Here is a 281,553-nt window from a genome sequence, read left to right on the forward strand (position 1 = left end):
TCTGGACAGACACTTTCAGCCTGGCACCAGTATCCTGAAACCAAATACTGGGGGGGGGTAGATGGGGGGATTAAACACCAGAGTGGACATGCTGATGATAGGGGAGAATTAATGGGGTAAAATTCATTAATCTCTCCTTAAGATGCCAAAGAGGGGAGAGGGAAGGGAAATGGTCCAAGTAGAGATATAGATTCTGAGTTCTTGAAGCTTGTTCCCATCTGGAATATGGGGAGATCCAGAGGCTGAAATAGAGAGTGAAATAAGGAGTTAATGGGGGTAGAGTGGTCTCCAGATACAGAGTAGGTGTTTTAGCAGAAAAGGTTCCTTGGTACAGGGTGGTTCCCCTATTTAGATTTGAGATAGTCATTTGAATTCTTTCTAGAATTAGAGGATAAAGCTGTTAAAGTTAGGAAGGGTGGAGACCCAGATCGGGGGAACCATACCGGTCTCACAGGGTCCAGGGTGCATTACACTGAGGTTGGCCTGTGGCCAGGCCCGAGCAGCCTCCTGGAAACGGCAGATCTGCGCGTAGGTGCGCCCATCGGAACCGCAGAGCGGGCTGCTAGAGCGGCAGAGGCACTGGGGCTCGGGGACCTCTCCACGCTGCAGGTCCCCACCGGCGTCCAGCCGACACTCCAAGTGCTCCCCGCAGCGCCCATAGAAGTGCCCGTCTGGGTCTAGATCACAGAGTTGGCCCTCCAAGTTCGCACACTCCCAGCAACAGTCACACGCGTCCAGGACCTGCCCCGCCAAACAGCCCCGCGGCGAAGGGCACTCCTCCGGCTGGCAGGGCCCGCAGCCCTCTCCCTCATTCAGTAGCCGCTGCCAGCCTCGCCGCAGATAGTCAGGGCCTGGGGGTGGACGGGAGCTGGTGGGAGGCAGAGGTTGCAGGAGCAAAAGGACTGCCAGAGCCGGGGCCAGGACTATTGGCTGCCGGGACATCGTCAGAGGTCCCCGGAGCCTGTCACTCAGCCGCCTGTGTCCCAGACATGACCTTTCTGGACACTGTAGGAGACAGAAAAGGGGTCCGAGAAGAAGTCAGGTACCACCTGGGAAATGGTCAGGTTCTCCTAATTCGGCTTCCCTGGCCCTCCTCTTTTCCTATCCCGTCTTTCTTTTGCCTCCAATGCCCTACCCCATTCATCTCCCCAAACCAATTCTTGTCCCATCTACAATTTCCAAACTCTACCCCTGTCCCCTTTTCCCTTTCCCTTTCAACAATTTCATCTCCTCAAAAGGTTTTTCTCTGGCCTCACAAATGAACGCTGAGGTGGGCCTCACTGTCCCCATCTTCTGGGTAGGGACTCTCTCCCTACAAAACTCGCCCCGCTGGCCTCGAGGGGCAGTGCCCCAACTCGGGTCCCACAGGAATCCAGGATCTCCGGGAAGGAGTCTCAGAGTGTACTCACCCACTCAAAAGAAGAGGAAACTTGTTTCCCTGGCTCTTGCCCTTTGGGGAGAGGGGTCGGCTGAGGGATAATTCCCTGTCAATGCCACGAGTAGGAATGGGCCAGATCTGGGGGGGAAGGGGGGACGAGTGGGAGAGAGCTGTACGTAGATGATGGAGTTGAGCTTGTACTCCATGACTAACTCCGCCCCCTACCGCGGTTGCTTCAGGCTCCCTCCGCACCCCACCCCACCCCACCCCCCACTCACCTTGTTTTTGGTCCCCAGAGAACATCTGCAGCTTCAGTCAGGGATCTAGAGGATTAGCGACTGGGGCTGTGGAGATGCTCGAACCGCCTGAGCAAACAGAACTGTCTATTAGGCCCTCAAACCCAACTCGGTTCTGGGCCCCAGGCTCTCGGAAGAACCCGGAGGACAGCGACTGTGAGAGCAGCTCCTCCGCCCCCTCTCCCCGCCCTCGCGACGTCGCCCCCTCTGCGCTCCCAACCTCCCCCCCACTATGGCCTCCTCTTCGCTGCAGCCCAGACCCAGCTGGTCACCCCCACCTCCCGCCCCTAGCCTCAAGCGGCCCAAGGTTACAGTGAGCGAGCCAAGGCGCTGTAACCCGACACCCTATGGCCCGGAGAGAAGGATGGGAGTCGGGGAGCGAGGCCAAGGGCTGGACATTGTTTTCCGGGGATGAGGGGGGCGGGCTAGGAGATGGGGGTCTGAAAGACCTCGGAACTGGGACACAAGATAACTAACGGGTTGGCAGATGAGAGTGACGGGGAAACTGAGAAAATGAGGGTGGGGACTGGAGAGACCGGAGGTTCTGAGGACTATAGGATGGAGGAGTCAAAATACTAGGAAGAATGGAAAATGGGATGGGAGGATGGAAGACAGGAGGATGGAAGACAGGAGGATGGAAGACAGGAGGCCTTTAAAGGCCGAGGCATTGGGATATCGGAAGGCTAGAAGAAACAAAGGGAAGGCTGAGGGATTGGAATCCTGGGGAAGGGAGAAGGATGAGGTGAATGAGACCAAGACTGGGGATCTGAGAGATAGCTAATGGAAGACTAAGGGTCTAGAGGAACCGGAGAGAACACACTGCTAAGTGCTCTTGCCTCCTGTCCACAGGCTAGGCAAACCCAAGTCAGATTTCCCCACAATTGTGACGGGACAGGGGCCCAGGATTACATGAGTTACTATGCTCTATTTCCAGGATCTGCTTCAAACCATGAGTTCCCTTAGGATCGGGTCTGCTTCTTCTCTGTCTCTCACATAGCTAGCTGGGCTTTACCCAGCATTGAGAAAACAGGGATTAAATGTTCTCATCTCCGTTCCCATTCCCTTCTTCTCTTTCCTACTCAGGAGAAAGAGCCAGAAATGAGCAAATCTAGTACCCACATCTGTCTCTAACACATCTGGACGACTTCTCCCCACGCTTCCCTTCCCTTCTCCCTCTTCACATCCGGTCAGGCTGCCTGGCAGGTGCGGTGGCCCCCGCGATCTCTGCCTCAAGGGGATTAAAATCTAGTCGGGCTAAACCAGGGCGGGGGCGGGAAGGATGGGCTGGCCCCCCAGCTGTACTTAGCTCCTGATTATAGACTACTGGGCTGGTGAGGGTGGGGACCCCGTCACAACCACAGGCAGCGCCACCGTGGCGCTGGGGGCTGGGGCTGGCGGGTGGATGAAGAAAACTGGAAACACATGAAAGTGGGGAGCAGAGGGGAAGAAGTGTTCGGCTAAACAGGAGCCGCGACCTCTGAGTTTCAATTCAGCTGGAACTCGAAGACCGGAGCTTGGGTCCTGTCTCCTTTAGAAGGAAGGAGAGAGGGGAGGAACCGAGGAGAAAAGAGAATGTGACGTGGGACAGCGTAGGTCTTTCGGGGTTGGGGCGGGGGGATGTTGGCCCTGTTGCTGGAACATCCCGCCTTCCGGAATCCGGAGCCTACACAGCAATGGGGTGATTTCTCGCACAACAGCACAAGGCTTGCTTGCTAAGTAAGTACTCTTAGAAAATATAGAGTATAAAGAATCATTCAACTGGGGACAGCCAGGTGGCGCAGTGCATAGAACACACCAGTGCTGAAGACAGGAGTTCTAATTCTACCTCCCAACACTTGACACTAGCTGTGTGACCTTGGGCAAGTCCCTTAACCGTTGCCTTGTTAAAAATTATGGTCGAACCGTTTTTAAGTCACCTGGCTTTGAAATCTCAAATCTTCACTCTTAACTTCAAAGATCCAATCCTGTGCCAAGTGTCCGATGATTCTGTTGCCGTAAGATATCTTGCATTCAACTGCTCTCCATTCAAGTCACAATCTGGTCCAGGCCCTTATTACTTCTTGCCTAAAAGCTTGCAAACAGTCTCAGAATTGGTCTCCCAAGCATCCAGTTTCTCCTCTTTCCAATCCATCCTCCACAGCAGTCAAATATCTTTAAAAATTTTTTAAATATTTTCTTTTCCCCAATTACATGTAGACAATCTTTAAATCTTTTAAAAATTTTCGAGTTCCAAACTTTCTTCCGATAAGCATAAAATTTTTGAGGAACACGGGTCTGAGCATGTCACCCCAGCTCAAGAAGCTTCATTGACTACCTATTGCCCCAAGGATAACATTAAACGTCATTGTCTGACATAGGCCTTTCACAATTAGATTACAACCTACCTTTCCAGATTGATTTCACAATCATGCTACATTGCTCTGGCAAAATTAGCCTAGAACATTTATGTTTCTCTTAAATTACATTCTTTGACTGACTAGACGTACCCTATCTTCTTACTAAACACAGTTCAGATTCTCCACTCTATAGAAAGCCTTTCCTGTCTCTCCTGCTTGCTTGAATTTTTCTCCACTATCACCAATCAAAATTATTTTGCATTTACTCTGTAGATTTTCTATAGGGAGACACAGAATAGAGAAGTGGATTAACAGGTCTGGTCTTGGAATCAGGAAAACTTTGCTCGAAGTCCTTAAGTAAGTCATTTAACGTCTCAGTACCCTAAGCATTCAAAAATTATAACCTGTATTGGCCAAGTTTTCTCACGGGAAGTGAGTGGTTTGTGAAATCACAGATAAGCAATCGGTATACATGACTTACTGCCTCTCCATTCCACTGCCGTCCCTCAGTCAGGTGAAAGTTGCTTGAAATTAGGGACAGTCTCCTTTTTGTCTCCTATTACATTGATTATTAATAAATGCGTGTTGAATTAAACCGAATTGAATTGAATTACCTCTCAGCTAACACTAAAACTCCATAGAAATATGATTATTTATAGTATTCTTTGGACTGACTGACTTCTCTGGTGGCGGCAGGAATTCTATACAGGAATTCCAGATGTGGTTCTGGGGCTGCTCTTCAATGGAATAGGTGGGGCTGGTAAATTAGAGGCGGAGCTGAGAGGACAGAGGATCTCGCGAAATAGTTCTCAAGAAGGAACTCCAAAGAGGCGGGACCGAGGAAGGCCGCGGGTTTTGAAAGGGTAAATGTGCAGAGAGGATCCAGGGTTCAGGATCCTATGGGAGAAGGGTCTTGATCATTGTGGTATCACCGCCAGCCTATGAACTACTGATGTCTACCGGGAGGGCTGGGGGAGTGGTTCAAGGATCTGGTGGCTTTAGCTTCCGATGCCTGAGCTCAGAAACCATTCTAGGATCAAGAGTTACCAAGGAGATGAAGCAAAAGAAAAGCCTCGTTTTCTTTGTCTAAATTGAGAGGGAGGTTGCCAAGGAAACGGAGTGAAGGTGGGGCTGGTTACCTAAGAGACCGAGGTGGAGCCCAGTTTAAAAACAGACAAATAAACAGAAAAATCCTGTCCCTTTCCCTAAAAACTGGGCCAGTACTGCCCTAATCTGAGGATGTTCTAATATTGAAGTAGATGCAGTGATTCCTTTGCAGATCTCTGGGTGTTGAGGAGGGCCTTGTACATTGAGGGGTTATGTTGCTAGTTTTGTTGTAAATTGTTAATTTGTTTTGATTTTGATGGTTCTGAGAACAGAGAATGCATACATTTTGGCAATAGAATAAGGAATTTGTAGGATTTGGGTTCAAATCCTTGCTCAGTCACTTGCTAGGTATGAGACCTTGGATAAGTCATTTCCCCTTTGGGGGCTTCAGTGGTAGATATTCAGACACTACACTTACTAGTGGTGTGACCTTGGGCAAGTCATTTAACCTTGATAGCCTCACATCCAGAGCCATCTACTGTGGTCCTGATTCATGTCTAGTCACTGGACCAAGATGGCTGTGGAGGAGAAAATGAGGCTGGTGACTTAGTACAAGCACTCCCTCACTCAAATCCAAGTCAAGATCTTTGCCAAGGCATCACCTCCATGATGTCATGGTCTACTTCTTCGAGGATAAAGGACAAACCTTCTCACCTTCTCAAATGCAAAGTGAAGAACTTAGAAGTGGTACCATCTAAAGTACCTGAGAGCATTCAAGGGTCTTTGACCTAAAAAGTTTAATAGTCAGTAGTCAATAAACTGTCTACTATGAGCCAGGCACAAATGTAAGCCCTAATTTCCTGTTTCATCACCTATTTTTGACAGTGATAGGTTCCTAAAATGAACACTAAGGATAAGCATAGAAGTCCCTACAGACACACAAACACAGACACAGACACACACACACACAGACACACACACACACACACACACACACACACACACAGACATTCCAACTCCAGACATGAAGCTAAACCACTCCCAGAGAGTGATTGACTTCTACTACTATCCTCTGTGTTTTAGGGGTAAGTCCAAGTGACTATGTTTCTAAACTACTATGATAAGTCCCTACTCATGTGTTTCCCACTAATAATCTACCAGCCAGATTTAATTATTATTTTTGGCAAAGTATTTATTAATTAAGAAGGTATGGCAAAAGTGCTTGGTACAAAACATTTTACCCTCCTCCCCCACAAATCCTGGGACACTTTTGTTTTTAGGTTTTTGCAAGGCAAATGGGTTAAGTGGCTTGCCCAAGGCCACACAGCTAGATAATTATTAAGTGTCTGAGACCGGATTTGAACCCAGGTACTCCTGACTCTAGGCCAGGTGCTTTATCCATTGTGCCACCTAGCTGCCCCTAGGGACACATTTTTCTACAGATACACCACAAGTACAGGGTAGTTTTAGGTACAGGGTCATAGTTTTCTCAGACCTCTAATGGGACCTCTGGATCTCTGAAATTCAACAGGTTGCTCCGTTACTTCCATCTTATCATTGTTGCTGGATCATCTTATAAGAAAATGCAAAAGAGATAGGTGGCCATGTGCTCAAAGCTACCATGATCACAGGACTAGGCTCTTAGGGGGAACTCAAAAGAGACTGACAAAGGGGCAGTTTGTCTCCTACTCCATTATGGCTCAATAACTGATCCTTGAGTCATCAGGTTTTTAAACTTTAGAGTCAATCAGAGACTTTGTCATCACTCAGTGCCTACCAGTTTCTTATGACTGGAAACACACTTCTCTAAATTTCAAGTTATTTGGACTTGAAATCCTGCAGGGAATATCTGCACATGCTTCTAGGTCTGGTTCCCTCAGGCTAAAACACTTTTATTACATTGCTTTAAATTCGGGAATACAAATGGAGGAAGGAAGGAAGGAAGGAAGGAAGGAAGGAAGGAAGGAAGGAAGGAAGGAAGGAAGGAAGGAAGGAAGGAAAGAAGGAAGGAAAGAAGGAAGGAGGGAGGAAAAGAAGGAGGGAGGGAAGGAAAGGAAGCAAGAAAAGCCTCTATAGTTATTCAGATGAAAATCCCCATGAAATTTCCAGTGTTTTCATCCTGATAACACTCAGAGGTTTGATGGAGTCAACTTGTATCAGCTCCCAGCAGATCAAAAATATAAAAATTTTCAGTGTAAACATTTACAAATCTGAAATCAGCAAACACTACAAAGCAGGGCTTGATTTGTTGTTCAGTTGATTGTCTATACTTAAAAAAGAAATGAAAAGAATGTTAATTATGAAGATTAAATATTAAGATGTGTTGTGATTTTTTTACAATTGGTTATTAAATATTTGTCAGCACACACCTGATAACATTCAACCATGAATTATTTCTACAATCCACATCTTCCATTGGCTACTCCTTGGCATATTGGGTGCCAAAAGATGCTGGAAGAAATCACAAAATATTTTGACTTAGATCCATGATTGTATTATTTAGCATCAAATGGGTCCTTGGGGGGAAGTATACACCAATAGCTTAATTAATTTTTTCCCCATAATAATTGTTCCACACCTCTCAATCTGTCAGCTTCCTCTTCCTCTCAGGTGATCATTTGACTGAAGTTTGAAACTATACAACATTAGACACTCCCCCCCCCCTTTTCCTCATCTCTTAATGATTTCACCCCTTTTCTTTCAGTCACAACAAGATTTGACTCTATTTGTCAAAGTTAATCCTTCTACTTAAACCCATGATCTCATTCCCTCTTATCTCCTTTGTGACCTTATTCCTTGAATCATACTGATCTGGGAATCATCTTCAAGGGGTGGCTAAGTGGATAGAGCACCAGCCTTGGAGTCAGAAGTACCTTAGTTCAAATCCTGACATTTAATAATTACCTAGCTATGTGGCCCTAACCCCATTTCCCTTGCAAAAACCTAAAAAAAAAGAGAAATCATCTTCAATTTCTTTTGACTCTTTCAATCTATAAAAATATTCTGGTCTCCCATATCCTAAAGAAATAAAAATTATTAATTCCATTACACCCCCAAGCTCTTGGCTTCTTTCTCTCCATCCCTTTCATTGTGATTCTTGCTGGCCACATCTAGAATATTATATTCAGTTTGGACTAATTTTATTAAGGATGCTGACTAACTGGAGAGCGTCTAGAGAAGGGCTACCATGAGAGTGATCAAGATCAAATAGGAATGTGGGATCCCAGATTGTTCAATCTACAAAAAAAGAAACTAGGGCAGAGTTCCAAGCCAAATGGCACTTTATTAAAGAGTTCATAGTTCCCCTCCAATGAAATAGACCTCAGATCTTCCTCAGGATCCAAGATGCCCCCTTGTCCCCAGGGCCTTGCTTTTATAGTACTTGAATACCCAGATATACAGAAGAGGCAAAGTCAAATATAAAGTTTTACTGGTTACCTGTCCTTGCTCCTGACCCTACAGGAGGGCAAAAATGATGTATCAGTATAGGTAGTCACATAATGGGCAAAGCAAAGGACATCTCCACTGACTAAGTAGTAATAAGATTGGTGCCTCCTTATGTTGGACAAGAGAGAGTAGACCAAAATAAGTTTTTGGCACAAGCCCATTCCTTTATGGCCACTTGCATATATCTATCTATCTATCTATACACATATATATATATATGTATGTATATATACATCTATGTATATAGATATAAAGATAGAAATTGATTATATAGATGATATAGATAGATATAGATGCAGATGTAGATAGAGATAGAGATAGATAGATATAGATAGATATAGATGATATAGATATAGATAATTTGGGCATAATTCCAGATTGCTCTCTAGAAGTGCATTAATGCTCCAATTTTTCCACATCCTCTCCAACATTGATCATTTTTCTTTTTTGTCTTCTTAGCCAATCTGATAGGTATGAAGTGGTACCTCAAACTTGTTTTAATTTTCATTTCTCTAACCAATAATGATTTGGAGAATTTTTTCATATGACTATAAATAGCTTTAGTTCTTCATCTGAAAACTGCTTGTTCATATACTTTGACCATTTATCAGTTGGAGAATGACTTGTAATCTTATAAATTTGATTTATTTTCCTCTACATTTTAGAAATGAGTCCTGTATGAGAAACACTAGCTGTTAAAATTGTTTCCCATCTTTTTTGCATTCTTTCTAATCTTAGCTGCATTGGTTTTATTAATGCAAAACTTTTTAATTTAATGTAGTCAAAATCATCCATTTTTCAGTCTATAAAGTTCTCTATTTCTTGTTTGCACATAAATTTCTGCCTGCTCCATAAAGCTGACAGAATATTTCTTATTCTCTTCATTGGTCTTTGGTATCATCCTTTATGTCTAAATCCTGTACCCATTTTGATCTTATTTTGGTATAGGGTGTGAGACATGGAACTAAGACTAGTTTTTGTCTTACTATTTTCCAGCTTTCCCAGCAGTTTTTGCCAGATAGTGAGTTCTTATCCCAGAACCTGGAGTCTTTGGGTTTGTCAAACAATAGATTATTCTAATCATATACTACTGCTTCTTTTGTACCTATTCTAGTCCCTGGTCCACTATTCAATTTCTTAACCATTATCAGGCAGTTTTGATGATTGTCACTTTATAATACAGTTAGATCTGGTACAGTTATTACCTATATTTTTTGCTTCCCTTAAAAGAGGTGTTTCCTTAAAGTTCTCTTCCAACATTTTCTCATTTCCCTTTACCTTTTCTTTCTTTGTAAGTTCAATCAAGTCCATAGTTTCAAAAATCTCTTTGTAGATAATTTTCAAATATATATCTTCACATTAATCTCTGTCCAGAACTCTGATTCCATATTTCCAAACTGCTTAGATACTTCTAATTGAATGTCCCCCGGGACCTCAAATTCAACATGTCTACAACCGACCTTATCATTTTTATAACAGCCCCTTCTAATTTCTCTTTCTGTCAATGGTACCACAATTCTCCCAGTTGCCCACTTTTGAAATATTGTAGTATTCTTTCATTCTTATCCATCTTTCACTATGTGTATATATATATATATATATATATATATATGCATAAATCTATTATATGTATTTCAGTTGTTAAGTTCAGGTGTTTCTACCTTCATAATATCACCAGCATCTAGTCCCTTCTTTTTTACTTCCATTGTAATCATTCTTATCTAGGCCCTTATCTCTTCTCATATTGATTATTGTAACAGCTTTCTTTCCTAGTTTTTATTCCTCCAATCTGTCCCTACCATTACCAAGTTCATCTTCCTATATTAGAATGTAAGCAATTTAACCAAGCCCCACTACTGTTACTTACTTCTGAATCTGGTTCTTTCTACCCTGATTGGGGACAGGGACTAGTAGTGATGAGGTGAGGAGAAGGTCCCCTCTTCAGTCTGCCCTGGATTTGTGACTTGGATCTGGGTAATAGACTACAAAACTGCCAGTTGACACTCACCCCCATCGAGATGCTCTAGCAAGGGTCTGAAACCTCTGCTTGCTGTAATGCAAAATGCTCCTAGCCAGACCCTATCTGCAGATCAATCAGTCTATATCAACCTGCACTCACTGTAACTTTTTCTTGGATTCCTTCATCAGAATTCTTCTGTCTGATACATTTTCCAAATCTGTTTGGAGGAGTTTGCATGTGGAGTTCAGCTGGAATGCTCACAAATACTCTGACACCTTGACTCCGTCTCCCCCAGTCCTCTACTTCTTAGAATCCCTTCAAAGTTTAGTTTAAATGTTAAGGTCTACATGCAGCCTAACCTATTCCCTCCATATATTAGTATATCTCATATTAAATCTAGACATTCTTATTGAGGTTCTCACTCTGATGAGTCAGTTTCTTGAGCAAATCTATATTTCACTATTGGAGTTCTAGAGGTACTCCCGAGGGACCAGGTATCTTTCTCTAATGCTATTAACTCAAGCTCCTATTCTAGTGTGTTTTACCCAACATAAATTATCAGTGATTAATAAACCAACATCTGGGTGGCTAGGTGAAGCAGTGGATAAAGCACCGGCCCTGGTGTCAGGAGTACCTGGGTTCAAATCTGGTCTCAGACACTTAATAATTACCTAGCTGTGTGGACTGGGCAAGCCACTTAGCTCCATTTGCCTTGCAAAAATCTAAAAGAAATAAACCAATATCATTTAGTCAATCAACATAAATTAGTTTTCCAAAACTTTTTTTTTACAAAGAACATTTAAGAATTTTACAAGATATTTATAGAGAAGCCATAGTAAGAATAGAACTTACAAACCCTTCCAACCTCTAAGGACACATTAATCCTTATAATACCTCAGTCCTTAGGAAAAGTGAAATAAATTTTCACCAAGTTCCACAAAGTCTACTTCTGAATTCAGCATAGCTGATAAATGAATGAAACATAGTACCTTCTTGAACACCTTTGATCAATACTGGGTCAAACAGGACCAGGTTATTCAAAAAGTCAGTCTTTAACATTTTAACTGACTGCAAAGTCAGGAATAAATTCTGGCCTCCAGATCCTGACGGTTTGCCATTCTAACCTTTCAAAGTTCACATGGTTGAAGCCACATCCAATGTGTTTCTAGCTAAAAGTGGGAAACAACAAAGACAAGAAGGTAAAGAACAAAGATTGATGTTCACAAGACATATGTTAATCCCAGGTAAGGATGAAAAGGCTCTCCCATCCAGAAAAGGGAGAAGTTTACAGCTCATCTCTCTCTTAAACACAAACAGGCAGGAGAGGGAGAGAGAGTCATTTTTTGACTAATTAGTGCCTTTGGAGCTACCCCCTAGTACCTCAGCAGCCAATCAAAAGTCCATCTCTCTATCATGTGGTTATTTGATTGAAACCAGCTTTAGAATGTTTGCACATGTTCTAAAGCCCACATGGGGACTGCATTAGCTATGCATTGTGCATATATCCAGAACTCTGAACTTGGTCCTGTTACATTAGTGCTTGCCACCCTCCCCCACTCCAAAATACTTTGAATTTATTTTGCATTTACTTATACAGTCCATCCTACTTACACAGTCCCACCCACCCTCTGGTGAAGAATAAACCCTTTAAAAGTAAGGCTTTATTCTTTTTTTCCCTTCTAACTCAAAGTGTCTGGCATATAATAGCTGTTTAATAAATGACTGTTGTACTAAATTGAATGTGCTTCTAATGTCTAACCCCATTTAACTCCCTCTCATTTATTTTACTTCTTTCAATGAACCTGTGATCTTATTGATTGAAGTATTATTCCCTTCAATGGTGCAGATTCAGTTATACCTTTTCATGTTGTGAGACCCTTGTGTATGTTCTTCAAAAAATCCCCTATGGTGTTTTAACCTCATTATTAATTTTACTCTATTTCTATTAACATTATGAGGGTACCAATACAGCATATACTAGCTCATGGATTTATCCCACCGCTATGCCTCCATCTCACATGACCAGTTGACTAACTTTTTTCTTGCTATCTTCTGTGTCATTTCTTAGACAAAATTTACTTGATAGCATGCTGCAACTAATTACACTCCCATGCCCTCTGATTCTTCACAGATGATAGTATTCCATGATGGCTAGCCATGTAGCATAACTAGAAGAATATTAGCATCAAAAAAGATGAGTTGCTGCTTCAGAGAAATGCTTGATATTATTAAAAGTGCTCTGTTATTTCTCACAAAATTCACCCTGCTAGCTCCCCCTGTTTCATTCTGGACTCAGTTCAAAATTAGTCTACAATATCTTCACCAGAAGTAGATGCTGATGGACCAGCTCTGTGGGTGTCATAGTGTGGATTATCAGCAAACTTCAATTTCTTGGTTTTTTTTCCCTATGTGCTAGACTGAACTTTTAGATCATAGTGAATGTCCTGTAGTAGACTCCAATTTTACAGAGTTTGATGCTTTCCAAGCAGTGCCACCCACAAACTGAAGCATCAGGAGGGTCTCACAGTCTATAACAGAGATTTGTAACCTTTTTTTTGTCATGGATCTCTTTTTCAATTAGGTAAAACCAGAACAATTTTTTTAAATGCATACAACAAAATATATAGGATTATTATACTGAGTTCAATTATAAAGTTTTTTTCTACTCATTCCCATTTACAGACACTAAAACCCTAAAACTATGAATGAGGTTAAGTCCCTGCTATATAGGAAATCCCTCTTGTATTTGGACTCTGTATAGATCTTCCACAACGGTGACAAAAATTCTTTTTACAGCATGTATCTCTGTGTTTTCTCCTTTGTTTGATATTAACAATCAGGGACTTATGGAACAAAATTTTCTTCCTTTTTGCATCTTTCAAGCTATCATAAGATACATATATACATATATATACAATATATACATATATATATAATAGACACCTTATGGAGAGCTCATTGAGCTAATCGTGTTTTTTTAATAGCTAACAATTAATAATCATAGTGGAATCTTCCATTCTTCATTTCAAACAATGTGAGTGATCATAAAATTGTAGCCTACTGTAGGATATTATATGCAAAAGCTTGTCCAGTCCCTTCACATACTCTCACTGGGAATACCTTTGCTACATGTAGAGATTTTCCTCATAAAGATAAGAAAAGCATCTAGGTCAGTATTTATTGATTATCTCTCCATCACCTTTTTGGGTAGCAATAAGGTATATCATTTTTTCAAATAACTTGGCATTTTGTCTTGAGAATTGGGTCTTCAATATCTTCAAAAATGTGTGACCTCTTGAAAGAAGTTCCTCTGTTTATGCCTCCATCTTAATTTTATTTAATTCCATTTCTGTTTTGCTAGGTAACACTGTTTTGATGATTTCATCAGCACCCACGGGTTAAACTATTGTTTTTATACTGATGTCTTGGATATGTATATCTATCCAGTTCCATCCTTTTCCTGAATTCCAATACTACATCTAACCAAATGACCTGTAAGCATCTCAAACTTAACATGCTCCAAAGAGAACTCATTATCCTTAAAATTTTTTTTTTCATGTTAGGCTCACTATTTTTTTAACTTACCTATTTCTGTTGAAGCTTGTATAGCCCAGATATGCAATCTCAGGACCAATCTACACAATTTATTTACTAAGAAGCTAGGTGGTAAAATGTCTGTTTGGTTTGTTTGTTTGTTTTGCAATGTATTGGGGTTAAGTGGCTTGCCCAAAGGGCCACACAGCTATTATTATTTTTATTTTTAAGTGTCTGAGGCCAGATTTGAACTCAGTTATTCCTGACTCCAGGGCTGGTGCTCTATCCACTGCGCCACTTAGCCACCCCAAGCTAGGTGGTAAAATGAACAGACCACAAGGCTTGAACTTAAAACTTAAATTCAATTTCTACCCAAGTCACTAACTGTATGACCCATGGTCAAGTCACTTAATTTCTCTCTGCCTCAATTTCCTCATCTGCAAATTAGGGGAAAGAATAGCTTTTACCTCCCAGGGTTATTGTGAGGATTAAATGAGAAAATATTTCTAAAGTGATTTTTAAACCATAAAATACTTTTCAAATGTTAGCTATTGTTTATTATATATTCTTCCTCTGCCTTTACATGTCATCAAGTCTCATGAATTCTACCTCCACAATAATTTTTAAATTTTCAACCAACAATTTCTACAACTAGTATTTCTTTTTTTTTTTTTAGGTTTTTTGCAAGGCAAATGGGGTTAAAGTGGCTTGCCCAAGGCCACACAGCTAGGTAATTATTAAGTGTTTGAGACCGGATTTGAATCCAGGTACTCCTGACTCCAGGGCTACAACTAGTATTTCTGACAAAGGACTAATTTCTAAAATATGTAGAAAACTGAGTCAAATTTATTAAAAAAAACACAAGCCATTCACCAATTAACAAATGGTCAAAGGATATGCAAAGGTAGTTTATAGACGAGGAAATCAAAGCTATCCATAGTCATATGAAAATTTCTTTAAATCATTACCGATTAGAGAAATACAAATTAAAGCAGCTCTGACATCATCTCACACCTATCAGATTGACCAATATAACTAGAAATGACAATGTTCACTGTTGGAAGGGATGTGGGGAAATCTGGAACACTAACACATTGTTGGTGGAATTGTGAACTCATCCAACCTTTCTGGAGAACAATCTGGAATCATGCCCAAAAGGCAATGAAAATGTGCCTACCCTTTGATCCAGCAACACCACTACTATTTCTATACCCTGAAGAGATCATGAAAAAGGGTAAAAAATATCGTTTTCACAAAAATATTCATAGCAGTTCTGTTTGTGGTGGCAAAGAATTAGAAATTGAGTGAAATGTCCATTGTTTGGGGAATGACTGAACAAATTGTGGCATATGTATGTTATGGAACATGATTATTCTATTGGAAACCAAGAGGGATGGGATTTTAGAGAAACCTGGAAAGGATTGCATGAACTGATGCTGAACGAGATGAGCAGAACAAGAACATTGTTCACCATAACAGTAAGGTGGAGTTGAGGATCAATCTTAATGGCCTTGATCATTCCATCAATGCAACAATCAGGGACAATTTTAGAGTACCTGCAAGGGAGAATACCACCTGTACCCAGAGAAAGAATTGTGGAGCTTAAACAAAGACCAAAGCCTATTATCTTCAATTTTTTAAAAAAGTGTCTTATGTACTACATAATTTTGCTATCTCTAATATTTTATTTTCTCCTCAAGAATATGATTTCTCTCCCAAAACATTCAATTTTGATCAATGTATAGCATGGAAACAAGGCAAAGATTATCAGACTGCCTTCTGTGGGGGAATGGGGGGAGGGAAGGGAGGGTGGAGGAAAAATTGCAAAATTCAAAACCTTACAGAAAATGATAGGCAGAAACTACTATTGTATATAATTGGAAAACAAATAAAATATTAATTAAAAAATTTTCAACCTGCAAACATTTATTTTTTCCAACTTTTTCCTTCAATTAAAAAAATCATGTAATAAATCTGTATAATCAAATAAAATAAATTCCCACCCTGGCCATACTCAAAAATATATGCCTCATTTTGCATTTTGGGTCTATTACCTGTCTGTCACAGGTTCTTTGTGATAAAAGCTGGGCATTGCATTGATCATAATTCTTAAATCTATCAAAGTTGTTTTTTCCTTTAAACAATTATTTATTTTAATATTCTTTTTTTAAAAATTTAAATATTTTATTTATCTGTTTTTTTCCAAAAAAACATACAATGGTAGTTTTCACCAATCATTTTTGGTAGGGTTTTGAGTTTTACAGTTTTCTCCCTTTCTCCCTTCTCTTCCCCCTCTCCCTGACAGAAAGCAATCTAATATAGACTCTACATGTAATTGACATACTAAACATAGATCCATATTAATCATGTTTAACATTCATTTAAAAAAATTTTAGTTCCGAATTCTCTCCCTCCTTACTGTCCCTCCCCCACCCTGTGAGAAGGCAACTAATATATTAACTATACATGTGAAGTTATGCAAACTATATTTCCATATTAGCAATGTTGTAAAAAAAGCAAGAAATGATAAAAAACATAATGACAGTTTAAAAATTATGCTTCATTCTGCACTCAGAGTTCATCAGTTCTCTCTTTAGAGGTGAGTAGCAGTTTTCATCATGGTCCTTTGGTATTGACCTGGAAAAGTTTGTCTTTTCAATGTAGTTGTATAAATTTTTCCCCAGGTTTTGTTTACTTCACTCAAAATCAGATCATATAGGTCTTCTCAGGTTTTTTCTGAAATCATCCCTTTCATCCTTTCTAATGGCATTTCATTACATTCATATACCATAATAAATTCATTCATTTCCCAGTTGTTGGGCACTCCTTAGTTTCTAATTCTTTCCCACTACAAGAAAAGAAACACTATAAATTATTTTGAACATTTGGGTCCCTCTCCTCTTTATTCATATCTTTGGGATATAGGCCTAGTAGTAATATCACTGGGACAGAGAGTACACACAGTGTAGAAGCTTTGAGGACAGTTCCAAACAAAATGCATTTTGCATCTATCCTCTTTTTTTTCCATTCCCACAGCCACCACCCAAGTTCAGTATTTCCTCATCCCTTAACTTGGACTACTATGGTAGCTTCTTATTTATTCTCCCTGCCTCCAGGAACAACCTTCTCCAATCCATTTTTCACACAACTGCCAAACTGATATTCATAATGTACAAACTTGACCATGACAAAGCTTCCATAATATGGCTACAAGGGCAACAAGACGGTGCAGTGGATGGAGCATTGGTCCCCAAGTCAGAAGATCCAGAGTTCAGATCCAATCTGAGACACTTACTAGCTGTGTGACCCCAGGCAAGTCACATAAACTTGACTGCCTCCTAAAATGTCTCCCTATCCATGCTTATTACTATCCAGTTTGTACATACATTTTAACTTCCAGCTATATGGCCCAATGCCTGGAATCCATAGATTCCCTCAAGTTTTATTCAAGGGCTATCTTCTGCCTTCTTCTGCCTATCCCTTTCTTCCAGTTGGTAGTACTAGATCCCTGAAAATTACATTGTGATTTCCTTTTTATTTAATTACTCTAATTAAATTAATTTTTAAAATATCCTTTTAATTTAATCTTCCTTGTATATGTTGTTTCCCTCTAACAATGTTAAGTTTCTCAAGGGTAGGGATTATTTCATTGTTTTCCTTCCTTTCTCCAGCACCTAGTTTAGAAAATAGTAGATGATTGATCCTGGTTGATATTGGTTGAATCATATAGAATCAGCACAATGACATTAGAGGTCAAGTATGTGTGACAATTCTACCATCTTAGAGGGAGAAAATAGTTTATATTATTAATAATTTAATTTAATTAAAATAATTAAATTATTAATAAATATTTAGTGATCAAATGTCACGAACAATGGGGATTCTAATGGACTAAAGCAAACATATTTCTTGTCTTTTGGTGGAGAGGTGATGGTAACAGATTCATAATGTCAAATATTTGTCCAGTAGTTAAAAAAAGTGAATAGTGCCATCATGGTAGTGATGGTGGTAGTGGCAGAATTTATTGTTGAGTGATTAGGCTGTAAAAAAGCAAAGTGCAGGGCAACTAGGCGGTGGCAGTGGATAGAGCAAAGCCCTGGAGTAAGGAGTACCTGAGTTCAAATCTGACTTCAGACACTTAATAATTACCTAGCTGTGTGGTCTTGGGCAAGCCACTTAACCCCATTTGCCTTGCAAAAACCTAAAAAAAAAAAGCAAAGTACAACAATTATGAATTTTTTAAGTGAATAAATTGAAAAATACAAATATTAATGTATCTTTTTTATTTTTCATGTATTGTTTAGTCATCTTTCTAATTTTATCCTTCCCTAATTGTTCTTGGAAAGAACTAGCTTAATTGATTATCCTGAAAAACTTTCTTTAAAGCTTTTTTTTAAATTTTGTTTCTTGGTCTTGTACTTCTGTTCATAATCTTACACCATGATGTTCTGTAACAGTTTGCAAATGAGTTTATGTTTTAAATGGTGTTTCCCTTGGCTGCCATCTCTCTCTGTTTAGCAAGAAGATTAATTATTTGAAGGCTGAGAAAGTTTCTAGGCTAATTTGTCCCTCTTGCTGTGGCATATATTTTACAGAATAAGGATGGAAACATACTCCAGTGAGACTTCAGAAAAATCTAAAAAACAGAGATACTGAAAAAATAAAAGAGAAAGGTATCAGAGGGAAAATAGATTTCCTTATCCTAGAAAAAAAGATGGGAGCTGTGAATATATTAATTTTATGTAAAATAAAATTTAATAATGACCTTCATGAGAAGCTCTAGAGAGAAAAGCTGAAGTTCTGGGGCTGTGTTTCCTAGCTTCTCTTCTGGTTCCTACATGTGTGCCTCACTTCTGTGGTGCTTTAACTCTACCTCTTTCCTGGACTTTGGGAGGACTTGTGGGAGAATATGTGCTCCTATTAGTTCAAGAAACATATTTTATAACTTCATTACTTGCTAGGCCAATTGAATAAAAACCCTGTTAAAGAGTTGAGTCTATTCCCTGAGTAATAAGAAGTTCATGAAGAGGTATTTAGGAGGATAGTCACCCACAGAGTTACCCCTTAGAGTGCTGTATGAATGTAATAGTCACCCCTCTGAGGACTCCACCATCCTGTGGAATAGTGAATTGGGTAAATGAGTCCAAAGGGGTACTTTACATCTATATTAACTTTCCACAATAAATGGTGATAATCTGTTTCTTTATTATAAATTCTCATTTTTATTCTTTCAACAATCCAGTGACATTGGTCTTACTCATTGCACAAGATACTCCATCTTCTGCATTCACATTGACTATTCCCAATACATGGAATTCTCTTCTTCTTCTGTCTTCTGTTCTCTCTAGCTTTCTTCAATTATTTTCTTTAGGTTGTTTTTTTTTTGCAAGGCAAATGAGGTTAAGTGGTTTGCCCAAAGTCACATAGCTAGGTAACTATTAAGTGCCTGAGGCCAGATTTGAACTCAGGTACTCCTGACTCCTGGGCCGGTGCTCTACCCTGCTTTCTTCAATTATCAGCTAAAATTCTACCTTCCAGAAGAAGCCTTTCCCTTTCCCCCCTTAATGACAATGCTTTCCCATTTGATAATCTCCAATTCATTCTACAGATGCTTTGTTGTGCATATTTTTGGGTATGTTGGCTGTTCCTTTAGATGATGAGCCCCTTGAGAGCAGATAGTGGTTTTTGGCTGTACAGCAGGGAGTGGGATCAGGCAGCCAAGGCAGGCTACAGTTTGAAGGAGCATAACCTATGTAGCCATTTGAAATTAAGCTGTGGAGAATAATAGGTCAAGGAGCCTAGTGGGTGAATCTGCCCAGAAGATACATCATACTCATTACCCAAAGGAAGTCAACCATCATCAATTAAATGCTTATTATGTGTCAGACATTGTGGGAAGCATCAGGGATGCAAAAAAAGCCAAAAATAATATGCTCCAATCTGCATTCAAATTCCATAGTTCCTTCTCTGGATGTGGAAAGTATTTGTGGAACTGGTTTACATCGTTGTATTGCTGAGAAGAACTGTCTATCATAATGGATCATAGCACAGTGCTGCTATTACTGCATACAATGTTTTCCTACTTCTATTCACTTCACTCTGCATCAGTTGTAAATGTTTCCAGGTTTTTCTGAAATCCATCTGCTAATCATTTCTTTCTTTTTTTTTGCTTACTAGCATTTTATTTTTTTTCCAATTACATGTACAGATAGTTTCCAACATTCATTTTTGTAACATTTGGAGTGCCAAACTCTCTGCTTTCCCTCTTCCCTCTCCAAGAAAGAAATTTGATATAGGTTATACATGTACTATCATGTTAAACATATTTCCACATTAGTCGTGTTTTGATAGAAGAATCAGGATAAAAGGAAAATATTGCAAGAAAATCAACAACAACAACAAAAAATTCCAAAGTGAAAACAGCATGCTTTAATCTGCATTCAGACTCATAGTTCTTTCCCTGGAGGTAGATAGCATTTTTGGAATTGTCCTGGATCATCGTATTGCTGAGAAGAGCTAAGTCTAGCACAGTTGATTATAGCAATATTCTGCTGTTAATGTGTACAATGTTCTCTTGGTTCTGCTCACTTCACTGAAAATCACATTAAATCTTTCCAGGTTTTTCTGAAATCTGTTCATCATTTCTTATAAAGGACAATAACATTCCATTAAATTCATATACCACAACTTGTTCATCTACACCTCAATTGTTGGGCATCCCCTCAATTTCCAATTTTTTGCTACCATAAAAAGAGTTGCTATAAATAATTTAGTACATAAATAATTTAGTACTTTTCTATGAGCTCTTTGAAATATAGATCGAATACCAGTAATGCTGGATCAAAAGGTCCTTTGTACATAGTTCCAAATTGTTCTCCAGAATGGTTAGAGCAGTCAACAACTCCACCAACGATGCATTAGTATTCCAATTCCAAGTGTACTCATTTTGACCTTATCTTGGATTAGGGTGTAAAATGTTGGTCAATGCCTATTTTCTGCCATACTATTTTCCAATTGTCTCCTGTTAGTCATCTCTTAAAGCACAATACTATATTCCATAATAATCATATAACACAACTTATTCAGTCATCCCCCAATTGATGGGCATCTCAATATAGAATTTACAATTGCCACTATCAAAAGAGTTGTTATAAATACATATATGTATACACATACATTATAAATATATTATTCCTTTGTCTTTGATCTCTTTGGAGGTACAGTTCTGTAGTGATATTGCTGTATCAAAAGATATACACAGTTTGATTGCCCTTTGGGTCATTGAGTCAGTTCATAACTCCCCCAAACAATGCATTAGTGTCCTAATTTTCCCATATTCCCTCCAAAATTTGTCATTTCCCTTTTCTGTCATATTAACCAATCTGATAGGTATGAGGTGGTACCTCAGAGTGGTTGTAATTTACATTTCTCTAATCAATAGTAATTTAGAGCATTTTTTCCCTATGACTAGAGATAGCTTTGATTTCTTCTTCTGAAAACTGCCTATATAGTTCATTTTTGATAGTGCTCTGATATCCATAAAGGTAGGCAGGACCTCAACCTAGATCTATTACAGTCAGCAGGAAAATGATATGATTGGTTCACTAATAATCCTTAATAGTGCTTACATCCTGGAGCCCGGACTCCCTTTGATCTTCCAGAAGCTGGGAATGGGCCATTGGAGAAACTTTTTATCATTTGTAATAAAGTGGGTGTGTGAGGTCTGTGTTTGTATACCGTGTGTTCCCTATGTACTTATATCAGACCAGGATTGTGAAGAAGATCATGAGGTCACAGGTCAATAAATTTCCCCAAATCAGGGTTAATCTTAAGAGGAGATATCAGAGGGCGGCTAGGTGATGAAGTGGATAAAGCACCAGCCCTGGAGTCAGGAGTACCTGGGTTCAAATCCGATCTCAGACGCTTAATAATTACCTAGCTGTGTGGCCTTGGGGAAAGCCACTTAACCCCATTTGCCTTGTAAAAACCTTAAAAAAAAAGAGGAGATATCAGAGATGAAGTGGATAAATTAGCAGCACCGTTTCATCTTAGTTTGTGAGAGAATGGTGCTTGTGTGAAGAAGGGAGTAGACACTCCCACTTAAGCCCACTCCCTTCTCTAGGCCAAGAAGTTGGAGAAATTACAGGCTGTTAAAACAGTAGGGTCTGAATATTTTCAATGACTTTATGACTCATGAGAAATTAAGAGTTAGTAACCTGGATGGATATGAAGAGTCTGGGTGGAGACCCTTCTGGCTGCTGAGCTTGGAGAACAAGCTCTGAACAGTCCCCTCCCTCACCCCCACTGCCCTAATTCAGAAGCTCTACAATTCTAGTCTTCCCTTCAAATTCTGTCTGCCACAATTCCTCTCCACAAATGTCCAGAATCCTTAGGTTGATGTGCCTGCTTACATACAGAGTGGAGAAGAATCTGATCAGAGCTCCAATTCAGAAAAGTTTTCATTTCTCTCTCACCTCTCCCCAGCTGGTAGGAATGGGGGTGGGGAGTCTTGGCCCAAACTGGGGAAGAACAGTGCAGATTGGGAGCTCCATACAACAACTGATCTGTCTGAGCCAGGAAAAGGAAAAGAAGACCGATTGACTTGGACAGAATCCCACATTAAAGATCTGCATGCCCGAATATCTGTGAGAGCTGAGCCCACCTGGGGCCTGGGGAAGGAGGAGGAGGATACACACACACCTCACCTAGGGAGGGGAGGGGTGGAGGGGTCCTAGACGGGTCGGATTCCCAGCCAGCTCCCTCCTCACAGGAGGCGGCCCATTATCAGGCGTCGTTAAAGAGCAATTAGATGGAAATTAAGCCGAGAACAAGTATTGATTATCTCATTAAGACAAGGGGAGCCCACTCTGTGGGGGAGAGTTACCACAGCTCACCCCATTATCTGCAAGGTGAAAGCCTGCGGTCATCAGAATCGATTCCCACCCTCTACCCCGCCGCCCCCCTGGCCAGACCCCCCACTAGTAAAGTGTCTGAAGGGGAGGGATCGGAGGGCGTTAATTCAATGAAGCTCAAGTATGTGGGTTAAAATGGTCTCAATTTCTTGATCATAGCCCACCTAGCTCCCTCCTGCCGGCTCCAAGGCCTTTGTAACCCAAGGGCGCTAGCCTGGCTTCGAGTGTAGGCTATTCAAACTGAGAAGGCGGCGCCTCCAGGGTCTCACCCCAATGCCTGGTTTGAGGAAGGGGCGTCCTTGGGCTCAAGCCCTTACTCCCCAGTCTATGGGAAAGGTGCTGGACCGCGGGGCTCAGATACCGCAAGTGAGGGTCTGCCTGCTGTACTGCGGGATCCCAGGCCCAGCGCGGGGCTCAGCTTGGAGCGGGGGCAGGCAGCCAGGCTGGGGGAGGGAAGGAGCACCCCCTCCCCGCCTCCCGGGATGCTCGCAGCTGGGGGCTGGGCCAGGAGCAGCTGTGAGCCGCGCGGCGGGGGCGCCGGGCCCCGGCTCGGGGCTCCGGGCTTAGCCCGCTCGGAAGGAGCGAGCCGGCGCTGGGCTCATCTCCCTGCCCCGGAGCTGGGCAACTATTCATCTTGGCTGACGTTTGCCAATGCCCTAATTGGGAGGTGGGGAGGTGGAGCCCGCTCCTCCCCAAAGGTAAAAACGGCTTAATGGCTCTCTCCGTCACCGCCAGGAGCGGCCCTGGGTGGGCAGAGAGACGGAGCCGACTGCGGGCCTGGAGCGGGGGCCGAGGTCCACACTAATGAGCCCCGGGAGGGAAATGCTGCCTGGGGTGGGGGATGGGGACCCAGGTCCAAGAGCCTGAGGGGGCGGGCGAACCCCAACTGGAGAGGCCTCCAAGGGCAGGGATGGACCATCACCTCCATCCCAGGCTGTTGCAGGCAAGCTGGTAAGAATTAGCCTTTTCTGGCTGTGTAGAAAAGGCGGAGGGTGAAACTGGGGCGGATGTACCCCTGGATGTAGCAGAAGCTAGATGTGCTCCCTGTAGCTCTGTGGAGTATGAGCAGAACCCCTGGAATGAGCTCAGCAGGGGAAGGAGGAGGCGAGGACGCCCAGCGCCAATGTCGAGATCCGGACTGCTGAGAGGTTCTACTTCTTGGCACATCCCCTTCCACCGCAACACACCCCACCCAACCCCCGCTTCCGTCGCCTCCTCTCCCCAACCCAGTCAGATCCAAGCTTCTATTCCAAAGGCCATTTCTCCCTTTCATTCCTTACCAAACCAGTGGTATGGACTTTAAAAAATTCCTGTTTCTCCCTTGCGTGCCTCAGTTTCCCTTATATAGCCAGTCCTCCCGACTTGGTGGGCGTAAGGTGAAAGGCAGAGACACTTCCTACCCTGTCACCTCCTCGCAGCTGAAAAGAACTGCCTTAAATAGCTGATCTCAGTGAGGGAAGCCGTGATCTGCGGACACATTACACACTCCCCAACCAGAAGGAAAAAAGTGCTCAATGAAGTTACACCCTATAAAGTTGAGGTTGCCAAGGCTTAGAGAAACACAGCATCTCTTCCAGTCAAGTCAACAAACATTTATTAAGCGCTTATTTGCCAAGTACTGAGATAAGCTCTAAGCAATCTTAGCATGTCTTCCTTTTTTTGTTGTTGTTTTTCCTGGGGAGGTGAAGCCTAAATGGCTAGTATCTATGGAGTCATCTCTTTGTTTTTCTTCCTGTCACTATATTTGTCTGGAATCTGATTTCAAAGACTTTACACCTGGAGAGGGCTCGTGGGGTCATTAAATTCAGTCATAAGATGTTAGTAATGTTGAAAGTGACCTAAAAGATTTCATTCAATGGTCAGATTGCAGTAATTGTGATTTGAACTCAAGGAGTTTCTTATTTCTTTTTTTTTTTAGATTTTTCAAGGCAATGGGGTTAAGTGGCTTGCCCAAGGCCACACAGCTAGGTAATTATTAAGGTCTGAGGCCGGATTTGAACCCAGGTGACTCCTGACACCAGGGCCGGTGCTTTATCCACTACGTGACCTAGCCGCCCCCAGGAGCTTCTTATTTCTAGGCAGCTAGACCATGCAGTGGATAGAGCACTTGGCCTGGAGTCAGGAAGATCTGACTTCAAATTCGACCTCAGACACTGGTGTGACCCTGGACAAGTCACTTAACCTTATTAGTCTTAATCCCCTGGAGAAGGAAATGACAAACTCTTCCAGTAGTCTTTGTCAAGAAAATTCCATGGACAGTATAGAATGACACTGTCTACTGGCTCACCAAGAGTCCATCGTGACCCAAGAGCAATAACAAGTTTTAGTCCAAGCTTGTTTACTCCAGGCTCTCTTCCCTATACAACCTGTACCTTTTTTTTGAGTTCAATGATAACTTAGAACCAGGAACAGAACCATTGGAGCCAAGTTGCCTATAGTGTCCAAGGGGCTGAGAAGTTGTGGTGGGGGTGGGGTAGGGATTGTCAACTCCCTGAAGAGGAACAGGGATTCAGACAGCCTGGGAGGTTAAATAGGAACTGGGGGGGGGGGGGGGGGAGAAAGAATTAAAGACAAGTAACATAGAAACATTAGGAAGAAACAGTTGCTCTATGCCGACATGTAACATGAGCTCTGAAGATATTTTTTGTTTTCCTTTGTCTTGTTTTACTTTTCCCAGACCATTTGTTTATTTAAAAAGTTCAGCTAATAATAATAATGAACATTAGTACTTTATGGATGTAAGAAGAGCTTTCCAAGAATGCAAAAATTATCTCTATTTTTCAGAGGAGGAATTTTAAAGCTTAGATGCATTAAATGGACTTACCCAAGATCACTCAGTGTCTCAAGCTATTAAGATAGAGTTGGAGATAGAAACTAGTTTCCTAATTCATAAGTTCAGGGCCCTACAATCACCTAAAATGTTTTCAGTGATTAGGCAGGGAGAAGGGCGCCATCAAAGATCAGGGGAAGCTAGTGGGCAACCACGTTGATGGAACTGGGATCTGACCAGAGAGAGAGAATTGCTCCAGGGCAGGGCAGGTCTGGCCACTCAGTGGGAGGTACAGATGTCTCCCTGTGGTCTAGGGAGTTGATTCTACTAGTGGATGATTCTTTCTTCTTTGTAAACAAGGAATAATAATACTACCACTACCTACTTCACTGGGGGTGTTTCCAAAGAAAGGTCTTTTTTAAACTAAAAAAGGCTGCAGAAAAGTGAGTGAGTTGTTAACCATACCTTTCTGTCTATGGCTGTCTCTGCTTGTTTCTCTCCCTCTGAGTGGTTCTTTCTCTCTCCGTATCTGTCTCTTCTGCCCGCCCTGCATTAGAAATATATTGTATTCTCCCCTAACCCTGTTCAATTACAGCATAATAAAGCACATAATAAAATCCTAATTCATTTTTCTCCCTCACCCCCATCTCCAGGCATCTTGCTCGGGATTAAAAATTTGTCTTCATGTTTGTGGCACCACAGGCCTGGAGCCTAGGCATCTTTAATGTATGAGCTGGGGAATGAGGGTCCCCCTCCCCCCCACCTCCGCCTTCCTCCTTTGCCTCTCCTTTCTTAGCTTCCTACTATCTGGAAGGAAGGAGAAAGCCTAACCAGAGGGACCTCTTCTCCTTAAACATCCACTATCCCCACCTAGTTCAGGAATAACCTCAAGGCTGTCCTAGCTTCTCATTGCTCTAGGGAGCAAGGGACAACTGACAGGTTTCATCATGGAGAAGGGCCAGTGAAAACTCAATCCTCCCAGCTTGGATAGCTCTAGGTAGACAGACTTTCTGAAGTCTGGGAGACTGAGGGTTGGGAGGTGGGGAGAAATGGAGAGAGAGGAGTTGTGGCAGATCTGAGACAGAACCAAAGTGCAAACTCCCAGAGTTAGAATAGAGCTTCAATCCTTTCTTGAGTGTGTCCTTCTTCCCTAGGCCTGCTAAAGGGATGGCGTTAAGGAACACCTCCCAGTAGCTGGGCAAAGGCTATGAATGAATTACAAAATGCTTAATAATGCAAGGTAGAGAATAATAAGCCTCAGGAATAGTGAATAGAATTTTGGATTTGGAGTCTGGAAGATTTTCTTTCAGTCTCTCCACAGACACTAAATATGTGACTCTGGAAAGTCATTTAACCTCTGGAACCTCTAAAAGCATTGTAATACTTTTATGTGGTTATAGAAGGGTCTCCATGTATTTGTGGATATAGTTCCCACACCAAGGAAATCATAAGACAAATACAAATCATATTCAGAATTCAGGGGCAGCTAGGTGGCACAGTGGATAGAGCACCAGCCCTGAAGTCAGGAGTCTCTGAATTCAAATTTGGCCTCAGACACTTAATTACCTAGCTGTGTGACCTTGGGCAAGTCACTTAACCCCACCGACTTGCAAAAAAATAAAAATAAATAATAACATATTCAGAATTCAGCCCAACTGCATGACAGAGTAGAGAAATCCTATGTACGTAAAGGACAAATGACTTATCCAGGGGCATTTAGGTAGTAAGTGTTGGAAGTAGGAGGCATCTAGGTGTTAAAGTGGATAGAGTTATTCAAATCCAATTTCATATACTTATTGCCTTTGCCACCCTGGGCAAATTACTTAACCTCTATTTGTATTAGTTTCCTCAATTGTAAAATAGAGATAATAACTCTCTATTTTACTTACCTTACTGAGTTGTTTTGAGAATCAAATGAGATAACATTTGATTCAAAAATTATTCAATTATATTACATATATAATATATATTTAATTAACTTTTTTAGATAGTTCCAACTTGCCTTTCAGAATAACGGTACTAATTCATAACTTTACCAATAATACATTTATGTACCCATTTTCCCACAGTCCTTCCAACAGTTGTCATTTTCCTTTCTTTGTCAACTTTGCCAATATGTTGGTTATGAGTTATTAAATATAAATTTATTATAATTACTGGAATATAGTAAAAACTATATAAATGATTATTCCCTTCCCTTCTCTTTCTTGAATCCAAACCTAACTGTCCCCAATCTGAGGACACAGGGCTGTTCTCCATCTTAAGAAATTAAATCAGAGTTCACTTCTATTTTTTACTCCAGAGCCATTCTAATAGGTGTAGATCCAATGCCCAGGGTAATTTTTGGGTAACATTTTAGTGAACATGCTAGTCAAAAGGAAAAAAAAAACATTAGTTATTTCAGTTAAGTTATTTTTTAAATTATTTGATCAGTCACCAATATAAATTTCTAAAATAACACTCAATAACAGATGTGTGTTTATGATAAAGTGGCTAGAAAGCCACTTGGAAAATATGTATTATCTAGTTTCCCAGGAATCAAGGAAATTCTTTGTAAGAAAGTTCTAAAGATTAGAACTGGTTCAAAATGGAATGGGATGCCTTGAAAAGCAATGAACTGTCAGGAGAGGTCTTCAAACAGTTTGAATGGATACCTGTGGGGAATTCTATAGGGGTAAATTCATACTTCTAGAAAAGGTTGTGGGGTGGCTAGGTGGTGCAGTGGATAAAGCATCGGCCTTGGAGTTAGGAGTACCTGGGTTCAAATCTGGTCTCAGACACTTAATAATTACCTAGCTGTGTGGCCTTGGGCAAGCCACTTAACCCTGTTTGCCTTGCAAAAACCTTAAAAAAAAAAAAAAAAGAAAAGAAAAGAAAAGGTTGTACTAGATAGCCTCCAGAGTAGACCATCTATTCCTTCTCAGATCTTGATATTCTAGGATTATGTAAAGAGAGATAGAGTAGAAGATATGTCCAGATAAAGGCTCCTTAGTTCTGCTTGTCCTGCACACTTTGGGGTCCAACAGGAGGATCTATGGGAGGAAGCCATGATAAAGAATGGAACCCAGATTTCTTTTTTTCTTCCCCATGGGGGAATGGGGTGGAGCTGGGAAGTGGAAAGCCTGATCAGGAAAAGGAAGTATATTTGTGTAGGATGTTTATATTGCCACTGGCAATCCTTTTGACCTAATGGGGCATTGCTGGCCTCTACTCTTCTCAGCCCACCTGTGTTTTTCCATTCTTGCTACCTTCCTGAGGGTAATCTAGGCTTGGGCTTGAGGGAAAACAGAGTTTAAGAAGGGGAAGGGGAAGAAATCTTATTTGGAATGGAGAAAAGGAAGAAATCTTCTCCTTCTGAAATCCTGAACAGGGAAATTGAAAGGAAGAGGAAAATCTCAAATGAAACTCTCCAAGGCCTGGAGAGAATGAACAGGTTATCTGGAAAGGAATGAAGGAACCATTGAAACCTAAGGAGATGAGGACTTCTAGTATAGGCCTCAAATCTGAGGCTGGATTTGAACTCAGGTCCTCCTGACTTTGGGGCTGCTATTCTATCCATTGTACCACCTAAATGACCCTTATACTTCATTATATTTGTTAATGACACCTCATCCTCTCGGGCATTAATCAATGCTTAAAACTCCAGAATCTCTTTAGACTCCTTCCCCCCACCTATTTCCCATATCCAGTGAATCACCAAGTCCTGTCACCAACTCTAAATATTTCTCTGCTTAATCCCCTTCTTTCCACTATCCCTGACAAAACCCTATTTCAAATTCTTATCACCACTGGCCTATACTTCCAAAAATCTCCTAACTGTTCTTTGTACCTCCAAACGCTATCCAGTCTATCCCACACAGCATCAGAATAATTGTCCTAAAGCTTAATCCAGTCCAGAGAATGAAATCATTAGACAATCTCTCCCAAGAGAACACAGTCCCTCAGCTGTTATACAATAATTCTGTAATTATTCTTAAAACAAATCATCTCTGAATCCTTGCTTGAGATACTGAGCCATCTGGCCACCTGGTGGCTCAGCTGGCTGGACTTTTGAGATCTGTCAGAATCTCATTCCTACCTACCTGTGCTTTTCTTTTGTCATTACTACTGTTCTTAGTTAGCGCCTCTCTGGAACTAACAGTTCTCTCTCTGTTTCTTTTCCATGATCCCCTGGCTCACAGTCCAGACCACAGTGCAATTTCTAGGATTCATTCCCACAGAGAAAGAGAATATAAATTATCAAAAAATATACAAGAAATTGAAAGTTTATAAAAGTCCTCTTCCACCATAGACTAGACTGCTCCCAAGCTAAGGCAAACGGGGTTAAGTGGCTTGCCCAAGGCCACACAGCTAGGTCATTATTAAGTGTCTGAGACCGGATTTGAACCCAGGTACTCCTGACTCCAGGGCCGGTGCTTTATCCACTGCACCACGTAGACATCCCCAAGCTTTTCTTAATATAGTCAGTTTCTCTGGTTATGGCCAATGTTTTGATTTGGTTTCTTTAACTGTACTTACTTCCTATATGGGAGGGTTTCTATAGGGAAAGGAGAGAAAGTTGGTGGATAGTGAAAGAGTAAAAAAAAAGAGAAAGGAAAACGCTTTAATGAAAATTTTAATAAATATTTACAGAAGTCAGGACAGCTAGGTGGCCCAGTAGATAGAGCACCAGCCTGGGAGTCGGGAGTACCTGAGTTCAAATCTGCCCTCAGACATTTAATAATGACCTAGCTGTGTGGCCTTGGGCAAGTTACTTAACCCCATTGCCATGCCAAAAAAACCCTAAAAACTAAAAAAAAAAAGAATGTTTGGTATCAACTTGTGGGCCCCCTAAACTTATGGATAGAGTAGGCCATTCAGTATTTTTCTCATGAATACTACAAAATGAAATAGAAATACTTAGCAACAGAATTTTCTTTCCTATTCACAAATAATATTTTAAGCTAGAAGACAGCAGTTTGTTGTGAAGTGCAGAACATTTTGATATTAAGATAGTTCTCATATTTAAAAATTAGTACTGAATATTAGTTTGATCCAGCAGCTAGCTAAAATAATATGGCCCCACATTTATACTGACTTAATTTTCAGGACTAAAGGATTGAGTCTATGTATAATCAAAGCAAAAAAAAATAGGCAACATTGCATAGAAATACTAACTAAAATTTTAGCAAACGTTCTGTTGGTCTTCTAATCATATATATATATATATATATATATATATATATCTTAATAAAAAGCATCTTATGCTAATCTCCTGAACTATGTACGTAAATTGTCTTTTCAAATATTTGATTTGAAAATGAGTGTTTATATATATTTAACAGAGCTCAAATGCTGTGCTTTAGCAATGTATTGTAAAAAACTAAATTATAAATCTATATGCCATTGTAACTATGTAGAAAGAAGTTAGACTCACGAATAATGAAAATAGAGAATTTTTATGGCCATGTATGAAGGAAGTTTGAAACTTAATATATTTGGCACTTAAAAAATAATCACTGCCAATCTGATGGTTATGAAGTATCCAAACTATCAATAGTCATATAAAAAATTCCAAATCACTAATAGAGTACAAATTAAAATTTAGAGTTGCTGTTCACATTCTTTGGCAATAAATGAGGAATAGTTCTCATTCTTATAAATTTGAATCATTTCCCCAAAAATCTTTACAAAACTGTTGTCAGAAAAATGCTAGAAACACAACACACATAGACACACATACAAACATGCACCCTTTTAATTTTAGTTGCATTTTGTTTTGCTTGGGCAAAAACTTTTTAGTTTTCCAATCCTTTGATCTTTTTTGATTCTTTTTTTGGTCATCAACTCCTCCCCTGTTTGTAGCTCAAAAGGTAATTTCTTCCTTGCTTCTCTAATTTGTTTACAATGTCATCCATTTTTGTCTCAGTCATGCACTCCTTTGGAGCTTATCTTGGTATACAATATAAAGTAATGGTCTTTACTTAGTTTCTTCCAGGTTTGCTTCCAGTTTTTCCAGAAGTGTTTTTTCAATTAGTCATTTCTTATCCCAGTAATTGAGGTCTTTATCAATCACTAGGATATTAGGCCCATTTGCTTTTATACACTGGATATGTAATCTGTTCTATTGATCAATCTTCTGTTTTTTAATGATTTATTTTTCACATTAATGCAATAATCTTGTTGTGAAAGTAAACATAAACATCCCCTTCCACCACCCCCACCACCCCCGCCAAAAGATAGAGAAATTCAAGAGTAATAAAGTGAGAGGAAAAAAGTGACTTCAGTCTGTGTTTAGATACCATCAGCTCTGGAATGGTTTGCCTTCATTATCTTAAGTCCATCAGAGAAATTACTTCAATATTTTTCCCCCACAGTTGCTGTTGTTAACTTTATTTCCCTCCACTCTATTCCTCTGCACTATCATTTATTCTATTCTCTCTCTCCTTTCACCCTGTCCCTCCTCAGAAGGTGTTATATCTGATTGCCCTCTTTCACAATCTTCCCTCTCTTCTATCACCTACTCCCCATCTCCCTTATCCCATCCTTTTCCTCTCCTTTTTCCTCTAGTGTAAGATAGATTTCTATGCCCTACTGAATGTGTATGTTATTTCTTCACTGAGCCATTTCTGATGAGAATGAAGGCCCACTCATTCCCCCTCACCTTCCCCCCTTCCACTCTGTTGCAAAAGCTTTTTCTCGACTCTTTTACATGAAGCATCTTAGCCCATTCTTCTTCTCCTTTCCCTTTCTTCCAGTACTTTTGTTTATACTATATTATACTGTTATATTCAACTCCTTCCTGTGCCTTGTCTGTATATGCTCCTTCTAACTGCTCTTATGAGTTATCTTCTTCCCATGCAGGAATACATGCAGTTCAACATCATTAAATCCCTCATGATTTATTCTTCCTGTCCACTCTTTTCACCCAAATCCTGTACTTGAAGATCAAACTTTTCTGCATCGCTCTCATTTCTCAAATTCCCAAGTTTTCCTTCTACCTCCATTCTTGGTTTTCAAAGTCTTTTTGAGCTCTTCCATAGCCTGAGACCAATTCTTATTTCTTTATATATATATATATATATATATATATATATATATATATATATATATATATATATATATTTTTTTTTTTTTTTTTTTTTAGGTTTTTTGCAAGGCAAATGGGGGTTAAGTGGCTTGCCCAAGGCCACACAGCTAGGTCATTATTAAGTGTCTGAGACCAGATTTGAACCCAGGTACTTCTGACTCCAGGGCTGGTGCTTTATCCACTGTGCCACCTAGCCACCCCCCCAATTCCTATTTCTTTGGAGAATTTGGATACAGAAGCTTTGACTTCATCTTCTTCTCGGTGTGTATTTTGATCCTCCATGGGACCAAAGTAATTGTCTCTGATCAGATTCTTCTTTTTCTGTTTGCTCAATTCCTCAGTCTATGACTGATTTACCAAAATATCAAAGCTTTTAGGGGTTTTGGGGACACCTCCCATCTTAATTCCTTCAATGTCTTATGAGAGGCTCTAATGGCTCTCCTGGCCTGTGCTCTGGTCTGTGGGTGACCATAAGCTCTCCCCTCTGCCCTGGAGTTGTGAGGAGGATCCGTGCTCCCTAAGGTATTGGGGGCCCAGATTGGTTCCTGGATCTGAATATGGGGAAAGCAACAGAGTCCTGCCCCAGGGATAGCAGAGAGACCTCTTCAGTCTCCCCTGATCCCCCTTACTATTTGTGGGTTGAGTGCTGGGGAAGCCACTACTAGGTAACTCCATAGGTTCCTGCAGCTATCCTGAGACCAGCATTGGTCTGGGCGCCATGCTCACTCTGGTGCAGTAGAGTTCTCCTGCCAATCCTCACAGTAGTCCCCAGCAATCCCTGGGCCAAGAGGTCTGGAAACCACTCCTGCTGTCATGGACCCAGGCATCCCGAGTTGTTCCTGGAAGGTGGCAGCTGGTTTGCTCCCATGAGGTGTGGCTGCAGCCTGGCTTTGCTGTGGCTTTTCCCCCCCAGTCCTAGTGGAACAGACCTTTCCCACAACTTATACCAAGTGTCTTGGACTGGAAAATTGTTTCACTTAATCTTTCTGTGGGTTCTATGCCTCTAAAATTTGTTGAGTTTTTACAGATTTCGGAGCTTTTGGGGGAAGAGTTTCTGGAAATTCCTGCCCTCATGCAATCATCTTGGCTCCATGCCCCCCTCATCTTTATTTTTTAGTCAACATCAAATCATTTTGATTATTATAGGATTTTAAAAATTATTTCCCTTGAGCTTCTTGACCTCTTATTCTAGATTAAGTGGTGCTACTATTTTTTTTAGTTTCATAAAGTAATCCCTTAATAGTTTGATTGGTATGTATCAAACATGTATTTTCATTTAAAACACATAGTCATTCTTCTTATTGCCTCAAGAGTCTATCCATGAGCAATGAATATTTCTTCAGTTATTTAGGTCTATATTTGGGTAAAGAATGTTTTATAGTTGCATTCATATAGTCCTTGAGTATGTCTTAACAGGTACAATTCCAAATATTTTTTATTTTGTGGAGCTATTTCAAGTGAAATTTGTCTTTCTTTTTCCTTTGTACTGGACTTTGCTGAAACAATAATTATTTGTGCAGATGTATTTAATATTCAGCAAATGTGATTCAGTGATTGTTTCAATCACTTTTAAGATGAGTCTCTAGAGATCTCTAAATAAACTGTTATCTGCAAAAAAAATTTCCTTTATGCCTAGTCATAGTCACCCTATTTCTTTTCCCTTCTCATTGCTATAGCTAACAAAAATGCTGTAACTATTAAATAGAAATGAATATTCTTGCTTTATTCCTAATATAATTGGAAAGGCTTTTAGCTCTTCTTCACTATATATGATGTTGTCGCTTGATCTTAGATACTGATAAAATAATAATAATAATAACAATAATAACTAGCTTTTATAAGGCACTTGTGTGCCACAAGTTAGGCTAAGCACTTATTTCTAATACTATTTAATTTCCCCCAATTATATGTAAAACAATTTTTTTAGTTTTTTTGCAAAGCAAATGGGGTTAAATGGCTTGCCCAAGACCACATGGCTAGGTAATTATTAAGTGTTTAAGACCAGATTTGAACCCAGGTACTCCTGACCGGTGTGCCGGTGTTTTATCCACTGTGCCACCTAGCCACCCCTATATAAAAACAATTTTAACACTGATTTTTAAAATTTTTGAGTTTCATATTCTCTGAGGCACTATGCAATCTAATATAGGTTATACACACGCAATCATTTAAAATACTTTCATCTTGATCATTTTGTGGAAGAAAACAACAACAAAAAAAATAAAGCAAAAACTAGTATGCTTCCATCTGCATTCAGAATCCATCAGTTCTTTTTTTGGAGGTGGATAGTATTTTTTTTTATCATGAGTCCTTTGGTATTGTGTTAAACCATCATATTACTGAGAATAGCTAAGTCATTCACTGTTGTTCTCATTCAATATTGCTGATGCTGTGTGCACTGTTCTCCTGACTCTATTCACTTTACATCAATCCATGTAAATCTTTCTAAGTTTTTCTGAAATCATTTTGCTCATCATTTCTTATGTGTGCTAAGCACTTATTATTTCATTTAAGCCTCACAACAAGCCTAGGAGTTAGATGCAATTATTATCTCCATTTTATAGATGAGGAAACAGGTTAATTAACTTGCTCAGTCACATAACTAGTTTCATTGGTCAAATTTGAATTTAGGTCTTCATGACTCCAAATCCAGTGATTGAGGCCCACTGTGTCACTCTCATGTTATCTAGTGTTTTTATTTAAGCAAGAATGGATGTAACTTGTCAAAAGTTTTTCCTACGTCTATTGCTGTGATTTTTGTTGTTCTTGTTATTAATGTGGTCTATCATATTGGTAATTTTCCTAATAGTGAACCAATCCTGATTTCTTGGAAGTTGAATGCTCTTTACAGAATCCTTTTTGTCCAGAAGTTTTTGACCTAGGGTCTAAGAACTTTTCAAACTATTTTTATAGATGGATTTCAATAATTATTTTTATAATCCTATGTATTTTACTTTATCCATTTAAAAACACTATTCTATAAAAATATATATTTATGTATGTATGTGTACCATATCTAAAACTATATTATAAAGTGGCAATCATCAAAATTGTCTGGTACTGGCTAAGAGATAGAGAAGTAGATCAATGGAATAGATTATGTACAAAAGATACAGTAGTAAATGACTATAGAAATCTGTTTGATAAACCCTAATACTCCAGCTTCTGGGATAAAAATTCAATATTTGACAAAAACTGCTGGGAAACTGGAAAATAGTAGGCAGAAACTAGACTAGTAGATCTACAGAAAGGGGAGAAATGTATAACCAAGCAATACATAGAATATAATTATAAACTGCAAAATAAATGATTTTGACTATTAATATAAAAATTTTTGTAATAATAAAATCAAAGCTGCCAAAATTAGAAAGAAAACAGAAAGCTAGTAAACAATTTTCACAACTAGGGCTTCACATCAAATTTATAAGGTTACAATTTATTCCTCAATTGATAAATGGTCAAAGGCAACGAACAATTTTCAAATAAAGAAATTAAAACTCTATAATCATATGAAAAAAAGTTCCAGATTTATGAGGTTACAAGTCATTCCTCAATTGATAAATGGTCAAAGGCAATGAATGGTTTTCAAATAAAGAAATTAAAGCTTTATAATCATATAAAAATGCTCCAAATCATTGATTAGTGAAATGTAAATTAAAACAACTATGAGGTTCTACCTCACACCTATCAGACTGGCTAAGATTACAAAAAATGAAAATGATCGTGTTGGAGAGGTTGTTGGGAGGATTGCAATATTAATGCATTGTTGATGGAGTTGTGAACTGATCCAACCATTTTGAGGAGCAATATAGAACTCTGCCCAAAGAGCAATAAAACTGTTCATACCCTTTGACTCAGCAATTCCAATTCTAGGCTTATATCCAGAAGAAATCATAAAAAATGGAAAAAGCCTCACATATTTCAAAATATTCATAGCAGTTCTTTTTGTAGTGGCAAAGAATTGGAAATTGAGGGGATGCCCAGCAATTGGGGAATGGTTAAACAAGTAATAACAAATTAATGTTATGGAATACTATTGTTCTATAACAAACCATGAATGGTCTGACTCTAGAGAAGTATGGAACGAATTATAGAAACCAATACTGAGTGAAGGGAGCAGCACCAAGAGACCATTGTACACATTAGCAACAACACTGTGAGATGATCAGCTTTGATGGAAGAAGCTCCTTTCAGTAGTTCAGAGAGCTAGGACAAGCCTAGGAGACAGGCTATGGACAATGTTATCCTCATCCAGAGGAAGAAAACCAAAACCAAACCAAAAAAAAAATCAAAACTCTACAGAATCTGAATGAATACAACATTTGCCTTTTAAAAATTTCCCTCATGTATTTCTTGCCTATCCCATGGTTTTCTTTCTTTTCTCTTAATCCTAACTCCTCATACTGAAAAGGATTACTCTCTGGAGCAGCTAGGTGGCACAGTGGACAGAACATCAGCCCTGGAGTCAGAAGAACCTGAGTTCAAATTTGACCCCAGACACTTAATAATTACTTTGCTGTGTGACCTTGGGCAAATCATTAAACCCACATTGCCTTGCAAAAAACCAAAAACAATAAAAAAGAAAAAGTCTAATCTATAAACATGTTAACACAAATTGTATTTACAATATTCACCTGATTTTTCACTGCTGAGGGGAGAGAGGTAGGGAGGATGGAAGGGAATTATATAACTTAAAATATGTACGTGCAAGGGGCAGCTAGGTGGCGTAGTGGATAAAGCACCGGCCCTGAAGTCAGGAGTACCTGGGTTCAAATCCCGTCTCAGACACTTCATAATTAACTAGCTGTGTGGCCTTGGGCAAGCCACTTAACCCCATTTGCCTTGCAAAAACCTAAAACATTATATATATATATATATATATATATATATATATATGCATGTGAATGAATGTTGAGAAATTTTCATAATATATAATTGGAAAAATAAAATATCAGTTTAAAAAAAAACTAGACATAGACCCCATCTCACATCCTATGCCAAATAAGATTGAAAGGGGAACAGGATTTAGATATAAAGGGTGATATCACTGACTGATTAAGAAAAGAAATAGTCTATCAGATCTATGGAGAGAGGAAATGTTTATGACCAAACAAGGGATAGAGAACATTATAAATTGCAAAAGGAATGATTTTAACAAAAAACACAGTCAATTCAGCCAATATTAGAAAGAATGCAGAAAGCTGGGAAACAATTTTCGCAACTAGTGTTTCTGATAAAGGACTCATTTCTAAAATATGTAGAGAATTGAGTTGAATTTCTAAAAATATAAGTCATTCTCCAGTTGGTAAATGGTCAAAGGTTATAAACAGGCAGTTTCAGATAAAGAAATTAAAGATATATGTTGCATGTAATATGAAAAAAAATGTTCTAAATCATTGATTATAGAAAAGTAAATTAAAACAACTCTGAGGTACTACCTACACCAATCAGATTGGCCAATATGACTAAAAAAAATGATCAATATTGGAGGTGATGTGAAACACTAATGCATTACTGGTGGAGTTGTGAACTGATCTAACCATTCTGGAGAGCAATATGGAACTATGCTCAAAGAGCAATAAAACTCTGTATACCCTTTGATCCAGCAAAACCACTACTAGGTCTGTACCCCAGATAGATCACAAAAAAGGGTAAAAAATCCACACTTACAAAAATATTTATAGAGGGGAAGTCCATCAATTGGGGAATGACTGAACAAACTTTGGTATTTGTATGTGATGGAACACTATTGTTCTATTAGAAATCATGAGGAATGGGATTTCAGAATATCCTGGAAAGACTTGTATGAAATGATGCAAAGTGAAGTGTGCAGAACCAGGAAAACAATGTACAAACAGCAACATTGGGTGATGATCAATTATGATGGTCTCCCCCATTTTAACAGCATAACAATCAAAGAAATTTTTTTGCAAGGCAGCAGAGTTAAGTGACTTGCCCAAGGCCACACAGCTAGGTAATTATTAAGTGTCTGATGTCGGATTTGAACTCAGGTCCTCCTGACTCCAGGGCTGGTGCTATATCTCCTGTGACACCTAGCTGCCTGATCAAAGACAGTTCTAAAAGAATTGTGATGGAAAATACCATCCACATCCAGAAAAGAACTGTGGAGTTTAAATGTAGATCAAAGTTTATTATCTTCAATTTTTAAAAGTTGTTTTATGTATTATATCTTTTTTCTCTCTAATGGTTTTTTTCCCCATTTGTATTTGATTCTTAATTCACAACATGATTAATATGGATCTGTGTTGAACATGGTTATACCTGCACAACTTAAAATTAATTTGCTTTCTATTGGGAAGGAAAGGAGGGACAAAGGAAAAAAATATAAACCTCTAAACCTTGCAAAAAAATAATTGTTGAAAACTACTATCACGTTTTATTGGAAAAATAAATAAATTATATGTAATATATACATATATATATATATATACATACATACACATAAACAGTAGTAAATGACTGATAAACCCAAAGATTCGAGCTTCTGGGATAAGAACTCACTATTTGACAAAAAAAAACTGCTGGGAAAATTGGAAAACAGTATGGCAGAAACTAGGCATAGACCACTATCTTATAACCTATACCAAAATAAGGTCAAAATGTGTACAGAATTTAGACATGAATGGTGGTATCATAGGACAATTAAGAGAATGAGGCATAATCTACCTGTCAGATCTATGTAGAGGAAAGATGTTTATGACTAAACATTTGAGATAAAAATAGAGATAGAGAGTATTATAAATTGGAAAGTGGATGATTTTGACTATAAAAAAATTAAAAAAGTTTTATACAAACAAAGCCAGGGCATTCAAGATTAGAAGGAATGCAGAAAGCTGGGAAACAATTTTTACAATTAGTGTTTCTGAGAAAGAACACATTCCTAAAATATATAGAAAACTGACTTGAGATAGAAGGAAAAACATAAGGGAAATTTTTTAAAAGTGAGCATATGTTCATTCAGATTCTGTAGTTTGTTTTGTTTTGTTTTTCTTCATCTGGATGAGGATGACATTGTCCATAATAGGTCTCCCAGGGTTGTCCTAGATCTCTGAACTGCTAAGAGGAGCTGCATCCATCAAAGGTGATCAACTCACAATTGTTTTTTGGTTTTTTGGCTTTTTTTTTTTTAGGTTTTTGCAAGGCAAATGGGGTTAAGTGGCTTGTCCAAGACCACACAGCTGGATTTGAACTCAGGTACTCCTGACTCCAGGGCCAATGCTCTATCCACTGCATCACCTAGCCACCCCTTCAACTCACAATTGTTAATGTGTATAATGTTCTCTTGGTTCTGCTCTCTTAGCTCGATATCAATTCCTGTATTTCATTCAATGCTTTTTTAAAGTTCAATCATTGATGGTTTCTTATAAAACAATAGTACTCCATAAAATTCATATACCATAACTTGTTCAGCCATTCCCCAATTGATGGACATACCCTCAATTTCTAGTCTTTTATCACTATTATTTCTTAAGAATAGAAAATGATCAATATTGGAGGAAATGTGGGAAAACTGGGATACTAATGTATTGTTGGTGGAGTTGTAAACTGATCCAACCTTTCTGGAGAACAATTTGGAAGTATACCCAAAGTGCAATAAAACTGTGTATACTCTTTGATCCAGCAGCACCACTACTGGGTCTGTATCCTGAAGAGATGATAAAAAAGGGGGAAAAAAACCACATATACAAAAATATTTATAGTAGCTCTTTTGTACTGACAAAGAATTAGAAATTGAGGGAATGCTTACCAATTAGGGAATGGCTGAACAATTGATATATGAATGTTATGAAATACTATTATTCTGTAAGAAATAATGGGTGGATTGATTTTAGAAAAGCCTGAAAAAACTTAGATGAACTGATGCTAAGTGAATAAGCAGAACTAGGAGAACACTGTACACATTAATGGCAACATTGTGAGATCTAAGACAACCTTGAGGAACCTGTTATGGAAAATAGCATCCAGATCCAGGAAGAAACAAACATAATCAAACAAAGCCTATGGAATCTGAAGACAGAGCAAAGCATGTTCACTTTTTAGTTTTTGTTATGTTTTTTCTTTCTCATGGTTTTTTCACTTTTAGTTCTAATTCCTCTTTCACAACATGATTAATGTGAAACTATGTTAAATACTATTGTACGTGTGCAACTTTTATCAGATCGTGCCATGAGGAGGGGAAAGGAAGGGAGGTTGGTAGAAAAATGCAAATGGATGAATGTTGAAAACTACCTTTGCATATAAGTGGGAAAAAATTAAAATAAAAATATTTTAATATCTATATTTCAATAAAAATTATTTTTATAATCCTGTTTTATTTTATTCATTGAAAAGCACTATATGTGTGTATTATTTAAATATAATTATATATATTTTGTATATTTCAACACTTTTATAGATATCTTTAATTTTCAAAAGGGTCCAGGATGAAAAAAAGGTTAAGAGCTCTTATTCTAGTCTTTTAACAATACCAAGACAAACACTAGCCAATTAGAAGGTTTTCTGATCACTGATAGATTTCTGTGTTCCTCCAACACAGAATCACTAGATCACTAGATCCTTTTCCTAAGCAGGGGAAAGAAAAGGAATTTGCTTAAATTCTCTGAATTTCAATGTTTTCACCTGAAAAATCTATAAGAATACTCAAACTATATACCTCATATGATCAATATTCAATCCTAGAATCTTAGAATTAGATCTGGCAGAGACCTTAGATTATAGTGAGCATCAAATAAGAAAATGTTACATTATCCTTGTAGACCTTGAAACTTTAAAAAGTTATTATCTGCACATGTAAGCCATTATTATGCATAGAAATGCAACCAGTAACAGCCATACAATGTTGTCATTTTAATTTTTAAATATCCCAAATTAATTAAAAAAAACAAGCTTGTCCTTTGCAACTCTCAATGCTCTCAAAAGTTTTCACAGATTCCCCACTGTCTACAGAATAAATTCAAGTTAAGAATTTTGATTATTATATTTTGATTATATTATTTATATTTTATATATAATTTTAATTATAAGGAAATTTAATTTCTTAACTTGTCATTCAAGGCTCTGCATTATCTGTAGTATAAGAAAATGAAAGACTGAATTTAGGTGACAACTGTGAGTGGAGAGAATGTTGAAAGAATATCAAGATAATGTCAGATTCTTTATTGAAAGAATGGATCAGAGTTAGAACTAATTCGAAATTGGGGTCAGAATAAAGGAAATGACGAAGTTGACTCTGAAAATGTGAACCTGGATCTCAGGAAGCATGACAGAAATAGAGCAGCAATGGGGGTGGGAGGTGGGGAGAGGAGGTAGAAAAAGGTAGAAAATGAGTTTTGCTTTTTACGTGAATTTGGAATAGCAATGGGATATCCAGGTGGAGCTGTCCAGCAGGAAAATGAACTTTCAGAATAAGAATTTAGAAGACATTAAGGTTGGATATGGAGATACAGGGTCAGTAACCTAAAGATAACCCATGGAACTGATGATATGAAAGAGAGAATTCAAAGGAAAAGATAAGAAGGTTTAATCCAGAGCCTAGAGATGTGCCCACACCTGGGAGGCAGGACATGGATGATAATTCAGCAAAGGAGATTGAAAAGGTCAGACTGGTAGAAGAATTCATTTAATATAAGGTAGGTATACATAGGTGCCTAGGGTGGGAGGAACATCATTTAGAGTGGGGATATATGACAGAATCACCTCTTGTTCTTAAACTTCATTAACCTTTGACCAGTCTAAGACACCACTAGGTTCCACTGGAGCAGCCCTAGCAGATTTTGTATTTGGCTCTCAGATTTCTCTATTTTCTGAACTTTACCCATCACTCAATCCAACTTGTAGCATCCAATTTCCTAGATCTTCTTGAATTCATTAACTTCTGTTTCACTGACATTTGTTGTTTGAACCTTATTAACTTTTTCTTAATTTTCTGCTGCTACTGACTTATCTGGATGCCTAGTCCTAGAAACAGCTTCCCTTTTTCCCTTGACCCCATAGCCACATATGTCCTAGGACACAGAAGTCAAACATATGACTGCCCACATCACCACTGAATCCCACTAAAATGTAACTGGGAAATGTTTAAATAAGATTATAAATATACAATGAAGTAAAGTTAATATTACATTTTTTTTAGGTTTTTGCAAGGCAAACAGTATTAAGTGGCTTGCCCAAAGCCACACAGCTAGGTAATTATTAAGTGTCTGAGACTGGATTTGAACCCAGGTACTCCTGACTCCAGGGCCGGTGCTTTATCCACTACACCCTAGCTGCCCCTTAATATTACATTTCAAAATTAAGTTAACATGCATCTTCAAGGATCCTTCTTTAATTTATTGATACTTTTTCCTTTTTTAAGTTTGATGCTATTGCTCTAGCCTATAAGAGTATATTTTCAAGAGTTTATTTACAGGGCAGGTAGGCAGTGCAGTGGATAGAGCACTGGTCCTGGAATCAGGAGGGCCTGAGTTCAAATTTGAACTCAGACACTTAATAATAACTTAGCTGTGTGGCCTTTCGGCAAGCCACTTAACCCCATTTCCTTGCAAAAATCCCCCCCTAAAATAATAAATTTATTTACAAAGGAAAGAGAGTGTAAAATTTTAAAATACTACAGGTGGTCAGGGTAATTTGAATATAATAGAAAGTTCCTCAATCCCAAACTAAATGGCATTTAAATTTTCTGGTATCATCCTTGACTAAAGCTCCCTAAGACCAGCATATCCCATGAAGTAGGGTGCAGATTTAGAGCTGGAAGGGATCTCAGAGGTCACCTAATTCAATCCCTTTATTTTATAGAATCTTTCAAGGCCTAGACACCAATACATCAGGATCCAGTTCCATCTTTGTCCCAGGCAAGAAGAGCATCTTTCATTCTGCAATGCCCATCTGAATGCTGACTCAAAGTCATCCCTCCCATTCAAAAATCCAGGTTCCCTTTAAACCAATCAGGAAACTTTTTGGGTGAGCAGTAGATTCCTGGCATCCTAGCCACATTTCTATATAATCTCTGAGCTAATGAATTTCTCCTCCCAATGAGATTGTAGAAACTCTCATAAAATCTTTTTAAAAATCAGATCAAAAAGTCAAAATGATTGAAATCAACATATTGGTCACCTCCAAAGTTCAGGAAAAAAGTATCCTTTCCCTCACTGGCTAGTCATCTAAATCTGATAGACTCCTTCTTATGAACATTTACTGCATACATAGATGGAGGAAAGGAAGTTCAATAACCTCAGTAGTATACACACTAGTTTGGGGATCTAAAGAGTATGAGAGGAGAGTTGAGGGAAGAACCCAGGCAGGAAGTAGGCAGGGAATGAGAGTGACCACTTGACCAGAGAGCAAGATAGATCCCAAGGTGGAAGGCCATGAGATCCTAATCTCTCCCCCTTCAGAGTTACTAATAGTTGTCTTCTGAGGAGTGAAGGGCATAGTCCCAGATGAATAAAATTTGACATAGTTGAGTGGAAAGGGACCCCCAAAACATTTTGTTAAATTTAGCATATTTAAAAAATATAACATCATTTTATAGACCATCTTTTGATTTTTGTTTTGGAATGTTTGGGAATTTTTTGTGATTACATTCCTAATTTACTTAAAAATAGAGGTACTTCAAAGATCAAAGAAAGAGAAAGAATGGACAGTTCAACTTAAATGGGGCAGGGAAAGGGTTCTGGGAGAAAGAGAATGAGACAACTTCCACAGAGCCCCAGGAAAGGCATTCCTGACCTGGTCTTGTGAAATTATTCTGTCTCCGGGCTCCCTCTGCTGGAGATTACATTACTATGTAAGTAGGTTGAAGATTTCATAGACAAGAGGTTCTGCAGCCTGTCTTTCCCCACATTCTGCCCCAGACTGCAAGGAAGTGGAGCTGGGATGAACCTCTGAGGTCATCCAATAGAGGCTTCCATGCCTGGCTAGAATCTTAACCACCACATCCCTCATTCCCTGCTGAAAGACTTCAAGCAATACTACCTACAATAGGCGGCCTGCTCCTGGCTAGCTGTGAGCTGTGGGAGGGTCTTCCTTATACTGAGTTGAAGAAATCAGATCCTTCCATGTAGAAGACCAAGGGATCCAGGGGGCAGAGGGTCATGCTGGGACTCCACTCTCTCCTGGGGAGAAGTCTAGGGATCACATGTAAATGTATGTTCACAGTGTAAAAAATTGTTGTGTGACTAATTTTTGTCTGTGCCCTAGAAGTGTCTGGGTTACTTGGGATTTGCCTGGATGCTTCAGACTGACAACCTTGATATATAAAGAACAATTGTTCTTCCCAGTGTTCCTTCCTCCAAGTTAATGATCCCTACTTTCATATATATATATATATATATATATATATATATATATATATATATATATATATATATATACACATAGATATAGATATAGATATAGATATAGTCTGACCAGGATGAAATAACAGAACTATACAGGTTCTCATTTTGGAAGACAGGCCTTTATGATTGAACCTTCAAATGATGCCCGCAAGACTGAAAAGTATCAAGTTTAATTGAGTACAAACACTTACAACATGGGAGTCATTTGCTGATAGTAACTGGGAGAAGGGAAGGGGAGGAAGAAGAGCATGATGCTAGGTGAGAAAAGCTTTCAGTGGGAGGGATATACTGAACTTTCTCTCCCCTACTTGTGTTATCTGAGATGAATAATGGAAAATTCTCTCTCTCTCTCTCTCTCTCTCTCTCTCTCTCTCTCTCTCACACACACACACACACACACACACACACACACACACACAAATACACCAGGTAACCTCTACCATTCATTTCCCATCACTACTAACTGTCCAGAGGCCAAGGCCAGGCTGAGGTTGGAGAAGGTATCAAATCACAGGTTGGAAGAGGCTTTTAATTAATTCGAAACCCAATACTAAAAGGACAGAAAATGTCTGCTCATGAGATGGTCTCCTAGACCCAGGACTATGTTGGTTTTGATACCAACAGAATCACACATGAGGATACATAGACACCTGGCTTGTGCCAAACTCATCCAATTAGACCCTCATATATTCATATATATTCATGCTCTTATCACAAACTTATGTCATAATCATAGAGACACAAACACAATCACTTAAATTGTGGATATTTATTCACAAGAGACCTCTGACCTCCATTCTCCCCAGGAGAGGGTTTGAGTGGGGAGCCGGTATGATCCTACAAAGCATTAGGTGAGTTCTTAAACTGGAAAGGACCTGGGTTCTGGAATCAACTGCCTCTGAGTTCAGTTTCTCAGACAACCTATAGCTGCTCTGACTCATTTTGGAGATAAACTCTACCCACACAATCAGGGAAACACAAACAAGCTTGGTTCTAATAGGGAAGAAGAGGGAGGGAGGGGTGGCCCCACGAGAATCTCCTCTCTTCCTCCCTCCCAATTTGGAGTTTAGAGAAAACTCAGGGATACTGGGATCTGAGTTAACCATAATGCTATCGTCACTACCACCACAACCATTACCAACACACTCTCATGAGACAAGTCCTACAATTTCACACTGGTTGTTCTGAGGGATTGGGTCCCTGAGTGACAGTCCAGCAGATATTCCCTCTACCCCCACCTTTAATGACAGTGTGTCAGCTTTAGGACTTAATGGGGGTGAGGAAGCTCATTATTGAGTTCTGGGGAATACTAGAGGTGAATCCCCTAGAAGCAGGCTAGAGCAGAGAGCAGGAGGGAGTAGGAAGGACACAGAAAAAGGTGACACAACTGACATGCAACAGCATCAGTGGCAGGAAGTTAGGGTGGAGTGGGAGTGTAGAATCCTTGGAGGGACTCCCCTACCCTCAGAGTCCCTTGTTGAAGTAAACAACCTTAGTGCTTGGGTTCTGCTTCTTGATTTGAGCTCTGAGCTCAGGCTCCAGCCAGTTCACTGAAATGGAACTGTAAAATCACAGGTCAAGCTGCCGGAAAGATGACCATGGCTGCACTGCTCCTCCCTCCTCCCAGGGAGGCCCACTCATTTCCATTCTCAAGTGCAGGCAGCCTTCAACATTCCCCTCTACACCCCACACCTCTCCCATGGCTAGAGGGAAAGAGATAACCTGCCCACACTCCTCACAGGGACACTTACCTCCTCTGGGGGAAAAATGCGCAGCACAAGGGAGTAGCAAACAACAGACTAGAAGAAGGAGGGGAGGAAGGGAACCTGAGTGTAGCACCCATCACCAGAGCCTGAGGAGGCTTCAGACCGCCCCTTCCCAGCTTCCCTTATCTCTCCCACTCCCTATACAGTTCTGAGCCCCAACACTTACCAAAAGCCAACCATCCCCACCTGCAAAGGGCCCAGGAGCGACGGCCTTTGCTGTGGAAAATGAATGGGGAGGTTGAGTAATAGAAGGGGAAGAAGAGAATTACTGTTATCACCAAGAACAACCCCAATCCTGCAAGCACCACCCCCTTCTGATACACTCCCAAACCCAATCCTACACTCAGCTCCAGCTCAGGCTGCCCCACCCCAATCAAGGTACAGCCTAGGCCCATGTTCCCAAAGCCCTCTAGGGCCTCCTTCAAAGATCTAGCTCACCCATTTCAACTCACTCAGTTGCTAAGGTCAAGCAGTCTTAGTAATATCTGGGGAGAGGAAGGCCTGAGGGCATGGTCTGCTTGTGCTGCTCCAACCACATCATTCAATGTGAGTGTAATAAGATGATAATGTAGATATAAGTCTGATTTTGTAGCAGCATGTATAACAGCCGCTCCCACATGGGTCGGTCTGTCGCTGCTCATATGTGGTCTTCCTCCAGCACAGACCCTTTGCTGTCACTGTGTTCCACCCTGCTCCTCTCCCAGGACCCCCACCCATAATTCAGACTAAACATGGTATCCAAATAGTAGAGAATAAGATTGGCTAGAAGCCTGGGGTTTGGGACAGGACTCTTCCTTTCTCAAGAAGATTTCTTTAATTGGGCTGGCATTCAAGACCTTCCTTTATGCTTATGACGGCCCAAAGGAATGAGGGAAGCAGGAGGGGTGGGCATACCTTTAAGAAGTCTTTTTTCTCCAACACATTCATAATTAGAGGTGGTATGGCTAGAGGAGATCACAACAATGGTGAGCATTTAAATAGGACACTACAGTTTGCAAAGCACTTTAGTTATGTTGTCTCACTTATGTAATCCACCCTGGGAGCCACAGATGATAAAACTGTGGCTGAGAGAGGTGAACTGGTCAAGGTCACAAAGCTAGTAGCTAAGGCAAGGCAGGATTTGAACTCTTATCTTTCTTCCTCTAGGTTCTATCCACTTCATCACCAAGGTCCTTAGACTCGAAGAGTAAAATTAGATCAGGTATGGACTAGGAAAGAGAAAATCTCCAAGTATCCAATGGGTCTCTGGAGTCTTCAGTGCCTCCCCCAGGACCACCCCTTCCCCTTTTCTTTCCCCATTCCATCCTCCTTTCATTCCAGCCCTCTGCTCACTCATAGCAGGTATGGCCATGGAGATCCGGGATGTCACCACTTGGAAGATGCCCAGCTGAGCTGCCTTGGAAGAATAGCCTAACCTGTGGCCCAAATCATCAGTCACGGGGATCCCCAAAAGCATCTCCCTGGGTTCAAGGCATGGATAAGGGGAATGCAGAATCAGACTCCTGATCCTGGATCCTCAAACAAATACATTTAGACCACTAGCTTGCCCTGTCCCAACCCCCTCAGATCCCCTCAGATTTTCCTAGTCCAGTCTTGTTTGTCTCCATCCCTCAAGTCATGTCTTTGTGATGTCCAACTTGACCACCTAAAACCCTCCTGGTGGCCAGTAGGGCATGTGGCTAGACTGACCAGAAGGATCTAAAAGCCTACCCCAGGGCTCCCTTTCAGAAAGGTGAGATTAGAGTGAATGGTTCACACTCAAGAAACCTAGGAGCAGACTTCTTTAGCCACTCATCACCCCCTACTGCTCCCAACCCCCCCACCCCCATACTTCCCATTGTGCTCACCTCTGCCTCATTAGTGGGATATTAATGCAATTGGCAGCAGCCACGGATGTGAATGGGATGAAGCGGCTAACCAGGACAGGTAGGTGCTAGAGGAGGAGAAACTGGTCAGATGGAATCAGTCAGGGAGAACAGAATATCTGTGGTAGGAGGCAGGAAACATGTGGGAGGGGTGGCATGGGTAGAACTTTGGAAGGAGATCCTCTGGGGCAGCCTCTGACAAGGAGGTCCTGGGGGCAGTTTGGGACTGGACTCTATCAGGACAGGGGCTTACTTTGGTGAGGGCTTTGAGTCCCACAGCAGTGACCATGGCCCCAGTGGTAGCACTCACATAAGCTGTCACCAGCTGCCTGTGGACAGAGAGTCCAGGTAATGAAATGAAGAGAGGAAAAATCATTTATTAAGTATCCTCTATGTTCCAGGTTCTCTACTATTTACTCAGGCTACAAACACAAGCAAAACTGTCCTTGTTCTCAAGGAGTTTCCATTACAACAGAAGGAAAAGGCACCGATAGAGGAATGCTGACCCAGGAGGAGAGCTTTGGACTGGGCAGCCACGACAGTGAAGTGATCTAGTCAGGAAATCAATCAACAAATGCTTTTCAGAAGTAATGGTAGCATTGATCTGATTGCTGTACCTGTAGCAGGCTACAAGCTCTGCTGGATAAAATATGAAGCATGACCTGTCTGGGGTCAGCCAGGTCTGATGGGAACGAGAGGTTAACAGACTCTCCCAAATGCATGGCCTGGTCCATGCATAGCTTACACCAGGGGAAGGAGCCCTTGCCTTTGTCTGATGACACAAACATCCAATATTGGCCCCCCAAACCCTGCCAACAGACTAAAATTACCTCAAGTAAATGAGGTAGCAAGGCAGGGCTTAGCAGGGAGCTGCTCCCAGAGCCAGACCCCAGGCATGGAGAGAGATCAGAGATAATAGGAGCCTTGCCAGGACAACAGGAGCTCTTTAAGGCCAGGATTATTTCCATTTTTGTCTCTGTAACCCATTAAGCATGTAGGCCTATAAACCCTCATCAGGGCTTAAGAAAACTTATTAGGGGGAATTTCAGGGACAGCTTCTTACGCATGAGTAATCGTTGCATCTCCACTTCTATTGGAGTAGTTGACAACAGCATTGAAGGACTGGTTCACCCACTGCCAGAATACTACGGCTGAAATGTTTCTGAGGGAACAAGGTTACTTGAGTTACTTTGAGACCCTAATGACTAGACCTGATCCTTCCGTGTAGATCCCAAGAATTGTCCTTCATCATCACTGAGCAGACTCCCCTCCATGGCAATCCCCAAACGGTTCCTTCAGAGACACTGATGATTATCTTCATTTCCTGTCCCTGCTCAGTTTCCAATGATTATCTCCAAGCTCTCCATGCAGAGGCTATGATATTATTCCTGACCTTCCCTTATTATTTGACACACACACACACACACACACACACACACACACACACACAATATAGGAAGGGTTGATACACAGACCATAATTCCTCATATAAAGAGGCATAAGAAAAGGAAAGCATTAAGAGGCCAAAGGGAAGACCCCAGCTTCTTTTTACCCCTAGGCTATAATTAGATGGGATATCACTGACTAAAGATCCCAAATGCACTTTCCTTCTAGTCTAGCATCTAGTGGGTTCAGATCTGGGGCTGGGAGAATGTAAATCATGCCATGTTGGCCTACAGGGACCTTGTGTTTGGGGTCTCCTTTTAAGGGACCAGGGCACCTACCTATAGAAGGTGAGCATGCAGCCACTGATAATCATATTCATGGGCACTTGGGCTGACATTCGGCCAATGAGATGGATCTTCTCCCCAGTGTCGGGGTGGAAGGCTGAGTCATAGTTGTACTTGGCCTTCCATAGATCATCTTCAGTCAGACCAGGTGTCAGGATCCCTGCCCTATTTGGGAAGGACATAGTCTTATTATCCTGGGAAGGTACTTGTTCACCCCAAGGATCCTCAAGTCCTCTCATCCCCTAAGTCCACAACTGCTTGGGTACAGAGATTTAAGTACAAATGAGTTCCAGACTCAGGGAAGCATCTTTCAGGGATGTAGGAGTATATCACAGAGTCCAGGGCCCTACTGTCTATGGGTTAAATTCCTCTCCATCACCCCCACTTCATCACTACAAGTCCAGGGAGAGAGAACATAGGATGATTCTGAAGAGCCCAATGCCTAGAGTAATAATGTCAGGCTAAAGGGGGTCCACACTGGGAACGGTCCAGGGGCCAGGAAATATTTCAAAGACTAGTTTTTGTGGAGGTGGTATAGTTAGCTGCTGTCCATGTTTTCCTGTACGAGTAAGTGCCCATCACTTCTCCCATGGAGAAAATGTGATAGGAAGAATAACCCTGAAACTTAAAATTTGACTTTAAGAACATTTGGGTTAGGAACTGTAGTTCTCCAGAATACTTCAGAGATCTAACAATGAGACCAGAAGACAGGAAGAAAAGGCAAGAACGATAATCACCTGTAGTTTTCCACAATGGTTTGGGCATTTTGCAGTTTCTCCTCAGACAGTAGAAGATTCAAGGGGTTGGTGATAGCGAAGAAGTGCTTAGCTCTGCCCATAAAGGTAGTCTGGTCCCATCGAGGATCACGGAGGTTAATGTCTAGAGGCAACTCACTCATATTCTACAGAAGGAAGAAGGGAGCAGGAAGATCAGAGGCTATACCACTCCCAAACTCCCACACTGTAATTAGTCCTTTTTTTCTGAATTCTTTATGGGGAATTATTTTCTTGTCTTTCATTTTCAAAAAGGACCAATAACATCATATCATGCTTCAATTGGATTTAAGTGAAGCAGAATTGTACAAAGTCATTAGACTCACTCTCTCTTCCTGAGTTATTGAAGTCCAATGGCAAGACAAAAGTCAAGAGGACTGGCAATAGTTCAGAATGCAGTGAGTTGGATTTCCTTGGAGTCTTCAATGCCTGACCAAACTAAATATTCCACAGAAACTGTTTCAGTCACCTTCATGGCCCTTGGAACAAACTTATTATTTGCCCATTCCACCAGAAGTCTTTATATGCTTAGAGTAGACACCCCTCTAACTAAACATCAATTACCCTCAACCTGGTTTAGCCTGTCTACTGAGATGGGTTACCATGACGTGGGCACTTTGCATGTACCAAAGTTGTATGAACAGCCTTGGAAAAGTATCTGAACACCATCACACAGGTAGGATAGTCCTTTTTAAACACCCCAGGAAGGAACAGATGGATCTTGGTCCAAACCCACATCTCCTGCATTGAGATGTGTGAGTGATGGGGAAAGTCAGAAGTCATTGTCTCAGTGTGAGGATCCTATCCCTGTCTCCATTCCACAGGTAACCTCTTTTGTGGAAACTCTCCTGAAAACACAAAGTTGATTCTTCTCCAACCTTTGCTTCTCCAGCAGAAAACAATGAGTTTGGGCTCAGGAAATCTGTTCCCTTATTAAAGTTTGACAAGTAGGAAGATCAGTAGAACTAGGCTGAAATGACCTAAATCTTGAGGTCCTTTCACACATAAACATGAACTTGTATGTACATGTTGGTCAGAGAACATGTGTACATAATTATCTAAGTGCATAAGTACAGGTATCATGAGTACCTGTACAGGTATCATGCATAAGTACAAACAGCAGATTGCCTTACCAGAAGCTAGAGAGTTAGAACAAAGCCTCCATCACTTAACTGATGAGGATGTGTGCCTCTAGCTTTGATTCCAGATTCCTCTCAGGGACCAAGGCCTCAGATATCAGTCACATCTAGAAGTCAAATGAATAATAAAAGTACAAATTATACTCTAAGCAACATCTCCACCAGTTTAAAATTCAGTCCAATACTTTCTTACTTGGTAGGTGGAAAAAGAAGACTGGTGCACTGAACCCTAAAGGGCTGAAGCCTCAGACATCTTCCCCTATCCAAAAGCTAGCAAATTTTTATTTCCTCCTCTCCTAATCCCTCTGATTACAAGATCCCTTTTCTCAGATTTGCTTCCCTGTAGCTGTCAGCAGAGGACCTCATCTTTTATGTTACTGAGGAAGTCAAAACTATCTGTCATAAGTTCCATTTTCTTTCCTGTTTCATAACTTAAAACTCTTCTATCTGATCTCTCTTCTCTTCTCTTTTGCTCTAGTTTTTGATGAAGTCTTTTTACTTGCCAAGACTACCTATGCCCTTGATCTCATCCCTCCCTATCATTTTGGGGAGTTTCCAATCATTCCCTCTTTCGTGGTCAATCTCTCCTTATCTACTGATTCCTTCACCATCACTTTCAAACATGCCCAGATTGCATCCATCCTTAAAGAACTTTTACTTTATAAGAACATTCCTTCAGGCTATAAATTTACATTTTTTTTCTTATTTTCAAAGCCAAACTCCTAGAAAGCATTCTTTTTTATCCACTGCCTCCATCTACCTTAATTCCTACTTATTTGCAACACCATAACTGAAACTGCTCTAAGATCATCAACCATCTTTTAAATGTTTAATCCAATGACCTTTTTTAAGTTGTGGTTATACTTCATCTCTTTGAAATTTCAGACCCTGTCAATCATTCTCTAGTTCTTATATACTCTCCTGGAACTAAGTATGCTTTTCTAGAAGAGAAGACTCAGAGGGAACACAATTATAGACATCAGATACTTGAATCTGATACTGACAGTAGAAGAATGAAAAGATTTGTTTTCTTTAGACCAAAAGGGCAAAAGCAGGAGTGGAGGAAGAAAGTTGAAAAGAGGAAAATCTAGGTTTGATATTGGGGGGGGGGGACTTTCTAACAATTAAAGATGTCCAGAAGTAGAATGAGCTGCCTAGAGAGGTCATGAGTTCGGAGGAGGAGGAACTTCATGTTCATATTACTTATTGGGTATGGTATAATGGAGATTTCTTTAGTAGACTAGAATCTATCTAGTCCCTTACATGGCCCCTGAGGTCCCTCACCACTCTCAAATTTTGTGATCCTAGTATTTGTGACATCACTCTTTCCTTGTTCTCCTCCTACCTATTCAACTCTTCCTCCTCCAACTCCTTTGCTGGAATATCATTTATTTCCTACTACTAATCTTGGGTTTCTCCCAAAGTTCTATCTTCTCTCCATTCTTTTCCTTGGCAATCTCATAAATCACCATGGGTTTAATCATGATCTTTAAATAACTTCCAAATAAATAGTTCTAATCCCATCTTTCATCTACTGAACTCCAGTACCCAATTACCTCATTTCAGTCTTGAGAAATGTTCAGTTAGAGAGTATGATATGATGATGTACTAGCAAAGGAAACTGAGAAGTCAGATAGGTTGATAGAGAACCTAAGAGAAAACTGTGTCACAAAAGTTCAGGGAAGAAAAAATATGGGAAAAGAGTCAAAAGTGGCAAATGATGCAAAGAAGTCGAGAAGGATAAGGATTAAGAAAATTCAATTTTGAAAAACTGACAAAAGATCAATTGTAATCAGATAACTTGGTTGAGTGATGAGGGGAGAAGCCAGAATGCAAAAAAGTGAGAAATGAGAGGGCAGGAAGTTACATTTGGGATATGATGAGATGGAGATAAATATGGATCACATGGGTTGATATGTGCAGTAAACATGTATGTTGTTCTCTTGTATTCTCTATTTACCCTTTCTCACTGTGTAAATAGGAATTGTTTTCAGTTCAGGTCTGAAACTCAGAAGGTCTTCCTCTCAAAGAGTGATTCTTTTGTGATGGCAAACTAGGTCTCAATGCTCACCTAGCCCTTAATCATTGAATGGGCCAAGTTCTCCCACCACATCCTGGGCCATCATCAGTCTTGACTCAGGTCTCACCACTGGGTCCTGGAGGAGAGAGTAAGGACTTTGCACAGCTCTTCCTCACTAAATCCAATTCACCCTCAAGTCAAGACATCAACCTTATAATGTCATTAGTCCTCTTCATGACAAAGAACAAAAATACCATGAACAAAAAAAAAACCTTCTCTCACACACAGTGACCTGATTATCTCCCATTAGGTTTAACCATCATCTCTGTGCAGATATTGCCCAAATGAATATGTTTAGCTTTAGTCCTTCTCCTGAGCTGTGCATCACCAACTGTCTAGCTTATATTTTAAAATGTATGTTACATGAGCATCTCAAATTCATCCTCCCAAAGCTAAACTCATTATCTTTCCCCCAAATGAATGCCTCTTTTCAATTTTTCTTTCTGATGAAGTACCACTGTCCTCATAGCCATTCAGAATTTTAGCCGAAATGTTATTCTTGATGCCTTACACTCCTTCATTTGATAAATCTATTAAGTTTCCAAATCTTGTCATTTTTACCCTTATAACATCTCTTGCTTATCTCTACTCCTGTGGCCAACACCCTACATCAGGATCTCATCAATGGATTCCTGATTGGTTTTCCTTTTTCTCCTCTTTTCCTTCTCTAAACCATCTTCCACACAGCTACCAAAGTGATTTTTCTCAAGTTTGGGTCTGAACATCTCCTCCTCCTCAATAAACTTGAATGGCTCTATATTACTTCAAGGATCAAATAAAATTTCCTATGTTTGGTCTTTTAAATCCTTCACAACACTGATCTCCCTTGTGCCTAGAATTCATTCCCTTCCCACCTGCCTCTTCAAATCTCTTCTTTCCTTGAAAACCCCAGCTTTCTGTTTTCCTTATAATCTTAGTTGCATTGGTTTTGTTTGTGCAGAAACTTCTTAATTTAACAAAATCAAAATTATCCATTTTGTATTTCATAATATTCATATTGCTCTCCCACCCTCCTCCCATATTGGCATCTTCCAGGTCAAAATCTTGTCATAAACTTTGAATATATTTAATGGGATAAACTGGTCAATGCAGGCCCTAGTTTTCTCCATTTGATGTCAGTTCAAGGAATCATGTGGATACTTTGGGGGGGGGATTTTCAGCTATGATGAAGGGTTGCTACCATCCCCTGTGTGATGATTAAGTCTTCAAGTTGGCTATAGAGCTGGAAGAACTGATGACTCCGGAGTGGCTGAGTTAGACATGAATATAAGAATAAAAAGGGCAAACTGTCCAATTCTCTTTTTTTCTTTGTTAGTGAGAGAAGACAAGTATGCTCTGTATCTTTATATTTATTCTTTCTGGTTCAAATAATATTTTTTCCTCGATTACAGGTTAAAAACAATTTTTAAGCATTCATTTTTCAAAATTTTGAGTTCAAAATTTTTTCCCTCCCTCCTTCCCCACTCCCCACCTTGAGTCATTAAACAATTTAATATAGGTTATATGAATGAAATCATGTAAAATATTTTTCCATATTAGTGAAAGTAAAAAAAAGTGGGAAAAAAACATGAAAAAAGTGAAAATGTTATACTTCAATCCATAATCAGACTTCAATTCTTTCTCTAAAGATGTATAAAATTTTTCATCTTGAATTCTTTGGGATTATCTTGGACCATTGTATTGTTAATAACAACTAAATCATTCACCATTGATCACTGCACAATACTGCTGTTACTGTGTACAATGTTCTCCTGGTTCTGCTCACTTCACTTTGCATCAACCAGGTCATGCAAGTCTTTCCAGGTTTTTTTTAAAATCAGTCTGCTTATCATTTCTTAACATTCCATTACAATCATATACTACATTTTTGTTCAATCATTCCCCAAATGAAGGGGATCCCTCAATTTCCAATTCTTTGCCATCAGCATCCTAAATTAGTTCTCTGATGTCCAGTTACAAGGACCACAGGAGTCAAGAAGTGATTATGCCAAGCACCTGATGCAAGATCCGGATAGACTGAAGTGTGGCAGCTTAGTGGCCTAGTTCAGCAATAGATCAATCCAAGTGGTAGAGATGCTATACCCTGAGAAGAACCAGCTCAGTAGAACAACTGATCCCTCACTAATACCACAATAAACAGAATCTCATGGACAATCCACAAAGGGAGAAAAGAATTTCCAAGGTCAGGAATAGAAAGCATCCCTTTGCCACATGTGTTCTCTGCACATAGGCCTCATTACCACTGTATTTTAAATTTTAGCCCACTATCCTTTTGTGGGTGTTAACTGTTCAAAACATACCTTCTTAATAAATATCCTTTCTAAAAGATAATATATGTTTACTGGTTAACTGTGATGGAAGACAAAGGAAATGGATGGGGGGGAAGGTTAGTATGGGCAGTATGAGAAATGGAGTCCTTCAGGATTATTCTTAGAACATTGAATTCTAGTAAATAACAAACAGCTGTTTCTAAAGGGCAGGTCCACCAATATGAACTCACTCAGGGGAATAAGCCTGGAGGGATTGCTTCAGATATTATGACTATGGATTGTCTTTCCCTATAGAATGTAGAATCTATAAAGTTAAGGGCTGTTTCATTAGTAAGCTAGATTTCACTAGTTTTCACCTGTTAAATAGCAGATGATTAAGAAATGCTCCTTGTCTTATTATCTTCCCCCCACCAAACCCAAATCTACAAAATTCTGTTTCTTTTGAGAGGGCAGCCTTCCTCCCAGTTACCCCTATTCACAACATCAGAGTCATATTTTCCCCTCTCCCTTACCTGTTGAACCCAAAGAGCGAGACGGAGACCAGAATTTGATAAGTTTGGAGATTTTTATTCCCAGGGACTGTCTGAGGATAAGGTTTTTATAGTGTTTTTTTGGGGGGGGGGCACTGAGTGCAAACAGGATACAAAAGCAAAGACAGCAGTTAGAAATATTGTCTTGTCATACTAATACAAACATATGTAAATGTATGGCTCAGTATAGATAGGGGGCTAGACAGAGTAGGAAAAGGGTCAAGGTCTTTGTGTTATGTCTGAATTTGTTTCCTGAGACAGAGGGAGACACATATTCACGGGCTTCCCACAAGTTTGAGGGAGTGAAATTTACTATCTTATGGTTCCAGCCACATCTGGGGAAGGGGGAGGCAGTTCTGGAATTTAACAGATACAGCAAGATAATTAGGCTAACAAAGGTGCTTTGTAAATCTTTAGGCAATTTTATGGTATATCCATGACCCCTTGGGTCCTATTCAGAATATTTTCAGACCCAAAGGTGCCTAGCCAAAGTTACATTTCTAAGGAATTTCTCAGGGCCCAGAAGGATATCAGGGACCCCTTTCTATACAGGAATTTCACAAACATTGATACTGTATTTCAACCTCACTCATCATCACCAATCAAATGACAAGTTTTGTCAAATCTACCTTCATGATATCTCTCATGTGCCTGTTTTCTCCATTTATATGACAACCTACCCTTATTACCTTTCCCTGGGACTACTGCAATAGCTTTTTACTTGATCTCCTTGCTTCCAGTTTATCCTCTCTCCCAAGTTATCCTCTAAACAACCAACAAAGTGCCCTTCCTAAAAGCACAGTCCTGATTGGGTCAGACCCTTGCTGAAAAATCCCCAGACTCCCCTTTGCTTCTCCCCAGCTTGTCACTGAAAGACTCATCTGCCTCCAAACAGCAGACTTAATTCCTATTTTAGTTCACACAGTCCACATTGCAGCCAAACTACTCTCCTGAATATGGCATTCTATCTTCCTTCTCTGGGCCTATGCCTTGGCTATGGCTTTCTGTGATTAGAATGCTCTCTCTCCTTCCCTTCCTTCAAGGCTCAGCTAAGGTGCTATTTCCTTCAAGAGGCCATTCCCCATCTTCCTGGTTGCTAATGTTATCTCCCTCCTCAAGTTACATATCTGTGTAGCTGTATCTTCCCAGTAAGCTTTATGTTCCTTGAGAACAGGGACTATCTTGTTTTTGTCTCTGGATCCCCAAATCAAGCAAGACTACTTGCACATAATAAGTACTTTGTAATGCTGGTTGATTTGCATTTAATGAACCCCTTTGCATGGCAGTGTGAAGTTTGGAGGGCCTGTACATAAGAATGCATGTTGTGAACCTGTCCTTTGGCTATTCAGAAATAATTCCACCCTTTCCTGTTGGAAGTATCACACAGTAACTTTCTGTCTTGGGCTCAGGAGTCTATAGCTCAATTGCCCCCTGATAGAGTACTCAGTCCTTGCCTCTCCTCTCTTCTTGGGTTCTGAGCTCATGCTCTCCCAATTTTTCTTGTACAGGGGGAAGCTGGAGAATTGTGCGGAACAAACAGACATATCCTCTAATCCTGCTCCATCACAGGAGAATGTGGGCCTCCTGAGAGTCCTTTCCCCTTCTGCTCCACAGAGAAAGAGGGAGGGATCCTTCCCAGGAGCATACCTGTTAACAAAAAGAGCTCCTACAGGGAGATACTGTATTCCTTTGGGCATCCCTTCTGTCTCCCAGTAAGAATGAGCCCCTAGGCCACCATTAAGCAAAATTTTCCATTAGGATTGATCTTCTAGCCCTCATCAGCCCCAACAATGTTAAAAGGCAGACAGACACACAAACTCATCACCCGAAGACATATACATATACCCATCTCATACAATGATGGCACATGAAGGACATCACAGAAATCAATGGAGTAATGAATGCTGGGGACATGTACCCAATGTACAACTTACAAACACAAACTAATCACTTGTTCAAACTCCTAAAACTTGGAGGTAGGTTAAATTGGGGGGGGGGAGAAGGCTACAGTACTGGGTGTGAGATCAGCAGCTCAGGGAAGAGCTTCCTCCCCTGGGTCTAATCCTGCCAGACCCCAGCTTTCTCTCACACTTTTCTGGCTACTCAGCTACCCTTCCTTGCTTGATGGATGGTCCAAGCCTCTCTTACTACCTCCACTGGACAGCACTCATGACGTGGCCTGAACCCCACCAATAGCCAGTAGGGTTAAAGGAAACAATAAAGACCCTTGAGGCTGGAAGAGGGATCTGGTGGGGCCTGAGATCGGCTATGCCAGGGGTCACTGGGAAAAGGCCTCCAACCCAGGCTGTTCTGGTAGCCCTCAGCTACCACTACCTCAATCCTGTACCAATCAGAGCTTGGTGGTCAGCTAGAGAGATGGAGGAAAACAGTCAGGCTATCAGACCATACTACCCCACTCTCAGCACATCTCCCTGTCCCCCCCCCACACTCCTCTCACACACTACCTTTTGGGAATACTAGGACTGGACTGGGAGAGTCAGTGCTTGCTCTCCTGACAATAGCTGAGAGATTTGAGACCCTAATTCAGCAAAAGCACTTGGGCCCAGGGCAAGGTCCTCCCCCATCTCCAATCATTCCTCCAGAGGCAAGAGCTGGGGCTGGAGTAGGGGAGGCAGAGGAGGGAATGACTTCAGCAACTGAGGATGTTAAGAGGCTCGGGTTACAGCTCCTAGTTGTTATGGCTTTCTGCTTTTGCTGACCATTAGCCAGGAATCTCTGTGCCCCTCCTCATAGCTCCTTCTGTGCCTAGTACCCTACTCCCTGAATCTCACAATCAGGGCTCCCTCTCTCTTTCTTCCCCAACTCTTTGCCATTCTCCTCAGAACTCTCCTCCTTCCATCCCCTGGCCCACCTTTCCTTATTATAGTTAAATTTTTTCCCCAGGGTTCCCCACACTGTGCCCCCACCCAAGAAACTCCTGAGTTGTCTCCTTTCTAAATTACCTCCTCTTAAAGGTCTCTTCCCCTGAAATTTCCCTTTTCTTCTTCTGACACCATCACTCCTATAGGTGGCCTTCCTTTTGTCCAAGAAATCACAGTGAGAGGAGTGGGGAATCTGTCTCTTCTATTAAAAGAGGAGTCATCTTATTTGAGGGCAATCCATGTAAGGCTGTGCTCTGGTCCTGACACAGAAGTCAAATCCAGGTTTCAAGAATTCTTGGAGGAGGACCCGATGCTACTGGGAACTGCCAACTCTAGCCAAGCAGGTCAGTGGGTCAGGAGATTCCCTCCCCCTGGGGATTAGTCCGACGGACCAGAAGCCCCGCCCCCTGTTAACTTTCTCGGTCGGTGAAGGGCAGAGCCTTAATCTGAATACAGCTACAGTTACACAGACACGGGCAGGAACACTTCTATCCATCAAAATCACACATTCAGGAGCAGAACACAGAAGCAGTCCAATCTGGAATCCCAAACAGTCACACACAAAGAGTCAGAGCGAGCAGGTGGCACACCCACTCAGCAATAACACACATACTTCCTCCCTCACCCCATCAAGCCCTGGTTTTTGCCAAGTGGTATTCTTCCCCTTCACCTAAGCACAAGGAATGACAGCTTCTCTGGGCCCACAAAGGGAAGCTCTAAAGCGGCCAGGGCTGGGGGGTCGTCAGAAACCACCACCGAAATGTAAAAATGCCACGTTCTGGAGGCATTTTAAATGAATCATCTCGTCTGATTCTCACAGTAAGATCCAGGTTTGCGGGCTTCCCTGGACTGAGAAGAGGAGGGGGACCCCATCAGCCGCTCCTCTCTGGGCCAGCTCTGTTTTGCGCCTCCACACTCGGCCCCGGCCCTGGGGTCAGCAGCCAGCCCGGGCTGGCCAGCCGCCCCGGTGTCCACCGCATCCCTAGCAAACGCCGCTATGCAGGGGAGCAGAGGTCTGAAGGTGGGGGGGGGAGGAAGAATTGACTGGCAGTCAAGCAAGCCAATAAGAAGCTCAGCTTGCTCCGGGCTAGCCCTATCCGGCAGCCTCTCCCGGGAGGAGGCGGGACTTTCAGCTGCGGGCAACCCGCAGTGCTTGTCCTCTCAGGTGAGGCCCACCGCAGCACAACTCGGAGCCAGGTAAGCGGAGCTGAAGGGACACCCGCCGCAGCACTCCTGAGAGACAGGAAGGGCACGAACTACCAGTCCAGGCCCCTGATCTGTTGCTAGAGTTCTGTGGACTCTTTGTGCCCGGGTTTTGGGGAGTTCCCTGTTTGCTGGGGGAGGTGAGGGAGGAAATCACCTTAATCCTCCTCCCGGGAGTGTTGGGGAGGGGGGAGGGGAGCAAAGCAGGAAGGGGGTGTGGGAATGTGAAAAGCAGGCCTTGATGGCCTTCCAAATCTCTTGGGGGACCCGGGAGGAAGCGTTTGTGGAGCTGTCCCTGGTACCGAAGCCCTCTCCCGACCCCTCCCCCATTTCTCTCCACCCCTGGGGTTTCCTTTCTTTGAATATTTGCCCTTATTTTTGGGGGAGATGGGGGAAAGGGAAATTCCCGGAGGCAGTCGTCTCCCCAAAGGCCTGAAGCCAGAAGTCTCAGGTCTTCAGTCTCACCCTCTTGGGCCCCAGTCCTAGTCAAGGGCTTGCTTCCCTTAACTCAGTATCCGGGCCCTGGATGGAGGATTGCACAAAGGCTGAGGTGGAAGCAGGAACTGGCAGATAAAGCCGGGACTCCATGCTTACTGATCCCTAAGGGCCTTGACTAGGACTGATGTCTGTCTTAGGGTGGGATGTAGGGAGGAGGATGTCGGTCTTGTAGGGACACCACCCCCTCTTGGCCCTAAGACTGCACCCCTCTCTCTAGGCCTAGGATGTCCCTGCCGTGCAGATACAGTCGGAGGGAGTGAGAAGTCCCAAGAGGATTGAGACCCAGCCCTGCCTCAAGGACTATGTCGGGGCCCAGGCCAAGCGGCCTGCTGCCTCCAGGGAGAGGACAGCAGAGCAACACAGGACCCCCAGTCCAGGGTTGAGGCTCGAGTGGATCGTGACTGTATAGCCACCCGCTGCCATGGAACCCCTGGGTCTGGGGGATCTGTCTTCGGGCTCACTGAGCTCCCTCTCCTCCCGTGGCCACCTGGGCAGCGACGCTGGTTCCGCAACGCGATACCTACTGAGGAGGCAACAGCGGCTGTTGAACGGGCCCCCCCGAGGAATCCGAGCCTCTTCACCCATGGGCAGAGTCATCCTCATCAATTCCCCCATCGAAGGTAGGGAGGGGCCACGCTGGGAGAGGTGGGCAGGAGGAGTGAAGTCGTGGGGAAGTGGTGGGTGGGCACCCAGAGGTGAGAGACAGGTGGTTTTCAGCCGCTGTGCCTCAGTGCTCCTGCTCTCCTTCTGCCCCATGGGAGTTAGATCCTTTGAATTCTCTAATTCATGAAGGATATGAGGAAGGGGTGGGGGTGGAGATGGGAGCAACCTTCAACTCCTTTGCAGTATGCCTGTCATTATAATTAGCGTCTAAGACATCTCTAAGAAGTGTCAAGAAAAGAGAGGTTCATTGGGTAGAAAAGGTAAAATCACTCACCCCATAACATACTCCTGAAAGTGACCAGAGGGGTAAGATTACCAGGTTAGGTCAAAGGACCAGGGCTTCAGAGTCCCCAGGGTCTTGCCAAAAAGGGTTCTGAGCGATTGGAGGATAAGTATATGGGGTTGTTCTCAATCCTTTAGCTCTCTCAAAATCTAAGAGCAAGGGAGTAAAGTGAAAATTCTCAATCACAGAATCTTGGTTCAGTATCTGCCTGAAGATTTCTTACTCCAACAAACTTAATATTTTCCACCACTCCCTTTCTAGTTCATCCAAAGGTATCCGCCAATGACTCTGTTTTATACTGGCCTATGCTTGGGGTGTAGATCCCTACTTCATCCCCTGGAGCTCACTTTGTGGCTGAAGCTGGAGCATGTGCCCTGACCTCATAGAATGACATCATCATGCTTGCTCAAACCTAAATGAACTGTTGAGAGCTAGGAGTTTAAATGAGGGACAGATCCATATGAGTTAGAAGGAGTAGTTTGGGGATAATTTCCTCAAAGGAGTTAGATTCAATGAACATTAAGAAGGAAGCTCAGAGGCAACTCAGGAAAAGAAGAAAAACAAAAAAAAAAACCCCAAAAAACTTGGGAGACCAGTTGTGCAAGTCTTTGTGTAAGGCCCTGGGCGTAGATTAAGGGATCTGTACTGAAGAAGAGAAAACCTTAAATACTGAAATAAAGTATACAAGATTCCTTAAGCCTGGAATTTCCACCCTTTTTGGCTCTAAAATATAAAACAAATCAGGTCACAAAAAAGGGAGGGGGGGCTAGCACTTACCTTTTCTCAGTACTAGGAGATAGATGAGAGAAGTATTTGAACACCCAGCATCCCCTCTCCTATCTTTTCTTCCTAGTTACCTTCAATTCCCCAGCTTACTTAGGATATAAACTCCTTGAGAACTGGGATAGTTTCATTCTTGTAGAACACAGCAGACTTTTAATAAATGCTTCCTGGTCGACCCAAGTCCATCCACTTCCAACCCTCCAGTTCTTTTGCTGCCGCCTCTCCTTCTCCACGTGTTTCCCTAATCCTATTCTCACAAGGCCAGAGATACCACTGATACAGAAACACAGAGGCCATCTAGTTCCAGAAATAGAAACCCCTGGGTTCTGGGAATGTCTCAGGTCTGTTTCCACCTCATTCTACATGAAATCTCTAAAGAATCTCATTCTCATAAGGCAGGAATTCTTAACCTTAACATTCCAAAGATATTTTTATTTATTACCATATTCCAACAGAATTAGTTTATAATCCTGTATATTTTGGTGAATGCATTTAAAAGGCTTTTTCTGAGAATGACTCTATTAGGTTTGGGGGAGAGAGGAAAGGGGGGAGTCTATGATTAAAAGAAAAAGAAGATGGGGGTGGCTAGGTGCATAGAGCCCGGGCCCTGGAGTCAGGGGGACCTGAGTTCAAATCCTACCCCAGACACTTAATAATGACCTAGCTGTGTGGCCTTGGGCCATTGCCTTGCAAAAAATAAAGAAGATGAAGACTCCTTGCCTTGAGAGAATTTCAAAACTGCCTCTAATACAAAGGGATGGGGAGGGAAAGTCTCTGCCCTTAGCACCTTCGCATCTGCCTGGCCTCCGATGCCAGGTTGGGCTTACCCAGGCCTCCCCTCCTGCCTCGCGTTTACTCAGGCTGGGGGAGGGGAGGAGAGATGGGCGCAGGGGGCCAAGCTCCATCACATCCGCGGCTCCCGGGCGCAAAGGACCCGGCCTGAGCGGGCCCTCAAGGAGAAGCTCCCGCCTTCATCTCACCCCCATCCCAGGCCTCGGACGCCAGATCACTCACCTGACCGGGCCTCGGCGCCATATTGAAGCCATGGCTTCGAATGGAATCCCGCGGCCTCGGCGCTGCCGCTTTAGCGGGAGGAAAAAAAAGATGGCTCTGAAAAGGGCAATGCCAAGTGGGTCACTCCGCTACCAACTTCTCTGGGAAGGGGATGGGCTCTGAGTGCATGGCCCTTTTAAGAGTCCTCTCCAAAAGCCCCACAATGCCTTTGGAGCACTTCCGGTTCCCCCCTCTGGTGCCCCCTGGAGCCCAAAGTTGGGGGAGGGGAGGGAGGAGCTTCCGGTTTAAGACCACGTGAGGAGGGGACCCTCTGGGCCGAGCCTCGAGCTGCCTCTGAGCTTCTAAGTCCAGAACCTGCCCTCTGACCTTGAACTCCAACCCCTGCGCGCGCATCGCCCCGTAGCCCCCCGCCTTGGATCCAGGCTGAGCACCTAGCCCGGAGCCCGCCCCTCCCCCGCCCGGCCTCTGACTCTAGAACCTCCTCGAGCGCCGGGCCTGGAATCGGTCCCTGTAATCTCCGAGCTGAAATCTCGCCTTCTCATCTCTCAGTCTCAAGTCTCAGGGCGTGCAAAATAAAACCAGTCCTTTGAGCTCCCGGCTGTCAGGAGCGGAACCTGGAGCGTCCATCCATCCATCCATCCATCATCCATCCATTATCCATCCATCCCCTGTGACCCGGCCCAGAATCAAGCCATTATGCACCTATATGCTCCCAGGGCCGGCCGGTAGCTCACCGGAGAGGAGATCACCGACCTGGAGGTTGGTGGAGAGGACCCGAGTTGAAGCCCAGCCTCAGACACCTGACACCTGCCTGGCCCTGGATTTGCCTGGCATTCAGGACCATCTCCCGTCATCCTGATTCACATCTGGCCCCTAGACCCACATGGATCCGGAGGAGAGAGTGAAGCTGGTCACTTAGCACAGCGGCCCATCACTCAAATCCTTGATGCTTGTCATGGCATCACCTCCCTGGTCTTCTTCAAGAAGGAAGGACAAGGGGCGGCTAGGTGGCACAGTGGATAAAGCACCGGCCCTGGAGTCAGGAGGACCTGGGTTCAAATCCGGTCTACTTAACCCCGTTTGCTTTACAAAAAAAAAAAACCTAAAAAAAAGAATGAGGGACAAACATTATTATTATTATTATTATTATTATTATTATTATTATTATTATTATTATTATTATTATTACCTTCCTTACGTCATGGAGGTCTTTGAGAATGATGAACAAACATCGTCAACTCTGATTCTTAGGAAGTTTTTCATTACAGTAAAACCTAAATCTATCTCTCTCCTACTTCTAGTGCTCATAGTCCAGTCCTCTTGAGCTAAACAGAATACAACTAATTCCTCCTCCATGTGACAGCCTTCAAAAACCTGAAGGCTGCTATCGTAACCTTCCCTAAATTTTCTCTTACCCAGGCTAAACATCCCCAGATCCTTTGATTTATCTTCACATGAGCTTGATCTTGAGGTCCTTCACCAATCTGGCTGCTTTTTTTCCTAAGATATTCTCCATTTTATTAATGTCCTTATTCAGATGTGGTCCCACACAACTCTAGCTGTGAACTGACCAATAAGATTATCACCATTTCTAGACTACTTCCATTAATTCAGTGTAAAATTGCATTAACTTTTTGACTACCATATCACACTGCTAACCACGATTGAACTTTCAGTACATTTCATCTCCCAGATCTTTTTCAGAAGATTTTCTGTCTAGTCATACTTCCACCACCTTGTGCGTGTAAAATTGATTAGTTGAACCCAAGTACAAGGCTTTATATTTATGCCAATTAAGTTTCCTCCTGTTAAACTCCTGGGAATCAATGTTCTATACTATTCTTTCTTTTTCCTTATCTCTAAATTCTAGAATTCTTGGCCAAAGTTTTATAGCAATGTTGTTCTTTTTTTTGTGTGTCTATCATAGATCCTACTGGCATTGTAGTGGAGCCTATAGACCCCTTCTCGGGATAGTATTTTTCAAATGAACAAACAAACTACAGCACTTAGAATTATAAAGAAAAATGAAGGTATTGAAACACAGTTATAAAAATATAAAAAAACAAACTTTGTGGATTCCTGATTAAGAATCCCCCAGTACAAGGAAAGAAACACTAGACTGCATGTCTAAAATCATTCTGGTGTCAAGTAACGTACGTTTCTTCTTCCACATGAAAACCCTTCAAATGTCTGAAAAGTCTGTCATATACTCCTCTTTCATTCCTAAGCCTTCAGTTCCATTCTCCAAGCTAAACATTCACAGTCCCTCTGCAGATATGCTTCTGGCATTGTTCTGAATGACCTCTTCTTCCATTAGTTCCACAGGGCATGACACAACCCCACAGTGTGGGGGCTCTTTATAAAGGAATGTATGAGAAGGAAAGGAGAGAGAGAGAGAGAGAGAACCCTTTTTTCTTTCAAATGGAGTCTTTAGTATCATGTCAGATGATAGGCACCTTCTCTGGCTTAATAAATAAATAATTGTTATTATTAAGTAATAATGGTAAATTTTGACCAATTCTTTACATTTATCATATGTGTTTAACATATATTTATATATTCATAAATAAATATAACATTATAAACACTTAACCATATTTGAGCCTAATAATAACTCTGTGAGATAGGTACTTTGACTATTTACAAATGAAACAGACTTGGAGAGATTATTTGTCACAGTGTCAAAAGTGAGATTCCAACTCAATTCTTTTCTGACATCAAGCTAGTATTCTTTACATTATACCATGTTTGACCCCAAAATCCAAGATGTTTTAGATTAGAAAGAATTTTACAGGCTGTCCCATCTTTTCCTCTTTTCCCAGGCAAGAGAGCTTCTCACTGGTGGGGTGAGGGGGGGGGTAGGATGGTCTGTGATATCTTACTAAGAGTTCTCTCTGGGAAGGTGAGTGTACAAAATGCCAGCTCATCCTTCTTTGCCTTCAGCCAACAGTGATGAGAGTGACATTATCAATGCAGTCACAGTGGAAAAGAGCCCAGCAGGAAAGTTGGGATTCAGTGTCCGTGGGGGCTCAGAGCATGGCCTGGGCATCTTTGTCAGCAAAGTGGAAGAAGGGAGCAGTGCAGGTGAGTTTCTGCCACACTAGGGGGGAGGGGGGGCAGGCAAGGGGGAGGAGAGAGGAGAGAAAAAAGGCCCTCTACAGAAATCAGGGACTCTTCAGTTTGAATAAGGGGATAAAACCCCATTCTCAGGGTTTGATCAAAAGTGAGTGAGAGGACAAAGGTCAGTCCTCAGGGTCCCATAGTAGAGAGGTTAGACAAGGCTCTACATTTAGCCCCCACTCTAAAATGAGAGACACTGCTATCCTCAGAGAGCCCCAGGTTTGGAGGGAGGAGACTGTATCTGAGTAGGGAATCACACTTCTGCCTTTGAGGAGCCTTCTGTCTGAAGTGAGAGACAGGATGAATGAGAGTTCTCAAGCTGAGCAAGGAAGAACTCATCTCATCTGGTACCATTGCAGAGAGAGCTGGGCTCCGAGTAGGAGACAAGATCACAGAGGTGAATGGGCTCAGCCTAGAGAGTACCACTATGAGCAGTGCAGTGAAGATGTTGACGGGGAGTAGTCGCTTGAGTATGATGGTGAGGCGTATGGGTCGTGTGCCTGGGATCAAGTTCTCTAAAGAGAAGACCACATGGTGAGGGGCTCCATCTGTCTCCCCACTGGGTCATCCTCACCTCAATGGGACCTTGAAGAAAGGGAAGGGGAGAGGGATGGAACTTGGGTTGGAGTCCTGAGCAGAGGGTCATGGCCACAGATCAGTTTCTGGTGGACTGAGGGAGCTCTCACATCTAAGATGGTAACCCTCTCCCTCCTGGGTCTGTTCCCCTGTCCTGTATCCCCTATTTTCTTCTACTTCTCTCCTCAGAGATTGCTGGGTTTTTTCTCCTGCTTTTCTTGGGCTCTTTCATCTCTTCTTGCTGCCTGTATCCCTCTGGCAGGCCTTTGGTGAGTGAATCACATACGGACCATGTTAGGGGCATTTTGGGAACCTCATTCCCCTTTTTCCTAGGGACTCTCCCTCCTCAGCTCTTTGTCCCATGCCTTTGTCCCAAAATGATGTTCACTCTCTTGGGAGTTCCCCCACTCTCCTGGGAGAAGCTTAGTTGAGAAAAGAGCTATCTCCCCTAACCCTTGCTCAGTGAAATATGAGAGGTATCTAATGGGAGGATCTGTGAGGAGCTGGGTGCTTGGGGATAAGTCTCTGATCCCATGTTGTTAGTGACTGATGCCCCACTCTCTTGTCTGGTCTGCTGGGTACTAGGGTGGATGTGGTCAATCGAAGACTAGTGGTGGAGAAATGTAGTTCAACACCCTCAGACTGCAGCTCAGATGATGGAGTTAGGCGCATTGTGCACCTGTATACAACCTCTGATGACTTCTGCCTTGGTTTCAACATCCGAGGGGGCAGAGAATTTGGTCTGGGAATTTATGTCTCCAAGTGAGTAGACTGGGCTGGGGCTAGGGGTAAGGGCTAGAAGAATGCCCTTGGGTGGAGATATTCTGACTGATCTCCATGGTCTCAGAGTAGACCATGGTGGACTGGCTGAAGAGAATGGCATCAAAGTGGGAGACCAGGTCCTGGCAGCTAATGGAGTGAAGTTTGACCACATCAGTCATAGCCAAGCCGTGGAGGTGCTAAAGGGCCAGACACATATCATGCTGACCATAAAGGTAGGCCACAGCCCACAGGGTTGTCATAGACCCTGGGATGGAAAATAAAAATGGTAGCTACTAGGTTGGGATGTATAAAAGTCAGACTGTAGGCAGAGTAAGCACTAAACAAGATAGCCTACTTTATCAGAGAGAGCAAGCCCTGGTTTCCCAGTGGAAGGAGGAACTCTGTAGCCGAGTGGTGAGGAGAAACAGGATGAGTTCTGGAGAGAGGTAGACCTGGGATCAAGGAGGAGATTACTCTCTGGGGCCTTTTTTTGGGCAATGAAAGGAGGAAGTGGCTCTTGGCCTTCTAGGCTTTATGTATCTATCTATCTATTTATTTATTTTTGTTGAGGGGGAAACCCCAAGTCACACACCTAGTCCTCCTGACTCCAAAGTTGGTGCTCTATCCACTTTGTTATCTAGTTGCCTCTTTTAGGTTGGATTCTATTTTAATTTTTTAATTTTTTTCCAATTGGGTTTGATTTAAAGGTTCAACCAGGGAGGGAATGTGGGATCATTAACCAGTTCTTGGGTCATATTCTCCCCTTTGCTTAGGATATGAGAGGTACTCATACCCTGTTCCCACCCTATTCCTCTTTCTCAATTCCCCAATGTCCTTTCCCTCCCCTCTATCCCCACACTATTTTTTATAATGCATTCCTCCCTCTCTATTCCTCTCCTCTTCCTCCCCTCCCACTCAGGAGACAGGAAGGTATCCAGCCTACAAGGAGATGGTGTCTGAGTATTGCTGGCTGGACCAATGTAAGAGTCTCTGAAAGCAAAATGGGTCAGACTCCCCGGGGCTCCATGTATGTCTGGGGATGGGGTGGAGGGACCTCTCTATGAATGTCTAGAACCTGGGTGTCCTAAACTTAATCTAGAAGCCTCCTTCCCCTCCAAGAGCCTCCACTTCCTGTACACTCAACCGGGGTCCAGGGTATCTTTGAATCTCCTTTCAAGGAGCTGTACACTTTAGTTCTACTGGCTCTCAGAATAATGCACTTTAGGGGAGCTTATATACCATGAAGAGTAAAACCTTCAAAAGACCATTTATAGCCAGGGTTTCTAGCCTTTTGTGGTACCATGGACACTTTTGGCAGTGCCTGCCCTCCAGGAACTCCCAGTCCAATGGGTAGACAACTTCTATATACAAACTAGATATTGACAAGAGAGACTGGAGAAAATCACCCAGGAAAGGCATCCCAGGAAGGAGGGCTGGGAAAGGTTTCTTGTAGAAACTGAACTCTCACTAAGACCTCAGGGAAGCAAGCAGACAGAGATGGGGAGGGAGAGAGTTGAGAAATGGAAGCCCTAATCTGCAATAATAATATAACTTGCAATTCATTATGTGGCACTTTTTGGTTCACCAAGAGCTTTTTATCATTTGAAACTCACAAACACCCTACAAGGTAGGCAATGTAAGTAGCATCACATATAGTCCAATCCCTTCATTTTTCAGCAGAAGAAAGAGCTAGAGAAAAGCTAGACCCTGACTTGCCCAGGGTCTCCTGGGGAATCAGAGGAGGACCTGGGACTAGAAGCCAAATGTTCTGACTCCCAGACCACCCTGCTCCCAACTTTGCTCACCCCCACCATGGAATCTGAGAAGGCCAGGAGGAAGCAGGGTGGGCGTTCTAGGGAGAGGGAAGTCCTGTCCATCTCCCCAAACTGACCTAGGCCCCTGCCTCTTCATAGTGAACAATGGGCCCCTGCAGCAGCTGTCACAGACATCGGAGAGTAGTTCAACTGTGTCCTCCTACTCCTCCAGCATCCCCTACAGTTCTGGCTCTGGCTCAAGCTGCCTCCCCTTGGACATGGTGGACGTTGGCCTATCCACAGAGGAGCTAATTGGTCCAGGGGTCAGGGGCTGGGGTCGGGCAGACACAGCCATACAGACTGAACCAGAGGTCAGTGGGGTAGTGGAGACATGGTGCAGTATCCGGCCTACGGTTATCCTCAGAGACACAGCCATCCGATCAGATGGACCCCTCCTTGCCCGAAGGTCTGGCTCTCGCCTTGATACTGCATTGTCTGAGTCTCCCAAAACAGCCCTCCTACTGGCTCTCAGCAGACCTCGGCCACCCATCACTCGCTCCCAGAGTTACTTGACCTTATGGGGTATGTTGGGGATGGGTGTATCTTATTCATTTTACTCAATGTGAGTCTTCTACAATAGCTTTTAACTTCATCCCTAGCCCAAGTCCTGAACCCCCCATGCCTGGGGTTGGTCTTGTACTAGGTCTTAATTTTATTTTGATTATCATTTGTATCTTCCCTTCTGTTTCCACATAAGTCTTTCCAAATTATCCTAAGCTAAAGGTTCCCAAGAAGGGTTAAGATGGAGAGGAAAGAGAAGGGTACCTAGTTGCCATTTCTCCCACAGTAAGATCTTCAGATGAAAGCTGGTAGACTCTGTACCCTCTCTCTCACTCCCTCCTGATGCCCCCATCCCCTGTCTAGACCATCTCCACTTTCCCCTGTAAAACCCCCTCCCACCCAGCCCTCCAGCCTTCTGTCTCCTACACCCAGAGGAGAAAAAACAACGACGGAAGGAGAAATCAGGGTTGCTCTCAGAGAAGGGTGCACTACAGCGATCCAAGACACTGATGAACCTCTTCTTCAAGGGGGGGAAGACTGGGCGGCCAGCAGGGGATGACAAGAATGAAGTTTCAATGCTAGACAATGAGAGTACCAGCAGGTTCCGTCCGCATCTGGAAGGAGAGAAAGGTAAGAGATACAATATATAATGATGGGGACAAGTCTCACTTACCCTTACAAGTGATTTAATTGACCTTCACTGTCCTCAGTGAAATGATTCTGGCTAGTCTTCCCAAATGGTGGGAAGCAATGTTACCCCAGAATACTTTTTTTCCTCTTAGGATGAGCTGAGTTTTAGAGAGGTGTATGTGGGGGTTGGGGCAGAGGGGTGCATCTGTGTTCTGGTGTAAACTCTTCCTTTCCCTGAGTAAGCCACAGTGAGGGATGGAACAGGTGTGTGTGTGTGTGTGTGTGTGTGTGTGTGTGTGTGTGTGTGTGTGTGCACGCGTGCACAGAAGGGATCAGGTCTTTTATTTCAATCATTACTAAAGGCAGCTACATGAATCAGTCAGAAAGACCTGAGTTCAAATTCAGCCTCAGACATTTGCTAGCTTTGTGGTCCTGGGCATACAGACTAATTTCTGTTTGCTTCAGTTTCTTCAAATTTAAAATGAGGACAGGGGGCGGCTAGGTGGCGCAGTAGATAGAGCACCGGCCCTGGAGTCAGGAGTACCTGAGTTCAAATCTGGTCTCAGACACTTAATAATTACCTAGCTGTGTGGCCTTGGGCAAGCCACTTAACCCTATTGCCTTGCAAAAAAAAAAAAAGAATCTAAAAAAATAAAATAAAATCACCTATCTCTAAGGGTAGTTATGTGGACCAAATGAGATGCTTGTAAACACTGATACACAGTAGGACTTATATGAATTTTATTCTCGTCCTTTCCTCTTAGGCAATGGCAGTGTCAAATGAATTTTATTTCATTGGAGACAGTGAGCTTCAGGGGGAAACTGGGGATCCTGCCCACAGGAAGGAGTCTGAGTTCCCATAGTCTGGCATTCAAGGCCTTCTAGTGGACCCCAAACATATCTCATGCTAGACTTCTTTTCCAAATGGGAGCTCTTCCATTCTCTTCCCCCTCTGGCACATTCTAGCATCCTTTGTTCAGTTGCTTGCCTCCACCTAGAATCCCTTCCATGCTCCTCTCCAAATCCTCTGGGTTGTGTGAAGCCCAGCTCAAGAGCCTTCCTGGAACACTGATCTCACCCTATAGCTTGCCAGTCCTCAGCTGTCCAGTTTCTGTGACAGCAACACAATACCCTATCTTATTGTCTGATTGCTCTTTAGGCCTTGGGTTTGTCTCTTCAGCCAGTTTGTGAACTCTCAAGGTTTGGAGCCCTTTTGCAGTTTCTTGTCTTGTCCTCCTTTCCAGCCTCCCTTCTATATCCCTCCACATTCAATGTAGCCAAGCCCAGGGTCTGACACAGGTGGTCAGTAGGCACTTGAGGAAGGGAAAGGTTGACTTAATTCAGCAATGAAGCTGGAATTCAGCTCTCTCTCTTTCATAGGGGGATCTGGACCTGTTCAGAAGTTTGTCACCTGGAAACTGAGAAGGGGTAAGTTTCCTCTGGTAGTGTTGGGGTTTGGTTCCCAGGGAGCATAACAGTGTGTCCTGGATTGAGTTCAGGGTATGGGGAGGGAGCCAATGTGTGTGATTTTGGGAGTACATGGAGTCTATATGGGCAAGGTCCTCAAACCTTGTCTACATAGACATCAAGAAATCTCATTCCTCACTGGATCCTAGTTCTGTAAGTAACTATGAGTTCTTACTCCCATCTCCAACCCTAGACAGAGAGAGAACCCAGACCATGCTTTTCCCTGGATCAGAGGGACACTCCAACCAACTGCCCAATGGAGAGGACCGGGTCCAGGCATGGGAGAGCCGTCTTCCCCTAATACAGGACCTGGCCAGACGCCTTCTGACCGATGATGAGGTCCTGGCTGTCACTCGTCACTGCACCCGGGTAGGCCTTCCCCAGGTTCTCTTCTTCACCTTGACCTTTTCCTTCCTCTGACTATCACCCACCATTAAAACCCCTAATATCCATTCATTTAGAAGAGTAGCTTAGTTGGGGAGTGCTGATCTTAAGAATCAGGAAAGCTAGGGGCAGCTAGGTAGTTCAGTGGTTAGAGCACTGACCATGGAGTCAGAAAGACCTGAGTTCAAATCTTGCCTCAGACACTTAATATTTACCTAGCTGTGTGAATTTGGGCAAGTCACTTAACCCCACTGCCTTGCAAAAACCAAATAAATAAATAAATCAGAAGGGCTTTTTTGTCAAATCCCATTTCTGATATTTATTAGTTATGTAACCATAAGCAATCTTTTCATATCTGGGAGCCTAATTTCCTCATATGCATAGGGATAATATCAGCAACAATATCAAAGAGGTGTCAGAATTAAGTAAGATCCTTATCAAGTGTTTTGAAAACCTTAAGTTGCTAAATGAATTATCATATTCATCACTACCACCACCCTAAATATTATCCCCCTAACTTTCCTCATAATCAAGGAGGGAAGGGCATCACCTTCTCTGGCTGTTACCTGTCTCCAAAAGCTCTTCCATTCATATTGGAGGAGATGGTGTTGGATGGATAAGACCAATTAATCAACAAGTATCAATTAAATAACTCCTTGCCCTCAAGGAATTTACAATCTGGTGGGGGAACAACATATTCACAAATAGACAGAGGCTATATAAAAGTACACAATGATTGAGAAAGGGGAATGAGCTGAGTTTAGGAACTAAAAGAAGTGGAAGTGAGGAGAAAAGAATTTCCAGGCAAGAGGCAGAAGATCTCTTATATGGAAAATAAACAAACATGCCAGTTTGGCTCAGAGACTGTGTAAGGGGGAGTAATTCATAATTAGCCTGGAAAAGCTGGAGGCAGATTGTGCAAAGCTTTAAATGGCAAGCAGAGGAGGTTGTAGGTTGTTAGACAATAGCAGGGACCTAGCAGCCAGATATTTGAGGGTGTCCCTTCCTGAGGAAAACAACCTTTTCTCTGGAAAATAATGTATAATTTTGGCTGAACAAGGCCTTCATTTTACAGGGGATGGGATGAGGAATGAGGTTCAAAGAAGCTTCTAGCTTCCTCAAAACTTGACTGGGAGCCAAAGCAGAAGATGACAGTACTAGAAAGAAACTCTGAGACCATCTCATCCAACACATTTGTTTACTAGATGGAGGAATGGAGACTCAGAACTTGTGATTTTACCAAAATCTATATTTTACATAGAATAGGACATTATCTTAGGCAAGTCTTTCTCCTTCCCTGGCCTTGTTTCCTCCCTTTATAAATAATTTCAATCAGATAATCCCTAAGGTCCCTTCCAGCTCTAAATCCTAGGCTTCAATGTTTGAAAGGCAAGGGAAGTCTCTGTGGATGGCAATGTTGATGCACTGTGTGTGTGTGTGTGTGTGTGTGTGTGTGTTTGTGATGTGTCACAGGAATGAAAGGAAAAACTTCCTAACAATCAGAGCAATTCCTAAGTGGATGGGGTTCTCTTAGGATGCTCCTTACTAAGGGTTTTCTAGAGAAAGTTGAATGGCTCCTTGTCAAGGTATGATATGAGAATGGAAAAGGAAGGGATTGCTTCATTCTGCATTTGTGGCCCTAGCCTGGGGGGCGGGTGCTTGACTCATAGGGGGGATTATTTGATAAATGCTTGTTGATATATGGATGGTGCAGTAAGGAGTCCTTTCTACCTCCAGCTTCAGGTGATGCTAGAGGAATGATAAGGGACCATCCAGGGCTAAGGAGCCGCATGCCTCTATTTGTCTTACCAGTGTGTTTCTTGTCTGTGGATGTGTGCATGTGTCTCCATGCACGGCACCCTCTGGCCACAAGGGGGCTGTGTGTCTCTGAGCCGCACCTCCTCCCTCGGAGCACCAGGGGGTGCGGCTGAGCCGGCTTCTCACGTGTGTGTCACACTGTGAACACCAGGGGGAGCTGTCCTCCACGTTATTGCTAGGCAGCTCCTCGGCAGGAGAGGCTGGAGGCGGCTGCTGCCGAGACCTAGAGGCTCACCTGGTGGATGCTGAAGGTCCTCCCCATCTGGCCTTCCCCTTTGACCAGAGATTCCCAGACAGTGACTTCATCTCCAATGCTTGCCCAGTGTACACCTCCAGACAAGTCCAGCTTTCATTTAAAATGGTCACTTTAGAGTAAGACCCAGAGGTGGGGTGTCTACAGAGGACTGCTTTCTGTAGAAGCATTGAAATGGCCATGGCTCCTTCCCCACCGCCTCCTGGGGTGAGTTAGTTAGAACACCGTCTCCTCCCTCCCCTCTTCCCTAGCCCAAAGTCATCCTGCCCATTTCCCCATCCTGGCAGGAAATGGTACTGATTCCAAGGATAGCAGAAATAGCCTACAGTTCTGGGGATGGGAATGGTGGAGTAGACAGCAGATCTCCAACTTTCTTCAGCCTACATCATCTACACAGACCAGAAGTCCTTTCATTGTTTGACTCTTAGTCATTATGTTTCAGTATGTCCATGAGGGTGGGGTGGAGGACCTGGTTCGGCCACTGTTAGCCATCCTGGACCGGCCAGAGAAATTGCTACTACTTCGGGACATCAGGTAAGTGCACCAAGAAGAGGCAGCATGGGGGGGAAGGGAATTTATTATGTCACACACACGCGCACACACACACACACACACACACACACACACACCTCCCTTTCCTTCCTGCACCCTTTAGGAGTGCAGTGACCCCTGGAGACCTCAGCAAATTTGACAGCCTAGTGATGCCCATGGAACTTGAAGCATATGAAGCCCTGAAAAGTCGAGCAGGTGAGTGGGGAGGACGAGAGGGAGAGTGACCATATGGTATGAAATTTTCTACTTGACAAAGAAGACCCTGGGCCAGTGATATCACTGATTATCCATTCCCAACAGTGCAGCCTCCAGCTCTTCGACCCACTCGGCAGGACACACCACCCAAGCGCCACCTCATCACACCTGTGCCTGGTTAGTGTCTGATCCATGAGTTGGGGATTGGGAAGGAGGAGAGAAGAAAGCACTATACCAGAGGTCTAGACTCTTGACTTCTAGACAGAAGTGGGTTACGGGTAGGGGATAGGGAATGAGTGATTCTGCCCCAGAGTGGAGAAGAAAGGGAGCAGTTTTTTTTAATGATGTCACATAAAGATAAAAGATTGGGTTCTGCTGGTGCTATGTAAATAGTAGAGAGGAAAAAACAGTTTTCAGTTGGAACTAAATTAGCATGGGGTGGTAATAGTTAGAGGTTGGAATCTTAGAATTTCAGAATCTGAAGGGTCATTCAATGCCATAGTTCCATCTAGACCTGAGCAGTAATCTGTGCTACAATATCCATAAATGCTTTATCAGTCCTTCAAATATTGGGAGGTCTAAATGGTTTTCCCATGAATTGTGTTCATTGACATTCCATATTCTCATTACTAAGAAGAGGTTTACCATGCAGCCTCTCCCCATATACAGTTTACCATCCAAGTCCCACTTGCTAAACTGTTACCTGTCTATCTGACAGGTACAGAATGCCTGTCTCAACCAGTTGAATCTGGCTTCCCAATGCCTTTAAACAATCATTTACCGAGAATCAAAAATAGATGTGTATATGAGTTTATGCATGTATGATGTGCACATGCACATATAGGCATGGATTCATGTGTGTTGCATTGGGGGAGATTCAATGTGTGAATAGTATGTATTTGTGATCATTTGAAGTGGAAAAAGGGCACTGTTGGAAACTAGGATAGTCTTCCTAGAGGAGGTGGCATTAGAGCTGGAGCTGGGTTTTAAAGGAAGTTAAGGGTTCTAAGAGGCGGAAGAGAAAAAAGAGAGAGAGAGAGAGAGAGAGAGAGAGAGAGAGAGAGAGAGAGAGAGAGAGAGAGAGAAGGGAGGGAGGCAGAGAGAGACTGATGGGAACAGAGAGTTGGAGACAGAGGGTCCATTCCAGTCAAGGAGGCGAGGGAGCTGAGGTCTGGACCAGAAGATATGCACAGGGAACAGCTAGTGGGTCAGTTTGAGTAAAATGCTGAGGAAGAAGACCGTCTGTGATAAATCGAAAAGGCCAAATAGGGTTACCTTGTGAAGAATGAGTTTTTAAAAGCCAAGTTAAAGAATTTATTTTATGCTAGAGATGAGAGTGTGACTCAGTTAAACTTGTTGCTTTAGGAAAATAATCTTGGCAGCCTTGGGATTAGAGAGAGAGGGAGGAGACTAAGCAAGGCATCCAGTCAATAAAATTAACTAACACTTAAACAAGTAGCTATACACATACAAATTTGTTTTGCTCTTACAAATTTTAGCTGATTTTATTCCCACCATCCCTGGGAAATAAGTGCTATTTTTCATTATCCCCATTTTACGGATGATGAAAATGGAGTAGAGGTTAATGACTTGCCCAGAGTCGCATAGGTAGTAAGCGTCTGAGCTCACATTTGAACTCAGATCTTCCTGACTCCAGGCCCAGTGAACCACCTAACAATTATTGCACAGTTATCTGTGAAAGCTGCTGAAGACTAAGACAGACCAACTGCAGGAAGCCTTTTCCTCAGACTTATGAGGCGAGGGCTCCTTCCTACTTGTGGCCTGTCAGCTCCCAAGGGCCCAGGGGCCCAGGAGCTCAGGTGCCCGGGGGCCAGGGGTCCAGGGGCCCAGGGGCTCAGGTGCCCGGGGGCCAGGGGTCCAGGGGCCCAGGGGCCCAGGGGCTCAGGTGCCCGGGGTCCAGGGGTCCAGGGGCCCAGGGGCTCAGGTGCCCGGGGGCCAGGGGCCCAGGGGCCCAGGGGCCCAGGGGCTCAGGTGCCCGGGGGCCAGGGGTCCAGGGGCCCAGGGGCTCAGGTGCCCGGGGGCCAGGGGGCCAGGGGCCCAGGGGCTCAGGTGCCGGGGGGCCAGGGGTCCAGGGGCCCAGGGGCTCAGGGGCTCAGGTGCGGGTGCCCAGGTGCCCGGAGGCCCGGGGACAAGGCCCGGCTCCGGGGCGGAGCGCAGCTGACCCCTGCCCGCTTCCTCCGCAGACAGCCGGGGGGGCTTCTACCTGCTGCCGGCGGGCGGCTTCGCGGCGGAGCAGGACGAGGCGGCCCTGGGCGCGCGCCTGGCCGGGCTGCGGGTCTCGCCGCGGAGCCCCCCGCCCGCCCTGCGGGACGTGCCCGTGGACGCCCCCCGCCCGGGCCGCCGCGCGTCGCCCCCCCCGCCGCCGCCGCGGCCGCCCCCCGTGGCCCCCCGGCCGCCGCGGCCCAACTGGCTGCTGAGCGAGGCCCCGCGGGGGCGCGAGGACGGCCGGGCCCGGGCCCGGGGCCGCAGCCGCAGCCGCAGCCGCAGCCGGGGCCGCCGGCCCGCCGCCCCGCCGCGCTCCCCGTCCCCGGCCCCGGCCCCGGCCCCGGCCCCCGGACCGGGGCGCCCCGGCCGCGCCCGCCGCCCCCGGCCGCCCCTGCCCGCGCCCGGGGAGCGAGGCCCCGCGGGGGGCCCGGCGCAGCTCGGAGGGAGCCCGGAGCCCGCGGCCCGCGGGGGAGCGGGGGAGCTCAGGACCGTCACGCTGTCCAAGCTCAGGCAGTCCCTGGGTGAGCCGCCGGCCGGGGGGCGCGGGGTGCCGGGGCGGGGGGAGGGGGGCGCCGGGGCGGGGGTGCCGGGGCGGGGGGAGGGGGGCGCCGGGGCGGGGGGTGCCGGGGCGGGGGGAGGGGCGCTGGGGAGGGGGGCGCCGGGGCGGGGGCGCCGGGGCGGGGGGGTGCCGGGGCGGGGGGTGCCGGGGCCGGTGGGGGGCGCTGGGGGCGGGGGGGGGCCCAACTGTCCACATTTGGGAAGGGGCTGTTGCCCGGGCCTGGGAGGTGGGCCAGGGGAGGGGGAGCCCCTGACCTGGGGCCCCACTCCCAGGAATCAGCATTTCCGGGGGGATCGAGTCCAAGGTGCAGCCCATGGTGAAGATTGAGAAGATCTTTCCCGGAGGGGCAGCCTTCCTCAGTGGGGCTCTGCAGGTATGGAAGGGAATCCATCCCTGGGAGACCTCACCCCAGCCCACGGTGGGGAGGGGGAGACAGGGCAGAGAGGGAGCACCCCTGTCTGGGCTCAAGGGCGATAAAACAGAATCAGAAGAGACGGTGGAGAGCGGGCTAGAGGTAACCTCAAAGGACCTAATCGCACCACCTGTCTGGACCTCAGTTTCCTCATGGACTAGATGACCCAAGACCCCTTCCGCTTCTAAATCCGGCGATGCTGTGACTAAGCAGGACGGGAGGCGGGTGGGAGGAGGGAGAATTGTCTTGGGTGGAGCAAACTGCCCCCCCCCCACTGGTCCTGCCACAAAGGAATCATTGTCTCACCACCCCCCACACACACACGAAGAAAAAAAGAGAACAAAAATGTCATTGTCAGTGCTGTCCCCCCCCCCCCATACACACCCCAACTCCTCCTCTAGTCTCAGATTGGGAGTCGGGGTGAGCCCAGAGCCCCAGAGAGGCAGCTTCAGTAAGGAAGGAGCTAAGGCTTGTGACCTCTCCACTAGGCCGGCTTTGAGCTTGTGTCTGTGGACGGGGAGAGCCTCCAACAGGTGACTCACCAGCGAGCCGTGGACGCCATCCGCAGGGCCTATCGAAATAAGGCTCGGGAGCCCATGGAAATAGTGGTCAGGGTCCCCCTCCCTTAACCCGGGTCATGCCCCTTCAGCGACCCGGCTCGACTTGCAGATCCTTCCTCAACTAAGTTACAGAGAGATCAGGGTCATCCCTCAGCACTCCTCAAAGTTTCTGGAAGACCACAACCATTTTCTTTACTCCATCTTATCCTGGAGCCTCATCTCTCAGAAAGTCAGGAAAGTGGACAATGGTGCTACTACCACCCTTCCCTGCTTCCTTCCCCCCATTCCCCCCTAGTCTCAGCAAAGCCAAGACCTAGGGTGGGCTCAGATGAGACTGAGAATGGGGGTAAGGGCTAGGGGTTCTTCCCTCCCATCTGGTGTTTCCCAGGACCCTCCCCATGGGCCCCTGGCATCCATCCCCTGGCTTCCAGCCACTTCATACTTAAGGGTTAAGAAGGTGCCTCAGGCTCTGTCAGTTCCAATTAAGTCGGGCTCCATAAGGACTTTTTCTGCAGGACTTGTAACAGGCCTTCCCCAAACCAGGGTGGGAGCTAGGAGCCAGGAGTAGTGTGTATGTACAGGGCAGAGTACAGACTTTCACCTTCCCTACATCAAGTGTACTCATTTTCTTAAAAACAAAATTTTTTTAATTTTTCTTTGGATTTGTACAAGAAATTTACACGTGTGAAAAATATACAATTTAAAAGATGCCATAAACTCAGGAAGGTGGGTGGGGTGATGTTAAGAGACCGGAATAGTAACAAACACAAATAAATGAGAAGTCTCTGAGTTCTTCCTTTGGTCTGAAGGCAGCTCCTGGTCACACAGGGGGCTATGGAATAGGGTTCTAGAAAGAGAAACCTTATGGAGAAGCAAGGACCTTCATCCCAGGCTCCTCATCCTTTACCCCAGGACAGGGAAGGGAGGCACATATTGAGGGAAGGGGGGAAAGAGGGAGCTTTCTCTCTCTGGTTCAAGATCCTTAGCTTAGGCTCTCAATGCTAGGGCCAGATTTGGAATGGTGACAAAGTGAGGCGGAGCGGTCTTCACACCTCCCCAGATAAGGCATGAGCATGCCAGAGATCAACCCTCCCAATAATCACATGGGACCATTAGCTCTCTGAAATGCTCCCTTTGGACCCAGACCCGATGGAGACACTTATCCTTGCACTCATCCTAGGGGCCAGACCGGGGCAGAAAGGTGGAGAGGTGAGTCCCTGGGCTCAGGGCAGCTCTGCTGGCTCCCAGCCCTGGCCTCTAACCTAGGAGCCTTCAGATCTCGGTGGCTGTGATCTCCTCCAGGTGGACACAAGGTGGGGTTTCAGGCAGACTATAGTCTGCCAGCTCTCGGGCCTCCAGCTCCAGGCTCAGCTGCCGAAGCTCCTGCTCCAGCTGCCGGTTGCGCCGGTACATTTGGATGTAGCTGTGCTGCAACTGCTTCTGGTAGCGAATGACTTGCTCCTTCTCTGCCTGCCAGGCCAGGCGTTCACTCTCAAAGCTTCCCTGCTGTTCCTCGGCTCGACGACGCTCCTGCTGCAGCTCGGCCCTCAGTCGCTCCACCTGGGCCCGAAGGCTTCCCCCGGCCCCAGCTGCTGCCGCTCTCTGGGCTTTGGCTTCATCGCTCTCTGACAGCAGGAAGGGGTCGGGGGTGGGCAAAGGGATGGACTCTGGGGCCCCCCGAAGTCCTGCCACAGCCATGTCCAACTGTCCAGCCTTCTCTCGAAGCCATTCAGCCTCATTCTTTTTGCGTTGTAATTCATGAGTGCAGACCTCAAGCTCTAGCTCCCGGGCTCGGGCAGCCTCCTGCAGCCCCCGAGCTCGACCCTCGCTGGCCCTTAGGGAGGCCCGGGCTTCCCGAAGGGCCACCCGAAGGGCTGCCAGCTCACTGCCCTTCTGAACCAGTTCCGCCTGGGACTCCTTTAGCTGCTGCTTCAACAGGGAGATCTCCCCTGATTTCTGGCATACCTTGGGGATAAGGGTGAATCAGTGGTGAGTGATAACTTCACAACCAACAGGGGAAAAGGGTCAGTAGAAGCAAGAGGATGAAGGCGAAAGATCTGGAGGTAAACTACCTTACTTTGAACCCCAGCTCCATTTACTAGGTAAAAAAACCTTTGGGTTGGAGGCAGCTAGGTGGTGCAGTGGATAGAGCACTGGCCCTGGAGTCAGGAGAACCTGAGTTCAAATCCAGACTCAGACACTTAAGAACTACCTAGCTTATGTGACTTTGGGCAAGTCACTTAAACCCACTGCCTTGCAAAAAAAAAAAAACCCTAAAAATCCCCCCAAAACAAAACTTTGGGTAATTATGTTGGGTAAATATTTAAAATAAGGCCCTTGAAACCCTACTTTGCCTCAGGACCAGATGCTAGTCTGGTCCCCAAAGGCTCCCCAACCCTGATTTTCGGCCTACCCCCCCACACTCTTCCCATGGTCCCCAAACCTACCTCCCACTTGGTCTCCTCCAGTCGAGGACCAAGTTCACTCTGCTCCCGCTCAAAGGCTGCACATCGTCTTTCCAGCTGTTCTCGCTCCTGCAGCAGCTGGGCAAAGTCGTCCTGCAGCTGGCGTTTTTCCTGCTGCAGCTGGAAGACCTGAAGCTGCAGCAGCTGCTGTGCCCGCTGGGCTCTCTGGGTCGCCTGCTTTACCTGGGCTGCACAGCCCTCCTGGAGCTCCTCCCGCTCTCGCTGCCAGCGACGCTGCTTCTCCTCATAGACCTGAGGGGAGAGGGCAGGGTCACAAACACAGACACCGTCCCATCCAAAACATTCACAAATAGTGACTTTGTCTCCCTCCCTCCCCCCATGGCCCTCCAACCTTCTTGCATTTATAAAGTGCTTAGAGGCTTTCCTTACCACAATGCTCAAACAGGCTCAGAGGCAGAGATGTACCCATCATTACAGAGTCAGTCAGTATGGGGTTGGTATTTGACCTTAGATCTCCAGAGTCCAATATTTTCTCCTATTCCACACAAACTCTATGCCTTCCTTGTATACACCACAGCACAGAAACTTCAACTCTCCATGAACAACACGGTGTTACAGATAACTCTTAATATATTGCACATCACTCACAGCTGGTTGGACTTGCTCTAATACTGAGCTGGAGCCAGCCAGGTAGAGATAGATACACAGCTATTGCTACCATCCTAGGGTACAGAGCAGAACCAAAGACTTGAGGGACTACAGGAGGGAATGTTGGACTAGAAAGGATCTAGTTCTGGTCCTGCCATAACTTGATGTATGACCTTAGACAAGTTACTTCACTGCTCAAGTCTTTATCCTCATTTGTAAAATGGTGAGTAGTGACACCTGCCCTTCCTCCCTAAAAGTACTGGTATCAAAGAGTTTTATAAACTGTAAAGTGATACACTCAAGGGAAGGTTAAATCACTCCTTTTGAATTATCTGTTTTAGATCATTCAAGTTGTCTGTCCTTCACCAAACCCTTTCTCTCATCATCAAACTTACAAAGGTTCTTACTATTTCTCATCCCTCAAGAAGGAATGAGAAGGAAATTTAAATGGAGTTCAGGTTTCCTAGAGACACCTAGCATATTGGGACATGGAAGATTAGACCCAGGTTTCTTTCCACTCAGTCAGGGCTCTGTCTACTCACTTCAGCCTCTCCCTTCAGGCAGGGAATGGTGGCAGAGGTAGAGTAGGGGGTCAGTCACCTGGCAAATAGCAGCCTCATTCTCATCCAGGCTGTCCCGAAGCTGCTGCAGTTCTGCCTCCCGCTCCCGCAGCTTCTCCTGCAGAGCACATCGCAGCAGAGACTCATCTGGCAGGGGTGGGGGGGGAGGTGGGGGTGGGCCAGGTAGAGGTGATCGATCCCCACAAGAACCACTGTCTGGAGAGACCCTGGTGCCCCCGCCACTGAGGAGGCCTCCCCGGGATCCTGTGCTCTTGCTGGATGATGAACGTCCACTGTCTGAGTGTGAAGGACCCACGGGGACTGCACGGTGACTGCCCCCAGTGCCAGGCAGGCCTCTCCCAGGGCCATCAGTAGGCAGATGCCCTACTGGAGAGCCTCCAACTGGTTCAGCTCCCCCTGTGCTATAAGTGGGCAGGCTAGACAGGGAATTTCGGCCAGAGTCAGACAACGTCCCCGAAGGACAACCACTGGCCCAGCTGTTTAGGGTCAGAGGCTTGTCAGCAGAGGATGAGGAAGAGGAGGAAGAAGAGGAAGCAGGGCCCCCAAACAGCTGAGTCAGGCTGCCCTGGCTCCCTGACATCCCCCCAACACCAGTGCGTGGCCCCAAAAATGCTGGCAAGGATGGTGGCCCCCGAGGCTTTGGCAGCACAGGTTTGAAGGCTGTGGGCCGGATCAGAATCTTCTCCATGTTCTGAAACAGAGTAACAAAGTACTACCACCTAGCTACTAAGAGGTTCCCCCTCCCCAATGCTCCCCACATCTAAATCCTGGAAATCCCGTGAATGAGGAAGTAGTGCTAATCATCAATGGGGTTAAGAGGCTCCATCCCATCAGACCTCCTCTCATCAGGAAAGGTAATTTGGCCTTGGATGGAAGGGTCCCATCCTCACCTTCTCCAATTTTCCAGACACAGGGATGAGCTTTGGAGGTGGGCCCCTGAGATGGGCATTTCGGGCTTGCTGCTCTCGGGCATCCTCAGTGTCACTACAGGGACTGGAGGGTGAATCTCCATGGAAGTCCTCATTGATGTATGCAAAACCAGCATTTCCCACAGGCTTTCTGGTGGGTAGTGGGGGGCAGAGTGGCTCCTGGGCCCTACAACCACCCCCTCGAAGCAGTAGCCCATCTTGCTGTCGGAAGAAGGGGGGTCCTGAGGGAGCATGGTGGCAGGGTGCAGCAGGCCCTCCTCCAGGGCAGGGCCGGCCTGAAATAAGGCTACTCACACTGCCCATGGTGGGCAGGTGGGGTGGGTGTGAGCCCGTGCTCTCAGGGGCGGCTTCCAGGGACACAGGCAGCGTCTGGACGATCGCCATGGCTGGAGGGTCTGTGGCCCAGCCACAGGCCTCGAAGGTAACCTGCTGTGCAAAGAGTCAGGCTGGTCAGAGCTCCCCAGTCCTAAATCTGTTAGATCTCCATTCCCACCATAACCTACTGTTGGAACAGCGAAGTTACTGAGTCCCTCTGACAATGCCCCTCCCCCAGCTCCTCTATGCCCACTACCAAACAGCCCCAATTCTAAGTCTCCTGGTCCTAAACCTATGCCTTGCCCCATCAGGCCCCTCTATCAAACCCTGAAAACTTACCTCCCCAATACACAAGCACATACATACAATTACATGAATTTGTCTTGTTCCTTGCGCCTTGTTCAGGCTGAAGAGAGTCGTGATTTCACATGTCTCTAGAATTCCCTTCTATCTCAATAGGAGCCAGGGATCTGAGATGGATTTAAACTTGATTGGAAATAGGCTTGGCTTGGCAGGGCAAGTGGGAGCAAAGAAGGGGAGGGAGAGAAAGGCTAGAAAAGGTGTCAAGAGCAAAGGCCAGATAGGGAGAGGGAAGTGGCCAAGCCAGCCCAACTGGTCAGATGAGTCCTGAGCCTCCAGGTGAGGCAGAAACCCATCTGAGATTTCAGGTCCGGCTGAGTCCCCAGACTAAGGTCTAGGGACTCGTCCCCTTCTGGGTTGGCAGATCTCTCTGGCTCCCAAAGGAGCCTTTTCTCTTGACTCAGTCCTTAGGAGGGGAAATCTCATTACCCACTTTGAGAGACACCACAGATATACTATGTCTTCCCTGAAGGAAAAGTGGGGAATTGGGAGCAGCTTATGCCATTCCCCCTCAAATCATATCAGGCAATGCTCTACTCCCCCAAATAAATCAACAGTCATTTGCCCCTCATACAAAAGCCTACCCTCCCAGTTTTTGCAAAGTTGGGCAAAACTGAACCCTAAAACATTGTCCCCAAAATAAAGTTGAGGGGGCTAATAAAGCCCTTCCTACCTCATCAGGGACATAAGAGTTTGGTGCTACGTCTCCGTGACAAACGCTGCCCTGCCTCCAAATATCGGCTACTAAGTAAGAGTGGTCTCAAGGAATATTAGCCGACTCCAGTAAGGAAGAAAAGCTACTCTGATCTGGAGAGAACTTCCCTTCCTCCTCGAAAACACAGGGTCTGACCTCACCCCCCCCCCCCAATATTACTCAGGCCCTAGCTCGAGCTAAGGGGAGGAGGGTCTGGAGACCTTTGACCCTCACAGAATTTATGTCTTTCATGGAAGGGGAGGTGCCCATCCGGAACCCCAGCCCTTCCTGGGGCCTCCAAGGGTTTCAGACATCTGTTGAAGCCATCAGGACCCAACTCAGACATCAATGAGACAGACAGCGCGCGTGTGTGTGCGCGTGTGCGTGTGTGTATGTGCGTGTGTGTGTGTCTGCGCGCGTGTGCGAGCGCCCCAACACGAACCCTCGAGGCGCCCCGGTGCACAAGCTCACGGCCCGCGCGCTCCGGCGCCCCCCGCTCTCTCCAGGGCCAGGGTCAAGATGTCCAGAAGCAGAAGGGCCCGGCGGGCCTGGTCTCGGCTGAGCCCGGCCCGCTTCACTTCTTTCTTTTTTACTCCGGAACCTCCCTCCCCAAACCCGAACAGGCCCGGGCCGGCGGGGGGGGGGGGGGTCTGGCCGGCTGCGGCTCCGGGGGACACTAATGGGGGAGGGGACGGAGGAGAGGAGCCCCCCCCCCGTCCGTGGGGTCCTTAAAGTTGCGGGAGCAGTGCCCGGCGGCGCAGAGGCGGGGGCCGGTCCCGGGGCCAGGGGCGGCCGGACTCCCGGGCCCGGGCCTGCTGGGCCAGACTAGGCCGGAGGCGGGGGCCGGGCTCCCGCTCGCTCCTGGGCCTGGAGAGGGAGGGGCTTCCCGAGGCTCCATTTTGAGCGGCGCCTGCGTCTGCTGGGGAAGGGGCCCCCCGGCTCCCGCGCGGGCTCGCCCCGCGGGGGCTCCGGCCCGGCCCCCGGCCCTGCGGGGCTGCAGTCGGGGCGCCGGCTCCGGGGCCCGCGGGCTCCTCCCGTGCGGGGGGCGCACCGCCCGGGCCCGGGCCCCCCCGTGCGGCGCCCGGGCCGGGCCCCCCGAGCCCCGGGGCGCAGGGCCCACCCGCGCCCGCCCGCCCGCGCCCTCACCTGCGCCGCGCCGCGCCATGCTCGGAGCCCGCAGCTCCCGCCGAGCCCCGCAGCCCCGCAGCCCCGGACACTGCGAGGGCCCGAGCGGGCTCCGCCTCCCCTCCCCCTCCCTGACCCCGGCGAGGGCGGGGCAGCGCGCCAGCGAGGGGAGGAGCCCGCCCCGGCCGCGGCCCGCGTCACCCGTGTTCCGCCCGGGCCGGGCGGTCTGGCCGCCCCCACGCGGGGCGCGCGTGCTCGGGAGCGCGCCCCCCAGCCCCGGGGGGCACAGAGGCCCCCGCCACGCTGAGGGGGCGGCCGGGCCGGGCCCCCCCACTGCCGAAGCTGCCCACGCGGGGGGGCAGAAGGCTGGAAGGCCCGGGCCACGTGACCGGCGCGGGGGGGGCCGGGCTATTTTTAGCTCCTGGAAAGAGTCTTGTTTTTCTTTTTTCCCTCGAAAGGGGAAACGCCCCGCCCCGGCCCGAGGGGCCGCCCCGCCCCCGCGGCCCGGAGGCGGGAGGCGGGGCTGCGTCAGTGCTGGGGGTCACGGCCGGCCCGCCCCCTCCCGGCCCGGCGCCCACGTGCCCGCGCGGGTGCACGTGACCCCAGTTTACCGCCTCACCGGCCCGGAAGCAGGAACTGGGGCAGCCCGGCCCCGCCCCCGCCCCGCCCCGCCCCGCCCCGCGGTCCCGCCGCGCTGGGCTTCCGGCGCCGCCGCCGCGGGGGGCGCCTGCGGCTCTCTCGGTGCGGCGGGGGGGGGGGCGGGGGCCGGGCCGCTCCGGGACACTCCGCCGTCCGCGCCCCGCGGGGCCCGGCCTTCCCCCAGGCCGGTGGATCGCCCCGCCCCGGAGGGGGCCCCGGCCCGCACTCACCCGCGTCCGCCTGCACGTCCCGGCGCCTCCCGGCTGCCCCGCCCGCTGCCATCCCCTGCCCAGGCGGGAGGGGAGGGGCGGGGCGGGGCCGGGGGGCCGCACCCGAGGGCCGCGGGGCCACCCCTCGCCGGGCCGGGCCGGGCCGGCCCCGCACCCTAGGACCAGACGCCTCCCCGCTGGGGGCTCGCGGGCAGGGGCCGCCCCGGCCACGGGTGACCACGGCCGGGCGGCTCCGCCGAAGCGCCCACAGCTTACCGACCCCCGCACCGCGGCCCGGGGTGGGGACCCACGGGGACTCGGCCTCAGCAGCTGGGGGGCCGCATTCAGGCTCAAGGGACCGCCCCAGCATGGACAGGCCTGTGCTAGGGCTGGAAGCCGGCTGCCCAGGCCAGACCTACAAAACGCTTCTCAGCTAAGTATTCCCCCACTCCTTTCAACTACTTTTCTACATCATAAATCGTAGAAAACGGGGACTGTGATGCTGATGCTGATTTCTGGCACAGGGCTCAGACTGTGACCTTTACTTATCAAGTCCTCTTGGAACAAAATTCACCAAGACTAAGGAGGTTCCACCTAGCCCAGGTCAGGGCACCGGACCCTTTCCCCTACTGGAAGGCTAAATATATCAGAAAAATGAATAGAGGTATGTGACCTAGGATCCTGCCCACCCTCCCATGTTTCAGTGAGAGAGTCCCAGAAGACCCCAATGTCAGTCTGAGGTTCCAGGTTATGAGAAGCTATCTTAATTTGTATGGGCCCAGGGTGTTTGTTAAGGTGTGTGTTTGTTTAAAGGGTGGAGTTGTGGGGGGAGGGGAGGGAGATTGTCTAGCTTCCCCTGGCCATTCTGGTTTGTACTATGTGGGGGTGTCTGCATGTGAGGTAGCACAGATGGCTCAAGATTTTGTTTACCAACTAACTCCCTTAAGCGCCACAAAGGGAACCCTAGAGAAGATCCATTGAGGAATTCATACTGTTCTACTGTTCATATAGGACAACAGGAAAATTGTCAAGGTCATATGAGCTCCCCCATCCTGATATCATCTCCTTGGATCTAGCTGAAGGGGCTGCTGGAAAGCAAAGATACAGGCTCCCCAGATCAGGGACTCGAGCAGACAGACACCTACGTTTACTATCCTAAGGATTAGAAACAAGGACAAGGAACCTTGGCATCATGGTATGGGAGGCATTACCGACACCTGGTGGACATATGTGGAAAGGCAGAAAAACCCATTTTTTTTTAATAAAGGTGTAAAAAGTACAAGGGTAGATCATGTTCAGGGAAGATTTGCATCTCTTGCATGAGGGTTGATGAGCTCTTTTCAAGAGTGCTCATCCACATTTGGTGTAGCCAGCTCTCGGCTCCAAGAAGCTATAGCATGCTCAGTAGTCAAACTCCAGTAAACAGTTTCAGCAGGTAGCTATATAACCAGGGGGGTCTCAAACCCATCAATGAGTTAGGGGAGGGAGGTGTCTGTGAAGATTTTCCTGGTGGAATGAGTGGATGAGAACAATTTGTTCCAGTGGCTGGGAAGACAACTGAAACAGGCACTTTGGAACACTTAAAGCTTGATCAGACATTAAAGATGCCAAAGTCATCCACTGCACCCCCCGCAATCATCACCAGTCTTCTTGATTTTACCTAGAAACTGGACTCCGCTAACTAAAAGAGTGAGAACGATGATTTTGTGCAATTCTGCTTCACTTAAATGTAGTTTACGTTTGAAACAAAAGATCTCACCCATACTATTTGACAGCATGTTTACGAGAGTTCTGGATAATAGATGATGCTCCCAAGCTTTTCCAGTTACTAATGGAGAGAAGCAAGGCTATTTGTTTGCTCTCATGCTTTTGAGCTTATTTTTGGCAATGTTGTCAGATACCTTCAATAAGGATGAAAAGGACATCAAGGTCAACAATCACACTGATGGCAAATTAAACTAAGACCAAAGTGGAGGGAAGGTTGATGCATGCTTTTTTGCTTACAGATTGTGTACTGAAATAGGCTCCGAAACTTAACTGGCACAAAGTATGGATTCTCTGCTGCATGTGGTAATTTTGGCCTAACAATGCCAAGAAAAGCAAAGGTTTTCCATAAACAGCACCACCCCATCCATCAATATAGTTATCACAAATGGAGAAAATTTGAATATGGTGAATAAGTTCTTACATTGCAAGGATATACATATAGATGATAAGGTCGACATACACATTGCCAGAGAGCTGTGTTCATGAGGCTCCAAAGAAAAGTGTGGAAAAAAGGAGGTATTAAGGCTGCCCACCAAACCAAAGTTCTACAGGGCTGTTGTGCTGACCTCATTGTTGGATGCATGTGTACCTGTGCCATGCCAAAAAACCGAATCACTTCCATTTGAATTGTCTTATCACCTGGCAAGATAAGGAACTGGTCACTGAGGCCCTTTCTTGAGCTAAGTTGCCAAGTATTCAGTCTCTGCTACAGAGAGCTCAACTCTAAAGGGCTGGTCGCATTGTTCAAATGCCAAAAGTACATTTGCCTAAAGGACAGTTTTGCAGAAGTGATACAAGGACACTCTCAGGGTCTCTCTGAAGAACTTTGGGATCTATTTCATGAGAGTGGCAAAAGTCCACCCAGCTCTACAGTAGCTCAAAGAAAAGTGTAATGGACAAAGGCAGAGACATCTCTATTCCAAGTGTTCCTGTGGATTATTTGTGCTTGAACTGTGGTACATCCTTTTAAGCTAGACCCCTCAGACACATTATGATTTGACTCCCAACAAAGAGATGTTATTTTGGTCCTCTCTGAGAATCGAGGACAATAAACAACTGATAGTGAGAAAAAAATAGATTTATTTTCCTAGAGAAAAGTCATGTAATTCAGTTTCCTTCAGGGTTTTTGACTATCTCCACTGGGATCAGAATCAGACATTGTCCTGGGGATGAGCCCCCATATGCCTTCTCTTCTAGGACTACCAAGTCTTTTGGCTCCCATTCAAAGGTATGGGAGGGAATATTCCTGCTCAGCATTTTCCACAAAGGCAAGGTGCTAAGGTTATGGCTGGATCTCACCTCAAAAAATTGTGGGGAGCTCTTTGAACACAACCTCCATGCTGTTCTTGTTATGGATGTCAAGAAGCAGGGGCCTGGGCTGCTTTGTCCTTCTGCTTCCCAGATGCTCCTCCCCCTTTCTTAGAGGGAGGCTTTTTGGGGTCTGGTTCACTATCATCTTTGACCTTCTTGAGGCGGGCCTTGCCCTTAGCCAGGGGTGAGAATGTCAGTGAGCTCTTATTGAACTCCAGGGGAAAGATACCCACGTCCCCATCAAAACGGTTCTTAGCCACCTGTAGGTAGCGTTTCCCAGGACCTGTTGCCAATTTCTTGTCTTGAAGGATCAACACATTGTCTGCCTCTTGACTGGCCTGGAAAAGATAGTTGGGTGGAAATGGGAAAAAAAGTATTAGGGGAGCAGGGAATAAGTAAATAAAAAGGGAAAAAGGAATGAGGGGACAGATTTTTGGGGTAGAGATAAAAATAGAGGATTATTACTATGTGTACATCTTCCCAATGAAAAGTTTATACTAGAGGATCCTAAAGCAGACCCAAGGCCATACCCCATCCCTCTTATTTACAACATGGAATGTATCTCCAGGATACAGACCTTGGCTGAACCAAAGATAGATGCTGTTTGCAGCTCTTTGTCACCATCCTCTTTACGGGGGTGAATGACCAGGGTCACATGGCAGTTGTTGTCTGTGGCAAACTTCCGGAAGGCTCCTACAATGTAGTCCTGGGCTGCAATTCTGCCATCAGCCCAGGAAGGGTAGAAGGTAATTTAGTCATTAGCAGAGTCAGATCCACACTCTCCTAAGTTACCAAAGACAACACAGTGTCACAAGAGTGCTCCTCTGCCTCCAAAAATATTTTGTGGTATGTGTGTGTCTGTGTTTACCTTGTGTATGTATACGTATCCCATTTCAAGATAACCAGTTTGTGGGGAGAAGGAAATGAGTTTTTATGTCAATCTGTATAACCTTGATATTGTCTGAACCTGGGAAAGGGAATCGGATATTACCTATCGGAGGAGAATTGCTCCTGCCCCATCATGAACTGCAAGTTGTCAATGATCACATGGCAGATATCATAAACATAAACAGCATGCTGCATCGTGTCCACCACAGTCCTAGGGGAGGGAGGAGCACAAAAGGAGAGGGAAAAGGTCTATAGCCTCCAACATATAGTGTATCAATCAACCAGCACTTGGAATATTGGCCAACCTGAGAGGTTCTGAAATTTTATCTGACAGTTTCAGCCCTCCTTCAAATCACAGCAATCTGGACTTGAAAGTCAGGCTGGTCAAAATGAGGTTTGTTACCTGATACTCTGCTGCCCATGGAAGGTCATAAAATATAATGCCAAGTCCTCAAATTGGTCAGCCCACTCATCATACTCTTCCAGTCTTTCTTCAAGTCGCCCCATGGCAAACTGGGTCAACATGATCCTGGCCAGCCGCACATTGCTGATCTCAAAACTACCCCATAACGTATTCACTCCCTGTGTACATAGATCCAATGCATATTCACTAATGAAAGTTGTCTTCCCACTGCCCGTTGGTCCTGAGGGTTACATGACAAAAGGCGCATTTGAGAAAGGACTCTGGGGGTCACCACCCTGAAAGCAGAGGGCACAATCAAGCATTTATCACTGATCCCTGACACTCTCCCCATGGAATCCCCAACCCTTATGCCAATGAGATCCCTGTGGGGGACAACCACTTTTTTTCCTGAAGTGATAATGGTCAAACTCATCTTTAACAGGGTTACCTGTGAAAACAGTCAGCTCGCCCTTTCGATGACCCTTCAACAGTCGGTTAAGATCCGGGAAGCGTCCCCAACGCACTCCAGCCACTTGTTCCACATTAGATAGTTCTCCTAGGACTTCTTCCCTCAGTTGCCGGAAAGACACTATAGATTTGTGGCCGGCAGGCAGGGCTGAGCGGAGTATTTTCTGCAGATTCAAGCCTTGGGAGAGAGCTTCTAGGGGGCGGGGATGCTGGTCTCCCGGTCTAACCAGGGAGCATCGTTTGGGGTTCAGCTTTCGGGCAAACAATTTGGCAGCTTCCCAGGCCCTCAAGTCATCACCTAGCCAGAGTACAATTCTTCGGAACTGTTCCAGGTAGGGGAGTAGTGTAGGTGGCAAGCAGGTCAAGCCACGGGGTAGGGCCAACGTGGGCAGCCCCGTGGCCTGATGCAAAGCCAGGCTATCTAGCTCCCTCGAGGTCAACACTACCTCCACATCGCGCCTGCTGATCAACGGCAGCCCAAATAGATTATGGTAGGCGGTGGGCCTAGGCAGCGTGGTCTCCACGTAGCACACACCGTCCCCCTGGCCTTCCGCCTTGAGTAGCTTCAGCCCCTTAAGACTCAAGCCCCCTGGGGAAAACCACGGAAAGACCAAGCTCCTGGCGCCACGGAGGTAGCGCACACTGAAGCGCTTCAGGGTGGCGTCGGACACCTTGGCCAGGTTGAACATCGTTCGGGCCACCCGAATCTCCTCTTCTTCCGGCAGCTCGGCCAGCGGCACCGCCCGGTCCCAGATCCTCAGCGCGTCACTGCTGTGAGCGTCCTGGGCCTGGCCCCCTTCCCCCTCCCCGGTCCAGGACCCGGCCGAGCCCCCCTCCACCGAGGCCTGGAGGTCCTCCCAGGTGCCCTCCGCCAGGCTGCCCGTGCAGAGGAAGCGGCCCGTGGTCTTGTCGATGAAGAGGCTGTGCGGGCTGCCCTCGGTCCAGCCCTCTGCGTCGGCGCGGCGCGGCCCCAGGAACGGGCTGGGGGTGCGCAGGCAGCTGTGCCCGTCCTGGAAGGGGATGCCCCGGGCTCGGAGGTACTGCCGGATCTCGGCCGCGGTGACCAGCACCGCCGGGGCCTCGGGGGCGGGCAGGGCCTCCTTCCGATAGGGCCTGCGGGGAGGCCGCCGCGCCACGGGCCATCGCAGCGCCCGCAGCGCCCGCAGGGGGCCCGCGCCCTGGGGAGAGAGCCACATGGCGGCCGGCGGCCGGCCCCGGTCACGGCCCGGCCCCGGTCACGGCCCGGCTCCACACGCGACCCCTCCGGGGCGGCCGCATGCTCTCACACAGCCGCCCCCGCGGGCAGGCCCCTCCCGCTGCGCTCCCCGCTCCCCCGCATTTCTCCTAGGCCTCCCGCGCACTACAAGGCGATCCTCCCGGGGCCCTTTTCGTGGGAACGGCCAGACATTCCTCAGGGGAGCCCCGAGACGCCCCCACGCACAACGTGGGCGCCAGTCGCGTGCTTCACCGCTGACCTCGGAAGCAAAACTCTTGGGCGCCGGCGGGCTCCGGCCCCGACGCCGGAAGTCTGGGGACTCCGCCCCGCCCCCTCCTGCCGGCGTGCCTCCCCGCCCCCCGACTTCCGGTTCTCGCTTTCCGAGGTCCGGGAGTTCCGGCGGCGGCAGCCATGACGGCCCGCGGGACCCCGAGCCGCTTCCTGGGCAGCGTCCTGCACAACGGCCTGGGCCGCTACGTGCAGCAGCTGCAGCGCCTCAGCCTCCGGCTCAGCCGCGACGCGGCCTCCTCCCGCGGCGCCAGGTGGGCCCCCGCCCCGCCCCCCCCCAGCTCGCGGGGCCCGGGGGAGGCCGCGGGGCCGGAGGGCCGCTGACGCGCGTGCGCCTGTCTCCCCCGCCCGCAGGGAGTTTGTGGAGCAGCGCGCCGCCGACTTCGCGCGGAGGAACCCGGGGGTCGTGCTCTACGTCACCGCCCACAAGTGCCACGCGCCGCGGCTGCTGGCGGAGTACCGTGAGTCCGGGGCGCGGCCGGGGGGCGGGGGGCGGCGGGCGGCGGCCGCCGGCCGGGGCTGAGGCCGGGTCTCTCCTTGTCTCCGCGGCCCAGTGAACGGCGCGGCCCGCGAGGTGGCCGTGGGCAACCAGACGGCGGACGAGATCGGCGCGCTGATGCAGAAGCTGGCCGACCAGTCGGGCCTGGAGGTGGTGCGCATCCGGAAGCCCTACCACACCTACAGCCCCAGCGTCCAGGGCCAGTGGCACCCCTTCACCAACAGGCCCCCCGGCCCCGCCCGGCACCCCCAATAAAGCCTTTGCCCGCCCCGGGCCCTCAGGCTTCTTGCTTCCTAACCTCGCGGCCGCCACCTCCTCCCTCCTCCACGTCCTTTCTGAGAGGAGGTCGCCCCGGCTCCCCCTGAACCGTTCCCACCGCACCCCTAAGTCACCGTTAGAACCCATGCCCTCCTCTCCTCTTGCTGCACTGTCGCACTTATGCAGACCATTTCCAGCTCTGTCCATCTCGCCCTGATCTCTCCTGAACTCCTCTCTGCTTCTCCAGATTGTCTTTTGGACATTCCTAAGAAGCATCTCACACTCAGGTCCAAATAGAGCTCTAGCTTTATCCCTAAGCGCTTCCTTAGTACTCTGGCACCATCTCCCTTGCCCTGGGTCCACGTACCACGCGTGGCTCTTTTCTATGTCCGCACTCCTCACGTCTTGCCTACGCTTCCTCATCTCTCCACTCACAGGCACCAAGCTCTCATGGCAGGTTATGGGCAGTAGGCCTTTGGATTGGTCTTCCCGCGGCCTCTATCCCACTCTCCAAGCTGCCAAAATGATTTTTCTAACACGTACATCCAGGAGACTCCAGTGGTTACCTGTGAACTCTAGGATCAAATAGAAAACTTTTCTTACTATTTTTTTTTTGCAAGGCAAATGGGGTTAAGTGGCTTGCCCAAGGCCACACAGCTAGGTAATTATTAAGTGTCTGAGATCGGATTTGAACCCAGGTACTCCTGACTCCAAGGCCGGTGCTCTCTATCCACTGCACCACTTAGCTGCCCCCGAAAACTTTTCTTAAATCTCTAGAGCCCTTCTCATTCTCAGTCTTAGGCTTTGCCCTAAGTACCATAGACTGGTTGGTTGTCCTCATACAGAGAATAAGATCTGTTCCTCTTAAGTGCTCTCTCTACTCTGTGCACATATCTGATGGAGACCTAGTTGCCTCCCCAAACAGGCTCCTTTGGGTCAGGGTTGACATTTCTCACTCTTTGTATTCCTCAGTGTAATGAATTGTCTGGGCCATAGGAGCAGGCCCTCAGAAACAGGGTGTACTGAGAAACATCACGGTAGGAACTGGACAAAGACAACGAGGTTTAGAGGACATTCTTTACTGACCAACAGGAAGGAAGTGGGGAGACAAGCCCATTTCCCATTCCCCTCCCCAGCTGAGCAGAGACTTGTCCTCTGCCCTACTCTGCCCTCCCCCAGGGGGCTAGTAATAAAATAGAACCCTTCCATGGTTCTCATAATAAATACATTCGCTGGAGAAAGGGAAGGGTTCAATGGTGCTGTTGAAAGGACAGTAAAAACATAGTAGTCCTGGGTTGTCTTCCAGCATCGATAACAGTCATTGTCCTGGCCCGAAGGAGTTGACCCCAGTCGGGTTTTTGATTGTCCTGCCTCATCCCGGGGTCTCACAGCTTCACTGACCCAAGGACCCCTGCAGCACCACAGTGAAGTAGGACAGGGGCAGGGCCAAGAATCCCATCTCTCAGCCTGCCTACCACCTGCCCTTTGCATAGTTCCAGTGGGAGTGGGAGGGAGATGGTCTTAGGGGGATGTCACTCCCATGAAATGTCCATGGACCGAACATGTCAGAAACAGGTTGGGGACCCCAGGCAATGAGGGAAGGGAAAAGTGCGGGCATTGTCTCATTCTTGGCAGGGCCTGGGGGGCTCAGAGTGTGCATGTGTAACCTTGTTTATGAGCATGTGTAGTTGTGAGCAGATAGGTGTGCATGGAGAGAACGGTCTAGAGCCATGTGCTGCTTCCTGTCAGTGCCAACCTTGAAGACAAAGCCTGGAGCTGGGTTGGGGAGTAGAACTGGATGGGATTGGAAAGGGTGTGCATGCCCCCCAAACTCTTAACAAAGAGAATCCGAGTGTACCTGTGGGGAAAAGCAGGTGCGTCACCTAGGTAGACCCATGGGCATACCAGGCCTGCTCCCTTACATGCACGCTCACACGCTGCTCAGGAGGTGCAGTGTTAGACCTTCGATCCAGCAGAGGGGCTGCTGGGCAGTTTGGGAAGCAGGGTCTCAGACTTCTCCAGTCACCATTAGAACTCAGCACCAAGGCAGACAGCAAACAGGAGGCTCTGCCCTCAGCCCAACATTCAGCTGGAAAGAGATGGGGGTGCTCTGAAACAGCATAATCAGCAGGCAAGAGGCCCTCTCTACACACCAGCTGCCCCCTTATTTCTTCTCAGCTTGGGGGAGGGAGGACATTGTGAATTCCAGCTCCCTCCCATCCCCTCCTTTTTAGAAATTAGGGGCAGGTGCTCCACAAGCAGACCTACCTCTCTGTAGCTCACTCTTTGAGGTCTCAGGTTCTGCAAAGGGTGGTTGAGGGAAGGCTGAAGGCCTGGGGCCCTAGACCCCTGACCAATGGCCCCATTCAGTCATGGAGGATGGTCTCAAGTGGGACATTCTGCTATGTGGTACAGGACAATGATGACCTGGACCCCGTAGTAGGAGTTGAGGGGTAGGGCTAAGGCCTAGAAGGCTAATGGCTAAAGGACCTGTTTAAACGGAGGATGTCAGTCTGGAAGTCGGTTCTGGAGGCTGGAGAGGGCAAGTTAGGAACTGGAAGGCCGGTGGGGATGGGGAGGAAAAGGACCAAAACCAGGAGGCCAGGGCTAGAGACCAGGGTAAATGGGAGCTGGGTGGCAGGTGGGAGGACAGCTTAGACGGAGCTCTCATCCAGCCTCTCCACTAGCTGTGTGTGCTTCCGTTTCTCCAGAATTCGACTGAGCTCCTCCGTGAAGGAGCAAGGTAGAGTGGGTGGCCTGTCTTCATTCTGCTGCAGTAGTACATAACTGTTACCATTCATTCTCCTCAGACGACTGGGGAGTGCAGTCAGCCCATTGGAGAGCTCAGTAGGAGGGGGTGGGGGTGGGGGAGGAGGTGGTGCTGGGGTCCCCTCCCCAGGAATTATCCGGAGGCCACCAGCCTCAGGTCCTCCTGGCCTGTCTGTCCCCTCTTCTCCTTCATCCTCCTCCCCAGGGCACTGACCGGAGACAGTCTGCAGTTGGACTGCAGAACCTCCTGCCCGGCCAGTACCTCTGGCCAGGGAATACTTGCGGCGGCGGCCACTGCCTCTAAGGCAGGCAACATAGAGGAGTATGGTGGCCAGAACAAGGCAGAGGCTACCTAGGGCTGCAATGGTCAACACATAGAGGAGACGAACATCTGGGGTCAGGTGGGCACCACGGGTGGGGGGCACCAGGGCTGGGGCTGGGGCTGGGAGGGCTTGCCGCACTGTGAGGCCATAGGAGGCCAGCAGGGTGCGGAGCCCATTCTCTTCTGCATAGCAGCTGTAGTGACCACTGTGTTCTGGCCGGGTGTCCATCACCAATAAGCCATCCACACCCACACGGTAGCCATCCCTCCCATCCACCAGCATCCGACTGCTGTTGAGAAGCCATGAGGCCCGGGCCAGATTGGACGGTTGGTCGCAGGGTAGTAGCACGTCATCCCCCCTCAGCACAGACCGGTTCCTGGGTGGCAGATGTGGTTCTGGAGGCAGGAAGGAGATGAAAGCCAACTGGGAGGTGGGGGCCTGGGAAAGGCCCCCAGCTGGGAATGCTCCTCCACCTTCATCCCGTGTTATCTGAGGTGGTCAGGAGGAGAGATGTAGAGAAGGGAGGGGCTTGGACCACACATACATAGAGAGCTGCTAGCACCTTACCCGAACTCATGCTGCCCTCACAGCCTCTGTTGCCTCTCTCCACATCCTGTATCAGAAATGTCCTAGGACAGAGCAGGGGTAGGCCTCAGATTCAGTTTCCTCAGGTTGAGGCCTATACTCCCAGGCATGGAATTCTGGGGCTTTCTCTCACTCCCACCTACCCATTGGTCCAAGTGAACAATGGTGCCTTCACCAGTCCCCCAGTACCTGTTGGGTACCATGGCAGCTTCCTGGCAGGCCCAGACACTAGGATTCCAGCCACAGTAGGGGTCCCGGGCCAGGATACAGTCATAACAGGAGGTATATCGTGAGCAGCGAGACAGTGGCAGCTGGACAACCCCACCAGGGGCCCCCACGTACAGGCTGTGCTGGGGCCAGAAGGAGGGGGGTAGTTAGTAACCACCTCGCATGCCCCATGCAAGGAATGCTGCCCTTCTCCAATAGTGTGGTAGGAAAGAGGTCAGTTGGGTATGGGCGGTACCTGGGCAAGTGAGATGACCAGATTCTCCACAGGCTGGGGTTCCATGAACACCTGGGCTTCCTCAATAATGTGCATACTGAGACCCAAGACGACGGCTTTGTGGATCCAACCATCAGCTGAGAGGTTGGGAGAGGGAGCCAAGTCAAGGCCTCACCAGAACCCCCCCCCCCCATCCCATTGCCAGGAGCAAACAATTCAGCAGGTTCAGGATTAAGGGGCAGGAGTGGGGTGGGATGTGTAGGTGATTAGAAGGTATAAGCAGTGGAGTCTAGGGTATGTCCCCTGGTTAGGGGTTGGTAGGGGTGACTTGAGAAACAGGTGTTAGTGGAGTTAGGAGTGTCATCCCCAGAGTCTCACCTGTCCCCAGGAAGAGCACATCATAAGTTGGGCCAGTTGGCACAGTGACAGGAGTCCCCACAAGTCGAGTATATCTAATATTCCTCTTGAGCAGGAGGGGTCGCCCCCGGGCTGGCCCCACACCCCGAGCCATGAGTGGATGCAACTTCACAAAGTCCAAAACAGGGGAGGGGAGGTCCTGAGAGGAGTTGTAGCCCCGCCTTCGGAGGCCATCTGTGATGCACTGTGGGAGAGATGGGATCAGATGAAGGAGCTGCTCCTGCTCAGGCTGCATGCCCTAGGAAGGATCATCCTACGGCCCACCTTACAGAGGAGGAAACTGAGGTGAAGAGAAAGGGAACAACTTGCCCAAGTTCACATAGGTAGTAAAGAGCAGAGCTAGACTTTGAATTCAGGTCCTATGACTACAATCCTAGGGTTTGCATCCTACCCAGACAAACATCCTCAGTTGGGAGAAGGTAGGGTCCAGAAGCACAAACTGACCCTTCCCTGCCACCCCCTCAAACCTGCTGGATGAGAAAAATGAGGTCTAAGTGACACAGGGACCCCTCCTCCCTCACCGAGCCTGGTCGGGGCTCTGGCACGGTCCCATCATATCGACCCCAACGACGTATACCATCCTGGTATTCCATATAGGGGCCAGAGAAGGATGCCTGGACATCAGACAGGTCATAACGACAGATGGCTGAGGCCTCTAGGGTCCTCCTGCGAGGTGGGAGGAGTGGATTGATTTAGATCCAAGAACCAGTCCGCTCAATCCTCCACTTTCTGAGATCTAGGACAAAAGCTGGGAGGGGGGGGGAGGGCGGGGAAAATCCTGCCTCTCTGCCCTTGGACTTTGGGCTGATTGGCCATTACTGAACAGTCAACTGAGCCACCCCCACTAACTGGCCATTGACAGAGGTCAACATACTTGAAATTCCTCCTTTGCAGCTAATCCACTCCCTACCAGGTTGGTATGACTGGAAATACCCAGAAATCCAGCCCTGCGTTCATCCTACCTCCCATTTCCAGTTGGTCTCTCAGAGTAGGGGGTAGTCATCTGATCCAATCCCTAGGCTTCCCTTACAGTGACTCCCCAATTTGTTCCAGTTTTTCCCTGATTACTTTAGGGCTCTCCCCACACCCCCACCAGGGTTGTCCTCTAGCACTGACCACTGAGCAGCCAGGCTAAATGCTGCATAGAAGCGTGTTTGGGCCCAAGATCCCCCATCCAGGCTACAGACACTACGCAGAGTCTCATATAAGGGGATGTGACAAGCCAGCCGGGCTTTCAGGAAAGACGTCCACTTCTTTTGTAGAATTTTCTTCCCACCTAGGTCACCCTAGAACCAGGGAAGGAGCAGGCACAGCCATCATGATTGGGACTGGGGGTCAGGAGAACTCTTCCACCCCAAACTGCCCTGTCTTCCTTTGGTCTCAGGTGCCTAGACCTAGCTTATTACCTTGCAAACTCGTGCTACCCGGGCTACCCGATGCCCCCGGCTCTGGGAGAAGCCGCTACCTTCTTCTGTGGCACGCTCCGTGAAGAAATAATAGACTTTGTCATCATCTCCCACAGTGCTGGACTCACTTTCCCGAATGAGGACGGAAAATACGAACTCTGCATCTACAGGGGCAGAGGTCTTAGAGAAGAGCTTCCTTGGCCCACCAAACTGTACCAAGCATCCTCTATAAACACTTCCTCTAGGTTCCCCTAATTTCCATTAATATTCCAAAGACTTCTCCATGAAGTTTTCATTTCTCATTTCCCCACCTCTAGGGATTTTTCCAAATAAATATAATGTACATTAAACCGGAACATTTTGTTTGTTTGTGGACTGGAATGAAGCTGAAGGAAATGACCCAGCTGGGCCAGAAACATTTTTAAGTGAAAGAGTAAATAATGGAATCAGGTCTTCTTCTGTGCATCCCCACCCTCCCATACCTTTCACCTCCAAGTTTTACTTGCCCTACTGAGGGTCTCCACCCAGTCCCAGGCCTTCTGAGTTGTCTCTTCACCTTCCTAGGCCCTCAGGTTCTCAACCTGGCCCCTCTTCTTTACTGGTCTCTAATTGCCCCAGTCCCCAACTTTGCTCTCCTTACCATTGAGCCAGTGTAGGGGGGACTCCTCAGTTCGTAGGGAACGGGGATGACGGCTCCGACGAATGTCAGGGATGCTCCGGAACTCATATCTTGTGGCAGTGTAGAGGCCACCATCTGGGGTCAGGGGGACATCAAAATGGGGTGACACTTAGCCATGTGTTGTAGATGTCAGCTCTGCAGGGGGATGGTGTTACACATACAAAGGGAGTCAACCAAGTGGAGGGGCATGTTAGCTCTGGGGAGATGTTCTAAAGACAGAGGGGCATCTGACATGTGGCAGCACTTCCCCCCCTAAACACACACACACAGAACCCACCAACGATCAGCCCCGTGTAGCCCCTGGCTGGGTCATAGGGACACTTCTCCTTCCCCTCCTCAAAGCTAGGAGGTAAAGTGAAGGCTTCATAGTCCTGGAGAAAGACAAACAGCTCAGAAGGGGGCTGGGGAGGTGATGAGGGCAAGGCTGGGGAACTGGAGTGTGGCACCTCACATAAGGGGAGCAGGTCAAATCCCCTGTTGTAGGGAATTGGGGGTGATTCCTGAGGAATCTTCAGAGCTCAGAGGATACTGGGGAGTCAGAACTGGGCTAAAAGCTGCCTAGGGATGGGGTGGGCAGGGAAGATGAAAGGTCAGATCAGTCTTACAATGGCAGCACAGAGTGGCTGGAAGGCGTGCGTCCCACAAGCATAGAGATGGGTTGAATTCAGACGCTGCAGGAACCGGACATGGTTGAAGCACTCGGTCTAGGGGGGCACAGAATGGGGAGGAGCATGAGTCCCTGGCCAGTTAGAGGCTCCTTGTCACCTTCCTCTCCTCTTGGTTTCCTAAGAAAGTCTTGACTGTGCCCGTCACCACTTTCCTAACCCCTCTTCTATCTCTCTGAACCATCTAATTCTTTTATTATTCTAATAATCATAGTTCACTACATTTCATTCATTTGAAACCTTATGCATCTCAAACCATTGGGCAGTGGGTGTCCAAAGGCTTCCCCAGACTGCCAAAGGCACAGCCCTGCTGTCTCTTTCTCAGCCCTCCTTCTCCTTTTCCTACCTGCTGCTCCTCTTCTCTCAGGATGCCTCTCTGGAGTTCCAGGCTCACATTTTTCATGTATCTGTTAAATATCTCCACCACCCCTGCCCCATGTCTTAATGATATCTCTTTTTGAGGAGTAGTTTTTTTTTTTTAATTTGGGGTTTTTTTTGCAAGGCATTGGGGTTAAGTGACTTGCCCAAGGCCACACAGCTAGGTAATTATTAAGCATCTGAGGCCGGATTTACAACTCATGTCCTCCTGACTCCAGGGCCGGTGCTCTATCCACTGTGCCACCTAGCCACCCTGTCTCAATTAAATCTCAAAGTCAACGTGTCTAAAACTCATTATCCTTCTCTCAAAATTCACTCCTCCCCCGTCATGTCCCATTACCATCCACCCAGTTCCCAAACTAATCATCCCAGGGATGTCTGACCACTCTAGCCCCCTTATATTCAATTAGTCCCTGGCCCCAACCTTAGTCCAGGCACTAAGATTCGCCTTCTTAGACTAATGTACTAAACTTCTAATGGGCATCCCTACCTCTAGTCTCTCTTCCTTCCATTCACTCAATGGGATATATGGGGTTTAGGTGGTTGGTATGAGGGGTGGGGAAAGGGATAGGGGAGTCTTACCTACCTGGTTATTTCTTCCCTTCCGGACACATTCACTCTGAGTCTCTGGGGATGCTTCCCATTGGATCTGTGGATGGGAAGGGAAGATGCTTCTTGGGCTCCAGATTCCCTTCCCTGGGTGGGGCAGTATCAATAAAGGACTATTGGGGAGGGGCAGTGAGGGTGATAGGGATGGATACAGGGAAGCCCATGGGGAATTTCAGGGTTTTTCAGGTAGGATGTTCTTAGGTTTAGGTTATATACAGGAGTCAGAGATCTGCAGAGATGGGGATGGAGAATTTAAATAAGGGTCCCAGTAGTTAGTATATAGATCTGGAATATATAAAGGGGCTGACCTCACGGTGGGTTCCATCTCCAATGTCTTCAGCATTAAGAGAGAACAAGGCTCCCCGTGCGCCCACAAGCAGCCTCCCTGATGCCTCCTCCAGAAGCAATGTGGAATAATTGTGGGCATGACCCCCAAAGTGTCGGGCCTCAGTGAGCTCTGTGAGGATGGGGAGAATGCGTATTGGTCCCCTAGGCTCAGTTCTAACCCCCAGCTTTGCCTAATCCTGTGCTCTTTGTTCCTGTAATAAAGGCTTATTTTTCTGCTATTTCCAAAATGTTATATTGAATTAATCTGTTTTTCTGTTTTTTCAAGTGACAGGGAACACTATTAACCTTTTTGTATTTCCTTGACTTCATTTTAGGAGGAGGAGGGGAAGGTTAACTAGTAATTAGGGTAGACTAATACTCTAATACTCTAGCATCATGCCCTCAGGGGACTTATTGATTAGATAAGATAGTGTCAGTATCACTAAGAGTAAGGGGCAAGAGGGTCAGCAGGTGCTTGGGGAGCCAGGAGAGCAGGGGTCCATGGATGTTAGTAAGTCCTGGATGAACCCAAGTTGACAGAACTGATAAAAAGAATTTTGCCCAGAAGGTTCAGGTAGATGAACCCCATATTGATGTGGAAGTATCTAGGGTGAAGCCAAAGACTCCCAGAGAAAGCAGCACCAATGGAAATATTCCTAGGCTAGAGGAAATCTTGAAGGCTGAGCCAAGTCTGAGAAACTACAACTAAGGGTAAGGTTAGAAAACTTGGGCCCCATTCAGTCAGCCTAGAACAGAAAAATACACTTCTGATGGAGCATCCGTTTCTTTTCTTTCTTTCTTTTTTCTGTCATGACAATCAGGGTTAAGTGATTTGCCCAGATTCACACAGCTAGTACATGTCAAATGTCTGAGGCTGGATTTGAACTCAGGTCTTCCTGACTCAAGGACCAGCATTCTATCTATTCCACCATTTCTAGTGATAGCAACTAAAATAGGAGGAATGGTTATTAGACAGATAATCTCTGGTCCAGGGACAAAGAAGGCTACAGACTCAGAACCTCAGATGAGGATACAAAATTCAGGAAGCTTAGACATTAAGAAGAGGGAAAAAAAAAAGCCCTTGGAACCAGGGTAAGGTCCCATAGGTGTTGCAATTGATAAAAAGCTGCCATGAATCCTCCTAACTTAGCCAGTGCCCCTAGACCTTACTCCCTCCCTCCTCACCCAGTCCCCACTTTAGCTTCTTGTCCTGTAGCCTCTCTGCCCTCATTCCCTACCCCCCAAGTTTCGATGGGAAACCTTCACCTTCATAAGGAATAGTTGTCCTTGGCGTGGCATCCAGTTCTCTGGCTGGTCTCCGTGGTGGGGGCCCAGGGGCAGAAGAGACCATAAGGAGGCACAAGAGGAGGGGCCCAAGCCCCTCCCACATCTTCCTAGGGGATCCAAAGATAGCCCAGACCCAAGAAAGCCCCCAGGAGCCTCCTGAGTGGGAGACTAGGGAAAGAATAAAGAGGAGGCCAGTGGTGGTGGGGAGATAGTGTCACAGGATCATGAGGGATCACAGTCCAAGGGAAATTGGGCCCCTGGAGTCGTGGTCACATTCAGGTATGTCCTGGCTTTCTATGGTATGTCCTGGCTTTCTACGATCCTGTGTCCACAAAATAAAAAGGGAAAAGTACTGTCTTCCTTATTCCAAAATTAGTCCTCATTTTCTGTTTCAAGAGTTAATTCTACAACCCTCTCCCTGCTCCAGTTTTTCACACACACACACACACACACACACACACACACACACACACACACACACACACAAAGAGCATGGAAATCTGTCAACTCTAACCCCTTTGCCACTGTGGGAGATTGTAAGTTCAGCTTCTTCTGTTCCCCTTCTTCAGGTTTTAATTTGTTCTTTTTTTATCTCTCCTTTTGCTATGTTTTTAGCTATAAATTTCTTTTTTTATTAGAATCTCTGATCCATCATAGAATCTTAGTACTGGAAAGGACTTTACAGATCATCTAGTTCTTATGAAGAGAAGAAAAAGCCTAGAGTTGCTTTTGATGTTACTTTTTTAGTCCTGTCTGACTCTTCCTGACCTCATTTGGGATTTTCTTGGCAGAGACACTACAGTGGTTTGTAGTTTTCTTCTCCAGCTCAACTAAAGCAAACAGAGAGAAGTGACTTGCCCAGGATCACAGTTAGTGGTTGTTTGAGACCAGATAGGAACTCTGGTCTTCCTGACTCCAAACCCAACATTTATCACCCAGCTACCCCTAGAGAGAAGTACCTTGTTCTAAACAATAACACAGTAGGAGATAAAATTCAAGTTTTTTGAGTCCTAGGCCAAGCTCTGTGGCACTTTTACTTCCTCAGACATTCAACAACAAATTATCAATCACCTACTATGTTCAAAGAATCACATGTGCCTATTCTCACTGCCATGTACTGTATACTGCCACACATCTCTCTGCATGGGTTTGCGCATCTCTGTCCATTTGTAGATGTATTGACAAAGTTTGCATGCCTGTCAGTCTGTAGATGTGTATGTCTGAGAAGACAGAGAAGTGATTTTTCCTCCCTAGAACTCCCCTAACACTCTGCTAAGCCTTCCCTTGATGCTGCCTTATCTCTATACAGGTTTATTTTGATCCTTGCTCCCCACATCTCAGGCTGCTTGCCACCTCGAGAGCAGGACATGGGTGGTTTCCTTCTTGGAATATATTATCATTACCACTGTTAGGAAGTTAATCTTTAGCATACATTAGACACCCATTCTTTGTGAGGCACTCTGGTGCCCAATACAATGGAAATAAAAACAGATGAAACTCAGAATCTGCTCTCAAAAACTTACAACATAATGGAGGAAAAACACAGGTACAACTACCAACAATATGAGAGAGAGAGAGAGAGAGAGAGAGAGAGAGAGAGAGAGAGAGAGAGAGAGAGAGAGAGAGAGAGAGAGAGGCAATGGATTAGTCCAGAAACTGGAGAGGGGCTTACCTGGGGGGTGGGGGGATTCAGGGAAGGCTTCATGAGGAAGATAGCACCTGAGCTGGGCCATGAAGCCAAATGAGGCCTTCAACCGAAAGAGCTGAGGATAGAGTCCACTTCAGGCGTGGGGACAGTCTGAGCACATGTGTAGAGACAGAAGTCAAGGGAGAGCACAAGAGTACTCTGCCCAAAGCCCTCTCCTCACTCTGTGAAGGACATGATTCAAGCACCATTTTTTCAGGAAAGTTTCATGACTGAGCCCAGGTTCAAACCCAATGCTCAGTACCCTTTTTTCTCTTCTCCAGTCTTTGGCTGAATTGCATGCCCATGCATGCCAAGTTCAGCACAGGGAGTGGAAGTGAATTGGGGGGGGGCTCAGATTTTCTGGGTTGAGGGAGGAGGGTCAGTGGTCTGATTCAAGGGGGGACTTATGGAGACTGCCAGGACCCCTCGGTATTTCTCACCTCTCCTTCCCCTCCTAGTAGTCACGGGGGTGGGCATGCAGTTGAGGAAACTGAGACAAATAAGGGTTAAGTGACTTGCCCAGGGTCACACAGCTAGTAAGTGTCCAAACTGGGGTCTTCCTTTCTCAGGGCCAAGGAATACCCAACCGCCGTACCACCTACCTGCCTCTACACAAAGGGCAGCCTCGGGGCCTCTGGTGCTTGAGGATGGAAGGGGAAGAGGTTCCCCGATGAAGTCCTAGGAAGAGTTGGGGCAAGAGAGTTAGAAGGGAGAAGTCTGAGGGTAAGGCCTGGAATCACTACCAACAGGACTGCCACAACACCGTCCATCCCCTTTCCTGGTAAAACATTAACCAGCATGACCGGAGTGGGGGGAGAAGCTGCAGGAACAGCCCAGGGAGCTGGGGTGAAGCAGATCATCCCAAGTGGGGGGGGGGGGGTCAATGGAGTTTCATTAAAGGGCAAAGGTTGGGATGGGAGCAAGATCTGGGGAGGTGTCCGTGTTTGCTGAGGGAGGGTCCCAGTCAACCCAGTCCCATTGGATGGGGCGGCTCTGGCCTAGACACATGTGCATACATGCAAGCACACACAACGACACGCGTGTGAGGCACATGCGCTCCATCCCAGTGTAGGCCCGGATACGTGCATGCAGGTGAGTGCACCCGCAGGACCTCCCGCTGGATGTGTGCAAACATGGGGGAGGGGGTCCTGTGGAGGGGGCCGGCGCCCCCCGCCTGACACCACTATAGTCCTTGGGATGGGGGCGGGGAGGGCGGGCAGGAGGTCCAGGCAGCTGTGGGGGCGCAGCCACGCGCATCCGGGTCGGACCCCTTCCTCAGGAGGGCAGTGCCAGGGCAGGACGGCAGCCCCGTGCCCCCGCGTGGCCCGGCGCAGACCCCCCCTCCCGTCCTCCGGGCCTGGGCACCCCCGCCCCCCCACACCCCCGGGACCCCGCGGCGGCTGGGGGCGGGGCCGGGGGCGGGGCCGGGCGTCCACCTGGGCTCCGCGGGAGCCGGGCCTCGCCTCGCCCCGGGGCCCCGCGCCCCGCCCCCCGCGCCCCTCACTCACCGCCCGCCCGGGGCCGCGCTCTGCGCCGGGAGCGTCCGCTGGGCACAACCTTGCGGCGCCGCTGCCCCGCGGAGCCGAGCCGGGAGCCGAGCCGGGAGCCGAGCCGGGAGCCGAGCCGAGCCGAGCCGAGCCGAGCCGAGCCGAGCCGGGCCGAGCCGGGCCGAGCCGGGCCGGGCCGAGCCGCATCGGCGCCTCCTCCCCCGCGTCTCTAGGGACCCCGCACTATTGTTCGTCAGGGCTCCGCACCGGCGCGGCGCCCCCTGGTGGGCCGCGCGCCGCCTGCACTCGGGCCCCGCCCCCGGGCCCCGCCCCGCCCCCCGGCTCAAGTGCAGGGTGACTCCAACTCCCGCCCCGCTTCTTATAGAGCGCCACCGAGGCCGAAGGCTCCCCTCCCCGGGGAGCACCCCTTCCTTCGGGAGGCCGCGGCCCGCCCCTGCCCTGCCACTCCCGCAACAAGGGGCAGAGCCAGGCCTGGCCATTCCAGGCACCCACACTCCACGTTCTTTTTGTTTTTAGATTTTTTAGGGTTTTTTTTTTGGCAAGGCAAAGGGGCTAAGTGGCTTGCCCAAGGTCACACAGCTAGGTCATTATTAAGTGTCTGAGACTGGATTTGAACCCAGGTCCTCCTGACTCCAGGGCGGGTGCCCCATCCACTGCACCACCTGGCCGTCCCTAGATACTTCCAACATCACTTCCCTGCCGTTTTCTCTCTTCCAGGTTCATGTGGACCAGCCTCTTAAAAAGAAAAAAGGCACTGACGTCTCCTAATTCCCTGGAAGGCATAAACATTTCTCCCAATTAATTACGCCTTAAAACATCATTTCCCAATACACCACCCCCACAACCCTGTCACAGATGTGCAACTGCTCCCATCTTTTTGGCTTTGTGTAGTTGGGTCGGGGGGAGGGCCTGCTGGACGCTGATTTCTAACCCTCACCAAAACCAGCAGTTCTAAAACAGTCAGATGGCCATTCAGGCTGATGGGAACACGAGCAAAAGCAAAGGAGAAATGAGGAGGGGTTGGACCGAGCATGAATGCAGGGGCTTGGAGGAAAAGAGTGAGAGGCCCAGATCATGGAGGCTTCTAAAAGAGACCATAAGCATCTCATCAAGCCCCACTGATTTTACAGAGGAAGAAATCAGAGAGGGGAAGTGATCTGCTCGAGATTACAGAACAATATTTGAACCCAGATCCCAGTTCTAAATCTGATGCTTTTTTGACCGTAAAGGACAGTTACTTTAAACCTTAACTCATTTTCCTCAGTTATAAAATGGGAATGATAACCAAATCACCCACCTCACAAGGTTATTGTGAGAATCAAATTCAAATACTTGTAATCTGTTTAGTACACTGTTTGGCAATGTGTAATAGGTTTCCTTCCTTCCTTATTGCAGTCTTTTTTTTTTATTTAGGAAAATCTTCAATTTCACTGCTGGATAACTCACTGATGAATATTTGATTTGTTATATTGAGTTTGCCAAGGTAGAATAAGGCTTATTCCTTATACCCCTGAAACGTTCCCAGTGATTTCTCTAAAGTAGCAAAAAAGGATACCAGCTTCCCATTTCCAGATGCATTTTCCTTCACTATTTCCCTGGGAATTTTATTTTGGGTTGTCAACAGGCAATCACAAAGTTTAAACTTCTTTCATTGCTATCAAGTTTAACTGGCTCCTTGTGGAAGCTGTCTTAAAGACAGCATTCTCAGATAGCATTTCATTATCATTCACCAAGTTTTGCTTAAGAGTTTCTAACTCTAATTAGTTTGCTCAAAGTCAAGTTTGTCTCTTTGCTTCCCTCTGAAGGACACATTAGTCAGCAAAATGATATAGTCACAACCTGAATATCTGAGGACACTTCCATGGGGTTCACTATCACCAGTCGTCTCTTGCCCTCTTTTTGGATTACAGACAATATACAATTCCCTATAACTAAAGACTTATTAAATTGGACAGCCTGCCCCTAAAATCCTGACTATTACAGGATTAAAATACATTCTAGTTTTAATGAGAAATGATGCATGAGATTTGGAAGCAGTAGGTTCATCTAATAACAAACCTGCAATTCCCTAGTGCCCTCCCTTTAAGTCATCTCTAATTTGCCTGTGGGATATGTGTTTTGATTGACATGTAGCAGACATCTTCAAATGCAGACATGGCCACTGTGAAAACTGCTGTGAAGAGTATGAAAGTTTTTTTCCAGGTTGATCTATTCCTCTTCTTGCTCACCCCACTTTAAATTCTGCTGGACAGGAGGGAAAAAACCTTACATTTGGGTATAGGAATCTGCTTAAGAGAACTTGGGTCTCCGGTGACCATATCTGGCACATGTGTGATCAAATTTCTTCCAGTGAGTGGAGAGATGACAAGAGTTTTCCTTTCAACATCTTGTTAAACAGCACTTCCTAAAGCAGAAGACTGGGAGTATTTTAATACCAATGACTTCTCTCCCAAAGTGTCTTTTTCTTTTCCCAATAATTTTAGTCATATACTCTAGACTAGAAGAGAGATGATCAAGCACAGTAACAGTAAGGATGGGAGAAGAAAAACCAAAAGTGACAATATCCAGGGACACAAAAACATTTCCCTTGGAATTCTTAGGAACTAGACTACAACTATCTGAAAAAAGACAGAAAACGGAAATATTAGATAAAGTGTTTTAAACACACCTGAATTTGTAACCAGATCTCTCAAAATCCAGAAGAAATACTCCAGTACACAGAAGAACATGATCAACTGAATAACTCAAAGGAAAATTTTGAAGGCAAGGTGAGGTAATAAGATGAGAGCATATTTCACATAAACACCCACATACAAAGGGTGTGAGGGGTATGGAAGCAGTTAAAGTGGCTACTTAGTCCCTTAATAATTACCACCAAACACTAGAAGCAAACTAAAGACGCTTTTAATATCAAGTAAAATACTCAAAAGATTTTAAACACTATGTAATACAAAACCTTCATAAGAAAGAGGAAAAAAAATGTCTTTTCTTTCCCTTTCTTCCCCTTCTGCAAAGTTGAATTAGTATAATCAGGACTATCAAGGCAGAAAACTTGATGATGAATAAACATTCAACCTGTGTCAGCAGTTCCATCTGACTTGCCATCTAAACCCTGTCCTCAGATGTACAGAGTCCAAGGAGACTTCAAAAACATTTCTGACACATTATTAGCATAGTTATATGTAAATGGTTATTTCCTTGTCATTAAGCCTTCCTCTACTTAAAAAAAAAAATTAGTTCCTTCTCCAGCATCCATGAATTAGTTCAAGTCCCAACTAAACTTCCACCTTCTAAAGGAAGTTTTCTTACAATACTTTTTTTCTTTTTGCAAGGTAATGGAGTTAAGTGACTTGTCCAAGGTCACACAGCTAAGCAAGTTATTAAGTATCTGATGTTGGATTTGAACTCAGGTCCTCCTGACTACAGGGCTGGTGTTCTATCCACTGTGCCACCTAGCTACCCCCTCAATACTTCTTAATTCTCAACTATGTCCTGTTAATTCTGTTTCTAATTTGTACTCATTAGATTGTTGAGCTCCTCAAGGTCAAGACTGTCTATTGTCTCTCTATGTAACTTTCATTAACTGCTTTTTGCATCAACTATATTATTTATATTGACACAGACTTCAATTCAATTTGAAAATCCTATCATAAGCACTTAAGATATGAAGCACTGTAGTCACTGACCTCAAGGCTCTTATCAATAGATAATACTGATTTAATTACTTGACAACTATGGGATAACTTCTGTAGGCCAAATTTAAACATGATTCTTGTGACTGAAAAAGGTAACATCAAATACATAAAACTTTCTAACACATCCTAATCTCTCATCTAGTGTTTTCAGACAGTTCTATCTCAGCCAGCAGGAGAGGGGGACAATGCCAATACTGCTAAATGGGATATGTTCATTATTAGGACCTCAATAAGAGGAAAATTACATTTTCTATTTACTACCATCACCACCACCGCCACCACTGCCACCACCACCACCACCACCACCACCACCAAATTAGTTAGAAAAGTCAGTTACATAAAAGCACAGACATTTTTAAAATAAATACCTTTATTTTCTGCTTGCAACATGGACAGAAAGTTCATCCTATTTAGAAAATTAGATAGTGTAGTTCCTAGCATGGTTAATCTTACCAAACAACACTAACTTGGGTAAGCTTTGTTCACAAAGTTACTAAAAAAAAAAAATGCTGGTTTTACAATGAGTACTTCTTTGGGAGAGGGTTGCTTTAGAAAAAAAATATGTTCTTTTTGGCAAATTCTGATTTTTTGTAAAATCTATCTCAGGAGCACATTAAGGCAAAAACTGTACCTCCAGAAGGCAGGAGACATGGCAGTACAAGGAACACGAATTCAGAAGGGCATCAGCGCCTGCCCCTGATGCTCACCCAGCTGTGTGACCTCGGGCAATCTACCAAACCTCCCTGACATTCAGTTCCTCCTTTAACAAATGAGGGGGATAAATCAGATGGACTTGGGAGTCCCTTTCATTTGATTTGATTTAAGATCTCAAGCTAGTTACAAGCTGACTTCTTAAGGGCAGTTGCTACCTCGTGCCTCTGTTTTGAATCCCTGGCTCACAGCACAGTGCCTGGAATCAAATAGGGGTTTGATAAATGCTTGGTAACTGATTTGGCAGGTTAACTGAAGGATTGCTTAAGCACGACCCCAGCAAGACAAATATAACATATTAGGACCTATTGCCTGAAGTCAAGCATTTTCCAGTTTTCCTTTTTAAAAAAATGATATATACAATAATCCTTCTTAACCATATATGGTGAACTTTTAAAATATTTATTTTTTTCTGAAAATTATTAAATAAAAGTTTACCAAAGTAGTTTAAAAAAATCATAGGTCTAACAGTTTACTTGTATCAAACTGCAGTAAAAAAGGACTATTCAAAAAAATCCATCCTTTCCTCCCTAAGCAATCCACTCCAATCCCTTTAATGCACATGATAAGAAAATATTTACATGCTCTACTTATACAAAAATCAAAGCAATATATTTTATACTCAGGAATTTGTACACTTTACAGTAACAATGGACAATAAGAAAAATACGAACATTTATAAAATTACACATAACACATCAAAGGAGAATTATACTTATATTAAGGTATATGTCCAGCATCAGTGAACCTTTGCTCCTAGTCCAAATCTAAATAAACCCTTTCATTTTTTTCCCACTAAAGATGTACATTTTATAAACAAAACCTTGAAGAGGTAGTAATAGTGATAAAAGGATTCCTGCCAGTTGGCTTAATAAGAAGTGGGTGTGCAAGTATGAGAGAGAAAATAATATAAAGAGGACTGGAGACAACAACATTATTAGTTTGATTCTTGGGTGAATATGTGGAATCCCATTTAGAAGGCTGAACTTTGTAGCATCATACTTAAAATAGACTTGAGTCACTTAAACCACCTAATTTTTCAATAGTAATTCTCACAGAAAAGGTTTTCTTCTTCCTGTGCCTTCATTTGTAAGGACCAAGTGCTTTTCCAAAAACTCTTTGTAAAGAAAGAAATCTTGTCTCCTAGATTTTTTTGTTCGGATTCTACTGTTTCATTGAAGTCACTCAGGGATAGAGCTGCATCACCCAAGTTAATAATTAAAAAGCATCTAGTTGTTATTCAGTTTTAGGAAATACTTTATAAACTGACATTCAAGTATTAAAAAAATAACCTTTTAATTAAACTAAAAGTATCAATAGTTTGTTACTATTAAAAGCCTTTTTGGCTCATTCATTAATAGAAACATATCCTTTAACCAAAGGCTAGCATCCCAGTGTTTTAAACATTAAGAGCAGCCTATGATTTTTCAAGTGGAGTGAATTGTCCTCAAGCCCACATACTTTATAAGTAATTACAATCCATGGTTTTACAAAGGAAGAGAAACATGCATGATTTTGGCAAATTTATCCAAATTTCTTAGCACTTCTATTCAGGACTTTTGGTAACTTGTGCAGGACAAGACAAATTAGAGATTTGATGAGAATTTTTTTTAAAGTACATTCATGTATTATTAGATGAGCATTCTGTTCCAAAAACAAGAACCAAGTTCTAGTTTTAGCATCTCCTGTTAAGGGATTAGACAATCCCATCCAAGGTTCATACTTTACATTCTCTTGTAGAGTCTGGATTCAAACGGCATATTACTTATTTGTCTCCCCATGCAAATGTTTCTATGTGAAGTCTGCATCTACATTTTCCATATTTTCAGTAAAGATTCTTGCCCTGTTCAATTTTTCTTGGGTCAACATTTTAGCTACTCCAATTAAGAATCTGGTACCCAGAAGTCATGCAGCTTTCCCTAAAAAAAAAAACAAAAACCCAACAACAACAACAACAACAACAAAAAAAAACACAGGAAGGTGAAGAGAGAAGCAAAGCTTAGATTAATAGTCATATAACTCTAATTTTAAACAAATTAAATGTTTTGAAGACAAAGGTGAATTCAGTAAGTATAGTATTATGCTGCCTTCTTACAACTACAATAAATGGTATCCATATTCATATAGTAGTCTAATAACAAAATTACTTACTCTGAATACTATGTTTCCTCCTTAGCACCATATATCTATATATCTACATCTATATCTACATATATACATATATACATATATACATATATATATATATATATATATATATATATATATATATATATATATATATATATATCTCAAAAAGGTCATTAAGGACATTAAGAAACATGCTAAGTGAATGAACATGAATCTTTGGAAACAAATTTCCTTCTATATCAAGCTATTTTAGTGTAAATACTGTTGGCCTTAAAATTTTTTAAATACTTTATTATAAGTTAAAAAGTAAAAATAAAACAATTAAACATTTCATCAAATTTCCTAGGAGAATACTGATTTTCTATACAAAGCTTTTTTCTCTACATGCATGCTTTATTAGATCATCAAATTGAGAGTATCAGCAATATTAAAAACATTAAAATGTCAGATAGTATGAGCTCACTTTTCCTGAGTCATTACCTCTGAAGACTCCCTTTAGTGTTCCTATGATTTCAATACAATCTACATGCACTCAGATAATCTCAGATTATCAGACAGATTAGTATTAAGCAATTGTGGCAAGGATTCTTTGAGCAGATGATACTATAAAGAACTACAAGATGATCTTTATAAAAACATCCTTTCAGTGAAATGTGGTTTAAATGCACCTGGTTTTTAATACAATTATTTGTATTTCCAGCAACATATTTTTTAAGTATTCCCTTATGCACAATGAATCATCATTTCAGTAACATGCTGTAACAAAGCATAATATAACTAATATGTTATATGCATATTTATTCAAAGCACACTAAGTATTCAGAATTAAGAAAAAGAACCATATAATTACCTGAATAGGCTGAGAATTTTGGATCATATCTTGCCATTTTCCATGTATTATGGCAACTAAATCTATTACCTTTAAAACAAAAACAAAAAACTCATTGATATGGATAGCCTTGCTTGTGGGAGGTGACAGATCTCCCAGGCTGCCCCAGGTTCCAGCATTTAAGAGGGTTCAGGCAATTGTATTTTCTGCTTTGGTTCTTTCTAGTACTAAAAGCAAGACAAATACTTGTTTTTTTCTCTTCATATTAAGAGCATATATATATTTAACCCAATCTCTGTGCAGATCACAGATTGAAAATGATGCATTCTACTTTTTTCACTTTTAAAACTTGTTTTATGAGATTTTTTTCTCCTCCCCCTTTAGTTCTGATTCTTCTTTCACAACATAACTAATATGTAGATAGATATGTTAAACATGACTGTACGTCTGTACTTGTAGAATGCAGATATTAGCTGTAGGGGGTGGGAATAGGAGGGTGATGGAAAAATATGGAAGTCAAAAGATTTCAAAAAGATGAATGATGATCTTTTAAAACTTGTTTTATGAGATTTTTTCTCCTCCCCCTTTAGTTCTGATTCTTCTTTCACAACATAACTAATATGTAGATAGATATGTTAAACATGACTGTACGTCTGTATTTGTAGAATGCAGATATTGGCTGTGGGGGGGCGGGAATAGGAGGGTGATGGAAAAATATGGAAGTCAAAAGATTTCAAAAAGATGAATGATGAAAATTATCTTTTCATGTAATTGAAAAAATAAAACATTTGAAAAAACTAAAATGATACATTATTTTAAATCTTGCACTAATTAATATTAATGTTTGCTAATTAGCAATTGAAGACACAACTATTTCTAGAAAAAGTTTAACTGTTTAAACAAGGTAACAATAGACAATTTTCTGCAGTTGTCTTTCAGTTCAACTTTTTCAACATCTGGAATTCAGGAGATTCAATTTCACTTAAATAAGTTGCTACTTTTTCTTTTGGTAATTTAGAGAAAGTATGAAACTTGTCATTTCAACAAGACCATCCTCTGAAGCAATTCCCAAGATCATTTCTGTCACTCTTCACCCTGAGTAAATAAGAGTAGTTTCTGGCACTAACTTGGACTCAAGACCCTCCACTTCAAAAAAGCCGCTGGGTGGTCTTCTTTGAACCTGTCTGTCAGCAACAACCACAAGGTTCTACGGACCAGTAACTCCAGTAAGTGTTCAAAAGAATGTGTTTTTGAAACCAGGGCTTTCTGTTCTAGAAGTAACCCAACAGGTATTTGAAAATCTGTAACTCAATACAAAAATTCACATCTGTGCACTAAGCTATTTATTTCAATTAATTAAAAAAAAAGTATTGGATTCAAGTGATCACTCTTACACTGGATGGAATTTACCAATTAATTTAGCACGTGAAAGTTATACACATGATAAACATTATCACATAGTTATAAACTATCCAAAATACAAGAGACAACAAAATATAAGTGTAGACACTAAGGGTAGATTTAGAATTCAAGAATATGCCTTAAGTTTTAAATGAACATATATACTTTTTTTTAAGTGTCTACTACCATTTGCTAAGAAAGAACATTCATACTTACCTTTGTCCTATGAAAAAATCTTGCATCTTCTCTGATACAGCACTTTATGTGCTTCTCCAGAGAACCACAGAGCTGCAGTAAATATTTCTACATGAAACAAAGAAAAGGGTTAGCTTAAAACAAGTTAACTCTGAAGCATTATGAACTATCCAAAGATGCAAAGTTACAGTTAGGCAGACCAATTGACTATCATTTTCAAATCTATCATCCCCCAGTTTTCAATTTCTGATGTTAATCAACCAAAACAATCATACCCAAACTCTGTCCTGTCAGTGAAAGCAGTGACTGCCAAGACAATAGGGCTATTATGGTTTCTTGCTAGTTAATATAGAAAAATAGCCAAAAATAAAAGTAGTAATTCTAAATAGTTCTTATCCATGAAGGCATTAATGAAAAGTAGATCTAGAGCTCAAGGTAGATGCTGAATTCCTCAGAAATATGAGAAGTAGTCTAGCCCATTCTCCAAGGAATATTCAAGCTTCAATAGAGGGCTGCTTTCCTCTGGAAACAAAACAAGCTTTTATTAATAAAAGACCTATCATACTGAATTTCTTGGGAAGTTAATTTTAGTTTCTAAGCTAACATTTTAAAAGAATTTGATAGTCAACACAAACACATTAAAAAGAGTGATGACTGTATTAATTCATCAAGCCTGAGTCAGGAAAGTGAAGAGACATAAGTTTATCAAGCTACTATGATACACTGGTTCATTTTTGTGAAAATCAGCAGCATTTACAAAAGGGCTAAGATCATTCAACTAAATTCAGACTTTGGTTAGTTAAAACTTATGAACCACTCTCTATTTCTTTGATAGAGGTTGATGTGTTATATTTTACACTATAAAAATAGATTCAACATCACTATTTAGAAAATTAATAAGAACTTTCAACAGGTCACTAATTACAAGAAAATAACTATTAACCTAGTTTCTCATAAGATGACTTCACCTTATGCTATTTTGTGCCCAACTCTAAAACAGGACTTTATAAATCCTTTTTGTATCACAGACTGCTTTGGCAATCTTGTGACACCTATAGAGCTCTTTTCAGAATGCTGTTTTTTAAAATATGGATTTGTTGGGGCGGCTAGGTGGCGTAGTGGATAAAGCACCGGCCCTGGAGTCAGGAGTACCTGGGTTCAAATCCGGTCCCAGACACTTAATAATTACCTAGCTGTGTGGCCTTGGGCAAGCCACTTAACCCCCATTTGCCTTGCAAAAAAAAAATATGGATTTGTTTTTAACTCGGACAAATGCACTTTCCCCCTGTACATTATTTTTTGTTTTTAAAAATATTTATTCTTCTTCAATTATACATAAAGACAATTTTTAACATTCACTTAAAAAATTTTTGAGTTCCAAATGTTTTTCTCTCTCTCTCCTCTACCTCCCAGAGAAAGTAAGGAATTTGATATAGGACTGAACATAGAGAAGTACAAAAAATAAAAAAACTTAAGATTACAAAGAAAATTAATTACACTGAAATAATAGGGTTTTTTAAAGTTTTTAGATTCTAGGTTAAAGAAGTCGTGTTCCAAAGTAAAACCAAATTAAGTAAATTTTTGATAATTGTTTTACTAGATGTGAAATTAATTCAATTACCTTTATGAATATTACATTTAAAATACTAAAGATTCCTTACCCTCCGTTGAAAAGGAAAAGAATAGGAACTAACTTCACTGACTAAGTGAAGAAGCACATAAGTCAGATAATATACCTAGAAAAGATTAAATAAATATAAATTAGTGCTTCAAGGAGAAAAAAAAGGATACATCTACAGTCTAACAGACTAAAATGCTATTTCTATAAGGGACTAAATGAAGGAAAAAAGAGTTATGTGTCACACACACACACACACAAACAAAATAGAGGACATTAAATGGTACAATAAATTACTAACTTCTAACCCTATTCACACAACAGGGAGTCACAAGCCTGGATATTAGGAAATTTTGTTTTTCAGCTGTGCTGGGAGGTAAAAGGCAGAGAAGTCAATTAGGAGAATATTAGAATAGTCTAGGTAAGAAATGTTGTGACCTGAACTAGGAGGATAGTAGCAGTCTGAACAGAAAGAAGGAAATGGGTTTGAGAGATATTATAGAGGATGAACTGACAGACCTTGACAACTATTTGGATGTGGATAGGGAAAAAGAAGGAATAGTCAAAGATAACTGTGGTTTTTAAACCTCAGTGACTGGGAGAATAGGAATCTTATCCACTAAAAAAGGAATTCTATCTATAGTAAGACAGGTTTATATGTGGAAGATGAGTTCAGTTTTAGACTCTGATAAATTTAGACAGACTACAATCTAAGAAAATTAAATTCATAAAATACTCAAATTTCACATTACCCAAAGATAAAAAAGTAGGAAGAGACAGTCTTCTAATAAAAATTTGTTAAGGTTCTTTGATGATTATTCCCAGTTAGCCATTCAGGCTGATCTCTTACTGCTTTTTTTTCATCTCTAGGATTTCACATGGATACCCTCACCTCAAACCTAGCAGTTTCACTTCTTCATTTTTGCCAGAAGTACTGACTATATATTTAGTCTCCTAAGCAAGAAACCTTGGAGTTGTCAGTAATTATTCGCTTTCCATTCTATACATTCAATCTGCCAAGGTTTTAATATCTTTTTCAAAATATGTGATTCATTCCTTCACTCTCTCTTTGCTCTATTGCCATGGTTCAAGCACCCATATTATATTCTTGCTACCAATTGCACAAGATAGACTAATTTTCTTATAGCCTGGCTTTGATTGTCATTCCTCAGCTCAATAATCAAGCTGATTTAAGTTTAAATTTCTACCAGGCTTTGTTGTTTCTTCATAAGCTGATAATCGTTCCTGCTCAACTCAATTTCCTACACCTCAACATGAACCCACCATCTTAGTATATAATTTTTCAAATGGAGTGTTCATTTGCCATTCCCATGTTCCTCCTCATATCTTAAATACTTTCTCCACCCCATCTCCCAATCACATATCCAATCATCCATTCTTTTAAAATTATTCCAGCAACTGAGCACCCTCCTTCCTTTCCCCAGATCCCATTTTAAGTTAGTAGCAAACAGTGTAACACTTAATTACATGCTCCTTTTATTTATTTTAAACATTGCCCTTGTTTTAACAAGTGTCTTTCTTAAAGGTTACTTAAGCCTTTAAACTACAATAGAGAGATTTAGTGAAGGTGGTAGCAGTTATATACTTCATTACAGAAAGTCTACTCTAAAGCTTCATAAGATAAAGGTGTAACCTTGGCTCCTTGAAAGTTATGTCAATGGAACACGTTCTCTGGCAGGTTTTACCATGCTGCAGTGACTTTAAGCACAATTCTGACAATAGATGATGTTTGTTTTCAAAGAAAGAGCATATACAAAAACAGAGAAGCTAAATCACCACAGTGATTAACTGCTTGGCCATGGCAAAAAAAAACATGCATTAAAGACAAACACAAAATGCCTCTTACTCTTGTCTAGTCTGTCCCCCCTGCGGCCACTAAGATGATCAAGTGGCAGAAAAGGGGACAAGATGATGCTAGGAATTATGTCATTTTAAAGTAATCTATAAACATCAACTGCTGGTACAGAGATTTTGCTACTTTACATTTGCTACTTTGCCATTCTACCAGAGGAAATGAATCATATTAATTTTGACAGTCTTATCATGAAGGAAACTAAAAGTCAAAAAGAAGTTGCAGCTAAAGTAAATTAATAAGTAAAAGTAAATAAGAGGAAACAAGAAACATTTCATGAGATAGACTTTCTTTTACTACAAGGCTCATGTTAAACATGAGCAAATATTACAAGCATACTAACTACAACTTAAGGGCTATGACCTGTTACTGTGGATGGGGAGACAGAACAATTCTACAAAGAACTCCATAAAATGTTCCAAATAAAATCAACATATATGTAGGTATTTGGTGACTTTAATACATAAGGAAGGCACAGAGGAAGATGACTAGAAATGCTGGAAAGTATGGTTTGGGAATAAAAAACATTAGAAATCAAAGACTTGTCAAATCTAAAACCCTTTGCTCATGTAACAAAAATAACATCTTTTAGAAAAGTGTTAGGAGTGATAGACATGTAGAGCACCGAACAACAAAAATAACATTATACATTTTAACAGGTAGGAAATGAATTTATATGGGGATCATTCTCCTAATCGTCTACATACAGCTGACCACAATTTTGTTAAACAAAGATTAATAAAAAAAAGAATAACAATGAGAAAAAGATGACATTTAATTAAATGAATTCCAGTCTAACATCATTACAATAAATGTTATCCATCAAACTGGATAAATCAACCCTGCAAGATTTACAGAAGGAAATGAAGAAAAGCCATATGAAAGGAAAGCATGGGTGGATTGCAATCTGCACAAAAGCAAGTGTACTATACTCATTAAGTCAATTATTCACTGAAGTTACTTATCAATGAAATATTACTTTAGTGCCAAAACAGAGCAAAGGAAAAATTTCAGGAGTAATAAAATTGAGCTGTTGACTTAAGGTAAAAATTACTATACATAAGGGGGTGGGGCTAGGTGGCACAGTGGATAGAGCATCAGCCCTGGAGTCAGGAGGACCTGAGTTCAAATTCGGCCTCAGACATTTAATAATTACCTAGCTATGTAGCCTTGGGCAAGCCATTTAATCCCAATGCCTTGCAAAAAAAAAAAAACCCTAAAAAAAACTATACTTAAAAAACACACCTGGATTTTTTTTTCAAGATTATGGGCTTAAAAGAATTTATTAAATTATAATAGCACCCATTTGGCTGCCCAACAGCACATTTTTGAAGGACAGAGTGCAAGGAGAGAGAAAATATAATAAATGGCAATGGGGAGGAATGGATGGAGAGAATTACAATCAGCAACAGCAACTGTGGAAAATATGGAAGTAACTTCTATGATGAACTTATGATAAAAAATGTGATCCACCTGAGACAGAGCTGATGGTATCAGAACACAGACTGAAACTTTTTTTCTCTTTTACTTTATTTCTCATAAGGTTTTATATTTTTGTGGGGGAGGGGTATTATGTTTACTCTTAACCAAGAATATTTTAGTAATGTGTAATTAAATTAAAGAAAATTTTAAAAATGATAACGGCACCTATTTTTTGCTACTTGGTTTATTAAAAAAAAATTCATGTCAGAAATAAATAGAAAAATAGGACTCAGCTTTTGGACAATTTTCTGAAATTTCTTTATTATTATAAAGTCCAAAGAAGGTCTCTTATTTTCATGCTTACAGATAATTTAGTCTTAAAAAATTTTATTGATATCTTATTTATATCAACTTTATTTCTATGTCTATCCAGCTATCAACTTCTTCCTCCTAAACCCAGAAAACTGTTCCTTTCAATAAGGAATAAGAGAAGGTGGAAAAAAGCAGTTTAACGAAACAATACATCAACCAAGTCTGATAGCATACAAAGCATTCCATTTTCCAAGTCCCCTTTTTTTGCAGAATTCTTATCATATAACTTAAGATTTTAAACATACCTGTTGCTCAAGGTCTAGACCTAAACAGTCTTTGGTAAGGTTACCCTGTTGTTCACCTGTTTTCTTTGCTATCATTTTCCTTAACAAATCGGAAGGCTTCATTTGTATAAGGTATTGACAAAGGAGAGACATCTGCCAAAGGAAAGACATAAAAGAAGTGAGGTATCAGTGTCAAATCATGCTCTGCATTCTTGGATGTCTCTTTTAAGTTGTCCTCTTTATGAATAATTATTCAAGTTGATTTATAAAATGTCATCAATAATATATTTTAATGTTGTGTTTGACATTGTACTGGAGAGTATTTTATTTGCTCCAGAGAGGTGTGTACACACACACACACACACACACACACACACACACACACACACACACACACACACACACTATCCCCTTTACCTGAAAAGGAAATTTTGAGTTAAGAATAGTTTATTTAAATATTTAAGGATAGGTATTTGAAAGGGCCAGTTGATATTTAAGGATAGGTATTTGAAAGGGCCAGTTGCCCAAAAAAGGTCTAAAATTCAAATTTTTATTCATTTACATGAAGATTTTATTTCTCCAGGGAGTGAAAAGGTTCACCAAATAAGGGAATAGATATTGGGCTGAATATATCATCACTAAACTCTTTTATTTGAAGATTGATTTACCAAGTTTGAGAGTTAACTATTAATTTAGTCTTAGTCTGCATTACAAAGTTCAAAGGGAAATGGATAAGAATCAGAAGCAAGAATCCATCAAACTGTTTCCTATTTCTCCTTCCATAGGGCAAACACCACTGTCTGTCAATCACTCACAACTGGAACAGTCAGTCACACAGGCAATTAGTTGTCACAAAGAAATTGTAAATTTAAGGAAAAATACTTATTTTGAATTCAGAAGAATTTCAAATCTACTATTATAGATATGTTTCAAATTTTTAAGTGCCTTTTTTTTTTTTAGGTTTTTGCAAGGCAAATGGTGTTAAGTGGCTTGTCCAAGGCCACACAGCTAGGTAATTATTAAGTGCCTGAGACAAGATTTGAATCCAGGTACCCCTGACTCCAAGGCTGGTGTTTTATCCACTACACCACCTAGCTGCCCCTTTAAGTGCTTTTCCATTGGGCTAGCTGTATCTGTAATATTTAAATTCCTTGTAGAAAAACAAAATAGTTGCAATGGTATATACCACTAACTGATATTGGATAACAAAACTTAGCTTTTTAAAAAGACTATATTTAATAGTCTAATAAAAAGGCAAAACAGCTGTGAAACAATTTAAAGAAGTTTTAGGTCTTCAAAATCCTTAAAGCAAATCATGAAACCAAAAATCAGCTCAATTTAATTTACTATATAAAAAAAATATTCATACCTGCAGATCGCTGGCACTTGGAATATCTTCAGGTTTCTTGTCCAGAAATTTAGAAATAATCACGAGGCTGAGATGCTGTCTAACTTGCCTAAAATCAGAATTTAAAATTGTACTTACATTTATTTATTTTAGGTTTTTGCAAGGCAAATGGGGTTAAGTGATTTGCCCAAGGCCACACAGCTAGGTAATTATTAAGAGTCTGAGGCCGGATTTGAACTCAGGTACTCCTGACTCCAGGGCTGGTGCTCTATCCACTGAGCTACCTAGCCGTCCCTTAAAATTTATTTTTAATAAAATTTTTGGTAAGCAAAAGAGGTGAAAAATTTTTACAAAACATGATTTTTTTTAGTCTCTACTTTATTCCAATTTTAAAATGTATCCAATATGTTCCAAGAGAATTATATTCTAGAGCTACAAGCATCACTGGGGCAAGAGGGTAACATTTTAAATCAATATTTTTATAAAATCAAGAATGACTTCCAGAACCAGGGTCCAGGCAGCAAATATGGGTTAAATAACAGACTCAAGTTCTTACTGGATCTCTGTGTTATCATAGTAGAAAGAAGAGAAATGATTCTGAGAAGCAATAAAAAATAAAGTGAAGAGTACTTTCAACCAGCATTTAGTAAACAATTACTCTGAGTCAAGAGCCAGGAAATGAATCCAAAGAACAGATTCCTTCTCCCAAAGAGCTTTTCTGATTGATGTAAATGCTATTGAAAGATTTTTTTTCCTTTCCCATTCTCCCATACCTTCCCCGTGCTGTCCAATTAGGCACAAACTGAACTAGCCACAGAAGGTTGTGGTGATGAGTGGAAAGCTCACTGATGGCCACACAGAGCTCAGGAATCTGAAAAGCAAAGATAAAACAGGAACACGTTCATGATGGAGATCAGACAGGGATCAAACTATCCTCAACAGTCTATCCTCACTGACTTAATACCGGGTGATTCCCAACCTCGCCCCAAACCTCAAATCCCTCCTTTTAAAACTCGCACATTATGAAAAAGTACTTAAAGATTCAAATGAACTTAATCCAGAGGAGCCAGCCAGAGCTCCTTGCTACAATGAACCCAATCTTCAGACCTTAAGTTAGTCCTGTGTTATGGTCCCAGACAACATAAATACTACAAAATTGCACACATTAATGTCGAAACTAGGATACAAATTTTCTTCCTTCTTTAAATCAATTTGTTTCAGAATTTCATAGATGCAAGCTTTCCAAAAACCACCTTCCCACATAAACATTGGCAAATTTCTAAGGCAGAAATCACTTTAGAGTTTTTAGAGCTAAAGAAGTTCTTTTTATGTGGTAGATTATGCTGTCAAATTCGAACAGAAATGAGAGTCCCAAATCTATACATAAGGATCCCTGTGGGCAGCATATTGACTTAGTTTAAAAATGTAATATTATGTATGTTTTATTGTATTTTTATTTATTTTGAGAAATGTCTCAATTACATTTTAATCTTATTTAGGATACACTAGGGAGTGTTGTTTGCTGCATGTTTGACATATTCATTGTACACCATACCCCTCTGACAGTCTACATGCCTCTTCTCAAAAAAATGTTTATAAATGTATAATATAATATACAAGATTAAGAAGGAAATGCAGTTATCAAAATATTTTAAAAGTTCAGAGGGTCTTCAATTTAATAAGCCCTGATTAAATGTTATGGAAAAAAGATAACATTTTTTATGGTTTTAACACATATTAAACAAATATAGTCTCTGTCTATAGCTGACTCATCTCTCACCTGCCAAATGTCAGGTTACAAGTTAGAAACAACACATTTTTATTCTGCCTGCACTGAATGTAAATCTCTGCTTTCATAACATCAAACTAGTGTTTTATTCTTTGGTAGCTTCATCTCTTACCTTTGTGTCCCAATCTCTAATGTTTTTCAACAGGTTTATCAGGAGACTCTGAAAGTCCACCAGGGCAATCTGTTTTAGGTCCTTTTCCAAACTCATTTTCAAGAACATTAAAAGCAGCAAGATTATTTCTTGATCTGTGTAACCTTCTGGGTATACAGCTGTACAGAAGCCTATAAACTTAGCACATAATCACAAAAATGAAATTTGATTACTAAGAAAGATCATTTAATATTAAGATTTTAAATCCAGAAAAATTTCCTTGTTACTTCTGATGTATCAGTGTTAACAATGATTCAATCATTATAAAACAAGACAGAACCACTTCTGCTTTCTAATTTTCACAACAAATAAAAGTTCTGTAATTGAAAACAGGACTCCAGGTAGAATCCAAAACAAAGTTGTGAGTGGTAAAAATAGATTTCTGCCTGACTTCTGAAAAGTTGAGAGAAAAAATAATCCAAAAGGGGCAATGACCTAAAACCTCTTAAACACACTCATGACTTAGGCAAAAGAATCATTTATTATTATTATCATCATTTTTTTTCCAGAAAGTGTTTCTTTCATGTGGAATCTGAAACAGAATGCAAACAAAAAGACAAATGACTTTTTTTTTTAAATAATAATAGCAAGTTTCTTACCTTAACTACATTTAAAATGTTAGTTTCTGGAAGACATGAAACAACAGCATCTTCTATAGAATCTTCATTTTTTCTTTCTTCAGATATGCTTTGTACCTCAAAATTACTGAAAAATTCACAAAGAAATGTGAAATGTACATAAAATTCATTCAACAAAGTTTTTACTGATCATTTTCAAGGAAAAGGCAATGCAAGATGAGGCAGAGAACATGTTATACAAAACTTAAGGTACTGGTGAAGTTTAGCTTGAAAAAGAGAAGATTTGGTAGAGTCATCAAAATAGTCAAGTATATTAAGAGCAGTTACATGGAAGAGAAATTTTATACATGGTCCTAGAATGAAAAACAAGTGGAATTTGCAAAAAAGGCAGGTTGTAGGCTTGTACTAAAGAAAAATTTCCTAATAATTAGAGCTATTCAAAAGTAGAACACCTGTGCAGAGATTTTAACCAGCTGAAGAACGTAAGATTCTTTAGGGAGAAGTGAGGGAGAGAGAGAAAAGGTGAATTGCAGAGTTCCAAATTCCAGGTCACACAAGTGAAGATTCATAAGCTTCTAGATTTAGAGCTGGAACGATTCCTAGAGGACATCGAGTCCAATCTCTCCTTTTAACAGTTAAGGAAACAGTGATTTTAGAGGGGCAGGTCAGGGAGGGTGAGGCTATTTCATGTATGTGACTGAAGTGAAATTAAAGTTGGAACTGAGATAGTTCATGAATTGAGAAACTGGGCTTTTTAAAGGATGTCAACATGTATCCTAAAGCCCCTATGAATGGGAAACTGTCTAGTGACAACGGCAGGATCACCTGGAAGAGGCAGTGAGAAGGAGAGTATGTTCTCTTCTCTTGGAGAAGAGAGTATGTTCTCTTCTCTTGGAGAATTAAGTCTCTAGGGAACATAACAAACAATGTGTCTGACATTACAAAAGGCAATTGGTTATGCACTCAGAGGGAACCTAAGTTTCTTTGAGTATAAGCTGCAAAAAATAGAATAAGAAATCTAATAGTTTGGTAACAATAGAGTAAGAGTACCTGAAGGCAAAACAGAATGGGAAAAATAGAACTGAAATAGATAAGTAAAAGGGAACTGGGAGGATACTTTCTAATTGTTAGAATCTGTGTCTTGTGGTTGAAGCAATCTATGAAGGCTGAATTGGAGGAGACTTAAGAGTTTGGTCTTGGGGCGGCTAGGTGGCTCAGTGGATAGAGCACCGGCCCTGGAGTCAGGAGTACCTGAGTTCAAATCTGGCCTCAGACACTTAATAATTACCTAGCTGTGTGGCCTTGGCCAAGTCATTTAACCCCATTTGCCTTGCAAAATCCTTTAAAAAAAAGAGTTTGGTTTTGGTCTTGAAGGATAAGATATAGATAGGCAGGAACTGAGATGCAGTACTGATTTTAAAGTGAAAAGAGAGGGCAGCTAGGTGGTGCAGTGGATAGAGCACCAGCCCTGGAGTCAGGAAGACCCAAGATACTTAGTATTAGTTACCTAGCTGTAGGACCTTGGACAAGTCACTTAACCCCATATTGCCTTACTTAAGATCTCTTTTAGCTCTAATATATGAATGTCTGATTAGAAATGAGGGGAATTCCCTTGTATGGATTATGATTTATGTTTAACATAATTACATATATAAAAACCTACGCTAGATTGCTTTCTGTTAGGAGGAAGGAGGAAAAAGAAGGGAGAAAAATGTGAAACTCAAAACTGCCAAAAAAAGATTGTATCAAAAATTTTTTTTTAATGAGGGAAATTCAATCAATCAATAAAGCATTTATTAAATGACTGATATATGCCAATTACAAAAAAAAAACCCAGAACAGTCCCTGCCACCAATGAACTAATATTCTAACAGGAAAGACAACATGTATGTAGGCAAGTATACACAAGAAGGTGTATGTAACAGACACAAGGCTATTTTGTGAGGAAATATACTAGTGAGGAGAAAGGGGACTGATCAAGAAAGGAATCCCAAAGAGGAAGAATCTTTGGACTGAAGAATCAAGGATCCTAAAGAGTGTAGGTAAGAAAGGAGTGTATAACAGAAGCAAGAGAGACAGAGCAAAGGCAAAGTAGCTAGAATGAAAAGACACTGCAGGAAATAATATGTAATGAGGCCAGAAAACTAAGACCCTTTGAGGGTGTGAACTCATGTCTGGCTCTATAGAAGTAATAGAAAAACACTGGAAGTATGTGCACCTGTGTGCACATCCATGTGTTGTTCACATCAACTTAGGGGGCAGTCTGAATGAAGTGGAATGGGAAAAGAGAAAAAAGGCTGGGAGAATAATTAGAAAGTTCTTTCTATACTCCAGATGAGAGGTGAGGAGGGCTTAACCAGAGTTGGGTGGCTATATGAGGGAACAGAATGAAAGGAGGCAAGAAAATAAAAGCATATTCTATGTAAATGGAAGCTAAGACATTAAAAGGGGTTAGAATGTTGAAGACCCTGAATGACAGACTAATGAACTGGAGATTTTAGGAATTGAGGAAATGAGAGTCATTAAGAGTTTTTAGGCAAAGGAGTAATATGATCATAACTATGCTTTAAGAAAATTCATCAGGGGAGGCTAGGTGGCGCAATGGAAAAAGCACCGGCCCTGGAGTCAGGAATACCTGGGTTCAAATCCAGTCTCAAACACTTAATAATTACCTAGCTGTGTGGCCTTGGGCAAGCCACTTAACCCCATTTGCCTTGCAAAAACCTAAAAAAAAAGAAAAAAAAGAAAAAAAAAAGAAAAGAAAATTCATCAGCCACTTAGTGGATATGATGAATTGGGGAAAAAAAGATGCTGGAGGTAGACAGAGAAGTCAGGATCATAAATCAATTAGGAAACCAGTCTGGGGGGCAGCTAGGTGGCAGAACCTTGGCGCTGGAGTCAGGAGGACCCGAGTTCAAATCCAGCCTTACCCACTTGACACTTGCTAGTTGTGTGACTCTGGCCAAGTCACTTAACTCTGATTGCCTTTCCAAAAGGGTTATAAATTAAAAAAACAAGATGGTAGTTAGAAGGCTGCTAGCAGGTTCATATGAAAGCCTTAGAAGTAAAACTGCCCATGTTTATGAGAAAAAAAGTGAACATAAAAATTAATAACATAACAATTACTATTTATATCTTACTTATTATGTGCCAGGCTCTATGCTAAGTACTTTGCAAAAATGACCTCATTTGATCTTGAGTTGGGTACTATTATCATCCCATTTTACAGTTGAGGCAACTGAGATAAAAAAGATTAAGTGACTTTTGAGGCCACAACTGAAATCAAGTCTTCCTGTCTAGAGGCCCAACCATTCTATCACCTGCACAACCTTGCTGCCATATGAGAGATTTTGCCTGGAAAAATAAGGTCAAAAAGGTAAAGGGGGGGAGGGCAGCAGCTAGGTGGTATAGTGGATAGAGCACTAGCCCTGGAGTCAGGAGTACCTGAGTTCAAATCTGGCCTCCAACACTTAATAATTACCAAGTTGTGTGGCCTTGGGCAAGCAACTTAACCCCATTTGCCTTGCAAAAAAACAAACAAACAACTAAGTAAGTAAATAAGTAAATAAGTAAAAAAGATAAAAGGGAATAGCAACTGATCAGTGCTGGAATAAGGAAATATCTCACTTAGTTTGAAACAGAAAAGATAAGATAGAGAGGGAGAAAAGCTGAGGTAAAAAGGAAAGGAAGGAGTTCTCATCTGGGGAATCTTAGTAAAGAGATCATTGTACTTGCAATGTTGAAAGACAGTGGAAGTGAGGGTTTGAAAAAGATGAAGGATGTTTATTTACATCCCTACCTCCACTATTAAAACTACCATACACAATGCCCTGGGAATAGCCACTGGTGGGACAAATGCTAAGCAATCTTTGAAGCTGATGAAAAACAGGACACTGAGCATAGCAGTAAGAGGTTTGGCAGGATGGCTGCTGCCCAATTTATCCATGGTTTGTAATTTTCCCAATGCTCCTCTATGGATAAGGAGTAAAGAACAACATGGATGGTCAGAATGAACTTTGCACAGCCATTATTAACTACAAGTTAAAGGGTCAAGAGAATCTAGCATTTTAATAAGGGCAGCATTAAAGAAACTGAGCATGGCAACTAGCCTAAGCAAAACAACTAAATTATGGATTAATTTTAATTATGGAGTATTTTCAATGTATTTACTAGTGCTACAGAGCCCATGCAAAGGGCAGTGATCTGAATGTAGTTTACAGAATTATAACTAACTAAATGCTAAAACTGGACTAGACTCAACTTCTAGGCCAGTGCTCTTATTATGTTAAAATGTCACTGGATAAAAAAAAAATCTCTTTAACTGCTAAAGATAAAGGAATTACTTTTGTTGATCTTCATACCACATTTGTCCAAGAAGGTTATTAAAAGTCTCTTTTAGGGGCAGCTAGGTGGCACAGTGGATAGAGCACCGGCCCTTGAGTCAGAAGTACCTGAGTTCAAATCCGGCCTCAGACACATAATTACCTAGTTGTGTGGCCTTGGACAAGCCACTTAACCCCCATTGCCTTGCAAAAACTAAAAAAAAAAAGTCTTTTAAATGGCAGTAAAAAATATCTGATGCAAGGCAAGAAAACTTTGGAAATATCTTGAAAATGGTATGGGTTCTTTTTTTTTTTTTTTTAGGTTTTTTTGCAAGGCAACTGGGGAATTCTGAAATAAATCTCCATTCCAAAAAACCCCAGAGTACTAAGTCCTCTCCATTCTTGTCCCTCAGCTTGGGGCTCTATGATCTCCAAAGTCCCCCTCAAAACAAACAAAAAAGCAAAAAAAAAAAAAATTCCAAGTGAAAGCAGAACAGACAGTCTACCATCTTTTTCACAGCAGAGAAACTCTAGCAACAAGAGAAGAGAACTTTATTCTGCTACACCAAAATGTTGGTCTTCTATTCTTCTTTCGGTGTCTGTCCCTGCCCCTGCATGCTGCCTGTCCTCTCCACTTTAGCATCTGACCCCATCATGCTCATCCTCTCAAGTCCCTTCCTGATCTCACTTCTCTGTACCCAGCCTCAATGTGTTCTTGAATCATGTTCTGACTCCTTCAGTCTTTTCCCTCCACAGGCAAGTGTGCCTCCCTCCCTTTCCCATATCCATTTTTGAATTACATAAAAATTACTTTAAGTAGAACCCTACAGAACAGTCCACTTACATAAAGCAAGAACTTTCAGTACTCAATCTACTAATGCTTGGTTCTCAACAGGAACTACAAGTCCTAGACCCTTTCAAATTCACTTAAACCAAACCCCTCTTCTGGTCACAATCCACTTTTTTTTTTGCAAGGCAAATGGGGTTAAGTGGCTAATTATTAAGTACCTGAGACTGGATTTGAACTCAGGTACTCCTGACTCCAGGGCCGGTACTCTATCCACTGCGCCACGCAGTTGTCTCCACAATCTACTTATAATAGACAAGAAAGACTTATTGGGATCAACAACTTTAACATGACATAACAAGAACTGAGTTTCTAACTGTATTATGCTTCAGAAATCCTTGTGTTACATTTCCATCTATGTTCTATACACTGGGTAGGCAAGAAAATCAGGTGAAACACAATTTTCTATAAAAACAATTTAAAAGGGGCGGCTAGGTGGTGCAGTGGATAAAGCACCAGCCCTGGAATCAGGAGTACCTGGGTTCAAATCTGGTCTCAGACACTTAAAAATTACCTAGCTGTGTGGCCTTGGGCAAGCCACTTAACCCCATTTGCCTTGCAAAAAAAAATAAAAAATAATAAAAACATAAAACCTTTCTTTAGCAGTTTAAAAAAGTAGTCTTCCTAGCCCCAAACATCAGTGCCAGTAAACTGCTAATTATCTACAAAAAAACTTACAAAATATCTTCATTAAAGACAGGCTGAAGATTCTGCACAGGAAATAAACACTTAAAACTAACTCCCATGTTGACAAACACAGTTGCTATATCAAACAGTGATGGAATCCAAGGCCAAACTGATGAGCCACTAGCAGCATCTAGAGAAAAGAAGAGAAAATATTAGTTTGACTATTGCAGATACTTTCCCAAACTTGAAAAATATTTTTCATATGCTATCTCACAGTTTCATAGTGAAATTTAACATCAAAAACCAAGATTTTATAGTAAATAAATTAATTTTAGAGAACTCTAAAAGCAATGGAAACGTCAATGCTTTATCTGGAAAGCCTATGATTGAATTACAGAAAACCATTCTTTGCTGTTTGTTCAACCACATTTACTAAAATTCAAGTTATAGTAGTAATTAGTTCTAAGTTTAGTAAACCAATGTTTAACTAGACTTAAAATAATATTGCTCTTGAGCTCCAACTATTACCAAATTGAAGGTAAATCACCTTCTACAGACTTAGATATAATCCACAGGTAAACAAGAACATGGTGCTATATGCAGAAATCTTCTCTCAAAAACAGCAATTTCATCCTCTAGAAAAAAATTAAACTGGCCTACAACTGTTATCCTTATCACGGTGCATGATGCCAATCTGTTTCTCAGTGTAATACTGTTTGTTGCTGTTGACTACATCCCAATTAATTTTTAACTTCCAATTATACCAACACTTCTGGCAAAGCAACCCACAAGCTGGGAAATTACCCAATTAGGGCTGTCACTTAAATGATTTGGAAACTCTTTTCTCCTCTACAACTGGAACACACAGATCCTCTTTTTAACTTTGATCAGGAACAGGTCATGAGCACCTCATTCCATTACTACACATTTTAAAATTAGACAAGCAATTTAAATCACTAAAACATACTTAATCCTCTACAGAGGCAGCTGGTGGCACAGAGGATAAGGTGTTGGCCTAGAGTCAGGAAAACCTCAGTTCAAGTCTTGCCTCAAACACTTTCTCGCAATGTGAACCCTGAGCAAGTTGCTTATCCTGTTTGCCTCAGCTTCCTCAAATATAAATGGGAGAAAATAAGAGCATCTACCTCATAGGGTTGTTTTAAGAATTAAATGGGATAATATTTGTTTTTTTTAAATACACTTAACATAATTCCTGGCATATAGTAGGCACTATATAAATTCTTATTCTCCTCTTTTCTTTCCCCCTGCCCCTGACATAAGAGTCCCACAGTAGGCAGCATCCTACAGCTCTATACTGACAAAATAGAAAGAATATAGCTGCATACTTACTTACCATTTCTAATTGTTATGTCTATCAATGTATTCAAAAGCTGTATAGAAACAACATAGTCTGTGTGAACAGACATCATCTGTAAAAAGAAAATCATTAATTTATTTACACAAAATTGAGAGGAGCACAACTGAAACCATGACAATTTCTTGTATTTTTGTAATGAGAGCCAAAAAAGTATTATGTGTGATAAAGCTAAAGGCAACAGACTTTGGTCTCAGTCAAAGGAGGGAGGCAGTGATATAACATTATCAGGGCACAATATGATAAACAATTTTTAAGTAGCAAAACCACAGAAGACAGAACATGGTATAAGGCACTCAAAAAGGGACTGGCACAGTCAGAATGTCTCAGACACAGATGCTTTGATAGGGGAAGCAGCACAAAATAGGAGATGCAACTGATCAGAAAAGGATTTGAAGAGTTTAACAGGCTTTGTTTAGGTTTTTTTAGTTTTGTTTTATTCTTTGAAAGGCTGTGGGGTTAAGTGACTTGCCCAAGGCCACACAGCTAGGTAATTATTAAGTGTCTGAGACTGGATTTGAACTCAGGTCCTTCTGACTCCAGGGCTGGTGCTCTATCCACTGCACCACCTAGCTGCCTCAACAGGCTTTGTTTAACAAGTCAAGAGCATGATATGTCATTTTTATTTTGTTTTGCTATTTTTTGCAGTCATTAGACTGATGGACCTAAGGATGAATGGTATCTAATTAAAATATCTGACAAGGTCTCTTTTAGTATATTTGTGGACAGAATGGAGATTCAACACTTAACTCAGATTACACTTAGATAAACTTGGAAATAAATGAATGGCTGGATCCAAAGTAGTCACTAATTGACACCCCTTGCTGTTTGATAGTTTTGTCAAGTACTTGGAGATAAAAGGTAGATGGCCAGTCTATCCAAATCTGCCAGAGACAGAAAGGTGAGAGGGGCAGCTCTACAATAGACAGCAGAAAACAGGTTCAAGATCCCTAATGGGCTGGATTGAAAAGGATAAATGGTCATTTCTGCCACTGACTAGCTGTGCAATCATGAGCAAATGACTTCCCTTCTCCAGACCAGAGTTTCTTCACCTATAAAACGACGTGTTAGAGGGATGAGCTTTCTCTCTCTCTCTCTCTCTCTCTTTAGTTTCTGCAAGGTACATGGGATTAAGTGGCTTGCCCAAGGCCACACAGCTAGGTAATTAAATTATTAAGTGTCTGAGACCAGATTTGAACCCAGGTACTCCTGACTCCAGGGCCAGTGCTCTATCCACTGCGCCACCTAGCCACCCCCTTTCAGTCTCTTTTCAGATCTAACAACCTATGACTCTATGAGACAGAGCAACAAGGATAGCTGTCAAGTTTTTAAGCTTAGAGTTTTAAAAAATCTATTACTTAAGGATAGGGTAAAGGAAACCTGGCTTGATAGCAGTACGTGGAAAAAAAAAATTCAAGGTTTTAGTTGACCACCAGTAGTTACTATTAGATCAGCTTAAGTTTTGTTTATGGAATTAAAAATGATAATTTACAGGAAGTATTCAGGTTTTACATAACCCTAAGTGATTAGAGAGAGCAAAATGGAAACAATATAAAATCTATTCAAATCAATCACAGTAATTATGAGTTCAGCAACACGGGAGGCTCTACTGGTCTTTGGAACATTATATTCAATTATATACTAAGGAAGACACTGAAAACCCAGAGATCAACCAGAAGAAAGAATCCAGAAAATATGTTAGAAGGAAAAATGGAGAACAATGGAGACTTAGGGAAGTTGAAGATAGATCCTTTCCAATTCTAATTTTAGCAGCACTCTAGGAAAAGGTTTATTGGATTAGGAGATGAGATTAGGTGCTGCTCTTGACTCTATCTCCAACTAGCAGCAGGGCACTGGCAGTCACTTCCTCTTTTGGCTTCAGCTACCTCATCTGTAAAATAAGGGGACTGGACTAGATAATCTCTAATTTCCCTTATAACTCTTAAAACTTCTCAAGCATATCAAATAATCCTAAAATGTTAAGAGTTAAAAGAGACCTTGGAGATCAACTGGTCTATCTCAATCCTTTCAAATAAAAGGAAATTAATGTTCATATTAGTCTAAATGTTTTGTCCAAAATCACCGTGCTTCACTGTTCAGTCATTTCAGTTATATGTGACTCTTCAGGTTCCCATTTGGGGTATTATTGGCAAAGACATTGAATTTTCTATTTTCTTCTCCAGAACATGTTCCAGATGAGTAAACTGAAGCAAACAGGGTGAAGTGACTTCCCAGAATCATACAGTTAGGAAGTGTCTGAGTTCTTATTTGAACTCAGGTATTCCAGACTCCAGGCCCAACTTTCTTTACACTGCTCCACCTAGCTGCCTAGTTAGTAAAAGAACTACAACTACAACCAGAACTCAGGTTTCCTCACTATTAAGCAATAATTATTTTACTATTATCACAGTCTTCATTATATCACTCATTATCTCCAAGCTTGTTTCCAAGAAAGAAGCAAATTGCTTATGTAACAGAAACCTGGAAAGAAGAAAATACTGAGGAGAATATGATGAGCAGTTTGATTGGAGATTTACATGAATTGATGCTGTGAGTAAAGTGAGCAGAACCAGGGAAACATTGTGCACATCAACATTGTGTGATGATCAACTATGATAGACTTAAGGGGGCAGCTAGGTGGTGTAGTGGATAGAATACCAGCCCTGGAATCAGCAGGACCTGAGTTCAAATTCAGCCCCAGACACTTAATAATTACCTAGCTATGTGACCTTGGGCAAGTGTGACCTCAATTTGCCTTGCAAAACCAAAAAAAAAAAAATGGACTTCACTCTTCTCAGCAAGACACTGATCAAGGTCAATTCCAAAAAACTTGTGATGGAAAATGCTATTCACATCCAGAGGAAAAAACTACACAAGCCAAAGTATACTATTTTCCCTTCTTTAAATTTGCTTTTTTCTTTCTCATGTTTTTTCCCTTTTGTTCTGCTTCTTCTTTCACAACACGAATAATATGAAAACTTGCCTAACATAAATATACATGCACAATCTATAACAAATTACTTGCTGTCTTGGAGGGGCAAGAAAGGGAAGAAGGGGGAAAAATTTAAAACACAAAACTATTTATGATGTTCTTATCAATTTAATGCATTGGAACATTAAATAGATTAATAAAAAGTTAAAAAAAAAACACGAGGACTTTCCTGATGTTCTCAGCTGATAGTGTCCTTCCCCCAAACTCCATTATATTTCTATTTGAATTTACACTTGTCTTAGTCTCCCCAGTGCCTAAGAAGAGCTAGCGTACAGCAAAGACTTCATAAATGCTGTTAGCTGTTTTAGGCTAATGTTTCTTATTCTCTATTATCTTTCTAATGATCTTAATCTCATTCAAACAAATATATCTAGCTCTTGCTTTGTATAAGTTATTGTGCTAGATGCTATGGTGGATAAAAGGCTAATAAAACATAGTTCCTTGTCTTCAAAGAATTTATAATCCCATAAAAGAAGGTAACCCAAAAGATGAAGCAAACACATTTCTCTTACCTGAAACAGCCACTTTAACACAGGTATAGGACATTGGATGCAGTGATAGGCAATGCTGAGATACCCTTGTGTTGATAAAAAAATCTGCTGTGTTTTTCCTGATCTATAAAACAAGGGAAACCAATATTATACCCTAGAACATTAAGGTAACATTCAACTGAAAATGAAAAAGGTCCTTGTTCTGATCTAGCTAGAGAACAAAGTGATCTCTTCGTCTGTAGTTGGTTAACAATATCTGTCATAAACACAGAACTTGTTCAAATACAATCTACTTTTGATGGTTTAGGGTCTGTTTGGATTTGGTAGTTAATGGCTCTGTTCCAAGGGAATAATTGGAACTGACTGATTACTGTAGTGACTGAAGCTTCTAAGAAAGCACTAGGAGCAACCCATTCTCTATAAAATGGCTTGGAGATGGAAGAGGGATGGGCTACAGTCTAGTCCCCAAGCTTGTTCTATAAGGTTTTCCTTATGTAAAGGCCTATCACAGAGCAAACTGGGGATCAGCTCCCTCCTCCCTCTTCACTGCCACCTAGTTCTTCTCTAGTCTGGTCTCCACTCTAGTGAAACAATCTACACAGATTACTCCACTCCTTCTAGTTTAGACTGCTTGTGGACAAACACACCTCTCTTTTCTAATTCAATTAAAGTGGTGAAGCTGTTGTTATAAAAACTCAGGACAAACCAAGTTAGTAAGGTAAGATAGGTCCCTAATATAAGTAAGGAGGTTAACTTCTATTTAACTCAACAAAATCTCTACCCTGAATCCTCTTGTATGAGAGTTAACCCCTTCAATCTCTACTCACAGTTACTTCAGACTCTCTTTAATCTGCTGGACCATCACATATCATGTGCAGCCCTATCCCCAGCCAAGCAGTTATCAGCTACATGTTAGAAAGGTACAGTGGCAAGAGCAGATGATGGTGGAAGCAGAGCACCTCGATCTTGGCTCTGCTACTTATGGTCCCTCCACCTCTTTAGTCTTACTTTCTTCATCTGTAAAATGAAAGAGCTGGCCTGGAAAGAGGACGACAAAAAAGGTCCCTTACAGCTCTCCATTTTATGATCCTAAAATATCTGTTACCTTTCAGTTATATAACTTCCTAGACAGCTATTTCTACATCTTAGTCAAGTAGAAACATGCCATTTTCTATGCTCTTTGGTTTGTCTTTGATTCACCTACAGAACAGCTTGAAATTAGTCTCTATTTGCAACATATCAGTAAACATGCCAGGACTACTGGTGGTCAGAGGGGAAGATACCAGCAGCTTGGGGAAAGAAACCTACTTGAGAAGGAAAAAAGCTCATGAAGATTAATGTTTAACTGCCATTCACTCTTTCAGCTTGGGATTTTTAAATTTTCAATCTCCCCAGCTAAGGAATGACAATATTAAGCTAGACTCCCTGGAACTCATTATCTACAGGAAGAGACTTCCTGGAACAGACTGCATCAACTTCGATAAGTGACATGATGAACTGATTTGCCACCTTCTATTATTATTAATCAGGCAATATGTGAAGCAAAGTAAATAAGAGTATACTAGATAGGTTATAAAACGCAATCTCCCTTTTAGAAGAATAGCACTTAAGACCAAAGTATAATTACAAGGTTTCTACATGTATAATATTTTTTATTTTACATTGTAAACGTTTTTGGTTGTTCTCCTTACTTAAGGATAAGATCTTCAATAGCATTCTTTGGAACAAAATTACAGTCCCTTAAGTCCAATGTATGCTGATTGAAAATTTTCCCATAATCGAAACAGTGAAATATTTCTTCACCAGGATGGCAATCAGGAATAGTATCAAGAGCAATGAAGAATTTCCTTAAAAACTCCCTATTAAAAAAAAAAGGCAAAAAACAAAAAAAAAAAACAAGCATTATTGAGGACTAAACAGTATTAAAATACAATGAAGAATTCAGGCAAATATCAATTTCTGCATCTTCTGATGTTTCATTTTTATCAATTTAATGAAGAACTAAGAATTAAAGATTTGCTCAGATTGAGTTTGGAGGGAGCAAAGTCCACCAGAGTACCACCAGCTTGTCAGGAACTCAGTTTCAGCCTGGGCTCTTATACCAACTGGGTACATGATATGGGCAAGTACCTTCATTTGTCAGGGCTCAGTTCATCTACAAAATGTGAAAGTAGCTGTAATGTCTTTATAAAACTGATATTAAGAAAATTTTCAATGATGATTCACATTTATATCAGGTTCTAAAATTTTGCAAAGCACTTTTCTCTTAACCACTCTGTATGGAAGAGAAAACTGAGGCTCAAGAGAGGTTATTCAGATTCAGGTTTTTTCAGATTTAAGTCAGTCATTTTTTTCTTGACTACACAGTGCAGCCCCTAGCCTAATGATTTAAGTCAATCCTTCACTTAAATGTAGGACATGGGGTTTGTAAATAGGCTTCTCTTTTTGCTGTTAGCACAATCTCTGAGAAAAAAGTCGAAATGAATCAGAAAATCAATGCACTGGGAAATGGTCCTTCATGTTATTACCCCCTCATGGAATCCTATCATGAAGAGGCAATAGTTTTGTTGACTAAATACTATATAGAAAAACTGAAATGTAAGTGAATATTTATAAAAAGCTTTTTACTTATGTTCCTCTTGAAGTTCTCCAGTGTCATCTGGATTTTCTGTCTCTTCTGCCTCACTTAGGAATCTTATTCCCTGGCCTTTCACTAAATCTTCCTTTAGCTCTTTTTCCCATTCATCTGACCTAGGAGAAGTAAAAAAAAAAATGACATGATAAACATGATTTATATTTTAAAGACCTCTCAATTTTTATGATGGGCTATAACATATAAGAAACTCTTTATTATAAAATATTTTGCTATGTAACAAATTGAAGTCATTGTACAGGATACTAAGCTATAGTTAAAAGCAAAATATAAAATGCATTATAGTTCAATTTTCAAGTCTATAAACTGGGTGCTCTTATTCCCAGTTACTAGTATTTTTAAAAGGACTACAGTAATATAATCTTCCAACAGATTTTTCTATACCTTCCAATAGTTCAATATTACCATCAATGTTTCTAAATTATTTATGACAATGGGAGTAAAAAGTCCAAGGGAATAGAGACCACTGATTTGTTTACATGTGACTTTTATCATGTATTCCTTTATTTTATATTGGTCAAATAATAAAAACTTGTCTAGAATGTTAACTGAATTTCTCAGTATGTGTAAGTTTTTTAATCAAAGTAAGTTTTTTAAATCAAATTTTCTACAGACCATCAAATATATAACTAGAGTCAACAAGCAAAAATCAACTTTTAAAAGCAGAAATCATATCAGTTACCATTGTACAATTAGCAGTGAAATATAAAAACAATTCTTACTTATGCTCTTGCTCCAAAGGCTTATCATTATCAATCCAAAACCCTATCAATCCAATGTTATTGTTATAGGAAACAAAAATTATTTTACAGTATCATTTAATAATGTAATATTCTATTTTAAAATAAGCTTTAGAGTCTATAAGAGAGTGTATCTCAAAGAAGTTGATACTAAGTGAAGAGAGCCCACTTTTTTTAAAGCAAATAATTAATGTATGTTTTTCTTTCTTATGGCCATTATCATTTCCCAAAGATGACCAATCTCCAACCAAATGAACCCTTCTTTGAAACATATTATTACCCCCTCATGGAATAGCCAAGCAAAACAAGCCAACACAATGGCTATGTACAATGAGCTAGGTGTTGTATATCAACAGGATATGATTCATTTTGCAACTGTTGTCCATTGTTTCTCTATCAACTAAAGAGACACATACTTTACCACTAGTACCCTCAAGTAAGGATTTAAGAGATCATGATGCCACCATAAATGCAGTTAACTATTTATCCTGGATATCTTTGTAGACAAAGGAAGGTACACAAAGTATTGGCCCTGGAATCAGGAGGGCCTGAGTTCAAATCCAGCCTCAAACACTTAAAAAATTACCTAGCTGGGTGACCTTGGGCAAGTCACTTAACCCCAATGCCTTGTTAAAAAAACCAAAAAACAAAAAAAGAATGAAGGACAAAGGAAGCTAGAAAAACTGAATCTCTTGTTCATGTATACAAATCATGTGAATGTTACTCTGGTCAAGAAAGTGTGGTCCACAATCACACAATCTTGGGCTCAAGAAAGCCATAATTCTGTATGAATGATGGTCAATCTAATCAAATAAAGTGCAGTGCTAACCTTGGAGGATTTTCGTTCTCCTTTGCTAGGCGCTCTAAACTGTTCTCAAAACACTGGTAACGAACACTTACCTACAATGAAAAGAAAATTTGAATTATACTTTACAACATAGTTTTTTAATAACAGAACTTGGCTTTTTGGGGAGTTAGTATTCAGGGATTAGAAAGATCATTTTCTATTTCAAGCTTTCTATGCATATTAAAATAGACATCTCTCTTTAAAGAGACTTTGAACACTACTATCAAGTTAGGGATTTTAATACTAAGATGCTCAATAATCCATCTTTTTCTTATTTATACAGCATTACTAACCTTGTTCATAAAAAAAACTGAACCCATAAAATCAAGACCTCAGTGTTTATCTCATATCTCATTGCTATTTCTTAATTATATCTTGAGTTCATTAAATCACAAATTCTAAAGTTGTGTTAACATGCAAAATGAGTTTATAAGTAGCCTATCTAACAAATGAATTTCAAAACCAAACATTTTAGAATTAATTCAGTTCTTCTCTCAAGAATGAAGGATCTTCCATGGTCATATGAAAAACTGCTCTAAACCACTATTTATCAGAGAAATGCAAATTAAAGCATCTCTGAGATACCACCTCACACCTCTCAGACTGGCCAATATAACCAGAGAGGACAAGGATCAATATTAGAAGGGATGTGGGAAATCTGGGACTCTAATGCATTGTTGGTGGAGCTGTGAACTCATCCAACTTTTCTGGAGAAAAATTTGAAATTATGCCCAAAGGGAATAAAAATGTGCATACCCTTTGATGCAGCAATACCACTTACAGGGTCTATACCCTGAAGATATCATGAAAAAGGGTAAAAACATCACCTGTACAAAAAAAATTCATAGCAGCCCTGTTTATGGTGGCTAAGAAATGGAAAATGTCCATCAATTGAGGAATGGCTGAACAAATTGTGGTATATGTACATTATGGAACACTATTGTGTTATAAATCAAGAGGGATGGGAATTCAGGGAAGCCCGGAAAGATCTGCATGAATTGATGCCAAGTGAGATGAGCACAACCAGAACATTGTACACCTTAACAGCAACATGGGGATGATGATCAATCTTAATGGATTTGCTCATTCCATCAGTGTAACAATCAGGGACAATTTTGGGCTATCTGTGACAAAGAATACCATCTATATCCAGAGAATAATTGTGGAGTTTGAACAAAGGCCAAACACTATTTTATAGCTTTCAATTTAGGGAAAAAACCCATTATTATATAATTTTGCTATCTTATACTTTATTTTTCTTCCTTAAGGATATGATTTCTCTCTCATCACATTCAACTTAGATCAATGTACACCATGGAAACAATGTAAAAATTAACAGGCTGCCTTCTGTGGGGGGTGGGGGAGGGAAGTGAGATTAGGGGGAAAAATTGTAAAATTCAAAATAAAAAGACTGAAGGATCTTGCTGACTTGCAGCCTCTACAATTCTAATGACACCTCTATATTCTAATACAGACTATACTTATGAAGTATAAAAACTAAAAATATGCAGGAAATTAATTTGCCCAATTAGAAGTAATATAATAAACCCAGAATTTAAGAAAACTTTTTCCTTAACCTACTTTCCCTCTTTCCAACAAATGGCAACAAATACCAACAAAAAGGAACCACTTACTGAATTGTCTGATGATAATTCTCTAGGCTTTTCTGTAAGAACAAAAGATTTTTCTGGAGTTGAAGACTGACTGGAGTCCAAAGACATGATTTGTTGCAGTGGTTTTAATACAACATCTTCCCCATCACTTTCCAGGTTGCAATCAAAATTTTCCTCATCGCTATCAAAATAAACTTTTAGTTTTTTCCTTGGTGAACCACTAGGGGAACTGGACTTTTCTAAGTTGTTATGTGGCCTTGAAATGCTTGGGCTGCACAAAACAACATCTTCAAGAATAGCTGGAGAACACTTGGTAATACTGTTGTTTTGAAAAGGCAAAGATTTACTAGATGTTTTCATAGAATCTGTATTTGTAATATCTTTGTAATTCTTCTGTCTTTGTTTTTTGATACTGGGTGACACAGAAGAATACCCAATAGATGCTGTAGATAAGGTGACTCTCTCTTTTTCAGAAGATGAAATAATGCATGTTTTAATATCTGACATCCCAGATGATTCAGCATCTAAAATATATAAAGGAGAAAGTGAGTGATTCATTTTATTTGATGTCAAAACTGCACAAAGTTTTATTTTTCCTGAGGGCTAATATTGGTTTTAAATCTGTAGCTGTCTGTGAGATAAAGGTCAGTGCTGTGCATAAAAATATAACCAGAATTCCCACCACTAATTTTCTATGAGATTTAAATCTGGTCATTACTTCCTCATAAGTAGCTTGGCACCAGAAGTTTAGCCCAGGTCTTGCTGAGGTTAGCTTTAAATATACTATACTTTAAGAGTTAAGTGCTATGTACTGACCTTTAAATCCAGTATTCAAGCTTGAAAGTCTTTGTATTTTCTTTTTTTTTGCAAGGCAATGGAGTTAAGTGACTTGCCCAAGGCCACACAGCTAGGTAATTATTAAAGTCTGAGGTCATTGGGGTGGCTAGGTGGTGCAGTGGATAAAGCACTGGCCCTGGAGTCAGGAGTACCTGGGTTCAAATCCGGTCTCAGACACTTAATAATTACCTAGCTGTGTGGTCTTGGGCAAGCCACTTAACCCCATTTGCCTTGCCAAAAAAAAAAAGTCTGAGGTCATATTTGAACTTAGGTCCTCTTGACTCCAGGATTGGTGCTCTATCCACTGCCTCCAAGGCTTTGTACACTCAGCATCTAGCATATCATTTCTTTTAAAAGTGCTGTCTGGACTTGCAATTTTCTAATGTGTGCCTTTCATTATTTTGTTTTGCTTTTTTTGAACCTGACTTCTGTTTTCATTAGTATAGCTAATAACAGTAAGAAAATTCTTTCTACTAGTATAGATCAATACCTACTTTTCAAATGACAGCCTTAGAAAGTTGTCTAGAGTACTGAAAGGATAAGTGAAGATAAGGTCACATAGTCAAGATGTGTCAGAGATAGGATTTGAAGTCAGGTCCTAATACTCTACCTCATCATCTCTCATATAGCAGACATAAGAACTAAGTTCTTGCCCACAGAAGTGGAGAGATTTATCCAAAGTTATACAAATAATGATCATTTGAGGAGCTCAACTCATTTACTTTCCATTATACTCCAGTAAAATAAAAATCTGGTTATTTCAACTACTATTTTATAGACCTGGAGAGGATAAAGTCACATAAGAGAGCTGGGGTCACAGTTCACGACCCTAGCTTCTTTCCCTTATAACATGTTGCCTTACAGGTATGAAAAGTTAAGTATCTGGGGGTGGCTAGGTGGCACAGTGGATAGAGCATTGGCCCTGGGGTCAGGTGTACCTGAGTTCAAATCCGGCCTCAGACACTTCATAATTACCTAGCTGTGTGGCCTTGGGCAAGCCACTTAACCCTGTTGCCTTACAAAAAAAAAATAGTTACGTATCTGGATAATTTGATTAGGTCATATCCCTAAATCAGGATAATCTAGGACATAAAATGTATTTCATCCAATTATTAAAATTTCTCAATTCTATTTCAATTTGCCCGTATATACATTTCTTTCCTACATTACAGGTACTTCCATTTCTTGACTGAGAAAAATGAGTCAGAATTATTGTTTTCAATGGATTAAGTGCTTTGTTGTTGTTCAGTCATTTTAGTCATATAAGTCACAGTGCTGTTTTTTCAGTCATTTCAGATATGCCTGACTCTTTGTGACCCATTTGAGTTTTCTTTTAATTTTTTTTAAAGGTTTTTGCAAGGCAAATGGGGTTAAGTGGCTTGCCCAAGGCCACACAGCTAGGTAATTATGAAGTGTCTGAGACTGGATTTGAACCCAGGGACTCCTGACCCCAAGGCCGGTGCTTTATCCACTATGCCACCTAGCCGCCCCCATTTGAGTTTTCTTGAGATATCAGAGCTATTTTTTTTTGATATCAGAACTATTATAGATAAAGAATCTGAGACTAAGTACAAGGGACTTGTCCAGGGTCACATAACTAGGAAGTTTCTGAGGCTCCATTTGATCTCAGGTCTTCTTAAATCCAAACCTGCCACTATTCACTGCACCACCAAGTTGTCTTAAGTGTGTTGTTAAAACAAGATCACAAATAGCTGATATGGGACAAGACTAGGAGGACAAGAAAAATATAAGGAAATTTGGGATAGATTAACAGATCTGTCCTAATTGGAAGTTTAAGGTTGCAAAAAGGCAGTCAACTGTCATATTAGTGCAAATTTCTTCCTAGACTTGTCATGCAGTGAACAACAATATGAAATCCCTTCACTATTCATAAAAGAGACTGAACAATCCATCAGAATGAGGATTATTAAGGAAGAAATTTAAGCTATTAGTTGAAAGGGCTGAGTAAGTCACTTACAGGGACAGTTTTTATTTAAGGCAATGGGGTTAAATGACTTACCCAAGGTCACACAAGCTAGGCATTTATTACGTGTTTGAGGTCAAATTTGAACTTTGGTCCTCCTGACTCCAGGGCCGGTGCTCTATCCACTTTGACACCCAGTTGCCCTTGACAGTTTTAACAATTAACAATTTAACTAATAATTTCTATCTGAAATAGAAACAATGCCCATGCTGAGGAGAGCAAAGCAGGGTTATAACTCGCCACTGTTTCCCAATTAATGAGATATAATGAGTACCAAAGAAAAAAGAAATGGATTTGAATGGAGAAGAGATCTGGGTTCAAATTTCACCTTAATTTATCAGCCAATTGATGATGGGCAAGACACAAGTTTTTTGAATCTTAATTTTATTCATGTTGACAACCCCAACAAGTGCTCTCCCACTCTTTAGCTGAGGACTTGTGTAAGGGAGACACCCTTCCTAAACAAGTAATTTCAGAAGCTTAATCTTTATTTTCAGATCTTCTACCCATCACTCCTAATTCTGTCTGTCTTTGGTGGGCAAAAGTAAAATAAATCTATCTTACAAAAAAATAGAAGAGATTCCTTTTCTATATAATAGTCCTTCAAATACTGTAAGACAACAACAAGCTTTAAGTTTTGGGGTTTTTCCCTCAAGACTAAATATTCCAGGGTGGCTAGGTGGCGCAGTGGATAGAGTACTGGCCCTGGAGTCAGGAGTACCTGAGTTCAAATCCGGCCTCAGACACTTAATAATTACCTAGCTGTGTGGCCTTGGGCAAGCCACTTAACCCCATTTGCCTTGCAAAAAAAAAAAAACAAAAACAACCTAACCCCCCCCCCCAAAAAACTAAAAAAAACCAAAAGACTAAATATCCCCAATTTCTTCAACAAACCCACAGATTTCAGGATCTCCTGGCCCTTCTTCATTCTAGTCCTCTTCCTTTGAAGACATTCTAGCTAATCAATGACCCTTAAAACATGGCAGCCAGAAAGGATCACATTAACTCCAAACATTGTCTGAGAAGAGCAGATTGTTTTTTTCTCTTCTCTCATTCTGAATTCTATTTAAAAAAATGAAACCTTGATATTTTTAGTTAGTACCTCATATTGTTGACTCACACTAAGCAAACCATTGAATCGCCCCCCCATCTTTTTCAGATGATATAGTTACACTTACCTCATTTTGCACTTGATGAACTGATTTTTTTTGAATCCTGATTTTGTTAATAAGTAATTTCAATTATCCTTCTAATTTTGTGTCATTTACAGATTTGAAAAGCACAACTGACCATTATTGCTATACTGTCTCAAGTGCCTGGGGGGGGTATTTGGGAGGGGAAAAGGAAGAATTGAGATGCACAATAGTAAACGAATAGGGCAAACATTTCATAAAATAATTTCAGGCTTTCACTTCCTACTGTCAGATCATATTACCACTCCTAACTAATCTAAGAGCTTCAATTCCTACTTAGAAAGGAAATTAAATTCTCAAGAAGATCATTTTGTTCTTAAAAAATGCAGTCACTAAGAAGCAAGCCTTTATTTACAACCCCACATCCTATTTAATACTATGATATTACCTGAAGCAGCCTCCAGTGAATCAAAATGTAACCTTTTTCTTGAGAAGCATCCATTTTCCTAGTAATCAAATGAGAGAGGCACTTTTAAGAGATGTGAGTGAATGTTCCATTTTGTTTTGTTTTTTTAAATAAAAACATGAGTTAGGAAATAAGAAGTAGGAAAAGTTTTATATAAAAGCCAGATTTAAATTTATTAACATCCTTAAGCTATAGTTTAATAATCTCATTTTTGCTACCATAAGACTTAAAGACACTAGGCTTCTGACTCTTCAAAACCCCATTTGGGATTTTCTTAGTAAAGATGCTGTTTTGGTTTGCCATGTTCCTCTCTGGCTCATTTTCAGAGGAGGAAATGGAGACAAAAAAGGGTAAAATGACCTATCCAGATAAATCTTCCTGACTTCAGGTCTGACATTCTATTCACTGGGTCACCTAGCTGTCCCAATGGAAGAAAAAAGACATAATTAATTCCTCTGCATACATAGTGCATAGACACTTAATTTTCCATTATTAAGTTTATTCTATTTTATTTCCTCTTTGGCAAATTTTATTTTCTAGTTTAGTATCACCTTATCTCATATCTCTAATGAATATTTCAAGTCTAATTAAATATTTGATATACAGAGAAATTCTTTAATTTAATAAATAACAGTTATATAGCATTGTTTTTCTAAAAAATGGTTCAAATCTTCCTGTAATGTTAACACAGGTTATAGAGAACAGTTCAATCATGTTAGCCAATTCTTTCAATACCTAGGGATGTAATTGGGTGTGGGGGGGGAGAAAACCTTGTTTCTCTGTATCAATTTAGGTATTCTTCCGAAGGATGGATGTAAGAAAGATAGTAAACCAACACCTAAGACAAATTCACTATTGCAGGCTCCTTCAAAAGAAGATAATTGTGTAACACCAATTTCTGCATTAAAAAAGGTCTAAGACTTTACAATGAAGTTACTCATTTCTTACTACACTTACCTGCTTTAAAAGTCTGCTTTTTTCTGGAATATTCTGTATTGTCTGCTCCTGGCCTGGTTTGAATTTTGTCTCTCTGTTATAAAGTTCTAAGGAAATGCTGCTTTCTCCTGAAAGAGTCTTTTCTGGAGTGATGACATTGTTAGCTAGTTTCTGCCTCTGTTTTTTTAGTTCTCTTTCTCTGCAAAAGGATTTTAAAGACAACTGAAATCTAGACATAATTGGTTCCTGTTGCATTTTCACAGAACATTGTGATCTTAGGCATCTGGATATGTCATTTCTCCTGTCAAATTTGCTGGAACTGCTTCTCAAAATCTCAGGTTTTGGTGATGAAACCAAATTTCCAGCATCTGTAATTGTCTTCTTTGGATCAGTATACTTTTTCTTTTCCCTGTCATCTCCACGATTATGTAATAACATTTTGATTGGAGATCTGTCTTGCTTCCTTGGGTCTTTCATTTCATTCCTCGACAAACAATGATGTGAAGTAGAAATAAGAGATTTTCCAACCACTAAAGACTGGGTATGCTGAATCACAGGAGAATGGTTTCTCTCAGGTACATCTCTTTCTCCTTTTTTCTCTTTAAATCCTCTCATCAAAGCCTCTTTAATAGGGCTCTTTTTGGGGGGTGAAATTGGCATCTCTCTACACATACTTTTGGTTGTGGATCTTTTTCTTCCAAATTGTCCTACACCAGTGTTTAATACTATATCTCTTCCATATTGATGATTTATCTTTTGTGGTGAGTGCAAAACAAATCTATCTGTATATTCAATTAAAAGCAAAACCAAAAGAAAATAAAAAAGATTAAAATGAGAATAAAGTAAAATTTTAGTTAGATCCAAATAAAGATAAGAGAATTTCCTAGTGTAAATAGACACTAAGACTTCAGGCATTATTACAATTTAGCTTTTAATATATTGCTTTGTTTCTATCAGAATTATGTATATAAAAGACCAAAACATGTACGCTGTGAGCACTATAAATTTTAAGTATAGGAAAACATCACTATGTCAGATTTATTACTTTTAAAATCTATTAAGTTTATGAAGAACAGTGTATCTTTACACCATAAACAAATTCCAGAAAATTCTACATAATTTTAAAGCCTTTAGTGCTTACCAAAAGAAAAAGCAAGAAGTTATGTAAAAGCATACAAACCTTGCTTTGGGATTGGTTTGAAGAAATCTGTAATTGACTGATTTCTGAAAAATAAGACACAAATGATATAATATTATAAATTTAAATTATATAAAATCTCAATAATTCAGAACTAAGGAAAGACAATCCCACATTGACAGGATCTTTAAATATCCTTAAAAATGGCTCACAATAACAATCCATTTGTTAATACAATAATAAATGTAATGTGGCTAAATGGAGAACCTGTAGTTATTAAGATCAAAGATCCTAGTATTATCAGAACTAAAAGTGACTTCAGGCCATTAAGTCCAAATTCCCACTTTTTAATGTTTAAAAAAAAAGATCCACACTTATAGGAGGAGTAAAAACCTAACCTCTAACTCTAAAACCCAATGCTTTTCCCACAAAACCATTACCTCCTCTAAAACAAGACATACTGCTGCTTTTGGTAATTTTTTCAACAGGGACAAGATCTATGATTTCATTGGTGTAGAGATTTCTAGATAAGGTAACTCTACCAATACAATTTTACATGTTCTCAGCAACTTACAGTCTTAAGAGTTGCCTAGAACATGAAGAGTTAAAAATTATTCACAACATCAATCATATCCAGTATGGTGAGAAGCAGGGGAACTCTATCAACCCACAGTTCTCTATCCATTATATCTTTCTGTCTCTCAGCAGAATAACATTTTAAATGTAAATATGTCAAAACTTGAAAGATTGGCTGATTGTTTTTGTTGTTAAAAGATTATACTAGTATTTCTCAAACATAGCATGCAAAAATTGCAAAAACTGCTTAGAGGATTAGAGGGTTAACAACTACAAGAAATGAAAATCATTGCATAGGAATAAAATAATAAATGGCAATAAAGGTAATTAACAATTAACAAATGTCCTGAGGCATCTAGGTGGCTCAGGGATAGAGCACTGTACCTGGAGTCAGGAGGATTGGAGTTCAAATTCGACCTCAATCACTTAATAATCACCTAGCTGTGTAACCTCAGTAAATCACTTAACTCCATAGCCTTGCAAAACAAAACAAAACAAAACAAAACAAAACAAAACAAAACAAAACACAAAGGTCCTGAACTGAAGTGCCTTAATAAAAGGAAAAAAAAACCCCTACAAAAAACGCTCAAATGTCTACCTTTTTTGTACAACTGTAGTTAGTCAAATAATTCCATCTAAATTATAATTTAAGAGTTGCCAAAGGAAAAAAGTTCATAATAACTGTGAACATGAAATAAGATGAGTTAACCCATAACATGGAAATGATAACAGAATGGATTAGAAACCTGAATAAAACAATATACTGTTTACAAGAGATATTTGAAGCAGAAAATATTTGCACACAGGGTTAAATAAGAAGATTAACATAATCTATTATCCTTCTACAGATGTGAAAAAAAGGCAGGGGTAGCAGTCCCGATCTCAGACAAAGTAAAACCATAAATAGACGTAAAAAAGTGAGCTAATCCTGAAAATTACATTTTGATAAAAGATACATAGACAATGAAGTAATATCAAAAATTTTTACAGCAAGTTTGTTTGATTAAGGTCATTTTTCTCAAATATATAGAGAACTGAGTCAAATAAAAATAAGAGTCATTCCCCAATTGATAAATTATCAAGGGATACAAACAAGCAATTTTCAGAAGTTGAAATTAAAGCTATCTTTAGTCATATAAAAAAAAAGATCTAAATCATTACCGATAAAGAAAAATAAAAACCTTGTACCTATCAGAAATGACAAATGCTGGAAGAAAGAAGGAAAATAGGTACATTAATATGAACTGCTAGTGGAGTAGTGAACTTGTCCAATCATTTTGAAAAACTTGGGAGCTATATGCAAAAGGTTATAAAATTTTGCATACTTTTTTTTACCCAGCAATATCAATAATAGCTCTGTACCCCAAAGAGATTTTTTAAAAAAGGGATCTAAATGTGCAAAAATATTTTTAGCAACTCTTTTTGTAATTGAGGGGATGCTTATTAATTAGAGAATGGTTGAATAAATTAAGGCATAAGATTAGGAACAAGTGATATTTTGCTATAAGAAACAACAGATTATCCCTGGAGACAGAAGGACTTGAGGTCAAATCCAGCCTGACTTAATACTTACTTAGTTCTATGACTTTGGGTAAGTAACCCACTTAAAAAAACAAACAAAAAAGAAATATGGGGAGGGGGAAGGAGGGAGTGGTTTCTGAAAAACATGGAAGAATCTGTATGAAATGATACAAAGAGAAGTAAGAAGGACCAGGAGATCATCAGGGAGTCAGACTTTGCCCTGGGTCAGATCATTTGGGGAGAATTGAAAGCTTGAAGCATCCCAAGCCTAAACTGTCTCTCTAGAGCTTGGATTAACAACACTATTTTAATACCCAAGAAATAAGCAACAGAATCAGCCCAAACCTTTCTTCTACAAGTGTGCTGAGCCTGGCCCTAACAAAAAGTCAGAAAGTTTCACTGGAAAAATGAACAAAGAAACAAAAAAATCACACCATTAAAAAACTATTATAATCAACTTCTGTATTGCATCAACAAAAATGGTGAACCAGGTATTCTCTCTGATCCCCATAACCCTTCAAACATTTCCAAAATAGAAATTTTGTACCAACAATAAAGCAACTTCATCTGTTTTTCTGGCCTAAGGTCACCCAGAATCCAAAAGAAATTTAAGAAAATCCAAATATCAATTGATGCTTACAGACTCTAAACTCACTTAACACCCCTCCCCCAAACTCCTACACTACCTGCAGAAAAAGGTGCATTAGTAGGAACCCAAGGACACAGCACAAATCTCACATCAAAACGCACTCCTAATACCATGGGTCTTCTCTCCCTCTTTTCAATGCCTTGGAGAAAGACCTTAGCTCCAGGCTGCAAGCCACATCGGCACAACCCTTTAGGAGCTTAAGTCATCTGGGGCATGCAACCAGGAAGCCTAAGGATTCTGAGCTAATGGTGCCAGGAAAAATAGGCTCTGAAGTGGCAGTGCTGGATCAGAGAACCAAGGAACAGAAGGTCTGAGGCAGGCTACCAGGACAGCACACCAAGGGGAGGAGGGAGAGGGAATGTTGAATTGTGCAACACTCCATCAAGTCTGAGGAAACGAGAACAAACAGTACCTAGCTGGGATTGGTGCTCCCAAAAGTCAGTTTGGACAGCTTAGCCAGATGAACATACAGAACAAAAGATGGATGTACAATAATAATAAAAAAAAGAAGAGTCAGCAGCTTGGTGGTACAGTGGATAGAGAACAGCCCTGAAGTAGGGAGGACCAGAGTTCCAATCCAGCCTTACTTAATACTTAGTTTTGTGACCTTGGGTAAGTCATTTAACCCCAAAGCCTTTCAAAATAAAAAAACCCCACAATAATAAAGAATTTGAAACATTTTTATAAAGAAAAGTAGAATTTTAAAAGATTATTTGCCACTTGAACACCCCAAACAATCAAAATACAAGAGTGAATAATAAAGCAGCAATCCAGGAGAATGAATGATAACACAGAAAACATTAAAATTTCTTTCTAAAAGTACAAAACAAGAAAGGGTAAAAGTAGAACTCTTGTAGAAGTAATGTGAAGAGGACCGAGGACATTATGGACAGACTATGGCAACATCCTGTCTACAGGTGAATGCTTCTTTTATGGGATGGATATTACAACACAGGAAGAAAAAAGGAGAGCAGGGGAATAGAGAAGAGTATGATATTCTGGTCTCAGATCAAGGGGAAGGTGAATTCTGTGGTCTTAAAAAAAGAAAAATCTATAGGGGAATGGGTGAAAAAGAAAGGAAAAAAGACTGAAAAGGGGAAATGGGGAGGAGTGGGAGGAAGAAAGAGGTCTTGCTTTGGAAGTCCTGGGGGCAACCCTCATCCAGAGAAGTAGGAATATGAACAAAGGGAGATTATCTGGAAAATACAGAAGAAAAAGGTCAACTAGAAAAGGTAGAGATCAATGAGGGTAAAAGGATTCTTTTCATAAAGTAGTATCCCATCTGACACCTGCAATTACTGGCATTCTCCTCAGAGTGAGGGACAATAAAATGAAAGAGGAACCCACAGGGTAAAGCCCTCCAAAACAATGGATACAGCTTGGATCCCAAAGGGATTACAGGAGCTGTGAGTCAAGAGAATAAGGTTCTAGAGTAAACAAAAGGTGAATAATGCAGAGAAATTTTAATCCTCTTTCAGAAAGGGATCCCCCAAAATTGAAATTTTAAAAATTAATGAACAGGACTGCTAAAGATGAGGAAAGAAAGAAGAGATCCATTTGATTAAAGGGGAAGGGGGGGAAAAAGAGGACGAAAAATATATGACCAGATAAAAAAAAAGCAGGAGAAAGAAACTAATAAATAATCCCCTTCCAAAGGAAAAGGGATTACAAACAAAAAGAGAGAATAAGAGGAGAAAGGAAGATAGCCAGTGGAAACAGGGTCACCTAAGGGGGGGAAAATTATCTTAAAAAAAAAAAATTCAGACTCTAATGGAAGAATGTATAAACCTAATTCTTATAATTTAAATGTGAGCGGATTAAACCATACAACAAAAAACAAAAAAGAGCGATGGACTGAATAAGAAAACAAAACCCTACTATCTTTTGCTTACAAGAAACACACTTAAAAAAACAAAGACATGGGGATAGAAAATTTTTTACTACGCTTCAAGTGAATTTTAAAAAAGAGTTGCCAACACTAAAAACACTAAAAAAATAAAGGGATAAACAAGGAAACTATAATATACTGAAAAGGACTATAGATAACAAACCAATATCAGTAATGAACTTAAAGCACCTTGGCATCCAAATTCATAAAGGAACCATTATCTTGCTTTAAAGAAGTAACACAATAGAAACAGGAAACTTCCAATATTCCTCTTAGTTTTGGTCAAGTCTGACAGAATTATGCAACTGGAAAAACTAGTTAAAAAGACTTATGGTAGAAGATGGCGACAAGAAGGGATCGAGTCTTAGGAGCTCTCTGATAAAACTTATCAGCTAAGGACTCTAAACTTTCGAGAGACAGAACCCACAAAGGGACCCAAGTAAGGCAGTTCTCCTACTCAAGGTAACCTGGAAAAGAGCAGAAAGGCTCTGCTCCCCGGGGTTAGAGGGGTGCCCGCCAGAGCCAAAGAACTTCAGCCTCCCGGAGGCAGCCCCAGGGCGCTGGGAGCCGAGGCTCACAGCAGCGGGGTAGTTTCCTGAGCTGTACCCCGGGGAGCACCGGGCACAAAGTGGGGGAGCACCGGGCACAAAGTGGGGGAACAGCGGGGGACCTCTGCCAGAGCGAGCACGTGGAGCCCAGCCCTCAGGGCACAGGGAGCAGCTTGGTCTTTCTGCAGCCCAGAGCTGGAAAGCAGAAGCAGGCTGAGCCAGTAAGCAGGAGCCCCCAGGGCATGAGCCCATTGAGCTGAGGGAGGGGAGTGAAGAGAGAGAGACTGCCAGCTCGGTCCTCTGCCCCTGGAACAGGACTCTGGGGATCTGACCACATTCAGATCCTGATCGGAAGTCTAGGCCTCCCCATAGAACAGCAGAAGCCCCCCCTCACCTCAGCCCCATGGCAGGGGGGGGTGCTTATGGTCATTCACAGACCAGGAGGGAAGACAGAACCTCACACACTGAGACCCTTGTGGGAGTGTCCCAAAAGCTTAGGAAGCACCCCCAAACCAGGCCCAGGCTGGGAAAATGAGCAAGCAAAGAAACAAAAGGAAGACTATTTTTTTTTTTAGTTTTTTTGCAAGGCAAATGGGGTTAAGTGGCTTGCCCAAGGCCACACAGCTAGGTAATTATTAAGTGTCTGAGACCAGATTTGAACCCAGGTACTCCTGACTCCAAGGCCGGTGCTTTATCCACTATGCCACCTAGCAGCCCCAAAAGGAAGACTATTGAGAAATATTTTGCATATGAGCCCAAGAAAGATCAAAATACTCAGTCTAAAGATGAGGAAGCACAAGCTCCTGCATCTAAAGACTCCAAGAAAAACAGAAATTGGGCTCAGGCTATGACAGAGCTCAAAAAAGACTTTGAAAATCAAATGAGGGAGTTGGAAGAAAAACTGGGAAAAGAAAGGAGAGATGCAGGAAAAACATGAAAAGGAAGTCAGCAGCTTAGTCAAGGAAATCCAAAAAAATGACGAAGAAAATAGCATGCTAAAAACCAGCTTAGGTCAAATGGACAAAACAGTTCAAAAAGTTATTGAGGAGAAGAATGCTTTAAAAAGCAAAACTGGCCAGATGGAAAAAGAGATAAGAAAACTCTCTGAGAACAAATCCTTTAGACAGAATAGAATTCAGGGAGATTGATGAATTTACCAGAAATCAGGAATCAATACTTCAAAAACAAAAAAAAAATGAAAAATTAGAAGAAAAATATGAAATATCTCATTGAAAAAACAACTGATATGGAAAACAGACTTAGGAAAGACAATTTAAAAATTATTGGAATACCTGAAAGGCATGATCAGGAAAAGAGCCTTGACATTATTTTCAAAGAATTACTACAGGAAAATTGCCCTGATATTCTAGAAGCAGAGGGCAAAATAGAAATGGAGAGAATCCACCGATCCCCCTGAGAAAGAGATCCCAAAAAACCAACCCCTAGGAATATTATAGCCAAGTTCCAGAACTCCCAAGTCAAAGAGAAAATATTACAAGCAGCCAGAAGGGCACAGTTCAAATATCATGGAGCTGCAGTCAAGATCACACAGGACTTAGCAGCAGCTATATTGGAAGCTTGTAGGGCTTGGAAAACAATATACCGGAAGGCAAAAGAGCTTAGAATGCAACTGAGAATCAACTACCCAGCAAGGCTGAATGTCCTCTTCCAGGGAAAAAGATGGACTTTCAATGAACCAGGGAAATTTCAAATGTTCCTTTTGGAATGGCCAGAGCTGAACAGAAGGTTTGATCTTCAGATACAGGACTCGAGTGAAGCATAGAGATTGGAGGAGAAGGGGGAAAATATGAGGGACTTAATGATGATGAACTGCATGTATTCCTGCATAGAAAAATGACACTGATAATACTCATATGAACTTCCTCAGTTAATAGAGCAGGTAGAGAGAGCTTTTATAGTTGAAGCACAGGAGAAAGCTGAATTCGAAGATAAAATATAGTGTAAAAATGGAGTCAATAGAAAAAAAAGGGAAATGGAATGGGAGAAAGAAAAAGGAGAGGGGGAATAGTCCAAGATATTTCACATAAGATTTTTTTTATTACAATGAGCTATTGCAATGATATGGAAGTGTGGAGGCAAGGGGGAATGAGGGAACCTTTGCTCTCATCAGAGATGGCTAGGAGAGGAAACAGCATATATACTCAATGGGGTATAGACATCTGGAGTAAGAAGGAGGGGGGAGCAGGGGGAAGGGGTGGGGATGTGAATAAAGGAGGAGAGGATGGACCATGGGGGGAGACTGGTCAGATATAACACATTTTCTTTCTTACTTCTTGCAAGGGGCTGGGATTGGAAGGCCTGCCCAAGGACCATGGGGCCAGGTGGATGCTGGGCTTAAGGGGTGGTATGGGGGCTCAGGGCTTCTTGGCCCCAGGACCAGGGATCTGTCTGCTGAGCCAGTCAACAACCCTACAGCAGAGTCAGAGTGAAAGGAGAGAGAAAATAGAGTACATGGTAGTGGAGAAATAAGAAAGGAGGGAGTTGTGATCAGCAATGGCAACGGTGGAAAAACATGGAAGCAACTTTTGTGATGGACTTATCATAAAGAATGAGATCCACCCATGACAGAGTTGTTGGTGTTGGGAAAAAAAGACTTATGGTAGGGGGTTGATGATCAGTCTTAATGGACTTCATCATTTCATCAGTGCAACAATCAGGGACAATTTTAGGGTATCTGCAATGGAGAATACCATCTGTATCCAAAGAAAGAATTATGGAATTTAAACAAAGCCCAAAGACTATTATCTTTAATTTTTTTTTAAAAAAGGTATCTTATGTAATTTTGCTATCTCTTATATTTTATTTTTTCCTTAAGGATATGATTTCTCTCTCAACACATTCAATTTTGATCAATGTATAGCATGGGAAAAATGTAGACTATCAGACTGCCTTCTGTGAGGGGGTGGGGGGAAATTGTAAAATTCAAAAAACAATAAAATAAAATAATTTTTTAAAAAAAGGATAGTAAACTTTGCAAAAAAAAATGAAAAAAAAAAACATGAATGCAGATAAAAAAAGACTTATGGTAGCTTCTAAATGGGACTGCAAAATAATATGCTTATTTTCCAGCAACATTTCTACATAAATTGACCATGTACTAGGGGCACAATAGATATTGCAAATATAAGTAAGTTAGAAATGGTTACTACATCCTTTCTAGACCATAAAATTGGCTCAGGAACCCAAATGGAGACAAAACTGAAATCTTAAATAACAAATAGGTCAAAGATCAAATCATATAAACAATAATGATGTATGAAAATGATAATAATGAAACACATACCAAAATTGCTCAAGTGGGGTGGGGGGAGATTGTAGCCTTACACCCATTAACAAAATACAAAAAGAGGAGATTTAGGAATCAAATAGTATTAAAAAATGTTTTTAAATAATTAAGCAAATCAAAAATAAGAACAAAAGAGGAGATATTAAAAATTGGATGGGATATAGATAAATTGGGGGGGGACCATAAAACTAAAAACTGGTTCTTTGTAAAGACTAATGAAATTTAAAAACTTTAATCTGAGTAAAGATCAAAAAAACTCAAATCAATAAAATAGCAAATAAGTAGGGTAAAATGACAAAACTAGAAGAAAAACAATCAAAACATATTATGGGGCAGTTAGGTGGCACAGCAGCAGCTGGGCACACTGGCCCTGGAGTCAGGAGGACCTGAGTTCAAATCCTGTTTCAGACAATTACCTAGCTGTGTGACCTTGGGCAAGTCACTTAACTCCATTGCCTTGCCAAAAAAACCCCCCAAAACAACAAAAAAACATTATGTACAAATGAAAGCTAATAAAACTGAGAACCCAAAAGCAATAGAGAGTTGTTCAAAAATATAAGGTGTCCAAACTATCATCAAAAGGCTATTAAAGGGGTGGCTAGGTGGCATAGTGGATAAAGCACCAGCCCTGGAGTCAGGAGTACCTGGGTTCAAATCCAGTCTCAGACACTTAATAATTACCTAGCTGTGTGGCCTTGGGCAAGCCACTTAACCCCATTTGCCTTACAAAAAAAAAGCCTTAAAAAAAGGCTATTAAAAAAAGAGACTATATCAAAGGGCAGCTAGGTGGCTCGGTGGAGAGCACTGGCCCCAGAATTAAGAGGACCTGAGTTCAAATATGACCTCAGACACTTAATATACTTGGCTGTAGGGCTTTGGGTAAATCATTTAACTCCATTGCCTGCAAAACCAAAAAAAGTCTTATCAAGATCTTAAATAGCCTAATTTCAGAAAAAGAAAGAGATCTAGGTATAAAGGAATTACCAAAGGTGGGGAAAAGCTCCTAGTCCTATTGTATTCAAAGCATAATTCTATCAAACTTTATTTATTTTTTTGGTTTTGCAAGGCAATGGAGTTAAGTGACTTACCCAAGGTCACAAGAGATAGGTAATTATTAACTGTTTGAAGAGGAATTTGAACTCAGGTCCTCCTGACTCCAGGCAGGTACTCTATCCACTGCACCACCTAGCTGGCCCTCTATCAAACTTTTAAAGAACAATTAGTAAACATACTTCACAAATTACTCTCAAAAATTGAGAAATATCCTTGTCAGAATCCTGAAAACAAATAAAGTCCTAATACCCAACCAGTGAAAGTCACAGACATTCAATATACCCATTAATGAACCTTGACAAAAAAAACATTTAAAAACAGTACCATTAAATAAATTACAATTTATCTAAGAAATCATTTCTTTTAATCAAGCGGTTGTACCAGGGATACAAGGAGGGTTAAACATTGGAAAAACAATGAACATAATCTTATTAAAATCCAAAATATCCAAAATTACACAATTAATAGAAACAAAAAGGCCTCTGACAAGGTACAATGCTCTTTTAATGCTAAAAACCCTAATATAAAAAGTATCATCTAAAACCAAAGGCAAGCTTCATATGCAATAGGGATCCATTATAATCTTTTCCCATAAATTCAGGAGTGAAGCAAAGATGCCCCCTCTTTCCCACTATTATTTGCTATCATTTTGGAAAAGATAATAATAATAGCAAATAAGACAAGAGAAACAAATGAATGAAATTTTCAGCCACATCCAACTCTTCATGACCTCATTTGAGGTCTTCTTGACAAAGATAATGGAATGGTTTGCTATTTCCTTCTCCAGTTTATTTGACAGATGAAGAACTGAAGCCCAGAATCATACATCTAAGAGTCTGAAGCTGGAATTGAACTCAAATCTTCAGAACTCCAGGCTCATCTAATTATTAGTCACATAAAAGGCTCTTTGCTACAGATATGATGGTTAACTTGGAGAACCCCAGAGAAACATGAAAGATAATCAGAGACAATTAACAGTTTCAGCAAAAAGCTGCAGACTACAAAATAAATCATCAAAAATCAATAGCATTTCTATAAACTATTAACAGAAGATAAGAAAACTAGAATCACATTCTAAATAACTACAAAATGCACAAAATACCTAGGGATCAACCTCCCAAAGCACACTAATTAGTTTTTCAAATGCAACTAAGAGAAAAAAGGAAGACAAATGCTTTTAATATATATATTTTGAAAAATGCAGTGTCCCAAAAGTCTTAATGCAGTTTTAAGCATTAATAATCATAGCAATTTGCACTAACCTAAGTCTGAATGGAATGAAGAGAGGCTAATTAAGAAAGTGGTACCAATGCAATAAGTAATCTTCCTGAAAGTCATTACACAAAAAAACTTCCAGGAAATCATTTAAATTAAGATGCCATAAATATGAAAGAATTATCTTAAATTTGAATTATTCATTCTACTTTTGTCTCTTTTTAAAAATTTTCTAAGAAGCCTTTTTAACACTCTCATTTCTAAATTTATCAACCTAATTTTCCCTTATAAAAATATTTATGCCAAAATGACCAACCAAACTACAAAAGTAGCTAATTATGCAGTCTGCCCCTCAGTTCTCTAATGAGGCAGGAAGTTAGCTGAGATCAATATTGGTTATTTCAAATGTTATTTTCCTTCACTTTCTAGTAGAGATTGAGTTGACTACTCTTCCAGTACAACCTACTTTGCTCTTCATCAATCCAAACACGTTTTACCTTATTTCTATGGATTCTTTCTATTTATTCTTATGGTTCATATACCTTGATTTGTTTAGCCATTCCCCAATTTGTTAACAATTTTTATACCACTATAAAAATGATTGCTACAAATAATTTGTACTTTTCTGTCTAACCTCTTTGGGGCTTGTACTCAATAGAAATAAGGGTGAATAAAGAGGTATGAATGGTTAAGATTTTTCTCCCAAAATTTCCAATAATAATAATCCAGAAATGCTCAGCCTAATTGACAACTGTAGCAGCACCGGTATCCCCAAAGCCCCTCAAACACTGACTTTGTAGTAGAACTGGCTGGCACCTGGGAGGGGAAGGATTTTAGAGTTATTTTAATTTGCATTTCTAATCAACCCTATGAATTTTAACACTTTAAAGAAAGGCTTTTTTAAAAAAAAATACTAACGCCCTGGAGAGACTGATTAGCTTAAAGCTAAATTAAAAAACGCTAAAGTCCTAAACAGGATGAGTTTGGGAGGATATTCCACGGAACAAGTTTTTTTTTAATTTTAAGCACACACTCCAAAAAAAACAAAGATATTAAGTACCAAAGGAAAGGAAGAAAATTTGAGGAAAATAAATTCATTCCTTAATTCAGAAAATAGCACAAATAATTTTTTTTAAAGAAAAAAAAACTGTACAAAGATGTCTTGGGGGCAAAGTGGTAAAGGATAAGGTGAAGAGGAACTATTTAAGAGCTTCTGGAAGAAAAATAACACCCTTTACTCTGAGATACTTTAAAAAATGAAAATAAACTCAACAGAAAGTAACAGGTCTGAGTAACAGGCCAATCAACACCTCCCTCCACACACACACACACACACACACACATAACACATATACAGACACATAGACATACACACACATACACAGACACAGAGATACACACATATACAGACACATAGACATACACACATATACAGACACACACATATACAGACACATAGACATATACAGACACATAGACATACACATATATACAGACACACACATATACAAACACACATATACACACATATACAGACGCACATACAGACACACACACAGACATACACACACACACGATCCCGCGATGCAGGATGCTCAAGCCGCGGACCTGTCCGGGCCCGCTCGGCCAGGGCGCTCCTCCCCTGACCCCGGCCACCCCCTCGGCCACCGTACCTGACGCCGCGGCTCTCCTCCGCTCTCCCCGAAGCGGGCGAGGCCGCGACGGGCCTGGAAGGGCGGCGCGACACCCGGGCCGGGGAAGAGTCGGGGGAGGGCCGAGCGGCCAAGCCGCCCAGCTTCATGCTCCCGCCGCGGCGGCGCAGGCGTGTGTCGGCGGCGGCGCCAGGGCGGCCTCACGCGGCTCGCCGCTCCCCTCTGTGAGCTCTGCGGGGCCGGCGCAGAGGATGGCGGGAAGGCCGCCCCCCCCTCCCCGCCACCAGAAGAGGGCGGGCTTCGCCGGCGGGATTGCTGCGTTGATTGGCTGGAGCTCGAGGCTGGGCGGACGCAGGCGCAGATGCCGCCCCGTTTGGTGGTTGTAGGCCGAGTTGTTTTTTTTTAAGCCGGGCCTGAGGCGGAAGAGATCCCAAACCGAAAAGTGAGCCTGCGTGCGAATCCGGGGCCTGGCGCGAGCCGGGCTTCTCTCCGGAGAGACTCAGCCCCAGGGTCGGTTGTGGTGGAAGGGGACGGCAGCGGCCCGGGGATGCTCGAACTATACAGCGGTGATTTGCCATTTTCTTCTCCAACGCATTTTACAGATGAGGAAACAGAGGCCCATGGGGATAAGTGACTTGCCCAGGGCCTCACAGCTAGGAGGGCGCATTTGAACTCAGGATGATGAGTCTCAGTGAGCTGCCCAAGCAATTGTTCCCTCCTTAATGAATGGGCATCAAGGGGGTGCAGGGGACAGCGCCCCAGCCCTGCCTCAGGAAAGGCATGGTTCAAATCTGGCTTACACATGTGAATAGATATACAGGAAGTAAGGAAACTTGGGAAGAAATGGAATTAAGAGAGCCAAGTCTCCAGCCTGAGGCAAGAAAGACATCTCTGGCATTATTATTATTATTATCATTATCATTATCATTATTATTATTATTGTTATTTAGCACCTACTTTGGCTAGGTTTGGCTGAGGCTCTAAAGCAAGCAAGGGTCCCTGCCTAAAGATTCTTGCCCAGTTAACTGAAGATTGAAGGGGCCGGGGGAATTTAGTCCCATTTTTAGTTCTGATGCCTTTAAGTGAGAACAGAGGCTTAAATTATCCATCCATCCAAAAATGAACAGGTGGCAGGATAGGATAGAGCGCCAACTCACAGACAGGTCAATCTCATCTTTCCGAGTTCAAATGTGGCATCAGGCACTCAATTAGTTGTGACCCTGGGCAAGTCACATACCCTGTTTTTGTCTCAGTTTTCTCATTTGTGAAATGAGCTGGAGAAGGACATGGCAAACCACTCCAGTATCTTCTGCTATGGACATTCCAAATGGGACTATGAAGGGTTGGAAGTGACTAAGCAGCAAGGACAATATAAACAAATATTGGGAGAAAAGTGAAAGGTCTTTTAAAAAACCTTTGGATGAAGTCTGATTTGCCAGAGTGATTTCCTTTCTACCCTCTGGTTCTTGCAGAAATGCATTGGCTTAACTGAAACTGGAGAAGGGAGTGTTCCAGAAATCAGAATGTGTGGTGTCTTTGGCCTGGTCATCTTGCCTCACCTCTCTGAGCGGGTTTTCTCCCTTTCATATTTTACTTTTTTTTTTTTTTTAGATTTTTGTAAGGCAAACGGGGTTAAGTGGCTTGCCCAAGGCCACACAGCTAGGTAATTATTAAGTGTCTGAGACTGGATTTGAACCCAGGTACTCCTGACCCCAGGGCTGGTGCTTTATCCACTACACCACCTAGCTGCCCCCCCTTTCATATTTTAAAATAAATGATAGTGATATTTTGTTTTTACCTATGTGTTCCCTAAGTCCTGTAAAATATAGGCATCTTGATGTAAAATATCTACCCAAAATATTGTTGAGGGGCATTTTTTTTTTACTTCTAGTGGACCTGGAATTCTTGTTCCCATTGAGAGAATGATAAATTCTGATTTTTAAAAAATTGCTATATTTAGATGTAGAATTATTCAAGTTAGAAGTGTATTGTTTTTGTTTTTAATTGGAAGGGGGAGATCCTTAAAATGAAGAAACAATGGTACAAATAGGAAAAAAAGTACAAAATTCAGAATTGAAGTGCTTTTACTTGCTGGTTGTGTTTGGCAAATGGTTTAATCTTTCTGACTTGTTTCACCTAAAAATGAAGGGAATGTGATTTTTTTTTTTTAACTCTTCAGCTCTTTAAAATGTATCTATGATTTCATTGCTAGGTCTTTGTTTCTGTTCCATAATAACAACTGACATGTAGCATTTTAAAGTTTGAAACAAGCCTACAAGGTAGTTAGAATTTATATTATCTCCATTATATAAGTATGCTGAAATTCAGAAAGTTAAATGATTTGTCCGTGGTCTCACAGATAGTAAATGTCTGATAGGATTAGAATGCCAGTCGAACACAACAATAGCTTTACGAGGCTGCCTATTCTTTAGAGAAAATGTTCATTGATATCTTTTAAGTTTTTAATATTTCTTAGATTTGCCAATATCCCCTCCCTCTTCTGTCTTCCAGTGAATCATCCTTGAAACAAAGAGTAAAAAAGACAGGGAAAAAAGTTCAGCAAATCAATACATTGAAAAGACTGATGTTATGTAATTACTGCATTTTTATAATATATTTTTGGACATATCTTTTCTTTAGTTTATTAAATTATAAATTTCATGAAGGCAGAAACTGTGGCCCCTCACAGTACCCAAAGCAGTACTTTTCACATAGTAGGCATATAATAACAAATCCTGAATAAATGAATGATTGATTCGAACTTTTTGCAAGAACTTCCAGAAAGAACAGTCAAATCCTATTATAACAAATGTAAAAGCCTCACATCTCTATATCAGGAAGATTTCCTAACTAGAGCTGAATTCTCATGAACTTAAGCAATATTTTGTGAAATAAGATTCTGATATGACAAAATAATTTAGACAGACCTTTGGATTTTATTGTACTCACTGACCTTAAGTTCACCTCATCTCCTTTTCAGGTCTGAGGTAAATAATGAACATCAAACTGACCAATAGGCAAAATGAGGAGAGGCAGGTGAAACAACAGAAAGGGAAATTAATTCATTCTTCGGTTAATTCAATAAATATTTACACAATACATAAAGCTGCCTCAACTCTGTCCTTGAGGGTAGAAGGAAAATAGAGGACAATGACCCAGGCCTTTAGGAATCAGAGTGATTAACTTAGAATAATTGAGTAATATTTGTGGCATGAAGTGAATGGGGGTGGGGAAAGGGATGAAAACTGTCTGTTTTCCTCTATAGGACTCTAGCCATCCAGACAAGTACAAGATTCTAAGAAGAAACCAGCAAAGAAAAAAAAACCCTTCTCCCCCAAAACCCCCCTTACTTAATCCAAACCTTCTCAAAATACATTCTACACCAAAACACAGCTGTAGGGGTAAACACACATTCTGAATGATCAATTAATTGCTTTTCTTGGATTAAGGCATTTGAATCATCCAGTTTCCAAAGTGTCACTTTAAGATCAGCCTACAAACAATAGTTTTCACATTTTCTTAATCTGAGCAACAGATTATAGAGTTAAGTGAGGCAAGAAATCCTTTGATCAATAAATGGAGATGGAGTTATAATGAAAACACACAATTTTAAAAATCTCTTCTTAATAGGGAAGTAGTTCTCTAAATCCCCAATAGGAATCAAGGTCCTTGCTTTGTTATCTTATGTATTTGAGAACAATGTAGATTTGGATAGCTGTGTGAGACAGTCAATTTACCAACCTTTGCCTGGAAGATTTTTAAGCCCCTTCCTCTACACTCAGAGAAAAGGGCCTGACATTGTGCTGCAGGATCCACCCCCTTTGGCTGTGTCTTATCTATCCCAAGTTAATGAAGGGGATTTGTAAATATTAGATTGTGCTGGATCTGAGATCACTGGACAGGAAACACGGTAAGAAAGGTATTAGGGCATCTACCAGTGTGCATCTGTATTAGGGCTTCTAGCGCAAGAGGCCAGGGAGGTGAGATAGAAACCTCAAATGATGTTTAGTGGAGACCAGGAATAGAAATAGGTAGTTCTGGAAGACTTCTGGAAATCAGAGGGAAAAGTCATCAGTTAATGTGTGTAGGGTCATCTAGCTTCTGAGTCTGTATTTGGGTTCCATTGGAGTTCTGTTTCTTCAAAGATCAATAAGACTTAAAGAGCTAGAGTTAGGATAGAAATTGTTGAGCAAGAAGCATGAACAAGCAAGGCAAGACTGATTGGAATGGAGGCTATTGAGGTAAGAGGAGCTAAATATTGATATTTCCTTGGTTCAGACATCGTATCACTGGTCAGTGGCTACTGCAGTGTACTAGCACTGCCATTGAGACATGTTGTATCTTCTTTTCAAAAGATAGTGCCTCTACAGGATGATTCTATCTATTGGTCTCACTTCTTTAATGGGAGCTAGTTTTTCCCTCTTTTGGCCATTGTTATGACTAGATAGTAGTACCATATTGATTAAGCCATTCAGAAAAAATACTAAAATGCAGAGCTCTTTCAACAGCAACCCTTAGCTTAGGATCAGAAGAAGCTCTTCTCTTTTCCTTTCCCCTTCAACTTCCTCAGAATCTCAGCAAATTTTATTTTTTTTTCCTTAGGTTTTTCCCCAAGGCAAATGGGGTTAAGTGGCTTGCCCAAGGCCACACAGCTAGGTAATTATTAAGTGTCTGAGACCAGATTTGAACCCGGTACTCCTGACTCCAAGGCCAGTGCTTTATCTACTACGCCACCTAGCCGCCCCTCCAATCTCAGCAAATTTTAAAATTAAATTTCATTTTGTTTTTAATTTTTGAATCCTCTGTCTCTCCTTTTTCCTCACTCATGAGAAATTAAGAAAAAAACCTTTCCAAATATATACAATCAAACAATACAAATTCTCACTTTAACAATGTTACTCCCTTCAAAAAATAAGTTTCAACTTGCACTCTGAGTAGATCATTCTGTACCTGGAGGTGGATAATATGTTTCTTCTTGAGTCTTATGAAATTATGAGTGATTCCATTTGTGTTGATCTTTTAGGTTTTTTCTCACAATATTATTGCTATTATAAATTTTTTTTATGGTTCTATTCCAGGTATCTGTTCATACAAGTCTTCTAAGACTTTTCTAAAACTATTTCCTTTCATATTTTACAGCAAAATAGCATTCTATCACATATATATGTATATGTATACATACACACCATAACTTATTCACCCTTTCTCCCATTGATGGGAACCTATTCAGTCTACCATTCTTTTTTACCTCAAAAAGAGCTGCCATAAGCATTGTACAAATGAATATCTTTGGCGTATATTTTTATATAAATATTTTGTTTTCCAATTATGTGCAATAGTATATAATTCTACCTATCATTTTTTGGTAAGGTTTTGAATTTTATACATTTTCCCCCACCCCCTTCCCTTCCCCTTCACCCCCAAGAAGGCAGTCTGATAATCTTTACATTGTTTCCATGCTATACATTGATCAAAATTTAATGTATTAAGAGAGAAATCATATCCTTGAGGAAAATATAAAACATTAGAGATGGCAAAATTATGTAGTACATAAGACAACTTTTTTTTAATTGAAGGTAATAGTCTTTTGTCTTTGTTTAAACTCCACAATTATTTTTCTGGATACAGATGGTATTCTTGCCTCTAAGATTGTCCCTGATTATTGCACTGAGCAAGTCCATTAGGGTTGATCATCATGGGGTATAGATCTCACATAGTATTGCTGACTCAAATGTACAGTTTAGTAGTTTGGGGACATGGTTCCAAATTGCTTTCCAGAATGGCTGAAAGAGTTCACAGCTCCACCAATAGAGTATTAATGTATTTTTGCCCATTATTTGTCCATTTTTTTCCCTTCCCGGTTGATGGGAAGTGGTACCTCAGAATTGTTTTAATTTACATCTTTCTAATAATTAATGATTTAAAACTTTTGTATATATTATATATATATGTATGTATATATATATATATATTTATATATGAGATCGACTTGAATTTCTTCTCTTGAGAAATGCCTATTTATATACCTTGACTATTTGTCAATTAAGAAATGTTCCTCAGCTTTTGAGATGGTTCTTAATCTCCAAACAGGAGATGGAAGTTTTACTCTTATCTATTCTACACATTCTTCCTCAAACAAAAGATCTTCCCTCACTTAGCCATCGTAACATTTTAAGATGATTAGTTTCAGTTCATTAAGTTTCACCTCCCATACTTCTTTGGGAATCTCATGTAGGTAAGTGACTAGGGAGAAAAGTAAGATCTATGTCTTGGAGGCAAGTTCATTACCTTCCTATCAACTTTTGCATAGAGAATTCCAGAAAAACAGTTCATTTGAATCTAGTAGAGCCTAATTCTCCCACAAGTGCCCTAGTAAACCTCTAAGAACCAGAAGTATGATTGAAAAAAGAAAAGCAAAGAGAATCTGTTATAAATTCTTCCAGTCAGTCCAAAGAGCACAAAAAAAAACTGCCAGGATCTTATGAAAGTGCAGAGTTGAAACAAGCCAGGATGGATGGGAAAGCTAGTAGTGCAGTAAACAGCACACTTAGCCTGCAGATAGGAATATTTCCTAAGTTCAGATCTGGCCTCAGATACTTAATAGCTATGTGACCCTGGGAAAGTCACTTATTCCTGTTTTGTCTCAGTTTGCTCATTTGTAAAATGAGCTGGAAAAGGAAACCACTCCAGAACCTTTGCCAAGAAACCTCCTAAATGATGTCATAAAGAACTGGAAAAGACTGAACAGCAACAAGGAAAGAATGAGTGGAAAGTAAAGTTCAAAGCAGCCCCAAGGGACATGTACCCAAACCAGGTGATCTTGAGGCCCTGTCCTCAGAAACTACACCAGACAAGTGGCCAGGCAGTCCAGGACCAACCCATCATCTAGGCAACCGGACCTGAACCACAAGAGGCAGAGGCAGACTACACCCAATTAGGTGGAGTGTAGTCTTAGGGACTTAATTCAAGATCAAGCAGATCCCACCTCTACCATCTAAGAACACAGGAGTAGAGTTTACCCCAAGACATAAATCCCCAATTTTGAAAATGAGATTACAGATATGTGTACACAGGAAGAACCAAGTGTGTAGAATGACAAAACTCAAAAGAAGTGAATAAATCCACAGATCAAGTAGAGCAGGGGTTTTTACCCTTTTTTTTGTCTATGGAAGTCAGTTGAAGCCTACAGATTCATTCTCAGAATAATGTTTAAAATAATTCAAGGGAATGTTAAATTTTAGTTTAGAGATTAATGAAAATAAAGATGAAATTTTCCTATGCAAATGAATGCTTCAGATCTATCAGATCTCTTGGGAGTCTGTGAGCCCCAGAGTTGACCCTCAGAGGGGAAAAAGATGTCCTAGACACAAGGACTAGAAGAATATTTGGAGGAAAGGAAATTATATACAAAATGGAATAGCCAAAGAGGAAAAAATGGCAAGGAAATGGAATGCTGTATATGGGAAACAACAAGTTTACTAGTTTGTAATGGAGAGGGTGTGAGAAGGAATAATGTGAGATTTCTAGAAAAGTATATATTTTAAATGCCAAACAACAGAATATGGAGTTTAATCTAGAAGCAATGGGGAATTACAGAAGCTTTCTGATCTAGAGTAGTAGCTGTGTAACTAGACAGAAGTGGACATATATGCTATAGATTAGAACTGCCAAGATTTGACAAGTAATTGGATATCAGGTATGAAGAAGGGAAGGGTAGGGAAGGGAAGGGAAAAGGATAGATGACTCCAAAGTGGCAAATCTTCATAGGACACTATGCAGAAAAGGAGAAGTTCGGAAGAGAGATGGATTTAAGAACAAAGATATGAATAATATTTTGGTCATGTTAAATTTGAGCTACCTGGGACATTTGGGGATTGCTAGATGATACAGGGGCTAGAGTGCCTGAAGTAAGAAAGACTTGTTTTTATGAATTCAAATCTGGCCGTAGACACTTGCTAGCTGTATGACCCTAAGCAAGTCCTTTAAACCTGTTTGCCTCAATTTCCTTATGTATCAAGTGAGCTCGAGAAGGAAATGATGAACTATTTCAGTATCCCTTGGCCAAGAAAAATCCAAATGGCTTCACAAAGAGTCAGACATAACTGAGAAAAGATTAAACATTAGGGCACCTGGGTAGAGAGGTCTAGAAGGCATAATGCAGGAATGGAGCTCTAGAGAAAGATGAGGGTTGAGTTGGATATATATATATATATACACATATATATATGATTAGGAATATATGGTGACTGAATTGATTTGACCTGTACTTATATTTGAACTTTCATCTTGCCCTGACTTTGACCTATAAACACTTATTCCTATCTGTATACTTTCCCCCTTCCTTCCTTCCTTCCTTCCTTCCTTCCTTCCTTTCTTTCTTTCTTTCTTTCTTTCTTTCTTTGTAAGGCAATGGGGTTAAGTGATTTGCCCAAGTTCACACAGCTAGGTAATTGTTAAGTGTCTGAGGTCAGATTTGAACTTGGGTCCTCCAGACTCCAGGGCTGGTGCTCTATCTACTGTGCCACCTATCTGCCTTTCCCCATGTTTCCATTTCAACTTTAATTGGCCCTTAGAACTTTGACCCTGGCTTGTATACTTTGACCACACTTCTGCCCAAGTTGGATCTCTGGATAATAATTCTAGTCCACCTTTTCAGATTCTGAGTCTTATTTTTTTTTCTAATTTAGACTTATGTTGTTCAGTTGTGTCTTTTCATAACCCTATGTGGATCATAGTACACTAATACTATCCATGAGGTTTTTCTTGACAAAGATACTGAAGTGGTTTGTCATTTCCTTTTCCAGCAAATTAAGGCAAACAGAAGTTAAGTGACTTACCCAATGTCACACAGATAGTAAGGGTCTGAAGTTTGATTTGAACTCAGATTTTCCTGACTCCAAGCCCAACACTCTACTACTGAACCACTTAGCTGCCTCCGGTTTAGACTAACACCCTTAAATAAGGCCTTTACTATACCCTTAGGGCTCATAGTAATCATAGGAACATTTTTTTAAAGTAAAAATTGATCTGGCAGGGGGTGGCTAGGTGGTGCAGTGGATAGAGCCTTGCAAAAAGTTAAAAAAAAATTGATCTGGCTAAGCTCTTTATCCTGAGCTCAAGCTGACCCAATCCACTGTGCTTGCCCAATTTCTAGTTCTTGATTATTCTAATTTGTCTTGACTAAAGACTGCCCACAGAACAATGTAGGCACAGTATTGAAGTAGAAACTGCTTTTATCTTATTAACTCTACTTCAAGTTTCAGGGAGGAACCCTTTTTTTAGCAGAATTTGATAGAACAGAAGAACAGTTACGACAATGATCCTATCTCAAATTTTAGTTCTTTTTATACTTACAACAAATTCAATGTGTGGGCTCAGATCTCCAAGGCTGCACCCTGGATTTAAGACTCAAGTCAGCTCCTGTTCTGGCTGGTCCCTTCTTCCATCACAGTCCAACTAATACAGTTGGTTCACAAACATACTTTATCATAATATTAGGAACTTAAGAGAGACCTGGATTATTTGCAAGGAAGCATAACAATGGTCAATTTTTAAATTTTTTAAAAAATTTAAGGTAATGGGGTAAGTGACTTGGCCAAGGTCACAAAACCAGGCAAATATGTGTCTGAGGCTGCATTTGAACTCAGGTCTTCCAGACTCTAGGGCTAGCACTCCATCCATTACACCACTCAGTTGCCCCAATGGTCAGTTTTTTAAATGCAAATTCTGGTTTGGGATATTAACCAAGGGCTCTTCAACAATAGAACCTTTTTTGCTTATGATAATGCTTAGGAGAGTCTCTTTAACCTCTAATACATAATCAGCACTCATTTTAAACAGATTTAAATGTTTTCAATAATTTCCAGCAACATGGCTATTGTTGGTCCTAGTTTAAATTTCACATTCAACAATCTGAGCCTGGCACTCCCTATAGTCCATTATTGGCTTCTCTTCTTATCTTCTGGTGAATTGTTTCCTTTAGCTCCACCTCCTGGTCTCATTTCTGGAGCTTTAGTTCTGACTATAACTTCTAGTTAAAAGTTCATGGACATTTCAGGTTTTCTGTCAACAGGATACTTTGTATCCCCTGACTTTAACTCTAGGAAATTCAGTCTTCCCTCTTCAGTCTGGCTGGTCTGCAGAAACCCCTTTATCTTTTAGTCCTTAAGTCTATGTTTAGCTATTCTGGCAATTCAACCTCACTATATACTCAACCCACTGTTTTGGATTGTATCATGTTGTTTTTCCTAATGCTTCTCTTCTGGTACAAATTCATCCACCCAACATCCAGTCCATCTTCCTTTTCTTCATATCTCCACAGTGCTAACTCTTAAGATCATTCTTCACTCTCTTCTTTGGTCTAAACTGAAAGATCTATTCCCAGTTGACCCACTCCTAGACAACATGTCTTGGTTTACTTCCCTCTTACAAAAAAACTACCTTCACATCTACCTACATTTCCACAACAATCTCTCAGAACTTCTAGTTTAACTCTTAGAATGCCCTAAAAATGTAGCTAGCTCCACAGGATTCATTTTGCCTGGCATGTTTTCCTCAATTCCAATATGGGGAAGAACAGTTACTACAATGGTCCTATCTCAAATTTTAGTTCTTTCTTTTTATACTTACAAGCTCAATGTGTGGGCTCAGATCTCCAAGGCTGCACCCTGGATTTAAGACTCAAGTCAACTCCTGTTCTGGCTGGTCCCTTCTTCCATCACAGTCCAACTAATACAGTTGTCATAGGACTTTCCCTCTCCCTATAACTGCACTTAGGGTGTTTCCAATGATGCACTTTTTGTCGACTTGGATGGTATACATATATGTATGAATGTATATATATATATATATATATATATATATATATATATATATATATATATGTATTTCATGAGACAACTTTTTTAAAAATTGAAGATAGTAATCTTTAGTCTACGTTTAAACTTCACAGTTCCTTCTCTTGATATGGATGGTATTCTCCATCACAAGTCTTTTAGAATTGTCTTTGAGCATTGTACTGCAGAAATGATCAAATCCATCATAGTTGATCTTCACCCCATGCTGAGTGAAGGGAATATGGAAATAACACACAGTCACTACTTCCTAGTGTGTATAATGTTCTTCAGGTTCTGCCCACTTTACTCAGCATCAGTTTATGAAAAGTCTTTCCAGGCTGTTCTGAAGTCCCATCCCTCATGGTTTCTTATAGAAAAATAGTGTTCCTTCACTTTCACATACCACTTCTTGTTCAACCATTTTCCAATTGATGGGCATCCCTTTAATTTCCAATTCTTTGCTACTACAAAAAGAGCTGCTATAAATATTTTTGTACACATGGTTTTTTTTTAACCCTTTCTTGTGTTTTCTTTAGGATATAGACCCTAGACCCACTAGTGGCATTGCTGGATCAGAGTATGATCAGTTTTATTGCCCTTTGGGCAAAATTCCAAATTGCTCTCCAGAAAGGTTGGATCAGTTCACAACTCATCAACAATTGGACATCCTATATTTATCAACTCTGTGAAAATAGTATATTGCACACTTGATCTTGTCTTTCCAAATGGGGAGATCCTTGAGCATCAGGATGGATAACTTTCTGACTAACATTTGGGACCCTTTTTTAGTAAGCTCTCTAAGTCATTTACCTCATCATTCTTGATGCAAAACTATGGCTATCTTGGTCTGGGTGGTTTAATCCTCCTGCAAATGTTTCAGTTTTTCTCTTCCAGGTCAATAAGACACTCTCTGATTTTGTACTTGACCCCCCACCCCCACCCCCTGAAGGGTTAGACAAGGCTCTGAGATACAATCTTCATTACACATTACTAATTTGCTTTGTGTCTGAGTTTCATAGGGGGAAATGAGCAGTTTGAATGCTCCCGTCCTCCTTCTCGGTGTTCATCTCACCTATTCCCTCCCTTTGTTCCCGTGAGCTGTTGGCCCAACCTAGGGGTCCCAGGTCTGGATCTCTGACAGAGAAAGCTTCCAGCCCAAGGTGGGAGTCTCACAGTGCCTTCTGAAGACAGAGAGCTTTGGATCCAGCCCTAAGCGGTTACAAAAGGCAGATTACCCTTCCCCACTGCTGAGCTCAGAGTTATCTCACGCTATTTTGCGTCTCCCCCCGCCAAGATGGTGACTCACAGCTTTCCAGTTCAAAGCGAGGACGCGTCCCACAGTGTTTACTGCCTGATGCTCCTGCAGGAAATTCCTAACCCACGACTCACCAAGTATTAGAAATCTCACTCTGAAATCTCTAATCCCCAAATAGCCTCCTTTCTCTCCGCTGCTGGCTTCCTGGCTTTGATTTTATGCACACTAGTTCCAAACTCAAGGCCAAAAAACCCACCCCATGCAGAGCCACATTCAAAGGAGAACCAATATGCTGAGACCAGAGGGGATCTGAACAGCAGCTAATTGTCGGTTTGTCAAGTTAAAAAAAGCCTTCACTCTCCCCTGAGTAGGATGGTTATTTTTTAAAGTTTGCTGGGGGTTTGGGAGCTCCTCGCGGTTGGGAGGCAGACCAAACTCAGCAGTTTTAATTATTAATCAGGTCAAAGGCTGATTACAATTTTTCTTCTCTTCAGGGAGGGCATTGAAAGTGTAAGGGAAGAAGAGGCCCAAGTTCTCGAGAGGGGAAAGGCAAAAGGACAGAAGAGGAAAACAGAGCGAGCCAAACGAGTCCGAAGTCCTTAATGACTCCTTGCCCTAGACAGGCTGCGTTGGAAGAAAGCTAAGGCCGCCGCTGGGTCCTGTTAAAAATGAATGTAGGTCTTTATTCTTGTAGCGGGTTTGTTTCTTTCTGGGTTGAAACCATTCCAGGCCTGACAGCAGGAGTAGACATGGGCATTGCGGTTCAACTGCAAGCTGAAGAACAGGAAAGGGCAGGGAGGAATGGAAATCCCAAGCCCTCTGGGCCTGCCTGGCCTTCCAGATTCTAGGTCAGGTTGCCTTGGAGCCACTCTTCCAGGACCTGGCTCCCAGGAGGGGAGTATCCTGTCTCCCAGGTATAGTCAGGGAATGGGCTGGAGCTTCTATTTGTTTTTTTTTAGGTTTTTGCAAGGCAAACAGGGTCAAATGGCTTACCCAAGGCCACACAGCTAAGTAATTATTAAGTGTCTGAGGCTGGATTTGAACCCAGGTACTCCTGACTCCAGGGGCCGGTGCTCTATCCATTGCACAACCTAGCTGCCCCCTGGATCCTCTATTAATCAATTTATAACATTTCCAGACAAGTAGCTTGCCACCGGGAGCAGCTCAGGTGGATTGCTTGGTGCTGCCCCACTCCTCCTTACCTTTTTTTTTCCATTTAAAGTGATAACAATTACAGGTAGCTTATCCATTTATTCCTTTGATAAATGAGAATTTAAATGAGACTATTAAGATAGAGTCTGTGCTAGGGAATATGGAAATAATACAAGTGTTGAGAATAAAAAAACAAGTAAGCAAGGTAGCCTCTGCCAACAAGAAGCTCTCCAATAGGGGGAGGGCAACATGAATAAGGAGGCTAGATTTAGAAAACAGCTTGGTTGGGAAATGGCCAAGAGATATAATGGAAACTCATTTAGCAGAGCCTAGGATCCTAGTATCCTAGTCTTAGTTTAGGTAGGCAGAGTAGGGCCAGAATGCATGCAGGTAGCAGGGTTCAGAAATGGACGTGAAGTTGGTGTCAGGGGAAAACATAAATGAGGCAGTTAAATACCATGGAGCCATATATGGCCAATGACCCTGTAACTGGAGTAAATATGGATGGAATGGGAGTCCAGGGGAAGGTCAATTCCTGTGACCTTGAATATATCCTTCATGAAGGAAATAAGGTAATTAGAACATTTGTTAAGTGTTTGCTATTTTTTTTGGTGCAGCTAGGTGGTGTAGTGGTGTAGTGGATAGAGCACTGGTCTTAGAGTCAGGAGGACCTGAGTTCAAATTCAGTCTCAGACACTTAATAATTATCTAGCTGTGTGGTCTTGAGTCAATCACTTAACCCCATTGCCTTGCAAAATCAAAACCAAACCAAAACAAAAAAAGTGTTGGCCATTTGTCAGACATTGTACCAAGCCCTGAAGATACAAATAAAAGTAAAAAAAGGCAGTCCTTTGCCCTCAAAGAGCTTGCATTCTATATATTAAGGAGTTCTGGTTGGGGGGGGGTGTAGGGGAAGGGCATCTATGTGGGGACATGGAAGTAGTGAGAAGACTTCAGAAATGATAACACTGTGAGGTCTGGATCCCAGAAAGATGCAAAAGGAGGGTGGAGGGTGAGGATGGAGAAAGAGAGGGGAGAGAGAGAGAGAGAGAGAGAGAGAGAGAACTGAGGTAAAGTCCAAGCTTCCAATGGTGTAGAGTTGGTCAGGTAGGAACAATGAGGACAAATGGCAAATAGGCTGGACCTAGGCTTTAAGGGATGGGCAGAATTCAGAAATTATAAATTCCAAGGAGAGAAGAGAGGAATAAGGAAAAAACTGAACTGGAGTGTTGGTGTTAAAGAAGATAATGTTGGATCATAAATTCAGGTCTAATCTCCTAGCAACTGAAGGAAAAATCTACCTAAGAAAAAGAAGATATTGTCAGAGCAAGGAAAGTCAAAGTTCACATTGGATTGAGCCAAAAATTCAACAAAGATTCAATTCCTAGGCATGAACATGAGACAGAAGAAGATACAATTCATACAAAACCTCTAAAAGCTAGGCTGTACTATGTCAGGGTGCAAGCACAGCACAGGGAGAGCTGAATATATAGATAACTATTCTTTCTTGGGTGCCTCAATTAAGATAATCTTTTCTAATAGTGTAATAAGATGCAACAAAGTATGGATTGATTCTGTTTTCTGTGTTAATTTTGGTCTAATTAACACTATGAAAACACAGGTATTCATTCCATCAGCTGGCACCACACCATCCATATATGGAACCATTGATTACAGCAAATGGAGAAATTTTGAATAATGTGTATAATTCACTTACCTTGGCAGTGTCCTTTCCAGGGAGGTACACATTGACAATGAGGTTGACATGTGCATTGCCAGAGCTAGCTCGGTATTTGGGAGGCTAGAAAAGAAAGTGTGGAAGAGAAAAGGTATTAGACTGACTACCAACTGAAGATCTACAGAGTCATTGTGCCAACCTTTGGAGTTTTAGGTAGGTAAGTGCCCCTTAGTATTGATTTGACCAAAGCTTAGGATCCTAGGGGGGACATTATCTTTTTTAAAATTTAGTTTAATTTTTCCAATTACATTTTTTTCTACTATTCTCCCTTCCCTTCCCCCCTCCCCATGACTGTGAACAATTTGGTAAAAGTAGTACATGTACAATCATGTTTTACACATTTCCATTTTAGCCATCTTATGAAAGAAGAATTAGAACTAAGAGGGAAAAAAAATGAGAAAGAAAGAAAAAACATAAAAGAAGTTTTAAAAAAGGGGGAACATAGTATACTTTGCTTTGCATTCAGACTTCATAGGTTTTTCTCTGGATGTGGATGGCATTTTCCATAACAGGTCTCTCAGGATTATCCTTGATCACTGAACTGTTTAGAGGAGCTGCATCTATCATAGTTGATCATCTCACAATGTTGTTGTTAATGTGTACAATTTTCTCTTGGGGGGAGACATCTTTAAGTATTCATTTTCCAACATTAAAATTTCCATAATACTATTTGGTGAAAAATCATAAAATCAAACTTGGTGTTCTTTTTTAATCTTAACTGTGGATTTTTGCTCCATTTTTGAACTCTATAATTTATAAAAAGAAAATTTCTTGTGTCAGAGAGAATTTTCTCCAGCCAAGATGGATCTATGTCCCTTTGGATTTCTCTTTCTAAGAAGAGATTCTGGGAATTTAATAAATAAGTTTATTTGTGAAAGTTTGTGCCAAAAATGCTGAGGACCAAGGTTTACTTCTTTTTCTTCTTTTCTATTTGGTCTATTTATTTATTTGAATGTTAAAATTTGTTTTTACATGTAATAAGATTTACTTCTAAAATGGCTTTGAATATCACCTTTTGAGGAATTTGTATTTTATAGGTAGAGTATAGGAAACTATTAAGATTTCTTAATTCGAGAGAGATACAATTAAAATAACATTTTGCCAGTCAGCTAATTAGCATTAGTTAGTTAATTAAATGATCAATTAATTAATTATTAAGCACCTACTATTTTCCAGGGACTATGTTGAGGATACAGAGAAAGGTAAAAAGACAGTTCAATGAGAAGAGACAAAAGGAAGATGACCATGCACAAACAAGGACAAATTGGAGATTATCATCAGAGAGAAAGCACTTTAAAGGGAAATCAGGAAAGGCTTCTTGTAGAAGAAGGATTTTACTGGTCTTGAAGCAAGCCAGAAAAGTTAGGAGGTAGAAATGAGGAAGGAGAGAATTCTAGCCAAGGGACAGACACAGTGTGTGTGTGTGTGTGTGTATCTGTGAATGTTTGTGTGTGTAGTAAATTGTGAAGGGCTTTGACATATTTGATTCTGGAGGTGATAGTGAGTCACTGAAGATGATCCATTTTATATTCCATAATGCTCTCTTATCTCTTGTCATATATTATTCTCTTATTCATAGATGTTATAGGTTTAATTTCCCATGCTCCCCTAATTTATTTATATCACCCAATTTTTACCTTCTCCTGGTATATAGTATAAGATGTTGTACTTTCCAGTATTCCTAGCAGTTTTTGTAAGAATAGTGAACTTTTGTCTAAGAATAGTGAGCTTTTGTCCCAAAAGCTTGGATCTTTGGATTTATCATGGATTACTATTTTTGTATTGTGCCTATTAATCTATACCTCTGTTTCTTAGCCAGTACTAGATTGTTTTGAAGATTATCCCTTTTTGTAAGATAATTTGAAATCTGTACTGCTAGGCCACCTTCTTTCACATTTTTTTTTCATTGATTTCCTTGATATTCTTGATGTTTTTGTTCTTCCAGATGAATTCTATCATCTTTTTCTAGTTCTATAAAATAATTTGATAATAGTTTTATTCTTATGACACTGAATAAGTAAATTAGTTTAAGTAGAATTGTCATTTGTATTTTATTGTCTCAGTCTACTTATAAGTAAAATTTTTCTACTTTTTTAGATCTGATTTTATTTGTATGTAAAATATTTTGTAATTGTGTTCATATAGTTCCTGCATTTGTTTTGGTAGATAAGACTCCTGAGTGTTTTATATTGTCTGTCTTTGTTTTAAAGAGAATTTCTCTTTCTAGTTTTAGTTCTAGTGCTGGACTTTGTTGGTAGTATATAGAAATGCTGATGATCTATGTGGATTTATTTTCTTTTCTGCAACTTTGCTGAAAATTATTTCAAGTAGTTTCTTAGTTGATTCTCTAGGATTCTCTGTTTACCATATTGTCTATAAAGAATAATAGTTTTATTTTCTCATTAACTATTCTAATGCCTTCAATTTCTTTTTCTTCTCTTATTGCCATAGCCAGCACTTATAGTACAAAACTGAATAATGATGATGATAATGGGCATTCTCACTTCACCCCTGATCATAGTGGGAAGGTTTCTAGATTATCTTCATTACAGAAAATGCTCACTGATGGTTTTAGATAGACACAACCTGTTCTTTTAAGGAAAATTTCATTTATTACCATAATTTTAGTGTTTTTAATAGGAAGGAGTGTGATATTTTGTCAAAAACTTTTTCTTCATCTATCGATATAAACATATGATTTTTGTTATTTTTATGGTCAATTATACTGATAGTTTTTTTTTTTTGAACCAACCCTGCATTCCTGGCATAAATCCCACCCAGTCTTAATGCATGAACTTTGTGATAGTAAACTAGATTTTAGAGAAAGACAACTAATTTGAACCTGTTGCATTTAAGGTGTTGGTCATAGGATATCCAGGTATTCTGCAGCTAGTTGAAAATGAGGTTCTAGAGCACTGGAGAAAAGTCAGATTCGTAGTAGATTTAAAAGACCACAGACCATGTGCTTTATCATTCCTCAAGGAGACATCGTTTTTCAAATTTTTCTATCCTCCCTAATCTTTATTTTTTATTTTTTAAAAAAAGGAATAAACAAGTAAAAATAAAGTAACAGGGGGCCAGGGAGCAACATATAGGGTCATAATTTGATCAAAGAGTCTTCAGTCCCTGGAGAACACTCTGGGTCATATTGACCCAATGTGGACAGCATCCCGGGTCATGGTTTTTGATCCAAGGAGGTTTCCTCTCTCTAGAGATTATAATGATTAGGGCAGTCTTGAACTAATAATGGGATCTAGTGCTAGAACGTCTTTAGAAGACATCTTGTCTAGTACTCTTATTTTACATAAAAGGAAACTGAGAACAAGAGGTTAAATGATTTACTGAAGTTCATGGTTCACAAGCTGTATGTAGTTGAACTCAGGTATTTTTCACTCCAAATCCAGTGGTCTTTTCACCATACCATACTTCATGAGATTCAGACAGTATACTCAAGAGAACCATCTAGCAGGGTTGTGTCTGGAAAAGCTACCCTCTTCTATGAGAAATGACAAGTAGGGAAACTACTGTCCCAGTACTGAAAAAAACTTGAGTCATTCCTACCACATCCATTTCTTTGTCCACATTCACTATTCCTATATGAATCTCTGTGCTAATAAATCTTAAAGTCATCTTCAACCTTTCCAACTTCTCCTCAATATTAGCACCAAGCAGTGGTGGCTAGGAGGCTAGGATAGAGCACTGACCCTGAACTCAGGAGTACCTGAGTTCAAATCCGACCTCAGATACTTAATAATTACCTAGCTGTGTGGCCTTGGGCAAGCTGCTTAACCCCATTTCCTTGCAAAAAAAAAAAAAGATCGCATCAAGCAGTAATCTATGCTAAAAGTTTGATCTCTGTTTGAATGCTTAGATATGTTTATATATATATATATATATATATATATATATATACCACATATGTGTATCATTAAACTAAATACAACATTCAATTAAAAGAACAGAAAACTGAAAATTTTTGAACCTTAGCTATTAATTTAATTAATGAGATTCATCCTAGAGATCTGCTGATGGCTCCAACTCTTGCTTGGGGGAAATACCTGATAGATGGGGCATTCAGATCAATGAGGATAAAATTATTTTTGTATTTAGAACTTTTATTTTTATATCACATCTATTGCCAAATATATCCCTTGCCTTTCTCCTACCCAGATAGCCAGAACTCTCCTTTACAATAAGCATCTGTTGAATGTCTACTTTGTACCAGTCAATCTGTTAGGTACTGGACATATAAAGACAAATGAAAGCTGCTTATGCTGTCAAAAACCTTAAATTCTACTGTGGGGAAACAACAAATATATAAACATATTCAGTAAATGCAAAATATATAAAAGGAAATACAGAGTAAGTTTTGGGGGGAGAAGGGATGATAATTAAGGCTCCCAGAAAGGAGCTAATGTGGAAGATGACACTTGATCAGAGTACTGAATGGAGTTGGGGGTAAGGAAGGATTGCATTCCAGAAATGAATGAGAACCTATGCAAAGGTAAGGCAAAAAATAAAAAATAAAGATGGAACATTATATACTGGAAACAGCAAATATAGGCCAAAACAGGAGGCACTATATCATTCTCCCTTTCTCTCAATTCTAAGAGTTGGAATTATACATTAACTAGTAGAAAAAGGCAGCAATATATCCTCAATTTATTACTGAGTCTTCAGAAGGTAAAGCTAGGGCTGGGAAGATGGCAAGAGTTTTAAGGGCTGTATTCTTCTAATCCCCTAATAATTGACAGACTGAAGACTTGGTTCCTGAGCAGTGGTTAAATTGAAAACTTGATTCTCTTTGGTAACTTGATGGTTCATTTTAAGTCTCATGTTGCTGTTCCATGAACTTGCTTCAAAATTTAATCACTCAAATTTATTTCCTGGAGTGTTTCTCCAACGCGGTCTCCTCCAGGCCCATTAGTCACCATCCTATGACCTGACAGTTTGAATATTAAAGAATCTGTGGTTACTTTTCTGTAAATTTAGGAGTACTTTTAACTCAGTGGGCAAATTCTAACAGGTCACTGTTTGGGGACTTTCTTTGATTGTTTATAAACCATCATTATGGGCATTATATTGTAGTCTTGCCCAATGTAGAATCCATGCTTTATTCTGCTCCTATTTAGGAAAAAAAACATCCTCATGCCAATGGAGAGATACTACAATGATCTAATTGAGAATTGTTCTTACATGTTTTTATTCAAAGACAAGTCTTGGAGATATGGTTCTTATTTTGTTCTGCATATTTTCCCTTAACTCTTACTCTTGATGGCTCAGGACCGAAGAATTCATTTTCCCACTCTGATGTCAGTTTAGGACCAGGTCAGCACTGCTGTCCATCACCCTCTGGTGGCAGGTGAAAAGGGAGAGGCCACCAAGTACTAGGGCCTACATCTAGCAGAGCAGACATAATGCAGAAACTGACAAACAAGTCAAAAGATGAGTTTCCTGCTTTCCATAGATAATTTTTATTGGTTTTGCAATAAACATAGGAGATAGAAACAATAGCCATAAACCAACTGAACAAGAAATCGAAAGGCACAGGCCCCAAAAGGCCTTTTTGCCTCTTCTTAATGAGCCTCTAATTTATAGACAGTTGAGCAGACTTCTATCTTTCAACCAAAAACTTTCTCTACTTACAGGCCTGGATGAACTGAGGCTTCTACCCTGCTTCTGGCATTATAGCTGAGATCCAAGGTCTGTAATAGAATCCTTGTTCAGTGTTGAAAGAGACAGAGAAGAAGGACCCATGTTACTTTGTAATTATGAGAAATAAGTAAAACAAATTCCCAAGTCTTACATCTTTGGGTGACTTCTGGGTACCACACTGGCAACCCTTCCATCTTTATATTTTTAGACTGAGAGGTAAAACTCTAAAACAAAGAATACAAGTGTCATGATAAACATATTATCTTTCTAGGATTTGGAAGTCAGACAAGAGCATGTTTGGAAAACTGAAAGAAGGAACTCCTCTGTTCTCAAAACTCAAGGTTGATGTCAAAGGACTAGTTTGAAGATTCTAGACCAAAGAACTGTCTTCTTCAAATGACCAAATTCTCTCAATACTCTCATTCCCTAGTTCTGCCCTTAGAATCAAGAGCAGTGAAGAATAGATTCCTGTTACTGATAAAGCTGAGTTCTTATTACCCAGAAACCTTTGAAAAATGGTAGGCCCCAGCAATCCTAGGCCACAATGATATGTCCCCTGGAAACCCTAGCAGTGTGTTGCTACTGCCAGGACCAGGTGAGTGGCTTTTGCAAGCCAGGGCTCAATGCTGTGTTGCCTCACCTTCCTGTGAGGTCTTGCAGGGTCAGTTTTCTCTTCCTTACTGCTGTCCTAGCAAGGTATGTCCTTTCAAAGATTATCTTTAAACATCAAAAAGTAGGATAAGATAAGATCCCCAAAGGTTCAACCCTCCATAGGATTCCCAGGCCTTGGGGATGATATAACCATTATAACCACTCCAGGAGAAGATACTAAGCAGTCAGTCACTCTGAGTAGTTGCTTTCTACTTGTCTCCAAGGTCAGTTTAGTGTCAAATCTATACTCTTACCCCCCCACACACATATTTTCTTTTTTTACTTCTTATATCAAGTCTCAGAGTAGAGCGAGAAATTTTGGGACTCTGGCAAGTAAAGCACCTACGACTGTTTTGTAGCTGGGAGGTCCAATAACTCCTCATTGTACAAATAAAGAGAGAAGCTCTGAAAGGGGTAGCTACTTGTCTAGTGTCACATGGTGAGTTGGCCTCAGAACTAAGGCTGTCACCTACATCTCCTGATTCCTAGTTCAGGGCACTTTCATGATACTACAAGGTCTTCATAGCTCCTCTCTGTCTCTGACTTTTCTTTTCCCCTTAGCTTCTGTCATTGAGTGGATTTAAAAAATATATACTTATTTTTAATACTTAAATTTTACAATTACCCCCTCCCCAAAATGAGCATTGCATATACATCAGAGAGTTTTATTATACATGAAACTACAGGTCCCTATTTTATAAACTTGTTTTTTTTTAAACATATAATAAATTCAACTTATAGATAAAATTTTTTAACAGACTTTTTTTTAGGCAATTGGGGATAAGTGACTTGTCTAGGGTCCCAGATCTAGTTAAGTGTCTAAAAGTATACTTGAACTCAGGTCATCCTGACACTAGAACCAGTACTTGTTCTATCCTGTACCCTCTAGCCCCTGATCTTGAGGTTTTCAAAATTGTCCTGCTTGTTTATGTTTTCTGACCTACCTTCTCTGCATTAAAAAAAAAAATAGATGCTTCATTGCAACCCCCATCTCTTCCCCTCCTTTCCTATCTACTTCCCTTCCTTTCCCCACTCCCCCTCACCCTCTTCTCTCCTCTCCCTTTCTTTCTCTTCCCTTTTCCCCTCCTTTCCTCCCTTTCCCTCCCTCCTCCCTCTCTCTCCTCTTCTTTCCTCTCCTCCCCTCCCCCTCTCTTTTTCCTTCTCCTCCCATCTTCTCCCCTTCACTCCTCTCTTCTGTTTTCCCCTCCAGTCTCCTCCCCTGTCCTCACCCTTCTTTTTCTTCTCTACCCCAATCCTCCCTCTACTGAATGAATTTCTAAGAAGAGTTTAACTTAATGTATGCATTTCTGTGTGAGTTTGTGGCCATACTCTGATGCCTCTGGGATACAAGATTGTGCACTAGGAACTGGGTTACCTGGGTCCCAACCTTGCTGGCAGATCTGTGCAGCTCAGGGAAGGCAAGGAGCCATACAAATTGCAGCAGAGCCTAACAGTCCTGTTGACTCCTGATGGGCTCCCTGAGTCATATCCATTACACTGGCAAAAAATAAGTTTGTGTTATTGCCGGGCTGGCAGAGGCATGGAAGAGTGAGCCGAGATCCACTGCCCCATGCATCACTGGCCAAATCGCCTGAGAAATCCCGGCTCCGGAACTTCTCATCGTTGTGGATGATGTACAAAGCCGAGTGACAGCTCTGGGTCCTGGCTGGGCCTGGGGCTCTGTTAGGCTGCCGGCGCAGCTGCGGTTTTATTAGATTGGCTCAGCTTGCAAGTGGAAGCAAAGATTTTCTTCCCCTTCCCTTCCATTTTTACTCCTTGGCTCCCACTTCTCCCCACCCCTGCCCCCCCATTCCCCGCCTGCTCTTCTACCCCCCTGCCAGAGCCATCAAGCCATCAATGGAGAAACAAGGGGAGGCACAAGATGTCATTTCCCCATCACTTTTCAGACAACTCCACTCTAATGTGCTTTTAATGCTGAGATGCTGCACTAATTAATCAGCGTCCTGCATGGAGGCCTCCCCTCCTTCTCTCCCTTCTCCTCCTCCCACCTCCTTTCTGGCTCCTCTCCTCCCTCCCTTTTCTCTCCTCCTTTGCGTTCTTCCTTTTTTCTCTCTTTTCTTCCCACCCTTTTCTCTCATCTTCTGCCTTTCTCCCTTTTTCTCTTGCCCCCATCTTTTTTCTCCTCCTTTTGCATTCCTCCTTTTTCTCTCTCCCATTTCTCTTTTGCATTTCTCATTTTTTTCTCTTTTCCTCACTTTTCTCTCCTTTGCATTTCTCCTTTTTCTCTCTCACTTCTTCCCTCTTTTCTCTCCTTTCTGCATTCCTCCTTTTCTTCTCTCTCCTCCCCTTCTTTCCTCTTATGCTTGCCTCATTCTTCCTTTCCTCCCTCCTTCCTTCTCCCCTCTATTCTTCTTTTTCTTGCTCTATTCCTCCCCTCTCCTCTCTTCTTTTTCTCTTCTTTTCCCCACCTTTGCCACTTCCCTTAGCTTTTTTATCTTTAGTTTCTCTCCTTTTCCTTCCCTTCCCTTCCTTCTATATACCTTCTTCTTTCTCTTCCTCTGTCCTCCTCTCCTGTCTCCTTTCTTTATCTTCCTCCCCCCAACTCTTTCTTTTTCTCCTTGTTCCCCCTTTCATTTACTGCCTTCTAGCCTATGTTTGTCCTCTGCTTTCCTCTTCTCTACTTCTCCCTCCTCTCTTTCTCTTCCATCTCCCCTTCCCTTCTTCTGACTTGCTCTTATGGCAGTCCCATGATACCCTGGTGTCTTACAGCAGAAAAAGCTTTTACCTGGACTAGCTGATATAGCTATGAGAGATAACTGTATACGAACCAATAATCTACCCTGACAATCCAATTTACTGACCAATAGAGCACAATCCACCATGTCATCGGCTGTGGGGAGGCCCATAAATTAGTTCCTAGTAATTTATTCTGATCAATAGAATGGGCAAAGTCACTTGTCTCTTTAATCAAAGGCCTTCTTGGAGAATGTCAGGGCTGCCAGTGTGGGAGGGAGTCCCTGAAGTGGGGATGGAAGTGCCACACCCCATTCCCTGGCTTTTTCTATCCATCTAGTAGTTCTCTCTCCCTACTCCCCAACATGCCACCACCATGACAGCTGGTGCAGTGATGGATGGTTTAGAATGTCCACTTCTCCTCCAACCACTGACATTAGAGGTCAGTTCTTGGACAAGTGAGCTCAGAGGTGAGCAAAATGGCAGACATCATGAGGCATACTCCAGATAACCTCTCCACAGTTCTATTTCAGTTCTATTCTAGTGAGGGTAGTTTTTCCTTCCCTATGGCCCCAACTCCCAACAGTGTCAATAGAACTTGAGCGCTAGACATTTAGGAAACCTGCCCCAAAGTCCAGATACTTGATCTACACTCCTATTACAAGAGAGCAGAGGATAAACATTACCCTCAGAAAGATAGAGTTCCTTTGTCTGATTCTCTTTTAAAGAAAATTTTACAGATTCTTAAGGGGTTTTAATTGTTTATTTGGTTTGCTATAAATCTATTTTTTGTAAATATATAAATCTATCCTAACCTCTCACCTCCATAGAAAAAGAGAAAGTATCAAATGTGTAATTGTTTTTGAGAGGTTACACAAAGGACCAATGAAAGGTTTCCTTTCTTTCTAACTTAGCAAGTGAATTAGTGTGAATGGTATCTACTCTTGTCTCTAGGCCACCAGCTAAGTTTCTTCTACCTTTAACCCTGACCCTATTATTTACTTAGGGGAGTGGACTAGATTTGGTCTGAAGAAAGCAAGGCTTGTTATTCCACATAAGGGAGAATGGGGGCAAGGACCTTGGCATAAACCAGCTATGACATTGGCCCTTCTGCCACATTTGAATAGTATTGGCCTGGGTTCCAGCATCGGGCCATTTTGCATCCAGACTTAGGTGAAAGTAGGAAAAAGAATTAGTTGTCTGGAAAGGATGGTCCTGAGAATCTCAAAGGGCATCCTTATCATTCTGGTACCATAGCTCCCATCTCACCATCCTGCACCCTCCCTCCCTGCAGTCAAGGCTCACTGGAGATTTTTCTCCACCTTTTAACTTAAATTCCTCTCAGACTTGTACAAAACATCCCCCAGCTCTAACCATGCTTCTCCCCATTACCCACAGGCAACCAGGTGACACAGTGAATAGAAAGCTGAACCTGAAGTTAGGAAGACCTGAGGTCAAAATCAAACTTAGATACTTAGGTAAATTGCTTAACCTCTGTCTGCCTCAGTTTCCTCATCTGTAAAATGATGATGATAATAATAATAATAATAGTGCCTACTGGTCAGGGTTGTTTTGAAAGTCAAATGAGGTGATATTTTAAAACTCTTTGCTCAGGGACTGGCCCATAGTAGGTCCATAATAGCTTCCTGGCTAACTTTCCCCTGGTCCTATTTACATTCATTTTCTTATGCTAATCTGGTCTAGTAGTATCTACCCTTTGTCTCCAACCTCCCTTCATTAGGAGATAAACTAGAAGAAACCTCAAAAGAGGAAGGAGTGCTAAAGGGAGGGGTGTTAGACTGAGAAGCTATGCAGGCTGTTTTGGGCTTCTTAGAATAAAATTCTTGGGTTTTGTCACTCAACAATTCTATAAGTTATTCTGTCTTTTCCTTAGCTGATAATAATGACCTCCTGAAGAAGCCAGTTTCTTCTACAGGTAAAGGGAAGGAGGAGAATGTCCATTGTAAGGAATGGTGACCAGAGCAGAACCTCAGGAGGAGGGCTGGCCCAGATGATTTTGGTGAAGAGATGGGGGACCCCCCCAACCCCAGTAGGAATTGGGTGAGAACTTATAGAATTGATCACTCTTCTTCCTTCGGGATCAGTTTCCTCATGGCAGGAGCAGACAGGGAATGTCATTTTCCAGGGGACTGATGGGGGACCATATTTTATGGGGAATAGATGGGAGATCTTGACATCACAAGGGAAATTAAAAGAGGAAATAGATGGGCAACTAGGTGGCACAGTGGATAGAGCACCAGCCCTGGGATCAGGACGAACAGAGTTCAAATCCAGCCTCACATACTTAATAATTACCTAGCTGTGGGACCTTGGGCAAATCACTTAACCCATTGCCTACCAAAAAACAAAATAAAAAAAAGAGGAAATAGGGATGATAGATGATGAATCTCATATCAGGGGTGAAGACCTGTGGGACTCTGATTTCATTGAAATGATCATTTCTGGGAGAGGAAACTCCCTCTACTAATGTAGGCTAGCATCTCAGAAATTTAAAAATTACTTTGAACAATGGAAAGTTATGAATTGCTCAGGATCACAGAGTCAATATGTATGTGCTGCTTCTAGGCCCCACATCATAGTGGACAAATATATGGAGAACTTCATATTCTAGGAGATAGATGTGAAAGTTCATGTCATGGAGGAGCGGGGGGACTTCATGTCAGCAGAGGGCAGAATGGGTCAATCCTTTTATAAAGGGAATATGGATGAATGCATATTACAAGAGGCAGCCTGGGACCCCAAGTTAGAAGAGTTGTTACAGGAGACAGATTGAGAAGCTATGTTATTGTAAACAGATAGAGGGTATCAGTGCTAGGTGGTACAATGGATAGAATACTGGGTCTAGAGTCAGGAAGACCTGACTTCAAATGTGGCCATGGACACTTATTAGCTATGTGATCCTAGGCAAGTCACAATCTGTTTGGCTCAGTTTTCTTAATTGCAGAATGGAAATAATTACATCTTCTCTTGCAGGGTTGTTGTGAAGATTAGATGAAATATTTATCAATCAGCACAGTATTTAGGAAATAGCAGGCATTTGATAAATGCTTTTTTCTTGCCTTTCTGTTCATTTTGTAAGGGGTAAATGAAAGCCCATTTATAGAGCACCTCCTATTATAGGGAAATACAACAAGGAAGCAGATGGGAAGGGTTCCTAGGGACAGATGGGGGATGTTATGTGGGGTCCTATATTACAGAAAAAGTAAAAGGGATGAGCCAAAGCTTTACATAGGGTTACTGGTTCTAGCTGCTCTACCTGGACTCCCCATTTTCCTCTTGATCCAATTCCCATCCTTTCCTCTTACTCTCTGTAGACAGGTCAGCCCTAGGCCAGGCAGAGCCAGATGGGCTCAGAGCTTCTAACCCTCAGTTCTGCCCCCACCTCCCCATGGGTCAGTAGGAATAGAGCAGGGGGCTGACTAGGGAGGTGGTGATCACTGGGCTGTGGAGGCCTGAGGACAGTCTGGGGGGTGGTGACAGTGTGACAGGTGGACTGGCGAGCAGGGATCTGGCACCCTCTGCTGACCCTGCTGCAGGAGGCAGCCGGTCAGCCTGGCTGGGGCCCGCAGGGCTAGAGGCAGAAACAGCAACTTACTAGTCAAAAGAGCAGTTCCTCACTCTGAATAGATCATTTTTATTGGTTTTGCAATAAGCTTATGAGACAGGAACAATAGCAATAAACAAACCGAACAAGAAATCGAAAAGACGGGCCCCGAAAGCTGTTACTGAGTCCTTCCCGCCGCTTCCTAACGAGTCTCTAATTTATAACAAACTCATCAGCCCGGCACCACCACTGTCCCCCATGCAGAGCCCAGGAATCTGGCCCCTTTCATCTTGTATGGTCCATCATTCTTGGACCAGAGACCCATAGGACAGTATCCTCCAGCCCATGAGCATGACTCACTCATTCCTGGGTTGTCCGGGGGTGGGAGGAAGGATGATCTCAGACCCTCCAAGGCTAAAAGGCAAGATGCTTGATCACTTGAAGCATGAGAAAAGATGATCTTAGGTGTAGTCCATGATATTTACCTTTTTTTTTTGCAAGGAGGCAATAGACTTGTATCTGTAGGACATTACCACCCCAGTGTGGGGAGATAGAGTGGGACCAAGGCCCAAGGATCCAACTTCTTGAAGACATTGTGGCTGGCTTGCAACTTGGACTTAAATGTCTGTGCCAGAAATGAGGTTGTGGAATATATATATATATATATATATATATATATATATATATATATATATATATATGTATATATATGAAAACAAACTCCAGGGGAAGTTCAAGGAGTTAGCCAAGGGGATTAGGGAGCAGGGCTTGGGAAAAACCTCAGAACCAACTAATTCATGCATTCATTGATCCAGATTTTGGGATCTGGATGGAACCCACATCTAGCTTGGGCTGTATTTCTCAACAAGATTGTACTCTTAGATCCCTTCTAAGGGCATAGCTTTGGAATCGAAGCCTTGGGGAAAGCTGGGGAAGTCTGAAAGTAAACATGAACATGTGTGTGTGTGTGTGTGTGTGTGTGTGTGTGTGTGTGTGTGTGTTTCTATTTCAGGAATTGGGGACCCTCACGGAGACAAAATCAATTCTGGGGCACAGAAGGATAGATGATACTTTGGGTTCCCTTAATTAAACTCTAGGTATAACTAATGGTGAGTTTTCTCTTTTTCACCCAGGAGCTTGATATCTCCCCTCTTGGAAGGGAGAGATGCTCCCTGAGCACATGGCATGAGGAGAAGAGACGCAGTACTGCTGAGGGGAACTGAGGTTTTCTGAGCCCCAAGTCTTCATCAATCACTACCATTCCATCACATCCTTTAGCACTTCCTCCAAAGGACTCTCTTTCTTCCCATTTGCTCCTTTTCACTCTTGTTCTCCACTTCCATCCTAGGAAGTTGGGGGCTCAGGTCCCTATGGGCTTCTCTAGGGGAAAGGGCCAGTTGGGCGCTCCAATCCAGTCTGACCCGGGGAAAATGGAGCCATTTAGCTGCAATATTACTTAGGGCCACCAGATGTCAGTCTGAGGCCATAGAAATGGACAGGTAGAGCTGGCTGTCAAGCATGGTCTAGAAATGGACCCAGGAGTCCTGAGTGATGCTCACCCTTGGTGCTTCCCACACTGTCCATCAGCTTCGGTTCTGAGGCTTCCGGAAGTCAGCAAGAAGCAGTCACCTCCCAAGAAGCAGCTGCTTCTTGGGAGGTGACTGCTTCTTGCTGACTCCATTTGACTTTTTTTCAAGGAAGCTACTGTGTAGAGTTTTATTTGTACATGATATAAAGCTTATACACATGCGTCCCCCTGCCCCCCCCCAAATGATCTTGTTTAAGTGTACCATGCTAATTTTGTTTGGGGGTGGGAGTCTTCAGCAGAGAATGGTTGCAAGAAGAATGTGGAGTAAGCATGGCTAGATCATGCATGAATGTTTTTTTTAGGCAGAGCCCAAAGAGACTTTCCACATGAAGAGAACCCCCAAGAAGTTTCCAAAAGAAACAGACTAAGGTGGGGTCTACAGAGAAGTTGCAGGAGGAGAACAGGAGGGAAAGTGAGTGTGTGGAAGTCAAAAAGAAATATGCCTGAGTAACGGGCTAGATGAGTGTGAGAATGTGCACTTGGGAGAGACGGTGAGTATGCACACATGGGTAAGGGATATTTTTATCTAGGGGACAGTTTGTACTTGTTTAGGTAAGGACATACCTGCTTGGGGTAAGGGTCTGTTTGGAGGGGAACCTATGTTTTTTATTTGAGGGGGTGGTATGAAAGTGAATGGGTGTTGAGAAAGTGAGGCTGGTGACTTAGCACAGCACCCCTTCACTCAAATCCTTTTTTTTTTTAAAGTTTTTGCAAGGCAATGGGGTTAAGTGGCTTGCCCAAGGCCACACAGCTAGGTAATTATTAAGCTTCTGAGGTTGGATTTGAACTCAGGTACTCCTGCCTCCAAGGCCAGTGCTCTAGCCACTGCACCACCTAGCCACCCCCCTTCACTCAAATCCAATTGATGTGTTTGTCATAGCATCATCTCCCCTGATATCATGACGGTCTTCAAGAATGAAGGACAAACATCATCATAAAATGTAAAAAGGTATACATGATTATGTCTGTGTGTGTGTGTGTGTGTGTGTGTGTGTGTGCGCTTGGGGTTGTGTGTAGAGATCTGTGTGTAAGCATCTCCATGAGTATAAAGGGTTGGTGTTTTAGAAAGCACATGTGTGTAAGGGGATGTTTTTTATATTAGGGTCTGTTTATGTATGAGAATAGTGAATAGAAAAGAATTGTCTTATATAAAGTCCTATATGAGTATGTTTATGTGAAGCTCTGCTCATTTGAAGGGTTGGTTGTGTACCTGTAAGAGTATGTTTTTAAGGTTTTGTGTGTGTGTGTGTGTGTGTGTGTGTGTGTGTCTGTGTCTATGTCTGTGAGAAAGGGTTAAGAATTATGTATTCATCTCTGTGTTTAAAGGTCTGTGTATATAGGTGTAAAATATATGGCCAGCAGGCCATATGTGACCCATACCACTCCCAATGTAAATGGAAAATACTTTAAATAAATAAAACTACAACAAATCATATATAACACTACTTTTTAAAGTATACTATAATACTGCATTTTAAAACAAAGTCAGTGGCCCATGGATATCCTTATATAGGGGCCCCCTTTTGCACTTGCTTTTGACACCCTTGGTATAGGAGACTTTGGGTGTGAGGATCTGTTTTGTGTTGGAGTTTTTTGTATTTCTGGAAGGGTCTACTTGAGCAACTATATTAGAAGTGGAGGGTTTCTTTGTGTCAGGGATTATATAGGTGTTTATGGGGACAGAGTGTGCTTTTATGAATGTTGATGTATAAGTATTAGGGTTTCTATTTGGTGATGTTTGTATATGTTTATTTATGCAAGGTAATGTTTGTGTGAGAATCTGGATAAGGAGCAGTGTGTCCAAATTTTTTCTATCTAGGGCTATGTGTCTATGTGTGAGTTTCTGTTTGTTTTTTTTTTCGGGGGGGGGAATTGTATGTATGTGTTTATGTAAGGTCCCCATATGGTTAAGTGTAGGGGATGATGTGTATATAGGCCAGGTGCTCATCACATTTTTTTTTTTGGTGTGAGTGTGCATTTGAGAATCTGTTCATGTGAAATGTAGGTGTAAACATGTAACTATCCCTATGAATGAGGATTTGGTTGAAGGCTGGGTTGGTTTGAACCAGCATGGGTAAGGGGCTATTGGTGTGAGGGCTTGTGTGGGAGGATTTATGTTAGCAACTGTGCATGTAAGGGTTTGTATGTTATTTTTCTCTAGTGGTTTTTTTCCTCTTTTGTCCTGATTCTTTTTTTACAGCATGACTAAGATGGAAATAAGTTTAACATGATTGTAATGAATGTTGAAAATTATCTTTTCATATAATCAGGAAAAATACTATTAAGATTAAAAAAAAGTTTTGTGTTTATTTGATGGGCACTGTGGGTATGTATGTATAAAGGAGAGTAGGTGTAAAGCTGTGCTTGAAAGAGGGGCTGTGTGTGTCATTTTGCAAGGGTTAAATTGCATGAAAGGTTAGTTGTAAGGCTAGGAATTTACACAAGTGAGTGTAGGGGGCTGAACTTATTTGTGGAGAAGGTTATGTTTCTACAGGAGTGTACATGTATATCAAGGATTTTGTGAGGGCTGGTGTGTTGTGGTAAAAATCTGTTTTGTATGCAGCTGGGGGTATATATGCATATTAGGAGCTCTTTAAGGGGTTGTATGTGCTTATATGTGTGTAAGGTAATATTTGCGTGTATGAAAGGGTCTGTGTGAATGACTACATATTAGAATCAGCTGAAGGCAACAGATAAAGCTCTGTATGAGTGGTGTGTATCTAGTGGTCTGTGTGAATGGTTCTCTGTGTATATGCATGTAAGGGGATCTGTGAGTGGTTGTGTATGTGTACTGAGTGAGTGGGTTATGTGCTCTGGTCTGTTTGTATGAGTGGAGTCTTGGGTGGGTGGGGTAGTGGGGAAGGGGCAATGAAAATTAAATGAATTATTTAATGCTCCTGGTCTTGGGAAATCTAACATAGAAGGGCAGATAGGGAAAATCCCTGTAGTGAGGCCAGAGAAAGATTGAAAGTTCTAGGGGTCAGGGAGAAATGGGGGCATCCAGGAGGCAGAGACAAGGGGGGCAAAAACTTCAGAACAAATTGATGAATGTTTCTGTGGATAGTTATGTGAAGATGACTGTGTTTACCATGTGAATAGTATGTGATTGTGTGTGCATGGATCTATAGAAATAGCTAGATATGTGGATCTGCTTGTGTGAATGGCTATGCATGTATATATAACAGTTAGGGTCTGTTTTCGTTTGTTTGTTTGTTTGTTTAGGTCTCTGTGTGGAAGAGTCAATTTGTATAAGGTTTGTGTATATGTCTTTATTTATTTATTTTTGATTTTTGAAAGGCAGTGGGGTTAAATGACTTGCCCAAGGTCACACAGCTAGGTAATTATTAAGCATCTGAGACTGGATTTGAATTCAGGTCTTCCTGACTTCAGGGCTGGTGCTCTATCCACTGCACCATCTACCTGCCACTATATGTGTATTTAAAAGAGAATGTGTTTGGGATTTTGTGTATGTGTGAATGTAAAGGGTTATATGAGTGTCTATGCCTGGATCTTTTTGTAGTATGTATGTATGTATGTATGTATGTATGAATAAGGAAGGACCCGTGTGAGTGATTGTGTAGATGTGTAAAAGGATCTATGAATATCTGCATGTGTAAGACTCTTAAAGTGGTTCTCTAGGTATGCAGGGCTATGTGTATATGGATCTGTTTATATGAGTGGTTATCTGTGATTTGGTATGCAAGGGTCTGTATTCTGCTTGATATGTGTTTGTGTGTGTATGTAAGGACTTGAATGGTTAGATTATCTGTATGAGGGGTTCTGTCTGTGTGTTGGGGTATGTGTAAAGGGTCTTTTTGTGTCACATGTGTGTTGTGTGGTTATGTGTGTATATATGTGTAAGGGTCTGTTCATATGAATATTGTAGCTATCAACCACCACCATCACAACCACCATTTATTCATTAACAGGCAGAAAAAGTGTTGGGTATAAAAAGTTCTTGCCCTGAAAAAAGTGTACATAATTCTGGGGGAAGAGACAACCTGAAAATAATGTGATATATACAAGATACTTAGAATAAATGAAGATTCTCTCACAAGAGAAGAAACTGGGAAAAGTTTCTTGTAAAAGATGAGCTTTGACCTGAGGGGCATCAGGGATGGTGTGTGCAATGATCTGTATATGTTTGAGGATGTCTATGTCTGTGTATCATATTTTCTCTTTGAGATTGTGTGTATGGATCATAAGAGCCTTCATATTTGGGACTGTATGTAGATGGATATGTGTAAGGGACTCTTTGTGTGAGTGGCTATTTGTATGTGTCTATGTGAGTGGTTGTGCTTATAGGTGTTAGAATCTATGTTTGGGGTTGAGTATAAGTAAATGTGTGAGGGGATGTTTGAGTGAATGGCTTTGTGTGTACATGTTTGTTAGTGTCTGTAAAGGTCTTTGAGGGGTGGTGTAGATGTGTATAAGGGTCTTTGTGTGAATGACTTTTTGTAAATGTATACTTAAGGGTTTTGTGAGTGGCTGTGTGCTTGTGTATAAGGATCTCCAAGAGGCAATGTATGGGTCTGTTCATGTGAATGATTGTGTGAAGTCACCACATGGTGGCTTATATGACAGAACATATATAATGAGGGTAAGTTTTCTCTTTGGGACTGTGTTTTTTTATACATACACACTGATTGTAGGTTTGTTTTTTGTTTGGAATTGTATACCCACTTTTATCTGTGTGAGTGACCATGTGTGTCTGTAAGAGGGTGTTTATATGTGATTATACATACATATACATACATATATACATATATATACATACATATATACATACATATATATATATATATATATATATATATATATATATATATATATATATATATATATAATGATTGATGTATGCAAGAGCCTGTGTGACTCATTCTGTGCATGTGGGTATCAGGCTGTGTAGATACTCTTTTTTTTCTCTTTTTTCATGGGACATTGGGGTTGAGTGACTTGCCCAAGGTCACATAGCTAATAAGTATCAAGCGGTTAAGGATGGATTAAGTCCTCCTGACTCTAGGGCTGGTGCACTATCCACTGTGCCTCCCAGCTGCTTCATGGGCCTCTGTTAGTGAGGATTACAACAGTATGAATAGCTGTGTATATATGTCTTTGCAAGTGTCAGTGTTTGCAACTGTATGCTGTATGTGTGTGTGTGTGTATCTGTGTGAGCCACTGTGTGTAGATGGATGTGTAAGGGGAGACAAGAGGCAAGCTTCTTTAAGTGACTTGAAGCAGCTATGGGAAGGCCTATGTCTAGGTGTCTTGGGCTTTGTCAGTGTAGGCATCTCTTTGTAGGAGTGAGTGATGTGGATGCACACATATGTGGGGAGTTGTCTCCATGGACATGTGAAAATCCTTGTCCCTAGGTATCTTCTGCTGAGAGGCTCTGTTGGACCTGAGGAAGGGACCATGCTTGTCCAGGACAATTTGTATTTGGGTCTGCATTGATGGAGATTCCCGCCTCTGTGTGTAGGATTTGTTGGAGTGGGCTAAGCTTCTGCGGGGCTGGGGCACGTCCATGGGTGTGAGTGAGTCTCGGAGGGAGTGTGCCCTTGCCAGGAGACAGCAGCATCGGCAGCAGCATCGGCAGCAGCATCCTCAGCAGCATCCTCAGCAGCATCCTCAGCAGCATCCTCAGCAGCATCCTCAGCAGCATCCGCAGCAGCATCCTCAGCAGCATCCGCAGCAGCATCTGCAGCAGCATCCGCAGCAGCATCCGCAGCTCATGCACAGCATCCTCCTCCTCCTCCTTCCTGCCCCGAGCCCCGGCCCCAGAGTGCAGCCAGATTTCAAGGCTCCTGTCGCTTCCATCCATCTTCCCCGGCTCCCAGTATTAGCATTGATCTACAGGGGAAATAGAGAGCCGGGCTGGCTTCTGAGCGCAGCCGCCGCCCCGGCCCGCCGGTGATGGAGTGCACACACACCGTTCCTGAAACATGGCCGCTCTAACTTAGTCCGTCTTCCTGCCAATAGCCAGCGCGGGTCCGAGCGGATCGATAGCGGCCGATCTTCCGAGGCTCAGCTCGGCCGGGCCCCGGCTTGGCCAAGAACTTCGAGCCTGGCAACGGCGGCGGCCTGCGAGTGGGCACAGAGGCGGGAAGCCTGGGTGGGCGGCGCTGGCCACGCGTGTGCGCGTCGGTGTGGAGGCCACGGCCAGGGGTGGGGGGTGGGGGCATCCCCACCGGGCCCAGGCCGCCCCTGCCCTCTCCCCGGAGGACGCCGGCCCCCCCACCCCTTCCCAGGATAGAGTTCCCAGGCGTCGCTCTTCTCCCCCTTCCCCCGAGGCTCCCCGTCTCCCCCACCCTCCCCCGGCCCTCACTCACACACCTGCACCATCAAACACCGGGTTTGTCTTTAACCCCCAAGCAGGGGGCTTTAATTAAAGAGACAGTGACCCCTTTTATGAGTGTGCTCGAGTTGGGTTTCAGGGCCGGCATCACGTGCGGCTCACATAACCCGCACAAAGCGCCCCCGCCCCGCCTTCCCTGGCCCCCGGGAGGGGCTGGTCTCCCTTGTAGACGCCGCCGCGGCGGGCCAGTGCTGGAGGAGGGCGGGGGAACAGCCCGGGGTCAGGACTCCCCCCCTGCGCCCTCCTTTCTGCCGAGTGGGGGCTGCCCCCGAGGGGCTCCGTTGGATGTCCTCGTCTCAACTCCCAGAAGACAACGATCTCGTTAATCAGGATGGAAGTTCACCCCACTTTATAAAATGGACAAGGTTCCAAAGGTCTGGCTGTAAAGCAAAATGCTCTAACTTGAATTACATTTTCCTATTAACTTGCGATATTAAATTGGCAATGCAAGGGGAGAGGGATGGGAGTTTTGGCCCCCGAAATGGATCAAACACATCTTAGTATGGAGAATTTTTTTTTTTTAGTTACAGATTGAAATGATTAATTTACCACACTATTAATCAAAAGAAGTCACTGTCTTGGGTTTTGAGAAAATCCTTAGCAGACCCTTCTTTTCCTAAACCCAGGCTCTTTAAAAACGGGAAATAAACACATTTTCCTTATAATGCAGCCAGTGGGTCTATTTCTTCCAGATCTTACACTTCAAGGGTCACAGAATCCTAAGAGAATGAGCTGGGAGGACCACAGATTTCAAGCGGAAAGAGACTCTGGAGTTCATCTAGTCTAGTTTTCTTATTTTACACATGAGGAAACTGAGGCACAGAGAGGCTTAACGGTTTGCCTAAGGTCCCCAAGGTGTTTCTTAGGTAGCAAAGCTAAATTTCAGATCTTCTGGTTCTCAATTCAGCACCCTTTCACACAGCACAGAAAGATCTCACTTTTATGAATTAAAATTGCTAGACTCAGTTTAGCATGAGTTTGAGGGGGTTTATTTTGCTTTCTTTGATATCTTTCAAATAAGGGTTTATTTTATCCAGGTAAAGTCAGTCTTCTTATTTGGTATCCCTCCTATATTATTTATGCTAGGGAAGGCACCAGCTCCCTTCTCTAAGCAGATATAGCTATAATTAATATCAAGCCTATATGACTTCAATGACTAGATGTTTTCTCTAAGGGGAGTATATAACCTGCATTTTGTACACTGATAACCTAGGCACTTCTCAGTGTTCTGCATGGGGGATTATTAACCATAAATGATTAATCCCAGGCTGTTTCCCCATGGTCAACCTCTAGAACTGAGCTGAAGTTAAATTTACAGATCAAGAAACATGCAAATATCGTGGATTAGCCACTGGTATGGATTATCTACAGTGTTCCCTCTCTCCCATTTACAAATACACCTGCCCTTGACCTACACCCCTTCACTGTCCATAAGATTCTCTAAGGTCCTATAGGACAGAGCCTTCACTATCAAATAGGCCTCGGCACAGACTACATTTTCTGGAACCTTGGACCAATACATGAGTATATATATGGAGACGCACCTTTGTTACTCTTGTGGACGAAAACCCCTAGACGAATTTAAAGTCCCACAGTCCCATGCAAGAAAAGACAGGCGTATACAACACAGATGGACACAAAGCCACTGACATGTGCGGCAAACGGGAATAGAACACAGGTTAACTACACATCGTTCCTCTGTGCCCGCACTGAGGCTCACAAACAGAGCCCAGAGAAAGAGAGAGAGGGTCATGGCCCCTTCACTCCTCTCCCGGGTTGGGATCCGGGAGGCCAGGAGGGGGCTAGGGGATAATTGGTGTTGGCGTTTCCTGCCTCCGCTGCCCACGAAGCTCCCTCCGTTTCATCTTCAGGCGGATCAATCCCGAGTCATGTGGCTTTCCACATGGGTGCCCCGGCCCCTCTTTCCCCTCTCCCCCGTCTCCCATGCTCAGGGAAACTTCGTTAAGGCCATTAATCTGCTGAGCAGGGCAAATCATCAAGTTATCCTGAAGCCTCCACCCCCTTGCCTCCTGAATGCCCCCATTTCTCACTGGCCCCTAAAACTCTCTGGCACCCCAATATTTCTCTGGTCTCCCTCTAGGGATTTTCACTATTTACCCTTCTAGGTTCTATTCCAGAGACCACTGCTCCTACCTCTTGGGAAGCATCAAATAATTCATTTAAATAATTTTCTCCCCCCCTCCTCCCTCCCCCTGGGACTCCATATTCTCTGCCCATCTGGGATCTCTGGATGGTTCAACCTTTTATACTCTTCCCCCCTCCTCCCCCATCCTTGGACTTCTACAGATCTCTGCCCTTTACCAAGGAGCTCTAGAACTACAACTTTCCTCAGTTCCTAAGACTTCCCCTACTCCTGGGCATATCTTCCCCCACCCCCCAAATATCTTCCTTCTCTATAGGAGCAGAGGTACTCCCAGGATCCTTTACTCTATTCTCCTGAAATCTATCTCACCTCTCCTCCCCTCATTTTCAAGTTGCTCTTCAAAAGATCCTTCAGCCTCTGCTCCCTCTCAAGAATCTGCACAATCCAATTCTTTTTTAGACTTTGTTGAATTCCCCCTCTAGCCATAGGGATCTTTGCTTTTGCCCCCAGCCACTCCCTTCTGCTCCTGCTTCTGGGGTTCCAACTTCCTTTCCTTACTTTTTGGGAATCTATGATTTCACTGACAATCCCTTACCTCTAGACTCTGGACATCCCTCCCTTTCTCAGGCTTTGCTTCAGGGCACTCCCCCAGTATCTTCTCCCACACTTTCCCCTTACCCCAACTTTCTGACTCTTGTCTCTTTAGTCTCTTTAGGGGTCCTCTTGCCTTCCTGTCAGCTTTCATCCTACAGTCAAGCTTCCTCTCTGGCTTGAGTGGCTTCATTCTCCATCTTCCCCATCTTTTCCTTCATCTGTAATGAATCCCCTTCCCTCTCCAAAACTTGTTTACTTCCTTATGTGGGGAAAGCCCTATGAGCTCTGGTGTGTGATTATGACATCCCAACTTTCCCCATACACACTCCTGGGTAAAGAGTGGGATGGTGGCATTACACAGCCAAGCTTATTCAAGGGATAGAGGAAAAAGTTTCTAACTCCCAAACTCCTTAGCTCTGACTTAATCCTAGAATAATTGGATTTGCCAATGACTCCACCCTATTCCCTGAAAACTATCCAAATCTAGAGGACCCCACATAATAGGTCCACACCCCCCCCCCAGGGTTATGTTAGGCCTGGGGTCTATCTCAGGGCTCCTGACACTTCCCCTGAGAAAGAACCTAGAGAATGGTGATTCTTGGTCTAGCCTTTTTTTCTGTATCTCCATCATAGAGCTGCAATCCCCTCCCCCATTCTGCCTCATGCTGCCGGAAGGAGGTGGCTCCAGTCTCAGGGTGGGGGTGCCCACAGCCTTTTGAGCCTCCTTGGGGGTGGGGGAAGAATCCTCATTCTGCCAGCTCTTGGCCCATTGTCCAGCCCAGAACAAAGACTGGGGATTTAAGCCGAATGACCAGTCGCATGGGCCTCCCCATCGAAGCAAGCCTGGCCAGGGGGCGGGGGCGGGGAGGGGGTCAAGAGAGAAAGGGGACAGGAACCTTTGAAAATAACTAATTAAAGTGCCTTCAGCTCCCCCCTCCCTGGGCGCCTAATCTCTCCAGGGCAGCAGCCCAGACAATGTGCCCACTCCCCCCACCAGGCCTCTTGCCCGAGTTTTAAAACAAGAGGCAACTCGAAGTTAATGAGCCCCAGCTGACGGGGCCTCCCTAATGAGGGGGGGCACCCCCGACAGCTCCCACATTCTCTAGTGGCTTGAATAGATCCCATACCCCAGTGGGGGTTCATTCATCAAGTTCCAGGGGTGAGGGCCAAAAAAGGAGCAGAAAACTCTAGGCAGTCCTGGCTATGTCCCCAGCCAGATGAAGTGGAACATGTGCCTATGGGGGAAGAATCCAAGGTGGGAGTCCCAAATATGCACACTTTCTTCCTCCCCCAATAAGGTCAGGCTGCAATTGCCAGATTCCTACCTTGAGACTAGTCTGGGCTAGGCTGGACTGTCAAATGGTTAGACACTAGAATCTCTTAACATCTGTCCATCTTAACAGGGATGCCTTTTTTGGGAAGGATAGTTTAGGGGAAGGGGAATCTGGGCCTTCAGGGTCTGTGGCATGTGAATGGAAGCCCTCAATCTAAAGGAAAATGTCTTCTTTGGAGGAATAGAGACAATGACCATGACATCCATCTCTGATTGTGATACCCTAATCCTTGTCCCTTATCTCTCACCCTATTATCTCTGACCTCTCCATCTCAGATTCCTATCCTTGATTTTCTTATCTCTTAACTGTCTTCCCTCATCTCTTGAACCCTCATTTCTGAACCATGACTCTATATTCTTCATTTTTATTTTGAACTGGAGGAAGAGGAGCCATTTCTGATCATTTTGGGGGGATGTCTGTTGTAAGGGACTTGGGTGGGGTGCAGGAGTTGGAGGTTGTTACTCCCTGTCTTCTCTCCTAGTCCTCTCTTCCAAAACCTCTAGGCCCTACCCCATCCCCATTCTCTTAGATTAATTAATTACCAGGGGACAATGGTCAGCCCAGAAGCCAGCAGCTCCTTAGCCTTAATTAGGGTCCAAATTGGAATGGAAGAACCAACCAATCTCCTCCCCCACTCCCATTCCTCTCCCCTCCCCCTCACTCCGTTCTCTCCTCTGCTTGCCTTGAGTTGGGAGATTGGGGATGGAGCGGGACTGGGAGGAGGCATTGTTTCTGGGTTTAGGGTTAGGGGAAGGTCAGCATAGGCATATTTGAGGGATTTGTGTGTCCCCCCCCCCCCGCAAGAAGAATCTGGGTTGGGGCAGAGGTGGAATTGTTTACCAGGTTTGGGTTTTGCTTGATCAAGGGTCTGGGATCAGAACTGACTTCAGGCAGAGTTAGTGTCTAGGGGTCCAGGGTCTCAGACCCAAAATTGTCTCTCGATAGAGGTAACAATTCAAGGACAGACTCAGGGTTTAGGGAATTTTGCATCTGAAATGGAAAACAATGGTTCCAGAGTTTGAGAATCTATGGTCTAGAAGGTCTGGGGTTCAGAATTTGGGGGTTCTGGGGTTTGAGGTGTGGAGGGATCTGAGACCAGGGGTTCTAAGGTCTAGGAGGTGGGGACCGACTCTGGACAGAGACGACTGATTCCAGGGTCACTCATGGTGAAAATATCACATTTCATGGTTTGTTGCCGATTCATGGAAAAATCCTATTAAACCAGAGATTATTTACACAATTTAAACGAGCGGTAAGGGGGATTATATAAATGCGATCAGAGCTAAAGCTAGAAAGCTGAACAGCCTGGCCCCCCCACCGTGGCCGGCAGGGGGCGCCCTCCCCCCAGTGTTAACCCCTCCTTTTCCCCATCCCAGATCCTCAGGTATTACAAAGGGGTGGTTGGGTTTGTGCTTAAGTCTGTCTTGGTGCGACAGTCCATCCGTCCATATGCTCCTCAGAACTCTAGGGGTGTGTGCATGTATGTATGTGTTAGTGTGTTTGTGTCTGACTAACCCGAGTGTTGTGGATATTTTGGTGTGTATTTCCATCACTTGCTCTTGTATTCTACCTTCTGCTTGGACTAAGTGAAACTCAGTTTTTTCCCTGGTCATGTATATCACAAAGCAATATCTTGAAACACAACAACCAAGTGAATAACATACGTATCTGTGGCTGTCCCCATGCTCCAGCCTGAAGTAAGCACACCCAGGAAGTGAGTGAGGGGACTGAATTTGGAGTCAGGAGTTCTGGATTTAGAGCCCATCTTGCTCTCGGTGTGATCTTGTTCTGGGCCTCAGTTTCCTCATCTGTAAAATGAAAAATGGAAAACTAGATGAACTCTAAAGCTACTTTCAGTTCTAAATTTAGTGATCTCTGATGAATTTCCCTTAGCTTGAAAACTGGTAGACAAAGGAAAGCCTCTTTACTGTCCCATCAAGTGGGGAATGATTAAATATGTTGGGGTTTGGAATATGTGTGTGTGTGTGTATGTGTGTATGTTAGGAAAAAGGTCAAAGCCCCCTCACCTGCCAGACTCCTTTAATTGACCACATCCCTTCTTGAGTCCAGTTCCCCAAAACCCCAACAATTCTCTCTTGGACTTGAGAAGGGACCCTCCATGATACCTCCTCTGGGGCCCCCAGGCTCCCTTTTGCCCAAGGGACATAATTCTTTCCTTATGGTTATTGCACCTCAAAAAAGACAAAGAAATTGCTAAGATCAAAGGTCAGAAGTCAACATTAGTGAATAAGATGGGTCAGCACTCTAGAGCTGTTGGGTAAGGGGGGTTTGGATGTGGAGGGTAGGAAAGTTGTTCAGCTGAGGTAGGAACAGAACAGCCCCTGCATCTTGTCCTGTTCCTGGCCAGGGCATGCCCTGCCTCAGCGGTTTTATGGCCCAGTGGGGATGAAGATAATACCTTGGGGGGGGGGTGGCAGCCTGTTCTGGAGGGGAATGTATTCTACCTCTCTCCCAAGGCTGGGCACAGAAAGGGCCAAGACTCTGTTCCCCTATTCAGTTCTCAGGGTCAGAGAGGGACATTCAGGATTAGGGGTCGGGGAGGTTACCTGGGAGGGGCAGGAGCCATGATAGGGGTATTATTGAGTCATCATAGAAGACAAGGGGGAAGATGGGTTTGGGGAAGGGTCAGTTGAAACATACTGGTGTAGTCACTTCACTAAAAGTGACTCCACTGCAGCAAAGACAGAATTCATTTGGATCCAGAAGATCTGGGATTTAGACCTAGCTTGACCATTTATTTTCTGTGTCACTTTGGGTGAATTACTTTACCCATTTTGAGCCTGAGTTTTCTATGATCCTAAGGCAATCTGAAGGAAGGACTTCCCAACAGGAGCAGGTGGTAGCTCCTGAGAAAGGCAGGGAGGGCATCTGGCCAAGATAGACTCTGGAAAATGGGGGCTTCTTCCAGTTTTGATCATCACTGGGGTAGTCCATTGCAAAGGCTCAGGACTGCGTGTCCAGGGCCAGTGACCAGGTGGTAAGGTCTGAGGATTTGGGCTCAGCCACCCAGGATTTTCCTGGATTGGCTTCTTTTTCCTGAAGCTGGTTCTCACAGTCACTGTGGAACTTAACCCTGAGATATTTAATCATTACAGACCCTCCCTGCCCCCCACTTCTAGCCTGTTTGTTTTTCTCCAACTCTCTCCTTTTTAAAAAAAATGAGGAGAGAAAAGAGGAGGAAAAGGAGATGGGGAGCAGCGCAGAGTAGAGGCCTGTCTTTAGAACAATCAGTTGTGATTCAGGCATTCATCATGGTCCCAGGTTCCTGAAGGGGGCCCAGGAGGAGCAGCCGCCAACAAGAACACTTTATTAGAATTTATATGTCGCTGGCATAGAGGGGGGAAATAATTAACACCCCTACAAATATATCGTAAACAAAATATTTATTAGAAATAAATAACTCATTTATTTTACATATTTCATTTCGACAATAACGTTATCCAATTTATCATTTAACATTTTTGCAAGACAACTTAACGACTCCTTATTAGCGTTTCCATTTTTCACCCGCGCACCATAAACCACGAGGCTCTCCCCAAATGCCCCAAGATACCATGGGTGCGAGGCACTCACTGAGACCCAGGTAAAGGATCAGACTACCTTTATCATTAGCACATTTAAATACATATATACAAACATACCCCTCCCCAGTCAATGACTTTCCCTCCCATCCATATAACCATGTACACACAAACCCACCCCATACTCCCCAGAAGCCTCAAGTATGTATGAACATACATATACACTCCCCACTACACATATAGATCACTTGATCTAGATGTGTTATGATCACAGAAACATATATACATTCATTGATACATATATGGCAGGTAGAGAGAGAGGGGTGGATCCAAATCTCGTTGCAGTGTGTGTATACTAAAGTTAGGGGAGATATTGATGGGAAAGTTGGCTTCAGGAGAGGGTCTTGATCATCTCCCCAATGCAGAGACTAATAGACTCTGGAAGGATTCCCATGTTCCTTTTTGTCATTCTCACCCTACTTAACCCATGACTTAATTTCTTTCTGAGCAGGGGTGTCTGCTTCTCCCCCCCGCCCCCGACACGAACTCCAGCTAAGCATACCCTGTTTCTCTAATGTTCCCTAAATTTGAAAGCAGTATATGGTATAAAGGACCAAATTTTGGGTTTAGGTCTGAAAGTTTTAAACTGGGGTTCTGAGATGAAAGTTTTGAATTGAGGGTCCTGAACTATAGATGGTAGTCTGAAGGTTCTGTGCTGAGGGTTCTGGACTGGGGACTGTAGACTGAAGGTTCTGAGATGGAAGTTCTGGGTTGAAGGTTCTGGATTGGCAATTGTAGACTGAAGGTTCTGGAATATAGGTTCAGACTAAAACTTTTCTTTAAGGTTTAGCAAGATTTTCAGCCATGATCCCCAGATTGTCAGGAGAGCCCCCTGGCCCCCTCCCATCACCTTCCCTGTAGGGAGTATTGGTAATTTTTTAAAGATAAATTACCCATCCCTTATTGACATCCCAAACCTTATACTTGATCTATATCTTGTTGTAGGTGGGGGGGGGGGGAGAAGGGAGGAGTGTAGGCCCTTAGCAGGAGAGTGAATGAATGAGTGTGTGTACACAAGTACATGGCTGCATCCTCAAGTATGACAGGGGTGTGTGAATCGCTTTAAAGCTGCTTCATCAGTTTTCCCAGTGCCCTTAAGCTCCAGGTCTAGTTTTTCGAGAGATTAAATAAAGTCTTGGGGGGGGGAGGGAGCAGGCTGGGATGGGGGAGAGAAGGTCAGTATAGATATCACCCTGAGTCCACAGCTGCTAATATTAACTCAGGGATCATTTCATCTCCTGGGAGAGCCAGGCTGAAGGGTGGGAGACCAGAGGATTTAGGTAAGGAAGACACACTCTGGTTGGGGGCCTGAGGCCTGGGGGCAGGGGTGGGGCCCAGGGGCGGGGGAGAATACACAATAACTGGGGGGTTGGAGGGTCTGAAACCAGAGACTTTAATAAGAGTCACTGACAGCAAATACGGCTGACATGGGAGTCCCATTACTCACAACAAGGGCCCTTTTGTACCCACAGGACCTGGGCTGGGGAGGCAAGGCCAGGAGGGGAGGGGCTGGCCCACTAGGTAGAGCATAGCAGAGCAAATACCCTAACTTCTCCACCCACCCAAGTCCAGAACTATCTTCTTATGTCCCCAAGAGCTATTCTTCTGGGGCTGCCCAGGGTTAGAAGACTGGCTGAATCTTTTGGAATTATCCTACTTCATTGTCTGAAAGTTCTAGGATCCCTGGACCAGAACAGACCTGACAAATTCCATTCAGGGGTTCTTGTATTGGGGTCCATGAATAGATTTCAAGGGTTCTCAACTTGAATAGGAAAAACATTACATTTTTATTCCAAATATCCTTGGTTTTCTTTGTAATCCTGTGAAGTTTTCTTTTTTTTAATTCATTTAAAGCCATTCTTCTGTGAAAGGGTCCAATGACTTCTCTAGACTTTCCAAGGGACCAATTACAAAAACAAGGTTAAGATCACCTGTTTATTCTAGTCTAATCCTCTCATTTGCTTGAGGTCACATACTTTTTGGTAGCTAAACTGGATTCCAACCTTTTTTTTCTATTATACCTTAGGCTCAGAACTCCAGAGAGTTATGAGAAATCTCAGAGTCATCTTTTGAATTCCTCTCATTTTACAGATGAGGAAACCGAATGATTTGCCCAAGTCATCCAGATAGTCAATCTCAGAAGTAGCATTTGAACTTAGGTCTGTTGACTCTGGAGACAATGGCACATTCCCTTGGGTCATGTTGGCCCTCTATGCTCTGTTCCTTCATCCTCTAGTTCTACCTGTTGCTGCTGCTATCTACTTTCTCTTAGTCAGACCTCATTGGGCAGACTAAGTTATAAACATATGGTCAGTTTTCTTTATTAGATAGGTTAGGAAATTTATATATATGAGGAGAATGACATGACAGTTCAGTGACTGGAGTGTGGACAGAGTTCTATCATATTGCAGAATCTGAGATCCATAGATTTAATAATCAATAATAATAATAATAATAATAATAGTAACATATATCATATAAAAGCATCTGTTTTGTGCAAGGCACTCTGTTAAATATTTTATAAATATTATCTCTTTTGATCTTCACAACTACCCTAGGAGATAGTTGCTATTATTAATCACATTTTGCAATTGAGGATACAGAAGCAAAGAGAGATTAAGTAATTTCTCCAGGGTCACCAGCTAGTAAAGGTCAGAGCCTGGATTTATTTATTTGTTTTTTGGGTTTTTTTTAGCAACAATGGGATTAAGCGATGGACTTGGATTTTAACTCAGATCTTCCTGACTGCAGGCCCAGAACTCTATCTACTATGTCACCTATATGCCTCAACTTTATTAGAATGTTGAATTTAATCTACTGATATGGGACTCTAATGCTGATTCAGATTCCAATATTTATATATACATTAATAGGAGCAATAAAAATTTGTTAAAGAACTATATAGGTAAGTACATATAGGCAATATTAAAAAATTGTTAGCTTGAATAAATGAGTAATAATAATAATAAAAAAATAATAGATCACAAAGACTTTGGCACCAACAAATTCTTCAGCATCAGAAAGGGACATGGCTTTATCAAGGGAAATACCATGATAGAAGATGCACTACCTACCATCTGCCTTGCTACTCTACCCTAAAGATCACAGGGTCTTTAAGAGAGCCCTTACAAAAAAAGACTGTGTTGTTTTTCTATTTGAATCTCTCAGAGCTTAGTGCAGTGCTTTGTTCATCTTAAGAAGTTAATTCTTTATTCATTCACCCAACTATTATTTCAAAGTAGCTTATGCTGCTCCACATTTCTTTCAATGTTCATCAATGAATGTTTAATAAATGAAAATGTGAATCAATGAATATTAGATATGACAGTTCTCTTGGTTTCTATGTAAGAGAAATAGAGTCATTTGGGGAGACCTAGAGGACCTTAGAGAATGAGAGACTCTTCACTCAACAAAAATATATTAAGCAAACTACTATGAGCAAAGTCCTATGTTCAGTCAAAGGATTAGATGTGGAGAGGATAAAGAGAGAAATAGAGCCCTTCAAATGGCATAGTTCTTAGTATCAATCAATCAATCTATCAATCAGCATATATATATACATATATGTGTATATATATATTACACACACACACACACACACACACACACACACACACACACACACACAAACATCTATCTATCTGTTACTTGCTACAGACCAGGCATTTCACTATGTACAAGTCTATATTTTTCTGACTTCCTTCAATTCTATCTTCTATGGGAACCTTTCCCAACCACTCAGACCTTTCCTCTGTTAATTATTTCCTATCTATACTGCATATAAGCACTTAATACATATTTATAGTGTAGGCACTTAATAAATGATCATTGATTGACTAGTCAAGACAAAAATGAAACTGTCCCTGTCCTCAAGGAGCTTACATCCTTTCAGGGGAAACACCATCTACACATAAAGTGTAGAGCATACTCTTTGGGCTCTTTCTCCTAAATGCATACTGAACTGGAAGGTAGTGTCCCCAAAGGGTGGCTATTACTTCTTGACTTGAAGTTCTGGTAACGAACATGAGGGATTTCTAATACTATTGCTCTAGAGGCCCTACTGGTGTGCTCCCTCACATCATTTAACCAGTTAACTTCTCCCTAATAGCAATGAACTAAGCATCAATTAGGTTTATAAAGGAATATTTATTGAGAAATTATAGCAGGGATGCAAATGCAAAAATCTCTCTTTCCTCAACCCAGAATCCCCTCCTTTCTACATTCCCTAGACTCAAATTTAAAATGATTGTTACTACAAAACATTCTCTCAACTGGACATGATAGGTATTTCCTGACCCTGTGAGTCCCCACCAAGATCATTTCTGGGTGTGATGTTCCAAGAGACAAGTCATTCTTTTGCTCAGCTTGCCTAACTCCTTGCTGGGGGCAAGTCAAGGAGATCACTCAGTAACTTCTTGGCTTCACCAGTTCTTGGCTTCTGGGATTGCTAGCTGATGCTGGTACCCATTTCAGTTACTGGACCTCTGAAGACTATTAACATTTCAAAGGTTACAAAGCCATAATGTGGTTCAGTACATCTCTGATACTCATCAACTAAGAGGAGGAAAGAATTATCACATGAAACAAAAAATAAAAACAAAACCAAAAAAACCCCAGAAGCAATAGGAGTCCATGGAAAGGGATGCTCCTACTGATACCACATCCTCTCCTTTTACAATTAAACCCCATAGCAGTTCTCCTCACTCAAAAGCTTCCAAGGAAGAAGTCACTAGAGTTGTTCACTCACCAAACCCCTATTGGTTTAAAAGCCTCTATTGGTTAAAACCTCTATTGGTTAAAAAAGGATTTTCAGTACCATATAATGCACTGACATCAAGCAACTAGAGGATACCTGAGCAGGTCTGAATTGTGGAGAGGGAAGAAGGAAGACACCTTCCCCCAATAATACATTCCCAGCAATAGATTCACTAAACCTCTATATAGGTTGGTATAAGAGAGAGCATATTGTGTATGCTCTAAGGATTGGAACCTCATTAAGGCAATTCTACCATTACTTAATTATGTATAAAATATATCCTGGGATTAGGATTTTGAGATTGGTTTTGGAATGAGATTTACTGTCATAATATCACTATCATTGTCATAACAGATTCCAAGGCAAGATGTGCTTGCCTCCCTCGTAACTTCCTGGAAAGACAAGTTAATTTTCTATACAAATGAAACTTGTTTCAATGTCAGATCTACTTCTGTACTCATTTCATCAACTTGTTTTGTCTAATATCAGAATCATCCCTTTTCAGAAAAACCTGGGAAGATTTACATAAACTGATGCAAAATGAAGTGAGAAGAACTAGAAGTACAAGTTAGACAATAACAGCAATATTGTAGTTATCTCTACTGTGAAAGACAGTAACTCTGATCAATACAATGATACAAAATTCCAAGGGAACCTTGATGAAAAATGCTATCTTTAGAAAGAGAATTCATGGAATTAAAAATGGTGATGGAAGAATATTTTACTTCCTTCTATGTCTTGTCCTCTCCTCCCAGAATATGACTAATTTAGAAATGTGTTTTACATGATTTCATTTGAATGATGGGTATTGTATTTCTTGCTTTTCAATAGGAGAGAAATGGCTAAAAAGGAGGGAGATAATTTGGAACAAAAATAAAATTGAATTAAAAACAAGAACCATTCTTAGGATGGGGGGAAATCAAAGGGGAATAAATTATCTACAAAATGAGCCCACTATATTCTTTGCATTTCACAACCCTCCATGAATCCATCCTTTCTACCTCATCTCCCTCTCTTCCTGTTTCTGCATCTTCTTGTTCCTTGCTCTTTTTTTTGTTTCTCTATGTGTTTTTCACATGAAGAAGCACAAATAAGGTCATATTAGTCCAAATGTTCCTAAATGGAATCTATTTAGAGTTTGAGAGTCAGGTGAGCTAGAGTTGGTGCTCACTGTGCCATAGACTATGATGTAGTGCTGCTCCTTTGCTCTAGTTGACCCATGGCATCTTTGAGATACATGAATCTGAAGATTGTGTATAAATGAATCTGTGGCAGTTGTGGTTTAGTGGGGAAAATCATTAGATTAGCAGGGAAGAGTTATTGGTCAGTCATTTCTGACTCTTTATGACCTCATTTGGGGTTTTCTTGGCAAAGACACTGGAGTAGTTTGCCATTTCTTTCTCCATTTCATTTTATAGATGAGAAAACTGAGGCAATGTCGGGGGTCGGCCCTGACCGCCTGGGTGGATAGGACCTCCCCGGGAGTGAGGTCAGACCAACCCAGAGAAGACACGGTTCCTTAAGGGGAGCAGTGGCTTCACCTGGTTGGCCTGTGTCCATTGCTCCAATCGGGTGGTAGGTTCTGCCCTCGGGGCAGATCGGGGTGGCAGCCCAGAACGAACTCCCTATATTAGCCATCACCCTGAGCTATTCGGGGGATCCCTCTGCACCTAATAAAACATATGCCTCCTGAAGACGTGTCTGCCTGAGTCCCTCCTCGCTGATCCCCGGGGGAGGGAAATACCAGGGACGCCTGAAGCAGTGCCCACTGAGGAGCTCACTCGGGAGTCCGGGGAAGAAGACCCCAGACAGAACTGGCCCCCGAACAGGGACACCCGAAGACCCCGCCGAGTGAGGTAAGCCTGTTTAAGTAAAAACAGAAGAGGCAGACACCCTAGGTCCACGGGACACCTAGAGGGAGTAAACATGGGCAAAGGAATGTCTAAGCATTTACAGCCAGAGGATTCAGTAGTATTAGCATGTCAAGTACATGCACTAGTAAAGACTCATGGCATAAGAGTCCGTATAATGACTCCCCTAGGGTCACACAACTAGTAAGTATCTGAGTTCAGATTTGGACTCAGGAAGATGAGTCTGACTTCAGACCGGGTGCTCTATCCACTGCACTACCTAGCTACCTGTGACAACTGAGTCCTAATGTCAACTATAATTAACTGCATAACCTTTGATAGATCTCATCACCTCTCCTGGTTTCAGTTTCTAAATGTATAAAATAGGGATAATAAAATAATGTTTGCTCTGTTTTCCTTAAAAGGGAATGGGGAGGATCAAATGACATAATGGAAGTGAAATTCCCAGTAACCTGAAAAGTATAATATTAAATAAAGTATAATCAGTTATGTGGGTCTATAGGTAATAGGAGTCTGGTACATGCCTAGACCCAATTAGCTTGCTTGACTGAGGAAACTTCTTTACAAGGACACTGGGGAACTTGCTTCTGGGAAAATCATGATGATATAGAAGGCAAATGTCATAATGTGACCACAAACGTGGCTGGATATTCTGTAACTGGTCCTGGCTGATTGTGGAGGAACATTTTCCATTTGGCTACATGACCAGAACTGTTGGCATCTTCAAAATGGCTTGAGTCAGCTTTGACTGCCTCTTTGCTTCATTCACTCCTTGGCTTCATTGGATGACTTTCCCTCATGGCAATGGGTGAGAGACCATGTGGTAAGGGGGAAACCTTAAGTCTCTCTCTCCTCTGAAGCCATATGGCTTCAAGAAAATAGGACTTGGTCCTTGATCTTTTTGTTTAGTCTTTTCTTTTTTAGGTGAAGGGAGTGGAGTCTCCTGCCTTGGCAGTTTCGAAGGTTAGGAGAACAAACCACAGAAATCTGGTTGTTGGAATCCAGAGAGGATTTAATGACCAATGCCTTGAGGAGCAAGTGGAGATCTTTGGAAAGGGGTGATTTCTGCGACTCAGCCTACTGGAAAGACTCACTCTTCACAACATGACTAATATGGAAATATGTTAAATGTGATTGTACATGTATAACCTAGGTCAGATTATTTGCTGTCATGGGAAGGGGGGGGAGGGAAGGGAGGAAAGCAGAAAAATGTAGAACTCAAAATCATACAAAAAAAGATGAATGTTGAAAACTATCTTTGCATGTAATTGGAAAAAATAAAATAAAATAACACAGACAAAAAGGAAACCTGCTCCACAGTGTAGGATTAAAAAATAAACGGAAAGACTCAGGAGTGCTACTAAATCTGGATACGACTTTGTTGAGGAATGTAGGAAATGATCTATGTTGTGAGCCTATTTCCCTCCCACCCATTCATCCCAAATAAAGTAGTATAGGATCCAATATGTCCCTGAGGCACTGGAGAAAATGATTTTATATTTGTTTTTGCTATGTCTTCAAAGTCAATATCCCTTTGTAAAACAAAACAAAACAAAACAAAACTATCCAATGTTAAATGGAACTAGGCTCTGGTTACTAACCCCCTGTCAATGAGGAGACAGCTAATGGGGGCTCCAATCAGTGGGAATAGAGAATAGCAACACCCCAACCTTTTGTGTTTCTCCCTTGAAACCCTGAGGAGTGGTACTGAAAGAGAGGGCCAGAACACATGTAACAAAGGTCTTCTAGTAGGCCTCTGTTGTTTGGTGTAAGGTGTGAGGAGATGATTCTCCCTAGGCTCTTAGTCATCCCAAAATGGTCTCTTGGAGAACCTTGGTGCTTTGGTATCTATCCTGGTCTCTACCACATGATCTATAGCTACTTTCTGACCTACTCCAGCCTCTAAACTCTGACCTCAGCCTATACGGTCTCCTGGTATACCAAACGCACATACTATGAACAAATTTTGAGACATTCTAGGATTTAGGTTAGAAACATTGTCTGTCTCCGGAGTTGTGTTCCTATTCTCCTTCTGACAATTCCTATTTGCATTACAAAGGTACATATGTTTACACCTCTCAATCTCTCTTCTCCCCCCTTTCTAATATAAAAATAAACATCTCTATAAATATATAAAAATATAGCTCTCTCTATAAATCTCTTTCTAGATATATTAATATCTATGTATATATATAAATATATAAAATGATGTTTGTCCTTCATTCTCAAAGAAGATGACATCACCCTGACATGCATGTGAATTAAATTTGAGGTGGAGGGGGGCTGTGTTAGGTCCCCAGCCTCACTTCCTCCTCCAGTGCTATCTGGGTCCAGTGACCAGATATGAATCAGAATGACTGCAGATAGCCCTATATGTGGGACAATTAGTATTGTGACTTATTCAAGGTCACACAGTTTTTTTTGGTTTTGTTTTTATTTTTAGGGTTTTTTTGCAAGGCAAATGGGGTTAAGTGGCTTGCCCAAGGCCACACAGCTAGGTAATTATTAAGTGTCTGAGATCAGATTTGAACCCAGGTCCTCCTGACTCCAGGGCTGGTGCTCTATCCACTACGCCACCTAGCCGCCCAAGGTCACACAGTTAGTAAGTGCCTGAGAACATATTTGAACTCAGATCCTCCTGATTTCAAGACTGGTTCTTTAACCACTGTATTATCTAGCTGCCTTATATATAAAAATATAAATATACATTATACATTTTATATATATAAATTTATATATAAACATGTATAAATTTATATGTATATAATATATAACAAAATATATAGAAATATATCTTTGTAAATATGAATTTTATAAATCTAAAATATAAGTATTTTATTTAGATATATACACATAAATGATACTCATATATAATACATATATACATATACACATAAATTATATATCTGCACACATAGGCATATACATAAGCAATTGGAAGAACAGGAATGGATTCATATAAAAGACAGTGCTTGAGCTGAATATTAAAGAAAATCAATAATTCTAAGGCATGGAAGTTTGGAGGGAATGTGTTCCAAATGTGAGACACAGTGCAAAAGAATAGTGATGGGAAATTTTATGTCAAATTCGAGGAAAATGAAGATGGTCAGTTTGATTGACCCATAGAATAGATAAAGGAGAGTAATGTAGAATAAGCCTGGAAAAGCAAGTTGGATACAGGTTGCAAAGGGCTTCTGCTAATTTGATCTTCAAAATAATCTTGTGCAGGAGGCAGGACAAGGAGTATTATTCCCATTTTTCAGACAAAAATATTGAGGTTCCAGGAGGTAAAATAACTCTCTTAAAGATATAGAACTAGTTAATACCATAAATGCTGTCTATTTATACTATTATATATAGATATAGATATAGATATAGATATAGATATAGATATACCATAAAAATACCAGGTCAATCCTCTTTCTGCTACATGATGCTACTTTTCAAGGTCATCCATCTAAGAAATGGGGTAATGAGGTACCCAGGAAGCTAGGATGACAGAATGACTCTGGAGTCTGGAAGACTTGAGTTCAAATATAGTCTCAGACATGTAGTATGAACCATGTGACTCTAAGCAAGTCATTTATCCACTATCTACCTCAGTTTCCTTGTCTGTAAAATGGAGAAGATAATAGTGCTGACCACCCAAGGTTAGATGAGTATAAAATGAGATACTGTTTGTAGAGTATTTATTATGAAATCAAAAGGAACTAAGACCCAGGCCTCTCATCTCATCTGCTTGTTCCACATTTTGTGGGAGGCAACTTGATGTCCCACAACCCTGCAGACTCCAGTCATTAGTCCCTAGTCCATATCTTGGCCCCCGAATCCTCAATCCCTAATCTCCTTCCCCTAGCATTTATCTTTAGCTTCTTGTCCCCAATCTCCTCATCCCTCTAGCCTTTAGCCCCTTTAGCCCCTTAGTCTCCAGGCCCCTGCTCTATCACCTTTCAGACCCTTGCCCCTGGCTGGCATTCTACACCCACCCAGGGTCCTTGCATCTACATTTAGCTCCAATTCCTGACCAAATTGGGACTGGGGAGGGGATGCCCCTGACCCTGGGGGAAGGCTGAGGGTGGGGGGGAAGGTGTGAGCCTGTGAGTCTGTGTGGAACGGGGGCTGTTTAGATAAACAGATGGCAACAAATGGCATAAAATTATATACCCATAATGTCAGTTCATAACATTTTGTTCGACATACTTGATTTAATCGCTTAGCTGACGATTGGCTTTTGAGCCCATATGGTGGGGAATGAAGCCTCGGCACCGGCTCCAATCTGGCTTTTATCGCCATGGCTGGGGGGTGGGTGGGTGGGGGGGAGATGCAGATGGGAAGAGAATGAGCAGTGAAAAGGGGCTGGGGAAGCAGGAGGGGGTTAGCCGAGAAAGGAGAGGGCTGGACTCTGGCAGGGATGGGGTCTTGGCCAGAGAGGGACCTAGGCAACCCTCAGATCACAGACCACAGAGGCAACCCCATCCCTCCTCATCAGAACTGACTCCCACTGACCATTGATTGATAAATGACACATCTCAAATCTTGCTCACTTCTGCATCAGCTCTGGGCAGCTTTTCCTCCACGTCCCCATGAAGGTGTCTGCTTGTCTCTTAATCTCCCCACTGGGTGTATTGCCATCACCTTTGCTAAGTAGAATTATTAGTGTGTGTGTGTGTGTGTGTGTGTGTGTGTGTGTGTGTGTGTGTGTGTGTGTATGTGAATGTGGAGAGTGTTTAAGAGTGGGTTTGAGTGGTGGTGGGGTAGGGAGGGAGAGTGAGAGAATGTGTGTGTGTGTGTGTGTGTGTGTGTGTGTGTGTGTGTATGTGTGTGTGTGTGTGTGTGTGTGTTTGTACGTATGTGTGTGTTTAGGCAGAGTGACCAGGTGATCGCTGAGGTCCTTTCCAGCTTTAACAGTCTGTGTCTGACTGTGTGTAGGAGAGAGTGGCCATGACCAGTGACTGTATGTGAGAGAGAGAGAGTGTGTGTGTGTGTGTGTGTGTGTGTGTGTGTGTGTGTGTGTATGAGAAAGAGTGAGAGGGAGGGAAAGAAGAGGGAGACAGACAGACTGACAGAAGAGAGCAAGAGAGACCTCAGTGTAGCTTCACTTATGCATATGTGATGGAATAGTATTATAGGACTTTAATAGCCAGATGAGACTGGAGGTCTTTGGGGTTGGACCAGTAGAGAAGGGTAGGACCTAAGCCATTCCAAGATTTACTCTCTGGGCTGTTTGTTCTGTGGTTCTTTCTGGTCTCTCTGGTCCATGGTTAACACGTTGGTCTCAGTCCATATACTTTGTCCTATCCAATCTGGGGCCTTTTTTGGCTTGTTCTTTCCAGCATAAATCTCTAAACTTAACACTTATTTCATGTTTGATTGGGTCACCTGAAGGGTCTTTCCCCAAATTGCAAATAGATGAAAATTAATACCTGAACCCAGACATTCCAAGGCCTTGGTGGTAGGCACAGAGTCTATAGAGAAGATTGAGCTATTTTAGGCACTCCCTCTTTTTTCTTCCCTCAATTCCCTCCTCTCTTCCTTCCTCCCCCCTTCCCCACCCCCAGCAGTTCCAAGCTCCAGCTCCTGTGTCCAGCCCTCCCTTCTACTCCCATGCTGGGAGAGTCTGGGCCCCAAATGGTGCCAATAACTCACGTCTCTGCATCATCTGCCCCCCGCTGTGCTGCTGATGGCTCCAGAAGATGGGGGGGGGGAGCCAACCCAGGATGGCTGGGCGCAAAGGGAAGGAGGGTTCTGGAAACCAGACCTTCTCTGAAGTTGGGGCTTTGGTGGTCAGTCAATCTATCTGCCTGTCTCCCTAGATCTGTCTTGGTCACACTCTTTGTCTGTTCCTTATCCCTATATCTTGGGTTTCTTATCTCTTTCTCTAGCAGTCCCTATCTCTGCCCAAGTACTTTTCTCTCTTTCTCTAATGGTGATCTGTCCGTTTTGTCCGTGTCTTTCCCTGTTTCAGAGGAGAGCCTAGTTCTGGGTTAGAAAGAGTGAAAGTAAAGACTCACTGGACAACCCTCTCCTCTTGAGGATCCTCCTTCCAACATTCCACAATTCAATTCCTTTTGATAAACTTTAGGTCTAATATGTACTGGACACTATGCTCAGAAGACAAATGAAAAACAAAAATGTTAAAGTTCATTTCCTCCAGGAACCTGTATTCTTTGGGGAATTTATCAGCTTAAAATATGGTTAGCTAAGGATCACGCCAGTTCCGTCTGACAATTCCCTATAAATTGGCCTTGGGGGTGAGAGAGTTCTATAACCATCTTTGTTTTTCTCATCCTGGACCGCTTCTTAGCTTCCTCTTTCCCCTTTGAATTCCCCTCAAACCAACCTCTATGATTAGCCCTGCCCTAAAGGGCCCAAAGGCTTTTTCCCTTGAGACTTCCAAGGTCAGTTTCTGCATTATCATTTATTTTAGTGTTTGAGATTACACTGGAATACCCCCCCATCCTCTCTCCACTTTCTCATCATAGGGGAGGGGGAGACCCCAGAGAGGAGCTGTGAGGTGGCTATCCACAAGATCTAAAGTTCTGTCCCCTCACTCCAAGCATGGAAGTCCATCTCTTTTCCCCCTGACTCTCAGTCTCTCCCTGCCCTATTCACCCTGAGTCCTCAAGGTCATTTTCCTCTTGAGATGCTTTTGAGACTCATTCCACTAAAGAAAAACCATCAGGTCACTGTGGTCATGGCAGGTACTGTAATCACAGCTCACTGTGGTCCTTGAGATCACCTGTCATTGGGATTGCTGTGTACTGTGGTCACTGGGGACATGATAGATCCCAAATAACAATCTGAGTGATAGGACCTCAGAGTTTACCCAGTTCATTCTATGCCTGATCTCCAATCCCCTGGACAGACAATATCCCAATGAGTGGTCAAGTGTCCATGTAAAAAAGAGGTTTGATTTGTTCTACTTGATCCCTCCATGGAAGATAGCTTATTGTAGACACCATGGAGAGAAGTTTCAGAGCAGCAGATTTAGGTTTGCAATAAAAGAAAAAAAACTTAGGAATTTATTATCCAAAAGAATAATGAGTGGTCTTGGAAGGGACTGGGCTTCCCTCACTGGGAGACTTCAAAGAAAGGAAAGGTGACCATTTATTTATTGAATATATTATTGAAGGAATTATTGTTCAGGGACTGGTTCAATTTACTTGAGTTCAAGCATTTATTGTCAACTGTGTGAAAGGAATTGTGCTAGAGAAACAAAGAGAAACAAAGAGTTTTCATTTCTTCTCAAAGAGTTTTCATTCTACTTTATAAAAATTTTTTTTCATGGATACTTTAACTGTTATTAATTTCATTTTTACAGTTGAGGAAAGCAAGGTTCAAAAAGGTTAAGTGACCTCTCCAGTATCACACAGCTTCACACAATATCATAGGCAAGATTCAACCTCAGATCTTCCCAATCCAAAGTCCAGTTTATTATCTGTTGTATTTTTAGGAAATCGCACTCACTAGATGATCAGATGAGGTGACTCCTAATTTGCAATTTTGCAATTTTGGTCACAAAGACTTTCTTACACATTGGAGCTGTACATGAGTGTATCCACTGAATCATAGAGATGCAGAGTTAGAAAGGCTCTCAAGTCAAATACTCCTGTCTCCATCATATCCATCCAGTAACCATTCCTCATTAAGAGATTAGAAAGCTTTTTCTTATGTCAAATCCAAAATTTTCCTTTTTGAATTTTCTAATTTCAATTTTAGTTCTGTCTTCTGGAAACTAGCAGAAAACAGCTAATTCTTCTTGTTCAGGAAAGCCCTTAAGAATACTGGAAGCTCCTGACTCAAGGGCCAATGCTCTGTCCTCCACTCAGCCACCCCTACTATTATTACTATTTTATTTTATTTTGGGTCTTTTTTTTTCTTTTTTTGTTTTTTTCAGGGCAGTGGGGTTGGGGTGGCTTGCATGTTTCATGGCTAGGTGATTGTTGGGTGTATGGGACCAAATATGGGCTTGGGTGCTCATGGCTCCAGGACTGGGGCTCTGTCCATTGCGCCACCTGGCCATACCTACAATTATTACTATTATTTTTTAATTTTTTTCTCTCCCCTTTACTTTATTGCTCAAGTGAGTCTATATTTTGTGGGGGGAGGGGGTATTCTGTTTACTCTTAAACAAGAATATTTTATTAATGTATAGAAAACATTATTTGTACAAAAAGAGAATAAACAAATTTAAAATCAAATTAAAATAATAAAAAAAGAATACTAGAAGATTCTTATTGTGGTTATAGTCAAAAAATCATTAAATGCCTACTGGGTCAGGCACTATGCTAAGAAAGGCAAAAAACATTTTTTTTGCCCTGAAGGAGCTCCCAATCCAATGGGGAGACATGATCCATTAAAAGAAACTAAAAAGGGGTGGTTAGGTGGCGTAGTGGATAAAGAACCGGCCGTGGAGTCAGGAGTACCTGGGTTCAAATCCAGTCTCAGACACTTAATAATTACCTAGCTGTGTGGCCTTGGGCAAGCCACTTAACCCCCTTTTTCCTTGCAAAAAACAAACAAAAGAAACTAAAAAGGGGGAGTTAAATGTACCCTGTATGGGGCGTGATGAAATCCTGCAGCAGAGGTGGGAATGAGGTGGTGACCATCCTGAGCATCCTCCTTAAATGGTGGAGGATCTCTCCAATCAGAGTAAGGGAGGGGCCCTAGAGGTAGGGACTGCCGAGAAGGTGTGAGGTCATCTTATAGGATGATGGATTTCTGGAGATCTTGGTCATGTGTTCTGTCCACCCCCCACACTCCAAAGTCTTTTCTTCTCCAGGCTGGTCACTCATTGTGGTCACTGAGGTGAGTCAACACAAAGCTATTGTTCACTAGAAACATTATAGTTACTGGAATGTCACAGGACCAAATTTAATCTTTCAGCTTGTTTAGAGTTCATGAAATTTCTCCATAGCTGGGCAGGGAAAGGTGGGGAGCAGGTGAATGTTTATAGAAAGAGCAAAGGTCCCAGCTCTCCTCTTGCCTCTCTCTCTCAATAGGACCTCCCCCTCCCCTGCCTTTAGTCATTTGGGGTCAAGCAGAGGCAGTGTGGATTGGTGGGAAGATGTAGAATCAGAAGATATGGATTCAATTTCTGGTTCTTCCCTTTTTCTGCCTCTGTGACTCTGGGCAAAGCTCTTTACTCAATTGAGCCTCAGTTTTCTCATCTATAAAATGGGCATAATATTTATACTACCTATTTCATGGAGTTGTTAAGAGATTCAGCTGACATTTTTTTATCATTCTTTTTTTGGGGGAGGTTTGTAAGGCAATGGGGTTAAGTGACTTGCCCAAGGCCACACAGCTTGGTAATTATTAAGTGTCTGAGGTCAGATTTGAACTCAGGTACTTCTGACTCCAGGGCCATTGCTCTATCCACTGCACCACCTAGCCATCCCAACTGACATTTTTTTAAAGCACTTATTTCTGGCATGACGATGTGAAAAAATCATAATGCATTTCTATAGTGCTATCTTTGTGACAACCCTAGTGGGGACACCATTTTAAAGGAGGAAGAAAAAGGATAGCACAGAAAGAGCCCTGGATCTGGAGTCAGAGAGTTTGGGTTCAAATCCTGCCTCTGATGCCTACCACTTGTGTAACGGGGGGCTAATATTCTATCTGAGCTTCAGTATCCTCAGTTCCCAGTTCTAAAACTGTGAAATCCAGTTAAAGTTGTTCCATTGCTAGTCTTTGAAGTGGGATTCAGACCCAGGTCTCTGGCTCTCATCTACCAACCCCTGCTCAAAGCTTTCTCTCTAAACATAAACAAATGTGATCCATTAGTATTATTAGAGTATCCTACACAGGCCTTGCTGATCTCATAGAAAGGCACAGAATTTATTAGCAACCACATAAGCAGGAACTAGTGGATCAATGGTTGGTTGACATCTTCTTGGGAAATAGGGAGTGGATTTAGGGGAAATGGGGGGGGGAGAAGAAGGATGAAGAAAGAAGAAAAGGAGGAAAGAAGGAAGCAAAGAAAGGGAAGAAAGAGGAATCTTTCTGGGCTTATTCCCTGGACAGGAGAGCCAAGAAGGGGAGAAAGAGAAAAGAGAAGAGGGAAGACCTTGCACAGGAGAGAAGCAGAAAAGGAGAAAGGGGGAGAAGGAGAGACCCTGAGAGCTGAGCCTAAAAGGGTGAAGAAGAATTTTCATTATGAAGTTAATTAGCTTTGGAGCCTCGGCACCTTTCAGGAGGAGGAATTAGAGGGATTTAATTGCTTTATCAGCCTTGCCTTTGATTTTCAGCAATCAGGCCGATTCCATTTAATTTAACTGCCACAGACGAGGAGAAAATTGATGCACTCACCTGCCTCGGAGCAGAAAGGGAGAGCGGGGAAGAGAGGGAGCGGGAGCCAGAGAGAGCGCGAATCCAGTGTCTGCTGCAGATTAATGAAAGCCAACAGCACTTGCTCACAAGTGGAGATGATGTGTGCCCTCAAGGTGTTTGAAACTGTGCTTCTGTGGGTGAAAGTGGAGTGTGAATGTGTGTGTGTGTGTGTGTGTGTGTGTGTGCAAGCTCCCTGGGAATGTGGGAGTGGGCATGTGAGACTGTGAATGTGGACTTCACTCGAAGGACTGTTGGAATGTCAATATTTGTAGGACTGAGTGTAAATGAGTGTGCTCAGCTGTGTGACTGAGTGTGTAAGTGACTATGTGAGTGAGAGACTGTAAGTGTGAATGTCAGCCAAGGGACTGTGGTGATGTCAGGATTTGTAGGACTGAGTGTATGTGTGTGTGTGTGTGTGTGTGTGTGTGTGTGTGTGCGCGCGCGCGTGAGCTCCCTGGGTATGTGGGTGCGGGTGTGTGAGACTGTGGGTGTGAACATCACCCAAAGGACTGTGAGAATGCCAGTGTTTGTAGCTCTGAGTGTGAATGAGTGTGCTCAGTTGTGTGACTGTCAGTGTATCTAAGTGACTGATGTATGTGTATGTGAGATACTGTGGAACTCTAAAAGGGGGCACATGATTGAATGTGTGGGAGTCCCTGGAAGGGACAGATACCTGGGTGAGAGGTTGTGGGGTGGGGGACTAGTGATGAGGATTAGGTGAGGTTCTGGTTGAGAACTGGGATGAGGAACTGCATTCTGGTGGCTTTACCTCTTTGTGGGTGAGACATTATGTTTATGGTAACTGAGGTGGGGGGAGGAGAATGGGTAGAGATCATGGGGTATCTGCCTTCCAAGGTACACTCAATATAGTTTTACCCTCTATGAACAGTAAGGCAGACCTTACTCAGACCAGTCCTGGGAGTTCAGGCTTAATTTTTCATCTGGTGTAATCCAAGCCAGTTTAGGACACTGAGAAGAATAGGGGATAGGGTTGTGTTGGAAAGATGGGGAAAAATGCTTTCTATCTCTTCTCAGTCTTTGTCCCCTGTCTATTTTAGATTCCTTCTAAATCATCATCTTTACATTCTGGTTGCCACATTTCAAAAACTTTGTCAGACTTGGATGCCAGTTTTACTTTGCTCACAATACTCTTTTTCCTTCACTGGTTCCCTATCAGAGTTGGGGGGAGCGCTCCCTCAATTAAGAGTCCAGGTTTGATTCTGGGGAAGAGAGAGATTGGAAGAATCAGGGTGGGTGGGGGCATTGTGGGAAGCCAGAAACCATGGTTGGGGAAGGGAATAATGTCTCTTGACCCACAAGTTCTGATCATAACTTCCCCCTACCCTCTACTTCCCACCCTAGATCTATTTCCCATTCTGAGTCCTGAGTTTTCGGCCTCCTGATTAGAAGGTGGAATTAACCTGATTAATGTGATGAAGGCAGGTCGGGCTCAGCGCGGCCTGATGAGCAGAGATGGATTGGGAGCGAAGGCTCTCAGATGGAGGCACAGTAATTGGTGCGTTTGCTGCTGCCTGCCTCGCTGACCCCGCTGTTTAGCCCATTAATGATGATGCACAGGCCTCACTTTCCAGAGATAATGACAGAGGATCCTGGGGGGGGGGCAGAGAGGAAGGGGGACCATTCTTGAAGGATGGAGGACTAGGACCAACAAGAAAGGGGCCATCTAGGAAAGATGGGATAGAAAAAGGAGGGTCAAAAGAAGAGAGAATGATCACTTCATGAAAGATGAGGGACTGGGGCGGGGTGGAAAAACAAGGAGTATGAGGACTGTGAAGAACAGTACTTCAAGGCAAATCAAGATGGGTGATGAGCCCAGGAAGGACATGGGGGTTGAACTTCAGGGCACCATAGAGATGGAACATCATGGGGATGGGAGATTAATGAAGACTGGGAAAGCATGAAGATGAGAGGCCAGAGAAGAATGAGGGAACTTGAGGAGGAGGGACTGCAGAGATGGTTGAGATCAGGAAGACCCTAGGTGGATGGGGGTGGAGGTGGCAAGGTGGAAGATGACAGACTGTAGAAGGTAGGGAGACGAGAGAAGAGGGGACCAGAGAAGGATAGGGGACTAGAAATTGATGGACAATCAGGAAGGATGGGAAATTAGGGACAAGGGAGAGACTTTAGAAAGGAGAGAGCAGCTCTGGTATCCTTTTGCTTTGAGGGATATGGAATCACTCCCCAAACCCCCAGGCCATGATGCTATATCCTCATCTTATCTCAGCATATGCTCAAAGGACCAGGGCTGCTTCACTCTAAAATGTTTATGATACCACTGGGAATCTAACATCACTTCCCTCTAAACACCAAAGGGTTGTCTGGAGGAGACAGTTCTGAAAGAGGGAAGGATCAACCTGGAAGCTGCAGAAAGGTCTAAAGTCAGTGGGAAGGGAGGTGCACAAGTATATGAGTATGAAGGCTGGGAGAGAAAGGCAGTGAGTAACAGGCAGGGTCTGAGGACTGAATAATTGCTAAATTTCAAAATCTCTTTGGCTTCAAGGATAATATAGACTGTGAAGTTGATCTTGAGTTCAAAGGATGTGGTAAAAACAGATTTTTGACATTTCCTGAAGGTCTAGGGGTTATTAGACACAAAATACAGCTGCATGAAAATGCACATAGGTTTGAAGGCAGTTATAGGAGGCACAGTGGAGAGAGTTGGACCTATGGTAAGGAAGACTAGAGTTCAAATCCTACCTCTGTCACTTACTAGTTATGTGATCTTGAAGAAGTCACTTAACCTTTCCTCAGCCTCATTTTTCTCATTTGTGAAATAGGGATATTAATGTTTTATGTTATATGTAATATATCAGATCAGATTATAATACATATATATATACACACACACCATTACACCCATCAGAATTTATTTTTCCATCAGGCATCATTTTGGTATCTTAAAACAAGAATGAAACAAACTCTGACAGTTACTAGGGAATCTTCATATTCTTAGCCTCCTGACTCCTTGCTCCTCCTCCCTCACTCCTTCCCTCCCTCTCACCTCTCCTCTCTCCCACCTCCCCTCCCCTTTATTCCTTCCTTCCTTCCTTCCTTCCTTCCTTCCTTCCTTCCTTCCTTCCTTCCTTCCTTCCTTCCTTCCTTCCTTCTTCCTTTCTTTTCATATACCCTTTTCTCTCGTTTTCATGTGTTATCCAGTCTTGTGCAAGAATCCTGGTCTCCATCCCAAAAGTTCACTTTGGAGAATGGGGGAATGGGGATAAAGGCCCAGATGCATACAACTAGTAAATAGTACAAGAAATGTCCCAAGATCTTCTGTGACATCCCAGTTGACTGGTTCTGGCTTACTGATGTAGAAATTCAGATAATAGAATAATCAGGTAATGATAATAATAACAAAGTAATCAGGTATTGATGATGATAATGATGAAGAAGATGATAATAATGATAACATAGAGGCAAGAACTGTGATTTCACTGTTATAGGGACCTCCCAGATGAGAAAAACCTCCCTATTAATCCAAGTCAGTACCTTTTCTATAACTTAGAATCATAAAGATTTGTGTAGAGTATTGAGAATTTAAGAGGTTTACTAGGATCTATTAGGGGTAGGACTTGTTCTTACACCTTCCTGGCTTCTCTAATTCACTATGCCTAGCTTACTGTCTTTCTCTCCTTCCCATACTAAGGAACCTCAACATACATAGGGAACCTCAAACATATGAATTACTCGTTCCTCAGCCTACTCATATCCAATGATCTACTAATCCATGCTACCTCAGCCACTCACAAAGATGATCATACTCATGATCTTTTTATCACCCCACAAATCTACTACCTTCATATTCAAAAGTTCTGAAATCACTTTTCAGACCATATTCTACTAGCTTTTCACATCTCCCCAGGTCTTCCCATAGCAAACCCTACTATTTATTCATACTATGACATCCAATCCTGCAGCTTTTCAATTGACCCCAGGCCACATCCTCTAAACTATTAACTCTCTTTTCTTTTCTCCATCTTGACCCCTTGGTGAACCAGTTTAACTCTATATTATCCTCATACCCTCTTATCATATTACTGATTGTCCTTGTTGAGTCTCAGACTTGGATCACTCTTACCATCTGCTTCCCTCACCTCTATACATGTGCTGCTGAAAGATGATAGAGAAAATCATAGAACTATTCTGACTCAGTTCCCTACAAATTAATGCTACACAACCTCAACTGGTCTTCACTTCTGCTAGGCGATCCTTCTTTACCTTCTTTGTCAACTCCTCAGTCTTTATAGCATTTCTTCCATTTTTAGGGTCTTCTGTTTTCTTCTCTCCTCAAATTTTCCATGGCTTTCCCCATTCCTCCCTCTCAAATAAACCTTGCTTCATATTTTACAGAAAAAATCTAGGTCATTCACCATAAACTCTTTTGTCTACCTTCTTCATTTTTCAGATGCCTTCTTTCGCTCTGCTCTCCTTCTTTCTTGTCTCCCATGAAAAGGTTGCCCTTCTCCTTTGCCAAGGCAAACTTCTTTACTTACTAAAGTGATCCCATTTCATCCTATCTTTCCCAATATTTTGCCCCTTGTCATCCTTACTCTCTCTCACTTATCTTCTGACTCTTTCTGGCTTCTTTCCTACTTTCTACAAACATACCTGTGTCTACCCATTCTCCAAAAACCCTCACTTGATCTTTCTATCCTTGTTATTATCCTATACCTCTCCTGCCTTTTGTGGTCAGACTCATTGAGAAAGCCATGTACAACAAATACTTCTGCTTCCTTTCTCCTTTCTTCTAAACTCCTTACAATATGGTTTCTAATCTTACCATTCCACAAAAAAATTCTCTTACCAACCATCTTATTAAAGATCTCCTAATTACCAAGTTCAATGGCTTTTTTTGGTCCTCATTCTCTTTAACCTCTCTGTAGCCTTTGACATTGTCATTATTATGCTCTTCTTTCTAGGTTTTCAAGCTTCCTGTCTCTTCTGATTTTCTTCCTAACTATCTAACTACTCCTCTGCAGTCTTCTTTGCTATTTTTTCATTCAAATCATACCCGCTTAATTGTAGGGCTCTCTCCCAAGCCCTTTTCTATTGTCTTTCTCTACTATTTTACTTGGGGAATCTCATCAGCTCCCATAGATTTAAATGATCATATCTACATTGAAGATAATCAAATCTACCTAACTGATGACCTCTGTGCTCACTTCTCTACAATTGCCTTTCAGACATGTCACAGTGGATGTTCAGTAGACATTTTAAACTCACATGTCTGAAATGTCCTAAACTTTCCCATCCTTCCAAACTTTTCTATTACTGCCAAGGGAGTTATCATCCTCTCTGTCCCCCAGGTTCCTCACTTAAGTGTCATCTTTGACTTCTTATCTTCTGTTACTCTCTTATATCCAAACTATTGCCACAATCTTTAAATTGCATCTGTTGCACTTCTTGCTAATTTAGCCTCTTCTTTCCTCTTACTTGTCATCATTCTGATGCAGGCTCTCATCACCTTGAGCCTGGACCACTGCAATAGTCTGCCAGTAGAGCTGCTTTCTGCAAGTCTCTCTCTCTCTACTCTATTCAGTCACCAAAGTAATTTTTCTAAATTGTACATCTGATATTATTCAGCTTTTCTATATACTCTAGTGCTTCCTTATCATCAAGGGTCAAATTCAAAATTCTGTTTCCAGAATTTTGGAAACCTAGCTACCTCCACTCACCTACTCCCCCTTCAACTACATACTCACAGACACACACACACACACACACACACACACACACACACACACCCTGGTTTCTTACACCTTTCTAAATACTTTGATCTTTTGACACTGGCTTCCTAACTGTTCTTCAAACAAGACATTCTATCTCTCAGCTCTGGGCATTTTCTCTGCCTGTCTCCCAAATGCTTAGAATGTTGTCTCTCTCTTCATCTCTGACTACTGACTTTCTTGACTTCCTTCAAGTCCCAACTACAATCCCACCTTATAGGAAGTTTTTCTAATTCTTTCTTTTTGATTTTTAGGGCCTTCCCTCTCCAGATTATTTCCTGTTTACCCTGAATATAGCTTTCATAACTTTTCTTTGTTGTTTCTCCTTTAGAGTGAGAGCTCCTTGAGAGCAGGTCTTGACATTTGATTCTTTTTATATCCCTAATATTTGGCACATGGTTGACAATTAATAAATGTTTATTTACTATGTCAAATTACCTTTTAGTTAACAGGTTTTATAAAGCTCTTTTTAATAAATTATTTCATTTGATCTTTACATCAGACTTGTTAAGTAGATATGATACTATCCCATTTTGCAGATCATCCTGACTCCAAATCAAGGTTTCTATCTGCTAACCATTTTATATTTTTAATTTTTTTAGTTTTTTTTGTAAGGCAATGGGGTTAAGTGGCTTGCCCAAGGCCACACAGCTAAGTAATTATTAAGTGTCTGGGGCTAGATTTGAATTGAGGTACTCCTGACTCCAGGGCCGGTGCTCTATCCACTGTGCCACCTAGCTGCCTGTGCTAATCTTTTAAAATAGTTCACATCTATCTATCTCTACCTTGATCTAAAGTTTACAAAGCACATTCTTCATAGTCACCTTGTGAGGTGTGTAGGGAGAGTATTATAATCTCCATTTTATAGATAAGTTGAGAATTGAGAGGGTGAGTTATATGCCCATGATGTCTCAAGTAGTAAGCATCTGAAACAGAATTTTAACCTGGGTATCCTGATTCCAAGGCCAGGCTACTATACCAAATCAATTAAATTCAACTAACATTTATTGAGCCATCAACAAGCATTAAGTTCTTACTATAGTCTAGGAACTATGTCAAGTGCTAGTGATACAAGGAAGCTTACTTTCTAAGAGAGAGAGAATAGGTACATATATAGCATATTCAGAATATATCTGATGTTAGAAAGGAGGTCACTTGGGGACCATATGGGGAACTTGGAGAATAGAGACTTTGAAAAAGGTTTCCTTCAGAAGAAGCTAGAACTAAATCTTGAAGGCAGTCAGGGATTCTAGGAGGGAAAGTATTTAGGAATTGGGGACAGATAGTAAAAAGAGATGGAGATGGAACATCATCTCTAAGGAATAGCTAATGCCCCAGTATGGCTGAACCATAGAATGGGTGGCCTAGAAAGGGAGCGTAGCAGTCCCAGATTTCAAATTATACTACAAAGTAATAATCATTAAAACAATTTCATACTGGTTAATAAATAAAACTTGATCAGTAGAACAGTTGAAGAAATAAACAATCCAGAGAAACAAAAGAGCCTGCTGTTTAATAAACCCTAAGAGTAAACTATTGGGTCAAGAAAACTGTTGGAAAAACTGGAAAGAAGTCTTGACTGAAACTATGTATAGTCTAACATCTCATGGCATATACCAAGATAAGATCTGGATAGGTACATGACTTACATGTAATAGGTGAAACCATAAATACATTATAGGAGCAAGGAAGAAATGAAGAATTTGTAGCCAAACAAGAGATAGAGGGGATCACAGAGAGTAAAATCAACAATTTTGATTGCATATTTTTTTGCTCAAACAAAATCAATGCAGCTAAAATTAATATAGAAACATATAAATAGGAAAAATTTGAAGCATATTTCTTTGAAAAAGTATATTTCTTATGGAGACATTAATGCCCTCTTGGTGGAACTGTGAACTGTTACAACCATTTTGGAGAGCAATACAGAATTATGCCCAAAGAGCAATAAAACTGATCATACTCTTTGATCCAGCAATTCCAATACTAGGCCAATATCCAGAAGAAATCATAAAAAATAGGAAAAGTTCCACATGTTCTAAAATATTCATAGCAGCTCTTTTATGTAGTGGCAAAGAATTTGAAACTGAGGGAATGCCCATCAATTAGGGAATGGCTGAACAAATTATGGTATATGAATGTTATAGAATACTGTTATCTATAAGTAACCTTGAATGATCGGACTGTAGAGAAGCAGGGAATGGATTACAGAAACTGATGCTGAGTGAAGGGAGCAGAACCAAGAAAACATTGTACATGTTAATAACAACATTGTGAAATGATCAACCTTGATGGAAGCAGCTCCTCTAAGCAGTCCAGAGATCTAGGACAACCCTAGGAGACCAGCTATGGATAATGCTATCCCTATGCAGAGGAAGAAAAAGAAAACAAAAAACCTACAGAATCTGAATGAACACTAAAAAAAATTTCTCTTATGTATTTCTTTTTTTTCTCTTATGTATTTCTTATCTCATGGTTTTCTTTCCTTTCCCTTAATCTTAATTTCTCATACCCCAAATGATTAATTTGTATACATGTTAAACACAAATGTGTATGTACAATATTCACCTGATCGCCTCTGATGGGAGGGGGATGGGAAGGGAAGGTGGAAGGAAATTATATAACTTAAAAATATGCACATGCATGTAGATGAATGTTGAAAACCTTTCATAACATGCAACTAGACAAATGTCATATAAAAAAGATATAATTTCTTAGATAAATAGGGAACTGATTTAAATTTATAAGAATAGTCATTCAAATGAAAGTGGTCATATATAGTTTTCAGAGAAAGAAATCCAAGCTATTAAGTCAATATAAATAAAATGCTTAAATAACTAATAATTTGAGAAATACAAAGTAAAACTACTCTGGGGTCTCATCTCATATCCATCAGATTGGCAAAGATGACAAAAAAGGAAAATTACAATTCTACTGGGGTCATGGGAAAACATTCATTAATGCACTGCAGGTGGAGCTATGCAAAAGAAATTTGTAACTATATAGTTACTAAACTGTGTATACCCTTTGATCCAGAGACCTCTATTAAGTCTATACCTTAAAGAGATCAAAGAATATGGAAAAAGACTCATATATGAAAACATTTATAATATTTTTGGTGGTGGTAGTAAAGAATTGGAAACTGAAAGAGTGCCCATCAGGTGAGGAATGGCTGAATATATTATACAATATAAATGTAATGGAATAGTATTGTGCTATTCTGTAAGAAATGATAAAGAGGATGGTTTTGGAGAATTCAGGAGAGATTTGTATGAATTGATACAGAGCGAAATGAGGAGAACCAGAACAAAATTTTACACAATAACAACATTGTAAAGATGAACAACTTTGAAAGACTTGAGAACTCTCCAGAAGATACAGGATCAACTATTAAATTAATTACCTAACAGAGAGGTTATGGACTCAGAGGGCAGACTGAGACTGTTGCTTTTGGACATAGACAATGCAGAGATTTGCAAGTTCTTCTTCTTGTTGTTGTTTTTATTGATATTTTATTTTTTCCAATTATAGGTTATGGAAGTTTTTCAACATTCATCCTTTGGAATATTTATAAGATGCATACTTTTCTTCCATCCTCCTTCCATCACCCTCCTCATCTCGGCACTTAACAGTCAAGTGAACTTTGTACATATAATTTTGTGTCTAACATGTTTACATATGTCATTCTTTGATGAGGAATTAGGATAAATGGAAAAGAAAGAAAATCATGGGATAAGAAAAAAATGAGGAAAATTTTAAAAAGTGAACATATGTTCATTCAAATTCTGTGATTTTTTGTTTTTGTTTTTGTTTCCATCTTGATGTGTTATGGTGTTATCCATAGCAAGTGTCCAAGGATTGCCCTAGCTCTTTGAACTGCTGAAGGGAGCTATATCCATCATAGCTGGCCAACTTACAATGTCATTGTTAATGTGCTGGAGGAGATAATTTTTAGGAAATTATTTATATAGAGACAAGAGGTGGAATGTTAAACAGTTCATAGTCCAACTTGTCTGGAAGCACAGTAATATGAAACAAGACTACAAAAGGAAATCAGGACCAGATTGCCTATTAGCATCCTCTCTGTCTCTCAAGGCCAGGTGCTCTGGAAAAAGCTTCCTAGAAGAGGTAAGATTTAAGCTGGTGCATAAAGGAGGCTAGGGAGAGAAGGGAGGAGGATGCATTTCTGTTTCTGGGTGGCCATTCTTATATTTGCTCATTGGCAGTGCTCATGAGGCCAAGTATCAATAGGCCAACCTTCATAGCTTTACACTGGTGGGTCACAGTTCACTAGGGATGTATTTATAGTCAGAATCTTCCCACCTGCCCTGCTGAACTATTACTTCATGATTTAAATGTTATGAGTGACCTTGGTTGACCTACCCTGCACTCCTCAAAGCCTACTGCTATAACCTGGCTGTTTCCTGAGTCTTCCTAAAGCATTACAGAATCTCAAAGCTGGAAGGCTCCTGAAGGTCTGATTGCAAGGGGGAGAATAATATACCTAACCTGATTTTCTTCTGGTTCAATCTCCTTGTTTTGGTGTCCTCAGAACATCACTATGGCACCTTTCATCATCACAGGATCCCAGAAGGTGGGAACTCCCTTTCTATGACTAATAAATTACCAATTTCTCCTCCCAAATCCTTATATTTTAAAATTTGTCTGCAAAGGTAAAAATCCCATTCTGCTGTCTTTACTCCTCACTCTCATTCCCTCCTACCCATCTTAACTCAAAGACTCCCAAGGTATTTTCCTTTTCACATGCCTTCCATTATGCTCTCCAAGAACAGTATTCTATTGAATCCAAACTTTCTTTTGTCCTAGAAGTCATTCAATCATGGGCTAAGCAGGGCAGCTAAGTGGTAAGTGGATTAGTGACAGATCTGAGCTAGGAAGACTCATCTTCACAAGTTCAAATCTGGCCTCAGACACTTGCTAGCTGTTCCACCTTGGGCAAATCACTTAATCTAACCCTTTTTGTCTCAGTTTCTTGATCTGTAAAATGAAATGGAGAAGGAAATGGCAAACCACTCCAGTATCTTTGTCAAGAAAACCCTAAATTAGATCAAGAAGAGTTAGATGTGACTGGGAAATGACTGAACAATAACAATGTGATAAACACTGCTGGGAGCTGACAATAAGGGAAGAAACGAAGTGAGAAAGGAAGGAGGAAAAAAGGAAGAAAGAATTTCTGCTCTTGAGTAGGAAAAGGCAACATATGTAAAATATATGGAAGTTTACAAAATGTTCCAACATTCCAATGTATAAAAAAAGATACACATGTTAAAAATACAAATTAAATATATACAAAAAAGATAAAATAAAACATAAATGACATAAATATTACATATAAGAATATACAATACATACAAAATACATTTAAAGTGGTCAAATACAAGGTAATTAGTTAAGGAGGGAGGGCACTAGCAATTGTGGAGAATAAAGAAAAGCTTTGGTCTAAGATGTAATGTAAGTTGAGCCTTGAAGGAAGTGAGAAATTCTTTGAGGGATTCTATATTTTTCTTATGTTCTTCATCTTCTTAAACTCATTGAAAACTGACTTTCTCCAAAAGACTACTTATTCTTGTCACCTTCTCCAAGCCTTTGGCCCCTTCTGTCATGCCATTAAACATAGCAGACTAGAATCATAAGAATAAATATTTTTCTTGCTTCAATCAACTAATAACTTCTCCTCCTTTGAGGTTCACTCAGTTCATCTCTTATTATCTCATCCAGAACCTTATTACAGATATTTCCCAGCCCTCAGGTTATTCTCCCTGCCTTTGTACTGATGGACATTAATACCCACAGTGATGTCTCCTCACACTCTCTGGTTGCGTAGTTCAACAGGCTCCTCAACTTCTAGGACCTGTATCTTCACTCTAATTCAACCACAGGAATGAATGGTCATGCCTTAGGTCTCACCAACAGTTGCCTCTTCCACTTCCTCCTTCAGTTAATCCTAAACTCCTAAATTCCTTTTTCTTATAATAATCTCTTTAGAAGACATAAGTAAAACACTGGGGATGAGGGGAAGAGATGAAGAGAGAGAAGACAAACAGGGAGAATAGGATGGAGGAAAATATACAAGGAGTAATCATAACTGTGACTATAAATGGGATAAACTTTCCTATAAAACATACAGATAGCAGTGGGTCAAAATCCAGAATTCTGCAATATGTTGTTTACAAGAAACACACCTGAAACAGAGAGAGACACCCACACACACCGGGTAAAGGTAAGGGACTGGAGCAGTATCTATTATGGTTCAAGTGAAGTCATAATGATCTCTTAACCTTCCATTGTCCTCCTCCTGCTTCACTCTTCCAAACCTACTTTCAGTGTGACTGCTCCTCCAGTTCTTCTACCTTCCTGTTTTCCTGGCCTATCATCCTTGTTCAGGTCTTATTTCCCTCCTTCTTAGTTCTGGTCCTATAATAAACTAATTCAACTGAATAATCCATCCTTAAACCTCCTACCCTACACTGATCATGCTTTGCCAAACATTGGCCCTAGGTTACCACCATCTGCCATCTTTGTTGCTATTTTTGTGCTTTTGAACAGCAATGAATAGTCATACAGTTATTCTGACTGGGTCCACCATAGTTATCTAATCTCAATTGAACCCTTATTGCTGCAACTCTTGGTCACATTCCTTGCATTAGTATTTCCAGACCTTTTCTCAAGACTTCTAGAGCACACATTTTATTTCTTTCCCCAATGTGAGAATTTTTGCCTTCTAATTTTTCTAAGAAAACTGAGACTATCCCATGAGTTCTCCTTATTCTCCCATTTTATTTGTCCAAAACCCCTCAAAATTATGATCTTTCCTGCTAGGATCAACTCTACTTGTGCTTTTGAGCTTCTTCATTTATGAGAGTTTGTCATTATGATTATTCTCCCTTTCTGTGTTTCTATCTCTCCCTTCCACACATACACATACACATACACACACACACACACACACACAAACACACAAAACATACATATTCATTCAATCTTTTCTCATCTACTTAGCCAGGTTTCCCCACACTTTAAAAAAATCTTCCCTTAATCTTACCATTTAATCAAGTTATCATCTTACAGTATTGTAGCCCGTTTCCAATAAGAAGTCTCCTATACCCATTATCTTCATTCCTTACCTCCCACTTTTTTTTAAGTCCTTGCAATCTGGCTTCTGACCCTGCTCTTTGCTAGTGATCCTTCAGCTACTAAAGGTTATGGCCTTTTTTCAGACCTCATATCTGAAGCTTTTGACACTTGACCATTGTTCTTCCCTGATAATCTATGTTTCCATGACACTTTTCTTTGCTAATTCCATTTGCCAGGTCATCATCTATTTTCTGTCACCTAACTGGAGGCAAGAATGGCTCTGTACTGGGCCCTCTATTTTCCATCTTAATATTATTTTTTGGTAATTTCTCAGCTCCCATGTATCTAATTGTTATCTATCTCAACATAAAGGATTTCCAAATCTATAAATTTAACTCTAAGCTCTCTCTTAAGCTCTGCTCATTTCTACTTGCATACTTATTGGTATCTTAAAATCAACATATTCAAAACACAATTTATTTTAGTTTTTCTTAAACCCACTCATCTCTAAACCTCTCTATTTCTCTTGAAGGTTCCACCATCTTTCTCTATCAAGATTTAAAACCTCAGAATTACCTTTGCCTCTTTTCTCTTTACTTTCTACTCAGTTGTGAAATTTTGACAATTTCCCTTGAATCCCCTTCTCTCTACACACACACACACACACACACACACACACACACACACACACTACCCTAGTTCAAATTCTCATCACCTCTCAATTGGACTATTGAAGTTGTCTTTTAACTGGTCTCTCGGCTTCTAGTCTCTCTCCCCTCTAATCCATCCTCACAGAACTGTCAATTTTAGCACAAATTTAACTATCTCACTCCCTTCCTCAAAAAGTTTCAGTTTGGAATGAAACTGGAAAATTCAGAATTCTTCATTTGGCATTTAAGTTTTGTCACAGTCTTACTTTCCCATTTTATTTCAGATTATTTCCTCAAATTGTATTACTGTTATTGCCTCCATTCAATTATAAAAGTTGCTCCCCAAAGCAGGGAATTTTCCTCCTTTCTCACCTTGGCATCTCAGTTCAGATACCACCTTCTCCAAGAAGTCTTCCCTGGTCCCTTCTTCTGTCCCATCTCTCCTTCAGCTTACCTTTTGTTTATTTGTTTAAATGTCCCTTCTCTACCCCTAAATAGAAAGTAGATTTTTTGAGGATGGAAACTATTTAATTTTTTTTGTTTTCATATCCCAGGTTCTAAGAGAGTTTCTTACACATAGTTGGAGCTCAATAAATGCATGTTGACATATACTGAATGCCCTTTAGCTATTTTTATTCTTTCTCTTCTGTTCTAAAAAATTATTCTTCATACCAGAGAAAAATAGTAAGAAAATAGTGGTTGACCATTTCTATCTTCTCACTTTTGGCTATTAGCACCATTCCATTCATCTCAAATTAGTCTAGTTCTATCTTTATCCTTTTGCTTTTTTAATAAGCCTCTTTTTATTCTTATCATTCATAACCAGCCTCACCTTTTGTACTACTGACACTTTCCCTGCAGAATCATGTTACTTCTTTATATTCAATACATTAACATGCTATTGCTTCCATATCTTCTATGTAGTTTTAAAAATTCTTAATTGATCAGTGAATTCCATGTGCATCCTCATCAGAGTCTTTAGACAGCTTTCCTCTTTCATCCATTTTTCTTCTTTGGTCTCCAATTTCCTTCTTATATCCAAGACAGAGTGAACAAAGGAAAAATCTATTTTCAAGGAAAATAGAATTTTGTGTAACTAGGGAGACATAATGTTCAGAATACTGAAATATGGATCTGCCCAAGGATTAAACAGTCTTAGTCAGCCCTAGGTTATCACTCTCTGGGTAACATTCAATGGTACAGAAACTTTCATTCTTTGGGTCAGTCAAGATTAAGATTCTTTTCCAGGCAGTATCTTGAACAGAGAACTGAGAACCCAACCATAAAGCATAGCTTTGGGTCAATCAAGATTAAAGCTCTTTTCTAAGCTTCTAGATTTACCCTAGGGTAACTAACTTTCCCAAGTTTTCTTGGCAATACGGATATGCAAATTGCAGCTTTAAGATCAGACCCCTAAAAAGGGTTCTCCTTTCTAGCATCCTACTGATTTTGCTTATCCCAATATCCTAATCCTTAGAGTTTTCTGTGTGGGTGAATTTATTTATTCATTTATTTTTTATTTTTTTTAGGTTTTTGCAAGGCAAACGGGGTTAAGTGACTTGCCCAAGGCCACACAGCTAGGTAATTATTAAGTGTCTGAGACTGAATTTGAACCCAGGTACTCCTGACTCCAGGGCCGGTGCTTTATCCACTACGCCACCTAGCTGCCCCCGTGTGGGTGAATTTATAACTACTGGTGTAGCTCTCTAACAAATTAATAAGATTGAGTAACATATAGATGATTCAGGGGCTCTGTAATACACATATACATAATCACAACTTTATAACTAAACTATTTAAAATAACACACAGTCAAGATTGTCCTGAAAATCAACGAAGGCTTTCCTTCCCTCCTTTTGGATCTGTGCTTGTGTGTCTTCACAGCATCAGAAAAGCTCAGATAGTTAGAAGGAGCCTTATAAGTCATCAAGTCTGATTTCTAAGCCCTCTACAACATCCTTACCAAGAGGTGATACAGTTTCTGTTTGAAGATGTCAAGAAAGGAGGAAGTTACTATTTCTGAAGGAAGGTGACTTCATTTTTGAATAGCTTTAATTATGAGAAGGTTTATCATTATATGGAGCTGAGATTTGCCTCTCTACCCAGAGTTCTCCCCTCTTGGGGAGAAGCAGGACAAGTTTTGCTTGAATGTTCTTCGAATAGATGAAGAAATCTATCAGGTAGGGAATAAGGGAAGGGAATAAGCATTTATATATTGCCAGGCCCATAATTCTTCAAGGTAGGTGCTGTTATTTTTTCCTATCTTATAGTTGAGGAAACTGAGGTAAATAGAGATTAAGTGAAGAATTCAAGGTCACAAGCTGGATTTGGACTTAGCTCTTCTTGACTCTAAATCAGCATACTACCTCAGATTTCTTCTCCTTGGTAAATATCCCTACTTTATTCAATGATCCATTTGGGACATGCTCTCATATTCTCTTGCCAACCTTGTCTTCTTTTGATGCTCTCCTGTTTATCAGTGTCTTTTATTTTTAGGTTTTTTGCAAGGCAAACGGAGTTAAGTGGCTTGCCCAAGGCCACACAGCTAAGTAATTATTAAGTGTCTGAGACTGGATTTGAAACCAGGTACTCCTGACTACAGGGCTGGTGCTTTATCCACTACACGACCTAGCCGCCCTGTTATCAATGTCCTTAAAATGGACCAAATACTCCTGGGGAAGCCGTGCTTGAGAGTGCTCTTGGGGGTCTATGAATCTTTACCCAAAGAAAGTTATGGATAAATGGGCCAGGGAGAATGATGATGAGGTTGTGCCAGATAATCCCAAACTGTCCCTGATTGTTGCACTAATGGAATGAGCAAGTGTATCAAGGTTGATCATCACCCCCATGTTGCTGTTAGGATGTACAATGTTTTTCTGGCTCTGCTCATCTCACTCAACATCAGTTCATGTAAATCCCTCCAGGCTTCCCTGAATTCCCATCCCTTCTAGTTTCTAATAGAACAATAGTGTTCCATGACATTCATATACCACAGTTTGCCACCACAAACAGGGCTGCTATGAATATTTTTGTACAAGTGATGTTTTTACCCCTTTTCATCATCTTTTCAGGGTATAGACCAAGTAGTCGTATTGCTAGATCAAAGGTTATGCACATTTTTGTTGCCCTTTGGATGTAGTTCCAAATTTCTCTCCAGAAAGGTTGGATGAGTTCACAGCTCCACCAACAATGTAATAGTCTCTCAGATTTCCCAAAACCTTTCCAACAATGATCATTATCCTTTCTGGTCATATTGGCCAGTCTGAGAGGTGTGAGGTGGTACCTCAGAGAAGCTTTAATTTGCATTTTTCTAATAAGTAATGATTTAGAGCACTTTTTCATATGACTATGGATTGCTTTGATCTCCTCATCTGTAAATTGCTTTTACATATCCTTTGACCATTTGTCAATTGGGGAATTAGCCTTTAAATTTAGATTTAAATTTGTTCATTGTTTCAGTTGTTTATGACCCCATTTGGTGCATTCTTGGCAAAAATACTGGAGTGATCTGCCATTTCCTCTCTAGATAATTTTACAGATGAATAAACTGAGACAAACAAGGTTAAGTGACTTGTCCAGGGTCTCACAGCTAGTAAGTATCTGAAGCTGGATTTGAACTCAGGAAGATGAAACTTCTTGACTCCAGGTCTGGTCTATCTATTGCACCACCAAGCTTCCATTAGACCTAAAGACTTTTTGTACAAAACACTTGAAGAAATTTATGTTTTGGGGGGAAGTAAGAGTAAAGGATAAAGGAAGAGGAGAAAGTAGTAATGTCTGTGAGAGAGGTTTCAGGTTGACTTTGGGCCTAGCAGATCAATCTGGATCCAAGGTTGCTAAGGAAGCTATGTTTTTGATTGGATATAGCTGAGTTCTGAGTTCTTTGTTCAGGATGCTGCCTGGAAAAGAGTCTTAATCTTGATTGTCCCAAAGAATGAGAAATTCTGAATGTAATCCAGAGAACATGTGATTTTTGATGCTTATCTCCTCAGAAATTGATGGAGGCCACTTGAGACAGCTTTGGGGGAAGAACTCAGGAGAGAGGTGGCTTCCAGGGAAGGGAGTAATCATCAGTGAAGACCAAAGACTTGTCACTCCTAGGATATTACTAATTCCCCTTTTTTGTCTTGTGTCTTCAAGCTCTCCTTCTAGAATGGTCCTTTTCTCTCTGCCTATAAATCTAATGAAGTCTCTTCTACACTAAAAGAGCTTTCCTCAACCCTACTGCCCCCTCAAGCTAACAGTCCATTTCCCCTTTTCATTGCCACACTACTTAAGAGTCATTTTTACTTGCTGCCTATTCATTTTTTATCATCCCTTTCCACACCTTCTGTTCCTATCACTCAATAGAACTTGCCCTTTCCAAGGCATCATCAACAAATCTAATGAATGACCTACCTTTTCTTGGTCCTCATGATCTCTGAAGCATAACTGATTTCTCTGAAGCATGCTGAACCCTTCTCCCTAATTTCTTGAAATATCCTTAACCTTTGGTTAAAGTTAATTCTCTACCTACCTCTCACACTATTCTTGCCTCCATTTCTTCTTCTCTTTCCCCCCAACATTCAGATTGTAGACAACCAGCAAGGTTCTATCACCAACCTTCCATTTTTCTCTCAATACTTTTTTTCATTCATTATTTTATACATTCCTACCTTTCCAACTACTTACCTTTGTGCAATATGGAAATCAAAAGGGTCATACTCTCTACCTGAAGGTTTCTCCTTTTTCAGATTCCTTAACTTAGCATCATCAGCTTTGAACTCCCTGGGACCATGTTTCTTCACCACAGTCTCTATTTTCTGACTTCGTACCCATGTATTCTCCTGGTCCCTGATTTTTACCTCTTGATCTGGAACTTATGCTGAAATCAGTAGTATCATTACTTGTCCTTTTTATGTAGGCAAAGAACTGCTTATTGTTTCTGGAAAGGGGATGTCAACCAACTGTCCTATTGTTCCACCCAACCAAGGGACTTCTCAGGTCAGCACAGCTCTCTGGTCAGCACTTCCTTAAGTGGGTTGTATTATTTATTTGAATGTAAACTTCCTGAAGCAGGGCCTAATTCACTTTTACATTCCCAGCATTTAGCAATGCTTTAATAACAGTTAGCTTTGACATTTAACATAGTTAACTCTTAATAAATGCTTTTTCATTCATTTATCAGTACTAGAGATTTGAAGGGCAGCTCTATCATATCTTTGTACTCTTAAGGATGGTCCTTTTCTCTTTGCCTGAGCTCTAGGTTCAGAGTTAATCTTTGTGGCTACCAGATAGAATAGCTTTCAGAAGCTCCCTAGCCTTGGTCTAATGTCATTGCTCTTTTTCTTCAGTGCCTGACCACGCTAACTGGCCTTTCTCTTCTCATACTCCTACTCTCCTCTAGCTCCCATGATTATCATGAGACTGGGTCCTTCCTGGTGTACTGAGAAGGAACCTGTTTCTCTCCAACACATCTGAGTAGGAGTCCACTGACCTCATTGCTCATTCTCAATGGCCATTTGGTCCAACAACAATGACATACATTTGTAGAAGAAACTACAAAATCTCCCTCCCCAAAGGGGAGCCAGCTCTGAGCTTTCCTTTTTGGAGATATTTTATAAAGCAGCCCTTGGGGCCACTCTGAAGGAAGATTGTGGGAGTGAATAGAGAAGTTGATAGAGAGCAGAGGTATTCCTCCAAACCCCTAAATTCAGTGGAAAATGCAGATGTAAGCAAGAGGCAAACTATCTGGACACTAAGGCAAATGGGACCCATTGACTGTTAAGCCAAGCATAGAGCTGAAGACAGACTCATTTGAGCAGTACAAAAAGAGAGCCTTTCTATAATTCCTTGAGGACACGTTTGTGTGAAGGTAGGGGCCACTAGACCCTGTATGTACGATAGAAGATTTCTAAAGTAGGGAGATATTCTATTTCAGGAGAGTGTATATCTTATGTTACCACCATAAGTTTTATGGAAGGCGCAGGTCTAGCTAGAAACAACTTCAACTTCATTTCTTTTTTAAAGGTGAAATCCAAACACTTGGGGCAACTAGGTGGTGCACTGGAGAGAGGTTCAGATTTAGAGACAGGAAGTCCTGAGTTCAAATCAGACCTCAAACATTTACTGGCCATGTGACCCTGAGCAAGTCATTTAATCCTGGTTGCCTCAGTTTCCTCATTTGTAAAATGAGTTGGAGAAGGAAATAGTGAAATCCCTCCAATATCTTTGCCAAGAGAACCCCAAATGGGGTCTTGGAGAATCAAACCCGACTGAAATGACTGAACAAAAACAATCTAAACACTTAGGTGAGGGTAGTCCTTACTGAAATGAAAGAATTTGTCTCCCTCTCAACCCCATTCGTTTTCTTTCTAGGGGGGAATCTTAGCTTAGTAGTTATACTTTAAGTCTAGAGGCCTCTATTGATTCTTGGGGAGAAGTGGGACCTCCTAGAAAGTGGGAAATTGTATTAACCATTTATAGGTCACTTTGAGTATTTTTCTGTGGGTGAGATAAAGACTATTGTGTATATCTATATGTATCTATATACATATATATATATATATATATAGAGAGAGAGAGAGAGAGAGAGAGAGATAACTAGGTGGCACAGTGATTAGAATCTTTGAACTGGAGTCAAATCTGAGTTCAAATTTAGTCTCAGAAGCTTAGGAACTGTGTGATCCTGGGCTAGTCACTTATCCTCTTTACCTGCCTTGGTTTCCTTGTCTGTAAAATGAGGATAATAATGGTACCTACCTTCTGGTGTTATTCTAAAGATCTAATGAGAACATATTTATAAAGCAATTAACAAAACTTAAGGTGCTAATTAAATGCTAGCCATAGTTATTATTACTATCCTCTATGAAGTATTATCTTGAGTGCTTGCAAGAGATTGACCCCTTCTACCTACCTCTGTGGAGATCTAGATCTGAGTGACAATCTGAGGTTTCTAGAGGAAGCTCTTAATGGGAGGCAAAATAATTCAGAGAAATATGACTTTGGGTCCAGGTCCCAAGATGAGATCTCTTTTTTGCAAGCCCAGATATTGTGGTGTTAGGTCATGGGTTCCACAGGATTTAGGTAGGATATAGTCTTTGCATTCATGCATTTCTACTCAAGTACTGAGCTAATAATAATAATGCATTGATGACCCTTTGGGCTAGGAGCTCTGACAACTTCTCTGAGCACCTATGGTCCTTCCAGTTTACTCTTAGGCTCTGTATCAGCTTCAGCAGGTTCCTACAGACTCTCTGTCATAGCACTGTTAATTTGGTACAATATTTTTAAACATAAATTCCAATTGAAACACAAACTCTTTTACCAAGGCCAGTTGAGAAATGGCTGGGGGAAGGGCGGGGGGTTGATCTCAATCCTTGGCCTCTCTCCCAAATTCAGTTCTGCATTTCTAATTCCCTGCTGGGCATTTCCACCTGGATGTCACAGAAATAGCTCAAACTCTACAAACCCAAAATTAGATTCAACATCTCCTCTTCTAAACTTTCTCTTTTTTCCTAACTTTCTTCTTTATGCCCCTCCATTCTCCCACTTAACCAAATCTCAAAATATCATATTTATCTTTAACTATTTCCTTCTTGCTTTGTAAATTCTCTTTGTAACAAAGTCTTTTTAAAATCTTATCTCTGTAATGTCTCTAGCATCTTTCTCCTCTTTTCCATTTCCACGGTCCCCACTTACTTTAGGGTTTTGTTACTCCAGTGATGAAAAAGGTCACATCTCATCTTGCCCTACCCTAGGTGAGTCAGTCTACTTTTTTGATGATTTAGAAATCATCAAATAGAACAATGATAATTGTAATAATTGCTAGCATTTTCATAGTGCTTTAAGTTTTATAAAATGCTTCTCTAATTTACAGATTGTGATTCAATTAAATTCAAATATTTCATGAAGTATATTGGGAAGAAATAAAATTTAGATAACATTTTTTTTCTATCTCAGAACCTATAAGCTAGTAGGGAGATAAGACACAAATACAAATAATTACAATACTAACTAATAGCATATATTGAAGGATTACTAAACAAAGTGCTTTGTAAAGTTGGAGGAGAAAAGTTGTTATGAGAGCCTGCATATAATGGAAAGAAATGTAGATTTGGAGTCAAAGAAGGTCCAGATCTGGTTTGGCTCAGGTCATATCACCTCTTGTGGCTTCTGTTTGGTCATAGGTAAATTAGAGGTTTGGGAAAATTGAAATTTAATTTTGTGAAATTATAAATATTAAACCTGAACTAAAAGCAGAGATAAGAGAAGATTCCTCCTGCCCAATCCACTTGTAGATTGGATAAGCTATGGGTATGAAACATAGGAAATGTTAGATTTTTTTCAGTATGACAGTTTTGCTAAACTATTTTTTCCCTCTTTCTACTTCTCATTCTTCTATGTATCAAGTCTCAAATATCAAACCTATCTTTAATTCTTTGTTTCTTGCCTTTATAAATTATGTTCTAAAAACTTGGAAGAAGAAACACAGTACATATAACATGATGAAAGCTTCATTTTAGGAGTAGAAATTTATTTATTAAACCAAGATCAAGAAACTATATTTGGGGTGCAAAATATTTGAATGAAGGGTCAGGGGAGAGACCAGTTCCATGTTATTAACCATCTGTTGAAAATTCTATTTACATATATGCAATTCATTGCATTCTATCTAAACTTGCCCCTTCTCCAAATGTCCCTTCTGTCTTTTGAGAACACTGTTACCAAATTGTAATGCCTTAGAGTCATCCTTGACTCTTCTCATAACATGCTCCCTATATCCAATCAGTTGCCATGTCTTGTCAGTTCATCTTTTCCTTGTATCCATCCCTTGTTATTTATTATGGTTTTGTAACTCTGTTCAAGTCACTCAATATGTGTCTGCCTCAGTTTCTGAACCTGTAAAATAGAGATAACAAAATCAGAATTGTTATAAAGTTAAAATGAGAGAATATTTGTAAAGCACCTCACCAGTTTTAAAGCACTACATAAATGATAGTTATTATTGTTATCATTCACAGGGTGAATACCCTTTGTGAGGGTCCTTATCTGCCTGGATCCTCCTGTTATCCCTGAAATGGTTTCCTTGCTTCCATTCTCTTTCTCTCAATTCACTTGTCAAAATAGTCTTTCTAAGATAAAATCTATTTTTGTAATTCTTCTGCTCAAAATCCTTCAGTGATTTCCTGTTACCTGAGATAATTTTTTCTAATTTCTTATTTTTAAAATTATTTTTAAATTACATGTAAAGACAATTTATAACATTTATTTAAAACATTTTTGATTTCCAAATTTTTTCCTTCTCACTCTTCTCTATTTTCTCCTCAGTTCCCAAGAAAGTAAGCAATTTGATATAGCTTATACATATGTATAATCATGCAAAACATATTTCCAAATTAGTCATGTTGTGAAAGAAGACACAAACCAAAAGAAAAAGACTATGAAAAAAGTGAAAAATAATATGCTTGATCTGCATTCAGAATCTGTCAGTTCTTTCTCTGCATGTGGATAGCATTTTTCATCACTAGTCCTTTGGAATTGTCTTGGATCATTGTATTATTGAGAATAATTAAGTCATTCATAGCTGATCATCATATAATATTGCTATTACTGTCTACAAAGTTCTCTAGTTCTGTTCACTTTATTTTGCATCAATTCACGTAAGTCTTTTAGGTTTTTCTGAAATCAACCTGCCTTACAATCAAATACCACAACTGTTCAATCATTCCTCACTTGATGGACATCCCCTCAATTTCCAATTCTTTTCCACAAAAAAATGAACTGTTATCAATATTTTTGTACAAAATAGGTTCCTTTTCCTCTTTTTTCCAAGGCAATGGGATTAAATGACTTGCCCAGGGCCCCACAACAAGGTAATGATTAAGTGTCTGAGGTCCGATTTGAACTCAGGTCCTCTTGACCCCAGGACCAGTGCTCTATTCACTGTGCAACCTAGCTGCCACTTAGCTGCCTTCCCCCCACCCCCAGTTTCTTTTCTCTTTAACAAAAAAACCAGTCTTTTTGGAATTTAGACCTAGTAGTGGTATTGCTGGATCAAAGGGTATACTCAGTTTTATAGAGCTGTGAGCATATTTCCAAATTGCTCTCAAGAATGTTTGGATTAATTCACAACACTACAACGATGCATCTTCTCCAATATTTATCATTTTCTTTTTTTGTCATATTAGCCAATCTGATATGTGTGAGTGGGCAACTCAGACTTGTTTTAATTTGCATTTCTCCAATCAATAATGATTTAGAGCATTTGACTAGATAGTTTTGATTTAGTAGCTGGAAACTACCTATTCATATCCTTGGCCTATTTATCAACTGGGGAATGACTTGTAGTCTTATAAATTTGACTCAGTTCTTTATATATTTGAGAAATAAAGTCTTTCAGAGAATTTGCCAAAAAGTCTGTTTTTCAGATTTCTTCTTTCCTTTTAATCTTATTTACGTTGGTTTTGTTTGTGCAATCCATTTTAGATCTAGTAATGCTCTCTCTCTCTCTCTCTCTCTCTCTCTCTCTCTCTCTCTCTCGTTAGGTCATAAATTCTTTTCCCCCCATAGATCTGACAAATAAACTATTTCTTGCTTTCTTTATTTGCTTACAGTACCACCTTTTATGTCTAATCATGTCCCTATTTTGATCCTATCTTGGTGTATATCTATAGGTAGTTTCTACCATACTATTTTCCTAGCAGTTATTTGGTTAAATAGTGAGTTCTTGTACCAAAAGCTAGAGTCTTTTGGTTTAGCAACTACTGGGTTACTATGGTCATTTACTCCTGTGTCTTTAATCTATTTCACTGACCCATTACTTTATTTCCTATCCAATACCAGATTGTTGCTCTGGAATAAAACATAAACTCCTCATTTTGGTAATCAAAGCTTTCTGCCTTCAATCTTTCTTTCCAACCTTATATAGCATTGCTCCCTTCACTCACTTCAGGGTTCAGTCAAACTATACTACTAGTTGCTCCCTAAATTCAACGTTCTATGTCTTGCCTCTTTGCATTCATGTAGACTGTGTCTCTTATGTGGAATACATTCTTGTCTCATTTCTCAGCATCTTGAAAGTCTTCCTTCAAGGCTTAGTTTTGGTACTACCAATATACTAACAATTAGAACTGTCTCAAATTATAATGTACTGCTTCAGGAAGTTGTGGGTTTTTCTATTGAGATTACTGTGAAGATGTTGAGCATGGGTTGACCAAGATTTCTGAGATCCCTTCCTACTGTTAGATTCTGTGATTTTATCATTTTGTGAACTATCCCTCTTCTCCCTAATCTTGTCCTTAGTGATATTTTTCTACTCAGATTAGCTTGTCTTTACTGACTTGACTGCATATCTCAGAAAAATGTAAGCTCTTTGAGGGCAGAGGCCAATATTATATTTAATATCCAGTTTCTAGAGTAGTTTTTATACCTAGAAAAGATTGAATAAGTGTTTAAATGAATTATTTTCACAAGCCTTTCTGAGATCTATCTGCTTTCAAGTCTTCACAACCATTCAAAACTGAATCACCCATACATTTGTCAATCATAAAGGTTTTAGGTTGTGCTGAGACCAAGGCTTGTACGGCTGGTTCCCAGTGTGGAGTGTGAAGTTGGTCCTTATTTTTTATTCATATGAATGGTCTGGTTTTGAAAATTCCCTTTATATAAATTAATGATTATTTCCAAAAATTATTACTTGGGGTGTATTTACCAAAGTTAGGATCAAAGAGTAAATCTTACTACACACTAGAAAAATTCCACTCCAGAAAGATTGAACTTATTTAGGTTGACCTTCATCATAAATGAATATTCCTTCCCCAGACATATTGAGTGTATTTACTTCCCCTCCCTGACCTGGGAGTATGATTACTACCCACAAGTTCTCTTCAAATATCCTTTTTCTCACAGCCCTAATGTGAGTGGATATAAAGACTTTTTAAGAGGTCAAGGAGTCAAGTCAAATCATGTAAAAAAAACATATCTTAGGTGATTACCTTTGTATCAGGCTCTGTATTAATATTGGGGGTACAAAGAAAGGCAAAAAAATTTTATTTTCCTCAAAGAAATTCCATCCAAATGAGTAACACAACAAGCAAATAATTATATACAAATAAGACATATGCAAGGTAAATGTAAGTAATGGATCTAGCCTTAAGGGGAACCTTTCTTGAAGAAGTTATAATTTTAACTGAGACTTGGAGGAAGCCAGAGGTGCAGATGAAGAAGCAGAACATTCTAGGCATGGGAGAGAGAGAGATAGTGAAAAGACTCAGATTAAGGAGCTGGAGTGCTAGGAAAAGCAAGGAGGTAAATATCATTGGATCATAGAATATGTAAAGGAGGGTAAAGAGAAAAAAATTTGATCCCAATAGGGACAAAGGTTCTTGAGACAGAGAAATGGTAAGATAGCTGGGATGTGATAAGTAGGGTAAAGAGGGAAGAGAAAGGAAGAAATGAGTCCCTCTTATAAAGACAGATGAGGATGCTTTCTATTGGCATTAGAGCATTGAAAAGAATTTAGCAGTTACAAGTTCAAGTGAACAAATAGCATCAAATATTCTTGGAAAAGACTCAGAAAAACAAATGAAAGATCTATTATAGTGAAAACCTCATTCAGGAGCCTCCATGGAATAAGTAACCAAGATACAGCTAATAGGAAGTTAGTAGTAAGAATCAGCCACATGTGGTAATAGTAAGAATGACATTCATGAGGATTTGTTTTCTTTTTTTTGTTTTTTTGTTTTTCTTTTTTTTTGAAGTTTATTATTTAAATTTTTTCTTATTGATATTTTATTTTATTTTTGCGATTACATGTTATGAAAGTTTTTCAACATTCATGCACATGCATATTTATGTTATACAATTTTCTTCCACTCTCCCTTTCCATTCCAGTCCCCTAAGCAGCAAATGGTCTAGTGAACATTATACATGTATATTTGTGTTTAACATGTTTATATATTAGTCAATTTGTGTATGAGGAATTAGGACTAAGGGAAAAGAAAGAAAACCATGGAATAGGAAGAAAAACATAAGAGAAAATTTTGAAAAGTAAATATAGTGTTTATTCAGATTCTGTTTTCTGTTTTATTTTGTTTTTCTTCATATGGATGTGAATAGTGTTGTCCATAACAGATCTCTTAGGGTTGTCCTAATTCTCTGAACTTCTAAAGGGAACTGCATCCATAGAAGTTGATCAATTCATAATGTTGTTAATGTGTACAATGTTCTCTTGGTTCTACTCCCTTCACTCAGTATCAGTTTGTATAATTCTTTCTATGCTTCTCTAGTGTCCAACCATTCATGATTTCTTATAGAACAATAGTACTCCTTAAAATTCATGTATCATAACTTGCTCAGTCATTCTCCAGTTGGTGAACATCCATTCAATTTCCAGTTCTTTGCCAGCACAAAAAGAGTGGGACTCTTGGAATATGTGGGACTTTTTCCATTTTTATGAGTTCTTCTAGCTATAGGCCTAGTATTAGCATTGCTGGGTCAAAGGTTGTGATCTGTTCTATTGCTCTTTGGACATAGTTCCATATTGCTCTCCATTATAGTTGGATCAGTTTATAGTTCCACCAACAGTGCATTAATATACCAATTCTTCCACAAACTCTCCAGCATTGATTGTTTTCCAATTTTCTCATCTTAGGCAATCTGATTGGTGTGAGGTAGCACCTCATGGTTGTTTTAAGTTGCATTTCTCTAATCAGTAATGAGTTGGAGAATGTTTCCATATTTTATATAGCCTTAATTTCTTCATTTGAAAGCTACCTATTCATGTCCTTTGACCATTTATAATTTGGGGAATAATTTGTAACCTTATAAATTTGATTCAATTATCTATATATTTTAGAAATGAGACCTTTTTCAGAACCCCTAGCTCTGAAAATCATTTTCCAGCTTCTGCTTTCCTTCTAATCTTGGCAGCATTGGTTCTATTAGTGCAAAAACTTTTTTAATTAAATTAAATTAAATTTTTTAATTTTTAAAGATTTTATTTATTTTCAGTTTTACAATTTTCCCCTAATCTTACTTCCCTCCCCCCACCCCCCACAGAAGGCAATTTGCCAGTCTTTACATTGTTTCCATGGTATACATTGATCAAATTGAATGTGATGAGAGAGAAATCATATCCTTAAAGAAGAAACATAAAGTGTAAGAGACAGCAAGATCAGACAATAAGATATCAATTTTTTAAAATTAAATAGTCCTTGGAGTTTGTTCAAACTCTGTAGTTCTTTCTCTGGATACAGATGGTATTCTCCATTGCAGACAGCCCCAAATTGTCCCTGATTGTTGCACTGATGGAATGAGCAAATCTATCAAGGTTGGTCATCTATCCCATGTTGCTGTTAGGGTGTACAGTGTTTTTCTGGTTCTGCTCATCTCACTCAGCATCAGTTTATGCAGATCCCTCCAGGCTTCCCTGAAATTCGGTCCCTCCTGGTTTCTAATAGAACAATAGCGTTTCATGACATACATATACCAGTTTGCTAAGCCATTGCCCAATTGAAGGACATTTACTTGATTTCAACTCTTTGCCACCACAAACAGGGCTGCTATGGATATTTTTCTGCAAGTGATGTTTTTGTCCTTTTTTTTTTTTTATCATCTCTTCAGGGTGTAGACCCAGTAGTGGTATTGCTGGATCAAAGGCTATGCACATTTTTGTTGCTCCTTGAGGTAGTTCCAAATTTCTCTCCAGAAAGGTTGGATGAGTTCACATCTCCACCAACAACAATGTAATAGTGTCCCAGATTTCCCATAACCTTTCCAACAATGATTGTTATCCTTTCTGGCCATATTAGCCAGTCTGAGAGGTGTGAGGTGGTATATCAGAGAAGCTTTAATTTGCATTTCCTTAAGAAGTAATGATTTAGAGCAATTTTTCATCTGATTATGGATTTCTTTGATTGCCTCATCTGTAAATTGACTTTGCATATCCTTTGATCACTTGTCAATTGGGGAATGGCTTTTTTTTTAAAATTTGACTCAGTTCTCTGTATATTTTAGAAATGAGTCCTTTGTCAGAAGCATTAGTTATAAAGATTGTTTCCCAGTTTACTACATTTCTTTTGATCTTGGTTACAGTGGTTTTGTCTGTGCAAAAGCTTTTTAACTTAATGTAATCAAAATCATCTAGTTTGTTTTTAGTGATGTTCTCCATCTCTTCCTTAGTCATAAACTGTTTCCCTTTTCATAGATCTGACAGGTAAACTAGTCCTTGATCTTCTAGTTTGCTTATAGTATTGTTTTTAATGTCTAAATACTGTATCCATTTAAATCTTATCTTGGTATAGGGTGTGAGGTGGTCTAATCTAAGTTTCTTCCATACTAACTTCCAATTTTCTCAGCAGTTTTTATCAAAGAGAGAGTTTTTATCCCAATAGCTGGACTCTTTGGGTTTATCAAACAGCAGATTACTATAATTGTTTCCTGCTATTGCACCTAGTCTATTCCACTGGTCCACTACTCTATTTCTTAGCCAATACCAGACAGTTTTGATGACTGATGCTTTATAATATAATTTTTTTTTCTAATTGAAAAACTTTTATTAAAAATTGATTGTTAAAAGCATTTGGCACATAATAGGCACTATATAAATGCTTATTCCATTCTCCTTATAGGAGACCTCTCTTTTTTTTAAATTTATTTTTTTATTCTCATTTTGTACAAATGTTTTTTTTACATTAATAAAATATACTTGTTTACAAGTAAACAAAATACCCCTCCCCCCATGAATATAGATAGACTTGCTTGGGCAAAAAAGTAAAGGGGAGAGAAAAAAAATTAAAATTAAAAAAATAATAGTAATAATTGTAGGTACGGCCAGGTGGTGCAATGGATGAAGCACCAGCCCTGGAGCCACGAGCACGGGAGTCCATATCCAGCCTTGTAAACCCAATAATCACCCAGCCATGTGACATGCAAGCCACCCGATCCCCACTGCCCTGCAAAAACCAAAAAGAAAGAAAAAAAAAGACCCAAAATAAAATAAAATAGTAATAATAGTAGGGGTGGCTGGGTGGCAGACAGAGCATTGGCCCTTGAGCCAGGAGCACCTGGGTCCAAATCCGGCCCCAGACATCCAAAGATCACCCTGCTATGTGGCCCCAGGCAGGCCACCCAGCCCCACTTGCCCTGCACCCTCCCCCAAATAATAATAACAAAAAATGTGCTTCAGTCTTTGTTCCAACACCATCAACTCTGTCGTGGGTGGATCACATTCTTTATGATAAGTCCATCACAAAAGTTGCTTCCATGTTTTTCCAACATTGCCATTGCTGATCGCAACTCCCTCCTTTCTTATTTCTCCACTACCATGTACTATATTTTCTCTCTCCTTTCACTCTGACTCTGCTGTAGGGTTGCTGAGTGGCACAGCAGACAGATCCCTGGTCCTGGGGCCAAGAAGCCCTGAGCCCCCATACCACCCCTTAGGCCCAGCATCCACCTGGCCCTATGGTCCTGGGCAGGCCATCCAATCCCAGCCCCTTGCAAGAAGTAAAAAAGAAAATGTGTTATATCTGACCACTGTCCCCCCATGGTCCATCCTCTCCTCCTTTATTCACATCCCCACCCCTTCCCCCTGCTCCCCCCTCCTTCTTACTCCAGTTGTCTATACCCCATTGAGTATATTTGCTGTTTCCTCTCCTAGCCATCTCTGATGAGAGCAAAGGTTCCCTCATTCCCCCTTGCCTCCACACTTCCATATCATTGCAATAGCTCATTGTAATAAAAAAAATCTTATTATGTGAAATATCTTGGACTATTCCCCCTCTCCTTTTTCTTTCTCCCATTACATTTCCCTTTTTTTCCTATTGACTCCATTTTTACACCGTATTTTATCTTTGAATTCAGCTTTCTCCTGTGCTTCAACTATAAAAGCTCCCTCTACCTGCTCTATTAGCTGAGATGGTTCATATGAATATTATCAGTATCATTTTTCTATACATGCAGCTCATCCTCATTAAGTCCCTCATATTTCCCTCCTCTCCTCCAATCTCCATGCTTCACCTGAGTCCTATATCTGAAGATCAAACCTTCTGTTCAGCTCTGGCCATTCCAAAAGGAACCTTTGAAATTCCCCTGGTTCATTGAAAGTCCATCTTTTTTCCTGAAAGAGGACATTCAGCCTTGCTGGGTAGTTCATTCTTGGCTGCATTCTGAGCTCTTTTGACTTCTGGTATATTGTATTCCAAGCCCTACAAGCTTCCAATGTAGTTGCTGCTAAGTCCTGTGTGATCCTGACTGCAGCTCCACGATATTTGAACTGTGTCCTTCTGGCTGCTTGTAATATTTTCTCTTTGACTTGGGAGTTCTGGAACTTGGCTATAATATTCCTGGGGGTTGGTTTTTTGGGGATCTCTTTCTCGGGGGGATCGGTGGATTCTCTCCATTTCTATTTTGCCCTCTGCTTCTAGAATATCAGGGCAATTTTCCTGTAGTAATTCTTTGAAAATGATGTCAAGGCTCTTTTCCTGATCATGACTTTCAGGTATTCCAATAATTTTCAAATTATCTTTCCTAAGTCTGTTTTCCATATCAGTTGTTTTTTCAATGAGATATTTCACATTTTCTTTTAATTTTTAATTCTTTTGGTTTTAAAGTATTGATTCCTGATTTCTGGTAAATTCATCAATCTCTCTGAATTCTATTCTTTGTCTGAAGGATTTATTCTCCTCAGAGAGTTTTCTTATCTCTTTTTCCATCTGGCCAATTTTGCTTTTTAAAGCATTCTTCTCCTCAATAACTTTTTGAACTGTTTTATCCATTTGACCTAAGCTGTTTTTTAGCATGCTATTTTCTTCAGCATTTTTCTGGATTTCCTTGACTAAGCTGCTGACTTCATTTTCATGTTTTTCCTGCATCTCTCTCCTTTCTTTTCCCAGTTTTTCTTCCAACTCCCTCATTTGATTTTCAAAGGTTTTTTTTGAGCTCTATCATAGCCTGAGCCCAATTTCTGTTTTTCTTGGAGTCTTTAGATGCAGGAGCTTGTGCTTCCTCATCTTCAGACTGAGTATTTTGATCCTTCTTGGGCTCATTTGCAAAATATTTCTCAATGGTCTTCCTCTTGTTTCTTTGCTTGTTCATTTTTCCAGCCTAAGCCTGTTTTTTGAGGTGCTTCCTGAGCTTTTGGGACACTCCCACAAGGGTCTCAGTGTGTGAGGCTCTGTCCTCCCTCCTGGTCTGTGAATGACCATAAGCGCCCCCCTCGGCCACGGGGCCGAGGCAGGGGGGCCCTGTTGTTCTATGGGGGGGCCTAGACTGGGATCAGGATCTGAATGTTGTCAGAACCCCAGAGTCCTGTTCCAGGGGCAGAGGACAGAGCTCAGCAGTCTCTCTCTCTCTTCACTCCCCTCCCTCAGCTCAATGGGCTCATGCCCTGGAGGCTCCTGCTTACCGGCTCCACCTGCTTCTGTTTCCTGGATCAGGGCTGCTGAAAGACCAAGCTGCTGGCTGTGTGCCCTGAGGGCTGGGCTCCACGTGCTCACTCTGGCAGAGGTTCCCTGCTGTTCCCCCACTTTGTGCCCGGTGCTTCCCAGGGTGCAGCTCAGTAGACTCCCCCGCTGCTGTGAGCTGCGGTTCCCAGCGCCCTGGGGCTGCCTCCAGGAGGCTGAAGTTCTTTCGCTCTGGCGGGCCACCCCTCCTGCGGGCCGCCCCTCCGACCCCGGGGGAGCAGAGCCTTTCTGCTCTTTTCCAGGTTACCTTGAGTAGGAGAACTGCCTCACTGGGTCCCTTTGTGGCTTCTGTCTCTCGAAAGTTTAGTTAGAGTCCTTAGTTTATGAGTTTTTATCAGAGAGCTCCTAAGACTCAATCCCTTCATGTCGACATCTTGGCTCCGCCCACCTCATAATATAATTTTAGATCAAGTAGGGCTAAGCCACCTTCTTGTGCAAAAACTTTTTAATTTAATATAGTCAAAAATCATCCATTTTGCAATTTATGATGTACTTTATTTTTTATTTGGTTATAAATTTCTCTCCTTTTCATAGATCTGACAGAGTATTTCTAGATCCGTTAATTGGTCTATGGTAACACTCTTTATGTCTAAATCCTGTATCCATTTTGACCTTATTTTGGTATAGTGAAGGATTTCAGTTTTCAACAAGTGTAGCATAATAAGGTAATTTTCTACAAGGAGTGTATTGTGTTTGAATGTCTTTTAGTGACAAATAAAAATCAGGTATACACTAGTTTGTCTCTTGGTTGGAGGAGAAGGTAAAAGTCCAAAAGAAATATTCTTTCCTTTTTTGCTTATCAGGGAAAATGATTATTTAAGAGATGACAATATGGGAGAGTAGAAAGTCTATTGAATTTGAAGTCAGAGGACCTGTGTTCAAATTTTGCTCCTTCAAAGTGGAGTGTTACACTTTGGGCTTTGTTTTTCTTTAAAATGGGGGACTGAACTGCAAGTTCTCTTCTAGTTCCATGATCCAATGAGAGAATAGGGAAAAGTACTTTATGGAGAAAATAAGAGGAAAAATAATATGAAGAGTAAGAGCTTTCTACCTGTTTCAGAAGGTTGTAGGACAAGGGTGGCTAGGTGGCACAGTGGATAGAGCACTGGCCCTGGAGTCAGGAGTACCTGAGTTCAAATCTGACTTCAGATACTTAATAATTAGCTAGCTGTGTGGCCTTGGTCAAGTCACTTAACCCCATTACCTTGTAAAAACCTAAGAAGAAAAAAAGAAGGTTGTAGGATGGAAAGGGAAGAGAGGGAAGAAAAGAAGGACCCACTGAACATCTGGTACTCTGTAATAGATATGAGACTCTTTCCATAGATAATGGATATGGAACTTCTTAGTTTTTGCAAAGCAGTGGGGTTAAGTGGCTTGCCCAAGGCCATACAGCTAGCTAATTATTAAGTGTCTGAGGCTGGATCTGAACTCAGGTACTCCTGACTCCAGGGCCAGTGCTCTATCCACTGCGCCAGCTAGCCTCCCCAATATGAAATTTCTCATGTTCCAACAAATGATAACACACACATGGTTTTTCTAGGAGAAAGATAATCCAACTGTCCAGACGAAGAAGAGATGAATCATAGTGTTGGCAACTCCAAGATAAGGGATGCTGAGATAGTCATAAATCATCCAACTCTGAATGAATGGAAAGCATCACTTTGTCCACAATGTGCTCCTCTGATGCTTATAAGACTTTGGAGCAGATTCTGGTTTCTTGAAGACTATTATCAGTGGAGTGAAGGTTGTACCAGTTTCTAATAAGCTGGACACTCTGTAATGAATTCTTTGACCATTGGTTACCCATGAAACAAAAAATATATAAATAACCTTTACTCTTATGTGGTCCCTTTTCAGTCCCTTTGTAGAATGATAGAAAATAGGGCAGAGGTATCAAGAATCACACAGCTTTTAGATCACCAATAAACGATAATTTAACTGTTAGTACTCCAAATATATAATACCTGTCCAGTGGCCAAGTGGATGTACAACTGGAGAAACTGAATCATCTCAACACTGACAGTCTTGTTATAAATAAAAGCAGAAGACAAAAAGGAAGTTGTAGGTGTTTAGAAATATGACTTACAGATTCTCTTTGAAGACAACTCTGGAAAGATAAGTGAACTAATTGATGCTATCACGCATATAGAAGCAATATTCTGCATTTCATGGGATGTTTGGTTATATTGTTTTTCAGTGTTCATGATAAACATTTGCAAAATGACCACCATAAAGATAATTGCTAGTTATATTCCAGCATCTGTTGGAGGTGATAAGGAGGAAGAGAAATTCTACTAAAAACTTTATGGAAAATATGATTCAAACGTAAGAAACAAGAAAGATTAGAAGCTTGTAGACCAAATAGAATTCTTATGCCTGTATGTTTTGTACAATTTTCAAGAGGAGACTCAGGAGCTACTGTACCCAGAAAACACTGGATAGCATCACAAAGTATTAAATTGATTCTATATTGACAAGAAATACCTTGTTACTTTGTTGGAATCATTTCTGAATCAGCTCTTTGATTACAATCAGGTCATTGACTAGTTGAAACAAAGAGAAAATACCTATTTAGAAGAATGAGTAAAAATGAGAAATTTGGTGTGAAGTTGAGGTGGCTTCAATGTGATCTATTTAAATAATCTGTTGATAAAAAAAATGAGAAATGGATAAAAGAATAGATATTGGCACAAACTATGGTAATTTGCTTAGTAAGTTTACTTTATATAAATTGGTTACCTCAAAAAAAGAGACTGAAAGAAGTCAAAACTGTGTCTCCTTAAATTCTTAAATCTCCTTGCTGCACACAGATATGACTCTTCAAAAAGGGCAGCAATAGTTTAAAATATAAACTCTTTGATGATAAAAAGGGCAAAATCATCACTTGTACAAAAATATTTATAGCAGCCCTGTTTGTGGTGGCAAAAAATTGGAAATTAAGTGAATGTCTTTCAATTGGGGAATGGTTTAACAAACTGTGGTATATGTATGCCATGGAACACTATTGTTCTATTAGAAACCAGGAGGGATGGAAATTCGGGGAAGCCTGGAAAGATTTGCACGAACTGATGCTGAGCGAGATGAGCAGAACCAGAAAAATATTGTACACCCTAACAGCAACATGGGGGCGATGATCAACCCTGATGGACTTGCTCATCCCTTCAGTGCAACAACCAGGAACAATTCTGAGCTATCTGCAATGGAGAATACCAACTGTATCTAGAGAAAGAATTATGGACTTTAAACAAAGACCAAAGATTATTACCGTCAAATTAGAAAAAAAAATCATCATATTATTATGTAATTTTACTATCTCATACTTTATTTTTCTTGCTTAAGGATATAATTTCTCTGTCATCACATTCAACTGAAATCAATGGATAACATGGAACCAATGTAAACACTAACAGAATGCCTTCTGTGGGGGGTGGGGGGAGGGAAGCAAGAATTGGGGAAAAATTGTAAAACTCAAAATAAATAAACTCTTTCTTCAAAAAAAATAAACTTTTGTAAAATCTTTTAAAAGAGGATGATAGGGGCAGCTAGGTGGCACAGTGGATAGAGCACTGGCCTTGGAGTCAGGAGTACCTGAGTTCAAATCCAGCCTCAGACACTTAATAATTGCCTAGCTGTGTGACCTTGGCAAGTCACTTAACTCCATTGCCTTAAAAAAAAAAGATGACAAAAGATTATGATCATGATAGTAAAACTTCATCAAAATGCAGGAAGCAGTAGAAGACAGTGGAAAGAAAAATGTATTAGCAAGAGACCTACTTTACTCAATCAGCCTGAGAAAATTGAAAGATGAAACTAGAAGGAGGATAAAATAGGTGAAAATGGAAGATATCTGTAAATATTTCAGTACCAGATTTTTTTTTTCATCAGAGTCAAGACATTCAGATTCCAGCATTATATAGTCCCTCATGGAGGAAAGAGAAAGCACAGAAAGAAAACAAAGATTAGAAGATCAGCTTAACCAGACCAGGTATACAAAGAAGAGGTACATGCTGGAGGCAGTACAGTTTTGAGGGTATTAAGGAATTGATTCTCAAACATTATTACTGAAAAAAAATGATTTTCCTACTTCTATATCAATGAAATCACAGGTTCAGTCTCTCTCCTATAAAATTTTTATTAGAATAATCTACCTATGAATCAAAAATGCATATAGAGCATCCTTGACCTTGAGAATTGTCACAGGAACAGGAAAGACTTTGAAAATGATATTATATAATAGATCACATCTTTAGCATTACACAATTGACTGAGATGTGCAAATTCCCTTGTATTTATTGTTTGTAGATTATTTAAAAAGGGCATTAAATTCAGTGGAGCCAAATTCCATCTTAATGGCTCTCTTCAATAAGTGTCTTCCATGTATATATTAAATCATACAAGATTACTTGAGAGATATAATAGAACTTTGCATGAAAATTCTCTCCTTATTAATACCAAGAATGGCATAAACTAGGAAGACATATGCTCACCAAAGAATGGAGTTAGTTGAAGATAGATATATGCTATTATAATGAATGTCTAATTGTCCAAATGGACAAAGGATTTTCTATGGATTAAGAGGTTATCCAAGTTTTCTTGTTTCTAGATGACATTGAGATGATTATATAAAGAATGTTACTGGAATATTTTTGAACTTCTGAGTGGGATTCCATATCACTTAAAAGAGTTTATTCTTTTCATGTAGGAAAAACCAAGTAGATGAAAAATTCCTGGTATCCAGTCTATGCTATGCATAGCCCATGGAACTAGTCTATTACTTAATCTATCTTGGACAGACTCTGCAGATGAACAATTAAACAGTCCAGAATTGAATAGGAATATAAAATAAACTGTATAACATTTAAGGAATAGCATGGTACTTTTAATGACCTCAAATTTTTCCTGAATCAAAAGTCCATTTTTTAAAAAAATATCATTACACTTTTAGTGATGCTATATGGTTGCAAGTCATGGAATATCATAGTCTCCAAAGAGTTCAAGTTTAGAGTAATCAAAAGATAATGATGAGTATGAATAGACTGCAGTCTGTTAATAATGAAGAATAACCCAAGAGAAACTCATAATTTCACACAGAGAGAAATAAGATCAAAAAAAGAAGACCTATAACTATTAAGCAATGAAAATCCACATACTCCATTGGTGAGATCAAGGAGCCTAGGAAAAAACCTCCAGAATGGAGAGTAGACCCCTTGTGGAGATTTTATGAAAGACCTAGACAAGAGGTTGTGATCCACACTATGGAAGAGATTACTTACCTTTCACAGATCACATTAAATTATCAAAATAAGACACAACTGAAACTTATAAGGATGTGACTATTAAGAAATTGGATAAAAGGGATAATCAAGAAGATTATTCATGTGAGGAAATCCAAGAATCAGAACTGGTAAGCAAAATAGAGAATGGGTTCAAATTCTGACTACTACTTGTGTGGAGTGACTTGGGTAAGTCATTTAACCTTCCTAGTCCTCACTTGACTCAACTGTAAAATGATGAGCTTGGATTTCTAACATCTCTTCTGGTTCTAAATCTATGAGCTAAATGATCAATGAAGAGAGAAACAAAAACAACATTATAGTGAAAGTATACTACAGACCACCTGGTCAAAAAAAGGAAACAGATGATGAATTTGAGAAACATCACAAGCCTGAAAAAGCAGTATGATATATAATAGAATCATCAGACTATACCCCTTACCCTCTTCAGACAAGGTTGTTTACCTTAGTCATTCCCTCCCTGCAACTTGTGAAGAAGATTCTTAATTGCTTTTGATACCTAATTGCTTTTGAAATTCCCCACACATATATACCTCCTCCAGAAAGCTTTCTCAGATCCATCCTCCATGAAGTTGCCAAATTGTAATTCCTAAAGTGCAAGTCTTATCATTGAATTCCCCTGATACAGAAGCTTCAGTGGCTCCCCATTGTTTTTAGGATAAAATACAAATTCTTCTGTTTAACATGGAGAGTCATTCAGTCTGGTTCCAATTTATCTTTCTAGGCCGATTACACATTATTCCCCCTCATGTTTACTAGGTTTCAAATGGGCATAATTGGGATTTCTTTTACACAACATTCTATCTCCTGCCTCAAGTCTTGCAATAAGGCTATTCCCCATGCCTGAAATGTTCTCCTTTTGAACTCCTAATTCCTTCTAGGCTCAAGGTCTATCTCTATTCAGAAACATTTCCAAATACTCTTAATTGTTATTGCCATTCTACCCATAACTGTATATTTCTTGTATCTATATGTCCTATAGTTATTTACCTGTAAGCATTTTGTATCTCCCCAGCGGAATGCAAGCTTTTGGTGGTAGGGACTGTCTTACTTTTGTATGTGTATCACCTAGCATAGTGCCTGATTGCTTGTGATTGGTGGGTGACTTACCTTATCTGGTTAGCTATTGAAGTTTATTTTCTGATAAAAGGAGAATAACTGGTCAATTCAAAATTTGTTAATAACAATGTTAATAATAACAATCTTCAAAATATGAGAAAGTGACAAGAAAGACTAATATGCTGGACCTGATTCTGTCTAATTTGAAGAAACTGGTGACCAAAATAAATGAAGAATGAAAAAGCATTTATTAAGACATTACCATTTGCCAGATCCTGAGTTAAGTGCTGGGGGGTGCAAAAACATAAATTGAATCCATCTCTTATCTCATTTTCAAATCCCTTATATTCTAATAGGGAAAAACCGCACTTAAAAAGTAGCATGATGGCCCAGGAAGGAAGTTCCTGGAAGGCACCAGAATAATAAGTTGATCCTTTGGGAAACTGATTGCAACTTTTGTTTATTGTACCCAGAGCAAGAGATGAAGAGTCAGATGTGGGGCAGAGGCATGTACTGAACAATGATGGGATAAGTTGGGTAGAAGATATAAAGGTGAAGTATAGTCTGATCTAAGGTCTGAGACCAACTAGATATACTGGGTTAGGTAATCTGCATTCAGTTGAGCTGAGTTTCAGTGTGGGAGCACCAAAGATGAGTGGGTAAACTTCTCCAGGGTTATAAGGACATAGATTCTGGAGGTCTGGTATGAAGAATGCCTGTCTAGATAGGAGAAGTGAGATAGGAAAAGGCAGATGGAAAATGGCCTGTGTGATGAACTGGATGTGATGTGATAGTGAATCACATTTAACATCATCTCTGGGCTTACTCTCCCAACTAGGAGGTTAGGAGAAAATTAATTTCCTAAGGGGAAATGACTATTTCTCCTCTCAGGGTTCTAGGAATAGATCTAAGAGAATGGCCTTTATCTGCCTTTCTCCCCAATATAAGATCAACCAGATGATACAACTGCTTTTACCAAAAAATATTTACTGAGAAGAGATAGCAAGAACACTACACAAACCAACTTCCTTTGAAAACTAGGACACTAAAACACTGGTAATGGAGTTGTGAACAGATCTAACCATTCTGGAGAGCAATTTGAAACAATGCCCAAAGGTCAATAAAACTGTGCATACATTCCCTTTGATCCAGCAATTCCACTACTAGGTCTATATCCCAAAGAGATCATTAAAAAAAGGAGACTGTCCTACATGGACAAAAATATTTATAGTAGCTCTTTTGGTAGTGGCAAAGAATTGCAACATGAAAGGATGCTCATAAATTGGAGAATGGCTGAACAAATTATGGTATATGAATGTGATGGAGTATTAAAGTTTGGTAAGAAATCATGAACAGTTAGACTTCAGAAAACCTAGGTAGACTTACATGAACAGATGCTAAATGAATTGAGCAGAACTAGGAGAACACTGTGTACATGAATTAATAATTATTATATAGCAAAACACAGATCATATTATATTATAATATATAATTAATTAATTGAATTAATAATTAATAGAATTTATTAATGATTAAGTAAGATGGACAAAGTTCCTATCAGTTGTTCAATTATCAAGCACAATCCTGAGAGACCTGTTATGGAAAATGAAAAAATTATGGAGTCTGAATGCCGAGCCAGAGTTTACTATTTTTACTTTTTAAAACATTTTATTTTTTTATTTTTAGTTTTTTAGTTTTTGTAAGGCAATGGGATTAAGTGGCTTGCCCAAGGCTACACAGGTAATTATTAAGTGTCTGAGGTCAGATTTGAACTCAGGTACTCTTGACTACAGGGCCAGTGCTCTATCCACTACCTAGCTGCCCCTAACATTTTAGTTTGATTCTTCTTTCACAACATGATTAATATGTGAAACATGATTATACATGTATAGCCTATATCAGATTACTCACTGAGGAGTAGAGGGAGGAGGGACAGAAGGGAAGGAGTTAGAAAAATATGACATGTGGGGTAGCTAGTTGGCAAAGTGGATAGAACACTGGCCCTGGAGTCAGGATTACTTGAGTTCAAATCTGATCTCAGACTCTTAATAATTACCTAGCTGTGTGATCTTGGACAATTCACTTAACCACATTGCCTTGAAAAAGTTAAATAAATAAATAAACAAATAAATAAATAAACAAGCAAGCAAGCAAGCAAACAAACAAATGAATAAAATAAAAGAAAGAACATTATTGAATTCAAAAAGCTTACAAAAAGTTGAATGTTGTTCTCTGTGGTACCACCTCACACCTATCAGACTGGCCAATATGAGCCAAAAGAACAATGATCAATGTTGGAAGGGATATGGGAAATCTGAGACACTAATACATTGTTGATGGAGCTGTGAACTCATCCAGCCTTTCTGGAGAGCAATTTAGAATTACGCCCAAAGGGCAATAAAAATGTGTATACTCTTTGATCTAGCAATACCACTACTGGGTCTATACCCTGAAGAGATGATGAAAAAGGGTAAAAACATCACTTATACAAAAATATTCATAGCAGCTCTGTTTGCGGTGGTAAAAAAATTGGAAATTGAATGAATGTCCATCCTTTGGGGAATGGCTGAACATGTTGTGGTATATGTACATTATGGAACACTATTGTTCTATTAGAAACCAGAAGGGATGGGAATTCAGAGAAACCTAGAAGGACTTCCATGAAATGATCCTGTGAGAGATGAGCAGAACCAGAAGAACATTGTATACCATAACAGCAACATGGGGTTGATGATCAATCTTAATGGACTTGCTCATTTCATCAGTGCAACAATCAAGGACAATTTTAGGCTATCTGCAATGGAGAATACCATCTGTATTTAAAGAAAGAATTGTTTAACCAAAGACCAAAGACTATTACCTTTAATTTTAAAAAAGTTATCTTATTGTGTAATTTTGCTTTCTTATATTTTATTTTTTTCCTTAAGGATATAAGTGCCCTCTCAACACATTAATTTTTTTCTATTTAAAAATTTTATTTATTTTGAGTTTTACAATTTTTACAATTTCCCCCATCTTATTTCCTTCCCCCCAGAAAGCAATTTGTCAGTCTTTACATTGTTTCCATGTTGTACATTGATCCAAATTGAGTGTGATGAGAGAGAAATCATATCCTTAAAGAAGAAACAAAAAGTATAAGAGATAAACAAAATCAGACAATAAGATATCAGCTTTTTTTCTAAATTAAAGGGAATAGTCCTTGAACTTTGTTCAAACTCCACAGTTCTTTCTCTGGATACAGATGGTATTCTCCATTGTAGACAGCCCCAAATTGTCCCTGATTGTTGCACTGATGAAATAAGCGTGTTCATCAAGGTTAATCATCACCCTCATGTTGCTGTTAGGGTGTACAGTGTTTTTCTGGTTCTGCTCATCTCACTCAGCATCAGTTCATGCAAATCCCTCCAGGCTTCCCTGAATTCCCATCCCTCCTATCCCTCCTGGTTTCTAATAGAACAATAGTGTTCCTATACATACATACATACATACATATATATATATATATATATATATATATATATATACACCATAGTCTGCTAAACCATTCCACAATTGAAGGACATTTACTTGATTTCCAATTCTTTGCCACCACAAACAGGGCTGCTATGAATATTTTTGTACAAGTGATGTTTTTACCCTTTTTCATCATCTCTTCAGGGTATAGACCCAGTAGTGGTATTGCTAGATCAAAGAGTATACACATTTTTATTGCCCTTTGGGCATAGTTCCAAATTTCTTTCCAGAAAGGTTGGATGAATTCACAGCTCCATCAACAATGTATTAGTGTCCCAGATTTCCCACAACCCTTCCAACAATGATCGTTATCCTTTCTGATCATATTGGCCACTCTGAGAGGTGTCAACACATTTAATTTTGATTAATGTATAGCATGGAAACAATGTAAAGACTATCAGACTGACTTCTGGGAAACAAGATTGGGGGGAAATTGTAAAATTAAAAAAAACAATAAAAAAGTTGAATGTTGAAAACTATCTTTGCATGTAATAAAAAAATAACATACCAAAAACAGACCAACAACAACCAAAAACAACCTTCATTTCCCCCACCTTAAAACTATGCACAAGACCCTCAAGAATGGATGACTCAACTTAAAAGATCATATGTAGAGAAGAGCACTTGAGACTCTTGACCCTACCTAGGAGTCACTTTCTCCCTTTTGTGGACTTCTTGCCAAATTAGATTCTAGTTGTAGCATCACTTTTTTGCTTAGCTGACTTGTTACAGGTCCAAGCTGATGCATCAGTCCATTCATGGACTGGGTCAAGTAGGTCACTCACCTGCTACACAGGCTCATCACTAGATTCAATTGGCACTGATAACTGCTCCAGTTACTGACAAGACCTCTCCAATGACTATGATGGATCTCCATAACTTACCTATCATATCTAAAAACTCATTTTCTTATCATCGGGAAAGAATAAATAGAAAAGAAACAAAGGTTCCATTCATTTATAGACACATGGTGGCTGACTGGGAAATAGGACAGTTGTTGTCCCTCTCTCTGACCCAGAATTCCAAAGCAATCTTTTGACTTGGTTGTTTTCATGAAGTAATACTGCAAAGGGATTGAGGTTGAAGTGTGCTAATTCTTTCCTAGGTAATCCCCATGCCTTCAAATCATCAGTCCCTTCAGTTACTCAGCCAATCAGAAGACTTCATCTTTCCAAAAACCAGACACCCAGTTACTCATGGATGGAAGTAGACTCACCAAAACCACATGTTGGATTGAAAACAGGTAGGGAATGTTGTACATGTTCTGAGTGATCCACCGAGAAGGGCAAATATGAGAACACTCCAAAGACTGAGACTTTATTGGTCAGTCCATTCATTATACATGGTTTGATCTGGGGTCTGTTCCAAGAAATGATGGAAATCTTGGGAGGAAATGGTCATTCTATGTTAGAGTTTATGATAGATAAGAAAAGTATAGTTAGATATAATATCATCTAGTGAGACTGCACTTTCTCAACCCCTATGTAAACTAACAAATCCTTAGCTCAGCTGACTATATCTCTACCTCAGGATTCTAGGGGTCCTCTGAGGGGCAGTGTGGTTGTTCTACTGTTATTAGCTTGAGGTCCCATTCTGATGCATTCTTTCAACCCAATATTAATTGGTCATGATTAGTACATCATCTTCTATCCAATGAATAGCAATTAGCTTTTTTCTCTTTCTTTTTTTTTAATTCAAAACCATACTTTAATATTGTGACTGAAATCTAAGTAGTGGTGCCTATTAAGCAGAATGGAAACTGTTGTACAGGAAAATTCTTTGAGTGTGTTAATGGAAGTTTTAGGCTGCTGGACTGACTCCTAGTCTGATTTCCCCCCCAAACGTGGACTCAAGCATTCAGTAAAGCAAAAAAGCAATAAAATAAAAAGACTCAGACTGTCCAAGAAGAGCCTCAAGTAGCAGCTTAACTGCATGCAGATATACCACATTGGATTTTATGCCTTTTGAAGAAATTCTGCAGCAGTTTCAGAAAAAGGAAGACATTATAGTTGTAAACTTTTACCCAGTCAAATTCAAACAGATTCCAAGGAAAACCAAAGGAAGAAAAAGTTATTAATGTTGAAAGTAGCTTGACATCAGTGGAGATCTTTGGATTTTTCTTTTTAAAAATTTTAAAAATTTATTTCCTTAACTCTTTCTCAATTATGTTTAAAAAAATTTTTAGCATTCATTTAAAACATTCTGTAGTTCAAAATTCTCTTCATCCTTCCTGCCCCCTCCCATTGCCAGAGATGGAAGAACAGTATGGTTTTATATTAGTTATAATTATTTATATTAATTATATTGATCAGGCAAAATTTATTCCCATATTACTCATGTTGCAAAATAAAAACACTTAAAAACTCCAAGGAAAATAAAGTGAAAAACTTCAATCTTTACTCTGAGTTCATCAATTTTCTCTGGAGGTAAAGAGCATTTCTCATCATCAATCCTTTGGTAATTGTCTTGGGTCATTGTCTATCACAGTTGATCATTCTTAAATGATTGCCATTATGTGCACTGGTGCTGGATTCAGGAGAACCTCAGTTCAAACCCTTACTGCCCTGGGTGTCACTTAACCCTGATAAGTTCCAAAATATATATATTGCTATTCTTGAGTACAATGTCCTTCTATTTCTGCTCACTTCACTTTGCATCAATTTATAAGACTTTCCAGCTTTTTCTGAAACCATTCTGCTTGTCATTTCTTACAGTATATTAGTATTTTATCAAAATCCTATACCACAACTTGTTCAGCTATTCACCAATAGATGGACATCCACTCAGTTTCCAATTCTTTGTCACCACAAAAAGAGCTGCTATAAATATTTTTGTACATAGAAGTCTTTTTCCTTTTCTTCGATCTCTTTGGGACACAAACCTAGTAATGATATTGCTGGGTCAAAGGGGAGGAACAGTTTTATAGATCTTTGTCTTTTTTCTTATCAGCAAGGTGAGCTTTCCATGGTAGGTATTTTAACTAGTTAGTTAGATATCCAATCTCTGCCTTTGAGCTAAGACTCAGAAGTCCTCAGGCAAGATGGCCTTGTATTATTTTTGCATTAGTAATTCTATAATCTATTCTTTTGTATGAACCTTAGTCATATTCAAGAAAGCTCTTGGAGTGGTGTCTGTATCTGCTAGGCTCCAGCTGTTTTCTAAAAATGGAAATGTCTAAACTTTTACTGAAAGATCTCTCATTGGACCTTGATAGTCTGGAGGTTCTCAGGGTTGGTGGTATTCTGTTCGTCCTCTCCATTTGCCCTTTGGGCCAGGATTTTTCTAGTGGAACCTGAAATGTTATTACATTATTGAGTCATTTCAGTCATGTTTGACTCTTCATGACCCTATTTGGTGTTTTCTTGGTGAAAATACTAGAGTAGTTTTACATTTTCCTCTCCAGCTCATTTTCCAGATGAGGCAAACAGGGTTAAACGACTTAAGGGTTGCAAAGTTAGCAAGTGTCTGAAGCCAGATTCGAACCATGAAGATGTTTTTCTGACTCTAGGCCCAGTGCTTTATTCATTGTGCCATCTAACTGCCCATCCTAGTGGAGGCTTGCTAGGAGTAGTCAATGCCACCAACACCTATGAATTCTCAGTCATTACCATACCAAGTAAGACTTCACTTGTCTGTCCTGGATTTCTGTCCAAATCACTAAGAAAGACCTTATTCCCCTCCATTCAAGAACTAGAGGAAAAGATTCTAATTGGTCTACTCTGTCCCTTCTGAGAGTTTTGCTAGACCTCTCTTGGTCCTCTCTTAGATCTGCGGCTTGATCCTTCAGCACCTGTGTAGAGAGGGATGTCTCAGTTGAAGCAGGGATCCAGGATGGAGAGAGTGGGGAAGGATGAAAAGAATGAGCTACCAAATGAAACCTCCCAGGAGGAATTCAAGGCTAGAACAATTAGTTTTTTCCAAAGGGATGTTTACTGAGATATAAAGAACAGAAATACAAACACATCCTCTCCCCCTTTTTCTCCCACCCCAAACCAAGGAATTATTATCTAAACTCTGGGAAGAGAGAGTTTCAACTTAAAGTGACTGTTATAAACATTCACCCCATCACAAATAGATAGATATGTGTGTATATATTCACACCTATACATTTATACATACACACACACACACACACACACACACACACACACACACACACACCCATCTATGTTTCTAGATATATTCTATCCAGAAGCAATTCCTATTGACTAATGGACAGAATCACTCTTTTGCTTGAAGCATAAAGAATCTCCACTGTTGAGTTGATCCATTGTTGGACTGGATCAAGTAGGTTTTTTCCTCAGGGCTACTCTGGCTTACTGGATCCACCAACTGGAGAACTCTGGAATGGATTCCAGATCCTGGAATCCCTGGTGGCTTTCCAACCTTTCTAAGCTTATAAGGTAATAATCTTATTAGTGCTTCCTGTCTCTTACTCTCAATCCCCTAAGACGAAAACACAAAAAAGATGCTATGTGTTCAAGGCTACATGTCAGTCCTATGGTTTACACTCAGATCCAACTCAGCAGCCAATTATAAGACTTTTCTTCATCTCACCATAAGGAGATAGAAAATGATTGCAGAATACCTGCATATTCTCTAAAGCAAAGGAAAAATCATTACAACACCTAGAAGCAGGTTCCTCAAGCATCCAAGTGGGCTGGCACCAGGAAGAGCAGATTGCTCAAAGAACTAGGCTCCTATTGGTTTCAACTCTATTATAATACTATTCATGGTAGAGCTCAGAGAAAGAATAGGGAGGATTCCTTGGTTCAAAATTCTACAGGAAACATTAGAATTAAATTCTGAACTCACATGGGAATTTTATAGTTCTAGAACTAGAAAGAACTTCAGAAGTCATCACATCCAGCCTTCTCATTTTACAGATGAGAAACTGAAGCTCGAAGAGGTTAAACCCAAGGTTTATATAGGTAGTAAGTGTCAGAGGCAAGATAGTGCATTTTCCAATCCATCATGATACCTCAAGAGAAATAGTCCCAATAAAGAGGAAAGTGTGAGTTGCATTATCTATATAATAGATATATATAATCTATAGACACATACTATATATATATAATATATATAGGCATATATTATATACCCACTATATATATATATGTTTATATAAACAACTCAGTTTTCACACATATAGATCATATACTCTTTATACATACTATATATACTCTATATGCACACTACACCTATATACACATATGAGCAACTCAGACTTTTCATATATATATATATAGAGAGAGAGAGAGAGAGAATAGATATATTCTCTCTATAACATACTACATATATACTCTATATACACACTATACATCTATATAAAGCAAGTCATGCTTTTCATGTATAGAGAGAATAGATATACTCTCTATATAAACATATATGCATATATAACTCTCACCATTTATATATATGTATATAGAGATATATAGTATATATATGCACACATACACATACTTATTCACACTGCAAATAAGCATATATGCACATATATACATTCATCACACATACATGTTGGAGTTCCCTATCCAATCACATTAATCTCTTCAGACAATTCACTCACTTTTAAAACTTTTGGGACACCAAGGGAAATAGAAATCATCATAAGTAAACAACAGACTTACATGCAACTCAAAGGGAGAGCAGATAACCTTGAGAAAAAAAACCCATAACCACTGAATCTCAGAATTGAATGAAACTCTCCAATCATTCAGCCTTTGGAAAGGAATATGCTCTACAGTGGCAATCAGTTCTGACTTCAAGACCTTCAATGATGAGCTTGCTATATCCCAGTCCATTTACAACTCTAATAGTAAGCTTTTCCTTATACAGAGCCAAAATCTCTGCAACTTCCAGTGTCTTACTGGTTAGTGTATCTGTCTCTCACAATCTAATCTACTTGGCCTTTCCTAGTTCTGGAGGGTTGCCTGGAATATGTCTTATTCCTACAGTTCTATGTTGGTGAGTTCCCCAAAGCCTAGAGAAATTGTGCCACTCTTCATAGACCCTAAAAGAGTATGTCTACTCTCCTCCACACTTAATTTTATGCTGACTCAATTCTAGCTGATTCTATCCTCTTTCAATCTCTCTCTCTCTCTCTCTCTCTCTCTCTCTCTCTCTCTCTCTCTCTCTCTTCTGAGGTATCAGTCTCTTCATTATTCTGTTTACTTTCCTCAAGGACTGGATGAATATTTACACTTTCCAAGCCTGGATGAATGTATCTCAAATATTTTAGGCCTAGGTGTGTTCACTCTCTCCCAACCTCAAGGAGAGTATATTCACTCTCTCCCTCCCAGCTCCTTATGAATATCTGATCTCCCCCAATTCTAGCTGAATGTGTCTACACTCCTCTAGCCCCTTTGTCAATGTCTCTTTCTATTAACCCTGTGAGTCTTTTCTCCTCTAGCTGTTGTTTAAGTGTCTCTCACCTCAAAAACCTTATTTTAGTGACTCTTCCCCACAGTTAATTCTTGTATGTCCACCATGCTCAGACTATATTTCTATACACTGCAATCTCTTATGAATTTATGCTCAAGGCCTTACATGTGTCTTCTTCAATATAGCCCTATGTGAGCTTGTCTGTTTTCCCCACAATCCAGTCAACATTGGACTTGACTATTTTTATTTAGCTCTGCTGGGTCAATATCTCCATGCTGCTGCCTTAAAGTTGTTTTACTTTGCATTTTGTTAATCACTGGGTCAGTTGCACATTTTTCCATTTGATGATTTTCTGTCTCTATTTCCTCAGGTGTAAACTGCCTGCTCATCTCCTTTGACCATTTATCGGGGGAGTCGGGGTATTGGGCTGTAGAAATTTGTATTGACAGTTACATTTCAACAGGCACCTCTGGCCTATCTAGGCCCTAAATTTACAATTGCCTTTTGAGAAGAGAGTGGTTTCTATTGTGCCCCGGACCTAGATGAGACTATCTACTCTCTCTTAACCTAGGTAAGTGTGTCAGCCTTTTCATTATTCTGTCTATTCTCCTCTGGGCTGGGTGAGTCTAGTCAGTCTCTGCCCCCACCACTTGCAAAAGATTCCAAGTGATCTGAAGTTTGGGGGTCTGATCTTCCAGCCTATTTCTTAACATTCCAAATATAATCAGTCCTAAAGCGCATCTCTGAATATATCATTCCCTCATGAAAAAAAATCTTTCATGGTCCCTCAGCCTCCAAAATTCATTTGCTCAATTGTTCATTAAATAAACATTGATTGAAAGGCTACTACATAGAAAGCACTATATGAGGCACTGTGTGTGTGTGTGTGTGTGTGTGTGTGTGTGTGAGGAGGATGCACAGATGAATAAGACTTCTTTTCTTCACTTGGGATGAGTTCTTGGTCTAACGGGGAGAATAGAGGAAGTACAGAAATAACCAGGAAAGGAGACTGAATATGATCAGGCCCACAGAAGAGGAAAGAACAATAAATTTTGAGGGTTCCAAAGACAAAGAAATTACTTCTAGTTAGAGAGATCAAGGATGGCTTCATGGAAACAGTAGCTGGACCTTGAAGGACAAGCAGGAATTGGATATGAAGGAAGAAAGGCATCCCAATAGGAAATGGGTCAACCTTTAGTCGATCATGTTCTTCCATGCAAGCTCCACTCTTGCTAGGCCCATGCCTTCCTGTTCTCTGGTCTGTTCTCATCTTGCCATCTTTACTTCCACTCTTCTTTCTTCTTAGAGTGCCCATTCTCTCCCCCCACCTCCCCAGCTCTGTTCCTTATTTCTTCCAACTCAACTTCCAAAGATTCACCTCTTTTGTGAAGCCTTTTTCAATAACTCTGGTTCAATAACTCAGATTCCCTCCCAGAACCTAGAGGTTCTACTGTCTGCATCATGATATTCAGTTTCCATCTTGTTTTTTTCTTATGTGAGTGAACCTTGTCTCCTGTGAGTTTCCTGAAGGAAGGGACTAATTGTAGCTTGTTTCCTTTCCCTTTCTCTTCCTAGTGTAGCTGAACACAAGCGATTCCCAAACACTTGTTGAACTAAGTCTACATGTTGGGATAAAGACCAAAGAATTAGATAATATCAGAGCTAGAAGAGACTTTAGAGATCAATGAGTTATCTTCTCATTTTACAGATGAAAAAACTGAGTCTTCTAGAGGGGAAAAGAGGTTTACTCATGGTTTGAGATCCAGTAACTGATTGTTAGCTCAACATTCTTGACATGAGGTGTTGGTCATGGGGAACTCCCCAGCCTACCCGACTTCCTGTCTTGATCTAGAAGGACCATGATCTTGAGAAAGACTGGGTTGAGTGGTATCGTAGATTGTGATTGGAGTTGGGTTATCTGAAGACTAGGACTTGGGAGGCTGGGGTGGGGGTGGGCAGGGGCCAGGGCCAGGGCCTGGTGACAGACGGACGGGTTGGGCCAAGCCGCCCTCTCCTCCCCCGATAATTAATCCCGAGCGGGGGCCGCGGGCGATGACAGGGCTGTCTAGCGTGCACTTAAGCATTAAATGACCAATTTCTGTCAGACTAACTTCCCAGCCTCCCCGTCCCCTCCCCTCCTGCCCGCCCCCAGCCTGCACCCCCTCCCTCCACTCCCCGCACTCCGAGTTTTTCAGCAACTGATGGCTCCTGGTTCATTTCTGTGGAATTAATTGGTCCCTGAATGAATTCTGTTGACAGGGCAATTTATCATGTGTTTGGGCTGACAGTGCGGGGTGGGGGGGGTAGGGTGGGGGGGTGAAGAGAGATGGACAGGGTGGGGGCCAGAAGGAGGGGGAGGGGGGCCTGGGTCGTGACTAAAATTGTCCTGAGCTAGGGGACCTAAGAGGTCCCCATCTTGGAGTTTGGGGTCCTGGGGGTTCACACGTTTATATCTCCAACTCTTATATATTCCCAATCCCACAAGTTTGAGGAACCCCCCCCCAAACTTAACTAGACCTCATGCTTATCTCCCCACCCCCCAACTCTCCAGTCCTCCTACCCACTCTACCCCCCCCTGGGATGAGGAGGTTCAGCAGCTGGGGGCTCAGTACCAGCATACATTAACCCTCTGCATGCTAGAATGGGCCCAGGGACCTGGTGGGAGAATGGGGGAAGTAGAGGAGAATCTCTGCATGTGTACATGTGTGTTGTGTGTTGTAAGGGGGGATGTGAAGATCTGATTAGACTGTGGGTTAAGGGGGTTGGTCCCCTGAGAGCCAGATGGGCAGCCGGCATGGCTAACAGGGACCTGGGGGACCAGCTAATTAGGGCTAACTAGGGATTGGAGGGGGTGGTATCGGCCAAAAAAGGCCTATTTCTTTTGTCTTCTTCCTTAGGCCACCAACCCCATATCCATCAGCCATCACTTTGACCAAGGTCCCATCTCCTGGATGATTTGCAGGACACTGGGGGAGATAAAGTCTCTATCTTGGGACCTCTGGCTCTGAGAAAAGACACCAGACAGATTCCAATTCAAGAAGTTGTCTCCTAAAGTCTTGATACACCTGGGATGATTATCTTCTCCCCTTCAAGTCCCTTCTCTTCTTAGAAGCTTTCCCAGACTATTCCAATGCACAGCGAATGACATCTCTTATCTCTAAACTGGGGCAACCTTTAATGTCTATAACATATAGTTTATTCCTTAATCATACACTTTCTTACTTTATTCCTCACTGTTCCCTATGTGGAAGCTTTATCTTTGAATTAGGGCTATTTTTTCCTCTTTTTTCCCCCCATTATAGAGAGACCTGGGCCCAAAGATTCCATGTTGTACTGAAAGAATACAGTCAAATTCTGCCTGGCAGTGATGGCAGGAAGACCAGAGATGAAAGGGAATGAATTGGTCAAGGTAAGATAAACTGATTTGGTTTCCTAGAAGATGAAGGGAAGAATATTGATTAGAGCTAGAAAGAGACAATGGAAGGGACTGAGGTTTTGGAAGGTGATGAGGGCAACATGTCTAGCCTTTGGAAGAGAAGACAGCTAGAATAAGCCAGAGCTGGGTTAAAGTCAGAGTCATGATGGTGGAATATATGGAGAAAAAGTTGAATGAATAAGAGATATCTCTCATTCAGTCATCATTTTGTTCTTTTTTTTTTTAGTGGCTTTCCTATCAAGCAATTTGTCCCCAAACTATATTCAAGTTTAACCCTGATCATAGTTTCGACCCTTCTCTCAGCCAGATGTCCTTACTTCCTACCCTTTGTATTCTTGGGTTTATTCCTTTGCCTCTTCTAGGATCTTGTTACTCAACCATCCCTTCTTCAACATTTTCAGTCTTTCCCTCTTCTGATGAAATACTAAATATTTTCCCATGATCCCATTGCTGTCTTTGAGTTATTATTTTGTTCCTTCTTTTAAGTTCCAAACTTTTGGAAAGAACTATCTATTCTTCCTTTGACATGTTTATCAGGCATTTACTTCTCAGGCCTTGAAATCTGGAGGTTACTCCTATTCAACTAACAGCTCATTTCAAGGTCACCAATCACTTGCTAATCTCTAGATCCAATAGTGTTTTCTCAGTCTTCATTCTTTCAAATTCCTCTGAAACATTTGGTGCTATTGTTTACTCCCCATTTTAACAAGTCAACTTCACAAATTCTTATTAAGCCCCTACTATATTCTAAAGATAGCATGATAATGGGGATGGAAAACTGAGTTTTTAAGAGTCAGAAAGTCTTGAGTTGAAATCCCACCTTTAACATTCATTAGCTATATGATCCTAGTGAAGTCAAACTTCTATGTGCCTCATAAAGCTCTCTCGGATTTGTCTACTTGGATATGTTTTGGTGCATGGAGTTATCATACTGGAAATTCTCTATACTGACAGCATCATTGATCTTTTGTGTATCTGTATATATCCAGGTCACTGTACTTGTTACTAAGAAATGCAAAAATCCCAAGGTACACCTCTGTGCCCTCAAAGACCTTAAGATCTGATTTCATATCATGGGTTAAGATGAGGCAAAAATAGTATGAAATACATTAGAATAGAATAATTTAATGCCTTGTTCACTTGCTCCCATTGTTTCTACTATGAAATGCAAACTCCTTAGTCTGACTTTTGTGACCTTCCATAATCTAGCACCAATTTCCTTTTCTGATGCTATTTCATGTTATTCCCCTTCATACACTGTACATTATAGTGAAGTTAGGCTATTAGTTATTCTCTAAATTCAATATATCATTTCTTACTGCTGTCTAAATAGATAAACCACTCCTCATTCCTGCTTTGAAATCTATTCTCATATTGAACTTTTCAAATCTTTATATTTCTTCAAAATTCATTTGAATGTCACCCCTTTCTCCCAAACCCTCAGCTATAAATGTTCTTTCTCCCCTCAAATGTCCTTAAAGTACTTTATTTAAATCAACTTCTATTCCTTCATGGTCTACCTTGTATGTTGTTGTTTTGCTTGCATTGACTCTTCAAGAAAACCCATTTGGAGTTTTCTTGGCAAAGATATGAAATAGTTTGTTATTTCCTTCTCTAGCTCAAGTAAACAAGAGGTAAACAAGATTAAGTGACTTACCCATGGCTAGAATGTGTCTGGGACTGGATTTGAATTCATGAAGATGAGTCTTCTTGATATTCAGCCCAATGCTGGATTTGTTGTCATCATCTTGTACATTATATCCATTCGAATACATATTCCATTGTTCTGGTAGAAAGTAAACTCCTTGAGGAGGGACTTTGGTTTCAGTCTTTGTATCTTGAATCCCAGGCATGGCACCTTATGCTTAGTAGGTATTTAATCAATAAATATTGAGTTAAATAGCTGTTTACTGATAAATACAAGGGAGATATTCAAACAAGATACCATAAGGAATCCAATGAAAGAGAAATAAGATGTCACTTCATAAACAAGGTGGCATCCAAACTGAGTCTTAAAGGTTGGGTAGGACTTCACCAGACAGAGATTCTATAGACACAAGGAACAGTCTTATATTTGTAAGGAAACAGGAAAGATGAGTGATAGATAACCTAGTTTAGCTAAAGTTTGGAGCTTACCCACAAAAGGAGCAAAAGCTATATAACAAGGAAGGAAGGGTGGAGTCACATGGAGAAGGGCCTTGAGTGTTAAGCTAGTTTAGATTTTGTCCTATGGCAAAGAATTTTTTTTTAAGCAAAGGAGCAACAAAGCTATGTTTTAGGCAGATTATTCTATCAGTTTGCATAGGATTAACCAGTTAGGAGGCTGTTGAAAAAGTCCAGGCCAGGGCAGCTAGGTGGCGCAGTGAATGGAGCACTGGCCTTGAGTCAGGAGTACCTGAGTTCAAATCTGACCTCAGACACTTAATAATTACCTAGCTGTGTGGCCTTGGGAAAGCCACTTAATCCCATTGCCTTGAAAAATCTTTAAAAAAAAAAGTCCAGGCCAGGGTTAATAAAAATCCAGAGCTTGGGTAGTGGCAGGAAGAGTGGAAAGGAAGGGATGGATAAATACAAACAGTATTGGGAGGCAGAAATGACATGAGTTAGACTTGCAAGAAAGAAGAGTTAAGGACATCTTTGAAGTTTTTGGTAGGAATGGGAAAGAAGGGAAGAACAGGTTTGTGGAAGATGATAAGCTTGGTTGAGATCTCATAGGATCACAATTAAGAGCTGAAAAAAGAGCTAAGGCAAACTTGTCCATTTTCCTTGTTTTATAGATCAGAGGACCAAGGTTCAGGAAATTCAGTGACTTTTCCAAGATCCCACACACAGCAATCAACAGAGATGGAATTTTTATCCTCTATCTCTGATTCTAGCTCTTGCCACTGATGAGTTTCAGTTGCTACTGGGGTAAGAATATGAAAATATCCAGCAGACAGTTGGATATGAGAACCAGAGTTCAGGATAGAGATTGAGACTAGAGTTTGAGATATGAGAATTGTTTACATATAAGTAATAGAAGAAGCTATGGGATTGGATGACATTTCCAAAGGAGAGAATATGAGAAAAAAAAAAGAAAGAATCAAGGAGAAAGTCTTGGGGAAGAGGTGGAGGTTACAATATTTAGAATGCCTGGGGAAAACAAAGATTGGAGGAAGGAGAAAGAAGGGTTAGCAGTTAGAAATAGGGAGTATAGTAAAGACAATGACTGACAAAAATATAGCTCAGTATAGTAAGGAAGGTCAGAACAGAGAAGGGATTTAGTGAATTTGGAGTTGATAGGGGACAAACTAGAGAGAGTTTCCTAGGGAGGGAAGGTTTGAATAAGGCAGAGAAGGAAGGGTGGAGGGGCTAGGAATAGAGAATAAGAAATGGGAGTAAAGTTAGCAGTATACAATATTATATAGAAACAAAAACTGTATACCAAACTGTCAGATATTATAGAGAGATAAAGGAGTGTAAAAACTGAAAACAAGCAAAAATACTCTCGACAACTCGGTCATGGAATTTTGATATTGGGAAGACATTGAATAGAACTGTTTCATTGAAGTGGTAGAAGCAGAAGCTAAATTTCAGAAAGCCAAGGAATGAATGGATGATGAAGAAGTGGAGGTGAAGAGTGGACTTTCTATGATTGAGATTGAATGGTAGTTTGAATGAGTAGTGGGGTCAAGAACAATGTCTTTTATAGGACGGGAAGACCTTAGCATGTTCTTAAACAATTGGAAAGGAGCCTGAGGGAATAAGAAAAAATGAATAAGCATGAGACAGGAAGGTTAATTGACAGAGTAAGATCTAGGAGGAGATGGTCACTACCTAGGTGGTGAGATTAACTTCGGAAAAGAGGAATATTACTTTGGAGGAGAAAAAGATCTGTGAAACTGAGAACATTTTGAAGTGTATATGGTATAAATTTAGGGAACTCATATTGGGTGGTCTAGACCTTTTGAGTAAAATCAGAGTAAGGACAATGTTATCTGCTGAGATGGAAGGGTCAGGATGAGGCTAGACATTTGAGGAGTAAGGAGGGTTGGAATGGAGACTGTAGGGAAAGTGATAAATAGTGGATGTTAGATAAAAAGATTGTGAAACCCCAGTAAAGACTAAATAGCATGAATTAGGTTCCACAACATGAAACTGTAATGCTAATATGAAATGCTCAGATCCCAGCAATAGGAGAAAAGATGGTGGAAGTAACCCAGGAATGAGGATTACCAAACAGGCCAGAATGTTCATAGGGCAAGATTAGTCTCAGTAGGAATAGTGGCAATCTAATGAGAAAACATGTAAAATGCCTTGAAAACCTTAAAGCACAATATAAATGCTAATTTATATTACCATAGTTATTATTGGAAAGAGGACTGAATTTGGAGACAGTGCTTGAACTCAAACTTGAGCTTTGCTACTTTCTATCTGCTTGACCCTGAATAAGTCTCTTTGCTCTTTGGACCCCCATTCCCTCATCTATAAAATGATGAGAATGAAATCTGAAGTCCTTTCTACCTCTAAATATGGGATCCAAGATTATTGTCCAAGATTAAGTTGCCTCTTTAGGTAACCTACAGTAAAATAGTAATGAAATGATTGGTTTAGAGGTTCAAACTGGGTGTGGAGGGATAGGAAACCAGGGTAGGTGGGATAGACCAAAGAAAAGAGACAGATCCCTAAGGACTTGGGATCCCCATAAAAGCAAAGAGGAAGGAGTAAAGAATTGGGAGGTAGTAGAATGGGAGATTATCTGCTAATTCAGGATTTTGGAAATAGAGCAGTTCTAAATTACAATAGGGTCTAAGGGGAAAACTTCAGACACAGGTAACTGATGTGGAGATTGAGGGAGGACAAAGGAACTGAGGCCCATTACTTAGACTTTTTTAAAAAGTATCTCAGAGGAAGAATAAAATAGAAGCAGGAAAACTGGTTAAGACAATGCCATAGTTTATGTTTGAAGTAATAAGGCCTTCAACTTGAGAGGTATTTTTATCCCTGGTCTCTATCAGAAGTCTGGTACATAGTAGGAAATTAATAAATGCTTGATCAAGTTCAAAGGGGAAGTAGATGGAACAACAGGAATTCAAACCCAAGACTTTCAATTAATATTCTTTTTGCCACACTATGTTCCTATAGTATCTATCTTCTGTATAGCTCATTTATAACTGAGCATGAGCTCAGCCTACTGTCCTAAATTCTTTTCTCATCATGAGATTTTTATCATTTAAGGGGGAAAGGGTCCATGAGTAAACTTTCTTCTGTGCCCCCCTTCCCTTGTATGGGAAGCACAGACCTAGGCACACAGGAATGTCTTCTATTCTGTTTTCCTGCAGTGGCCTCCCACCACCTCAAAGGATAGAATCTGGTACCCTGGGAAGAATCAGACGCAGTGGTTGGATCCATAAGGCCTTGGTATGGCCATCATTCTCAGTGTCATTGTCACCAGTCACATTAAACTTGAGCTTGGAGCTTTGGGCTGTCAAGCCCAACTGATCTTAGATCAGTAACCCCTAGAAAACTGGGAGATAACAGGAAAAAAAAACCCATTTCCCCTTATGTGTGAACTGCCTCCTTTTCTGTCACCACCCACCATCACTCAGTGGATGCTGATACCTGTCAGCTCTCCCCAACGAAGAATGGGAAGGACTAATAGTTCAACACCCAGCAGTTGCTGCCCAGATATACTTAGTCCAGGGGCCTCAAGATGTGCTTCCTCATCTCCCTTTTCCCACATGCAGCTGAGAATTACCGATTTAAATCCACCTCCACCTTAAACCCAAAGATCAGTTTAGTGGTTCCACCTTCAGAGACAGAAGATACTATTTCCACCCAAGTACCTAATTCCAGGAGGGAAGGAGGGGGTAGTTTGAAGCCCTTCCCAGGCTGATTAGCTGATTGGTTATTTGGCTGCTCCAAAATGAAAACTCATCTCTAGTGAAGTGTTGGTAGGGTAGAGACAGGCTGCCACCTCCACTTTTGAATCACCTGAGTATTCCAATCTAATTCTATATCTGGATCGGAATGAGTGGGGTGCCCCAGAGAGTTTATGAAAATATATCCAGGACTGGAGATTTTCTGGAGGCAGGGGAGTGGGGCATCAATGATGGAGGTCTGTGAAAAATGTAAGTGGGAGGGGCTGGTAACAGGAAGAAATCAATGAAAATGTGATAGGCGATATCAGTGGGGGAGAAGTGAGCATTGTGGTAGTTAATGAGGGGCTTAATGAATAAGGAAACCAGTGAGAGAGGGCTGGTGTGGGGTTCTAGAGGAGGGTGTCAATGAGGGGAATCAATAGGGGTCCTCGGAGTTTGAGAGAAAAAAGTCAGGAGTCCTTGGGAGTGACATACAAAATTTTATTTATTATTATTATTTATTATTTATTTATTTATTTATTTATTTATTTATTTCTCATGTGCACAAAAGGAATCAAACAGAACCGGCGCTGAGGGAGGCTGAAGGAAGCTGGGGAAGGCTGAGGGAGGCTAAGGGTCAGTCCTAGGCTGAGGGTGACTTTCAGAGTCTCCCAGGCTCAGGTCCCTGCCCTGTTAGTCAGTTGTTCTGGCTTAGGTCAGAGCAGGTTTTGCCCCGGGGCGCCGACAGTTCAGTAAAACCATTGTGTTTTCTCACTTTTCTCTGTAAAGTTCTGGGAGGAAGTTCAGAGACCGACCAGGTGAGTTAGGCGGGAGAAGCCTCTCTGGACCTCGGACTCCGGACTCCTCCAGTTAAAAAAATTTTTTTTTCACTTTTTATTGACTTTGTTTCTGTTATTTCGAGTCGTCACTATCCACAGGTGAGGAAACATGCAGGCACAGCCGCTCTTGGGAGGGGACCAGAGGAAAGGAGAGGAGAGAGAGGAAAGAAAAATAAGAGAGAAGCAAAGTGGAGGAGGGAGGGAGGGAGGGAGAGAGAGAGAGAGAGAGAGAGAGAGAGAGAGAGAGAGAGAGAGAGAGAGAGAGAGAGAGGAAAGGGGAATGGAGAAGAAAGCAAAGAGGAAGGAAGAGAGGAAAAGGGGGAAGAATAGAGGGGGGGGAGAGACTAGAAGACAGCTACTGGCACGAAGGGATGCTCAGACCATCAGTTTCCCAGGAGAAGAGGGTGCAGATCTGGGGGCCAGGTAGGACTGAGAGCTTAAGGATGATAAATCAGGCCTGGTTGGAGGAGCGATAGGGAAGAAGAAGCCAGTATTTAGAGGAAAGACACAGAAAGAGAAACGGGGTGGAAGCACGGGACCGAGAGAGATGGTTTAAAAGGGAACAACCACAGGAGAGGAATCCACAGGAGTCATTTTGCATAGTGATTTCTTTTCTTTCAAACCTTTTTTTTGCAACATAAAAAAAAATCCGCGCCCCTCCCCCACGTGCTGTGCTTTATTGGGTATGTATCTTGTGTACCCCCTCCCCCATCTTCTCCCTCCTCCCCCCTCCCCCCCAAAGTGAGCGGCGACTCTCACAGCACAGACAGCAGGGCTTATCTACAGGCGGGCAGCGGGTGGCTTTAGTCACTACGATACAGGATGGCCCAGGCCGGGAGGGGCATTGGAAAGGTTTATATACACGAGGATTCGCCTTCACACAACACACCGTCTTTCT

The 281,553-nt window shown here is 41.6% G+C and overlaps 8 protein-coding genes and 2 long non-coding RNA genes across 27 annotated transcripts in view; 4 read left to right on the top strand and 6 right to left on the bottom strand.

Moving 5' to 3' along the window:
- Window positions 1-4,124, bottom strand: part of KAZALD1 (Kazal type serine peptidase inhibitor domain 1) — a 7,170-nt gene extending 3,046 nt beyond the window's left edge. For 2 of the 5 annotated variants that reach the window (XM_074233890.1, XM_074233894.1), the window contains exons 1-3: window positions 1,657-1,857; window positions 1,410-1,516; window positions 444-1,005 (exon numbers count right to left, since the gene is read on the bottom strand). In XM_074233890.1, coding sequence (XP_074089991.1) covers window positions 444-942 — 499 coding nt within the window. In that variant the 5' untranslated portion in view covers window positions 943-1,005; window positions 1,410-1,516; window positions 1,657-1,857. Of the gene's footprint in view, window positions 1-443; window positions 1,006-1,409; window positions 1,517-1,656; window positions 1,858-2,793; window positions 2,982-3,590 lie in introns of those variants that run through there. The other 3 variants (XM_074233891.1, XM_074233892.1, XM_074233893.1) reach the window with 3 other exon arrangements.
- Window positions 4,125-45,380: 41,256 nt separating this feature from the next.
- Window positions 45,381-64,722, bottom strand: SFXN3 (sideroflexin 3). Of its 3 annotated transcripts, XM_074233906.1 has the most exons (12): window positions 64,588-64,719; window positions 52,416-52,488; window positions 51,207-51,370; window positions 50,464-50,634; window positions 49,803-49,901; window positions 48,993-49,068; window positions 48,722-48,807; window positions 48,207-48,334; window positions 47,769-47,818; window positions 47,041-47,090; window positions 46,860-46,907; window positions 45,381-46,669 (listed from the first exon to the last, which is right to left on the bottom strand). In XM_074233906.1, the coding sequence occupies exons 3-12, from the start codon at window positions 51,365-51,367 to the stop codon at window positions 46,573-46,575; spliced, it is 966 nt and encodes a 321-aa protein (XP_074090007.1). In that variant the 5' UTR covers window positions 51,368-51,370; window positions 52,416-52,488; window positions 64,588-64,719; the 3' UTR covers window positions 45,381-46,572. The 3 variants fall into 3 exon arrangements, with proteins under 3 accessions (XP_074090007.1, XP_074090006.1, XP_074090008.1); XM_074233905.1 differs by lacking the exon at window positions 52,416-52,488 and having other exon boundaries at window positions 64,588-64,720; XM_074233907.1 differs by lacking the exons at window positions 48,207-48,334; window positions 52,416-52,488 and having other exon boundaries at window positions 64,588-64,722.
- On the top strand, window positions 62,266-81,355 carry PDZD7 (PDZ domain containing 7). The gene is made up of 16 exons (XM_074233909.1): window positions 62,266-62,464; window positions 67,531-67,671; window positions 68,067-68,241; window positions 68,869-69,045; window positions 69,131-69,278; window positions 69,965-70,025; window positions 70,959-71,381; window positions 71,793-71,990; window positions 73,371-73,418; window positions 73,651-73,826; window positions 76,355-76,446; window positions 76,568-76,659; window positions 76,765-76,836; window positions 78,864-79,406; window positions 79,717-79,817; window positions 80,345-81,355. The coding sequence occupies exons 1-16, from the start codon at window positions 62,266-62,268 to the stop codon at window positions 80,483-80,485; spliced, it is 2,787 nt and encodes a 928-aa protein (XP_074090010.1). The 3' UTR covers window positions 80,486-81,355.
- On the bottom strand, window positions 81,041-87,596 carry LZTS2 (leucine zipper tumor suppressor 2). 3 transcript variants are annotated; one of them, XM_074233901.1, is made up of 5 exons: window positions 87,516-87,596; window positions 84,962-85,426; window positions 84,091-84,762; window positions 82,864-83,133; window positions 81,041-82,381 (listed from the first exon to the last, which is right to left on the bottom strand). In XM_074233901.1, the coding sequence occupies exons 2-5, from the start codon at window positions 85,382-85,384 to the stop codon at window positions 81,689-81,691; spliced, it is 2,058 nt and encodes a 685-aa protein (XP_074090002.1). In that variant the 5' UTR covers window positions 85,385-85,426; window positions 87,516-87,596; the 3' UTR covers window positions 81,041-81,688. The 3 variants fall into 3 exon arrangements, with proteins under 3 accessions (XP_074090002.1, XP_074090003.1, XP_074090004.1); XM_074233902.1 differs by having other exon boundaries at window positions 84,962-85,429; window positions 87,516-87,587; XM_074233903.1 differs by lacking the exon at window positions 87,516-87,596 and adding an exon at window positions 85,688-87,382.
- A 647-nt stretch (window positions 87,597-88,243) lies between these two features.
- LOC141521389 (uncharacterized) lies at window positions 88,244-91,183 on the top strand. The gene is made up of 2 exons (XR_012477921.1): window positions 88,244-89,006; window positions 89,354-91,183. It is a non-coding gene; the product is annotated as an uncharacterized LOC141521389 (long non-coding RNA).
- Window positions 89,059-94,708, bottom strand: TWNK (twinkle mtDNA helicase). Its single transcript, XM_074233904.1, has 5 exons — window positions 93,160-94,708; window positions 92,712-92,952; window positions 92,412-92,519; window positions 91,998-92,139; window positions 89,059-91,758 (listed from the first exon to the last, which is right to left on the bottom strand). Exons 1-5 carry the CDS (start codon window positions 94,373-94,375, stop codon window positions 91,468-91,470), a joined length of 1,998 nt encoding a protein of 665 aa, XP_074090005.1. The 5' UTR covers window positions 94,376-94,708; the 3' UTR covers window positions 89,059-91,467.
- A 36-nt stretch (window positions 94,709-94,744) lies between these two features.
- On the top strand, window positions 94,745-95,464 carry MRPL43 (mitochondrial ribosomal protein L43). Its single transcript, XM_074233908.1, has 3 exons — window positions 94,745-94,937; window positions 95,038-95,144; window positions 95,238-95,464. The coding sequence occupies exons 1-3, from the start codon at window positions 94,807-94,809 to the stop codon at window positions 95,435-95,437; spliced, it is 438 nt and encodes a 145-aa protein (XP_074090009.1). The 5' UTR covers window positions 94,745-94,806; the 3' UTR covers window positions 95,438-95,464.
- A 135-nt stretch (window positions 95,465-95,599) lies between these two features.
- On the bottom strand, window positions 95,600-108,615 carry SEMA4G (semaphorin 4G). Of its 6 annotated transcripts, none has more exons than XR_012477920.1 (18): window positions 107,617-108,246; window positions 107,000-107,125; window positions 105,307-105,649; window positions 104,022-104,170; window positions 103,691-103,753; window positions 102,667-102,765; window positions 102,339-102,432; window positions 102,023-102,136; window positions 101,383-101,546; window positions 101,093-101,262; window positions 100,498-100,642; window positions 99,938-100,160; window positions 99,581-99,696; window positions 99,307-99,467; window positions 99,100-99,161; window positions 97,709-98,927; window positions 97,299-97,529; window positions 95,600-96,015 (listed from the first exon to the last, which is right to left on the bottom strand). XR_012477920.1 is itself a non-coding variant. In XM_074233900.1 (16 exons), the coding sequence occupies exons 3-16, from the start codon at window positions 105,428-105,430 to the stop codon at window positions 98,095-98,097; spliced, it is 2,517 nt and encodes an 838-aa protein (XP_074090001.1). In that variant the 5' UTR covers window positions 105,431-105,649; window positions 107,000-107,125; window positions 107,617-108,246; the 3' UTR covers window positions 96,168-98,094. The 6 variants fall into 6 exon arrangements, 1 of the variants encoding a protein (XP_074090001.1); XR_012477918.1 differs by lacking the exon at window positions 95,600-96,015 and adding an exon at window positions 108,523-108,615 and having other exon boundaries at window positions 96,169-97,529; window positions 107,617-107,692; XR_012477919.1 differs by lacking the exon at window positions 95,600-96,015 and adding an exon at window positions 108,523-108,615 and having other exon boundaries at window positions 96,169-97,529; window positions 107,000-107,692.
- Window positions 108,616-112,567: 3,952 nt separating this feature from the next.
- On the bottom strand, window positions 112,568-236,818 carry SLF2 (SMC5-SMC6 complex localization factor 2). Of its 5 annotated transcripts, none has more exons than XM_074233896.1 (22): window positions 236,677-236,818; window positions 203,453-203,596; window positions 177,228-177,311; window positions 149,902-149,945; window positions 148,743-149,503; window positions 147,768-147,825; window positions 143,387-143,889; window positions 141,735-141,805; window positions 140,141-140,263; window positions 139,204-139,371; window positions 137,534-137,636; window positions 134,009-134,084; window positions 132,706-132,844; window positions 126,880-126,985; window positions 126,242-126,418; window positions 125,114-125,211; window positions 124,362-124,449; window positions 123,014-123,145; window positions 119,145-119,219; window positions 117,505-117,591; window positions 115,909-115,977; window positions 112,568-114,847 (listed from the first exon to the last, which is right to left on the bottom strand). In XM_074233896.1, the coding sequence occupies exons 2-22, from the start codon at window positions 203,551-203,553 to the stop codon at window positions 114,812-114,814; spliced, it is 3,099 nt and encodes a 1,032-aa protein (XP_074089997.1). In that variant the 5' UTR covers window positions 203,554-203,596; window positions 236,677-236,818; the 3' UTR covers window positions 112,568-114,811. The 5 variants fall into 5 exon arrangements, with proteins under 5 accessions (XP_074089997.1, XP_074089996.1, XP_074089999.1 ...); XM_074233895.1 differs by lacking the exon at window positions 236,677-236,818 and adding an exon at window positions 235,245-235,321; XM_074233898.1 differs by lacking the exons at window positions 203,453-203,596; window positions 236,677-236,818 and adding exons at window positions 184,930-185,051; window positions 200,539-200,690.
- LOC141521390 (uncharacterized) lies at window positions 173,174-191,465 on the top strand. Its single transcript, XR_012477922.1, has 4 exons — window positions 173,174-175,032; window positions 182,897-182,951; window positions 187,647-188,309; window positions 190,947-191,465. It is a non-coding gene; the product is annotated as an uncharacterized LOC141521390 (long non-coding RNA).
- Window positions 236,819-281,553: the final 44,735 nt, after the last annotated feature.

This window comes from Macrotis lagotis, chromosome 4, assembly GCF_037893015.1.
Source record: "Macrotis lagotis isolate mMagLag1 chromosome 4, bilby.v1.9.chrom.fasta, whole genome shotgun sequence".
Lineage (NCBI taxonomy): Eukaryota > Metazoa > Chordata > Mammalia > Peramelemorphia > Peramelidae > Macrotis > Macrotis lagotis.

Bases quoted from the DNA above. Each gene is read 5' to 3' on its own strand.
- PDZD7 (XM_074233909.1), top strand. From the start codon at position 62,266: ATGGAACCCCTGGGTCTGGGGGATCTGTCTTCGGGCTCACTGAGCTCC. The intron at 69,279-69,964 runs GTAGGCCACAGC...CCTCCCACTCAG, and splicing joins ATATCATGCTGACCATAAAG to GAGACAGGAAGGTATCCAGC. The intron at 71,991-73,370 runs GTAAGAGATACA...TCTCTTTCATAG, and splicing joins GCATCTGGAAGGAGAGAAAG to GGGGATCTGGACCTGTTCAG.
- SFXN3 (XM_074233905.1), bottom strand. From the start codon at position 64,608: ATGGCGCCGAGGCCCGGTCAG. The intron at 51,371-64,587 runs GTGAGTGATCTG...TTCCTTCTGTAG, and splicing joins TGGCGCCGAGGCCCGGTCAG to AATATGAGTGAGTTGCCTCT. The intron at 46,670-46,859 runs GTAAGTGTCCCT...GTGATTTTACAG, and splicing joins GCATTTTTCCCCCAGAGGAG to TTCCATTTCAGTGAACTGGC.
- LZTS2 (XM_074233901.1), bottom strand. From the start codon at position 85,384: ATGGCGATCGTCCAGACGCTGCCTGTGTCCCTGGAAGCCGCCCCTGAG. The intron at 83,134-84,090 runs GTGACTGACCCC...CTCTCCCCTCAG, and splicing joins ATGAGGCTGCTATTTGCCAG to GTCTATGAGGAGAAGCAGCG. The intron at 82,382-82,863 runs GTAGGTTTGGGG...CTTATCCCCAAG, and splicing joins TGGAGGAGACCAAGTGGGAG to GTATGCCAGAAATCAGGGGA.
- TWNK (XM_074233904.1), bottom strand. From the start codon at position 94,375: ATGTGGCTCTCTCCCCAGGGCGCGGGCCCCCTGCGGGCGCTGCGGGCG. The intron at 92,140-92,411 runs GTAATATCCGAT...GGCTGATGGCAG, and splicing joins GAGCAATTCTCCTCCGATAG to AATTGCAGCCCAGGACTACA. The intron at 91,759-91,997 runs GTCTGTATCCTG...TATCTTTTCCAG, and splicing joins CTATCTTTGGTTCAGCCAAG to GCCAGTCAAGAGGCAGACAA.
- MRPL43 (XM_074233908.1), top strand. From the start codon at position 94,807: ATGACGGCCCGCGGGACCCCGAGCCGCTTCCTGGGCAGCGTCCTGCAC. The intron at 94,938-95,037 runs GTGGGCCCCCGC...CCCCGCCCGCAG, and splicing joins GCCTCCTCCCGCGGCGCCAG to GGAGTTTGTGGAGCAGCGCG. The intron at 95,145-95,237 runs GTGAGTCCGGGG...TCCGCGGCCCAG, and splicing joins GCGGCTGCTGGCGGAGTACC to TGAACGGCGCGGCCCGCGAG.
- SEMA4G (XM_074233900.1), bottom strand. From the start codon at position 105,430: ATGTGGGAGGGGCTTGGGCCCCTCCTCTTGTGCCTCCTTATGGTCTCT. The intron at 101,263-101,382 runs GTAATAAGCTAG...CCCTGGTTCTAG, and splicing joins GGGTAGCACGAGTTTGCAAG to GGTGACCTAGGTGGGAAGAA. The intron at 100,643-101,092 runs GTCAGTGCTAGA...CCCACCTCGCAG, and splicing joins TTTAGCCTGGCTGCTCAGTG to GAGGACCCTAGAGGCCTCAG.
- SLF2 (XM_074233896.1), bottom strand. From the start codon at position 203,553: ATGGGCTCTAAATCCAGAACTCCTGACTCCAAATTCAGTCCCCTCACT. The intron at 140,264-141,734 runs GTTAGCACTGCA...TACTTCTCCTAG, and splicing joins GAGAACGAAAATCCTCCAAG to GTCAGATGAATGGGAAAAAG. The intron at 125,212-126,241 runs GTAAGAGATGAA...TTTGCTTTTCAG, and splicing joins TTAGAGATTGGGACACAAAG to ATTCCTGAGCTCTGTGTGGC.